The sequence below is a fragment of the Lygodium microphyllum genome, chromosome 15 (genome assembly GCF_053477565.2).
Source record: "Lygodium microphyllum isolate KBCC chromosome 15, Lygodium_microphyllum_v1.1.10, whole genome shotgun sequence".
NCBI classification, from domain to species: Eukaryota; Viridiplantae; Streptophyta; class Polypodiopsida; order Schizaeales; family Lygodiaceae; genus Lygodium; species Lygodium microphyllum.
Window position 1 is genome coordinate 83,477,456 of NC_141149.1, and position 288,358 is coordinate 83,765,813.

At 42.3% G+C, this 288,358-nt stretch overlaps 1 protein-coding gene across 12 annotated transcripts; it reads right to left on the reverse strand.

Annotated features, from left to right (window-relative positions):
• Positions 1-66,882: 66,882 nt before the first annotated feature.
• On the reverse strand, positions 66,883-232,406 carry LOC148024723 (uncharacterized). Of its 12 annotated transcripts, none has more exons than XM_087693750.1 (7): positions 232,168-232,401; positions 201,201-201,279; positions 166,218-166,307; positions 118,654-118,747; positions 90,020-90,067; positions 74,596-74,706; positions 66,892-67,251 (listed from the first exon to the last, which is right to left on the reverse strand). In XM_087693750.1, the coding sequence occupies exons 1-6, from the start codon at positions 232,275-232,277 to the stop codon at positions 74,624-74,626; spliced, it is 504 nt and encodes a 167-aa protein (XP_087549876.1). In that variant the 5' UTR covers positions 232,278-232,401; the 3' UTR covers positions 66,892-67,251; positions 74,596-74,623. The 12 variants fall into 12 exon arrangements, with proteins under 12 accessions (XP_087549879.1, XP_087549882.1, XP_087549876.1 ...); XM_087693751.1 differs by lacking the exon at positions 66,892-67,251 and adding an exon at positions 70,274-70,635; XM_087693748.1 differs by lacking the exon at positions 66,892-67,251 and adding an exon at positions 74,152-74,499.
• Positions 232,407-288,358: the final 55,952 nt, after the last annotated feature.

The window sequence follows — 288,358 nt, forward strand, 5'->3', positions numbered from 1 at the left end:
CCCCAGTACTAGCGAAGGGATGGAAATCTTGGAGGGTTTGTTTTCTTCTACACATATAGAAGGGATTTTCCGGTGAATGGAGGTTTTCCTTCTGCGTAGGTAGAAGGGGAAAAGCATTGTAAATAACTTTGCGAAATATGTGTTGCCAAATGATTGTTTTCTCTGTCTTTGTGTTGTGCCATAAAATTATGTGAAGGAACCTATGATAACTGGTTAATTAACAAAGTTGCTTTCATATGTCATAACTTAATGTGGTAGGTAATTAGAAAACTAAAGAAAACCATTCGTGGGAAGCAGGTGGGTGAGATTCCTGGCAGATCCGTCCCACGAATGGGTGGTCCCGATAAGATGGGAGCTTCTCTTAAGAAATGGAACGAAACATTAATTAGAAAAAATTAGATTGACTTACCTAGGGTCATGCCTTAAAAACCTTGATTAGTAATTATCTAAGGGGAAAGGTGCAAGGACTGTGCTAGAACTTTGTTAAGGTTTCCTGGATCCTAACTAGTTTTGCTGGAAAAAAGTGTTGCACTTCATGAACCAAGGGTAACTACGATCACTCCAATCGGACAAGAAGCCCTTGTGGGACACCTCCAATGGAGCTAGTTGATGCATCGAGACCTCAATTGTCAAATTTGGACCCTGATCTTACAGGTTGATCCTAGTGGGGATGGTCGGTACCTTTTGTTACAAGGTGGACTCTGGGAAACCTAGACGATAGACCCCATGCATTCTCGCAAGTGCCAGTCAAAGCTATCTAGGATAATTCCTCGATGGACCGCTAAAACACGCTATTAGGAAATTGTTAGCTAGGCATATGACAGGATTACAAGGATAGCTTTGTAAGTAATGAATCCATGTTGAAATGAAACTCCAAGTTGAAGAAGATCTCATATGTCAATGTTGTACAAGTATGAAATCTGAGTATACGGCTGGAAGTTATCCAAAATAGGCTCTTGCACAAGAATGGCCATAACTTGAAGAAGAAATGTACAATCACAATGTATGAGCTATAGAAATGTAGAGGACAATCCCTAGTAACCAGCCATGCCATAAAAATCCAATTTTGATTACTGTAAAGTAATTATTTTTATGATAGAAATTTAATACAACAAGTTGTCTTGTTCAGATATTACTCGATTTCCTACAAAAGCCATGGAAAAAAATTGAGGTATGATGATGGTTTCCAAGTAGACACCTCCATGGGCAAACTTTGCCATTTAATAAGGTATTCCGGTAGTGAATGGTTCCTTAAAACCTTTTCTCTTTTTCCAATAATATTTTCAGGCTCATAAATGATGAGAGCATCTTCATCAATGGGAGGTAACTCCTCTAAAACCTTTATGACTAGACCCACATATTTCTTAAGTTGGGAAAAATGGAAGGTAGAATGAATCCTTGTTGAAGAAGGAAAATCAAGCTTGTATGCAAGCTCACCAACTCGTGGGATTTGATAAGGCTCATAGTAACGATGAGCCCACTTATTATGACTGCCTCTGAGAGAAGCATACCTAGATTTAGGCACTTTGAGAAATACCCAATCTCCTTCTTCAAACTCCAAATGCCTCCTCTTTTCATCGGCATAAGCCTTCATAACATCTTGTGTCTTTCTAATGTTTTCTTTGCATTGATGTAAAAGCGCTTCCATTTTCGCAACTTCAGCCTTGGCATGTGGATTCACATCTTCATGGAAGAGATCTGAAGGTATTTTCACTTTATATCCATAAAGCGCTTCAAATGGCGATATGCCAATGCTCATATGATGAGTGTTATTATAACAAAATTTAGCAAGATGTAGCGTTATTGACACGCTTCGTTTGGCCATCATTTTGGGGATGATATGCTGTGCTAGGAGTCAAAATTTTTCCCATAGAAGTGAACAAACTCCTCCAAAAACTTTCCATGAACTTAGTATCACGATTAGATATGATCTTCAATGGCATACCATGAAGCTTAAAAATACATTCCATAAATTGTTCAATCACTTGCTTTGCTGTAAATTGAGCCTTGGTAGGGATGAAATGAGCTGATTTAGTCAACTGGTCTACCACCACATAAATGCTATTCCATCCATGCTTTGTTTTAGGTAATCCCACAATAAAATCCATCGTAATATCAGTACACTTGCCTTGAGAAATAGGGAGTGGTTGAAGTTAATTGAGGGGTAGAAGAGAGGATTTTTTATTTTGTTGACACTGAAGACATTGCATAATATAATCCTTGATATCCCTCCAAATGCCCTTCTAATAGAAACTCTTATGGATATTGTCAAATGTTTTGAACACCCATGGTGTCCTGCTAAAGGCAAAGAGTGCATCTCATGCAAGATACAGTCTTTGAAAGAAGATTGTGGTATCAAGTAGACTCTACCATGATACCATAAAGGTCTGTTATGCCATTTGAAATTGGGATACTCTTCTCCTTTGCCTTGTTGAGATTCCTTCATTATCTTTGATGCTTGCTCATCATACAAATACTCTTTTTGAATGTCATGGATCCAATCCTTGTGTACGGTTGAAATGGTAGAGATAGAACATGCCCACATTTTTTATAAGGCATTTGCCACCACATTGTCTTTTCCCGCCATATAAGATATCTCAAAGTCATATCCTTTAAGAGTAGCTAACCATCTTTGTTGCTTGCGAGACAAATTTGGTTGTGAAAGGAAGTATTTTAATACACAATTATCACTTTTGACCTTACAATGGTTGCCATAGATGTAATGATGCCACTTTTTGATAGTATGCAATATTGCTAACATATCTTGCTCATAAACATGTAATTGACACTCCTTTTCATCAATCTTTTAGCTCTCATAAGCTATGACTCCATGGTCTTGACATAAAACAGCCCCAATTCCTCTTCCACTAGCATCTGCACATATTATAAACTCCTTAGAGAAATCCAGGCATACAAGGATAGGTGCATAAATTAAGAGAGATTTTAGCTCATTGAAACTTTGATCGATGATGCAGTCTGTTATAGAATCCGAGATACACGCTCGACTTTCTTATATACTTAAAATATATATGGTGAATATTATGTTAGCATAGAGGGAGAATAGATGAAATAAAAGAAAGACGTAGAGAGAGAGGTAGAGAAATTGGCAACACACTAGGAACTGGAAGATGGGCCAGTCCCCCCCTTGTGGAGTTTTATTATTGACAAAGAGCAAGCTCCTCCGCTACACATAAGCCAGTTCTTACTTGTAGATCTTGGAAACAAGATCACAGTTCCTTGCACGGTATACAATCGGCTAACACTTGCACAACTTGGAAGTTGGCACCTTTTGATCCTTCTTGAGTCTCCTTCTCTCCTACACAATATGTGTAGGGCTCTCCTCTTGGCACTTGATTTCAGCAGAGCTTCCGCAACACTTGCACATTCTCTTTTCCTCTTGGAACTTAATTTCAGTAGAGCTTCCGTAGCACTTGAACATTCTCTTCTCCTCTTGGAACTCGATTTCATCAGAGCTTTCGCAGCACTTGATTTCAGCAGGGCTTCCACAACACTTGCACCTTCTCTTCTCCTCTTGGATACATGCAAAGTGATGTTTCCTTCACCTCTCCCTTACACCCAAGGAGAGCCTCCTCGTTTATAGGGTTTCAAGAGCTTCTCTTCTTGGAGAGAGAGTTGAGTTGATCTTCAAGCAATATGTGGTTGTTCCACTATACTCCACTATTTTTGAGATATCTCTTTGTGCATTTTTTGGATGAAAAAACATCCAACACAAAAGTTGTAGATCTCACTGTTTTCGATAACCCTTGCAGACCGTTTTTAGAGATCATTTTTCTATTGCGATATATTTTAAAAATGGATTTTCCAAAAAATAGCTTTTTAAAATGTACTCTTAACTTGTGGTCCATGCAACCACCTTGAGTCATAGATAAGGAGAGTTCATTAGATTGTTTTGGGCCTCAACCTTAAGATTGAATTCCACACAAAATCTTGTGTCCTTTTAGACCTTAGAAAGAGAAAATCACTTCTCTCCTCACTTCTAGAGGATCACATCTCTCGTCTTTCTTAGTGAGAGAATTCCCTCTCTTGTCTTTCTTAATGAAAGAAAAGACCTTAAACCTTGACTTGTAGGGGAGAGGATGACCCCAAATGAATGCAATGCTCATTACACACAAGTAAAACATTCCGAGGCATCCTTGGATGCACACATAAATATATATACACAATGCTAATGCACTTCCTCTTCTTGAAACTCAATCCATCTTCATTTATGTGTAACTCATTGGTTCTTGTGTACACTCTTACACTTGGCAGACACTTCTTTTTCCCTTCATAATTTGTACTGCCTATGCTAGATATCCTCGTCACAGTGCTCTGATCACCCCATTAAGTGATGCACTAGGAATACTGGTCTCTAAATGGTCTCATGGCCATGCTAGATCATCAACACTTAAAAAAAAGCGAGTCATTAATTTATTGACATGAATTTATTAGATAGAGAATGTGTAATAAGCAATCAATTTAGTGATAAATTTCCAAAAGAAAGCCTTCTTTTTTAGTCTATTCGTCAATGGAGCCACCATATGAGCATAATTATTGATGAACCTCCTATAGAAGGATGATAACCCAAGGAATCCTCTTAAAGAGGTTGCATTCGTAGAAGTAGGCTATTCTTTAACACATTTTACCTTATTGGTGTCCACTCTAGTGCCTTGCTCTCCCACAACATGTCCTAAGTATTCAACTTCATCTTCCATGAAAGAACACTTCGTCATCTTGGCAAAGAGTGTGTGTCTTCGTAATGTGTCAAAGACATCTCTCATATGCTTCAAATGCTCATCCTTGGATTTGCAATAGATTAGGATATCATCAAAGAAAACAAGGACTACTTTGAACAAGAAGGGTTGTAATATTTTATTCATGAGTGCTTCAAAAGTAGTGGGTGTATTGGAAAGTCCAAATGGCATAACCAAGAAGTGGTATAATCCTCTTTTAGTCCTAAAAGCTGTTTTAAACTCATCTCCTTCCTTCATTCGAATTTGATGATAATGTGATTGAAGATCTATTTTGGTGAATACCTTTGCATCTTTAAGCTCATTCAAAAGATCATCAATTCGGAGAATAGGATACCTATTCTTTGTCGTTGACTTATTTAAATCCCAATAATCAATACACATGCAAAATGATCCATCCTTCTTCTTGACTAAGAGCACGAGAGAGGCAAACGGTGATTGACTTTGCTGAATTAAACCCATTTGCAGCAATTCTTTGACTTGTCGCTGCACTTCTTTCCTTTCAAACTTGGAAAAGAAATAGGGAGATTTGTTGATGGGCTTTGTGTTAGGGAAACCAATCAATAGGATGGTCAACCTCTCCCTTTGGAGGTAAAGTTGATGGTGGCTAAAATAAATCCTTGTATTCTTCTAATAGCTCTTCCAATCTTGGATCCCTTTTCTTTGAAGAAGAAGATAGTTGATTTGATGATTGCCTTTTATCTACTTTTGCAAGTAAAAGAGTGAAGATGCATGACTTGGCATTGATTTCTTTTCGTAATTTCTTCATGGAGATGAGTTCTATTTGTTTGTGGTCTATGCCTTTCAATTCTATGTGCTCTCCTTGCCAATTAAATCTCATTTGCATTTGTTCCAAGTCTAAAGTAAATTTTCCAAGTGTCTTTAGCCAATTACATCTAATAATAATGTCAATAGGCCCCATATCCAAAGAGATCAAGTCTACTTTTATTGTGCAAGAGGATGATAGCTCAATTGAAGTACATGGACACACTTCTTTACTAGACTAATATGCACCATTGTCAACTTGTATATGCAAGGAAGAATCCATATCAATGGGTAGCAACTTCAGACCATTCAAAGATTTGGTGTTGACGAAGCTATGAGTGCTGCTCGTATCCACTAAAATATGTGCAACCTTGCCATTAATGAAACCTTTGAGTCTAAGTGTGCTTTTCCCTTTACAACCGGTCCATGCATCATGTGAGATGGTACATAAGGAAGCATGAGAATCATGAGTGCCACCTGGATCAAATGGAAATCCATCCATGGGATCATAGATTTCTTTGTTGGTGGCATGCTCTTCTTCATGAATCTCTTCAACCATTGGGTATGCATCAACATGCAGTAAATTCCCCCTTGATCTTCTTCTTCTTCAACTTCCACATCTTGAGTGATCACCATGTTGATTTTTGAGTTCTTAGCTTTACACTTCAGCTTATGATCTTGTGACCACTTCTCCCCACATTTGAAGCATAATCCTTTTGCATGCATTTCTCTAAGCTTATCGTGGGGAAGGAAGTTACTATTAAAATTGTTTTGGGACAGTTTAGGAGCATTTTTAGTTCTTGAAAAGTGCCTCTTGTCTCACCCACATTTCTGAAAGTTTACCCATGTTTCTATGCATAATTTCCACCCTATTTAGAGGCATAAATAATGGAAAATGTTGGTACTTTGTTGTTATAACTTTTTTGACTGTTATAACCCCTATTTTCTTGCTTAAAAGAGTCTCTTGATTGGCTGAAAACTTGCCCATATTTTGTAGGTTGATTGGAAATATTATTGCCCATACTCCTTTGCTGGAAATTTCTTACATCTCTCTTGTACTTCAAGGAGTATCTTTCAGCCAATTGTATGGGCTCATGTAATGTTTTTGGTTGTTGAGCTCCTACCTCCGATGATAGGGCAAGGTGAAGACCAAAAATATATTTATTTAGCTTAGCAAAATCTGAAATACCTTCAACATACATGGAAAGATTCAAGTAGGTGTTCGAATAGTCTCTAACGGACATTCCTCTTTGAGCACATATATACCATCTTCTTTGGAGCCTTTCTTTTTTCAAAGGAGAAACAAAGACATCAATCATTGCTTGCTTAGACTCCTCCCAAATGTCAAAGTTTTACCCAATCTTGTGTATGTAATGCCACAAAGTATGGGCATAACCTTCAAGATGAAGAGTCGTAAAATAAATTTTGGCTTCTTCACTTCTAGGATAAAGGGTGAAGTACAATTCAAGCTTATTAATCCACTCCTCCCATTCTAAAGGTGAAGCATAATCTCCTTTGAAATTAGTGATATTGATATATTCTTTTTCATTGTAAGATGGCTGCCCATAAGAATGTTGCCTCCATGAATCTTTGTTCCATGAGTTTTGCCTAAAAGTAAGTGGTCCAAAACCATGAGATGAAGGTTGACCATTTGAAACATGCTCTTGGTTTGGGATGTCATGGGCTGATCTTTGCTCATCATACCTTCCATCTTCATGAACTTGATTGTTGATTGCATTTTCTTTTTGTTCATTTGAGGGAAAATGATAAAAAGTCTTGTAGAAGAGGTCACATCCATGATAATCATTATCCCATTGAGTGTTTTCTTGTTTCCCTTCATGTCTATGATTATCTTTTGGGCTGTTAAACTGAGGCCTTGGTGTATGAATGCCATGGATTTGTGAAGGATGATGGTTGCCCCTCACTCTTGATGGTTCTCTCCTTTCAAAAGTGTGCATAACTGGCTGAGACTTCTCTTTGCTTGGATGGGAAGGATTACCAACAAAGGGAATTGCATGGGAGTCTTCAATAGTTTGAGGTTCCCTTTGTGGCTTGCTTCCAATTTCCTTTATGGCTGAGATAAGTTCTTGGAATAAAGATTTGTTACTTTGTTGCAAATCAGAGATTCCTTTGTTTACTTGTTCCATCCCTTGCAACAAATCTTGATTCATATGTGTTAGGCCTTCATTCAAAGTCTTCAAATCCTTAGAAAGGCCTTCATTGACATGTCCCAACTCTTTTGACAATAAAAGATAATCATTCCCTGCATGCACTTCATGTATGTCATGCTATCCTTGATGTGCGTTGTAAGCAATCCCAATGCTTAAATCTTCATCTATTTGTTCAGCATTATGAGCTTCATTTTATAATGTTGATCTCCTTGAAAGTCCCTGACACATCATTTAATGCTTAAGTAATGAATTGAAGCCTCAATGAAGCAAATTTTGATGAAGATTGATGGCTGCCCTATTTTTCCCAATCTGAGAGGAGATAAATGCTTCAATCTTGCTTGAAAGCTCCAATGTTTCCCCAATGTCGATTGTAGATGCTTGCTTTCCACTTCTTGAAGCTAAAAGAGACCAAAATTGACTCAAAACTTCAAGAAAATGCTAAGATCTTCATGCTGTCCACTTTCAACCATAGCTAGGGTTTTGAAGGAAGCTTCAGGATTGAAGGAAGGTGAAATATCAGGTAAGAGATGCCTAATACTTCAGGTTAGGGCTGCATTTGATCATGAAAGAGAGGGCATAGCTTTAGGATGAGGGAGTGAGCTGATTGAGATGATCAACAACATGCTAAAAATTGGCACAAATTGTCCAAGAGCTTCTCTTGCATCACGTGATGATCATCTTGATGAAGATCCATCAAATAGGTAGTCCATATGTTGCCCAAGGTATCAAGAATCATCTCCAGAGTAGGTGGCTTGAAGAGAAATGATCATGGCAAAGAGAAATGAGCAGAGATCTCCATGGCAGTTTTCAACAAGAATCTTAGAAAGAGGAAAGAGAAGCTTGCTCCAAAAAGTAACCACAGTTTAACCTCTTTAAACCCTGTTTAGGCTTCATTAAGTCCACGATCCTTCAAAATGGCACAAAATTCACCACGAACCACCAAAATAACCATGAAACCACCATTATTTCTTCATACATTCTTCAAGACCATCAAATTTAGTCAGGCTTATTGTAGAGACCTTAACTAGTCACGGTTTTAACTGAATCAAAACCTATGACTAATTCTTGTCCTCCAGTTACTCTCTGCCTAAACTGTAACTAGATTCACAATGAAAATGACCTTCCCATTGGATAAAAAATAAGCTCTAATACCAATATAAAAAAGCTAATTTCCACAGGAAGCCATTAAACTGAAAATACAAGAAATAGACATTTTAAGAGTATTCACCCTCTTAGATAGTGGGAGGTTGAGACCTCAAATATGTAATGTTGTAAAATGGAAAAAGATACTTCACATGTTACATCTCCACCTTTTATAATTAACCCTAGGCTACCCTAGACTAAGGTATTTATAATTTATTACATATTGGAGGATTCCACAATATATAGAAAGATGGTGGAAAGTTTAAACTTCATCATTATCACCGAGCCAAATTCTAATTACATAGTTAGCTTGGAGAGTCGGTTTATACATCTGTCTCATAAGCCTCATTTGGAGAGTGTGAGACATACCTTGCAGTATCTTAAGGACACACTGGATTATGGTATCTTTTATGAGGCTAGCTTAGTGGTACAACTAATTTGTTATACTAATGCAAATTGGGCAAGTAGTGTGTCTACTAATAGGAAGTCCACCAGTGGCTATTTATTTTCCTTTGGAAGTGGGGCTATGACTTGGATAAATAAGAAATATCTTATTCTTGCATTATCAAGTATAGAGGCAAAGTATAGAGGTGCTACAATGGCAGCATGTGAGGTAGCTTGGATACAGAAGCTACTTGATGATTTGGGGATACAGATACATAGGAGAGTTGTCATTTATTGTGACAACATGAGGAACATACAATTGGTGAGAAATTGAGTCTTCCATGCATGTATAAAATACATTAAGGTTCATTACCTTTTCATTAGAGAGTGGGCCTTACTAGGTGACATTGATCTTATATATGTGAGCACAAAGGAGCAAGTTGCAGATATTTTCACCAGGGCCATAGAAATAGAAAAGCTTCGATGATTTCAAAGCTTACTTAGAGTACAAGTCATGGAGCTAAGCTAACACTCACGTACCTAGATGATCATTTCTGCATTCATATCACTGAAGTGGTTAGTACCTGCATCAACATATCATTCCAATGTACTTTATAGCTAGACATTAGTTAATCCACCTACCTGAGTTATAGGATATCTATCTAGCTAACTTTCTAGTTAGCATGTTCACACTATGGACTATTTATATAGCATGTATATTGTACTCTCTCTTTATTCTTAGTAGACTATTATAGTGAAGAAGAAGAAGAAAGACTACGGTTTTCACCTTCCCACCTTGTATGCATTCTCTATGTATTATGTGCCTTGCAAGAGCTCAAGCTACCTCTCTCTTCCCCCATCCTTTCATGATTTTGTGGATCAAGGTCTCTTGTAGCTGTAGCTCTACTAAGATAATGGCTTTCTTTTCAAGTGCCTTTCCACCTTGACTTCATTGTTGGTTATGATGGTGTATTAGGTCTATCAACTTCCACAAGCTTTGAGGATAGTGACCTTGGGAGTTCCAAGATTTAATTGCATTGTAGGCTTGAAACCTAATGGAGTGAAGCGTTTGAAAGACAATGTCCTTGTAGATATGTCCTCTTCGAAGAGAAAAATAAAGTGAAAGGACTTGTTGAGATGGAGGACAAGACCAAGGAGATGAGATCAACCATGTATTAAAGAAAAAAATCATTGGTTTTTATTTTGAACTAATCTCTTAATGATATAAAATAATTTGCAATAGGTATATCACTACATCTATAGAACATAGCAAGCTTCACTAATGGCCACACACTGGGTAAAGGAGAAGTTGAATAAGACAAATGTTACAATGCCTTTACCTCAATCCATTATCTCTTGCTTGAATTACTTATGCAAGAAAGGTATTGATGCGGCTTTAAAAGAGAAAGAGCCTCATTAGAATATTTTTTATATGATCAATTGTAAAATTCAAGAGTGTTGCTCAAAGATTTAGCAAATTCACTTTAATTTGGCCATATTGGATGCTAACATGGAACAGAAAAACAACTTATTCTTCAACGAGGACTCATTTCTAAGCATGATTTACGGGCTCAATCTTCTCAACATAGAGTTGGCATACAATTTTTTTAAGGGATGTGGAAAATTTTTACAAGTCATGTAGAATGTTATCAACACAGAGTTGGCATACACACTATTTTTCTATAGGGAGTCCTCCTACATTGGAAACTTGTTACAAGTAGAATGTGGTAGGAAATTTTCACCATGAGATAGAAAATATTCAATTAAAAAATATTTGTGGTTGGATGGTTGGATTCTCTCTATAATTGTAGTTGTGGTTGAATTGAAAACATATTCATAGTTGGATGGTTGGATCCTCTCCATCCTAGGAAAGTAAGAAGCTCTTGCATTGGAGACCTCACATCAAGCTATAGAGAGGAGGATCTTGATTCTATTGGCTAGAATTAACTTCAACTTTTGTTCTACATGCTCCAAAATAGAAGTTGATTGGTGTTAAATAGATCTACAACAACAAGTAACACATTGATGATACCTTGGACAAGCATAACGCTTAGATCTGTGCCAATATTTTTGCTCTTGGACTATGCAAAGACATTTTCTCTAGCCACCTAAATATTTAATATCGAGATGTTCCTCTCCCTTGTAGCACACCATCACTAGACAATATAAGGTGAGTTCCTAATAGTATCTTAGATGAACTATATTGATTGTCCTCCACACTTCATTGTATCAACAAAGAGGATCATGTCTACTAAAGCCTTTCGTGGCCTAAAGTTGGCACCCAAAGAGGCTTGCTATCAAGAGATTGATCATTTATTTCTTTGAAATGGTTTTAAGATATAAGATATTGACTCCAACCTTTACTTTCATTTGATGGAGATGACTTGATCTTATAGGTAGCCACATAGAGTAGGTTTCTTGTACATGGGAGAATTTAAGTGAAGAGCTTGATATGATGTGTCTCACGTTGCTCCAATTCTTTCTTAGTCTTCAGGTTTATTAGTTATCTCAAGGATTTTTTGTTTCATAGTGGTGCTACATCACTAAGAGTCTTATTTTATTTAGTATGGCTAATTGGAAGCCCATTTTTTGCCCTATTCATCCCCAATCCACATTATCTTATGAGGAAAATTTTGTGTATGTGGTAGGACCTCCTATTGTACTTGTTGGGTCCTTGATTTGCATTATTCATAGTCTACTAGAAATTTCTACATGTGTGCCTATTCTTCATTATCTTATGTAAAAGACTCTCTATTTGCATTTTCAAGACATGATATTATGGTACCTTCAGATAAGCTAGTCTTGGGAGGGTCTCCCAAGTCTTTCTTCCATGAATTGGCATATAATACCTCAATAATAATAATAATTATATTCATAATGAGAGTAATTTAATAAATCAATTTTCTTTGGAATATATACACACATTAAAATAAACTATGTAATGGGGATATTACATTATTTCCTCCTTAGAGAAATCAAGATGTCCTCATGCTTGAGAGAAACTGGGGGTATTCTTTGGTAAGATTGTACACAATACTTGTGTTGTATACTCTGTCTCTATTTTCCTCTTGCACAATTTGTGTTCTTTTTCAATCTCTAATTAATATGCTATTATATGGTGAAGGACTACAACAATTCCATATCCTTTTGTAAGAAAGGAAGAGAGTGAGGAACTGAGAGGGAGAAGCTTATTCTCCTCCATTGCTCTTCTTCTTCTTCTTCTCGATAATGTAGAGAGGAGCCTAACAATGGTGGATTAAGAGCTTGGCATACAAGAGATGCAATGAAGAAGGTTGAGTATTGGTAAGGCAACTTCAACCTTTGAGTTTCTTTGTGTTCTTAATTTTTTGGGATAAAGAGAGGAAATCATAGTGGCTTAGAGATAAAGTATGAGTCTCTTGTGTGAGAGGTAGCCATATTCCACACTCTAAGGAAGCTCTTGAAATAATAAGAGACTGTCCAAAGTCCCAGCATTGGCAGAAGATTAACATGTAATGTAACACCTAGTCATTGTGAGGAGGATTCAAGAATCATTGTTAACTTAAAAAATGAGAGCTTAAGTTACAAGAGTTAGCAATTGTCTTTTGTGGATGTAGTTGTTGAAAATTGTGGACACATTAACCCATAGAGAAAGACAGAGCACACCAATGGGATTGAATACTAAACTTTGAAAGTAGAGAGACAAGTGCTCAAGAAAAATTAACTATCCTTTGAGACAAAGAGAGAAAGACATTTTCATAATTTGAAGGGCTTATCTTGAGGTTGTTCTTATGTTTAGAATGGTTCTATTTGTGGAAGTGTCTAGACTCCTAGCAAACAACCAAAATTCTTAGGTTGAAACAATTAGAAACTGGGTGGGGACCCTTGTACCTCCCCTTCCTAGGAGGTCACCCATCCCAGTATTTTTCATGCGAGTGCACACTTAACTGGAAGTCTCCCATAATTGGGCTAGCCATCTAACCCCCAAAACCTTAAGGTGATGGATGCCCTCTCATCTATCCAATCATGGAAATCTTCCTCCATTTGGCCTAGGATTGAAACCTAGTCTCAACTCATCACCACTACATCGATGGTGAGCTAGTTTTCTCTAGCAAGTGTGAATTGCATTTCCAATAGACCCCTTCAAGAGACACCTTAGTTGAGGTCCTAGTGCCACGTAAGCTCAGTAACGTGAGCTTTGATGCCAAGTTAGAAACTAGGTGGGGTCCCTTGTACCTCCCCTTCTTGTGAGGTCACCCATTTGAGTATTGTTCACGTCAACGCTTGCCTAACTAGAATTTTGCCAAAATTGGGCTAGCCATATAGCCCCCAAAACCTTAAGGTGATGGATGATCTTCGATCTATCCAATTATGGAAATCTTCCTCTTTTTGGCCTAGGATTCAAACCTAGTCTCAACTCATCATCGTTGCATCGATAGTGAGCTAGTTTTCTCTAGTAACTGTGGATTGCATTTCCAAAAGAAATACCATGATTGATGCTCCTTTGCATATGCATCTATTTGTATTTTACTCCTTTCATGTATTTTTAAAAAAAGGCATCTCTTATTTTATGAGTATTACTATAATGAAGGGAGAAGGTGGCTTTCCTATGTTTATAGATAGCTTCTATAGTGCAATAATAGTCTGTCTCATTGTAATTGCTTCTATAGTGCAATTATGACTCTATAAAGTAGGTACCATAGGATAATAATTCTACTAGCTACCAGATTAACACTTTTCCAAAGCTACTTGAGAGTAACTACACCCCTTCTGGCTATAAAAATATATCGAGTTGCAAACAGATACCTTCTTGGATTTGTTGAAACTTGGACATTGCTTAATAACTACCCTCTCATCTAGAAGTGCATTATTCATGTATGCTTCAAAAATAGGTTAATGAATTCATAAGAAGCCTACATGGTTGAAAAAGTGTCTCATTTGGTATTAAATGTAGCTGCATTGAAAAGAGGCAACAAAGTATCATAGATATCTTGTAAGCATACATCTGTCTCTTTACTAGATGAAAGTGTTAAGGGCTGAATTGACTTGTTTTTTGAGTAGGTTAAGATTGTGAATGAATGATTGAGAGTGTCTTGAAAAGTTTTTTATGGTTTGAGTTGGATTTTCTTTGAGCCATATGGTTTTTTCATGTTCTGTTGACCTTCTATATTGTTATGTAGAGCTTATGTATGTGGTTTGTAAGCCTTTGTTTGCTTCTATGAGTGTTCAGTTGGATGGATGTTTATCTTGAAAGAGGAAGAATAAAAGCTTGAAATAGCTTGAATAAGTAGCTAATGAAGACTTGAATTGAAGACTGAAGTGACAATGATACTGATGAGCTTTTAAGAGTCAGTGTAGTGGCTTTGATGACTCTTCATATCAAATGTACCTCTTGGGAGGGGTATCCATAACCAAGAGAGGATTATTAAGATCTATTCTTTGTTATTCCAATGTACTATTGAGAGAGAGAATATATGAGAGAGTGTGTGTATGAGAGAGAGCCAATTTCCTATGAAAAACATTGTATCTACATGAGAGAAAGACTATGAAGACTACAAAGATCATGAAATATGAATACTATGTGATGAATTCCATTCGAATTTGATCATTTCTTTGTATTCTTTTGGTTCTTGGATAGTTTTTATGAAGAATATATTGAAGTCTTGTTGATGTAATTCCATGGGAGATTCGATATATAATATTGTGTGAAGATTGGTTGTTCTTGGTGTTCTTTCTCTTCTTGTGGTTGATTAAAGTATAAAGAACATGTTTATTGCTGTGACAAGATATATTTTCTTGTAGTAGTTTTCTCATTTTCTTGGTGTTCCTCTTGGGGCTCCATGTTTTTGGTGCACAACCAGGGATAATTTTCATCAACAAGCACTTGCAGAGGGTGAAAATGGAAGAAAAGGCATTGTTGAAGAGAGAAAAACAATGGAAGACTAAAATTCTTGCTACTATTGAAGAATTGGAGATCTTCATTACCAAAGCCACTTTCTACAAGATGTGCATTCCTAAATGGTAAACGCATGTCACTATCTTGATGCGAGCTCTATGTGACAGACTAATCTCAGTGTCTCTTGAAGCTATAGAATGTTATATCACTGTAGTCAATTGTTTCCCACAAAACTAACAAGAAAAATAGATAGAATGAGTACCAATGGAACATTTCACCTTCATTGAAGAATATCTAGATATCATCAAGTGGGAGATTGTAAAGAAGCTTTAGGAGTCGTGGTTGGTTAGTGGAGGTTCACAAGAATAAGAAGGAAAAGAGTTGGGACTTGTTCATGGATACCCAATAGCAAGATATGTGGGATGCTTGGTGCACTAATAATCTTCTACTTGTCCAATTGGCAACCCATTGAAAGCTAGTAGATAGAGTGTTCTTCATAACCTATGACATTCATATTATTAGGACAATGACATTATGACAATCCTCAAAAGAATGAATTTTGATATCTTCAAAATTGAATATCTTCCTCTCTACAATGGAATGAAAGTCAAATTCAAAGATGTTGAAAAGAAGGAAGTAGAAGAAATGTTGGCAAGAGAGTCCTTTAGAGATTGAAGCTCTTTTGATTCCCTTCTATTGAATACAAACAAACTGGGTGGAGCCAACTCCTCCATGATGAATGACGGGATCAAGAGGCAAGAACTAGAATAAATCTAGAGATATGTGATAAGAGAGAAGGTAAAAATCAAAGCCAAGAATAAGCTAAAAGAAAAAGCCTCCTTTAACGTCCTTGTTGCGATACTCTTTACTGAAATCCCAATGCAACCCAAGGTCCCCTTCCAAGTCAAATTTGTCCTAGAAATGTTGATAATAGGCCAACAAATGCAGTCCCATTGCCAATCTTTAAGGGAGAGTACAATGAAAACCTTGATCTTCATGTAGCCGAGTTCATGGTAGCATGTGTAGCTAACAGTACTAGAATCCCAAAGCATTGATTGGTGATATTCTCCACCACTTTCAAAGGCACGACATTTCAATGGTATGAAAGACAGCAAGTTGGAACTTTTGGCACATGGGACGTGACCTGAAGGTGGCCTTTCTCACCAAATTCAAGTGTGAAGGTTTTGAAGAGTGGATGGGAGAGAAGTTCATGAACTTAAGTTAAACAGGTGGAAAGATATGTCTCTAGAAAGGAATCCATATTGAAGAGATAGTCCAACCATAACTTGAATGAAGGCATCTAGAAGGGAGTTTTTCTTAGAGGCCTACAACCAGAAGTTCGTAAGTTTATGAAGCTAAGAAGATGAGTCAATCTACCTACTTCAGTGGATGGTTAAGATTATAAATGAAGTTGAAGAAAGGCTATTGATTACCTCAAGAAGAGGAGTCTTACCTCCTCCCATGCTAGGAATGTTATACCCACCAAATGCAATCCTAAGGGTTGTTTCCTACCCCTACCTTTAGATGCAAACGGTACCACAATACAATGGATTGAATCCATAGTGGCCATAAATAGCAGTGCCTCAAATGATGGTTCAACCATAACAACAGTAGCCTCAAGCCGTTCCCCTAATGGCAGCTCAACAACAATAGTGGAACCCTACCAACTGGAACCAACAACTAATAGTCTCAACATGGGCTCTAAGTTAGAATCAAATTAGAGAACCCTCCTGGACCAACCCAACTAGTCTATATAGTGATTATAGTGGCTTCCCAAAACCCTACTGCGAGTACTCCAATAGGAGAAAAATTGAAGGACTATTTGTCCAATTGAGTTGGTAGCATAAAAAAGAGCCAATGGATGTGATTAGAGAATAACTACACAGGCACTAGAAATGAATACTACCAATATATCTAGTACTGCAAGAGGTGAAAGAGATGTGATGTGCATCTAATATATGGTGCAAAAAGTGTCATATCAAGTGAGACATTTAGCCATTGAATGTACTTAAAAGCCAACCATACCAAGAGCAAGAAAGAGATGCATGAAAGAAGGAAGAAAGACGAAGAAGCAATATTCAATCTACTAGAATCCAATATGATAACCCAAGATATTTGATCAAAGCCTAGAGATTAGAAGTGGAGTATTATAGATGCCAAGAAAAGGGACATATCTCACCAAATTTTCAAAACCCTAGATGGTCCATGGACTACAAGTCCTTATTCAGCAAATGCAAGGGAGAAGGCCACAATGCAAAAGACTGTCAGCGTCCTAACTCCTATGAAGGCCAGTGCTACTGAAAGTTAAACTAGAACCTACCTCCAACTTGGCAGATTTGGAAGTTGCCGCAATCACACACGCTAAGAAAAAGGAACCACTAGTCCAAAAAGAAAATCATTCTCTGAGTGAAACTATAAAGTTTAATCTTCCAACTAAGAAACAAAATAGTACAAAATAGAACAATGTTGTACGAAGCACTACAATGTATAGAAGGATACAGAGGCAGTTATAGAACAATGTAGTACGAAGCACTACAATGTCATAGTATAGAATAGAACAATGTAGTATGAAGCACTACAATGTCGTAGAAGGATACAGAGGCAATTATAGAAGCAGGAATTGAGCTCTAAGAGATAGACGATTCATAAGTACCTCTAATGTCCCATTTTTTAGTCGATTGGAGAAGCCCATGGATCCTATCAAAGTGTATGACTTGGTCAAAGACCTAGATACCTTCAAACCAAACCTAACATTCCAATAGCTCGAAGGAGTTAAATATATACCCAAAAGCAGTCCATGGGACCTCCATCTACGAAGTGAAATGTGAAAAAAATTTAACTTTTGTGGATGGAGATGGCACTCAATGTCACCTGAAGGTGGGTGCAGTCCTTCCAGTTTCCCAGTCCCTCCCCACCTCTCCTTCCTATCCCCCAGTCTCCCCACCTCTCCTTCCTTCCCCCCTGCCTTCACCTTTGCCACCCACATGCTACCCCACTATCCCACTACCCCACCCTTTCCACCTCCCCCACCTCCTCTACCCTCCTTCTCACCCATCCCTATCTGCCCCCACCCAATGCCTTCCCTATCCCTACCCAGTGCCTACTCTGTCCCCTATCCCACCCTACCCCTAGCCCATCCCTCTCCCCACGGCCTGCCCAATCCCCCACCTAGAACATACTCCTTGCCCTCTCCTCCTCCTCCCTCCTTACCCTACTCTTTGCACCTCCCCTACTAACTCTTCCTCCCTCCCTTGTCCTCCTCCTCCTCACCATCTCCTCCTCCCCCACCCCTTCCCAAATCCCCATTCCCATCCACACCCCCGGTCGCCCCTCAACTTCTATAAAGCACACACCCCAACATGAACCCCCATCCCCCCTTGACCTGACAACCTGGGAAAAAAAGTCAACCAACAACAATCAACCACCCCCACCACCTCCATATCCCGCATCCCCTATGTGGCTTCGTGTTCTGCACAGCAGCACACACATGCCACCACCCTATGTTTTTCTTTTCATCTTATTATGTACTCTTTGCATGTGGATATTTGTGTTCATGCATACTTGGTTGATTTGTTGTTGTTCCCGTGCATGAACACCTATATGGTCTTGACCGTTCCATTGGAGCTCATAGAGCTCCTATTTCATGCGCAACATAGCAGGTCCGAGTACACACCTTTTGCAATTAATACACACATCTTTCGAATTTTACTAAGGTGTTTGTTGAAAATCCTTTAAAAGCAATCCTTAAAAATTTACCAAAAAAAAAACAAAAAATCATTCTACACAAATCCAAAAATTTTGAAATATCTAATTTTCATTAAAAATTACCATTTTTTAAAAATAAAGTCAAAGAGAAAGCTAAAAATTTTGTAAATTCATAAAAAATCAAAAATATAGTATAAAATGTGCTAAAATTCAAAAAAATATCATGATATATCATTTTTAGATATGGAGTAAAATAATAATAATATTTAAAAAACATAAAATAAAATAAAACAAATTGAAGTAATCTAAATGCATATCTATACATGTCCCAATATTATTTATTTAACAAAAAAAACACACATTACCAACCAAGTTGATTGATCACATCTCAAAATCCCTCTTCCTTGTTGGTTTTATTTGTTTTCCTTAAAAAAATAAAATCCAATAAATTGAGAAAAATCTACAAAACTCCAAAACAAATCGTGAAAATACGTGTTGTATTTTTAGTTCTTTTTTCTTACATTGTGAGTTTTTAGCTTGGCTGGATTGCATTTTGGGATTTCTTCATATGGTCACAATTTCCTCTCAATAAAATGGTTTTTTGTGTGCCCATTCAAATTACTGTGCATTCACACACCCTGTAGGTATTAAATTTTTTCCTTTCTTTTTGGTATACCACAAACTACATTTAAATTACTAAAATGAGTTTGCTGATCACATTTTTCATATGTATCCACACTCAACACACACCATTCAAATAAAATAAATAAATCCACAATTCACATTTCACATGTTTCATGTGCTAAACATGCACATGGTAATTTGTAATAAAATGAACCAACAATCACTCTTGTACACGTTGCCAAAAAAGTGCTCCACACGCAATAATTTGTGAAAATAAATATGCATTTAAAGACCCTTAGAGTTAGGTTCAAAGTCCAAGATCTATTTAATACACCATGAACATGTAATAATTTTCTTTAATGAATAAAAGGAAATGTTTTCTTTTTTAAGGTTGATCACCTAATAAAACAATTTATCATGTAAAATTCACTTGCTATTAAATTTGAATCTATCTACACTCGACATCCATTATCTCATTAATGAATGTGCAAGGTGGATATGAGGGTGACACAGTCTCTTCATCAATCCTTATTGTGTTAGGTATAGTCTGATCTTGGTTATGTAGTGTCAATGTGGTGAAGTCTGTTGTGTTTCTAGTATTTTGATGGTCATGTTGATGTAATCCGGGATATAGTGTATGTGTATATATATATTATTTTCTTGCTTGATACGAGAAATTAGAGTGCATGTATATTTGCATCTCATGAAGTTATCGATCACATGTGTGGTTAGGCCATGCCGAATTTTGTTTAGGAGGTTTTCTTGGGGTGGTCTTTTGTGTTACATATGAGTTAATACTCTGTCAAAATCTTATCTATTTTTTTGTTTTCTTATTTTGCAGGTCTTCTTTGTGTTTATTTGTGTGGTGTGTATTCCGTTCTCATTTCAAACTCCTCTCCCAATTCAATATGTTCCCTTGGTTAGTTGCCATGTCTATTCTCAATTATTGAAATCAGACCATATTACTAAGACCAACCTGTCCCATTTTGTGGCTCTCTCATTGCTACTCATTCCCAATGATCCTATCTTATGTAATCAATTCTTAACCTCTTATATCAAGTAGTTTGGTTTTGTCCATGTTGCCATTGTCCTAATGACACCTTGAGGCTTGGGGAAGGCTTTGTCTCTTCCCTATCATGAAGATACTTTTCCAGCAACCTGCGAGCTCTTTTCCAAATGCAGACATCATGAAGCTCCTGCAAAGACAGACTCAAGACTTATTAGATGCTAAACAGGTCATTCAGTGTTTGCGTTTCCATGATCTCAGATCTCTTTTGGAAGTAATTGCATCAATTCCTTCAGGTTAGGGTTATACTTGACAAGACTCCATCTAATTACATATCCAATGAATTATTCACTGCTTCTAGAATGGTGCTCAAGGGCATTACCATTAATTAGAGTTCTTATCTCCTTACCAAAATGGATCAACACTTTATTAGGGTCACTAGGGGTAATGTGACTAATATCACCTACGGTTCTTACTTGTATGATTTCCTGACATACTCTACCCCTACAAAGAAAACGCCATCACCTCCTGAAAGTCCTCCAGTGGATTCCTCTCCTCCTTTTGAAGATTTTGAACCTATCCCTGAAGATAATGACTCCCCTTCTCCTTTTGTAACTCAAAGGAAGCACTTAAAGCATATGGCTGAAATGATTCCTGCCCTAGTTCCTCTATTGTTAGTCCCTACTACATTAGGCAATACTCTTCATGCATGCTTTACATCTACAAATTTATTTAGGGCATACAAAGAGATGGTAGTTTACATATATCAATTCCTTCTTTGCATCACCTAGTGACAAGAGACACCATTTCTTTATTGTGTAAAGACATTTGGAGTTCCATAAAATATCAATTGCCACATGTGTTCATTAGTTGTACTCTTCTTTCTACGAGGACTTGCAACAATCTAAGGAGGAATTATATAAGAGTAACAATGAGCTTGCCTCTGCTAAGGAAACCCCTATTGATCTTTTCAAACAAATGGAGTCATAGACTAAATTGCTAGAAGCCTAGAAAGTGAAATATTCTCTTTGTAGGCCCAATTGACTGAAGCAAAGGCTCAAGCAGTGATGTTAGGAGGTAAATTTCACGGTGGATTCAGTGAGGGTTTTGTAGTGGATTCCGCAAAACTATATTTATTTGCCAGGGCTCGTACACAAGGTGGATTCCTTGTGCGAAAAGTTGATGAGGACGCCTGTCCTTTTCGGGCGTCACATTAATTTAATGTGCAAGTGGGTGATTCCATAGCGGGTGATTCCGTAAAATACATACTTAAATTATGGACGTTTATGAGTTTAGAGTATGCACTCGTATTAAATTAAGGTTAGGATAGAGTTCTAACCTATTTATTTATTTTGTAGCTGAAGATTGCTAGGTATTCACTTTTGTCAGTTTAATTTTATTATTTTCTAACAATTGTGAATACTTCAGTTGATGTGTAAAGCAGGCGGTGGTGGTGTTGGGAAGTATTGGGCTATAGCATATATTCAAGTTATTTAAAAAAAATTATCATTTTTTATGGGCGTGCGTCTTAGGTGTGGTGCTAATATTTATTTTTACGCGCTTATTTATTAAAGGGCTTGGCATATATTTATTATTTTGTATGCACATGGGTGCACGATTTAAATATTCATTATTGAAAATTGTATTTGGGCACTATCCGACTCTTGGGCCACCCAACCACTTTATTATTTATTTAGACAAATGAAAACACAAAAGCTAAAGCACGCTAATTGAAAAAATTGGGCTATTTTTGAGCTTGGAGATGAATAAATGATTAAATACATATGTTGTGGAGTGCTCACACAAGGCATGGGAGTAGATTGTACCTAATTGGTCTTTTTATGATGCCAGGAGGCATATTCCATGGTAGATTTTGTGAGACCATGGTGGATTCCATGAGGTTTTTATTCCACATTGGATTCCATGAGTTTTTTCGGTGGATTTTGTAAAACTATATTTATTTGCTAGGGCTCGTACACAAGATGGATTCCTTGTGCGAGAAGTTGACGAGGACGCGTGTCCTTTTCGGGCATCAAATTAATTTAATGTACACATGGGTGATTCTACAAAATACATATTTAAATTAATGGACGTTTATGAGTTTAGAGTGCACTCATATTAAATTAAGGTTAGGACAGAGTTCCAATCTATTTAATTATTTGTAGCTAAAAGCTGCTAGGTATTCACTATTGTTTATTTATTTTATTTATGAACAATTGTGAATGCTTCAGTTGATGTATAGAGTAGGTAGCGATAGCTTTGGGTAGCACTGGGCATTAACGTAAGTCCAAGAGTAAATTTCATACTTATAATTAGTTATCTTAAGTATAATATATAATATTATGTATTTATATGCTATTATTAAAATTATTACTCTATTTGTAAGTTATAAGTTTAAACTTCTTTAGTAATAATTAGATCATTGTCTTTAGTACTATTAATTTATTTTTTTAAATATAGATTATTTTAGAATATGAGATTTAAGATATAATTTTATTGAAATAAGCTTTCTTTATAGAATACCTTTCTATTTTCTTCATGTGGTTAAGTTTTAGAAGACTTTTCTAGCTTTCTTTATAAAAGCAACATGATCGTGCGTAAAACAAGATAATAGGGTGAAAATATAGTTTTTTCATTTCTCCCTCATCCGAAATTGGAATTTAGAGCTTCAAGAGTCGTCTTGGGAGTTTTGATATGCTGAGACGCGATGGTGATGTCAAGACGTTAAGATTGAGAGCACAGGATTTTCTGCAACAATTGTAGCATGTTACATGATACCTCTTGACTATTAAAACTCTCTATTTTAATTGAAATTTGTAATTTCTTTGTAATTATATGTAAGATATGAATATAAATATCTATGTAAAACTATAATATATAATTAAGGATGGAAAACCATGGCTTTTGCCATGGGGGAGGTTGGGCCCAATCGTGCGTTTTTCTCTTGTTTTTCTCAATCTATTGAGTTATTCAAATCCTCTTTTGTATTATAATGTTGTTTGTATTTAATAGTTGAGATGTTTGATTTGTTAGATTTTTTAAATAAATTCTTTGTTTATGATTGGGTTTTGATTTGCTAGATTTGCCACATGTTTTGCTTTGCAGCATTGGTATCAGAGCTTGGCTATGCTCCGAGTTTTTAATTGTATGATATCAGTGTATAAAGGCAAACACTGCGGAACAATCACAATCTACAAGACAAATCACTATAGATGAGTATTGCATTGCATTTCTCGTGTTTTGAATAGCCTTATATCCATAGTTGATTGACTCAAATTGATCCAATTTGTTTTTCTCTGAATTTGGATTATAGCATGGACTTGTCTATGCAAATAGGATGTTATAGCCAAAAAGCTTTTGAAGTTTATTTCATAGTAAATCATAGCTTTGCTTTATTTTATAAAAGTTTCAAGTTTAAGTATATTAAGTTTTTATTTATGTTACAGGCTATATAGAAGGCTATATAGAAGAGACACTAGAAAGTAGTCATTATTACATATGCTTCACCATTTAAAAAAATCCTCTCGAATAACTATTTTTCAAGTAATGTAAATTTTTACTGGTTCATATTTTTAAGATAGTGTAAAAACAAAAGTTTTAGCCCTAAGAAGATCTACAATTGTTATTAGACACATATTTTACAAATTCTGAATATTTAGTGAGTTATTTGAGTTTTAAAGTGACCATGAATGCAAATTTCACAGCAGTATGCAGAAAACTGTATAGTAGCTGACTTTGAGCCCTATTTTTTATGACTTTACCTTTAGATTTGGTAATATATCATAGGGACATGAATTGTAGACATTTTTGTTGTCTACAACTCTCTAGTTATCATCATAACCTGATTCTATCTACAAAGAAAGTTATTTATCTTGAAAGTAGGTCTCGCAGGTAACCCAGACTTAGTGAAATTTGTAAATTTCAACCTATACATATATCTAATTTCCTGGTAGGATAGTTTTTAATCCATTTGGAATTTGAGTATACTCCCAAAAGAAAAAGTTTAGCTTGTACAAAGATTTAAACTTTATATTAGGTTTTGTCTAAATATGCATATATTAAAAGATAATCATATCTAAATATGCCATAGAACTTGAATATTACTATATTTTACCAAGAGACTAGTATTTTATCAAACTTTGGCATTATCTTTAATATGTTTCTTTTTAAACTTTAGTCTTCATCATAAGTAAATGTTTTGTAAAATTCCTTATAAGCTCCAATTCTCTAGTTATAGACTAACTTGATTCACAAGAAGATATAAGTTGTTTTTATTCAAAGTAGGCCTTCAATATGATTCTCGCTCTAATTTTTAACAATTATAGTATACCTTTAATATTGGTATCTTTTGATTTGACAAACATTGAGACTAACAAGTTTTTCTTAAAAGTACTTTGGAAAATCCTTCAACTTTCTAATTCTGTTGCGAATTCACACTCTCTAGTAAAGATAGAGATCTCCAATCAAGGTAAGATAAGTAAGTCATTTACTATTTTTTTTCTAGAGTTCTTAGTTAAATTTTTATTTACTACTAAACTAGAATACCAATTTTATTTATTATTATTGATGCTTTGAGTATGAGACCTAGCATTCATAATATTTATGTCATATCTTTTGACTCTTTTGCTTCCATGAAAGATATCTATGGCACTAACACTAGTTTTTAATCGTATTAGAATCAATTGTTTGCTAATAATCAGAATCCGATTGATTCATTGTTCTATACTAGATATTTGGTAAAATTCAAACAAAAAAAAAACTCATTCAGTTGAAGACTTGCAACGGGTGATCGCTCGCGCTCTTAGTGCTTACCCTACATTGCTAGCTCCACATTGAGCAGCTAATAGCAGTTGTGGACAATTGCTATCCCACCTCGGGGGTATGATGCCATGAGGCATATTTCACGATGGATTCCATGAGACCATGGTGGATTCCGTGAGGTTTTTCGGTGGATTCCATAAAACTATATTTATTTGCCAGGGCTCGTACACAAGATGTATTCCTTGTACGATAAGTTGATAGGGATGCCTGTCCTTTTTGGGCATTAGATTAATTTAATGTGCACGTGGGTGATTCCAAAAAATACATATTTAAATTAATGGACGTTAATGAGTTTAGAGTCACTCATATTAAATTAAGGTTAGGACATAGTTCCAACCTATTTAATTATTTGTAGCTGAAGACTGCTAAGTATTCACTATTGTTTGTTTATTTTATTTATAAACAATTGTGAATGCTTCAGTTGATGTGTAGAGCAGGTAGCAGTAGCTTTGGGTAGCAGTGGGTGTTAGCGTAAGTCCAAGCATAAATTTCATAATTATAAATAGTTATCTTAAGTATAATATATAATATTATGTATTTATATGATATTGTATTATTAAAATTATTACTCTATTTGTAAGTTATAAGTTTAAACTTCTTTCGTAATAATTAGATCATTGTCCTTAGTACTATTAATTTATTTATTTTTAATATAATTTATTTTAGAATATGAGATTTAAGATATACTTTTATTGAAATAAGCATTCTTTATAGAATATCTTGCTATTTTCTTCATGTGGTTAAGTTTTAGAAGGCTTTTCTAGCTTTCTTTATAAACGTAACAAGATTGTGCGCAAAACAGAAGAACAGGGTGAAAACTTAGTTTTTTCATTTCTCCCTCATCCGAAATCAGAATTCAGAGCTTCAAGAGTCGTTTTGGGGGTTTTTGATGCTCCAGACTCGATGGGAATGTCAAAACGTTAAGATTCGGAGCACATAATTTTCTGCAACAATTGTAGCATGTTACATGATACCTCTTGACTCTTAAAACTCTTTATTTCAATTGATATTTATACTTTCTTTGTAATTATGTAAGATATGGATGCAAGTATCCATGTAAAACTATAATATATAATTAAAAAGGATGGCAAACCATGGCTTTTGCCATGGGGGAGGTTGGACCCAATCCTGTGTTTTTCTCTTGTCTTTTTCAATCTATTGAGTTATTCAAATCCTCTTGTGTATTATAATTTTGTTTATATTTAATAGTTGAGATGCTTGATTTGTTAGATTTTTCTATTAATTTTTTTTGTTTATGATTGGGATTTGATTTGCTAGATTTGCCACATGTTCCGCTTTGCAGCATTGGTCTTTTTGCCTCATGCCGTGCAAGTCTATTATCTTGAATTTTGAGCTTAAAGTAGGGTTCTTTGTTCTTGGGGTCCTTTCAGTGCTCGCTATGTACGCATACAGCCGATTTGCACACCAGTGGTATCAGAGCAAAGCTGAGATCAAGGGCTTCCAATCGCTTACCATCTCACATGAAGACGAAGCTCATGGAACGATCGAGCTCTACAGTCATTTCTGTGACAATCCATCAATACCAGCATGTTCTTGGTAGTGAAGGACCTCCTTGCTATGTTGTTGGATCGTGAAGGACCAATCTCTAACGGCCGAGGATCACTTTCCAAGCTCCTTCATCAAGTCGTTTTTTCTTAGAGAAAAAGATAAGTCAATTTTCATTAGTTTGGAAGTTACAAAGGTTAATAAGCTTATTAAAAAGCTTAATCCTATCAATTCAAGTAATTGCGACAGCAGCATGTCCTACACAGCATCAAAATCGACGAGTACATCCTCTTAACCTGCACATTATCAAATGATTAGTTGCAGATTTTAGTTAAAAAGCTTAAGTTAAAGGCTAAGCTTTATTAAAGCTTAAAAACCTTACCTCTTTAAATCTCTTCCTCAGCGGCTGTTCTTATTACCATACTCCCGAATTGATTTTACACTTCTCTGCAAGTCTCTGTTCACACCCATGTGGTGTGACAGAGATAATGTCCAGTAAATAGATTGCAATACACAGTCTTCACGAGCAAAGAATTCGTTGAAGAAGGATTTCGGCAACGTATCCGTAAAGAAGAAAGATCACCAAAAGCCAGATTAAAAAAAGGAGAGCAAGCCTTGTAAACTTGACTTTGAGCTATGCTCATCCCGCTAACAAGATTTCAAGTGTGTGAGGTCGTTTGAAATTTTACAGGATGACTGATCAAAAAATGGAAGATTTTATGGCCGAAGGTGATTTACCAGAATCAATGATGGAGCAAAAATTGGACCTAATTATGATGCAGCTTCAAGAGGAACGAAGAGCACATTAAACTTTGCAAGCTCAATCGGTCACTCTTCAACGATCTACTACCGATCAAGATGGACCGCAACCTGAAGATGTTATACGACGCACAAAATGCCAAAAAAGACAAATGCAAGTGTGTCACTAATCATTTAGTGAATAGAGCATCGCGATGGTGGAGTGTTGTCCACAAAAGCATTGATTATCCTACTACTTGGGAGATTTTTCAAAGGAAATTTTTGCAAAATTTTCTTCCACCTCAATTCCACAAAAAACAATCAAACAATGGGATCTTCTGCAACAAAGAGATCGCGAGCCTATTTCACAATATACCGAGCATTTCTAAAATGCCTTATTGCAACTTTGAATGCTCGAAGATGTACCTGAGGCGACCCATAAGCACAAGTTTATGTTTGGTTTGCTTGGTCACTTCTATGTGGAAGTGAACATGTTCAAGCCAACGACTCTTGAGGATGCGATTTCCTTGGCCCATGATACTGAAGACAAAATTCAAGGATGAGATAAGTGACCACAACAATTCTCAAATAATGGTAACTTCGATACAAAGCAATTCAATTCCAACTTTCGAAGATTCAATCAAAATCGCTTTGTTCCATCTTCATTCCGTAAATCTTGGACACGACCCCCTGCTTTACCAACAAATACAAATCCAAATCCTAAGCCATCTTTCCAGCCAAATCCCAACATTCCTAAACTTTCCGCTATTATCAATAATGTTTCTAAAGCCAAATCCATAGCCTATTGTAAGTGCCATCAACCTGGATATCTAGCGGTGAATTGTCAATCTAAAAAGCCAACTGTTTACATCAACTACTTGGAAGCGACTGAAGATGAAGACCATGAAAAAATGCTAGATTTCACAGAAGATGATGACAATATCGGTACTACTTCAGATACTTTACTAGGTATGCCAGCTCCCCATTCTTTATTAACGATGAAATGTCTTGTGCATGGTAGAGAAAAGACTATTTTACATGATGATAGGAGCACACACGATTTTATTTAAGCAAAATTGGTCAAAGAATGGAATTTACATACTGTTTCGACTCATTATCGCATCAAGGTTGCATTCTTAGGCACTAGATACAATGAAACACAAGAAGTGCATGACTTAGAAATTAAAATTAGTAACTATGTCGAGCGCAAAAATTTCTTAGTTGTGTCATTGCAATCTAGTGACATTATCTTAGGAATGCCTTGGCGTCATCAATATAATCCCGATATAGATTATTCCACGCATTCAATGAAGATTCATTTTAATGAAAAACAAATCACATTGCATGGTATGCACACTTTTGATAATTTTTCATTGCTTAGGCATTAAGAAAAGATAGCAAATCCTACTTAATATGGGTGAATGAAATTGAAGTTAAGAAAAATTAGATGTATCATAGGCTCACACAATTTCTTTCACAATTTAAAGATTGTTTTGCTACTGACTTATCACCTGGCTTACCATCTACACGTCCTAAAGATCATAAAATAAACTTAATTCCAGGTTCTCAAACACCATGTAAAGCACCTTATCAACATAATCAAATTGAACAGAAAGAAATTTAAAACCAAGTTGAAGAATTATTAGCCCGAGGACTCATTAGATCTAGTAGTTCTTCTTTTGGTGCATCTGCCCTATTAGTTAAAAAGAAAAATAACACCTATAGGATGTGCATTGATTATCTTGCCCTAAATAAGATCACTGTCAAGTATAGATATTCAATCCCTAGGGTAGACGACCTCATGGATAAACTACAAGGGACTGCAATATTTAGCAAAATAGATCTTAAATTTGGATACCATCAAGTATGACTAGATACATCTAATATTTTCAAAACTGCATTTAGGGCTCAATTTGAACATTATAAATTCCTTGTTATGCCTTTTGGTTTAACTAATGCACCAACCACATTCAATCGTATAATGAATCGCATATTTTTGAAGCATCAACATTGTGTCATTGTTTTCTTTGATGACATATTGGTTTTCACTAAAAATGAAAACGAGCATTATGAACATTTATTCTTGGTTTTCAAATTATTAAAAGAAAATCAATTATATGCTAACTTTGAAAATAGCGAATTTTTTCAAACCCACATTGAATACTTAGGATATATTGTTTTATCTGAAGGTATCTTAGGTCATTCTTCCCAGTAATCACTGACGCTAGTGGATCTGGAATAGGAGTTGTCCTTATGCAAGATTCACATCTCATAGCCTACTCTAGCTGCAAACTTAAACCATCTGAACTCAAGTATTCTACCTATGATAAGGAATTGCTAGCTGTAATACAAGCTTTACGACAATGGAAACACTATTTTATGGAATCTAAATTCATGATCAAAACTGACCAACAAAGTATCAAACATCTCCTTAGTCAGCCACAAATCTCTGACCATCATATGAAATGGACTGCTTTTATTCAAATTTTTTATCCACTTATCCAATATCAATCCAAAAAAGAAAATGTTGTTATCGATGCCTTGAGTAGAAGACCAACTATTAATAATATCTCTGTGATATCTTTTAATTCCCTTATCCCTATGAAAGATACCTATGATCAAGACTCCAATTTTCAAGCTGATTGTAATAAATTAGTTGCAAATAATTGGATTCCACTTGATTCATTGTCTTATGCTAATGGATTTATGTTTTACGAGAAAAGGTTATATGTAACTATTCCATTTAGAAAATTTGTATTACACGAAATTCATGGTCCCCTATATCAAGGCCATAGAGGTATTATTTCCACTTTATATACATTATTTGAATATTTTTACTGGCCACATAGATGGAATCTGATGTTTCTAACTTTGTATCTGATTGTTTAATTTGTCAAAGAGTTAAGCGACACCATGGTAAGCAATATGGTTTGTTAATGCCTTTACCAATTCCAAAACAACCATGGCAACATATTTAAATGGATTTTATTACATGTTTAACTAACACTCAAGCTAATCACGATATGATTTTGACTATTGTAGATCGTTTTAGCAAACAAGCATATTTCATTCCATGCAAGAAAACGTTAACTGCATCTCAAGGTGCTTAATTGTTTTTGAAAACTATTTTCACTAACCATGGTTTGCCAAAAGTTATTATTTTAGATCATGATTCTAGATTCTGCAATAGTTTTTGGATTACTTTGTTTGCTAACTTAGGTACAAAAATTGATTTTTCATCTACATTTCATCCTGAAACAAATGGACAAACAGAAGCTACAGACAGTACAATTTTGAATCTTTTGCGTGCATACATAATTTTAAAACCACAAACATGGGACACATATTTTCATTTACTTCAGTTTGCATACAATAACACCCCACATACAGCTACATGAAAAGCACTTTTGAAATCATTTATGGATATAGATTGCCTACACCTGTTACCTCATTGTCAAACAAAGTTAAAGTTGCTGATGATATTGCCAATATGTATGCTATATTTTTGCTGAAGTCAAAGACATGATTGCGAAAGCCCAGCAATCATATACAAAACAAGCTAACAAGAAAAGAAAAGCTATGAATTTCACAGTTGATGATTATGTTTGGTTATGCATTAAAAAGAGAATATTACAAAGTATTGAGAAACACCCTGTTGTAAAGTTAGCTCCTAGATTTTATGGACCTTTCAAAATCATTCACAAAATCAATGACAATACCTTTAAATTAGAACTACCCCAACATTGGCAAATCCACAATACTTTTCATATCAGTTTATTACGATCTTTCAAAGGCCAATTACTTGTAAACCATGTCTATGAAAATCCTCCTTTGTTAGAAGAAGAAACTAAAATCCTTGAACCCGAAACCATTTTAGACACTAATTATATGACCACTAGAACTGGCCATAGATATTCAAGATATTTGGTAAAGTCTAAAAATCATTATGTTGAAGAGGCCCAATGGATCCACGCTCGTAACATAAGTGCTTACCCCTCATTGCTCGCTCCACATTGAGCTAATAGCAATTGAGGATAATTGCTATCCCACCCCGAGGGTATGATACCAGGAGGCATATTCCATGGTGGATTCCATGAGGTTTTTGTGGTGGATTCCATAAAACTGTATTATTTTCCATGGCTCATACACAAGGTGGATTCCTTGTGCGAAAAGTTAATGGGGATACCTGTTCTTTTCGGGCGTCACATTAATTTAATGTGCAAGTGGGTGATTCTATAGCGAGTGATTCCATAGAATACATATTTAAATTGATGGGCGTTTATGAGTTGAGTGCGTACTCGTATTAAATTAAGGTTAGGATAGAGTTCCAACCTATTTATTTATTTTGTAGTTGAAGACTACTAGGTATTCACTTTTTTCAGTTTAATTTTATTATTTTCTAACAATTGTGAATGCTTCAATTGATGTGTAGAGCAGGCGGCGGTGGCGTTGGGAAGCATTGGGCGATAGTGTGTATTCAAGTTATTTTTATCATTTTTGATGGGCACGTGTCTTAGGTGTGGCGGTAATATTTATTTTGGCACACTTATTTATTGAAGCACTTGACATATATTTATTATTTTGTATGTGCATGGACGCATGGTTTAAATATTCATTATTGAACATTGTATTTGGGCACTGTCCACTCTTAGGCCACCCAACCGCTTTATTCTTTATTTGGACAAAAGCAAATACAAAAGCTAAAGCATGCTAATTGTAAAAATTGGGCTATTTTTGAGCTTGGAGATGAATAAATTATTAAATACATGCTTTGTGGAGTGCTCGCACAAGGCATGGAGAGTACCCAATTGGTCTTTTTGCCTCATGTTGTGCAAGTCTATTCTCTTGAATTTTGAGCTTAAAGTAGGGTTCTTTGCTCTTGGGGACCTTCTGGCGCTTGCTACATACGCATATAGCATCTGATTTGCACACCAAGTAGCTACTGTTACTAAGGATAAAATCATATTTTAAAGGAAATTCAAAAGTCTAATACTTTAATTACTGTCTAGACAGTAGAGTTACAATTAGAAAATTGTATATTTGAGTATCAAAATACCAAGATTGAGGAGTTAAAAGAACAGTTGGCTCAATCATGCTTGATTTCTCCAAGCCGCCCTAATGTACCTTCTTTATCAGCTACAAACTTGGCTACTCTCTAGTGTAATGCAACCTTGTGTCCCTTATTTGAAGCTAAGGTGGAAAGGCTTAAATCTAGAATGGATCTTTTGTGGTCCTATTTTGAGCAATTTATGGAATACATCCCACTAGATGATTCTTTCTTTGTGCACTATCAACAACAAAATCTTGCCTTTTATATGAAGCTATTCACTGTGGATTTGCATCCTCCGAAGAATGGATGGAGTGGTGCTTGGCCCTCAAATCTACTAGCAAAGGTTTTTCGAATGGTCTTTAAGGATTCAGTTATACCTAACACCATGCTGATGTCTTATATGTATCTTAGAGGTGATCTTCTAATTTTAGACAATGAGGATCTGTCTTGGTATATGGGGGATGTTATTTTGCAAGCTACTCTTTATGTCTGACATTTGAAGTTGCAAATGGATGAGATTTTTCAAGCCTATTCCTCCAAAGTGGCTACTTGCTTTGAAGATTCTTGGCATTCCATGATAGATTCTGTTGTATTGAATTAGCGACAATTAAAAGCCCTTGCACATTTTATGAAATGCTAACCAACTGAGGGAGGATCTTTTAGCCCATGTTTCTAAATAATCTCCTTTTGTTACCTCCTTCTTTGAAGTCTAAAATCACTGATATGTTCTAGGTCATCAATGCCTTCCCTCATTTATTATCAACAGATGGTCCACATATTTAATTCTTATTTATCCATACTTCAATCGATTCCCCATGTTATTTCTCCTCTTCTTTTCCAACCACAAGGTGCTCTTCAAATTCTTGCTTTTACTTATTGCCCATTCATTGTGGATCATGTTTTCTCCTCTGCTTCTTCTTGTCCCCCACCGTCTACCACACTCCTTTCTACTTTTCTAGTGTATTTCTTAACTCCTTTCTTATCCGATTTAGTTAAATTACTGGAGTCTTCATATTTAACCCTTTCTTCTTTTTATGATTTTTCCTGCTCATAGCTTCATCCCTTGATGCTTGTTCCTCTTTCTCCATCCACATCTTTTATTTCTAGTTCCCCTCAATTGGTTAGTAGCAACTTAGGTTTTGATTTCGAGATACCTAGACACAGAGGATGGAGTCAAATTGATTCATTGACAGGTCCACATATTAATTGGCCTGTAATTCTAGGGGATTGGCAGACTCCTATACAAGCTTATCAAAATTATTTACAGTTTTCCTAGATCTATCATCAATCTACTAATCCTTCAGTTAGATTAACTACTCATTTTTCTTGGTACTTAGCATACATGCATTGCCATTCTCATAATGATCAAAAGCTAGTATCAAAGTTATGCATTAATGTCAATATAGATATTGAGTCCCATTAGTTGTTGGATATCTTGTATTTTCATGCTCTGAATTCCAAGCAGATATATTGTTCTTATGGAGAGGATGTATTGTTTGCAATTCTTTTAGCATCATCCCAAGACATTTATGGATGAATGCCTTTTCATGGATAGGTTCCGAAATCATCAAGCCTTTAAAGGAGAACATCTTCATTGATGGTTTCTTTTTGGATGCAATTGGTGGTTAAGTCTTAATGGAATCTCTTCTCCCTTGTAATGAGCGGGGATTACGGGAACATGGGATGGAAACATACCAGCCACACTGACGGTATCTAAGGTGTAAGAGGGTATTTTTAGGATCACAGAAATTATTAAGAATCTCTCTTTTCACGTTCTCAAGCTTCCATGGCTTCTTCTTCCTCTTTTTGTTCTTCTTCCCTTTCCTCTCTTTCTCTCTCCTCTTCCTCTTCTCCTGCAGTCCTTCTCTCTCTTCTCTCCCTTAGTTAGGACAGTTAGGTCTCTTTCATTACAAGTGGTATCAAAGCTTTGTCATTGATCCTTTTCTTTTTCCATAGATTTAGGGCTCTCACAGTTTTCCCACAGTTAGAAAACCCCAGTTACATCTCTCTCATAGGTCCACATGAGTACTCAGGCAGGCTGTCAGCCCTCTTGAAGACTATGGCAGCCTTTCTTGGATCTTTCCCAATAACCATGGACACATCTGGAGGGGGGCAAATAAATTTAACAGGTCGTCACTAATTTTCATGTAAGTTTCTTGAGGGTTTTGCGCAAAAAGGAGTGTAGCACAGTTAGAGAAGACCAAAAGCTCAAGTACTTTTCAAGAGGACCTTTTCTCTCCTCCTTCCTTCAAGCTGCCATGGAACCTTCAGCCCAAGAACCTTAGAGATCTTGCTTCCTCCTCTTCCTAAGCACGAATGGTTTGTCCCAGTGCTTCCCCTTCATCTTGCTCAACATCTAGAGCAGCATTGAGTCCTGCTTGCCTTGTCTGGAGCCTCTAGGGAGCAGCCCAAAAAACGCGGCGTATTGAGCCCTGCTTGCCTTGTCCCAGTGCTTCCCCTTCATCTTGCTCAACATCTAGAGCAGCATTGAGCCTTGCTTGCCTTGTCTGGAGCCTCCAGGGAGCAGCCCAAAAAATGCGGCGCATTTTGCGCTGAGCTTCCTCGCTCACTCCCCCTGCTCTAGCTCAGTCCCAGCCCTCCTTGCTTCATCTCTCAGCTTTGGCACATCCCTGGGCAAGCTCATGGCAGCCATGGAACCTTCAGCCGAGCTCATGGCACACTAAATACCCTTCAATTTACTCTTCTCAGGAGCCTTGGGAGCAGCCACAAGCTTCAACAAGTGAAGATATACGACATTGAAGGCCCCCATACAACCACGGGTAGCAAGAAGATGGGCAACCACAAAGCTCTTGAAGGAGGTAGCCAATAACTCTTCCCTAGGCTTGAATAAGGTATGTCAATCAATTCTTCCTCTCTCTTTTACATCCAATTGTTGAGCTCAACCACTTGATGAGAGAGATGGAAGAAATGCTTGGGTTGAGATTGCCAATAGGATTCCCACCCTCAGCCCACACCTTGGGAATGCATGCATAGTTGGATAATCTTTCAATTTCTTTCCCATATATCAAGATTTTACTCTAATCCTTAACCGTGCTCTTGTTTGATTCCTATTGATAAAGAAATTTGTAAGAAGAGTAAGTCATGCAATCAATGAATCACTGAATTGCAGAGGTAACCCCTTCCCCATCCCATTTCCTTATTGATCATGCATATCACGAAAGACCCAATCCTCAATTTGTAAATGCATATCATGTTGGTTGCTTAATAATAAATGTGTGCCATGTATATTTCGGGTGAGGAAAAGCCTGATGCTAGGCGAGGTGGCAAGACAAAAGAGGGGTGACCCCCCTTAACATCAAAGACCCTGAAGGGGTGCACAACCCAGCCCGGGGGGGAACTTTGCCCACCTCCCGGTGACCCAGAGCCCAAAGGTTATTACAGGTGCAGGTACATTTGATGGAATAGCCTGAGCCCTGATCATTTGAGTCTACAACCCTCTACATGCATTGGTAATGTCATGTATCACTTGGAAATGTATGGTGGATGCATGCAAGAAGGGCAGGGTATGCAGTCAGGGAAATGGTCTCAGCAATAGAACTACGGATGCAAAGGATGTATGGCTCTATGGGGCATTGAGAACCACCGTTGAGGCCCTGGATGTCTTGGAATAAGCACCTCACCATTGGGATAAGGTATGCTGCTTGAGGGAGTCTTTGCAGGGTATTGCAGATAGTCAGTTCCATACAGTTAGCCCGCAAAAGTCGATTATAGCAAAGCCTTCTTGTGTGACTGAGTGTGGGTCCTATAGCTTGATTTGAAGAGGGCATCCCTCCTTTGATCTGAACTAAAAATTTTCCCATTATGCCCTATGGTTTGGAAGATATGCTCAGTTTTGTGCTCAGAGGTACTGTGGGATAGGCAGCAATCCTACACAGTCAGCCCACAAAAGTCAATTACAGCAAAGCCTTCTTGTGTGAGTGAGCACAGATCCTATAGCTTGATTCGAAGAGGGCATCCCCCCCTTTGATCTGAACCAAAAATCTTCCAATTCCGCCCTACAGTTTGAGAGATAAGCTCAATTTTGTGCTCAGAGGTACTGTGGGACAGGCAGCAATCGTACACAACCAGTCCACAAAAGGTGATTACAGCAAAGCCCTGATCATTTACTGTCAGAGATATTTTTACATAGCCTCATAGAGGGGATTGAGAGCTTTAATTTGAATAAAAAATTTTGGCGATCAGAGCTTCTTGCCATTTCTGTAACAAGGGGTCTGGTAGACTGCACTTGGGATGGCAGGCCACAAGGATAAAGCAAAGGCCCAGGAGGACTTCCAGCGTGAAATAAGGGACTCTCGTGCCTCAATGAACCATCCTAGCTTATCCCAAGAGGATCATGAAGACATGTTTGAATGTTTGAAGAGGGTGCCCCCGAGATGGACCACTTATCTATGCTCCACCAAACCCTATGCCAACATGAGACCCATCATGCTGAACGACATCGAGAGATGGAACAAAGCCATAGGGAGATGAAAACCCACCAAGATCACCGTCATTCCGAGATGATGGCCAAGATGGACTTACTCATAGAGCGCATGGGCGCCCTCATCCCCGCCATTGCATCCCCCTCGGATCGACCCAAGGAGTATGTCCCTCCCCCTGAGGCTAACCGCCCTCCCCCCTTGTAGACCGGGCGTAGCCCACAAGGTCTTGGTGTTACCCATGGTGTTCCCCATAGCACTTATGAGACGAGTGAGCCTTCCATATGACATGATGATCCCCTCCTTCCCTCCCCCATTACGAATCCTTCAAGCCCATCCTTGGCACCAAACTCCCCCATAAATGGAAGCTATATGCACACTCATAGGAATGACCAGCAAGGGTCTAATGCGAATCTTGGGCAGCAGAGCAGGGAATGCAAGGAGTACATGGGAAGCATGCACATGGCAGTGGACAGCATGCACATAGCAATGGGCAGCATGCATATGGCAATGGGCAGCATGCACATGGCAACGAGCAACATGCACATGGCAATGGATAGCATGCACATGGCAGTTTTGGGCAGCATGGCCATTTTGGACAACAAGGTCCTAATGTGCAATTTGGTCCTCATGTAATGCATGGACAGCATGGCCCCCATGGAAATTTTGGATAGCCGGGGATTGGATAGCAAGGCATGTATGGGCAGCATGTAGTACAAGGCATCATGGATAGCAAGGCCCAAATGAGCTGCGTGACAAGATTGTGTTTACTAAATTTAATGGGCAGTCCTCATCCCCAGCTGAATTAGAGGAATGGACCTCTAAATTGGAAGCCTATTTTCTCATTTACCCCCGTACTGATGAGGCGAAGATTATTTTTGCCTCCCTTCATTTGGAAGGTTTTGCCCACATATGGCGAAGATTTGTTCAAAGAGAAAATCAGTAGTTTTGTGATTGGGAAGAGTTCAAGATGCATATGATCCAAGTTTTTGTCTCCCCGGTAGAAAAAGAACGCTTGGCTAGGCAATGGTATTAGTTTGATCAACGAAATCTCACCGCGAGGGAGTACACCAACCAGTTTATGAACCTATCCATGTATGTTGAGGCAGTCAGTGATGATGCCAAATTGCATAAATACATTTACGGGCTAGATGCGCATCTCTCAACTGATGTAATAGCTCAAAAGCCAGCCACCCTGTTTGCAGCCATAGAATTGGCTGAACGATATGGTCGAAAATACCGTCACAATGAGGGCATGCAGCCCATTGCAGGACAGCAAAGATACCCTATTAGGAAACCCCCATATACCGGTAATTATTGCAGTAACAATGCAAGGAATGGCAGCCCCAAAATCCCCACTTATCCCACTTTTAATGCTGAAAGGAAATATGGCAGTTTTGGGGGAGCACCCCCCTCCAAAAGTGACCCAAACTATGCTGAAAATAAGACGTGGAATGGTTTCAGTCCTAACGGTCAAAAATTCATTCCTCCTGAAGTTTTCAAGGATCGCAAGGCTAAAGGCTTGTGCTTTAAATGCGGGGATAAGTACACGACTGATCATGCATCCAAATGCCCCTTTAAGAACGCCGTTGTCAAGTTTAATAGCATGTATGTGCTAGAAGATAGTGACAAGTTGGAAGAGGACTTGCATGACAACTCTCCCATGATGACACTTGCTAAAAATGCTGAATATGAAGAAAAATCTTGACAGCGATCAGTTTTATGACTCACTGGACGGGTTCCCTTTTGACCCTGATGGCTGCCCCATCAATGACATGCTTGGGAATGACCCTTTGCACCCCACATTCACCACTATATCAGCTTGCTCGATCTCCATGGATGCATGGACTGGCTCTAGGAGCCCGAACACCCTACGAGTACATGGTAACATTGATGGCAAGAGTGTATACATTCTCATAGATAGTGGCAACACACACAGTTTTGTGAATAAATCGACTCTTGGCCATTTAACATGTGTTCCTATTGAATTACAACAACCTCTTAGGGTTCAAGTGGCCAATGGAAATGAGGAAGTGAGCTCCCATGTATGCACACAAGTGTCTCTTATGCTGGCCGAAAATTATATAGCAAAGGTGGACTTAATTACCCTTGATATGGGCCCCATGGATGTTGTTTTGGGATGTGATTGGCTTCAACAGTTGGGAAAAATCTCTATGGACTTCTCTCAGCTGCATATGGAGTTTGTAATGCATGCGCAGCTTGTACATTTGGAGGAAATCAAAGAAATTGCAGATTTTCAGCTTATAACAGCAAGACAACTCAAAAAGGAATTCAAGAAATGCTCCCAGATCTTTGTCTTGCATTTGCATAAGGATAATGATGACCAGCACACCTTGGGGAAGCAAAATGCAGCACTAAAAGCACTTTTGGCTGAATATGAGGACCTATTTCAGCCCCCCACCACTCTCCCTCCTCAAAGATCGGTGGATCACTCGATTGACTTGGAGCCCCATGCCAAGCCCATCAATAAGCCCCCATATCAGCTCTCTAAATGTGAGAGAGAGGAAGTAGCTAAGCAAGTCAAGGAGCTCACTGAAATGGGATTCATAGAGCTTAGCTCTTCCCCTTATGCCTCCTCGGTTCTATTGGTTATGAAAAAGGACGGATCCTTTCGATTGTGCATTGATTACCGTGATCTCAATAAGATCACTGTCAAAAATAGATACCCCATCCCTCGAATTGATGACTTGATGAACTCAAGGGAGTACGCTACTTCACCAAGATTGATTTGCGATCCGGTTACCACCAAATCAGAATGAGGGTGGGTGATGAAGTCAAAATAGCTTTTCGAACTGACCGTGGCTTGTACCATTTCCTTGTCATGCCGTTTGGGCTCACTAATGCACCCACCACATTTTAGAGGTTAATGAACAAAATATTGTATCCATGGCTTTTCCAGTTTTTGTTGGTATTCTTTGATGATATACTCATTTATAGCAAGTCACTGCATGAGCATTTGAAGCATGTCAGACAAATTTTTGATGTACTAAGAGAGCACCGGTTATTTGCCAAGGAAAGCAAGTGTATCTTCATGCAAACAGAGGTTGAGTACTTGGGACATATTGTTAGTGAAAAAGACATCCAAGCTGATCCTAAGAAAGTGCAATGTGTCCGGGATTGGCCCAGTACCCCCACTACCACTACCTCCTTGCGTGGTTGTCTTGGCCTCTCCTCTTTTTATCGGAGATTTATTCGCCATTATGCCACATTGCAGCACCATTAACCGACATGCTGAAAAAAGAGGCTTTCCTATGGGATGATTTGGCTGATCGCAGTTTTCAACACCTAAAAGACTTGCTCACTTCAACCCCCATCCTTGTATGCCCTGACTTTTCAAAGGATTTTACCATCCAGTGTGATGCTAGTGGACGGGGTATTGGTGCAGTCTTGCTGCAAGAACACGGGATAATAGCATTTGAGAGCCAAAAATTGGACGATAAAGAGAGAGAGAGTTGCATGTCTATGATCAGGAGATGTTGGCAGCCATTCATGCTATTAAAATGTGGCACCACTACTTGTATGGCAGTAGATTTAAGGTGAAAAGTGACCACCGTGTGCTCAAATACTTCTTAACTCAGCCCAGCCTCACTCCCAAACAACGTAGATGGGTGGCTACCCTACAAAACTATGACTTTGAGATTACCCACACCCGTGGCAAGGACAGTGTAGTGGCTGATGCACTCTCTCGCATGTGGGCATGCAAGGTTTCATCTGTTCACTGAACTCCACCATGATTGGATTGAAGAGCTCCAAGAGGCATACTTGCTTGATGCTGAATTCAGCCCTCTTTTTCAAAAATTGCAGCAAGGTGTCACGGATGACAACTCTCAATATCAGCTCCACAACGGCCTCATTTGGATCCATGGCCATATTGTGATCCCTCATGCCTCTCCTTTCACCCAAAGGATCATTGAAGAGATGCATTCTTCACCAATTGCTGGCCACTTAGGGGTCTTCAAAACATATGACCGCATTTCAAAAAGCTTCCATTGGAAAGGCCTATGGCGGGATGTTGAAGACTTTGTGTCTAGATGTGTGCCTTGTCATCAAAATAAAGATAGCACTCTTAAACTGGGTGGATTGTTGCAGCCCTTACCTATCCCCGAAGGAAAATGGACCCACATTACCATGGATTTCATCACTGGTTTACCTACAACCAAGAAGGGTTGGGATAGCATCTATGTGGTAGTTGACCGACTCACTAAAGTAGCCCATTTTATCCCTACAAAATCTCAATTTACAGCATCTCAAGTTGCCACTCAGTTTATGGAGTATGTTTTTAAGTTGCATGGCTTACCCCACGTCATAGTACATAACCGGGACACCAAATTTATGAGACAGTTTTGGCAGACAATTTTTAGCTCCATGGGGACCAAATTGACTCTGTCTACAGCCTATCATCCCCAAAGGGATGGGCAGACCGACAGAGTCAATAAGTGGCTTGAACTTATTAGTGACATTTTTGTCATGATGTGCAGAATACTTGAGATATATGGCTGCACTTGGTTGAATTTTCTTACAACAACTCCACTCATTCGAGCATTGGAGTCTCTCCCTTCGAAGCATTGTATGGTTACTGGGTGCCCCTTTCTACCGTGATCTTCAATGAAAAGCTCAACCCCCTTGGAAAAGAAGAGTTGGACCGCATGCAAGCTTTACTTCAACAATGCAAGGTAAACCTCAAAAGGGCTCAAGAGCACATGAAGCTCCACGCTGATGAAAAAAGAAGATCCCTTGACTTTCAAGAGGGTGAATTGGTACTCCTCAAGGTCCCCAAGTCCCGTTATGCTACACTAAAGGACGGTTCTTGCAACAAGTTGGCACATCGTTACTATGGGCCCTACACAATTATTAAGAAGGTCGGGGACTTGGCTTACCGTCTCCAACTCCCTCCCACTACTAAGATCCATAATGTTTTCTATGTGAGCCAATTGAAACCTTTCATTGGCACTCCCAAAGATCATGCAGAGGAGCTACCCCCCATAGATGAGGAGGGCCTTATCCAATATATTCCTGAAGTAGTCATTGGGCAACGTGAAAAGCAACTTTGCACCCATTCCATCCATGAATACCTGATCAAATGGCAAGGCCTACCAACAGAGGAAGCTTCTTGGTGCCCAGCATCTATCTTGGATGAATTTCCACACCTCAAGGAGGCCGTATTGGCTGGAAGTTAACCATGACACCTGTTTTGGGCTACAGTCCTGCATTTGGACAACCAACTGTTTTGCACCAGTTTTGGTCCCATTTTCAGTCCCATCCCCCATACATGAGCTGAAAGTACACCTTGAGGTCTCCATGGCAACACCTCACTTGCCCCAATCGTAGTTTCCTAGAGGAAGTTATGGCTGTTTTTCTCCAGCCATACCATCTGGGACAGCACACTAGTAACTCCTGGACAGCCTCTATTTTGCAATAGTTTTGGTCCTAAACCTAATTGCAGCCCCATCTCACCCACATGGGCTGAAAGTACATCTCGTGGGCTTCGTAAAGACACCTCAATTGTCCCATTCGGAGTTTCTCACACAAAGTTATGGCTGATTTCCTACAGCACACCCTTACAGGACAAAACAACATCCCTTTTTTTGTAGGACAAAAACTTATGAGACAGGATGGTTTGTAATGAGCGGGGATCACCGGAACATGGTGTGGAAACATACTAGTCACACTGATGGTATATAAGGTGTAAGAAGGTATTTTGAGGATCACAGAAATGATCAAGAATTTCTCTTTTCACCTTCTCAAGCTTCTATGGCTTCTTCTTCCTCTTCTTCTTCTTCTTCCCTTTTCTCTCTTTCTCTCCCTTCTTCCTGTCTTTCTCTCTCCTCTTCCTCTTCTCTTGCAGCCCTTGTCTCTCTTCTCTCCCTTAGTTAGGACAGTTAGGTCTCTTTCATTACATCCCTTATTGGGGTGTCATTTAGATTTCTATGTGTTATGTATTTGTGTATGGATGTATTTGGTTTGTGTCCTCTTAACAATATGGTTTAAGAAAGCTACAAAGATTTGAATATGCTAATTTATTGTTATGGCTCAAGTTTTGACAACTTGTGATGAAATGGAAGAATCTCTTATATCCTTTACTAGTTTCTTTGGTTATATTTTGTAAGCTCAAAATTGGCTCGTACTTCAAGGTGTTTACCTTTCGTTAATCTTTTTGATAGATCCAGGTTATTTGGAGCTTGATGGGATCGAGGTACGTTTGTGGATATTGATTAATTGATGTTTGAGATAGCAGTGTTGAGCTTGTTTTTTAGCATAGTATTCTTTCTTTTTCGAAGGTCATGAGGACGCTCTAAGATTAAGTGTGGGAATATAATGATGATTGAATTGATTTGTTTTTTGAGCTGATTTTTGTATTTTTATGAGCTGATTGGTTGATTTTGTGATATAATAATTGATTTTTGTTGAGTTTGGAAGTGTTTTGGATTAGGTTGATTAGGTTTATGAAGGTCATGATGGTTTTCGATTGAGATATGATGTTTTGATAGGTTCTGTAAATTATATGTTTGGTTTTGATAGGGTTTGTTTTACAGATATTTTGATCTAGTTTATTTCTATTTGAGAGATTGAGATTGTGAATGAATGGTTTGTCGAATGATTGAGAGTGTGTTGAAAGGTTTTTAATAGTTTGAATTGGTTTTTCTTTAAGCTATATGGTTTTTATATATTGTTTTTATAGTGTTCTATAGAGCTTCTATATTATGTGGTCTATAAGTCTCTGTTTACTTTTGTCAAAGTTCTGTTAGATGGATATTTAACTTGAGGATGTTTTTTAATCTTAAAAGAGGAAGAATACAAGCTCAAAATAGCTCGAAGAAGTAAAAGAAGCAGTTGATGAAGACTTGAACTGAAGATTGGAGTGACAGTGACATTGATGAGAGGATTATTGAGAGTTATTCTTTGTTATTCCAATGTACTATTGAGAGAGAGCATATGTGAGAGAGATCCTATTTTCTAGGAAAAACATTGTATCTATATGAGAGAAAGACTATGAACACTATGAAGATGATGAAGTATGAATACTATGTGATGAATTCCATTCAAAGTTGATCATTCCTTTGTGTTCTTTTGGTTCTGCAATGGTTTCTATGAAGAATATATTGAAGATTTGTTGTCATAAATTCGTGGGAGATTCATTATATGATGCTATATGAAGAATGCATAAAGAATGATCAACTTTGAATAAAATTCATCACATAGTATTCATATTTCATCATCTTCTTAGTCTTCATAGTCTTTCTCTCATGTAGATACAATATTTTTCATAGAATATTAACTCTCTCTCTCATACACTATCTCTCACACATATTCTCTCTCTCAATATTATATTATAATAATAAATAATAACTCTCAATAATCTTCTCTTGGTTATGAATACCACTCCCAAGAGGTATGTCTAATATGAAGAGTCACCATAGTCACCATTGTGACCCTTGAAAGCTCATTAATATCACTGTCACTTTAGTCTTTAGTTCAAGTCTTCATCAGCTACTTCTTCTACTTCTTTGAGCTATTTTAAGTTTGTATTCTTCCTCTTTTAAGATTGTAAAACATCCCCAAGCCAAACATCCATCCAATAGAACACTTACAAAAGCAAATAGAGCAAAAGCTCTATAGAACATTGCATAAGGTCAACAAAATATATAAAAACCATATAGCTCAAACTAAAACCAACTCAAACCATCAAAAACCTTTTAACACACTCTCAATAATTCCTCAAACCATTCAGTCATAATCTCAACCTCTCAAACAGAAAGGAAACAGACCAAAATAGAGACAAAACAGACCCTATTAGAACTAAACAAACAATTCATATAACTTATCAAAATATCATATCTCAATCAAAAGCCATCACACGAGCTTCTCAAACCTACTAAACCTAATAAAAAATACTTCCAAACTCAACAAAAACCAATAATTTCTTCACAAAATTAACCATTCATCTCACAAAAACAACAAAAATCAACTAAAAAACAAGTCAATTCAATCCTCAATAGAAAGCAAAGGATAAATAATATCTTTCACAAAGACAACATTATGACCAACCAAAATATGCTTAATTTATGGATGTTATAACTTATTTACTTTTCTTTTAGTACTTATTTAATAAAAATGGATTTCACAATCTTATCATCCAATTTTTTGCACTATTATGCTAGCCCTAAAGCATAAATCAAGCAACCAATGAGACGTGGAGTAAGAGTGAAAGCACAACAAAAAGCAAGAGCTATGGAGGTTCAAGCAAGAGAGAGAAAGATGGTATATGGGAACTCCAATAATCGCAATGTGTAACTTGCCTTCCCTTATTCTATTGTCATGTAAGGAATAAAGAATAAAGTGACAGTGAACGGGCGACCACTACCTATAGTGTACAGGTTTGCAGGTAGTAAGTACAAGTAAATGTAGGTGGCTATGCATATGTAGCTAGCCTTTAATCCTTGAAAACCTCCCTCTCAAAGGAAAATGTGCATAAGTGTGGAGAAAACAAGAAAAAGGTGACAAAGTACAATGTGTACATATAAGTACAACATGATGAGGAATAGAGCTAATCTCATTCTACACCCATCATCTTCCTAAGGAATGTATAACATTCTATTGTGAGATTTATATAATTCTCATCCTAAACCCATTATCTTCCTAAGGAAGGTATAACATTCTACTGGGAGACTTTTAGTGAGTAGATATAAAGGATTCTTAATAGTCCACCTCTTAACAAGCTCTATCTGCTTGTCCTTAACTATCTCTATGATGAAGTGATAATAGACCTCAATGTGCTCAATCTTCGCATGAAAGACTAAATTACATGGCAATTGAATGGCATTCATAGAGTCTAAATGTAATGTAGGAGTCATAGTCACATCTTAACAATAGAGCCTCCATATAAGCCTCAATGGTAGTTGCAATGTACTTAGTCTCGGTGGTAAATAAGGCCATGCATTTGTACACCCTGGACATCCTAAAAACAACACCTCCAGTAAGGATGAATATATGGTTAGAGGTGGAATTGTTACTATTTGCATGCCTTGCATAGTTAGAGTTTATGTAGGCTACAACTCTAGTATCTTGGCCACCATAACATATGCATATATTTGCAGAGCCCCTAAGGTATGTCATGATACCCTCCATGGTGTCCCAATTTTGTTTGTCATGCATTGTCATATAATTAGCCGCAATTTCCATTGAAAATGCTATGCTAGGTCAAGTGGCTATCTTGGATACATAAAGTTGCTCACCGTAGATGGATACGAGATCTCGGCCTTCATATAATCTTGTCGAGAACAATCTGTTTGACTAATCTTCATATGAGAAGGTAATGACCAACCAATAGGATTACCATCCTACATATGGAATTGTTCAAGGACTTTATGACCATTCTCCTTTTGAGATAGGTAGAGGAGTCCCAATTTCACGTAATGCACATACCAAATATATGAGAGATATAACCCATATCCTTCATCTCAAAGTTCTTCTTAAGTTGATTCTTCAAAGTATATAGCTCATCATGAGCACTCCTAGTAATCAACATGTCATCAACATATAGCACCACAATGATAAGGCTACCATCACAAACTTTCTTTGTGTAAAGATATAGATCCATACCACTAAAAGAGTAACCTTGTGAATGCATAAAGGTATCCAACGTATGATACCATTCCCTAGATGCCTACTTAAGTCCATAAAGACTATTTCCTTAACTTGCACACTAGGTGTTCCTCCCTTCCCTTCTTCTCAAAGCCCTTAGGCTATTACATTATATAGATATTCTCATGAAAAGTCCTCAGAATAAAAGTAATTTTCACATCCATTTGGTACAAGTCCATATCCATCTATGCAATTAAGGCTAATTCTAAGAATGATGTAGTCATCTTAACCATAGGAGACAATACCTTATCAAAATCAACTCCCATCTCTTACTTAAAATCCTTAGCAACCAATTCAGCCTTATATGCTAGCTTAGGATATCCAAGGGTACTCTTCAACTTGTACATCCACTTGTATGGCAATGCATGTTTCCCATTGGGGAAAGAAACCAAATTTCATGTACAACTTTCTTGTAGTGAATCATACTTAGACTACATGGCCCTCTCCTAAGAGTGACTATCATCTCTGCACATAACCTCCTCATAAGTGAGAGTCTTACGAGTTTGTCATCATGACATAATGCATAGACAGCTCAAAATGATCAACAAGACACGAGGCTCTAGTGGATGCTGGATATAGGGCTTGTATGGCATGTCCTCTCTATCCAACATCATGATCATGCACAACAGGAAAATTTTGGGCCACCACATCATCAATAGTTGCAGTAGGCTATTTAACTAGGGTTGGCTATATTGTAATAAGAGGCTCCTTCAAAAAGATCACCCTATGTATCTCAACTATTTTCTCAGGTTGCTTATGCATCTTATCTTGGTATAACAAAATATCATGGTTGCAAATAACCTTTTGAGCCTACAGATCCCAAAGGTGATAGCCCATCTCACCTACATCACCATATCCAAGAAAGATACATTTAATGGAATTCATATCTAGCTTATTGCATTTGTCTTTCGAAATATGGTAGAAAGTCTTATATCCAAAGACATGAAGTATACATATGGGGGAGATATACCAGACCATATCTCCTCTGCAACTCTACCACCAAGAGTAATGCCTTATATCCAAAGACATGAAGTATACATATGGGGGAGATATACCAGACCATACCTCCTCTGCAACTCTACCACCAAGAGTAATGCACGAGGATCTATTAATGAAGTGAATTGCAGTAGTAACTGTAAAGTCCTATGGTGAGCTTGCCTCACTATGCATACTACATACTCTTTCTTAAATAATCATATTTATACACTTTGTAATATCATTCTAGGGTGGATTATACGGGGTGGTCAATTGGTGCTTAATATCTCTCTCATCACAAAACTGTTCAAATGCGATAGAGACATATTCACCCCCATTGTTAGATCATGGGCATTTCAGCCTATGCTCAAACTGTTTCTCAACCATAGTAAGAAAGCACTCAAAATTAGCTAACACCTCTAACTTTTGCTTAATAGAATATGCCCAAAATTTATGTGAGTAATCATCAATAAACATCACAAAGTACTAAGCACCACCTAATGGTTGACAAGGTATAGGACCACAAACATTTAAATGCATAAGATTTATGCAAGTTACAACTCTGCATGCCATATAAACAATCATTACAAGAGTCAAAATATAATTAGTCAAGAGATGGAAAATACTACTGTTAACCTCAATTCGAGATGGTGGAAAAATAAAGGAAAAAGCGGAAAAAGAGCAAAGGCATAGAGGTGGCCTCTAAAGCTAAACTGAGGCAAAAATAGCAATTTTAAAAGAAAGACGCCTCAAAAACCCTAAAAACTATTGTAAAAGAGCGTCAAGCTCCCTCCTGTGCCATTTGTAAAAGAATAGACGCGTATAGGCTTGGGGCATGAAGCAAGAAGAGGGAATTAGAAAAAGGGACCTTGCCACAGTGGCCGGTCATGTAAAAAGAGATGGGTGCCCATGGGGTTTTAGGATTTGTATATATAAAGTTCAAAAAGTGAATGAAAGCTCATTCTTTGGTGTGTGGCTAACAAGAGTCCTCTCTTCTTCTCTTCTTCTCTTCTTCTCTTTATCTTGCTTGTGCGTGTGCTCTTGAGGGAGGGAGTGTGAGAGTGTGAGGGAGTTAGTGAGTGTGTGGGAGTGAGGGATCAAGAGGGTGAAGCTCTTCACCATATCCTTTTCTCTTTTCTTCTCTCTTCTCTTCTCTTCTCTTGTCTCGCACGCGGTTATGGTGGATGGAGCTTGAAGATGGAGGAGGCTTGAGGATGCTTGAGCTAGCATCTAGGATCGTGGAGCTACCAGCTTATGTGAGAGAGGAGGCAACTCATTTTGGCATCAAGGTAAGCTTACTACAACCCGAGAGGATTGACAGCATGTCGGCTAGGTGAGAGGTAACCATGAGAGCTCGCTTGGAACGCTTAAAGAAATAAGCAGTCCGTGGGTCTTGGCGATTGAGCGAGAGCTCCCACATTTTGGTTCCATTGCTGGGACCAACGGATTCAAGCTTGAGCATTCGCGCGCCTCATATCGAGCATCAAAGTAAGGGATTCATCCCTGAACCGGAGCTTGAGATAGGTAGGAAGTTTGGGGTTTTTGATCTTCAAAACAAGTAAGTATTTTGTGTTGAGATGACAAGCTCAATACATGCGGACATTGATGATGGACCGCCTGGTTAGATGGGTCCACATGTCTACACTTAGCACGTCGATGATCATTATGACTCTCACATGGCCACTGACTCATTACTTATTATATTCAGCTTGTTATATCTATTTACAATTGGCATAGTTATAGCGCAAGTTGACTCGTATAGTCGGTTATACATTGTTTGACTTAGTAGGCCACTTTCCTTTATGTTTTATCTTATCTATACTTTGGGTACATTGTAAAGTGTGTGGAAGAAGAAGAAGAAACCAGCAAGAAAGCGTTTTGGTCTCCATCTCTCTTCTTGTCTCTTGAGTGAGCTTCTCCTTGTGCCTTCTGTGTGTGATCGGCGCAGCTCTTGAGCAAGTCCCCCCACCATGCGATTCTTGACATGGTATCAGAGCCATGCCACTGAGAGAGGCTGATTTCGAAGGCTGAAGTGAAGGAGAAGAAGCAAGGTTCGAGCAAGAAAGCCACGGGTAAAAAGCTCTCCTATCCTTCCGCTCTTTCTCTTGGATAGTGCCTGTGAAGGCACCGGAAGCAGGGCAGAGCAAAAATCTTATATTGCAATGAGATTTGGTGTGCACGAAGAGCGCTGTGTTTTTTGCAGGTAGGCCCTTCAGGACTTTCCCGCAGTTATTTTGGGCATCTGAGGCCGTTTCAGGCCCCGTTTTAGAGCCACAGGGTTGCGGACAATAGTTTTAGGGTACACTGTGATTTCGGCTGTTTTGATCGAAAGTGGGTGCACAGGTTACAGATTGTGAATCTGTAATTCTTGACATGTTTGCAGGAAAAAAACATAAGGTTTATCTGCAAACAGGTTGCAGATTGCATGTATTGTTGAGTAGACAGTGAAAAAGGCTATTTGGTGTATTGCTATGCACTACAGGTCGAGGGTTGCAGAAGATTTGCTTACTGTTTGGTATTAGTTTTGTGATAATGGCAGAGAATAGTGGAAGCCCCATCATTGAGAAGCTCGACAAGAACAACTACCCTTCATGGAAGTTCCGTGTCACGAACTTCCTTATTGGAAAAGGCCTCTACGAGTTTGTTTTAGGTGAAGAAAAGGAGCTGGAGGTGAGTGATCCTCCAACTGCAGAAGAGACAAAGGCATGGAAGGAATGGAATGCAAAAGACAATAATGTCATGTATTGGCTGTCTGCAGTAATCGACAATAATATGCTGGGACATATTAGAAATGTAGAGAATTCATATGCAGCTTGGACCATACTTGAAAGTATGTTTTTCGTAAATACAAAGGCACGAAAGATTCAACTCAAGCAAGAGTTGAATACATTGAAGAAAGGGAAGATGTCTATCAATGAGTATGCACTGAAGGTAAGGAGCATTGCAGATGCATTGGCAGCGATTGATGCAATGCCTGATGATGATGATTGGTGTTGTCTACCTTGGGTGGACTTAACAATGAAAAGGCTTGGAAGTCTTTTGTAACTTCCATATATGTCAGAAAGCCATTTTCAGATTTCGATGAGTTGGTCTCCCTTATGATCACTGAAGAGATCAACATGCAGAGTGAGACATCTGAAAGAAGTGGTAAACATGTCCAAGCTTTCTACTCCAGTTCAGGAAGGGGACGTGGCAGGTTCTCTTTAAGAGGCCGTGGTACAGGATGTGGTAGTGACAACCAGCAAAACAGATTGAATCAGCGATATGCAAGTTTCAAGAGGTCGTGGTAACTTTAGAGGCAGGGGGAGCTTTAGAGGAAGAGGTGGATGGCAGAACAGAGGTTCTAACAACTCTGGTATTGTATGTCACTACTATGGAAAAACAGGTCATATTACAGCCCAATGTTATGCTAAGAAAGATGATATTCGCAGTGGTAAGTTGCAGCAAGAAAACTATGCATCATCTTCATGACAGAATGAAGATAAAAATGAACATCTGTTTGTTATGTAGCATATGTTGAATGCTGTTACAAGAAAGGGAACACATGATGATGTTTGGTATGTTGATTCAAATCATATGACCAACCATGCAGAATGGTTTGGAGAGATGCAGGATTTGCAAAATGCTAGTTATGTGCAGACGAGTGATGATTCATGCCACCCAATTTCACACATTGAAAAAGTTCCATTGTCCTTGCATGATGGTAAGACAAAGAGTCTTTCAGATGTATTACATGTGTCATCTATTACAAAGAACTTGGTGTCAGTCGGTCAAATGGTAGACCAAGGGCTGCAAGTCAGATTTAATGCAAAGAGCTGCTTTGTAGAAGACTTCAATGACAAGTGCAGGTTGGTAGCAAAGGGAAGTAGAGTTGGATGTATGTTTACTCTGGATGCTGGAATTCCTACTTTGAATGTTGCTATGTATGCTAAAGGGAAAGATGTTGCAGATATTGAAATTTGGCACAAAAGCAATGGACATGCAAATGTACAAAGGCTGAAATTAATGCAATCCAAAGGGTTGGTTACATGTTTGCCTACATTTAGAGTTGCAGAATTTCATAAGGTATGTGAAGCATGTCAGTTTGGTAAGCAGGCAAGATAACTCTTTTCACATGATAGAGATGTAAGCAGAAATATCCTTGATGTTGTGCATACAGACATTTGGGGGCCTACACAAAATGTATCTCTTGGAGGCAGTTTATACTTTGTCACATTCATTGATGATTGTTCTAGAAAGCTGTGTGTATATTTTATGAAGGAAAATAGTGAAGCATTTGAGCACTTTAGAACCTTCAAGGCTACAGTTGAAAGAGAAACAGACTTGAAAGTAAAGTGCTTGAGGTCAGATAGAGGAGGAGAGTACCTCTCGAATGAGTTCAGTGATTTTTTGAGATCTCATGGGATAAAGAGATAGTTCACATGCAGATATACCCCACAGCAAAATGGGGTTGCAGAAAGGAAAAATAGGTATATTGCAGAAGTTGCACGCGCCTTGATGACTGAAAAGAATATGCCTAAGATTTTTTTGTTTGAGGCTGTTCATACTATTGTTTATATTATGAATAGAACTCGCACAGCTGGAGTTCATGGGATGACTCCTGAAGAATGCTTTACTGGAAAGAAGCCTGATGTATCGCACTTGAATGTATTTGGCTGTGTTGCATACGTTCATGTGCTAGATGAGCTATGGAAGAAGCTTGATCCAAAGGCATAAAAATGTGTTTTTATTGGATACTTTTTAGAGCAGAAAGGGTATCGCTGTTATAACCCTGTCACATGTAAGTTCAGAGTGAGTAGGAATGTCATCTTTGATGAAATGAGCAGTTGGTATGCATCTAGTGGTGATGCATTGGATGATGATGATGATCATGACACTCATGTGCAGGATGAAAAGCAAGAATCACGGACTCTTATTGGACCAGAGACATCATCTGGTAGTCCTTGGTCTGGAAGACTAAGGAGTATCTCTACATCTTCAGGTGCATCTAGTAGCACTACAAGTAAAGACAAAGGAAAGAATAAAGTGTCAGATGGCATTGATGCAGTTCTTGATGGAGACTCCAGTGGCTTAGAGAGCTTGGATGATGATCTTGGTATTCTTTCTGTCAGGACACCAGGTATATAGAGAGCTCATAGTAATGTAAAGGCTCCATTGAGTGATCCGGTGGTACGCAGATCTAGCAGGGTCAGATACCCTTTTAAAAGATTTGTTTTTGAAGGTTATGCAGCTCACCATTATGCTTATATGGTGAAACTAGTTGAGGATGTTGAGCCCACATGTTTTGAGGAGGCTGTTGGTCATGCTCATTAGGATGCAGTAATGGATGAGGAGATGACTGCATTAGAGGCCAATAAGACTTGGGATCTAGTATCATTGCCAAAGGGCAAGAAAGCTATTGGATGTAAGTGGGTTTATAAGATTAAGCACAATGCAAATGGTTCTATTAGTAGGTACAAAGCTAGGCTAGCTGCAAAAGGCTATGCCCAGACATATGGCATAGATTATGAAGAAACCTTCAGTCCTGTTGCTAGGATGGTAACTGTCAAATGTGTGATTGCTTTGGCAGCAACCAAAGGTTGGAGGTTGCAGCAAATGGATGTGAAGAATTCCTTCTTGCATGGTGATTTGCAGGAAGAAGTGTATATGGATCAACCAGAAGGTTATGAAGATTTAGAGCATCCCACGTATGCGTGCAGGTTGAAGAAGGCGCTCTATGGGCTCAAGCAACCACCTAGAGCATGGTCTGACAAGATCAGAGAGTATCTTGTCAATATTGGCTTTTATGTTTCTGATGCTAATCACTCACTTTATGTGAGAAAGGGAGATGCAAGTTTGGTCATCATAGTCATCTATGTGGATGACTTGATTATTACAAGTGATAGTGATAGTGGGATTGCTGAAGTCAAGGATTTTTTGGAGAAGAAGTTTGAGATGAAGGATTTAGGTGAGCTAAGGTACTTCCTTGGCATTGAGGTGATTAGATGTGATGATGGTATATGGCTGTCCCAAAGACAGTATGGCTTGGATATGTTGTCCAAGTATGGTATAACAGCATGCAAACCACTTTCAGTCCCGTTGGAGCAGAATATAAAGTTGAGTGCTGGTGTTGGGGATGAGATAGAAGACCCTACTATGTTTAGGAGGATAGTGGGAAATTTAATCTACATGACCATTACAAGGCCAGAGTTGAGCTACGCTGTTGGTCTTGTGAGTCAGTTTATGCAAGTACCTAAAAAGCCACATTTGGATGCAGTCAGACGCATATTGAGATATGTGAAGTCCACATTACATTATGGACTTTTTTATGAGGCAGGTATAGATTTACAAGTATTTGGATACACAGATGCAGATTGGGCTGGTAGTATGTCTGATAGAAGATCTACTAGCGGATACATGTTCTTTCTTGGTAGTGCAGCAGTTGCTTGGAGCAGCAAAAAGCAATCTACAGTTGCTTTGTCGAGTACAAAGGCTGAGTATAGAGGTACTGCTATTGCAGCATGTGAGGTAGTATGGCTACAAAAGTTAATGGCTGATTTGGATGTGTAGGTGGAAGGTCCAGTTGTCATTTATTGTGATAACATGAGCAGTATATAGTTGGCTAGGAACCCTATGTTCCATGCCAAGACAAAACATATTGAGGTACACTACCACTTTGTGAGAGAGAAGGTACTAGCAGGTGAGATTGACTTGGTGTATGTCAGCACACAGGATCAGATAGCTGACATCTTTACGAAGGCATTGGGTACAGAGTAGCTTCAAAAGTTTCAAAGCTTACTTGGAGTTGCAGAGATGCAGTTGAGCTTGAGGGAGAGTATTGAGATGACAAGCTCAACACATGCGGACATTGATGATGGACCGCCTGGTTAGATGGGTCCACACGTCTACAGTTAGCACGTCGGTGGTCATTATGACTCTCACATGGCCATTGACTCATTACTTATTATATTCAGGTTGTTACACCTATTTACAGCTGGCATAGTTATAGCGTCAGTCGACTAGTGTAGTCGGTTATGCATTGTTTGACTTAGTAGGCCACTTTCCTTTATGATGTATCTTATCTATAATTTGGGTACATTGTAAAGTGTGTGGAAGAAGAAGAAGAAACCAACAAGAAAACGTTTTGGCCTCCATCTCTCTTCTTGTCTCTTGAGTGAGCTTCTCCTTGTGCATTCTGTGTGTGTGATCGACACAGCATCTTGAGCAAGTCCCCCCACCACGCGATTCTTGACATTTTGGGTTATTTTGCTAGTTTGATGATTGGAAAAGATCAAGAAATCATTTAAGTTTTTTACCTTCGACCTTTGTTGCATTTAGAGTAGGTTAGGATTAGGAAACCAGATAGGAAAAGCATAGGGTTTGCTGTTGTAAAACATGGCAAAACAAGGCATAAGTTATGCAAAAATGAAAAAAAGGAATACTTGGGATGTTTAATGTCGGAAAGTGAGTGATTGGGGACATCAAAACCTTACCCGGGAAGGGATTTAAGAGCCAAGAGGTCAAGGAAGAGCTCATTTCATACCCTGACATTGAGAGAGAGTGAGAGAGAGTGAGAGTGCGTTTCCAGCATTGATTCGATTTGACCTTGCCATTGGGGAGTTCTTCGCACGATTCAGGTACATTAGGACCTCCCTGCTATGTATTTGTTGTGATCGGCCCTTGGCCCACAACTTGCAATTCGGCCCACTCGGCCAATTGCACTCAGATGCCTTTCATTCGATCTGTTTGAGTGAAGCACTCGAACCACTTGATTCGGCCACTCGACCCTCGGTTCACTCTGCCCAATCCCACTCGAACTAGTTACTATTCGGCCCTCGGCCCACTTGGTCCAATCCCACTTGGACTAGTTACTATTCGGCCCTTGGCCCACCGTCCGAGTGACACACTCGGCCCCTGCAATTTGAAGAAGTTGGGCCAAGTCAGGATTTTCTTAAATTTTTCGGCCGCATAAACCTTCGTGAGTCCTCCCAACGCATGGAACTCGATTCTGACGCTGGGAATAGGAAATTTCGGAGGATATTGTCACTTAGCAGCTCGAGTAGGCTATTGCTAGACCTAGAGTCCTAGCGACAGCCAACTGAGCCAAAGACCCTGAATAACCCTAAAACGGGCAAGACAACGCAGTGAGAAACCCTAAAAATTGGCAAGACAGCCAAATGCAGGTTAACAAGCCTATTAGGCTTAAAACGAAGCGAGAGAGTGCGTAAGCCACTTAAATACTTGTTTTTCGCACTCACCCTGAATTTTCAAGAGCATAAGTGCATGGGAAAGAACACACACATACTGAGTAGAGATAAATTGAGGATTGGATGCAATAAGTCAAGAAACTCACTCAGATAAATACCTCAAGGAACCCACCAATAGGAGAAGATCCCAAGACATAGATAGACAACCAAGGCACAGAGTAGGACCAAGCAAGCGACACTAGAAAAGTGGATCTAACCAACTTGCTCAGCTTGATCGACAGCTTGGTGGAGCACGAGAACGTGATTGTGTCAGAGGAAAGCTCCGACCGCAGACCGAACGAGGAACTCAACTTAGGAGTTTTTCTAGAGGAAATTCAGTAGGCTGGTGAGCAGCTATGATACACACGCTCGATATGAATACCACGGCAGAGTAGTAGAGGCCATCATAACAGACTTGGAAGAGGAACGGAAGCTAGCCCACAAGGCGCTGTAAGGCATAGTGAAATACAACCAAGACCGGCGTACTAGGAGCTTAAGGCAGAACACAGAATTGCGTAAGGTATAGCAGGTGCTGAACCTGGCAGGTGGGAATCTGACCAATCATGAGAGAGCCCTGAAAGGAGACTTGACATTGAGTGAGCTTCTCATGAAGCGACTACTTGACAACACAGCAGCGGAGCAGAGTGCTGCAGCACTAGTGACATCAATACTAGCAGGATTAGGAGCAAACCGAGGCTCTAAGGGCCAGTCTAAAATCCCAATTGTTGCAGAGCAACTCAACAAGTACCAATCCCACGACGATCCATATGGCTTTGTAGAGCAATTTGAGCAAGTATGTGAGCCAACGGCCTCACCGACTTGACTCAACACTCTCAAGCATTCGGGCTTTACTTAGGCGACAAGGATAGGACTTGGTACACGAGTCTAGATGCCGGAAAACGAGTAGACTTTAACAACCTCAAAAACCTCTTCATCAAGAGATTCTCCGAACCCGAATACTCTAACAATCTGCTAGTAAGATTGATGAATGTCAAGCAGAAAGTGTTGTTCTTGAAGACATGAGTGACATCCGGTTCACTCGTTGCAGCCATCCATTCCTCTCCACCACTTCCCTCCAGGTTTGCTTAAACCTTAAGAATTTCATGCAAAGCTGGAGATTTTTTAGCCATTCCATTAAATCTACTTCACTACCCCCTCTTGAGGACGAGGACTAACAATTCCCTACTACTAAACCCAATCCAAAAAAAGAAGAAGAAGAAGAAGAAGAAGAAGAAAGAAGAACAAAAGAAAGAAAGAAAAATGTATCCACACGTAGGTCACGTCACATGGCTCACAATCCATACATCTAGGGGCCTTAAGTTAGATGCGTTCGGTGACCTCGGTCGGCCGGCCCTGTTCCTCTAACCCCCTAGCCCTTTTTTGCCCTCACTTCACGCTTAGGGCACCCCAAGGGTAGGACACACCTAGGGAGGTAACACTCGCCTATGGTTAGACCTGTCACTCTATGCTATACTCACCGCACCTCCCTACCACACGAACGGGGCCCTCAAGTGTGGGACATCACCCAGGCCTACCTGTGGTTAGACCCAGCTCCCCGTTCCACCAGCACGAGTACAATGCACCACACAGTAAGGCAAACACTCCCCTTAAATAGAGCACCGCACTTTTCAGATACTGCAAAATGTGACAAACCACCAACTCCGGAGGCCCCATCATCCACTTGACATCTTATTGGCTCTCCATCAACCATCATTGCCCATGCTTCCCAACCATCCCAGCCCACATGTGGCCCTACCATCACCTAACCAATAACTTGCCAATCACCTACACTTTCCCAACAAATAGCTCGACGTGCCATGGGATTGACACCTGCCTCGGAGAGGGGTAATGTTAACCTCAATTCGAGATGGCAAAAAAATGAAGGAAAAAGCGAAAAAAAAGGAAAAAAGAGCAAACGTGTAGGAGCGGATTCTAAAGCTAAACTGAGGCAAAAATAGCAATTTTAAAGGAAAGGCGCCTCAAAAACTCTAAAAACTCTTGTAAAAGAGTGCCAGGCTTCCTCCTGTGCCATTTGTAAAAGAATAGATGGGTATAGGCTTAGGGCATGAAGCAAGAAGAGGGAATTAGAAAAAGGGACATTGCCACAATGGCCGGTCATGTAAAAAGGGACGGGTGCCCATGGGATTTTAGGGTTTGTATATATAGAGTTTAAAAAGTGAATGGAAGCTCATTCTTTGGTGTGTGGCTAACAAGAGTCCTCTGTTCTTCTCTTCTTCTCTTCATCTTGCTTGTGCGTGTACTCTTGAGGGAGGGAGTGAGTGAATGTGTGGGAGTGAGGGATCAAGAGGGTGAAGCTCTTCACCATCTCCTCTTCTCTCTTCTTCTCTCTTCTCTTCTCTTCTCTTGTCTCGCAGGCGGCTATGGTGGATGGAGCTTGAAGATGGAGAAGGCTTGAGGATGCTTGAGCTAGCATCTAGGATCGTGGAGCTATTAGCTTGTGTGAGAGAGGCAACTCATTTCGGCATCAAGATAAGCTCATTACACCCCGAGAGGATCGATGGCATGTCAGCTAGGTGAGAGATAGCCATGAGAGGTTGCTTGGAATGCTTGAAGCAATAAGCGGTCCGTGGATCTTGGTGGTTGAGCAAGAGCTCTCACAACTACAAATGGGGTTGTGCTTTCATTCCTTTAAGGGACATATGCCCAAGATGGTGATGCCAAAAAGATACATGTGGAAGATTAGTCATGGCTTAAATATAATCAATAGAGCCAAATACAAGTAATGGATACATGCTGTCAACCTTGGCACCTTCAATAAAAATAAGACTACAATGAGCAATATTTCATATAGAATCACCAAAAGAGACATGGTACCTATTATCATCCAACTCTTTAGCAAAGATAAAGCTTTTAGTCAAAGTCAGGTACATGACATACATCATGAAGCACAAATGGAGCACCAATACTAAATCATAATCTCACATCACCTATGCCAACAACGTCACATACGCGATCATCACTTAGTCGAACTGAACTTATACAGTGTAGTAGGTATAAAACCACTGACGGTGTGAGGTAACATGGAAAGAAGCCTCGGAATTAAAATGGCAACACTGAGCATAAGCAAACTAACATCAAATTACTAAGTAGCATCAATTGATAAAGCAACAAGTATGTAATTATTTGAGCTACACTCCAAGGTATTTATTTTTCTATCTTAACACTAAACTTATGAACAATGCTACAATCATAAGAAGATTTGGTATTATTCTATGCTTTTTCTTTGCCTTATTCATATCTATCATTAGACATCTTATGGTATTGCAGCCTTATGTGACCTTGTGGCCTACAATAATAAGAAGTGATAGAGAACTTGGGACCATGGGACTTACTATGTGATTTCCAATGAGACTTAGACTTGCCCTTATTGGATTGTAAGTCTCAACCATGATTATTATTCCCATTAGCGCCTTGTATGCCTCTTACTATAAGTGTATGAAAAGTACATGTTGCATCAACATTCTTCATGCTCACTTCTTCTGTGAGAAAAGCACCCTCTATATCGTTGAGCTAAAAGCCACCTTGAGGAGCATTTGTACTCACAACAATATAGAAGGTATCCCAAGACTTGGGCAATGTGACAAGAAAGAAAAGAGGCTTAACATTCTCCTCAAACTTAAGACCTTGCGAAATAAGCTAACTAAAAATGGAATAAAATGGATTTAAGTGAGAAGACATAAACATTCCTTTCTTCCTACAAAAGTCCACGAGTTTGTTAAGCCAATATAGTTATGTTGCATGACTGTGTTTATCATAGAGATCACAAATCTTTTTCCATGATGCATAAGTACCACCCTCAATCCTAATGACATTTAAGTTTACCTACTTTGACAATGAAAGAATGATGGTAGGCTTATATAGCTCATCAAGCTCTTCCCAACCATACGCATCGTAAAGTTCTGGCTTTATTTCCTCTAATTTCAATGGCTTGACTTGCTTCTTTTTCACCAATACCTATCAAATTTGAGTCTTCCAATACTGGAAGTTATTGCCATTCAACTTCTCTATGTTATAGCATTGTCAATGAAAGCATTTTAAACACTTTTCATTATATATGCCAAACAAAGAGAGTGTATGCTGCTATAATAATAGCAAATCAGACTTGAAAACAAGCTAAAAAGAGTGTAGTAGGAGGAAGAGTGAGCCGATACACTGCTATTCACAAGTAGAAAGTACTAGAGTGTTGAGTTGAATACAAATGTTTGCTCTCAAAAGAACTTCCCAAAATTGATTTTTAGTATGGATGTCCATAAAACTATAGTAAATCAACATATAACTGTAAGCAGTAAATCAAAATATTGAAGGTATCAAGTACGTAGATGCATATCACAATGTATATCAAGCATGTATCTACCACTAATAACCCACTAACAATAAGTAGTACAAGGGGTCCAAATCAAAGAAAAATAGGTCAACAGTCATAAATCTTTGTAGTGAAAGTATTCTCCTCATCCAGACTAAATGATAGCTTCAACTATAGGATTTGGTACATTTGTTAGGGAAGTGAAAAGAGTTGAAAAGACTTTTCTTACGGCTTTTAAAAGTATTGCAATGGCATCTTCTTCAGCAACAACTAGAGTTTGGATTGAAGCTGATTGAGCCATCAGACCCTTCATGTGGAAAATGAACTTTTCCAAGTCTTCTTCTTGCTTGTATTTGAAGCTAAAGAACTCTATTTTTGGAAATATTTTGGAATTCTTCCCTCTTGCACCATATAGTTTATGGAGTTCATCCCACTTGTCTTTTGCAATTGCAAGGTGGTTAATATGGTGAATGAAGGATTCATCCAGGTGCAACATTATTATAGCTTGGGTTCTTTCATCATCTTTAACATCCATAGGATTGGATGGATCAATGGATTTTGTCCCTTTGATGAATGGATAGTAGTCTCTCTCCATCATTTTATATTTTACTAGCACCTATCATGGGTGGAAGTTTCTCCCCTGAAACTTGTGGATTTGAGGCTTCACATCAATATAAGTCATGATAGTAGGAAGGTCTTACCGATTGCCCAATGGCAATGGCAGTGTCTATTCCTTTACAAGTTTGGCACTACAAGTAGAAGAAATCAAGTTGAAAACAATTGATGTGAACTCGGATAAATAGATTAGATGGAGAGAAGAAAATGGTTTGTGTGTTTATACTTGACACATAGTCCTACAATGATCAATAGTGGGAGTTAAGCTTTTAGGAAATATGCTTCAGATGACCCACTTAATCCCTAAAGACATAAAACATCTTTCACAACTGAGTTAAACCAAGATTATGACTAAGAAGTTGAGCATTAGTACTTACAAGCACTAATCTCAAGTTCATTCCTTACACGAGATGTGATTTGTCTTGATGGACTTACTAATGCCCATTAAGTGTATCCAACTTGAGGTGGAGCTTCCAGATTTTCAATGAACACTATATTAAGGAATTTGGAAATTTCCATGCACTTTGGGAACCCCCAATACCTTTATTGTTTGACCACATGGTCAAATCTTATTGTCTTACTTAAAGGTAGAGTCTACCCTAAATACTATATAAGCTACATTCCCAAATCCCACTTTCAAATATGGATCAAGATTTAGCCATGTGGTCAAATATTTATCACTTATTTGAAAATGAGACTTGACAAATTCTTAAATTCTCTAATATGGTGTTAATGAGCTCCAAAGAAGGTTAATGAGTTATTAGAATCACTGTTAGAGTTGAAATAATGGTTGGATTTAAGAAAACCCTGAGGCTTAAAATGAAGCTTTCATGGCTTCCAAGACTTGCAATTAGAGTTTGGCTCAATGTGAGTAGCATGGATGGAATTTCTAGAAACCCTATGAGGTGGAGATAGCCCACTTGGGGGGCTACAAATGCCCTATGGTGGCTTGGATGATTGTGCCCCCCTTGCTATTGAGAAATAGACAAATGATGTATGCTCTAGGAAGAGCTGTCCTGAATCCCATATGCACAGTGAGGATAGTGGAGAAGTTGGAAAGCTATAAAATCATGTACTTGGTTCACTGTTTTAAATGAATGCTATTGTACTTTGTACTTAGAGTCTATAACTCTATCCACTCAAGATTGGGTTTATGAGTCCAGGCTAATCTATCTTGGAACCTAATTCACTTGAGTAAAAGTTTGTATCCAGTCATCAGTCTTCTTCATGTCTATTGCTTACGAGTTCAAGCCTCCATAGCTAAACAATGTTCAAGATCTATGTTTGCTAACATGGTATCAGACCCATGGTGAGCTCAGTTTAGCCCTTTCTCCTACTTCTCCAACTTGTCATAGCTCAACTCCAGCTCAGGACAATTGGTTGAGTTCATCTCCCACTTTATTTTCACACACTTCTTCTTGGCCACCATAGCCAGACTGCACCTATCTTCAGTGGAGCTCTCAAATCTCATCATACAGACAATTTCAGCTTAAGGTGTCTTCTGAGAAGCTCTTCCTCTGCTCCCAGCGCAGCTCGCTATCACATCAGAGTGTGACATTATCCATCATAGAACCCAGCATTACGAACATCGAGCATTGCTGTCTTTGCTGCGCCCTGTGACAGTCGTACAGCCTGCGTGACGTGTGGAGGCTGCGATTTGTTCTGCTCATATGGGGCATTTAAAACATATATTATAGGCTATCCCCCGTCCAATCCTCGGTCCGAATGGATGTGTCTAGCTCCTGCTACAACAAAAAAATCAGGGCTGTCTGAAACCCTAAACAGTGGAAGCCATAGCCAGGAACTTAAAAAGCTTGGCAGCCTTGTCTTTTCTTATTGGCATCATCAATAGTGACCTTGATCACTCTGAAATTATCTTTGAAGCCTACTGCAGATCTGGAAGGATTCAAGGAAGTTCAAAGATTACCTAGAAACATCGAGCCAAATATCAAGATCTTCACGATATAGTATCTATTGATACTCAAATAGTGCTTCTTGGCACTTGAATATTTGAGCTTACTCAAAAGTAACTCATCTTCTGATTCCAGTTTCGAAGAACATTCTCAAGTTATGTAATGTTTTTAAAGTCACAATTATCAAATCCCTTGTGAATCTCAATCTTCTTGTAAAAGAATAGACACTGCTCAAGAGTTCTGATGGTAAGACCTCCTACTAAGATGACAGAAGTGGAACATATAGCAAAGTTTAATGGTGAAGGCTTCCATGCCTAGAAGGAGAAGACCATGTACCATCTTATGCGGAAAGACTTGTGGGACTTATTTGAAGATGATGCAGATAACAAGAATGAAGATGATGAAGACAGGTTTGTTGAAGAAGACTAGTTCAAAACCAAAGAATGGAAGAAGATGAATAATAAGGCACTAGGCATCATTGCGTGGGGACTAAGTGATGATGTGCTACATTATATATCTGGCATTAGAAATGCTAGAACCGCTTGGGAGGAACTTGACAGAATGTTTGGTACCCAAGCAAAGAACTCAAAGGTAAAATTACTTATGCAGTTTTATAAACTAGATATCAAAGACAATGCTTCTATGACCACGCACATTAACAAGTTCAAGAGCCTAAAAACCTAGCTTGCAACTCTTAATAAGAATATTGATGAAGATGAAGCAATAGCCGTACTACTTGCAAGTGTAAACAAGGATCCATATGAGAACCTTGTGTCCACTCGAAGTAATGTTTCAAGTCTCTTACTCAAAGATATTGAACACTCACTGCTTGATGGAGAAAGAAAATTTAAAAGCAAAGATGTAAAAGAGACCAACTCAAGGAAAAACCTCATATACACTAGAGGAGCTATTGGACCCAATGGAAGAGGTCGAGGATTCAACACCGACAACAGGAGTTGGATGACGTCATTATTGTGGTAAAACTGGCCATATTGTCAGTGAGTGCTTCCACAAGAAAAGAGCACATCAGATGTAGAATGACCATCACCAAAGTCACTTCATGAATGAAGAAGAAGAAAAAGATACTTCCACTACCATCAGAAACTCTGACAGATTGTTTTAAGGAATTTGTTCCCATAGTGGATCTCTATGTTTCCCTTAGTGGATTTGATTTGTAAAACCCTTGCCAAAGATGTAAAGTCTCAAGCTTTAACTTGACTAGGTTGCCTATGAGCTAGTCTTCCGGTTATCATGTAGGGGGGACAAAAGCCAGCAAGTGTAGGGACTCATCATTTGAGGGGGGGTGTTGAGAAATAGACAAATTATGTATGCTCTAGGAAGTTGGAAAGCTATAAAAGCATGTACTTGGTTCACTTTTTTGAATGAATGCTATTATACTTTGTACTTAGAGTCTGTAACTCTATCCGCTCAAGATTGTGTTTATGAGTCCAAGCTAATCTATCTTGGAACCTAATTCACTTGAGTAAAAGTTTGTATCCAATCATCAGTCTTCTTCATGTCTCTTGCTTACGAGTTCAAGCCTCCATAGCTAAACTGTGTTCAAGATCCATGTTTGCTAACACTTGCAACCTGGGAAACCATGCAGATCTTTGCACTATTAAAATTACAACTATTTTTGCATTTGCTGCAATGTTAGCTTCTGTTGTGGACAATGTTAGGCTCTATCATGCCATGTTGCTGCACCCTGATTAGAAGAAAAGATTTCTAGAAGAAACCCCGCATAAATATTACCTTCTTTCCTCTCTCCAGATTCTTCATTGATGATTGGTGGTGAAGATTGGCTATGGTGGAGAACAAGATTGTGCACTTAGGTTAGGATGGAGTTGGAGAGAGCTTGTTGGATCAGGGATGGCTTTGACACCATGTTGAAAAAAATAGTGAGAGCCAAAAGATTTGTGCATAAGAGGAAGAGAGAGATCAAGTACAACAAGGAAACCTTGCTTAATGAATTGCTCACAAGTACAACTGGTACACTCTCTCTACCATTAAGAGTAACCTTCAAGTTGTTTATATAGCCTCACTGTGAGCTAGGATTAGGGTTTTCCATGCCCTCTAGTTCATTCACACCTCATTTTCCCTCTTGCACCCTTGCTTACTCAAGGTTCCCATGCTAACTTTTAACAAGATCCTAGCCATGAGAATAATACATTTATCAATTTGTGAACAACAAGCATTAATGCCAAAGAAGAAGCTTGAATCCTTGACTTTTGTTCGACAAAGCTTCACTCCTTATGCTCCTTACTTCAAGTGTAAGTTTCTGTGAACAAAAAGTGTTGCTTTAATACCAGCGAAACGGTGAGCCAGAGTGAAAGCACAAGTAGTAGCAAGCAAAAAGCAAGAGCTATGGAGATTCAAGTAAGCGAGAGCAAGGCTATATGCAAGAACTCCAACAGTCACAAACTATGACCTATCTTCCCTTATACTATCGTCATATAAAGCATCAAGAATAAAGTGACAATGATAGATAGCCACTACCTGTAGTGTATAGGTATGCAAGCAATAAGTACAAGTAAATGTAGGAGGCTAGGCACAAGTAGCCTTTAACCCCCAACAACCAAAAATCCACAAGTGAGCAAAAGATGGCTTTTCACCATCCTTAGTCTCCTTTGGAATGGCAGACTACAATGCCTTAGTGAGTCATCTATTAAGTATATAAGCTATACACAAAACAATCTTAAGCCAAAAACTATGTATTAAAGTTTGACTTTTAATCGTACATCATATCATTTCTATGAGAGATTTGATCTTTTGCTACAACTTATCATTTTGTTGTATATATAACACTATACATTGGTGTTTTATCCCACGTTGAATTAGATATGCAATAAATTCTCTAGTCATATACTTCCCCCGCTTAATTTGAATGGAGAGTACCTACTTTATATTGTTATAAATTTTCATATGTGCTTACAAACTCATTGAAGTACAAAAATACTTTTAACATAGCTTTTGGACTATATATCCATGCATGTTTACAGTAATATAAAACTCACAAAGTACATGTACTTACCAAAAGAGGATGTTTGTTTTGGACCACAAACATCACTATGAATACATCGTATCAAATCTATATAAACATAGCAAACTAGCAAGATTTAGAAGATTAAAACTTGTATGCTGAAGTCTTATATCTAAAATAGCTTATAAATTTGCAACTGTGTATACCATATTCTCGTCATATTTAACTATTAAATTTATACAACCCATGGTACAATAAACCAAGTGTAATAATTGTATCACCACAAGAGAGACTATGAATTGTACACTTATCTCATCAATAAACTTCATAATCAAGCAAATATTGGCACATGTAGAAATTGACAATAAATCCTTATTGAACTTTGGTACATAGAAAGCATATGTAAGTATGAAAGCATTACCATTGGCACCAGTGAATGCAATCTTATAAACACCTTTGAAATAATAAGAAGAGTTATTGGCATATACTGACCTTAGGGATATAGTTAAGAGAAGTGAACAACTATGCTGAGAAATAATATGCTTAATGGCACCATTATCAAAGTATTATACATCTAGATCCACAATAGACATGTAATAATCAAGTAATGAAGGATCATCCTTGGATTCTTTACTAACTATCCACTTTATATTTACACAACATTCACAGATTTTGATTTCAGAGAGGTGTTTGCAATAGTCATACTAGCTTCTTTTTTCTTACTCTCTTTTGCAACAAATTTAAGGCAATCTTTAATGGCATGATCTTTTCCATTACACTATTTGCAATATTCTACTCTATTTTTAAAAAATCTTTATCAACTTTTATTGTGAACAATATTTTCATATTTTTTCTTACTAGCAAAAAACAAAATTTTTAAATATTTTTTTAACTATCCACAAAATCTTGATATAAAGAAAATATAGAATTTTCTTTATTTTTTTGAATAGCTAAAAATATGCATAGTCTTATTTTATTGAGATTTTTTAAATATCTTAAAATAGAAAGTAAATAATCAAATGATAAAGCATTCGAATTGCCTTTTATCATCAAACAAAGAGTAGACACAAAACTTTGATAAAAATAAAAAAGACTTTTAAGAATAGTCTATACAAGTAAACCATCTAACAAAATGACATTTGTAATAAATCAATTTATCCTTAAGATCCTTTATATTTGTTAAAAAACTATCGATGGCATCACCTTCATCCATATGTTTACTCTCTAACTACATATACAAGTAAGAAATCTATACCTCATTTCTTCCTTGACATAAATGTGCAAGTATATCTCAAGCACCTTAGCTTTTTTCTTGACATAAATGTGTACGTATATCCCAAGTACCTTAGTTGTCTTACATAAGCAAATCAATGGGATCATGATACATTTAACAAACAATGAAATCAAAACATGAGCCTTTGTATAGGTGGTGGTGGTTCTCTAGTATTAACTAGAGGAAAACTAAAACCTCCAACGTCCTCAATAAAACATGTTTCTTTTGTTTCTGATACACTTGTAGCTTTCAAAATACCACTTGGATATATTTCAATTGCCAATGTTCCAAAGCCCCTTTGTAACCTAGTACATAAAATATTATATAAGCCCATGCTGGATAGTTTGTTTCATTTAACATGTTCTCAACAACCAATATGCAAAGTAAATCATACCTACCAACCATAACCATTGATATTACTTTATCTAAATGTTGAATGTATAGAAAGAAATATGCACAAACCCAACATGTTATCGAGAATCACATGGTGGGGGGACTTACTTGAGTTGCTGCCCCAAACATATAGCATACACACAAGAGGAAGCTTACTCAAGAACATAAGAAGATAGATATATGCCAAAATGTTTTCTTGCTAGTTTTTTTTTCCTTCTTCCTCACACAATATAATGTACACAAAGTAGAGACAAAATACAACATAAGAAAAAGTGGCCTACTAAGTCAAATAGTGTATAACTAACTATACCAATCGATTGGCACTATAACTATGCTAGATGTAGTTAAGTACAACAAAGTAAATACAAGTGATAAGTCAGTGGCCATGTGAGAATCATAATAACCATAAACGTGATAAATGTAGACATATGAACCCATCTAACTAGATAGTTCATCATTAATGTCCGCATTATAATGCCATACAACAAAATATTTTCAAGTGACACATCGAGCTTTTTACATGTAAAGTATTCTTTGGGGATCATTTCATAAACTCTGGGCTATGAAAGTTCTATTCATAATATAAACAACAATATGAATAATATGTCAATTTTTCCTTTTTGCAACCCCATTTTGCTGTGGAATATACTAGTAAGTAAATTATCTCTTTATCCTATGGAACCTCAAAAAGTCACTAAACTCATTAGAGAGATATTCTTCCCCTCTATCTTATCTCAAGCATTTAACTTTCAAGCCTATTTCTGTTTCAATAGTAGGCTTGAAAGTTTTCAAGTGCTCAAATATATTAATCTTTTTCTTCATGAAATATATCCATAGCTCTCTTGAATAATCATCAATAAATGTGACAAAGTATTTGCTGCCACTAAGAGATACGTTCTGTTTAGGCTCCCAAACATCTATATACACAATATCAAGTATATTTCTACCCACATCTCTGTCATACGAAAAAGGTTAGCTTGTCTACTTATCAAATTAATATGCTTCACACACTTTATGAAATTCTATAACTTAAAAGTAAATAACCTTATTATCAACTCTTTAGACTTTATTAATTTCAGTCTCTTTACATATTTACATGTCAAATACGTTTATGTTATATTTCAATGTTTATATCACTCTTTTTTCTTTAACATATATAAAAACATTCATAACAATAATTTCAACATCTAAAGTGAATATGCGACCAACTCTACTTTCTTTTGTGAGATCAATATACACTTATCATAAAAGTTTTTTACAAAATAACATTTTACATTAAATTGAACATATAACCCTTGCTCTACCATTTGGCTAATAAACACTAAATTTTTTAATGATTGATTTATATGTAATACATTTGACAAACTCTTTGTTGGTTATCATGCAAGGACAAGGAAACCTTTTAAATGTGTAAAATTGGGTGGCATAAATCATTATCCATCTATATATAACATGAATTTTGTAAATCTTTTCTCTCAAAACCATTCAACATGACTAGTCTTATGATTAGATGCACTTGAATTGACATACCATACATTATTATGTATCCTCTTTTTTGTAACAATATTTATCATATGCTACATAACAAAGACACTTATTTTTATCTTCATTTTATCGTAAGACGATGGATAGTTACAATTTACTACTGCGAATATCATCATTTTTAGCATAACAATGGATTGTAATATAACCCGCTTTGCCACAATAATGACAAACAATACCGAAATTTTTAAAACCTCTATTCTGCTATCCATCTCTTCCTCTAGAGCTCCTCGTGCCTCTAAAGTTTCCATAGTCTCTTAAAACTTGTATTTCACTAAACTGTTGATTTAACCTGTTTTGCTGATTATCACCACCAACATGTCTCATACCATGGTCTATTAAAGAGGATCTGCCACACCTTTAACTTGAGCAGAAACACTTAAACCTATTTATCACTTTTTTCAGATGATTCACTTTACATATTGATATCTTCAGCGATCATAAGAGAGACCAACTCATTAAAATCTAGAGATGGCTTTCGTATATATACAACAATGACAAATGATTTCTAGGCCTTATTATTAAGGCTACCTAAAGTAGATAAAACCAAATTAGCATTACATCACGTATTGCATCAATTATTGTAAAAGCATCTGCAATAGTCATCATCTTTAAAACATACTCATTGATAAACTTTTTTTTTTTTTTCACAAGTATTCAACTATTGCTTGAGTTGAATCTTTCATATCTTTGTATTTATTGAAAATGTATTTTAAAAAAATACCCAAGCTACATGTAAAGTTTTTACATTTTTAATATATCCCAATATACTATTATCAATGACTACAGATAGTCAATACATCACATTTTTATGCTTCGCATTCCATTCTTTCCACATCTTTAATTCATATGCAGTCGCAAGGTTACTCAACTCTGGCCCATTTTCTTCATCTAAAATGAACTCGTAAATGTCTTTTTCAATAAGTTCGTCACAGAAAACTTTCATGATTGATCATTATTATTCTCTAGCTTGTCAATGATGGGGTTTCCACTATTCTCTACCATTATCATAAAATTGATACAAAATAATAAACAAGTATTTTATAATCTTTCACAACAAGTACACAACAATACACCAAGTAATATTTTTCACTAAGACGCTCAATAGTATATGTAATTTGTAACTTATTTCTATATAAAACTTGTGTTTGCTTCTTTTCTTGTAAACACCTCAAAACTTATAGATTTGAAATCTATAACATGTGCACCCACTTTTATTCGACACAACCACAATTGCATTATACTGTAAAACTATTGTGCGCAACCTTGTAGATCTAAAATGGGGTCTAAGACGATCTCAGATGGTAAAAAAAGTAGCAATAAGTATAATATACAGTGCTTTATCCAAATACCAAATCTCATAATAATATGAGATTTTCAGTCTACCTTGTTTTTTTATACCTCCACAAGCACTATCCAAGAGAAATAGTAGAAGAATGAAAGAGCTTCTTACCCGTTGCTTGCTTGCTCGAATCCTTGGCCTTTTTCAAATTCAATTGAATAAAAACCACCTCTTGGGTTGGAGTGCTTTGTATAGTCAATACCCATTTTCACATTGAACATAATATGCAAAATATTTTCTACACTTGATGTATCCATACAAATGGGGATGAACAATACCAATGAGATGCTTGTGGAGACGATTAGTCACCTTCCAAAAAGTTCATATATGGACCCCAACAAAGAGATTGGTCTTCAATGCTTCAACATTGACAGAGAAGGGACTTTTGGAATCAATTCTCCTTCACTTAAGCCTTCAAAACCATCCTCTCTTAGTGGTGCTACTCTGATACTATATTAAGAATTGCATGGTAGGAAAACTTGCTAGAGTTGTGCCAAATACACTATACACATAAGAGGAAGCTCACTTAAGTACACAAGAAGAGAGATGAAGGTCAAAACATTTTCTTGCTAGTTTTTTTCTTCTTTCTCCTCACATAATACAATGTACACAAAGTATAGATAATATACAATATTAAAAAAAGTGACCTATTAAGTGAAACAATGCATAACTAGCTATACTAATAGATTGGCACTATAACTCTGCCAGATGTATGTAAGTGCAATAAAGTAAATACAAGTGATAAGTCAATGGCCATGTAAGGATCATAATGACCACCGACATGCTAAGTGTAGATGTGCGGACCCATCTACCCAGGTGGTCCATCATTAATATCCACATGTATTGAGCTTGTCATCTCAACACGTGCTATATAGCATAATACAAAGTAGAGTGTAAAGGCTCTTATTTGTAAAATTGACTGCTATTGAAAATTTTACATAAAATGACAAAATAGCCTATGTAGTACTAGCAATAGTACAAAAATATGCTAAAACGAATCAGAATAAAAAATTTTGACCAATGAATGCTGGTCAAATCTTGTCCCAATTTGAGAAAAGTAAACAAAGAGTACCGATGACTCTACCCAAGAGATTGATACTTGCTTTGATGCCACTTCTTAGATTTAGGATTGTAGGAATGCACACATGACTTGGAGAAGAAGTTTGAGAGAGCCACAAGAGTCTATTAGATAATATGTACACTTCGGAGTCACTTGTGAAAGACTACACTCTCCCTAGAGAAACACATGCTCAACTAGCACGTGTATATAGCATTAAGTGTGTTGGAGAGACAATGTGCACACATATAGTTTCATCAACCATGCACCAAACTATGGCTATTTGATACACATGTCACATCCACACTCCTATATGGGATAGCCATTTGGGACCCAAGTGTCTATCATTTGAGGAGACAACCATTGATAGATTAGGATGGACCAGAGAGAGAGAGAGTTTAATGATAGATGGGAGCATATAAAGTGATTGTTGGGCATGATGATATCACATATGATATGAGAAAATAGTTGACCCCACACAAGATCATCAAAGTGGAAACCATGTTCTTAGTGTGAGTTTTACATATAGATTATGAATCCTATTCCCTTCTTATAGATATTGACAACTTAGTATTGGCTTTCCCTAAATAGTTATTAGTAGAGGGTGATAAACATTGCTAATTATTCTCCTTGATCATAGTTTGGATTGCCTTGTACTCAAGCTCAATTGGTCAAGCCGAACGATGTGATCACAACAAATGTACTAAGACTAGATATATAGAGGACTCAGATTAGAACCCCTTTGCCCTAGGGTGTGACGATGGCACAGCACATGGGCTACATCTAGCTATTGGCAAGATCTATACTTACCAATTTTGTGGTGACAAAGAGCTAGAGATAGAGGAGCATTACGTTTGTCAATGCATGGATGTTATGATATTTGAGGTGGATACCATTGCCCCTTTTTGAGAGGGTTTTGGCACTTTGTGACAAGTGATGCAATTTGAAAATCCCACGAGTTTGAGATTCTTCCTTCTGGAGCTTCAAAGATATAAAGCATCCAAACACCACATCATAGATAAATTAGAGATATCATTGCGTGCCACAAGAGACAAATATTGAAGCTACTTTGTCACACACAACTGCATTTTCACCTAAGGGAAAGACCATGTCTATCTTTGTTTTCTTTTTCATAATATCATGCATATTTGTATCATAGTCATACTCTTATATAGAGTATTTCCTAAACATCTAGTTTCATAGTCTTGTCTTGTACCTTTTCAAATGAGAGATACGTTTCATTGAGTGAATTGGCTAGTCTCATAGGCCACAACGGCCTTTCAAATGTCTATACTCTGTGTGTGTGTGTGTGTGTGTGTGATTAATCTAGATTCTCTCCATATACCATGTCATCAAGGATGTATGCTATATTATGCCCAATAATTGTAACTAGACAAAGATAAGATTGCCCCAAATGGTTTTATCCTAACACATATATGAGCCCATCATTTAGTCGTATAGCTAGTCATTTAATGCTCCATCCACCCCCATTTTGCACTTCACAATGCACTATATATTACATCTTACACTTTGCACGACACACTTTGATACCCAATAAATACTACCCCTTGTATATGGTTTTGTCTCACAAGCCATTTGCGATCTCAATAGACTAATATATCTTCGTTTCTAGTCTTTGCATGTATGTGTGTCCCCTCAACACTAGTGCATTTTTGTCTCTAAGTCTTCTTTATTCACACCTTGCCAATCCATCTCATCCTACTTAGTCCATCTATAGCTCATCTTGAACAGATCAATCCATTGATAGACCATCCTGAGCTTGTCATAAAGTTATCCATCCTAGCCCTCACAATCATCCTCTCAATCCAAGTCACAGTCACAACGCATCTAGATAGACAAGTAGAGCAGCGATCAGTTGTGTTTCTGAGTGGATTGTCCCTCTAATAGCCCGTCCAACAATCTATTTGTGTTTCCAACTAGTACGATTGCAATCTTGTGTGTGTGTGTGTAATGGACACCAATTGACACTGATATGTTTCTAGCTCCTATAGTTGACACTTGTATGTACTCCCACCTCTTAGTAGTCATTGCTTCTATGTTTCCAACTCGTCTCTGACAAGTCGAACCTCCTTTAGTGGCTATTTTAATATTTCCCCTCTCCTTTTGACATAAAGCTTTAGTTACACGCACAAGTCTAAACATTCTCTTATTCTCAACCACCTCCCCCTACATTGCAAGGACAACACATAAGTCTAAATATTCTCTTATTCTCAACCACCTCCCACTACATTGCAAGGGCAACACGTAAGGGTGGGGGTTAGGCTTAGCTCTTGCCCTAATAGGGGGGTAGGCCCAAAGACTTTCAAAACAATTTTGGCATTACCACCAAACCAAATCTAGAGCCAAGCCCATGGAAGGAATACCTCACTCAAGAAGTCTCTAGCTTGGAAGCAAAGTGTGGTTTTAAAACTCACTTGCCAAAGTGGTTACATGCTTAGTAAAGCTAGCATAAAAGCTGACAACAAATATGTCTAAGACTAACAATAAGATTGAAGATGAAATTGAGAAATCCATAAGCAAAGTGCAATAGAAGGTGTAGAACAAAATTGAAACAAGAAAAAAGGTAGAGAAGAAAGATATAACAAACACTATTTTTGTGGTAGCTAATGGAGCCACATTGCAAAGAAGATTGCATTTCATGCACATTTAGGAGGCATCACTAACAAATGGCATGGATAAACATAAGAGGGACTTGATGATGCAGACTGCTAAGGATGTTCGAAGTTATCCAAACTAGAAACAAAATCAAAGCTAATAGTGGAAGAAAAAGGGTTCCAATGGATGATATAGTTCAAATGGATGATACCATGGAAAATCACCAAGCAAGAAATTAATTGAGAAACTTTGGCATTTGAATGTATGGAAGATAAAGTTAAGAGTATTAAAGTAATTAAAATGTTTCAAGGAAACGAATGTGGATCACAGCATATGTGAAAAGGGGGAATGATGACCTTTCAGATGACATGTTTGTCACAGCATATGTGAAAAGGGGGAATGATGACCTTTCAGAGATGACAATTACCAGAGTCATAAGAGAATAAGTCAACTTTCCGATATCATACCCTACAACTAGAGACAAGGTACCTTCACTGACCCTTCGATATGCATCAGTACATCATGAAGGCTCCTTTCATATTTGATAAAGCAATGTCATGAGTATTCCATGGAAGAACATCATGAAAAGTCTTTTGACATGTGCTGTAGATCATAAGAGTTGCTTGTCACCAGGCCTAACTCATACCCACTGTATAAACCATATCATGGCAAAAGACAACAGAAGTCCGCATGATGTACCTTCAAATATCTGCAACTGTGCAGAGTTTCATAGAACCTGCACTGTGTCAAACTTATGGGAGACCAACCGATGAGTATCACAAAAGTGAAATTCTCCTTTGAATGAGTGGCCTGATTAAGTACAGTACAGAAACGCCTTAGAACTGGATAGAGTGATTGAAAACTACATACCACACGTTATCAACAAAACCACCAAATATGACACCTTGCAATGCATCCAAGAGTTCATGATATCTACAAAATGCTCAGAAATTCATGGCCTAATCACAAAATTCTTCACACAACATAATCTCCATGAAACATTTATCAAGTATCGAACATGCATATAGTATGTCAGGGTGAAAACCATTACATCTTGCAAGGGGAACCAATAGAAGAGGGCTTGCCTGGAAGAGGAGCCCCAAAGGGAGATGCATGTCTAAGGCAGCAGTGCATAAGGAGAGATTATGTAGAGAAACGCAAAACCAAATGCCTATACCATGTAGGCACTGGTCTTCTTTTTGAGAGAACCTTCTGAACCACCAAAATCCAAGATTTAAGGTTTCCTACCAAATAGGAGAGTTACAGCCCATAGCCTAGCCCATAGCCTAGGGTCAAGAGCCATGTCAAGAGAACCTTTAGGCAAGAATGCAAACAATATCTGGGTCAGGTTCAAATGCTCCAAGTAAATGGGGCAAAGTTGTAGCATATACTCACGAGCTCAGTTTAAGACTGGAGATGGTCTAGGTGCACAAGCTCGCAAAAGATGCTAGAATGAGGTTCAAATGCTCCAAGTAAATCGGGCAAAGTTGTAGCATATACTCATGAGCTCAGTTTAGACCGTGAAGATGGTCTGGGTGCACAAGCACACAAAAGATGCTTGTGCACCTAGAGAATGAGGTAAGAGTTTCCAAAGGGCCAGAGGGGGAGAAAGAATGAAATATTAATGTCTATTAGAGACTGGATCAGCCTATGAGACATATCCATGTACAAGAGAATATCCTCATGGTATCTATCAAGGAAGTCAAAGTGAAAAATTCTATCTAATTCGCTCAGTTTAAGACTGTGCAGATGGTCTAGGTGCACAAGCATGCAAAAGATGCTAGAATGAGGTTAGAGTTGCCAAAGGGCCGGAGGGGAGAAAGAAAGAAAGAAATATTAACATCTACTAAAGACTAGATCAGCCTATGAGACATATCCATGTACAAGAGAATATCCTCATGGTATCAAGAAAGTCAAAGTGTGGCAACGGGCCAGAGGGGGAGAAAGAAAGAAAGAAATATTGACGTCTACTAAAGACTAGATCAGCATATGAGACATATCCATGTACAAGAGAATATCCTCATGTTATCAAGAAAGTCAGTGAAAAATTCTATCTAATTTGCAATGAGCATGTGCCTCATCATCTAGGTGAGCCATCACTGTATACAAGCATATCCCTCTAGGGACGTGATACTATGTGTGTGAGGCACAACAATGCCATACAGATGTAACTCCATCCAATGATGATGGGAGTTGGGGGGGGTGCAGGCATGATGGGTGTATGACTTGGAACCGGCATGCTGCTATTGAGCCCGGATGACCTCTCTCTAGTGTGATTAGAGCCGCCTCCAGCTAAAGGTGCTAGGTCGTCATGCGACTCTGATCTCCTATGCCCTCTGTAGAGATACCCCTCTTTGCCTCACAGTCCCTATGTTTGTATGTCCTTGAACCAATGCTAACCCCTTATAAAACTCTGTTAGAGTTGGTCTGTCATATTTTGTTCCCTAAACCTGCCACTAGCAGGGATGTTCCGACTTTAAGGATGTCCTCTCTTATTCACTTCTGAAAGGGCCTGTCTTTTGCTCACCTCCTTTCCCACCCTCCATGCCTTGTTAAACAGAAGTGGATCCTCCTCCTTGTATCCCAACATCATACAAAGCTTTTTGCCATCAATCCTCGGGGGAGCTCTCATTGGTTTCTTCCATGTCCATGATATGTACATTGAGGCATCAAGCTTGCCTCAACCTCTACTCCTCAATGATGCTATTTATTATCAAACAATCTTCCTTCTGTTTCTCTTCTTTCACCTCTTCTTTCACGTGTTTCTTGACCAACTCCACCTAGCCTTGTTGCTTTGGCTTCAACACCTTCAAAATTCTTGGTCATTTCTTCCTTAGTTGCTGAATATCTGCTGTAATTGCAGCCCCATACCATCTGTAATCTCCCCTCCTCCCTTTTAAGGAGATCAAGCTAATTTTTATAGTTGGTGACCTCATACTGAAGCTCTTCAGTCATCCTATTCCTCTCTTGGAGGCTAGACTCCATGTCCTCTTTTAGGGATATGAAGTGTGCTTTTATCTCCTCATATATTTTACTTTTTCACCCTTGTACCTTGGTAAGTATCTCCCTTTTGATTTGCCAAATAGCTTTGTCACACATGGCTGCCATCATTTCTCTAACATTCTCAATGTCATAATCCTGGATTTTACATACACCCCACAATGCTTCCATGTCCTTTTGCATGTGGGAGTCTTTAATTTTATCAATGCTGCTACAAATGATAAAATATTTATCACTCCTCCCTCACATGCAGCTTCTGAATTGTGGGGATATCTTGTTTTGTTAGGGTGATCCCATGATGTCCTGCATGATTATGCCAATTCCACGATATTCAGATCACACAAAGAGCACAGAAAACAAGGTGGAAGTCTAGGGCAGGTCCATGATTCCAATTGTCATGCAAGGTGGGGCTGTTGCGAGTAGGGCCGAGTTGGTGTAGCATGCGGACAGGGCCCAAGGACAGGCCAGGGCAGCGGCTGCAGGTGGGGAAGGTCAGCAAGAAGGATTTGGGTATCAGCGGGATAGGTTTGGGGTAGAAAAAAATTCATGGAATTTTTCCAAGTCCCAAATTAGCTATCATCTAATGCTATGACTAAATCAATGGAAAATAAACAACAAAAAATACTTAGTTGATGAGAACAAAATGATGCCTAAACCAGATACAATGTGGAATCGCTTAGGAGACACTCTCATCCCAAGATATCTCTCACGGCTTTATCTAACATAGAGAAGCTGAAGCGGCGGGGTATGGCCCCCCAATGATGGTGTAGTATCCTCTGCATCTGCAGATGATGCCTCCAAGGGCATGGACTGGCTCATTGTGGACAACGAGCTCTGCATCTCTCTATGGTTGTGTCTAGGGTGATCCCTATGGAGGGGCCGCTAATCAGTCTGATGAGGGCTTTGTACTTGAGGGAGAGTCAATGCTTTGTAGAACTCTGAGTGTACCCTAGTGTGCGGCTCCCTATCTCTGCTTCTAGGTCTATAAGAAGCGTTGTTTGTGACAACGTAGCTCCAATAAGAAGAGATCAACACATCCCTCATCTAGGAAATCCATCACCTTCAATAATGGCCCAAATCCCTCTCTAAACAAGCAATGGAAGCGCCCTCTGATCTCATAATACATTGGACATCTGCATAAGTGGTGCTCCTCCAATCTGACACAGCTAGCAAATCCTGTCCTCCAGGGGGAGGGATCTCCCAGAGCAAAGATGTCTCGGCCTATCATCAGAGTTGTTTCCTATTCCTGTCATCAAAGCTGTTCTGTGCACGTGACCTGCCTGTGATGGCAAGAGCTAACATGGCTCTGTTCTTGTGACGGCCAGAGCTGAGTGCCTCTTCCTGTCGTTGGAGCCATGGTATAAATTGTGTGTGGAAAGGTGTAGATTACCCCCTCCCACTTCAAATTTTTGCTGACATAACTTGACAATAAGCAGGCATGACAAGGATCCATTGCACGGTTGTAGGCTGTTGTGCGAACCGAGATAGTCCACAATAGGGTAGGGCAGCAACGTGCCTCCAAGCTAGAGGCATACAGTGTTTGCACGTGCAAGCAGACTGCACACTATCATGATCGAACTTGCAGATCAGCCCACTGTAGAAATCCTGACTGTAGCTAGATGTGACCACACTAAATCCCTGTAGCTCCGATCAAGCCTTTATAGGTTGGAATAGTGCACACACACACACACACACACACACACACACACAGAGCACACTGACCTTCTGTCCAGGGAAGACTTGGTTCCTTTGCATATGGCAATTTCTGCCACTTCTTTGCTATGACTTTTGGGGGGAGAGAGAGAGAGAGAGAGAGAGAGAGAGAGAAAACTGGGTCTACGCATGGCAGCACGTGACTACTCCTAAAAGGATGGGGGGAGCAGCTCTATTGGATGTTAATTTTCATATGGTTGCTTTGAGGTCAGCTCTTCTGCAAGCTCTTTGTGTACAGACTCATCCCTTGACGGATATAGAAAAATGTTTTATAGAAAAGGTTGGCATTTCTCATGGTAACACAGTTATTCATGCTTCTTGGTGGCATGTGCTTAACTCCACAAGATCTTTTAAGGTCTCTCAATCTTTTATCCTTTCCCATATGATCGCATCTTGGTAGGTGATGTTACGTTTTTCGGTTTGGTGTCCCCCCAAATTCTCACGAGGAGAATTCTCTCCTAGGCAAAGTATTGGTCTCTTCCACGTTGTTGGACTGGCCAAACAAAGATTTGCGAAGAGACAAGTTTACTGCATGGCTCCGTTGGGGTTGCGGTCAATCCAGGATGGTGTCATTCCTGGACACACACATCCTTATTCATTTCGGCATATTTGCCAGCACTTTCAGGTGCCTAGAGGGTATCATGTTATTTGGACGGCCATACAAGACAAAATTACAAGCTACTATCCTTTGCCTACATTACAGCTCTCGTCTCCCTGGCGCGATTGGATGCTTGTGATTTTGGATGGTTTCGAGAAAAGGTCAGCCAAACAGATATATCATCAGATGGTAGAGGCCAAGAGATGGCTCACGGATAAGGCAAACAAACTATGACACATTTGGGAAAGCAAAAAGAAGTGGCAGAACAGATTCATCTAGCTCTGGAAATCTAAGGTTCCGTATCAAGGAAAAGTGTTTATGAGGAGGCTACTTATTGGGGCTCTTCCTACTGGGAATGTGCTGCGTGCTTGTAAGATCTCTGCTGGAGCGATGCATATTCTGTACTACATGTGATGTTTTCCGTGTCTGGTCCTCATTGACTCAACACTGGATTTCAGCTCGTTCGTGGATTTTGGGGAAGATGACCTCCATGACCTCTTTGAGTTCTAATTATTCCTGCCTTTTCCATTTCCTCAGATGGACAGCCTTATGGCATATTTGGCGTACTAGGAATGCTTTCATTTTTGATTCAGTATCTAGGATTCATGGTCATGTGGCCCAAATCCAGGGTTTAGTGTTGTGGCAAATCACCTCTATGATGTCTGCTAACCCGGTTCTTCTTCATAGCTACTCCTTGGCTGGACATTGTCTGCTCCACACCAGCTGTGCTTTCAATGTGATACTTCTGTGTGAGAGTCTGTGTAGACTTTCCTTCACAACTGTTATTTTCTGTTATTTCTAAGTCAACCTAATGGTTTGATGTAAAATATTTACTACTTAATTCAATTATCTTCACGAAAAAAAAAAGAACTGGGACTATGCACAATGACCTAGTGCCATCCTACATCTTGTAATCTTTACTTATTCAGGACTAATATAGTTACCTATTACACACACACACACACACACACACACAGAGTTGGGCCTATGCATGATGGCCTAGTGCCATCCTACATCTTGTAATCCTGTAATCTTGTACTTTCTTAGGATTAATACAATTACCTATTACACACACACACACACACAGAGGTGTATGAATGCGTACTAGACACATCTTTTGAGATCAGCCATTTTCACTATGGCTGAACTGAATATAGCCTTCATTGACCAACCAATGGAGGCCTTGGGTCCTAATACAGATGAGGATGAGATGGTACTCTGATTTTGAATATACTAAGCCAATCGTCAAGCGAACCAAGCATATTGAGAATGCCCTTGGGTGTGAGACAAACACACTACTTCTTAGAAAGTCTCACACACGTCTTATGCTCAAGCAATCGGTTAGTTCGATAAATCTCAAAAATTTGATTCGGAGCATGTTTTGGATTTTGCAAATGCCTTACTTGGGGGGTATGTTGAGCATAATGAAAATAACGAAGAAGGTTTTGTGTTCCTTTTCCTCTTTTCATAAAAAAGGGGTCATCATGTTTTCTACTGTCACAATTCCACTAATGTTTTCTATAAGGTCATGGTTGCTAGTTGTTTTGCAAGACGATTGTGTTGAGGAGATTTTGCGGGACTTGGGGGATTTTACGAGGTTATGCTCAAATCCTCGTCACAAGGATATACTTTTGGGCAAGCTACCACTGTTTTATAATTGCAAGTTGGTACTTGTTGTTCCACAAAGACCAATTGCCAACTTTACAAAATTGCTCAAGCAAGAATGCCTAGTTTGCATGGAGGTCGAGGACTGTCCATTGTGTACTGATCTCTTTCAACTGATGCCATGGCTGAGATTGCAAGGTATGGCACTGCGGCCTAATACGTCCTACTTTCCCACAATAATGACAAGTAAGATTAGACTTCCATCCACGGGACTTACTGCGGCCACATGACTTTGACTTGGACTTCTGAGAGTCCTTGCCCTTATGATCATTATCATGTCTACCATGTCTGCCACCTCTAATGGTCAATGCATGTGAAGAGCGGGAAGCATAATTGTTTCTCCTGTTGATTTCCTCATGGCACAGCACGGGAAAATTGCTATCAACAAGCACCAATGGCAGGAGGTGCATTCCAATAAGGGCAAAAGGACTCATGATGTCTTGCAGGTGAATCCTTGTCTAATGATGTTTATGGTTGGCAGGAGGCGCATTTCATTAAGGGCAAAGGGACTCACAATCTAAGATGGCTTATAATTTGGGATCCTGACAAGAGTCAACCTGTAATCCTCCTAAACATCTTGCTTTTGATAAATGTAGTATAGTGATTACTTCTTGGGATCACAAATATCCACATTCTAGTCTTGTTGATGTGGATCAACCCTCAACTTCCAATGTGCATAGAAATGGAAAGAATGCTTTTACTGTTCTGGCTAACTTTTTGCATGAGGATGTTCTTGGTACCCTTGTAAATAGGGCCAAAGGGAGAGAGTTTTGTTAGAATTTTAAAAACGGGTGAGGCGGACTCTAACGCCTCTGTGGGGGGTAGATGTGAAGATCTGTGGACCTGTCAAACACGGCGGGGGGGGGGGGGGGGGGGGGGGGGGGGGGGGGGGGCTCGCTCTCTAGCTCCCTGCCGTGGCTGTGTCTGAGGAGTTCCTTGCGGTCCCCCCTGCCGTCTCCCTCTCTGTCGTCTTTGTACTCGTGTGAAACCGTCCGTATCCACCTGTGCGCTTGTCGGCGGAGCCGCCCTAGCACCGAAGTGCGTGCACTATACTATCTGGTGCCCAAAGTCATGGCAGTGTAGGTACTGCTCTGGCTGCCCAGTCACAATGACCTGCTGCTTAAAGGAGTGTCTGCCTACCTCAATCTCTAGGAATTGCAGGATATTCTTGACTTGTTTCACTGCCACCCGTACCTTTGGGACTCCTGCGGCTGTCACTGCATCCGCGAAAGACACGGGAAGGACACTGCCGAAGAGCCATCCAAAGTCTTCCACCAGTTGGCGATACTCTATCTCCAGGCCGGGAAAGAGAAGGGTGACCGGGTGTCGAAGAAACTTGTTAAGGAGTGCAAATGGCTCCACTATGAAGCCACTGTAACAAGGAACCATGTATATGACCCCCTTCGTGGACGCATGCGGTGAACTGGCTAGTAACTCACGAGCTACGTCTGCCGAGTTGAGCCGAACCATGGAGATCCCTTGGCCCATTAGAGCTGCCTCCACGATTTGCACTGTGCCGATGCGCAACATGGCTGGGGAATGTCCTACTACCTGACCATAGATTGTTGTTTCCTTTAGCTCCAGCTCTGTAGTCTGGATGGCTAAGAGTTGCTCCTCAGAGAGGATGACACGCAAGGTGTTTGACTAGGAGGGTACTTGCTAAATGCACTGGCATCTAACCAAAGGTTTCCATTGCGCGTCTCTTCTAAAAAACTACCAATCATGTTGCGGTGCTACCTAAGGGGGGAAAGTTGCTATAGATGAAGGGAGCAACTGGAGGGTTGGGGGACTGTTGTTTTTGGCGGTGGGGGAGGTGTTGGATGCCACGGATGGTCGGGTTATGACAAGCACCGCATAGGGGAGTAGTAGGTTTGCCGGACGGAGCCAGGATTGCGGGGCGGAGGCAGTGCACGGGGGGGGGGGGGGGGGGGAGGGAGGGATTTGGTGCAGGGGGTGGCTTGGCGGGAGGGGAGGGGGAAGGGGACAGTAGGGCGAAGGGGGGGGGGGAGGTAGCGCGGGAAAAATGGTAGCGTTGCGGGGGAGGGAGATGGCGGGGGGCAATGTATCCCACAACGATGGGCGGAGGAAGGGTGCACGATGGCAGCGGGCAGTCGAGGCAAGCGCGAGTAGTCGGGGCGGGGGGCAGCAATGCGACGTGACGGGCGTTGGATACCCAAATAATAGTATTTGGAGGTCATTAGTACTTTGTTACATTTATTGATGACTACTCTTGGTATACATGGGTGTATGGGCTGAAGGAAAAATTTGATGTGTTCATGCATTTTAAACATCTTGCTGCAAAGTTTGAAGCTGAAACTAACTTAAAAGTGCAGACAACTTTGCACAAATAGAGGGGGGGAATACATGTCTCGTGCTTTTGAGACATATTTGCTTGATCATGGCATTATGCATCAAGCCATTGTTATTAGAATGACTCCTTACCAAAATGGTGTTGCTGAAAGGAAGAATCGGACTCTTATGGAGATGACTCGTTGTATGCTAAAAAGCAAGGAGCTACCTCATAAATTTTGGCCAGAAGGACTTTAGTGTGTAAATCGTGTGTTGAATCGTGCCACCACCAAGACACTGAGGACGATCACACCGTTCGAAGCTTGGCATGGCAAGAAACCCAAAGTAGACTACTTTCGGGTGTTTGGTTGCATAGCCTATGCACATGTTCCGAAAGAGCTTCGTGGGAAGCTTGATGGGAAGCCTGATGACAAGGTTGTAAAATGCATATTTATTGGCTACAGCTCGGAGAGCAAGGGCTATTGCTTGTATGACCCACGCACAAAGAAATTCTTTGTCAGTAGGGATGTCCTATTTGCTAAAAATGCTGCATTTTCACATGATCAATTTCAAATGCCAACCACCCATGACATTGGTGATGTCTTTGAGGGCCTTTTGCCACTTACTTTGGAGTCAGTGCCTGCTGTAAATGGTAGGACAGACTTAATACAGTAAGCTGTTGCTGCACCATATGCTCCGGAACAGCAGGGTATCGATGATGATTTGCCACATGCACTAGAACAAGCAATATAGCATGAAAGGGCTGCTGTAAATGCAGCCAAAATAGTCCCAAGATGGCTGTTACAAACTCTCCAGGAGAGTAAAATGGATGCTTCTATACCTCAACGCACTAGAAGGGCTGCCAGAAATGCAGCAAATGATGCACGGGGGGACACATTTGATTGATTTTACGGAAGTAGATGATTGTGATGAGCATGTGTTTATGAGCTCACTATTGGATGATGATGAGCCTACTTCTTTGGACAAAGCTCAGCAAGATGTAAATTGGATGCAGGCCATGCACGATGAGTTAGACTCTATTGCCACTGACTCTACATGGGATCTTGTGGATTTACCACCTAGCAAGAAGGCCATTGGCACAAAATGGGTTTTTAAACTCAAGCGCAAGGTTAATGGTACAATTGACAAGTACAAAGCACGATTGGTAGCAAAAGGCTATGCACAGAAGAAGGGCATAGATTATGAAAAAACTTTTGCTCCAACATCCTGTATGAGTATGGTGAGATGTGTGATTGCTATGGCTGCAAATTATGGCTGGAAAGTACATCAGTTGGACATTAAGACAGTATTCTTGAATGGGGATTTGCATGAGGATGTTTATGTGTTACAACCTCCAAGGTTTGTGGTTAAAGGGAAAGAGCACATGGTATGCAAGCTGCATAAAGCTCTTTATGGTCTCAAACAGGCTCCCTGTGCATGGTACTCCAAAATTGATGCTTATTTGGCTAGCAAAGGGTTAAAAAATAGTCCAACTGCTCCCACTCTATACATTAAGCATGAAGGGGGGGGGGGGGGGGGACTTACTGATTATCATTCTTTATGTAGATGATATGCTACTCACTGGACCTACGGAAGAAAAAATTGCAGATTTTAAGGCTGAATTAAAACATCCATTTGCTATGTCAAATATGGGCTGCCTACACTAGTATTTGGGGATTCAATTCACCCAAAATCAACATGGTATCATCATGTCACAGTCACAATATGTGGATAAGCTGTTACATAGGATTAGTATGTAAGATTGCAAACCAATGTGCACTCCATGGAGCCAACCTACAAGTTGTCTATGCATGATGGTGAAGAGATGTCTGATGTTGCAATTTACAGCCACGTTGTTGGCTGTCTTATTTATCTTTGCAACACATACCGTGACATTCAGTATGCAGTATCTCAGGTGAGCAGGTATATGCATAGCCAATGGACCATACATTGGCAAGCTGTTAAGCGGATCTTCAAATATTTGTAAGGTACTCAGTCACATGCATTATTATTTCCTAGGGGGGAGATTTGCACTTATAGGCTTACGGTGATTTAGATTGGGCTGGTGGTGCAAACACTAGGCAGTCTACTAGTGGACATTGTTTCTTTCTAGGCCGTTCATGCATTTCATGGCTAAGCAAGAAATAGCCTATAGTGGCTACCTCGTCTTGTGAGGTTGAGTACAAGGCAGCCTTCACGGCAACAGTGGAATGCGTATGGTTGTGTAGATTGTTGACTGATCTACATTTACCATTGGAGGATCCTACACCCATTCTTTCTGATAGTCAGAGTACTATTGCAGTCGCACAAAATCCTATGTTTCATGCTCGCACGAAACACAGAGGTGCATTACCATTATGTCAGAGAGAGATGCTATACAGGAGAGATCAGCTTGATGTATATACCCACACAGAAAAATGTTGCAGACATTTTCACCAAGGCACTACCAACGAGAAGCTTGAGGCTTTTCGAAAGTCCTTAAACTTGTTACCCTTTGGTGATTGATCATCCTTGTACTTCATCACATTGGCACTGCAAGGGGATGTTAGAATTCGTCGACTCTATGGGCAATGCCCAATGTAATTTGTGTGGTGTGGACACTTATTAAAGTGTCAATGTAAGGTGAATATACCTAGTGTCTTAGAGACTTAAAAAAGTGACACTAGGCTCTAGAGTAAAATAAGCCTAACTCTAGTTAGTTGGTGGAAGGTTGGTTAGGTCAACCCTTGACCTAAACATAAGTTGTACTTTTACTCTATCTTTCATTCTAGCAAGTACACTCTACTCTTTTTGCTTTAGCTCACTCACTTGTTGTCATTGTCTCTCCTCTCTCTCTCCATAGCTGGCTGCCATTTTCCAACAAGTTTCAACCTCAAAATCGATTTGCTTGCAATTCTTCATGAAGTTGGCTACATGGAATGTCTATAGTAATTACTTACATAGCTGACATCATGCTATGTGGCAAATTCTGCATTCTAATGGTTGGAATGTTTTGTGTCAAAGTATGAGAGTCACAAAGAGACAGAAAGAATCATGCACTATCGTCGTTTCAAGTTCTTTTAGACTGGTGCTCTTGTAAGAACTCTCTCATGTATGGCTAATTGTCCGTGAAAGTTTGAGCCTGTGTTGATTGAGAGAGGTGTCAGGTTGATTCCTTGTCTTTGAGATCACTTGCGATGGAGTACTATGGCTAGTTGGTGTGTATGATGGAAAAATTTCATTAGTGGTGAATTATGACAGTACTTGTGATCATGCCTCTCTCTTCGAAGGCCTAGTCTTATCATGGGGACTTTAATATGTGTGTGGATCCATCTCATTCTACCTCCAAACATTGCTTGATGGATGGGCCTAAATACCAAGACTGGAATGCTTTTGCATCACTAGTGTTGAAATAGGATCTATGATCTTGGTTATCTCCATTTTACCATGGTTATACCTTTCATTCAGCACAACACTTGGAAGCTTGGAAACGTTTGGATCACATGTTTTATGCTTTTTGAATAAGCAACCATTACATTTTGATTCTTTTTTCTTTCGGCATGTAATATATGATGGCTATACGAGAGAATTATTGCATCAGTTCACATCGGATCTCCTATCTCACAGGGTTGCCTCTCTTGATCTATTGATATTTAACATAGTGACATAGGATGGGTTTTGGGATTGGGGACGGGGACTAGAATTGCCATTCCTTGTCATCATCAGAGGGGACTCTAACAAGGGGATGGGGTTGGGACGGTTTGAGGATAGGGTCGAATTGGAATAGGAAGCTAGAAAATGGCCATCCCATGTCACTATGGTATTTAATGTGCAAAAGGTGGATAGGCAATATGAAATACATCATGCCACACTTTGAAAATAAAGATTGTAGACTGTAGAGCAACTCCTAGCCTTGGCACATTCTCTTCTCATGGACTTGCCACAAGACCACCTCTTGCTTTCTGTCTCTATGAGACTATCACAACTTTATACTTTTCAAATGCCATTCTACCAACACATAAATTGTTGCATTATCAAAGGGATTGTAATCATTGCTAGTCCCATAAATTCTATCGTGGTTTACATGCTTCCTTTGCAAAGGAAAATGTGCTCAAAGTAAGCAATTCTGCAAGTGCAATGGTTATAGATCCTCAAGCTATTGTGCATGTGCGCAAAGCTTACTTTATGAATATGCTTGAGTTGCAATCATCTCTTTCAGACAATTTAGGTAGCCCATTCTTTGTTTCGTGAACTAGTTCAAGATCAAGTTCCGCCAAATATAGTTGAGCCATTAGATGCGTGCATATCACAAGCTAAGGTGATGGAAGCTTTGTTGCACTTGCCTAAAGACAAGAGTCTCAAGTAGAATGACCTCACTAACTAGTTCTTTGAGACATATGCAACTCACTTGGCCATGCCTTTGACTGTTGTATGTCAACAAGTTTGGATGATAAAAAAGACATTGGCCTTTTGGAAGGCAGGAGTCATTAACCTAATATCCAACCATGCCCGTTTTGGCTTATAGATTGCATGAGCACCTCCTTAACATTGTGCATTGAACACAATATGGATTTATCAAAGGAATATCCTCTATAATACCTTGAATGTCCAAATGGGGATAGGCTATGCACATTGCACAAATCAGAAATTGATGTTGGTTCAATTGCATCTAGAGAAAGATTTTGACCATCTGGAATGGTTGTTCGCATGGCTCAACTAATGCACTAGATGGGATTTGGTCCTCAGATGTTTGGAGCCTGGACTGATTTATACTATTAGTTTGGACTCTTCTTCTAGAGTTTTCTTAATGGTGAAGTGACTAAATATCTTCCTCTTTGCCGATCTGTTAGCCAAGGCTGTCCTTTGTTATTTGCTCTAGCCACTCCTCCCATTTTGATGATGTTGCCGCACCCGGTGGCTAATGGTGAGCTGGTTGGCCAAGCTTTAGGTGATGACACATTTATGTTTCTCAAGGCTGACTGAGATAATATTCAGAAAGCAATGGAAACAAGGCATCCTTTTAGGTGAAACAATGTGAATAGATGCATTAATATAAAGGAGACGTATGTTCACTACAAACTTATCATATATAGAAAACGCTGAGAAAAGAGCAGATACTATTGTTAGTCATCTCATGAAGAGAAACAGTCAAAGAAAGACTGTTTTAAGTGATCCATTGGAAAAAGTTGTAATTATCAATGGAACGGTTTCAGAGTATCCAGGAGTTTTTCCCAAAGTGTGAGAGGTAAATGAAGCTCACAAGTAAGCTGAGAGCCATACTAGTGAGCTCCAGGCAGCAGGTCAGCTGTAGAGAACATATGGAATTGTTTGCTGAGGAGCGCAGCAACATGCATAAGTCAAACTTGCCATGCCTCGTCTAGCCAGAAAGCTACCCACCAGCAATGCACCAACCAGACACCTCCCGAAGAACACTCTTGATTTGAGAGGGAAGCTTGTTTACCCATGACAGACAAAGATCAACCCTCTTCAAGGGAAAGCACACACATCCACATGCATGTAAACAGGCACAGTCATGACAAAAATAATAACACAACTATCCCACTAGATCTGTTTCCTTACACTGACATAAATGGAGCTACAGAAAAGAGGTGCAAGCTAGGTCGGTGTGATAATAAAAACTCTGACCATCTCCAACAGGGCATGAGCGAAAGCATCAAACAAACAAGTTCTGCCAAGCCCCACATCCTGACACATGCCACCCTATCATCCTGGTCTTCACCCATATGCTTGCTGTAGCACTCATGCTGCTCAATTTATCAATACTAGCCAGCCAAGTATCATTCCCTCAAGGCTCAATCCAAAACTATCTTAATACCTCGTTGATCACCTGATATACTTTTCCCTCTAGAAACACACTGGAAGACTCAAACTAGCTCACATCTGACTTAGGGTGTGGAACCCAAGCAGATTACCATACCTTCAAGGCTCAATCTAAAACTATCTTAATACCATCTTGATCACCTCATATACTTTTTCCTCAAGAAACACACTGGAAGACTCAGATAATAGCTCGCATCTGGTTTATTGTGTGGAACCTGACCATACCCATAAAGATAACTACATTTCATGTACTAGACCCTAGCCTTGGGAGCAGCTAGCATTCAACAATATGATTGTTGAGATCCCTTGATTCTTCAAGATGACATGGATCAAAATTTGGACAAGGCCTTGAAACATCTTTTAAAGTGCAGTAGTCAACTTTGCATAGGTTTAGGATGGGTTTCTGAGTTGGGCCCTTTACAAGGATGCAAAAAAATAGTCACGTGGGGGAGAGTATGACATTCTCAAGTCAGGTGGTATATGGAATACCTTGGAGTAACAAATGGACAATAAAAGTTTCTGGATGGTGACGTCACAGGAACAGTAACAACAATAAGACTAATAAGCAAGTGATATCCTTTTACACAGAAATACTATTAAGTATAACACCCAATAACACTGCTAACCCTCAAATCATTACATGAGACCAATGAGTTTCCCTGTGGAGCTCTGAGCTCTCACATCCCCAGCAAGCCACACCCAGCAGCTTGTCAATCAGTCCTTTCATGATGACATCCTGTAATGGACCAAAACTAGGTGTACCCCCACACCACCCAAATCTTCTTGCTATTACCACACTGCTGCTATCTACACTACACCATGACTAGAACAAGAAAATTGGATCAAATTTTATCCAGTATAAGACCATGATTCAATGTCATTCTACTGTGATCACAATTTCTTTTTAAAGTTGTAGCCCAATTCCCAAACCCCTCTTTGGCAAGACATTCCTACAAAATACCATGTAACTGAATAGTCTTACACGGTCATGACATTGTTTAAATATTGTCCTTTTCTACTATGACATAGGAGGATTACCTGCAAGAAAATGTGGATACCAGATTTCATCATCCTTCCACATCTTATCTGTAATAAAACACCCCCAAGGAAAGGTCAAACACAGAATACATATCAAGAACACACACATCATATCAAGCTATCTGAAACTTATCATTATTTTTGCTGATATGGATGCCATGTATAGGATGAACATGACAGCTTGCACTCACTCTCCTAGGATACTTACTACAGCTGCGACCCCCCCTAAGTCCTCATCACTGTTCTTGCGACTACTTTATCCTTGCCTTCCCTTCTTCATAAGTTCAGTTTGTGCCATTGGCTACTTCTTCACTTTTTGTTTGTCGTTAAGCTCCACTTGTGCCTTAGACAGGCTTGACACGGCTCTGAGACTGCTTCCTTACTTTCCTCTCTTTCTACAGATTTGCCAATGTGACCTTGCCTCTTACTTTGTGCAGCTAAGCAATCTCATTGGAATAGGTGTATGTGTGTTTTGACGTACATTTATGAAACTTATGCTTATAGGTTACATTTCAGTCAAGCACTAAAACTACAAGGATACACAGATTCTGAATATGCTGCAGACCATGGCCACATGGAATGGATCTTGGGGACAGGGACAGGAGCAGGAATGGGGACCTGAATTGTCATCCCCTATCACCATAAGAGGGGGCTCTGACACAGGGACGAGACTGGGATGGTATGAAGACAAGCTCAGACTGGGATGGAAGCTAGGAAATGGTTGTCCAATAATTGTCCAATGTAACTATGCAGCACACAGATCCCGACTGTTCTCATGCTATCTACATGTTCTTTTTGGTCCCAGCTCCCACTTCTTGGTCAAGCCAAAAGCAAGGGACACTTGCTACAGAGGCTAAATCCTACAGAGATCCATGTAACAGCCAAAGCACCGTTGCACTAGCTGGCAATCCAACCTTCTCCGATGAGATGAAGCATGTATGAGTACATTACCACTTCACTCAGTAGCAGGTGGACCAAGGCACCAATGCCTTGTTTTTGTGCCTCCATCCAACAATCATGTTGATCTGATTATGAAGCCAAGTCAACCGACCAATCTTGAAACATCTATGCTGACAAAGTTTGTTTCAGTCCACCATTCCCTTTGGCATCCTCATGTTGAGGAGAGGGGCCCCAATACCTTTCCCTTCTACCTTTTAGCACTTAGAGGGGGTTTCTTGCTTCTGTTGGTACATACAAGGATTTGATCATTGTACGTATTTCCTCAATGTACTTGTACCATCTTCTCTTGTATCAATTTAATCGTTCTTGTAAAAGGGTGCTTGATTATGTGAACAATTCCCTTACAAGGGCACTACTCAAATGACACCTATGCATTCATGTATCCCATTTTTCATTACACCTTGCATTACCCTTCCTTACCACCAAGGTCAAGTGAACTGGTGGGGCAAAGGGTATCAAGTTACTCAGTAGCAAGACGGATCCTTTACATGGGAAATTAAGGTCTACTGCGACCATTGTCAATGAATTCTGACTAGCATTCCTATCGAGTTCAACGAGGAAGGAGGGATTGCACATGTTATGCATCCCCTATCTCACCTTGATTTTGATTATCATAAGTACGAGTAAGGTGATTATTATAGCGTGGCCTATCAATGAAGCTTGGGTTTATACTCTGTATTTTGACGGAGCTTCCAAAGGGCCCGCTAAATATGCGAGCATTGGTATGGTTATTAAAGATCCCCGACGTAGGGTTGTCATGAAGATGGGAGTCTATTAAGGACCCTCTTTCACTAATAATATGGCAGAATACAAGGCCTTGATCATGGGGATGAATGTAGCCCGGTGTGGTGGTATCTGCCAATTATTGGTTAAAGGTGAGTGTGTGAGATCCCATCTTACAAATGTACTGTCTTGCACACAACTTGACCCCTACTCTACAAAACAAGATGCCTCTTAGCATGCCCCCTTATTAAATTTATTCATTTAAAATAAAAAAGAGGAAGAAGAAGAAGAAAGAGAAAGAAAGAGAGAAACAAAAAGAGTTTTGTGTGTGTGTGTGTGTGTTTGAGAGAGAGAGAGAGAGAGAGAGAGAGAACACGATGGCGGATCTAGCGCCCCCGTGACCTGGCGACGAACCTCCTGTGCGTTGTGGGCGATCTCCCCCCGGACCCGCGTGGAGTTCGTCTGCCCTGACGTCCGCGTCACGCCTTCACCTGGACCTCTCGCCTGTTGCGCCTACTGACGGAACCTGCCGTGGCTTGCTTGACAAGCGCCTGGATCTGCGCCTTCAGACGATCGCCTACTGAGCCGCGCTGCAAACACCCACTGCTTTCACACGCCTTGTTGACACACACGCCCCGTCGCCTGTACCTGCAGCGCCTGACGTCTGACGTCTGCCACGCTTCACGCCTGACGTCTGCCTCGCCTCCCGCCTGACATCTGTCCCGCCTGTCAATCGCTGCCCGTCGCAAGTACCTGCAGCGCCCTGCCACTCTGCACCGCCTGTGCCTGATCCCTTGGCGCCTGCCTCGTTGACTGATCTGTGTCAGCGTGCAGGCTAGCTGCAGCTGCGTAGAGAAGCATGGCTGGCCTGGATATGGCTTTTATTGAACAAATGGTAGCCGCTCTTGGTCCGGATTCTGATGCAGAGGAACCGGAGGATATGGTGCCATGTACAGAGGAGATGCCGCTTGCTCCTGACTTTCAGCCTGCGGGTAAACGCTCCAAGCATACGCCCGAAGAGATAATCGGTCATCAGGATCGTTCGTATGCTCAGGTGGCCTCTGATTCTGTGGATTCCCAGGAAATTGACTAGGAGCATTTGATGGAGTTTGCCAATACGTTGCTTGGCGACTATGTCCAGCATAATCATGAAGCTTTTTCTGACGCGGGAACTAAAGAGGTTCTGGAGGCAATGGTGGATCCGAAAACGGTCCTGCGCTCTTTTTCAGTGTTTTATGACCGTGCAGTTATACTCTTCTTCACTGGCAGGAGCCCAGTGCTTTCCCATATTCGCCAGTGGTTGCACCATTTACTGCAAGGGGAGTGTGTTGAGGAGATTTTTGTTGGACCTCGAGGCTTCTATGAGGTACTGCTGAACTTGGACAAGCATCGGACTGAGCTCCTATCCAAATTACCATTATTCTTTGATCGCCGCTTGGTCCATGTCGTGCCATAGCGTCCTATGGCAGACTTTCAGCGCCTGCTACAACGTGAATGCCCGGTGTGGGTCGAGGTGGAAAATTGCCCGGCTATTTATTGGCCATTGTTAAAGGATGCCATGGCCGTAGTGGGAACGGTCCTGGCCCCCCCAAGCCTAAGGGCAATGAATAGAAACCGTTTGTGTATGTTATGGGACACTACCAGGAAGAGGCCTGCGAGGCTGCGCCTTAATTGCTCTGGCATGCATCCTTTACATTTTCGCTTGAAATGGGGTAACTTTGCGAAACACTGCTTTTCGTGTGGTAAATTGGGACACTTTATGGCAGAATGTCCAGAGAGGCAACCGTCTTCAGATAATGTGCATGTTGTGCCGCCCAGGGATGACATGGTGCTTGATGCTCCCTCACAGGAGGAAACCCACCCACCCAGTGTTTTAGATGAAGGTAAACAACAGGTTTTGGGTTTGGATTCTCGTAACGGTTACTGGATAGAGACACGTCCCAAAAAAGGTAAGAAGTTGGATGCTGCTTTGCCGGATTCTGGGCCTGCTGTCTCACAGGATTCAATGCGCATGTATATGCGCAGGAAAGAAATGTTCTCTTCACAGCATGTTGCGCGTACTATGGCTCCTTCTGCTCCCCGTAATCAGTCTATGAGGAAAGTATATACAGACGGGCCCAAGGGCCCGCTTGCTAAGTTGGCATTTGATTCTAAAGGCAATGTGATTACACCCTGGGACCGTCGCTATCCCCGCGCCACCCCTAAGACAGTGGATATCCCATCTACTTCTAAAGCTAGCCGTCCGAATTCTTTTGCAGTCTTAGCTGATTTTCTGGATGATGGCGTCCTTGACATTCTAGCTGACAAGGTGAAATCGAGGCAAGCGGTGTCTCCTTCTTGATTTTTCTTTTTTCAAGATATATGAAGATAGCCACGTGGAATGTGCGAGGCATTTGTTCTCGCCATAAGCAACATGCCATGTGGACTGTCTTGCATGAGAATCAGTGGGATGCCTTGTGCATGGTGGAGCACAAGAGTCACGGTGATGCACGAAAAGTGGTGGATTGCCATGGTTTTCGCTTATTTTATGCAGGGACACATGCTGTGCATTATTCTGGAGTGCTTATGATTGTCCATGAGAATATCAGCCTATTCTTATTAAAAATGATGTGCAGGGCCGCTTTGTGGTAATTGAAATTTTATTTGAAGGAGAGATCTTATGGTTGCTCGGCCTCTATGCTCCGAATGACCCTTTATCTCGTCGGGAGCTTTGGAAGACTTTGCAGAGCTCCATGTCACTTGGCAGAAGGGGTTTCTTGATGGGAGATTTCAATATGTGTGTAGACTCTTCCCAGTCCACTTCAGGGCATTCGGTGATGGATGCTTCGGAAAGTCGGGTGTGGAATGCCTTTGCTCTTGCGGCTCTTAAGCAAGATCTATGGTCTTGGTTACATCCGTCCTCTCCAGGGTTTACTTTTCATTCAGCGTAGTATGCATCTACATGGTCGCGGTTGGACCGAACGTACATCATGCAGGATGATGACTTTCTTCCTGAGATGCTGGAAATGAAAGTATTGCAGCAATATGCATTGTCCGACCATTTCCCTCTCCAACTTGAGATACTGGCACAACCTATTGCACCCTTTATGCAGTTGTTGGATAGACTCCCTTTACGTTTCAACTCTTCGTATTTAAAGCATTCAATCTTTCAGGGCTATATGCAGCAATTGATTGAGAGATTTTTATTGGACTTTGCCTCTGACGGCACAATTTCTTTTGAACGACTGGTCTCTAATGTGCAACGGGTCGCTCGCCAGTATGGGATACATCATGCCTCTCTTTGTCGGCGGCGTCGCCATGCAGCGGAAGGCTTACTGGCTTTGGTTCGTTCGCTTCTGGTGGATACCCCAGATGATGATTTTCTATTATCACTGGTGCAGCGTTTGGCCGATCTTATCAAAGAATTTCAGTTGAAATCCTATCAGCAGGCCAAATTACACAATTTGACTGACAATTTGCAAGATAATGCTTGCCAGACTCATAAGTTCTTTCACGCCTTGCATGCTTCTCCTGCTCGAGAAAATATGACCAGACTTCAGGATTCAGAAGGTCGCATGGTTACTGATCCACACACCATTGTCGATATGTGCAGGAATTATTTTTGGGATCTTCTTGGTTCTTCTTCGTCGCCTTCTGACCAGGTTACGTACGCACATTCAGTTTTCTATGATCTGGTCCGCCATCAGCTTCCACTTGATATGCGAGCTACCTTGGAGGCAGATATTTGTGAGGAGGAGGTTATGGATGTTTTGTTACTTCTGCCCAAGGATAAGAGCCCTGGCTGGGATGGCCTCACCAATGAATTCTTTGAGTGCTCGGCTACCCAACTGGTGAAGCCCTTGGTGGCTATGTTTCAGCAGGTTTGGGAAACAGGGGTCATGCCTTCCTCATGGAAAGAAGGCCTTATCAAATTGCTTCCAAAGGTTCCTTTGCCGTCAATGTTGCAACAGTGGAGACCAATTTCATTGATGGGTTCGATGTATAAAATCTTTTCCAAAGTCCTGGCGAATAGGCTCCACAAGCACCTTCCAGCTATTGTGCATCCTCTTCAATATGGTTTCATTAAGGGACGCAACATTCTAGATAATATCTTAAATGTGCAAATGGCCATTGATTATGCAAGGCACTCTAGCCAGGAAGTGGTATTGATTCAGTTGGATTTGGAAAAGGCCTTTGACTATTTAGATTGGTCTTTCATTGTTGAACTTATGTCCGCTATGGGTTTTGGTGTGCGGATGTCCCGATTGATCTACGCCATCAGTGCTGAGGCTTCTTCGCGTGTTATGCTCAATGGTGGGGTTACAGAGCCATTTGTCCTTGCACGCTCGGTGAGACTGGGTTTCCCTTTGAGTCCTCTCTTCTTTGCCCTGGCGACTCACCCAGTTCTTTCAATGTTATCTTCAATGGCAGCTTCTGATCAGCTAGCCGGATTGTCTCTTCCTTTGGGGCAGCACTTCATTAGCCAATCTTTGGCTGATGATAGCTTTATGATTTTGCGTGCAGACAAGGACAACATTCGCAAGGCATTGGATGTTTGGACACTCTTTGGTTATGCTTCGGGTCTTCGCATCAATGCCTTCAAATCAGCCATTGTCACCTGCACAGAGTTGGATTTACAGTCATTGGGTTGGCAGGGTCAGGTTGTTCCCCGTGGCTCCATTGTCAAGCATCTTGGGTACGCGTTGGGTGTTGATGTTCGGCCAAAGCAGCTACTGGAGTGGATTTCACAGAAACTGGCAGCTAAGTTTATGTATTGGAAGTCGCAAGCATGGCCCTTTCATGTCCGCCTCAAAGTGGCGCAAATAATTATGCTGCCAATGCTCACATATTTCTTGCCATTGCTGCCCTGGACTCCTACTACTTTGAAGGCTCTCACTCGCCCTATTCGTTTCATGTTATGGAAAAAGGATTCATTGCACGCAGGTATTTCGTGGATTTCGTGGTCACATACATGTACCCCCAAATGCTTGGGTGGTGGGGCTATTTTGGACGCTAAAACTCATATGCTAGCCCTTCGTTGGTCACTTTTTTGCGTTGTGCGTGGATCATCACCCATGGACCATTATAGCCCGTTATTTTCTGGAGGACAACGGGCTTCGACATGGCAATACACAAATTCGGGGCTCCTGGTGGGATGTCCTTAATGCAAACTCTCGGTTTTCCAGCCCCGCCTCCTCTCTATTATTGCATTTGGTCGGCTCCTGGAAAGCGGTGCTCCAAAAGGCGAATTGGCATCCAGCGGAGGACCGCTTGCATACTAACTCCTTTCAACTGGAATTGTTGGCAGTCTCAAGATTACTTTCGTGGGAAGACAAACATGAGCTTCGACCAAAATTTAACCGCATGGCCCGTCTGGGGGTGTCTTCAGTTGCGGACGCCACCCTTGCCAGTCGTAATGTCTTCGCATCGTTTCGTACGGCCAGGAGACTTTTCAGAATCCCACATGGCTACCGTGACTTATGGGAGCAGCTTCTGCTGGTACTTTAGGACAGGCAGTCTTTTCCTGCCCTTACGGTGGATCGCCCTTGGCAGGACTGGGAACTTGCAGGCCGGTTGAGTCTGGAAAAGGCCTCTACTAATCAGGTGTATTATCTTCTCATGAAAGATCATCAATGGCTGGCTGTTAAAGCTAATTCTGTATGGGATTTGCGGAAATCTCAGTCATGGTGGAAGACAACGGTGATGGAGGGCTGGTTGCATAAGACACCGTTCAAATCCAAGGTCTTTCTTTGGCGGGTGATGATTGGTGGCCTTCCTCTTGCCTCGGCCCTTTCCAAGCGTCAAATCTCGAATGGTAATTGTTTCTTCTGTACCACTACTGTGGAATCGGCTCGGCATCGATTTATTTCTTGCCCGCTGGCCAAGAGGATCTGGTCGCTCGTCACAAGTTTGGCGTACAGTGGTGGGGTCCTCGCTCACCCCTTTCGATTGGGTTTTTGTGCGACCAAAATACCCCACTCCGCCACAGTTGCATATGAAGATCTTGTTTCACTTCTTTAGATTCTGGGGATGTTGGCACAATTGGACCACTCGGAATGCCTTTCTTTTTGATTCCGCCTCTAATGTGCAGAAACACATTGCCCGGCTTAAAGGTCTCTTGCATTGGCAGATAGATCTCATTCGGCACTCGGACTTGCTCCCTCGGGAGAACTTGCTTACCTGGCATATGGCAATTTCCGCTGGGTCTTTGCCATCAATTGTGTAACTTTTGTGTGGCTTAGTACTGGGATCTTACACGTCGGCTTAGAGCCCTCGTGTATCTTGTAATCATGAAAACTTGTACTCTTTTTTCGTAATTAATACAATTACCTTTTACGAAAAAAAAAGAAAAACAAAAAGAAAAAGAAAAAAGAGCAAAAAGAGAAAAGAAAGGATAAGAAAAAAAAGGATGAGGACAAGAAGGAAGGAAGTAGAAAGCAAAGAAGCAAAGCAAGAAAATCAACCATTTATACTCTACGAGTGTCACATGCATTGCACCTAGGGACCATCCTAGCCCATTCCCCACTTCACATGCTTAGGGCACCTTAAGGGCATGCCCCATGTAGGGAACTCCCACTCGCCTACGGTTAGACCTCTCTCCCTAAGTCACACCCACAACACCTCCCTTTGTACAAGAAATGGGTCCTCAAGTGTGGGACAACACCTCGGGCTCGTGCCTTCGATTCAATCCAACTCCCAGTTCCTCTAATGACAGAGACCATGCACTGCACTGTGAGATAGACACACCCCCAGGTAGTCACTTCCTTTTCTTTTTAGGTACATTCAGAAACCCATGATCCACCACCCACATCAAAGGTTCCCCATCATCCACTCAATCCTTCCTCAGCATCCACAACTCTCCATCCATTTTGATGTGTCTCTTCTCTATAGCCAACCTCCCAAAATCCCGTCAACAACCCACATGGCAAACCTTCAACCACCCGAGCCCTTATCAACAAGTGCCATGGGACTTGCACTCGGCTAGGAAATAGATTATTTGGAAGTGATGAAAGTCTATGAGAGTAGGCTCCCTCAACATGAAAGCCCTTGCAATACATGAGCATTCTCTCTTTTACCTTGTCAAAGAGTGATTGACTTAGATTCTCATGTGCAATAATCACATTCGCAGCATTGGCAGCTTTTTCTATACCTCAGTTAGCATTCATCTCCAACACCCTTTCCACATGATTTTCTTTATGGGGGATCCTGCTGTCTACTTTTGCCTTTCTCTTTTTTAACTCATAAGACCGATTCACTTAGGATGCCCAAAAGGAGATATCCACCACCTATGAGATCCTGCTGTCTATTTTTTCTTTTCTCTTTTTTAACTCATAAGACCAATTCACTTAGGCTGCCCAGAAGAAGATATCTACCACCTGTGTGATCCTGGTAGGCCCCTGGGCAGTAGTCTATCAAGACATCCTTGGTAGGATGCCTTGGTCTCTTTGGGGAAAGACGTTTACAGCAAAAGAGGGTGCAGTCCCTTCCCTTGGGCACATTTTTGGACCTGAGAGAGCAAGTTAAAGCCCTCGATTAACACAAAATTATCATGCATTTAGACTAGGGAGCTATTTACAGCTTGATCAGCCTATTGACCTGCTGTGCCAACCACAACACTATTGCCCGAGACTGCTGTTGCTTGTATTTTCAGGTTCGCAGCCTGTGTTTTGCTGCTGCTAGGGACAAACTGCTAGCATATCATCTTCACCATATGCTGTTGCTCAGTGGGCTGCACCCGACAAACAGTATTCTATAATCCTTTAATTGCCATCCTTCCCTTTTATCAATAAAATTGGTAAAATTCATGGTGAACTACTAGATTTAATGACCCCCTTTTTCAAATATTCCTTGAGTTTCCTTTCCCCTTCTTGATGTGGGTCTTACTAATCCTATAAGCTGATTTTGAAATTGATCAGACATACCTAGTTAACTCTAGTATTGCCACTTTGAATTGGCTAACCAGCAGGCAAGTGACTAGGAGATAAATCCTATGTCATTTACCAATTCTGCTACTTCATTACTATTACCACTTTCTTGACAAACAAAAAGGATTTCTAGTCTAATTGCAAATTAGAAAACTTTGTTGAACAGACAAAGACCATATACCTCACATTAGTTCTTTTCCATTAACAGTTGCAATTCAATATTCAAGCAAACGAAAACGAGAGTTTGGCAAATCATGGTCACCTTAATTATGACAGCTTTACCAACTTTTTCAAATTCTAGTTACTATAATGATAGCTCTTTCTCAAGGACGGTTCTAGTCTCCAACTCCATTCTTTGCCTAGAGCTATAGCTGCCCCATCCATATTCATAATTTCAAAATCAAGCTTTTATTTTATATCCTTGGGTCTCGATTTCCAAATGGGCTACCATTGTGTCCCAAAATTTACTGTCATGTCATTTCATCATCTTTACCACTCATTAGTGCTGACTGGATAGTTGGGGAAGCTTAAGCTTCTTGACAAGGGAGTAATAGTAAAAAAATGTGTGGTTGAGTGATAAATCATGACTCTGATCCTATGCCCTCCTGTGATCCATGCATTCTCTCTAGATCATGTGGCTAAAGTAAGGGCTATCACATTGAGGTAGACATGCTATACCTATGTGCAATGTCCTTATGCAAAACCTCTAAAGCATAGTTGCATCCATACGGATCGGTCCATATAATACAATCCATATGGTACCATACCATATGTATTTGTAAGATTTAGTATGAAATCGTTAATGTATAATGTATGATGTATCCATTCCCATCTATCTACTTGTAAGTTGTAATGCATGTTTCACATGGGGCATATGCCGCCATACACGTTTTGGCTTCTTACCCTCGTGTATTCATTTTTGTATACTCTAATGGTATTGCTATTTTGGCTTTAAATATGTTTTCTATCGTATTTAGTCCAAAATAATCAAGTTGAAAATAACTTTTCCATTCTAATAAGGTACCATACCTTATAAAATCTTAAGGTACCATTTAGTACCATATTTTATCGTACTGTACCATTCATACTTAACAACTACACTAAAGATTTATTATTTTTGTGTCCCTAAATTTCCAAGGTCTACACTAAATGGATCTGTTTATCTTAACCTTCTTTCCCTAATGGAAATTTCCTTTGAACTTGGACTCAAGGGGGCTAGTGAAAGCACCTAAGCATGTATTATCTTCATAAATCAATGCGACTTTAATTCCCTCTTCTAACGTCTTAGAACTCTCCTCTTAACTTCCCTTTGGCAAAACATATCCAACTCCCGAGCAAAGTCCCTCATCTTTTGGGATTCATCAAATTCCTCCAATGTGAGGATTATTTCACATTAGTCCTTGATGTATATCAGCAAGGATCTAGTCCTTTGCATGATCTTGTCCCAATCCTCCCAAACCAATCTTCAAGAATCCTTTGCGCCTCTTTAAGTGTTTGCCACCACTTGTTTGATTTTAGCCACAATGACAAGCTAGCCTCAAGCACCTAACTTTTAGGCGGGGCATTTAACCTGTGTAAATCCTACCATTTTTGTAGCAATGTGACAATTGTATCTTCATTCCTACTTTTTTCTTCTTCATTAAAATGTGGAAGTTTCATCTCTCTTAGGACAGTATTATCCTTCACCCTTGGTGGCTGCTCTCTCAACAACAATAGAAAGGACAATAGAGTCCCTACTTGGACAGCAAACATCCTCTCATATTGAAGGTGTATTAGAATCTATGGGCATGGACTAATCATGCATTTCCTTTACCTTTCCCTTACCCTTCTCGACTGCCTCCACTAATGCTGTCAATTGTGATTTCATAGTGTCCATCATTTGCATGAACATATGTAATTGTATCTCAATGCTATTTACTTGAGACGTTCAATATTCATGTTGTTGAGTAGCTACGTAATCCTACCAATTTTCCTCGACCGCCTCAATTTCTATTTCTGGATCAACCATAAACCTATCCTTTTTTGTAATCTGTGTGGGTTCATCCCTACCCTTTATGATGTGTATGAAATAATGATGGAACACTTTACTGTTGCCACAGCTGTGTGAGAATTCAGCATGCTATCCTATCCATTGTACACCAAATCTCTGGCTCAAGGCAATTCCCGAAAATCCACATCGGTGTTGCTCTTAAATAAAACCAATTTTGTGCTGCTGTTTTACTTTATTTCAGCTTGCCTTGGGTTGCATGCACCACCAAATCTGCACAAGCTTCTTGCTTTCTGAGCTCAACAAGCGCTAATTTTTGAAGATCCAGGACCTTTTACAGCACTAATTGCTGCTGACATAAACAGAACAGGTGGTCAGGATGAGAGGTTTAGCCTCTTCACTGTCATGTTGCTGTCTGGGTCAAGCACAAGTGCAAATCTGCCATGATTAATGTATTAATTGTAGGAAACTCCTTGCTACAACAATGACATTTTTTCCTTGCTTTCATAAGCAGTTTGGATAATTGTGACAGTTTGCAGCAGACAAGAAGCTGCCTAAATGCATGGCCCTACATGGGACTATCTTGTAATCAGAATTCTTGTAACAAATATTGCGTCTAGTCTAGTCTCTCGAGCACAGTCTAGTGCTCCCATAAGTGTTTGGCAAGACTACTTTCTAGGCCTATTGAGCACCATGGAAGCAAAGAATCGTGGCCTCCCTTCAAAACCTCCAACAACAAATTCAACACTTGAATGAACGACAAGCGCAACTTCAAATAGAACACCCTATGCAACTAGACCTTGTAATTCAAGAGATGCAAGACCAAATCTGAGACTTACAGAACAACAAATGAAGTGATCAGATGATTCCGCATGTTTATCAACCCGCAATAAGAGAACCCAAGATCAATATGCCAGAGAAGGTCAATGGTGACCGTTCGAAGTTCATGGGATTCCTACAACAAGTAAAGCTCTATATCCGCATGCAACCAGATAGGTATCCAGATGATGCTTCCAAGGTGGGATTCATTGGGAGTTAGGTTTGTGGTCTTTTATCATGGTTTACCCCAATCTTGGAAAAGAATATGCCAGTACTTCATAACTATAAGGCATTTCTTTGCGAGCTCACTTCCACATTTGGAGATACAGACACTAGTCAAGTAGCAAAAACAAAACTTCGGAAGCTACGACAAGGTAACCACCTTGCCTTCGCTTATGCATCTGAATTTAGGAAATTAATTTATAACCTCACTTGGCATGAGAAGTATTTTATCATGCCAATTCAAATGGGGTCTTCGAGATGACATCAAGGACCTCATGCTCACTATACCTAAGGCAAAAACACTCAACGATTAGATCATACAAGCCATCTAGTGTGATAATAGATTATTCAAGAGGAAGCAAGAAAAGAGAGAAGAATTAAGGCCTCGCCAATGGAACCCAACCCCAATCAAAGACCCAATAAAAAATAAACAGAGCCCAAACCGATACAAATAGATAATACCAAATTCCAGCCCTTGATCCCACAAGAAAAGCAAAGACCAAGAGAGAACCACCTATGCCTATAATGTGGAAACCCTAGACACATCACCCTAAATCGCCCAAATAAGAGGGCAAGAACCCCAAGAGTTGCTACAACCATCGTTGAGCAGGAAAATAAGGATGTCCGGTTGTAAAGGAGACCATACAACCGGACTTTGATATAAGAAAGGGTCTCTTGATTCTAGCCACACCCATGGAAACTTTTCTTGTCACAGTCCAAATGATCCTACCGAGAAAGACCCTTTCCCTCAAAGCCCTAGTTGACTCCAAGGCCTCCACATGTTTCATTGATGATGGCTTTGGGAATAGATACCAAATTCCGGTACTCCAAAAGACCAATCCTGCACCAACCGAAGTCATAGATGGAAGACCCCTAGTGTTTGGAGATATTACCAAGGAAACCCAACCACTCATGGTGACTCTTGGTAATCACAAATCTCGTGTATGCTTTAATGTCATATCCAATCCCAAAAATCCAATCATCCTTGGGATCACAACCCAGAAATTGATTGGGTAAGGCAAAAGATTACAAGTCGTGAACATCAAGGAAAGTTGGTATATCTAGGAGCCAAAGCCTTTATACACAACAAGGTAGGAACCAACCTACATGATATATCATATACCATATGATTGTACTATAGAACTACATGAGGGGGCTCGACCATCTTTAGGACCCATCTACAGGCTATTCCCGTCTCTTGAAATAAGCTCTAAGGTCTTATTAACTTCAAAGTGTCCCGCTATTGGGGTGTCATGGCATTGTTGGAGTACCTAGAGTCTCGGCTTTCCTAGAGGAATGTAAAGTAGATCCTTATAGTATTACAATCCATTAGTTTCTTGAAACTCACAAGCCTCATTCCCTTTTCCCTCTTGAATTTTTCTCTTGACATTGATAGCCAAACAATCATGCGGCAGGGCTTCATGGATTAACTACATCAAGGTAGGGTCGTCTTGGTGACAATTGGATATGGTTGCTAGCTGGAGGTGCTCTGGCTTGAGTAGTATTGCTCGTTGTTGATCAAAAGCTTCTTCTCCCTTCATAGGTGCCACATAGGACCTTCTTGATAAAGCATCTGATTGGCATTGTTGGCGTCTTGGGTGATAGGTGATAACAAAGTCAAACTTAGATAAGAAGTTACTCCAGCAGGATTGTCTTCGATTGAGGATGCGGATTGTCATAAAATATTCTAGATTTTTATAATCTGTATAGACAATAGCTTTATGAGCTTCACCCTCTAGATGAAAGTATCAAAGGCATCTATGATGGCAAGGAGTTCTTTGTCATGGATCTCATAGTTTATCTCTCAAGAGGAGAACTTCCTTGAGTGGAATGCCATTGGATGCATATGACCATCATCTCCATGGTGGGACAAGATGGCTCCTAAGGCATAGTCAGATGCATTTGTCTCTAGGAAAAATGGCTTGGTAGGATCTAGAGAGACTAGGATTGGGACAGTGGTGAAAGTGGTCTTCAGGGTTTGGAAGGCCTTCTCAGCTTCCGAGGTCTATGAGAACTTTGAGTTTCTTGTGAGTCTGGTGAGTGGTGTGACTATCTTTGAGTAATCCTTAATAAATATCCTGTAGAAATTGGTAAAGCCAAGGAAACATTGGACAACATCGCGGACACATTGTACCCCAAGAAATCCACTTCTATCTGATGAAAAAAACACTTCTCAAGTTTTGCATATAGTCCTTTTTCTCTGAGCTTTTCCAAAACTAATTTTACATGCTACTCATGCTTCTTTGGATCTTTTGAGAATATCAAGATATCATCGAAGTATATAACTACAAAATCATCTAGATACTCTCGGAAGATATCATTCATCATATTGTCGAAACACTGCAAGAGCATTGGTAAGACAGAATGGCATAACAACATACTCAAAGTGACCATACCTTGTATGGAAGGATGTCTTCCATTCATCTCCTTCTCTGATCCGTACAAGATTGTAAGCCCCTCATAGATCAATCTCTATGAAGATCTTGGTTTTCCCAAGGTGTTCCAAGAGCTCTGGTATCAACGGCAAAGGGTATTGATTCTTAACTGTTATCTTATTGAGTTCTCGATAATCCACACTCATTCAAAGTGACTCGTCTTTCTTCTTCACGAACAGAATTGGGACTCTAGCACGGGACTTTGAGTGCCTAATGAACCCCTTGGCTAAGTTCTCATCAATGTTCTTGCGTAGTTGAGCTAGTAGGTACGTCATCACAAACCACATGGCCTTCTGCAACCCTTGCCCATTCCAACGTGACCCTAGTCTTCTCTATCCATGGATTTCATAACAGATCTTCCCAAATCAGAAAAATATGACTCTATTCTTGTTGTGGTAGATAGGTTCACAAAAATGACACATTTCATACCTACTAACAAGACCGTCACAGGTGCAGCTACCGCTAAACTCTTCCTCAAATACATTTTCAGATTACATGGACTCCCACACGACATCATCAACGATCGGGATCCCCAATTCATATCTAGTTTTTGGAAAAGCCTTTGCAATCTCCTTGGAGTCCAAGTTTAGTTATCCACAGCCAATCATCCATAGACTGATGGTCAAATAGAACGGGTAAATCAAGTCTTGGAACAATATCTCCGCTACACCATCAACTACCATTAGAATGATTGGTTTAAGCTCTTGTCCTTTGCAAAGTTTTCTTATAATAGTAGTATCCATGTATCTACCAAGCAAACTCCTTTCTTTACAAACTATGGCCAACATCCAAGGATGGATGTACATCTCTCCAATAAAGTAAAGAATAATGTCACCCGAGATAGAGCTCAACACCTAGCAAATATACACTAAGAACTCAAGCAACAAATCCAAAAGGCTCAAAATCAGTATAAGCACTATGCGGACCACCATCGTCTCCACTATGCGGACCACCATCGTCTCCAACATCCAACATACAAAGTTAGTGATAAAGCATGGTTACTTAGGCATAACCTCTAGACAACAAGGACCTCCACCAAGCTAGACCACTAGAGATTTGGGCCCTTCACTATCGTAGCCCAAATCAACCCAGTTGCTTACCGACTCCAACTCCCCAACACCATGAAGATCCACCCAGTCTTCCATGTTTCCTTGCTCGAGCCATACCATAGCTCACCACTGAGGAGGGAGAGATCTAATCCCCCACCACCTGTCTAGATTGAACATGCAGAATTTGATGTTGAGCATATCTTAGACTCCAGGATCTTCCAAGATTGATTGGAATACCTTGTTTAGTGGAAAGGATATGACATCAATGATTGCACTTCAAAACTTGCAGAATATCTCTAAAGAGCACCTCTCAACATTAAAGAATTTCACAAGACGAATCCAACAAAACTTGGATCAAACTACCAAGCCACTCCTCATGGAACTCGTCACTAGAGGAGGGGGTAATGTCATGGACATGTCATGATCAAGTGTACGAATTAATTCTTGCTCCTGCCATATGAATCCACACCCCATGCGAACACACCCTTAATAGAGTATCCTCGAGTCAACCATGGGAACCCACCCTTGCCATGTCATCATAGAACCTTCTAGAAGATACGCCATGCCATCGCCTGCATCGATGATGTAATCATGGAATATTCTAGAACATGTAGCTACCCTCCAACACCTATAAAAGGAGGGGCTTGCCATAGAGCTCCTCAATCTTGCCAATACCAGTCTTGGAAGCTCGAGGAGTCAAAACCTCCAAGTAAGTAACTTTGAGTTCCAGTTCTAGTTCTTGTCTAGTCAAGGTATCTAGTCTTGTCTTGTCTTCCATTACCCTCCTCTTGTCTTGTCACCTTGTAATCTTGTAGTACGAGATCTTGTCTAGTACTATCTTGTATCTTGTTCATCCCTTTCGAGGGAGATCTTGCAATTCTGATATCATGTATCCATACCTACAGTCCCAGGTTGTAGGATCCTTCATATCCTATCAAGTTCTGTTGCCTATACCTACGGTCTAGGGTTGTGGGATTTTCCCTATCTTCTTAAGTTATCATTGTACCTTGTACCCCTACATGGAATTATCTTGTAATCAGAAATCTTATAACAAATCTTGCATCTAGTCTAGTCTGTCGAGCATAATCTAGTGCTCCCATAATAGTGCTCACATACAGTTTCATGAACCATGCACCAAACTGTGGCTTTTTGACACCCTCATTACACCCACACTCCTGTATGGGGTTGGGATCTGAGTCTCTTCCACACGAGGAGACAACCTTTGGGAGACCACAATGGACCAGGGAAGAGATACTATGACGGGTGGGAGCATATGGAGAGACCACTGATCATGATGATTTCACATATGATACGAGCGAAAAGATTGACCCCACATGAGATTATCAGAGCTGAGTTGGGAGCATCACCCATGGTGGTTGAGGCCTTGGTCCAAGCAGTGACTTTCATACATACACTATGAGAGCTCCCGCAAGATAGATACCCATAGCTAGCCTTGGCCTCTTCTACACAACAAGTAGCAGATGGTCGCAAACATTGTTGGTATGCTCAAATGAGTACATGGATGAGTTCACATGGGCTGCAAATTGATAGACTACCCCCCTTTCTTTAACTATAGCTTGGATTTGTCCTACACTTGACGTAAGCCGATCAGAGCTAGAACCATGTGATTAGAGTATACATATTGAGGTTAGATACATAGAAGACTTGGATCCTACCCCCCTCCCCCCATGGCACAAGGATGGCACACTTCCAAACCCACTTCCTTCAAGTATTTGAGGATGGTTTCATCGCTTGACCTAGTTACATGGATACACACCTCCCTCATGGATTACGCACAATTATTGGTCAGATCTGCACCTCATCCCACAACTTGAGGATTGAGACAAGTATATGGGAGGACATATAGACAAAGGAACGCATATGTAAACTATGTGACAAAGAGCCAGAGACAAAGGAACAATATATATGCCTACCATGGTATATTATGATATACAAGCAAAAAATCACTGTCTGTTTCGAGAGGGTTTTGGACCCTTGAGACAAAGAGGATCAAAGAACCTTGGATTTCTTCCTCTTGGAGCTCCAAAGGCGCAGAGCAACTATTCTAAGAAGTAGGAGGCCCCTACAACTCGGCTCATATAGACAAAGAGCGGTCACTGACTTTTTCACTGCTACACGACTAAGTATGGCACATACCACTACCACTGCCACAACCTACAAGAGTACATCATCATTGGACCTCATCTTCTGTAGATGTCCCTTTCCATAGAGCAGTGGCACTCAGCTGGTCTAGGCACCCACGTCAACCCGAACAATGGCCTAGACATCCACACCATAGACAAATAGAGCCATCATTGAGTGCCACAGGAAACCGATGTTGAGACACCTCGGCCATGCAGACATACATCTCCTTAAAGGAGAGACATCTCATTGATGGAGAGTTTCCTTTTTCTACTTCTACTTTTAGATCATCAACATGTTTTCTTTTTATAGGACACTATTTCACTTTTCAGTCTTATAGGCATGTTTTTCATCTTTTCTCATTCCAAATGAGAAACGCACTATCATTGTATGTATTGCTCTAGTCTCGTAGGCCACATTGGTCTTTTAGAGACGTTAATATACTCTCTCTCTCTCTCGTGAATGAGTGTATATTAATGTGTGGAGATATTTACATCAGGCCTTCAAGCCAACCAAACAAAAGGTGACACATCACAAAAAAGTCAGACACAAATCATCAAGACTCTTAGCACGCAAATATCACACAGAAAGGACAGCTGTGTGGAGTGAACAATATCCAGCCAAGGAGAGCAATGTTTGGAAGAACCAGATCAGCCGAAACCATAGAGGAGATCTACCATAGCACTAAACCACGAACACCGGCAACATAACCACGGATGCCCAAGGCCGGGGGCCGAATTTAAAAAAAAGGCATTTTGAGTATGCCAAATATGCCACAAAGCGGTCCATCTAAGGAAATGGAAGAGAGGACAACAATCTGTTTGCAAAGCAGACATAGAAGTCATCCTTCCCATAATCCACGAACGGGTTGAAATCCGCTGCTAAGTCACCGAGAACCACACTTGGGAGACGAAGCTCCAAATCTGTCAAGCAACAGGGCAAGAGATAAAAAGATGAAGCAATGTCTCGTCACATGTAGTACAAAATATACAACAACCACAAGAGATCTTGGGAGCTCACAACACATCCCCAATTGGAAGACCCCCAACAAGCAACCTCCACATGAATACTTTACCTGATAAGAAACCTTAGATTTCCAAAGGTGGAGAAGTTTTTCCTGCCACTTCTTTTTACTATCCCAGATATGCCATAATTTATTAGCCTCTCCAGTAATCCACCCTTGACCTCAACCTTCTGATGATAGATTTGATTAGTTGATATTTTCTCAAAATCATCAAGAAGCATAAACGTCCAATCTCGCCAAGGAGATGATGGTTGTAATGCAGGCAAAGGAGAAAGCCTCCGAAGCCTGTCATATATGGACGACCAAATGTCATGATAACCATGAGGCACCCGAAAGTGCTGACGAATACGCCAGAAAAAATAAAGTTGGAGCTTCCCAGGAATAACACCATCATGGACTATCTCTAACCTCAAACAAGCCATGCGAATAAACTTATCTCGCAGCAAATCTTTATCAAGCCAATCCAACAACCTGGAGGTAGCCAGCACTTGTCCTTGCAACGAATTCTCCTCCTTACCAAGATTAGGAGGGCGCCAAACTACAAAACGTAACATCTCCTGCCAAGATGCAATCAAGTGAGAGAGGAGAAAAGACTGGGAGACCTTAATAGGCCTTGTGGAGTTAAGCACATGCCACCAAGAGGCTTGAATAACTGTGCTACCATGAGAGATGCTAGACTTTTCTATGAAAATTTTTGCAATATTTTACCAGGGATCACTCTGTACACACAATGCTTGCAAAAGTGCAAATCTTAAAGCAGCCATATGCAAATTAACATCCAATAAAGCTGCTCCCCCCATCCTTTTAGGAGTAGTCACATGCTGCCATGAAATCCACGCCTGACCCAAATAATTCCCTTTCTTTTTCCACAACATAAACTGAATAGGATGAACCAATTCCAAAAGAGACTTCTTAGTCCAAGGAAGTAGTGGCAGGAAAAACGAGGCCATACTGATCATGATACATTGAGCAACTTTTAAGTCGCACATGAAAAGGCCAACCTTAAGATTTCCAGTACATGAACCGATCGTGTATCCGGGATGACATCCAATCAAGCAAGGCATGGGAGGTACATCCACACCAATAGGATAACCCAAGTGTTGGGTAATATCTCCTTTAGAAATCACAACTCCTTGCCAACCCAACACTTGCAAATCTCTCTCCATACAAGAAAGTTGTGTAGACTTTTGGGTATTGATATGAAGACCCGACGCTAAAGCAAAGAGATTCCACATAGCCATTGCCCCATGAACATTAGTACGATCAACCTCTAGAAACATAAAGGAATCATCCACCAAAGATTGACCCACAAGTTTGGCACCATTGGGAAGAGGCAAACCAACAATCTCGCCTTGATCAGCCAACTTATCCAACAATGAGAGGGGTGACCAAAGCAAATAGCAAAGGACTGAGAGAACAACCTTGCCAAAGAGACCGAGACACAAGATGATTTCATATGTGATCCCTTCATTAAGTGCAATATGAGTCACAACACCCTAACTAATGGTATCAACAAGGGAAGTCATGCGAGGACCAAATCCCATAGTGGACATCAATTGCCACAGGAAAGACCAGCTGACATGATCAAATGCCTTTTCAAGATCCAACTAAAGCATAACGACTTGCTGGCATGAGGCTTTGGCATAATCAATTCCCAATTGAACATTCAAAATGTTATGCATTATATTCCATCCCTTGATGAAACCATATTGACGTGGATGAACCAAGTGGGGGAATACTTTTTACAATCTATTTGCAATAATTTTAGAGAATATTTTATACAAGGAACCCATGACAAAAATTGGTCAGCATTAGTTCAAAGAGGTCCAATAATGAACCTTACTGCAACCAAGCACAGATCCTAGTAATCAAAGGAATCCTTCCCCTAAAATAAAAGATGGCTGCTCTCTCATGGAAAGCAGCAATCTGCTGTAAAACCAAGCCAATTCCCATGACAATAGCCACTTGATCCCCTTCCAATAAAGAGCTCACTTTACCCTCATTGGCATAAACATAATCTGACATAAGATTGTTGGCAATGGCAAGCATAAACTGAAGAGACCCATCGGTCAGTGAGCAAGGAGCTTGAACCTCTTGCCGAAGAAAATTCGGAGCAGATGAAAGCAGTTCATCAACCAACATCTTACAGCACTTTCTCATCTCCTCCCCATCCATCAACTGCCCTGAGTCCTCAGCCAAAGAGTCACCATCCGACTCCGCCGAATCTTTATCATCCCCATGTCCTATATGCTGATTGCAAAAAGCCACATCAATGCCATTTGATTCCTGCATATTTGCCATATCAAAACTCACCTGTCTCTCTTGCTGCTGAGGTCGCATATCAGCTCCAGGTCACAGGATTGCAGGGTGGCACCTTGTGCCAATGGCTCCAAATCCCACAGTAGCTTGAAAGTCAAATACCCAGCTCAGTCTGACAGGGGAACACTGTCACAGACGACTCCAGCACAGCGCACATGCAGGGCAAACAGGGATATAATGCAGCAAACTAGTGAACAGGTGAACGCAGCCACCAAGCTTGTTCGCTGAAGCCACAGGCGACAGTAGGGTAAAAGCAGGAACAGGCACGTGGGGGCACAGGCCCATGCGAGGACAGGGTAGAACAGCGAACCAGGGAATGGCAAGGACCAGTGTGGCCGTCCAAATTATATGATATCCTCTATGCACCCGAAAGTGCTTACGAATACGCTGAAATGAATAAAGATGGCCCTACCCAAGAATGACACTATCTTGGACTGTTTGTAACCCCAAACGAGCCATCCAGTTAAACTTATCTCTCTGCAAATCTTTATCAAGCCAATCCAACAACCTAGAGGAGGCCAGTATCTCATCTAGCGAGGAATTCTCCTCCTTGCGAAAATTAGGGGGGGGCGGTGGGGGCGCCAAACCGCAAAACGTAACACCGCCTACCAAGATGTGATCATATGGGAAAGGAGAAAAGACTGGGAGACCTTAATAGATCTTGTGGAGTTAAGCACATGCCACCAAGAAGCATGAATAACTTTGCTACCATGAGAAATGCCAATCATTTCTATAAAAAATTTTGCTATACCTGTCCAGGGATGACTCTATACACAAAGTGCCTGTAGAAGAGCTAACCTCAAAGCAGCCATATGAAAATTAACATCCAAAAGAGTTGCTCCCCCCATCCTTTTAGGAGTACTCACGTGCTGCCATGAAATCCACACCTAACCTAGGCGATTTCTTGTCTTCTTCCATAACATGAATCGGATAGGTTGAACCAATTCCAATAGCGACTTCTTAGTCCAAGGAAGCAAGGGCAAGAGAAACAAAATCATGTTGATCTTAATGCATTGAGCAACTTTAAGTCTCACATGGAGAGGCCAACCTTGAGACTTCTAGTACATAAACCGATCATGAATACGGGATGCCATCCAATCCAAGAAGGCACAAGGAGCTACCTCCACACCGATAGGATAACCCAAGTGTCTGGTTATATTCCCCTTAGGAATCACAATACCATTCCAACCCAAAACTTGCAAATCATTTTCCGTACAAGAGAGCAGAGTGGATTTCTGAGCATTAATGTGAAATCCTGATGCCATAGCAAAAAGTTTCCACGCGACCATTGCCCGATTAACATTCGAGCAATCAGCCTTAAGAAACATAAAGGAATCATCTGCCAAAGATTGACCCACAAGTTGGGCCCCACTGGGAAGAGACAAATCAACGATCTAACCTTGATTGGCCAACTTATCCAACAAAGAAAGCATCGGGTGAGTAACTAAAGCAAACAACAAAGGACTGAGAGGGCAGCCTTGCCGGAGAGAGTGAGATAAGGTAATTTCATCACTGATCCCTCCATTAAGTGCAATATGGGCCATTGCCCCCTGACCAATATTATCTACAAGAGAAACCATACGTAGCCCAAAACCCATGGTGAACACTAGCTGCCTCAAAAAAGACCAACTTACATGATCAAATGCCTTTTCAATATCAAGTTGAAGCATGACCACCTGTTGGCCCGAAGCTTTTGCAAAGTTAATCCCCAATTGAACATTTAAAATGTTATGCATTATATTTCGACCCTTAATGAAACCATATTGGCGTGGGTGAACCAAATGCGGAAATACTTTCTGCAATCTGTTGGCAATGATTTTTTAGAAATCCCATAACAGAAATGGATCTCCGTTGTTTCAAAGTAGGAGAGAGAACCTTGGGCAATAACCGAATGACTGCAATCTTCCAGTCTGAAGACATGACACCGGAATTCCAAACTTGCTGACACAGACGAGTCAACGGATCCTTAAGTTGCTCAACATTAGTTGAAAACAACTCCTTAGGAAGCCCATCCCAACCATGGCTTTTCCTTTTAGGAAAATGGGACAGTACCTCTTCGACTTCATCCTTTGAAATATCAGCCTCCATTAAGGCTACCCATTCTGGCTGAACCTGATTACTAGCCAGATCACAAATGTAGCTACGAGCAAAGTGTACAGCATCAGAAAGAATCTCTTGAGGGTCCAACAATGATTTATAAAAATCTACACACATTTGAATGATGGATGCACGATCTGTCACCATAGCACCTTGCTCATTCTTCAAACGCACAATATTTTCTCGGGCATATTTCTGATGTAATGGAGCAAAGAATTGGTGGGATTGACAGTTGTTATTGTGCAAAGCTTCTACTCTTGACAGCATTTTGTATTTAGCATATTCCTCTTATTGTAAAGATTGAACTCGGCCTTTCAACCATTCAATGCATGTAAGCAAGTCATCAGATATATCCCCCAACTGACATAGAGACAACGAATGGGCCAACAAAGATTATGCATGCAGCAATTCAGTGTGTAAAATGGAAGCATACTGAATATCATACTATCGGGATAACATACACACATTATCCCTAAAAACACGCCATGCTTCCGTCCCTTCTAATAGGACCCTAGAACGAAAGGAATCAATTATTTGCTGAATACATTCCAAAATTTGATTTTGCAGGAGAAAGGATTGATTGAAACGAAGAGGCAAATGAGCCAAGAGAGCCTTATAGGCATGGACAGGTCGGTGTGTCATTTCCAAGATCAAAGGATAATGATCAAACAAGACATGTTGTCCCTCTATCCACATATCAATGAGGATGCATCCAAGACCACATGTCCTGTTTCAAAGACTCAGCTGCAAGAGCATCCCAAGCATGTCGCTCAGGACCATCCATAACCGAGTGTTGTGAAGTCGTCTGATCCAAAGATATACAGGCATTAAAATCTCCCATTACAAAGCCTTGACGATCCATGGCAAGGCAATGCAAGTCATCCCAAAGCTCACGATGTTCACGAGCAGTAGAAGGAGCATACATACCCACCACACATAAAACCTCTCCCTCATATTGGATTTCCAAAATCATGAATCTACCTTGATGGTCCTGAGAAATCAAAGATGGTTGCAATGAAGATTTGATGGCCAACATTACTCTAGATTTATGTGGAACACAACCACTAAAGAAGACAGAATAATCCTTATATACATAAGATGATCCTAACAAAGCATATTGTTTATGTTCCACAACACAAAGAACATCCCAATTGCCCGCCAACACAACTTTCCACAACCCATACTGCTTACTACCCAAAGAGATACAACATGAAAGTTATGCCCCTTGACCTAAGCCAAAACACACAATTTCTTACCCTTGCTACCTTGGTCAAAGTCTTATATTTGAAAAATCACTTAGTCCATTCAATTAACGCTTTGAAAGAAGAATTCTATATGAACACACAACATGGTTGCACTCCAAAAAGAATGGGAGGTGGGTTGTTTTGGATTTAGAGACATATGATCACTCTTCATTGGGTACTATCCCAAGCTTTGTGTGAGGGTTAGTAGCCATAGTCTTTGATTGTTAGGCTTTTCCTTGAAGATTAGGATATTAAGTATTGAAACACCAGCATTTGTGCATCATGGTGGCACGTGATGAAAATGCTAAACACATTGTTCATCTTAAATATTCCATGCTTTTGAACCATTTGGTCATAACACAATTCTCATGATGGATTACAGAAAAGAAAACTACTGAATCCCCATTTTCCCTTTTCCTTTAACATCAACTGCTTTGGCTGCCTGAAATCTTTTCATCTCGCTTTGAATCACATCAACCAGATCTGCCCTTTGCAAACTAGCAATCAAATTACAAGAAGGAAACTACTATTGCTAGGCATGGAAAATATCTCGAGGAGGCACCATCCTCCCTCGCGAATCAAAGTGCAAAGCATTATCAGAAACCCTTTTTTCATTTGCACCAATTGCAGATTGAGGTTTCGTATAGAACCCCCTACCTGGGCGTTGAAACGTTGGAGTGATAGTCTGGGGAGCTAGGTGAACAGGAGTAGACCGACGCTCCTATCTAGCATTACAGCGAACCACCGTAACCCACGAATTATCCTGAGGAGACAAGTTCTAACCCACCGAAGATGATGCATGCTGAATACCCAACTTGAGAAGCAACCTTCTTTCCATCTACTGGACAATCTGCTCAGGTACAGCTTGAGGCTGCTGAACCATCTTCTAGGGAAGATGGTCATGCATATCCAAATCACGACCCATAGACGGCTGCATTACCTCATAGCTTCTATCACATTCTGAAATGAAATGTCCCAATTGTCCACACCTGAAACAATGTCCAGCAAATATGCCCCATTTCAGCTAATAAACCAAAGTTTGCAATCCCGGAACCTCAAAATGAACTTTGGTCAACCGAGGTTTCCCTGTATCCCAAAGCACACATGCCCTATTCTTGTTACGGGAGGCCAACCGAGGCTCCACCAACACCTCGCCAAGAGATCTCAAAATGAAGGGAAGAAGTTGCCAAAGATGGGCAGGAAAATCAACCACCTCGACCCAAATTGGGTATGCCTATCTAAGTACCTCCTGAAATTCTGCCATAGACCTCCAAGGAACCATATGGACTAACTGACCATCCATGAACAACGGGATACATTGCATAATATGAGCACGCACTTCCAAGGAGCGGAAGAGGACCTCAAAAAAACCCCTCGGGCCGTCATAAATCTCTTCCACAAGGGAAGCTTGTCCTTGCCCTAAAGCATCGCCCTAACACATATCCACATTGGCCAGCATGGATAGCAACCATGCACAGATTCTGGTGATCAATGGGGTTCTTCCCGTAACGTAAAAGATGGCTGCTCTCTCATGGAAGGCAACAATCTGCTGTAGAACCAGATCAGCACCCATAACAGCGACCACATGTTCCCCTTGTGGTAAAGAACTTGCTCTACCCTCATTAGCTTGAGCATATTCCGACATCAGATGATTGGCAGAGGCCAGCATAAACTGAAAAGACTCATTAGTCTGAGAACATGAAGCATGAACCTTTTTTTGAGGCAAATTCAAGGCACACAAGTCTAGTTCTTCGACTGACATCTTGCAACATTTACCCATCTCGTCCCCTTCCATTAACTGCCCAGAATCTTCAGCTGACGAATCACCATCTGATTCCACAAAGTCTTTATCGTCCCCATTTCCAATATGCTGGTGTGGAAAGGCCATATCAATACCAATAGATTCCTGCAAATTCACAATTTCCAAGGTTTATGCTGATTACACAGATTATTGCAACTTTGGCTCTCTGTCACAGAACAGAACTGAATCTCCTTCTATAGGCCATTGTACCTCAGGACCTCAGGACCACAGTGCCAATCTATACTCTGCTGTTCAGTTTAAACAGACCTTTTACAATCTCAGTCACTCACAGTCTGTCAAATGCCCTCACTGTCAAACGCAGAGCAGGGTGCCTCAGGAATGTCAGATTAGGGCGACGAGGATTGACAGTGGTGCTGGGACCGAATGCGTGCTGGGGCAGACCTAGCTCAAGCAGGCGGAAGACAGGTGTCTGGACGTCAGGGGCAGGAGACGAAGTGACGGGACAGGCAGGACGAAACAAGATCCCACTCTGGTCAGAGCCAGGGAAACAGGGAGCGTGCGGGGCAGGAACAGAACGACAGAGGCGTCACGTCCGTCTGCCAGTAGGAAGGCACAAAACCCTCTCTCTCATGCTTGCCATCGCCCTCTCTCTCTCTCTCTCTCTCTAGTTCCCAAATGCAAAACACACCATCATTCTCTCTCTCTCTCTCTCTCTCTCTCTCTCTCTCTCTCTCTCTCTCTCTCTCTCTCTCTCTCTCTCTCTCTCTCTCTGCGTCTGTTCCCTGGAGCCTGAGTGGTCGGTGCAGCACAGGCCTTGTGGATAGCATGCCTGTCTTCAACTTCACTGCCCTGAATCTGTCTTCAACCCTGCTCTGATGCTACCCTGAGTCTGCCGTCAACCTCTGCCTCTGCCCTGATGCTGCACCTCTGCACTGGACTGCCGAGGTGCCCTGGACTGTGCTGGTGCTTAAAGTCGTAATTCTAGCATCTGCAGTTCAAAGCAGACTGCCCTGTCTTCTGCAATTCATGTCTGCAAGTCTGCGCTTGTGCCTGAAGCCCTGGCTGCGGGCAGGGCTGGACTATGTGGCAGTGCTGGCAGGGCTGAACTGCTAAGGAGCGCGCGCGCACACACACACACACACTCTCTCTCTCTCTCTCTCTCCCCCCCCCCCCCAAGATATCTCTAGAATGTCTCTCAAATAACATAATTCGCCAAGGATGTCACTTTCTAGCAGCACTCCATGGGTGGCAGGGCTGAACTGCTAAGGAGCACGTACACACACACACACTCTCTCTCTCTCTCTCTCTCTCTCTCTCTCTCTCTCTCTCTCTCTATATATATATATATATATATATCTCTAGAATGTCTCTCAAATAACATAATTCGCCGAGGATGTCACTTTCTAGCAGCACTCCATGGGTCATCTACTACTTTCCTAAACTCTTTGTTTGTTAATTTGAATACCTTTCCTCACAACTATATAGTAGCTTGGCTATCCAAGTTTTTGCTAATCTCTAACCAGGAGTTATCCCTTCTCGTGTGCATTTGCTTGTGTTCACTAGCATACACTACACAACCAATAGAATATACACAAGAGTGTAATATCCCAAGAGATCACTGTATCCATGCAAGCACTGATCATGTATGGGTAGAAAAAGAACAAGAGAGGAAGTTTACTAGTAAGTTTGCACCCGCTATTAATAGGTTCTTTAGAAATTGGTAAACTGGGTAATGGACAGCAATTCCAAATAGAGTTGCATTTCCTCTTTTTGCCATCCAAAGCATAAAGCAGGGCAAGTCCACAACCCAAATTTGTGCTGCCATATGAAGCACCTTGCAGACCAAACCTTTTATAATTGCAAATTATCAATAAAATAAGAAGCCTTTGGACAATTAGCAGGAAATACTTTATGTTATCATTTCATCAGTACAATGAGAAGCCCTACCAAATGGTATATCTGAATGTGAAAACCATTTGGGTAGCATCTCATCAGTTTCACATGGATTGCCTTTGAATTCAGGAACATGAAATACATGTACCTACAACAAGACACAATTCTAGATTTAAAAAATAGTCACCATAAAATTTTTTTCAAGAGTCAAAATTGTATGATAAAATAACTGTCTAATTAAAATGCATACTTAGATGTAGCATAAGAATAATATCACTTGGCTTGCTGAAGAAAGGTTAAGCAAATAACTATCATTTAGAGTGTCTTCACATACTTAGATGTTGCATAAGAATAACATCATTTGGCTTGATGAAGAAATGTCAAAATGAACTTAAAAGCAAGTGGAAGAAGCGGCACAATGGATCCAAGTGGCCAAGAAAGGGAAACAACCAGCTTTTACATGCACAACAACCATCATCAAACAATGACACATTGGAAGAACAAAAACGGAAAGTGAGAGCACTTAAAGTTCGGCTGGTTGGGCTGAAAATGCATGAGACAATGGAAGAAGACACCAAGGAACTATCTACCTTGATAAACATCAAGAAAGATTTACACACATCTGCTTGGAGAGTGGATAAGAAGACTACCCATCATAATATACGAGAGAGCTCGAAAGAGCACACTCTCATCCTCTGTTTCCCCAAGATAGAGTTAGCCCAATACCAAACATTGAAAGGTATAACGAGTGTTTTTGGGCGATGACCTCGCACCGACCTAGTTGGCCTACATGAGATAGTGTATACCAAGAATTATGGCGGCCAAGGAGGAGGGCACATTGACCTTTAATAGAGGAGGGAGAGTTGCAATCATGGCGAGACACATGAAATGATAGTGTGAGACGACCTATGGGACCAACCTCACAATAGCAATTTGGAACTGTAATGGAGCCGTGTGATTGGACATGGGAGCATTTGAGAAGACATTCACAGGGAGAGACATAGTATTGTACTCAAAAACACGTCAAGGGAGACATAATACACTACTATACTTCCCCAAGTGACAAGCTATAGATGGGATTCAACATATAGGAGGGAGATTTGCATAGATCAAAGAGCCACAATTCACACGGAGAAGCAATGTTGTTCAAAGAGGAGCTACAACATATGATCTAGGTAGTTCCTAAGTATGGGCAAGCCAATATATGTGGGCGGGGCGAAGAGTATAATCTCTACATTGCCATATGCTAATTCCCTCCCTATGAAATCCCAATACGCCCCACCACAAAGGGCAATCACCATATATAGCCCTAGATGAGGATATATGGGAGTGATGAGGAGAGAGAAAGACTAGAATAGGAGAGAGAAAGACAGGAAAGAGAAAGAAGCCATTGAAGTTGAGAGCAAGGTGATGAAGAGAAGGACAATAATGTATTAATGTGTCAAAAGATAAGAAAAATTGCATGTCCCCTCCTTTTATATCTATGTCAGTGTGACATGGCATCACTATTACTTACACACTAAATCCTTATTCTTCCCACACTAAATCCTTATTCTTCCTAGCTTCTTACAATCCATCCCATCCCAAAGGTTTTTGCCCTCAAAAACAAACTTAAAAGATTGGAAAAGGATGGATAGAACAAAATACCACTCTGTTTTCATCTTTACAAATGGAAAAATGAACAAAAGATAAGAGATATATTGACTGAAATGAAGGAATGAAGGTAGGCCGTAGCTATATACATGATCAAGAATACTTCAAAAGTACTTGGAGCCTTAAAATCTTTAATTGATAAGCTCAAGATGAAGTAGACAGCTTGTTGTACAAATAGACCTTGTTGAACCAAATCTGCCATAACTTCTAGTAGAAGTATCCAAATGAAGTGTGTCACATGTCAAAACATAGCTCTTGAAGAGTACTTTGACCCTATGTAGATGGCATAATTCTGAAAATTAAGCAGAATAAAAACTATTCTAAAACAGTTTGCTGTCACAGGTCCTTGTCTACACCATAACTGGCTCCATAGTCAGTGAGCTTCAGCCACCAATGTGTCCCTTAGGAAAGGAAACTCATCTAATATGGAATCAAGCCTCCAAGAAGCTTCCTTAGGTGGTAAACCTCTCCATTTGATCAAATATTTAATGATGGAATGAGATGGGGGATTGATTTCTGTTGAAACATGGATCTAGAACATGGCAATGTGGAAGCTCTGGAGGTGAGTGAATACATGAAGACATAGAAAGTCTCCCAAACTCATGAAGACATAGACAAAGACAAGACCAACTGTCACACAAGTGAATTAGGTTCCAAGATTGAGACTTGGACTCATAAACACAATCTTGTGTGTGAACAATGACACAGATACTTTATTGCAAAGAAGATACTACTATCATTACTTGAAAAAAGGAAGCAAGTACAATGCTTTATAGGAAAGTCTAGGCAGCACATCCTCCTACTGTGCTTATGGGATTCTTGTCCTAAGCTCTCACTGCTCCATCCAAAGAGACTGAAGGAGGTGTGATTGCAAACATCTTAACACTCCTCCTCAATCACAACCAGAAGTACAAAGTGTGTAGAGGCTTTAGTGAGCACTACCTACAAAGTGTAGGCATACCACAGACATGGTAAACACTAGAGGCTATCGCAAAAAAGACTAAGTGTGGGTACCACAAACAGGGTGGACATCCAGAGGCTATAATAAGGGTCTCACAAACTATACAAAGGCTGTAGTAAAAGGCTACATGAGGAGTTTACAAGCTTATGTCAGAAGCATTTAGGGCTAGGCAATACAAGGCTAAAAAAGTCTATCAAAATAGGAGTAGAAGGACTGATAAGACTTGTCATTCTCCTGGTGGTCTTCTTCTTTTTCCTTTGCTCCATGGTCTTCTTCTTCTTTAACAGCAGCAAGATAGGCCTTTTGAGACCTCTTTATGGCATGACAGAATTTCTCCGTGTGCCCAATCCTTTTGCAGAAGTCACATACCAGCTGCTCTTTATTGCACTTATACATGTTGCCAACATATAGCATTTGTTCATCTTTAGAGGTGCTTGGTTCTTCCTTTGACTTTATCTTCTTTTCCTCCTCTAGCAAAGAAGCTTTAATGTCAACCAATTTAGGGTTGGCATGTTAATTAAAGTAGTTGAAACATTGTCATAATCAGGATGTAAACTTTTTAGCAAGACACCAATACAAATATCTTCATCCATTTTCAGATTTATTCCTGCAAGCTGGTTTAGGAGACTTTCCATGTAATTTAGATAGGATGCCATAGGGATGTATAAGACTTCATATCAAGTCGAAAAAATTCAATCAGTAAACCATACTTAGAAGACTTTGACTATGCACCAAACAAAGTATCCAATCTGTCCCAAGTGTCATGGGATATGTCACAAGCATCCACATGATGGATGTAGCTGTCATCCAACTCCAATTTGATGATGGCTTGTGCTTTGTCATCAGCTTTCTGCCAGGTAGCTACTAGGGAAATATTGTGGGGATTCTTCTCTTGTCCATTGGTGATGGCCCAAAGGCCCTTCTTCATCAGGATGAGCTTGGATGAATATCAAACTCATGAAGACATAGACAAAGACAAGACCAATTGTCACACAAATGAATTAGGTTCCAACACTGAGACTTGGACTCATAAACACAATCTTGTGTGTGGACAATGACACAGATACTTTACTGGAAAGAACAGAGTACTATCATTACTTGAAAAAAGAAAGCAAGTACAATGCTTAATAGGAAAGTCTAGGCAGCACATCCTCCTACTGTGCTTATGGAATTCTTGTCCTAAGCCCTCATTACTCCTTCCAAAGAGACTGAAGTAGGTATGAGTGCAAACATCTTAACAATTTCATTGGTCTAATCATCCTTGTAGTACAATACTCACAAGCAAGATACATAATCGTAGCCACAGACTATCTCACCAAGTGGGCTAAAGCTTGGGCAACTCGAAAAAACGACGTTAGGATAACTATCGAATTTCTTTGGAAGCAAGTGATCTCACGGTTTGGATATCTCATAGAATTAGTCAATGATCAAGGCATGCACTACCATCAAGTGTCTTCCTTTGATGCATTTTAGGAGATTTTATAGGAGCAAGATGTGTTACAACTACAGATGGAGAGAACCTCCCATGACATGGGGGAATTCACAAAGTGTGGGAGATACCTTGTGAAGATGGGCACAACACATGGACTAGAACGGCTTTGCTAGATACCCATATATCAAAAGCCTTCACATGTTATCCACATTGACATGGTGCCAGCATGGTAGATTATGTACTTGCCCTTTCAATGCTTAAATCTCATATTCAAGATCTTATAATCTCACCATGCCTCATTGAAGTTGTAGTGGATCATGCTTATTGGTCATATTATGCAGACCCTGACATTCCATTAAAAGAGCTCACCCCATAGTTCAATAAGGCTTTGCACACAACAGCAGGTGCAACCATTTTACATTCACAGCACACACAAGGAGCCTCCTTCAGGGTGTACCTCGAAATAGCTGGTACAATGATAAGTGCCATGAGACTAAAGATCGAAATGCTAGAAAAGCCTCATACCACGAAAGAAGAGAGCATTCTTAACCCAACTAGAGAGAGACTTATACTAGTTGTTCTTGAAGCAAGATTCTAATGAGACCTAGAGACTTTTCAAAGAGCATTACCTACCCACACCCATTACGTCTTCTGATATGTGGAAGCAATATGCCACTTGTTTGTCTCTGCACAATAGAAAGTCAACCTCATCTCCTTGATCCACCAAAGCCTTGCTTAGAGACCTTCACTTTCTTTCCAAAGAGTACGAAGCCAGTCTCTACCCAATAGCAAGTCAACCTCCTCTCCTTGATCCACTGAAGCCTTCCCTAGAGACCTTCACTTTTTGTAGAGAGAGTAGGATCCAGGATGCTATTGACACACTCAGTAAAGGCAAGGCATAGGATCACGATGGATTAGTATTTGTGTACTTGATCCATGCTAAGGACTTAATGGCACAACTACCACTATATGTTTAACAACCAGAGCCACGTGTGAAGGCTTCCTAGAAAGCTGGAGCACTAACACTTTGTGCCTATCCTCAAGTCAGGTGATTATGATTCTTACCCTACACAATAATTATCAAATATTAGGGTTGACCACACCTTGGCCAAGCTATATGCCTTCATTCTTGAGCATGAGTTGAGCAATTGGGCCAAGAGATGGGGCCTCAAAGCACAAGGACAAGCAAGATTTAGGAGAAGCTTCTCTACATTGGATCACATCCTAACACTAAGAGCGATTTTCAGAGGCAAAGTATTTGATACAGTGCGCACGGGCAGGTAGCCACACAAACTACATGATATGGGAGTGCCTAAGGAGTTCATTTGGGAACTTCTCACACTAAATGAGAGGATTATTGGCAGAGTGGGGATACCTAAAAGCCTCTCAACACCCGTTCACTCCACCATTAGGGTGAAGCAGCGGTATCCTCTTTCTCCAACACTACTTGGCCTATACATTGTGTAATATTTCTACAACAAAGTATTAAAGACCCTAGATCCCGCGCAAAAGCAATCCGAAGTAGTCTCCCGCAACAAAGAAACTCTGGTCTAAGTGCTCCATCCTCATGCATTAACAATACCATCCCCCACGTTGTGCAAATGAAACCGGGGCTCAAAACTCCTACCCCCAAGAAAAAGGATAATGGATAATTTGCAAATTTTTTATAAACTCCCTCTCCTTCACCCGTTGCATGGCGGGGAGAGAGAGTATGCGTAGGAGCTTGTGGAGGGGCATGGGGAGGAGAGCATGCAAACTGCCACCTGTGTGGCCATCCCCACCCCCCCCCCCCCACACCTTCACCCTATAAACCCCCCCCCTCCCAACCTTGAGGGGGCATCGTCAGGAGCTGCCCGCCGTCGATCTGCTGCCGCCGCTAATCTACGCCACGCCGTCAGGCTACCGCCGCCGCCAACGCCATCATCATCATCATCATCCTCATCGTCATCCTCACCATCGTCATCCTCACCATCATCACTTCAATCATCTTCACCATCACGTCTTCACACGTCATCTCTGTTCATCCAGAAGCTTGAGAAGCTTCTATTGAAGCTTCTCTAGACCAAGTTCACCCGCGGCTCCCAGGGTTTTTAGACCGTGTCTTGCAAGGCCCGTTTCCTGTGCAAGGAAGGAGATCTCGGGCAGTAGTAACTTCGAAACTCGTAAGGGAGCCAAGGGAGAGTTCGCTGAGACGAAATTTACTTCGTCAATGGCTCCTAAGCAAAAATCGAGAGGAGCACACGCGAGGGCTTCCACCCAAAGTACGAGAGTGGACAACGCTCCGACATTGAATGCCCAAGTTCCGAAAAATATCTCCACATGGAAAGGATGCACAAAGCATGTTTTAATTCACGTAGGGAAACTTAAATGCATTGGAAAATTTATATACTTGTTAGATTTACAAAGTTCAATTACATGACGAGTACTTGCATTTGAATGCACTTCCATGGTCAAGGGTAGTCGCATTTTTGAACGTATGATGCATAAGTTAAAAGTTGAAATTGTGCGAAGGCGTCCTTGTTGCATCACGCAAAGGATAGGGCATATAACACATAATGCACTTATGTAATAAATTCCTGGTTGTGACTCGTGTATAAGATAATCGTAGACGGTCATTAAATGATGTCTAAATAGTTGCAATGAAAGGAAAAGATTTATGAACTTTGACAATAAAACATATATTATGCAATTCACATGCAATGATAGTTACATTTTAGGTTGAGTTAAGCGATAAAGGAAGGATTAAATCAATGATATATTCATTGGCATCTGGTCATGTAAGAATGATGCATCCATGCATAGAGTTCTTTTATCAAAATTCGCAATTGGGAAAGGATTCATCTTCATTAAAATACAAAAGCTTTGAATTTGATGCATAAAAAGTAGGATTTAGGTTCTGAATGTCAACCAATACAGTAAAGGGCAAGGAAAAGAAAGATCATTGTAGATCCTATAGCTGCAAAAATGTCTATGGTCTTGAAATTGCATATTCGCATGAAATGATACATCTCATGCATCTTGCAGTTACTTCCATCTTTTAAGGGGAGTTCTTGCAAACTTTAGAGGGAAATATTTGCATCCCTGAGGGAGGGATCATCTTTATTCGTAAGACAATTAGATCAATTAAGTAAATCGCGTGTAATTGTCACTCACATGAGATTCATAAAGGCGTACGACGAACACCTCAAAGTGCTAGATTAGGTTAAGCTATATTAAAATTCTGCTTAGTATCCCACTTAGGATGCCGATTTAATATTTCCGATCTTAAACGTCCTATCCACATTCACGAAATGTTAGGATTATCTAAACGCCCGTGTAAGAATGATCTAGGATTCTCACCCTAAGAAACAAATGACCAAATGATAGACTTTCGCAAGGAATTTAGGGACCCTAGGGCCAAAACGTTTATCAAACTAGTAGGGTAGGGTTTGGATTGGGTCAATAGGACTCCCAAACCCTATAACTTGATCAAAGGTATTCTTGATCAAGAAATACCGTATGATGAGAGATATGATCCCACAAGTTAGGTACTGACACCTATCTCATGCAACATGCCTGCAAGGTCCTATGCTCTTGCAACTAAATCACAAGTTAGTACTGCTACATCTTAGACCAAGGTTAGCGAGTTCCAATTACAAATTAGTTTCTCTGAGAATTGAATAGTTGCCCTACTACAACACTCCCTCTTGGGAACTGTTTTATCAAGTTTAGGACAGTGGTGAATTACCAAGAAGCAATTTGACCAACCAAGTTAGGACGACGGGGTTGTCCAGGAGCTATTCAACTATAATATAAGAAAACCTAAGATAGTGACAATTTGGGGTCAACGGGGTATAAACCCTAACCCAAGGAAAAAGGGTAAACAAGCAACCCAGCTTGCTAAACCTTTGGGATCTTGCCAAGTCGCGAATGATCCAGGATCGAATCTTGGAAGTATTCGGGGGAAAGGAATCACACCTTAGCAGTTGGCCGTACGAACGACCACTAGAATGCTCGTGATTGTACACTTAGGTGTACTGTTTGTACTTCTTTGCTCAAGGAACTAATTCAGGAAAAACAACTAATGCTTCAGGTTAAAAGCCTGGAGAGAGAGGTAGTATCAGTTTCCTTTGACTATCTGCCTGACCCTATCCAAGGGTATTGTTAGCCGCGACGCATACGTGGACCGAACCCGCCGCGAGAGGTCTCTCCGTGGGTGCTGCTTGGAGCAAGAGGACGCTTGGGTGCCAGGGGAGACTCTAGCTGTAAATTCCTTGCCTCCGGATCCTGCACAAGAGGCCGACATGACTCGAGATGGGATCTTTAGGCCCGTATACTAGTCAACGGGCGGAACTTGGAGTAGTGATCCCTGAGGATTGCTGGGATAGCCTTCGGGCAGAATATTTGATGTATTCCAAAGATTATGGTAAATAAAGATCAAATGTTGAAAAAGGAACTTGCTTGACATTGTTTTTCTATATCAGTGCCTAAATTACGTGAAGGAACCCGTGTTTAATTGGTTAATTAAGGAAGCTGTTTTTGCATGTCAAACTTAATGTGGTAGGTAATTAGATAACTAAGCAACCTGAGAAAAGTACGGTGGACGTGACTCTGGGTCCGTCCTACGTAAGGGTAGTCTCGGTTAGCCGGGAACTTTTCTCGAAGGAATTGATAGTGAAGCAACAATGACGTAGAATCAAGAGAGTTAGAGTCCCGATTTATGCTGTTTTAGGGGAACGGAATGGGGCTATGCCTTACGGGTAGAGAGTCGAGCTTCGCATCCCTCTCGTTTCCCATTCTCCTTGAACCAAGTGCAGTATAAATCCGCTCCCGATATTTTTTCGCAAAGTGGTTCGTCTGGGGCTCAACGCTAGCTACTTCCTAAGAACTTGGCTATTAGGAAAACCCTGATTCAGGTCGGTCCTAAGTGGAAACAGCTAGATGCTTCCGCTTCGTGGCAGACTCGGGAAGACCTTGACCGCAAACCCCATGACATTCCTTGTGAGTGCCGGGCGGCGCTTTCTAGACTCCCTTCCCGATGGGCTGCTAAGACGTGTCCTACAAGTGGACAAGGGAACATGTTACACATTGAAAGCTCTCAATATATCTTGGCCAAGCTATATGCCTCCATTCTTGAGCATGAGCTGAGCAATTAGGCAAAGAGATGGGGCCTCTAAGCACAGGGGCAAGCAATGTTTAGGAGAGGCTTCTCTGCATTGGATCACATTCTCACACTAGGAGCAATTATTGACGAGGGCAGAGCTCATGGTCAACAAATCTACTACTGCTTTGTGAATTTTGGCAAAGTCTTTAATATAGTGCCAAAGCTGCTATGCAAACTACATTGATATGGGAGTGTTTAAGGAGCTCATTTAGGGAATTCTTGCACTCTATGAGAGGATTAAGGGCAAAGTATGGATACCTAAATGCCTCTTAGCACCCATTCACTCCACCATTACGGTGAAGCAACGGTATACTCTTTCTCCAATACTATTTAGCCTATACATTGATGGAATCTCTCATCATATCTCTTAGGGAGGAGATAGAGGAGCTCTACTAGCTAATACTTGGATACCTCTCTTACTATATGCAAACAACATTGTATTGATAGTTGATTCTCCACAAGGACTACAGAGACATCTGGATGCACACTCCTATGCTTTGGACAATGGGCTTCCATTGAACCTTGGTAAAACCAAGGTTATGGTGTTTGATACCACACCACAATGGGTCAAGATACGAGAGGCAACAAACACTAGATTGATATGAGGATATACAGAACTGGGCAGTTTGGTGAGGATGTGCTCACAAGCACAGTTCTTATACATGCCTAGGAGTTTTATTTAAAAGTCCTACTTTCTATAACAAAGGACCCACACTAAGAGCAATGATAATCTTTTTTCATAGATTAGATGCTACAAACACTAATAGCCTAGCGAAGACAAAGCCATCACACTAGAAACCCTCCATTCCGTGCCATGGAGTCACATTGGACACAGCCATTTCACTTCAATGAGCATGATGATCATGTCTACCTTCACCACAACCAAGAAAGCTGCACCACAAATGGATTAGAGCCATCATTACAAAACACCGGAGACTCACCACCAAGCACATCAATTGAGCGATTAAGGACCACATGATAGATGGCATCATGGACAGCCCATGGTATCCACCATAGTTTTATGCATAGTACTATCAAATTAGGACATCTTTTTCCTTCTATTGATGAGACAAAACTAGGCATGCTTGTACTCTAGCATTGTCTCATTGTACACTTATTTTCAGCATTGGTTCATTGGCCACTTATTTTAATGTTATTTAGACTTTACAGATGAGATGACATTAGACATGGATATCCTCTAGATTGCCTCATAGGCCACATTGGCCTTATATAGACATCAATACGTGCACGCGCCCAAACACACACACACACATACAAATTTGTAGAGGATAATTGTATTAATTATTGAAGAAGTACCAATGTCACAACTAGCAAAAGAGGAATGGAAGGAGCTATCATATGCCATGAGACTAAATTTGCTTGGGGCAAAATGCTTGCATGTTGCATGATATCAAGTTGCCACTGAAGGAGACCTCTTAAGGCTTCCCAAACGAGTGGACCATGCATACCATCATGCCTATCACAAGTGTAGAGATTCCCTAGATCTTGGTAACTATAGGGCCATTCAGAAGTCTTGACATCCCCTAGATCCTGGTAACTATAGGCCCTCACTGTGGGCCACACATTGGCCAAGTTATATGGAGCACTCCAGGCAAAGCTCACTGCCTATGTAGAGAGAGGGAGATTGACAATAGCAAGACAAATCGGATTCAAACGATGGTTCTCTACACTAGACCACATCTTCACTCTAAGAGGCATGATTGAGAAAGCAAAAGTGAGGAAGAAGAAACTCTATTGTTGCTTTGTGGATTTCCACAAAGCCTTTGATACAATCCCACAAGATAGACTACTACATAGACTACAAACACTAGGGATCCCACCATAAATGATTTGGGGCATCTATGCACTATGCGAGAGGGTGATAGGTTGGGTGAGATGCCTAAGAGGACTGTCAAACATTGTCTATAGCACTATCAAAGTGAAGCAAGGACACCCTCTCTATATTCTTTGGACTTTACATCAATGAGATAGAAGACCACATCACACAAGGAGGAGACAAGGTGGACATAGCAGGTACACTAGTCTCTATTATGCTTCATGCTGACGATATTGTTCTAGTCTCTGAGTCACGAGAGTCTACAGCAACATCTCCATGCTCTTCATGACTTCTATACACAAATTGACAATTAATCTTGGAAAACTCCTGATCTTTCACACATCAAGCCCAGGGAGGAGAAGATCAGCCTTCACTCTAGGAGCCGGACAAGTAAGGATGTGGACTCATATGTCTACTTACGGGTCACATTCACTACATCTACTCAGAGATTCACCATGGAACAAGTTGTTGAGCTAAAACATGCATTACTTACTAATTAGCCTCTTAAACAGCCCCAAAACACACTAAAAAATACTCTTTTAGAGTAAAAACCCTAAAACGGGGAGCAATTCAAGAGAGTTCAGTGGAAACCCTAAAACGGGGAGCAGTTCGAGAGAGTTTAGTGGAAACCATAATTTTTGGGCGCCCTTCCACATCTATAAATAGACACACTGTCCCCATTCAGCCTCATTCCGTCTGTTGCAGGTTTCTCACTCCACATGCAGATTTCAGCCATTAGCCTCCTCCCATGTGGCTGTCCAGCCCTCGAGACTACTACCACTCCATTCGTGTTTGCTGCTGCTGCTGGCGCCTTCATCCATGCTGACGTCAACTCCTGGCGACATCATGATCTGCTGTGATCTGATCATCCCAGTCATCGCCACCCACATCAGACACTATTTCAGCCTGCTGTGTTTACAGGAGGCTGTGCACAGTTTCCAACCTCCGATCAGTGGTACATTGCTGCGTTTACCAGTTTCCAACCTCCAAACTGCTGCATTTTGGTGACCAGCCTGCTGCCATTCACTATTCAGCACTCCTACACTTCGACTAGTACTCCGACTGGTGGTCATAGACTTAGGATTCGTCTCCGGTGGATGTCACACTCCGACATTGCTCTACCCTTGAGCGCATTGTACACTCTTACATTCATTTACAGGATTCATTCACTTTAGAGTTGTGTTCTCTCTCTCCCTTCTTCTGTTTGTGTTTGAGTTTTGAGTTTTGCGTTTAGGGTTTGAGTTTTTGAGTTTTGCGTTTAGGGCTTGAGTTTGTACAATTCTTTTGTATTGCATGAATTAAAACCCTCGCCTGTTTCTTCTTTTGAGGTATAGGATCCGGATGGCTTTGCCTAGGTGAACTTCAATAGAGGGGGCTCACAAAGCAAACGAAATTCAGGTACATCTACAGCTTCTGTTTCATTTGAGCATATCACGTACACTTTTCACTTCCCTCCCATCCCACCCTCTTCAATATCACACCTTGATCACCTCTCATCATCTTTCCAAAACCTTGGATTACACTCCACATCTACATCACACACCCTAGGGGTTGGATCTTCCATCTCTGCTCCTAGCACCTTTATCTTCTCCACCCCATTCTCTACCTCTTTGCACCATGGTACTTCGTTAGGGGGAATGCCACCCTTTGCCTCTCACCTTTCAGCAAATGAGCACACCCATAACTCCTGGGTCGACTGTGATGGGCATCCCCCTCACTATCCCTAGCTTCACATCTCCCATGACCACTCATACGCAAGGGTTTCCATCCTCAGCTTATGGTGCGTCTTCACACTCTCCTTGGGTTACATCCACGCAGGGATTCCCCTCTTCTGCTTCCCTATCCACATGCCTGGTGGGCACTCTGGGGCCCATTCCCAAGTATACTCCACTCCCCCATCCTACCTCTACTACACTTTTTCACACTATCCATCTCCGAGCACTACCACTCCTGTTGCAACGGCCAAGAATGCCTTCATGGATAAGACACGTTTTAACAGGTCAAATTTCACCACTTAGTCTAATTTCATGCGACAAGTGCTTTAGTCTCAGGGTCTTTGGGACCTCGCCATTGGTCTAGAGTCTATGCCGGACCCTCGACTATCTCACCCTGATTATATCCATCAATGGAGAGCCCACAATGCCACTGCCAATGTTGACCTGATACACGAATTGCTTCTTGAGCTTCACTCTCAGTTGCAGCACATCCCACTCGCATAAAAGCATTGGCGTCACCTTCTCGACCGCTCTGTGGCTCGTGATCGTACTCAGCACATCCATCTCGACTTTGAGCTTCAAGAGTTCTCTACTAAGGAAGGGGATGATCTGAAAGTCAAGCTGGCAGAATACAGGCGATTACTTGCCGAGTTCGGCACTACTGGCTCTCCAAAGTCAGATGACGATCAGGTTACATTCTTTTTAAATAAGTTGCCCGAAAAGTACTTCAATTTAATTCAACACATCATCTCCCAACCTCGATTGCCAACCTTCTATGAGTTTGAGTGCCAGTTATTGCGTTACGCAAGGCTGCATGATCAAGTCCACAAGAAATCCTCATCACAATCTTATTCAAAGCAAAAGGGGTTCGTTGCCTCTTCTTCGGAAGGGAAAACCACTAGTGGCAAGAACTTGCCAGATGTGAAGGCAAGCCAATCAAAGGGTGACTCCTCTTCCACAAATGGAACCAAAGAATCTAGACCTATCTCGCTACAACTTCCTAAGAAAAAACGATTTTGCACACACTGCCAGAGAGCATGCCATGTGGACGAGAAGTGTCACTCCAAGGCCCAAGGTCTTCCACTTAAAAAGCCTCAGCAAACCGCTGCGATTGCATAGTTCAGTGGGGCTACGCTTTCCGCCCCTGTTTCATCTGCTCCTTCAGCACCTGCCGTTGCTGCTAGACATGTGGCTCGAGTACAGCCTCAGCAACCCATCTCTTTCACTACCCCTGAGAGACTGGCTGATTGGTTTGTAGGTTCTGATCCCGTCGCACTTCATGCATCAATCTCACATTCCTCCCCGCCTCGTCAAGCGTTCCCTTGGCAAAGCCCTACTATTGGATGTACGAGATGGCCACCTTTTTAGACTAGCAAGTCTCTAGGTCCTTTCGGATACTCTAGGTCAGTCTAGCATTCATTTTTCGCACTCTTAGAGTCGGGCCCATAGGATTCATTGTCCTTAGCTTTTCCATTCTTTTGACTTCCGCTGCATTTACTCACACACATACACATTCATTGCATTTATTTTGAGTTAGATTTTCTTTCTGTTATGTTTTTCTTTGGAGCATCTCACCCCTAACCTCTGTGTTTGCAGATTCTCATCTCTTTTGCAGGGTTTTGTCTTTGCTTTGGTCCTACCTAGGCTAGAGACATGGGGATGCACACCGTTCCTTTCATGGTTTCATCATCCTAGGAGTGCTTGCTCTTCTTCCAGCATAGCCGTTTCCCCTTCCGAGGCGGATCGTGCAGCCTCTCTCTCGATGCTATCATGGCGGTGACTTCTACCTTGCTCTTCTAGCGAGGTGCTTCATCCACTTCATCCACTTCATCTTCTTTCATTCCTTATGGTCCTCGGTACTATGTAAAGACCGATATCAAGCTCCTCTTCCTTCTTCGGCATCTATATCCAAGTTGAGAGGGGGTTCCTACCCTTCTTGGTATTCTACAGGCTTCAGCACTTTGTCTTCGATATCGGCTTTTCCCCTCTATTGTACCTTACCCTTTGCATTGCATGATTTCATCATCTTTGTACTAGGGCGCTTGGGCAAGTGAACAATTTCCCCATGAGGGACATTGCCCAAGTGGCACCTACTGCATGAGCATTCTTCAGCATGTAACATACTTTGCATCTCATTGTGCAGAGCACTACTTGAGCGAATCTTGAGCTGTTTCCACCGGCAGCTGTTGTTACCACACCACCATCCTCCATCACATGGATATCTCATCACATATTTTTCCTCGTCATCGACATCTTGAGTGGATGGATTAGCTTGTTTTGTTTTGTGATGTGTTGAGTATACCCTCCCTACTCCCGTCTTCTGGGTCACTATTACTCAATCAGCTGCATTCCATAAAATTTACCTCGCTTCTTCAAAACAAAAAAAAAAGTTCCATGTAGTTCCATCCGGCTTTGTAGGGCTTCGTAGGCCACTGGGCAACTAAAGTGCACCCTTTGTCTGATGCCCTGTACTCTCTGGGTTGACTACTTGGATTCCCTTGGTATGATAACCATCGCCTCTGTAGTCTTGGTATGCCACTGCGCAGTCAATGTGCACCCTTTGTCCAATGCCCTGGCTGCTTTCGGGTGGGACGCCTTAGGGTAGATAAACATCATAGTGATTGGCCTAACCTTTTAGCTTAGTTTCGGGCCTGACAAGGGGTGTTGAGCTAAAACATGCGTTATTTGCTGATTAGACTCTTAAACAGCCCCAAAACACACTTAAAAATGCTCTTTTAGAGTAAAAACCCTAAGACGGGGAGCGGTTCAAGAGAGTTCAGTGGAAACCCTAAAATGGGGAGCGGTTCGAGAGAGTTTAGTGGAAACCCTATATTTTGGGACGCCATTCCACATCTATAAATAGACACATTGCCCCCATTCAGCCTCATTCCGTCTGTGCAGGTTTCTCACTCCACATGCAGATTTCAGCCATCAATCTCCTCCCACGTGACTATCCAACCCTTGAGACTGCTGCCACTCCATCCATGTTTGCTCATGCTGCTGGCGCCTTCATCCATGCTAACGTCAGCTGCTAGCGACATCATCATCTACTGCGATCTGATCATCCACTCATCGCTAGCCACATCAGAAACCGTTTCAGTCTGCTATTTACAGCAGACTATACAAAGTTTCCAGCCTCCGATCGGTGGTACATTACTGTGTTTACCAGTTTCCAGCCTCCAGACTGCTGCATTTTGGTGACCAACCTACTATCATTCACTATTCAGCACTACTACACTTCGACTGGAGGTCTCAGACTTGGAATCCGTCTCCAGTGGACGTCACGCTCCGACATTGCTCTGCCCTTGAGCACAGTGTACACTCTTACATTCACTTCAGAGTTGTGCTCTCTCTCTCTCTCCCTTCTTCTGTTTGTGTTTGAGTTTCTGTGTTTGAGTTTTGAGTTTTGCGTTTAGGGTTTGAGTTTTGCCCTCTATGTCTGTGTCTGTGTCTGTCTCTTTGTGTTTCTATCGTGGTCGTACACTCTGTGTGTCCTCAGTGCAAACCCTAGCAGTTTTCTTCACACAAGTAGTCAAAGATTGACTTACACGAGAATGTGCAGCATTGGCCATGTACGAGATACAATTAGCTAAAGGCTCAAGTGTGAATGAATGATGAAGAATGAAGAATGCCCAAAAACTGACTCTATTTATAGAGGTCCAAGGATTTCGGTGCACTTGTCCTACTATTAAAAAATAAAGCCATTTATTTTTTGTAATAAGAAATAAATGCTTTTTAGTGTTTTAATAAGATTTAACCAAGAATTAGAGCACTCTAATATATAGTGTAGACCCTAATTTTAGTGCATCGACGCAAGATATTGTCATAGATGGATTCACTAGTCTCACTAACAAATGATCATCACCAATGTCATTTGATAGAATTTTTTGGAAAGAACTAGAAATGGAAAAGGCAACACTTTCAAGTTTTTTATTCAGTGCATGAAGGCCACCATCTAGCATCCCTTGTATCTTGCGATTGCAGAGGCTATTTTGGTTCCTCTCTCCTATTTGCAGTTATTAAAGGAATTTCTTATAGTCTAGTCTTAATGGTTCCACAGATATATTATTGCAAGGAACTGAAAATGAAGGGGTGATTGGATTTGTTCTAGCATAAGCTACATTATCGCATCATCAAACGCTATACAAATTGCTAAAACAACCATATTGGCATTTATGGCTTGCGAGCTAGAGAGAAGAAAAATCTAAAGCAATCTACTCAAAACACTAAGAAGAAGAGAAAGCACTTGCTCTTGACATGAATTCATTAAAATCTCTCTATACTCACAACTGTGTACATTAAATCTTTCAATAACTCACTTTAGGACTTGCATTGGGTTGGATGTAGTCTACGGAATATATTAACCATACCCACCACATGGGGGTGCATGTGAGATGGAAAGAGAGTGCTTTCCACCACAAAAACCTTTCCCTTGGTGTTATGCTCTAAATTAGTTCAACTAAACATGAAATTTTACCGTAACATATTTTGTGCTACAATAAAAGCATTGCTTGTTCAAAATGTAGCAGAAATAATTTGCAGCATGTAGCATCAAAATCATCCGTTAAGTCGATTGGGAATATTGAAGATATCCAAAAGAAAATTTTGTGCGAGTCTCATGATACACCGAGCATTGGACACCCTAGCATACACCAGACTTTGGCCTTGGTTGCTCGCTACTTTTATTTGCTACACATTAAGACTATGGTTGAGTTTTATATGCTTGAGTGTTCACAGTGTCAGCTTAATAAGCTAAACGGCACAAACAAGCAAGGATGTTACATCCTTTACAAATTCTTGATAAAAAGTGGAGTATCATTTCTATGGATTTCATGGTAGGATTAACTTGTTCGAATCAAGATCATGACACAATCTGGGTTGTGATCTACCAAATATGGCTTTATTCATTCCTGTAAAGATGACTGTGACAAGCCATGAGTTGGTTAGTCTCTTTATTGAACATCTTTACAGACTTTATGGTTTTCTTGACAAGATAGTCAGTGATAGGAATCATAAATTTACTAGCGATTTCTAGCAAACGGTTCCCAAGACTAGAAACTCAATTATCCATGTCATCCTTGAAGCATCCTGAAACTAATGGACAAACCGAGAGGACAAATCAAACTGTGGACGTTATCTTCCTCAAATTGAGTTTGCTTATAGCAATACTAAGCACTTGGCTTAAGTCCCACGGGACTCTAATTCAATAACTACCGACCAATGCTATAAATTCTCTCTCTGAGGTATTGTGATCCTTACAGATTACCAAAAAGATAAGTAGCCTATCCTATAAGCTAGATTTACCTTCAACAATAGAAGTTCACCTTGTGTTCCACATTAGTCGTTTGAAAGAACAATTGGGACGAGATGAATTGTTGTTCCAGTTAAGCAAGTCCCAATGCTCAAGGACACCGCTCAATACATTCCACTCAAACCCGAATTGGTTATTGATGTTAGGACTAAAAAAATTTGTCGGCCCATTTATCCCAAGTATTTGGTCAAGTGGAAAAACCACCCCAACGCTCGGAGGTAGGGGCTACTTAGGAGTCTGTATGTTCATTGAAGAGTCATTTTTCCCACTTCATTCCTGAGGATATTGCTGAGAACAGCAATCATTTATGAGGGGGGAAGTGTTACATTCTTGGACATCCAAATGGACTTCATTCCTCATGATACTGCCAAGGACAACAATCATTTATGAGAGTGGATTTGTTACATTCTTGGACATCCACATGGGCGCTAGTAGCATTGATCATAGTGGTTATGAAGTGACTTAGTGCGAATGCACTAAGTACAATTTTGGATTAGGGAAACCAGGTTCTATTTATAGGTCTCAAGGCCCTATTGTGCATGTTGTTGTGTGATCACCACTGTTGGACTCTTGGTCCAATGGTTGACAGATCCATACACCGGGATGATGTGGGCTCATAGTATGGGATGCTAGCCCATGGGATGTGGTTGTGACCTGAAGTGCTACTAGCTCCCAAGCTCGCAAGTAAGCCTGTCCAATCCCTTTTATTTGTGGATATGGCTTGTCTCATGTTTCATATGTAGGTTGGATCCTAAGGGGACATCATTGAAAATCTTTTATTGGCACATTCTTTGATGACATCATAGTCTACTCAAAGAATGGGGCAAAACATCAAATGCATTTTACTTTATTTGAGGAACTCAGAAAACACAAGCTCGTTATTCACACAAAAGAGAGTGAATTCTTCATGTCATTGATTCACTTCTTAGGGCATATTGTCTCAAAAGATGGTATTAGAATGGATCCTACAAAAGTGGAAGCCATATGCACCTAGTCTCATTTGAGAACCTTACATGATGTAGACACTTTTTTGGGACTATGTTCATGCTATAGAAGGTTCATACGCCACTTTGCTGAAATTGCTTCATCCCTTCATGCATTGCAAAAGAAGGGAGTTCCATTCACATGGACTGATAAGGAAATTGCAGCATTCAATAAGCTGAAAGAAAAGCCTGCTCTGGATCTAGTATTAATCTTACCAAATCTCCAAAAGGCTTTCTTGTTCAATGTAATACATGTATGAACAACGTTGGTGCAATTCTAATACAGGAAGGCCATGTTGTGGCATATGAGAGTAGAATTTTACAAGGTGCTAAGAAAAATTTACAGGTTTATGGGAAAGAATTGCTTGCTATAATTCATGCTCTTTCTACATCAAACACTACCTGGCAGGAGCTGATTTTGTTGTACACATAGATTATCAAACTCTATGATATTTTCTTCCTCAGACTAAGTTGTCTAAGAAGCATATGCAATGGGCCAAATTTTTATCCATGTTTCACTTTCAAATAGTGCACATGGAGGGTTTAAAAAACGTTGTGACTAATGCCTTATCTAGGAAACCACAGGTTTCAACAATGTCTATAGCATATCCTCATGAGCTAGAGATGAAGACACAATATGCAAAGGATGAGGACTTCACTAGATTTTATGATCTTTTATTAGATGGCCAACACTACGAGCATTATGCTCTTAAAGAGGTCTTTCTTATGATACATGGTCGATTATGTGTTACACAGTAGTTAAGGGCCATGGTTATGGTTGAAAGTCAAGCACGTTCGTATGTAAGGCATTGTGGCATTGATGCTATAGTGAGAGTTCAAAATTTCTTTTATTGGACAGCTTTGACATGTGATGTGGATCACTTTATACATGCATGCATTGTATGTCAAAAGGTCAAGTTTGACAGACAAAAGGCACTGGGTTTGTTGCAGCCCTTGCCTCTTCCCAATAGACTTTGGGACAGCAGAACCATGGATTTTATCTTTGATCTTCCTAGGACACCTGCAGGAAATAGTGGTATATGGACCATTATTTGCAAGTTTAGCAAACGTGCTCATTTCATTTTGGTGAGAAAAAAGATAACTATGGATCACACGGTAAGATTGTTCATGCAAAACATCTTTAATTATCATGGCATGCCATAGTCTATTGAGTGACATGGATCCTTGCATGAAAAGTCTCCTGGAGAGGCATTTTGCAAAATATGGGTATGGCTTAAAGTTCTCTCTTCTTTTCATCCACAGACAAACAGACAGTCTGAAGAGGCAAATGCTACTGCCTTAGATCTTTTAAGTGCTGTGTGTCTAAGCATTAAAAAAAATGAGAACACTTTTTGCCTCTTGTGGAATATGCTTATAACAACACAGTGCACAGTTTTACTGGTAAGGCACTGTTTGAGATTGTGAAAGGGGAGAAAGAAAGTCCCACCCATTTTGCATACAAAGGATAAGATCTTCAAGGCCAACAAGTATGTCGAGAGTATGGATGAAGCATATGCTAAAGTAAAGATAGCTCTTCAAAGAACACAAGAAAAGCAAAAGAAAGCACCTAACCATCACCACAAAGCTTTAACATTTGCAGAGGATGATTGGGTCTTGCCACACTTTGAAAAGGCTAGGTGAAAGAAAATGAAGGATAAAGAGCACTTTTACCTAAACTCAACATGAGCTATTATGGGCCTTCGAAGGTGGCTTACAAGCTAAAGCTACTTGATCATTGGAAGATTCACAATCCTTTTCATGCGAGTCTTCATAGGCCTTTCAATAGTGATGTGCCTAAGAATATCAGTGATGAGATGCAGCCAAAGGTTGAGGAACTTGATGAAGTTTTGGTTCCTATGCAGATATTGGCAGATAAGGAAAGGAAGGTCAAGGGAAAAGTCTCTCGTCGCTATTTAATGAAGTTTTAGAACTATGCATTGCTTAATGCAAAATGGATGGAGGATGATGATTTGGTAGAATCACCTCATTTGTTACAACTTTACCTTGATGCTTTTCAATGGGAACCAAGCAGGCTCAACAAAGAGCAAATTTGGAGCATTGTATGATGCTCAAGACATAGGTGGTGCTTTTACCTCGATACAAATATGCTCACATGTCTAGAGGCTGTTTGGAGATCTTTCAAATTCCACTCAAGTGCTCCTATGATTAATCTACTACACACTTGTTTGTCTTTCGACAATTATACTTGGTTGTTTACTAGTGCAATGAGTACCATTTTTATAGTTATAGAATTGTAAAATTCCAATTGGTTGTATACTAGTGCAATAACTACCATCTAGGAAAAAATGTACATTGCTAAAACATGGAGTAACGTTAGTTTGCATGGTTACTTTAAAACATATATGGATAATTGTACATTGACAGTGTTACATGAAGTAACAATAATGTCCTTGGTTACTTGGGAATATATATAAACAACTATACATTGGCAATACATGCAGTAACAGCAATATGTTTTTTGTTATTGAAAAACATGCAATAATGGCAATATGCATGGTTGCTGGGAAACATACAATAACAACAATATGCTTGGTTGCTAGAAAGCATGTATTGATCATTTCATATGCCGCATTGGATCTTAACTATGTGCAACCGAGGTTGCTTGCAATGTTTTAAGAGGGGTGTACATCACTAGAATGAGAAATGAGCTTAATGATTTAATTGAACTTCACAAAGATTTTTAATTAAAACAAACTTTAATTATGGCATCCCTAGCTCTTGGAATGGTGACCATTGTAGAAGCAGTGAAGAATTTGACACTGGGCATGTAGTGGACAATGTACACACTATGTGGTACAAGATGTTGAGCTACGAATTCATTACCCTCTAATTAGCTCTTTAAAACCCACCCAAAACACTAAATTACCAAAAGTTTCATCAAACGGGGAGCCGTTCTAGAGAGTTCTTGTGTCCCACATGCAAAACCCTAATTTGGGAGGATACTTCCATGTCTATAAGTAGATAGGCCACTGACCATTCAGCCCTATCCTTGTCTTGCAGGTTTTAGCCATTAAGACTCTTCCACTAGCTGTCCAACCCCTAGCGACTACTGCTACATGGTCTACAGTGGTCGCCTAGCCTCCCACTGCTGCCAATTATCAGCTTCCATCCTCTACATCAAGTCGTTTTTTTGTTTTGAGCATTTTTCTTCATCTTTTGCTTTGACTAGTGGTTACTGCACTTGGAAACCGTCTCCGATGAATGACATACATCGACACATCCCTCGGCCTACTCCCACGCAAGCCACGACTGTTGGACAACTTTGCTCTTAAACATTTTGTACATTCTCTCCTTCATTTGCAACATTGATTCATTCACTTCAGAGTTCTCTTTCTTCTTTGTTTGTGTTTATGTTTTTGCGTTTTGCATTTGTTTTTTGCACATCACTATCTAAGTTTAGCATTTGAGTTTTGTGTTTAGGGTTTGAGTTTTGCATGTTACTATTTGAATCTTTGTGTTTTAGTCATGTTCATACACTCTATCTTCCCTCAATGCAAACCCTAGCATATCTTCACGACACGTAACTAATTCATAATGTCTCAAACACCTTCTTGAGATCCCACGGTCTTATTAGGCAAACTCAACAAGAAAGACGACACCCCACCTTCACCTTCATCTTCCCCTTTCTTGTTTTTCTCTTCCAAATTTTAGTCTCATGACAAAGGAGTTTGAAGAGTACTTACGCATTACGTATAGTCAAGCTTGCAACCCTCCTACCAGCTTTGCTACTCCATCTGGACCAATTGGTGAGGTTGGCCACCTCTCTAATCATGGAGAATATACAACATTTGGGATGATTGGTGACCCATCTTCTTCATCTCAACCAGACCCAATGTTAGGTTTACACAACCCCTTTGTGTCGTATGGATCAAAACCCTTTCCTGTTTCTCCTTTTGGTGTACAATATCTGAATGGTTTTTTGTATGTACTTCAATAGAGGGGCCTCTCAAAACCGATGTCCTTTATCAGGTATATCTACATCTTCTATTTCATTTGAACATGTAAATCACTCTTCTCGAATCTCTCTGATCCCACTCTCTAATCCACACACCCTTGATTTCCTCTCTTCTTCATTCAAAAACCTCTAATTACACTCCACTCCGCATCTAACACAATAGGAGTTAGATCCTTCATCTCCACTCATAGCACTTTCTCTTTCTCCACACCATATTCTACCTACCCTCACTTCACTATCCCTTTGCACCCTGGTACATCATTAGGGGAAATGCCATCCTTTAACACAGTGTCTTTCACATACCCACAAGTGAGTGCTTTTTTTTACCTTGGGATGGCTATGATGGCATCCCTCTCACTACCCCTAGACACTCACATCCCCATTCATTGACCTTTCAGACATAAGAATTTCCATCCTCTGTTTATGGTCTATCATCACAGACTCCCTGGGTCACTCCTATGCAAGGATTTCCATCCTCTGGCTCACATTTCCCTATCACCTCCTCCATGGGCTTCTCATGCAATTACCATGCCCATGCCCAATCAGTCCATACCCACATTCACATCCGCTATGCACACTTCCCGCATGCAAGTTGGGCACTCTAGGATTAATCCCCAAGTGTACTTCACTCCCCCATCCTATCCACCCTACCCCCATTACCCACCTTTTTTCCCCTCCAACAATGCGACTCTTATTTACTATGGCCAAGAATGCCTTCATAGATAAGACTCGTTTTAATGGGTCAAATTTCACCACTTGGTCAAACTTCATGTAACAAGTGCTTGGATCTCAAGGACTTTGGGACCTCATCATTGGTCTAGAGCCTATGTCAAACCCTTGATTAGCTCACCCTAAGCACATTCGTCAATGGAGAGCCTGCAATGCCACAACCAATGTTGAGTTAATGCAAGGGTTACTTTCTGAGTTCCAGTCTCAATTACAGCATTTTCTTTTCACATTTGAGCATTGGAGTCATCTCATTGACCGCTATGCGGCACAAGATCGCACTCCATGTATCAATCTTGACTTTAAGCTTCAAGAGTTTTCCATTTAGAAAGGGGATGATCTAAAAGCTAAGTTGGAAGAATATCAGCGGTTCCTCGCTAAGTTTGCCACTACTCACTCTGCCAAGTCAAACGATGATCAAGTTACATTGTTTTTGAATAAGCTACCTGAAAAATATTTCCATTTCATTTAGCATATTATCTCATTGCCCGGATTGCCAATCTCTACTATGAGCTTGAGAGTCAATTTTTGTATTACACAAGGCTACATAATCAAGTCCACAATAAGTCCTTTACATACTCTTACTCAAAGAGAGATGTGGTTGCCTCTTCTTCACAAGAGAAAATCAGAGGTGGTAAGAACTCACAAGACACAAAGGCAAGCCAAAACATGGGTGATACCCTTTTCTCTGATGGAACCAAAGAAACAAAACCCATCTAGTAGTAACTCCCTAAGAAAAAAAGGGTTTGCACACATTGCCTCACTATTGACCTCTATTTTGCATATTCTGATCTCTTTTGCAAGGTTTTGTATTTCAATATAGGGCTAACATGCAAGTTTGCATTGGTACTTTCAGGGCTGGAGACATGGGATACGCACTGTTTCTTTTATGGTTTCATCATTCTAAGCATTTTGCTCTTCTACTAACATGGAAGCTTCCCCTCTCAACCTACATCTTGTAGCATCTCTCCTAATGCTATCATGGTGGTGACTTTTATCTTGCTCTTCCAGTCGAGGTGTTTCATCCTTCTCTTCACTTCATGGTTCTCGACACCACATAAAGACCGAAATCAGGCTCCTCTTGCTCCTTCAGCATCAACATCCAAGGTTGAGAGGGATTCCTAATCTTTCATGGTATTCTACACGTTTCAATACTTGTTTTAACATCGGACTTCACTTTTCCACCCCCCTCCCTTACATTGTATCTTCTTCTTTGCACTGCATGATTTCATCATCTTTGTAAAGGGCACTTGGGCAAGTGAACAATTTTCCCACAAGGGACATTGTCCAAGTGGCACCTACTACACGTGTATTCTTATCATATAGCATACTCCTCTATGCATCTCATTATGTAGAGCAGACCTAGACGAATCTTGAGTTGTCTCCATCCACGGTTCTTTACCACCTTACTTCTTCATCATCCTCCTCCTTCAACATCGACATCCAAGGTTGAGAGGGGATTTCTATCTTTTCATGGTATTCTATAAGTTTCGACACTTGTCTTTGACATCAACCTTTCCCTCCTATTGTACCTTCTTCTTCGCATTACATGATTTAATCATCTTTGTAAAGAGCACTTGAGCAAGTTAACAATTTTCCCACAAGGGGCACTCTCCAAGTGACACCTACTACATGCACATTCTCATCATGTAGCACACTACTCTATGCATTTCATTGTGCACAACGCACTTGGGTGGATCCTGAGCTCTCTCCATTGACGGGTCTTCACCACCTTACCACTACCTTACCCCCTCATCACCCTTTTCCTCATCATCAATTTCCTCAGGTGGTTGTGGACTCGCTTGTTTGTTTTATGATGTGTTGGATCTGACCATCCCTTTTCATTCTCCCTATGGGGCATACTTACTTTAAAGGCTACAAACAATATTTATTCTCCCAAAAAAAAAGGTCACTCTAGTTGCATCCACTTTTGCTGGACTTAGTAGACCACTGTGCAGCTGACGTGTACCCTTTGTCCAATGCCCTATCTTCTCTAGAGTGACTACTTTGGACTCCCATGGTAAGATAATCATTGCCTCTATAGTCTTGGTAGTTCACTCGATAGCCGATGTGCACATTTGGTCCAATTCCTTGGTTGCTTTAGGGTGGGACACCTTGGGGTTAAAGTGGCTTGAGCTTTTCTTGCAGTCTCATTCTAGTGTCAGTTTTTGGGGTGAGAGAGGATGTTAAGCTACAAATTCATTGCCCTCTGATTAGCTCTTTAAAAATCCCCCAACAATAAATTACCAAAAAGTTTCATTGAATAGGGAGTGGTTCTAGAGTGTTTCTGTGTCCCACATGCAAAAACCTTATTTGAGAGAATCCTTTTCACGTCTATAAATAGACAGGATTCCCACCATTCAGTCCCATCCTTGTCTTACAGGTTTCAGCCACCATTCCTCTTCCACTAGCTGTCCAACCCTAGCCACTACTACTACATGGTCTACAGTTGTCACCCAACCTCCCGCTATTGCCAGTGACAACTTCCATCCCCTACATCAAGTCATTTTTGTGTTTTCAACACTTTTCACTTAGGTGGACGACACACATCAACACCTCCCTCAGCATGCTCGGACGAGAGCCACCCGTTGTTTGATAGCTCTACTCTTAAGCATTTTGTACATTCTCTTCATCATCTACAGCATTGATTCACTCACTTCAGAGTCATGTTTCTTCTGTATTTATGCTTTCATGTTTTGCGTTTTGTATTTTATGTTTTGCATTTTGTGTGTAGAATTTGAGTTTTGCATATTACCATCTGAGTCATTGAGTTTCAATCGTATTCATATATTTTGTGTTCCATTAGTGCAAACCCTAGCACATCTTCACATAAGAGCAAGGCAAAAGTAACAACGTGCAATGTGAAACTTTCATGAGATTGAAAGTTTGCACCTTAGAATTGAGTTACACAAAAAGTTTCACGTAGTAAGTAGCTCACTTAAGACACTTAAGTTATTCAACAAGCCCAAAGCTAAAGTTTCAACCAGTGAGCAACTCACTTATTATTAATGACTAAGTCATTAACTATCCCTTAATCAAAAACTAGACCTAATATGGATTAATTGGTTACTCATATGAAAAGCTTATCTTAGCTATTTGGGGCTCCTTCTCTCTCCCATTGAGTAGCCTTAGTTTGGGGACAATCATATTTTTCTTCTTTACTATAGAACTTGCAGATTTTAGCCATGGAATATAAGCTAATAGTATGCATGGAGTGTGAAGAAATACCAAAAAAGGCACCAAGCTTGGGGCCAACACATGTCCTATGTGGTAGAAGAGCACTCTAGCTCCAATTGTGTGTGGATTCTTCTTGCTGAATTTACTGTTGAGCTGAATTAAGTGTTTGCTAAATGTGATCTACTGCCCTTTGGGATTCCAAAGGCCACTTTCAGAGACCATCAAGAAAAGAGGATATATGAATGGAATATAATCATATTGGGCTGCTTACTTCACACATGAATTGCAAAGATTTTCTCGTAAGGATGCATAATTTGAAGTATCTTAGAAGAGATCTAAATAGAATTGAAGCAGATGGAAAGCTATGTATTGTCCGTGCACTCTAGTTCTTTGAAACCAAGAATCCCAATGCTTTGGTGAATGTAAATGGTCAACTAGTTCCCAAAAATCAATTCGTAAACTCCAAAGTGATTGAATTAACACCTAGCAAGCATATCATTACTTGACAACTAGAGAGAGGAGAAAATTGAAACAACAAGGAACAAGTTTAGGGTGGGAGATCCACATGACCACCTCTCTACCTCGCTTCTACCTCCATGCACAATAGTAATATATGAAAATCTTGGTTTTCTTTCACAAAATTGTTCAAAAGGACACGTTCATCAACTATGGAATCAGCATACAAATCGAGACGCACTAAGAAAGGAGGGGAAATTGAACCGAGTGTATGGACATGACTAACCATAGTGAACTCAAGGACAAGAGTGCAAAAGGAAAAGAAGAAGAAAATGATGGATGAATGCAAGCTCAATAATTGAATCCATGATGGGAATACATATAAATGAAGGGAGCTCAAGGAATGGAGACTATGATACATAAATCACCATCTCCTATAGGAGTGTACTAAGGGAGAGTGTCAGAGAGCGTCGTCTTCTCTAAAAGAACCTGAAGTACAACAAACCACCAACAACAGAGTGGAATTCTGATGTAAAGAGTTAAGGATAGTAGGGTAGCATGCCGAATGTTGAAGAGCAACAATCTCTAGAGCTAGTACAACCAAATGCAGCAATGTATAGCTTGCCAACACTCTTTGATCGAGTGTGAAGGAGATGGCAGCCAAAACATAGCCAGTTGAGAGGGTCTGAGAGTAGGCAACTGCTGCAAATGATGAAGACACTGCTACACAGCAGCCTGGAACCAAAAATTACAGTCTCTTAGTGATTAGAAAAACTAGCCTGTGAGAGGTGAGAGAATTGTTGGAGTATTTCACTTACGCCTCACTTACGTCTACGCTCACATAGGACTGTCGATGATCAATAGGACACTAGGGCACTTTTTACTCTCGGTAGGAGAGGTTTTTTCCCCCAGACTTAGTCTTATTTTCGTATGTGCTTATGTTACACACTTACGAGCACGCACCGTGTTCGGGTGTGAACACCCCCTACAACCCTAAGGTTTAAGGGTTGTACTTTGTACTTTCAGATTACACTCTTTCAATCTATTGCATTGGACGTAGTGCTTCACTCTGTTCTTCACTCTTATACTGTCTACTGCACTTTCAGCTGCACATCGATCCTCTCCCCCTCTCACATTTGGTATCAGAGCTCAGCTCCTGTCTGCAATGTGCAGTCCCGACCGCACCTACGCCCCTGTACCTGCCTGTTCGTGCTCCTGTTGTACCTGCCCTGCTCCTGCAGTTGCCGCCTCCTCAGGCACCACCAGTCCCTGTGCGCGCCACCTGTACCTGCACATGCTGATGCTGCTCCTGCAGACGCCGCCAATCTTGTGCGCGCCACCAGCGCCTGTCCCAGGTGCGCCATTGGTTGTTCCTGCACGCACCGCCACCGCCTCAAGCTCTGTGCCCGCCATCAGCCATCTGGAGTCAACCTGCAAAGGAGGTAATTTTTTTCCTTTTTTCCAGATCACAGCTGGATACAGGAGTCTACACAGCATTGAGACACGTGTTTGTGTCTGGGACACATTGGATGCAAATTTCGGGGTACATTTGTCAGAAATTTTTGGGGATTTTGCTGATACAGGGTTGCTGAACACTGTTTGCACCTTGGACTGCGTGCATTACAGACAACTTTGAAAGAGTGCATCTCTGCACACTAATTGCAGAAATTTATTTGCTGCAATTTCTGGAAATTTTCAGATTTCCAACTTGTCCTGCTTCGACATTGCTCTTTTGTCTTGTTGGTGATTGATAACCATGGCAAATCAAGGAGGAGATGTCTTTACCTATGTATCCAAGGAGGAAAGATTGGATGGTAATAACTATTCACTGTGGTCTTTCATGATGAAGAATGTACTAGTGGCAAAGAATCTTTGGGAGTATGTCAATGGAGAAGAAACTAGACCTGGAGTTGTGGCTCCAGTTCTCCTCCAGGAGGACGTGCACAACAGGCACAACAGGCCGCTCCACCTTAGCCACTTCCTCCAAGAATTGCAGCTCAAAAAGCATGGGATACACGAGATGCTTCTTCCTCATTCCTCATATTCATTCAACAGCTTCTTCACGAGAAGCTTGGCAAACTTTGAAGCAGATGTTTGCAGGTTAAAATGAGACTCGCATCTCTTTCTTAAAGAAAGAGCTAGAGACATTGAAAATGAATGAAGGTGATCCTATTCAGGATCACTTGAATAAAATTCAGGACTTGCGAGAGCAGCTCATGAATGTTGATGAGTTCTATTTGGATGCACACATGATATCCACCACTTTGAACTCATTACCTCCTTCGTACTTGGCTTTTCATACGGCCTTGAACCTCACCATGAGAATTTCCGTGCAGCCAATCACTTTTATTCAGTTAGTGAGTTTGCTTCTAGAGGAGGAGCAAACAAGACGGAATAGTGGTGTGGATGCTACAGTCTCTGAGCAGGCCTTTATGGCTAGGCAAAAGGGCAAAAACAGCCAAGTGAAAAATACTCAGCAGAGTTCTGGTACTTCTGGCACTCCACAGACAAGTCAGAAACAATGAAGCACGTAAGCCAAAAAGGGTAAATGCCATTATTGCAAGAAGCCAGGTCATTACATCACTGAGTGCAGAAAACGCATTGCCAAAGAGAAGAAGGAGTTAGGAATGTCTGTTTCTAATGCTCCTTCCACTACTAGTGAGTCCGCGTCTTTTGTTGTAGACAGGGACTATTGCTTTTACACATGCAGTTATAACACCTCTTGGGCAGATAGAGCATTTAGCTCTACTGAAGTAGCAGATACTTGGTTTTTTGATAGTGGTGCTTCTCGGCATATTACATCTCGCCGAGACTTATTTGCTTCTGTTGATGCACCTCCAGTTGGCAAGTATGTAGAGTGTGCCAACAATGCATCATACCCTGTTCGAGGTATTGGGGAGATTATGCTCACAGCAATTGATGGCTCTCTATTTCTTCTTTGGCACGTTGTGGATTGCAAGTCACATTTGATGATGACAGATGCATGGTTAGAAACAAAGAACACATGACTTTGGTCTTGATAGGCACTTTATGTCATGGGCTATACAAGTTGGATGCTCTTTCAGTTGATCAGTCTGTGTATTTGACGTCCACTCTTACTCCTACTATGACACAGGCAGAGTTATGGCATGCTCGTATGGGGCATGTGAACTTTGGTAGCTTGATGCTTTTACAGCGTACACAGATATTGGATGGATTACCTCCACTGGAGAGACCTCCTAAGCACAAGTGCGAAGGATGTATTTTCGGAAAAATGCATCGTTTTTCGTTTCCCCGAGATGTTGCTTTTAGAGCAACAACCAGATTATAGTTAGTGCATTCAGATGTATGTGGGCCTATGCAGACAAAGTCATTAGGAGGATGTTACTATTTTGTGACTTTTATTGATGACTTTACTCGTTTTTGCTGAGTCTACAGTTTGGTAAAAAAGTCAGAAGTGTATGATGCACTCTTGGCTTTTGTTGCACTTGTTGAAAACCAATTTGGTTGTAAACTTAAGACTCTCCGTTCGGACCGAGGGGGAGAATACATGTCCTCTATACTGAATTCTTTTTTGAAGCAGAAGGGCATTGTCCATCAGTACACTACTGCTTATACTCCACAACAGAATGGGGTAGCAAAGAGGAAGAATAGGTCACTCATGGGAATGGCCAGAAGTACGCTGAAGGCAAAGAGGTTGCCTCACAGTTTTTGGATGAAAGCCGTCATGTGTGCTTGCCATGTTTTGAACACATGCCCTACCAAAGCCTTAAAAAACATTACACCTTTTGAGGCTTGGCACAGCCGGAAACCTTCTGTTGGACGCTTTCGTACCTTTGGGTGCCTTGCATATGCACATATTCCATAGGTACTCAGAAAAAAGTTGGATAACAAGGCTGTTAAGTGCATTTTTACGGGATATAGCAGTGAGAGCAAAGGCTACAAACTCTATGATCCTGTTTCTAAAAAGGTTTTTGTCAGTGGGGATGTACTTTTTGATGAAAAATCAGAATTATCCCTAGCTGGATTAGACACATATCAGGCTGCCCGTGATGTATTTGAAGGGCTACTGCCCATTACATTTGGTGATTCAGTTGGAGTTTCAGCAAGTGAACTCAATGTTCAGCCAGCTGCTCCTTTGGAAAATGCAGTAAATCAGCCATTGGCTGATCTGAATATTCAGCAAAGTGCTGAAACTGAAATTCAGCAAGAGCTTATACACAGTCAGGAAACAAGACAAATGCCTAGATGGTATTTACAGACTATGAATGATAGTCATTTGAATGGACCCTTGGCTGGTCGTACTAGAAGGCAAGCTCGTATGCATGATACTGCACATACCATGGAGTTTATTATGGCCGCAAGCACCCTTGATGATGACGAGGAGCCTAAATGTTTTGAGGATGCACAACACAGTGGGCATTGGTTTGCAGCAATGCAAGCTGAATTGGATTCTATCACTGAGAATCAAACTTGGGATTTGGTGTCTTTGCCATTTGGGAAGAAAGCCATTGGAACAAAATGGGTCTACAAGCTAAAAAGCAATGCAAATGGCTCCATTGACAAATACAAGGCAAGACTTGTAGCTAAAGGCTATGCACAAAAGAAAGGCATTGACTATGAGGAGACGTTTGCTCCTACTTCCCGCATGAGGACCATCAGGTCTATGGTTGCTTTGGCTGCTCATTATGGATGGACAGTGCATCAGTTGGATATTAAAACTGCATTTTTACATGGGGAACTTCATGAGGAAGTATATGTACAGCAGCCCATTGGTTTTGCAGTTGAAGGCTCAGAACACTTGGTTTGCAAGCTGAAAAAAGCATTATATGGGTTGAAACAAGCTCCTAGAGCTTGGTATGCAAAAATAGATGCTTTCTTGCTTAGTCAAGGATTCATAAATAGCTCATCTGAGTCTACCCTTTACGTATGTAAAGAGGGGGGATCCATGCTCATCATTTGTCTTTATGTTGATGATCTCTTGCTTACTGGAACACATGCTGATCAGATTTCAGCATTCAAACAAAATTTGCAGCAAACTTTTGACATGTCTGACTTGGGTTCTTTGCATTATTACTTGGGCATTCAGTTCATACATGATGCTAGAGGTATTGGGTTATCACAGTCAAGATACATTGGTAAACTTCTTGAGAAGTTTGGCTTACAGGATTGCAAGCCAGTCTATACACCAATGGAACCTGGACTAAAACTGTCATTACATGATGATAGTGATTTGTTTGATATACACACATATGCTCCAGCAGTTGGATATCTTATCTACTTATGCAACACTAGGCCGGACATACAGTTTGCAGTTTCAGTCTTGAGCAGATATATGCATCAGCCACGCATGTCACATTGGCAAGCTGTCAAGCGTGTTTTCCGTTACCTGCAGGGTACTAGATCTCTTGGATTGCTTTATGCCAAGGGGGGACCACTACAGTTACATGCTTACAGTGACTCTGATTGGGCTGGTGATTATGATTCACGTCACTCCACTAGTGGCAATTGTTTCTTTCTTGGCTCGTCTTGCATTTCTTGGCTTAGCAAGAAACAATCCATTGTTGCCACATCGTCATGTGAAGCTGAATACAAGGCATCTTTCACTACCACAGTTGAATGCGTACGGATTAGACGCTTGCTAGCTGATCTGGATGTAAGTGTTACGGAGCCTACTCCCTTGTTCACTGACAGTCAGAGTGCCATTGCAGTGGCATGGAACCCAGTGTTTCATGCATGCACGAAACACATTGAGATACATTATCACTTTGTCAGAGAGAGGCTACATGCAGGTGATATCAGCCTTGTCTATTGTCCTACCACCAGTAATGTGGCAGACATCTTCACCAAAGCTCAGGGTTTGCTGGGGTATTTCACTTACGCCTCAATTACGTCTACGCTCACATAGGAGTATTCGGTGATCAATAGGACACTAGGGCACTTTTTACTCTCGGTAGGAGAGGTTTTTTCCCCAGACTTTTAGTCTTATTTTCGTATGTGCTTATGTTACACACTTACGGGCACTTACCGTGTTCGGGTGTGAACAACCCCTACAACCCTAAGGCTTAAGGGTTGTACTTTGTACTTTCAGATTACACTGTTTTAGTCTATTGCATTGGACGTAGTGCTTCACTCTGTTCTTCACTCTCATACTGTCTACTGCACTTTCAGCTGCACATCGATCCTCTCCCCCTCTCACAAGAATGCACAGAGATCAAAGCTCAACTGAGAGTACAGTTGACAATGAAGAGAGCATATGAGAGTGAAGGCACGAGTCCCAATGCAATGATCAAAGAGTGTGAGGTGCAAGTACAAAGTACAACCCTTAAACCTTAGGGTTGCTAGAGTGTGTTCACACATAAAAGGTGTAAAACACAACAAGTCCCCAAACTGTGTAACCTACGCACATAAAATAAAAGAGAATAAATTTGGGGGAAGAAACCTTTAGTAAGGAGAGTAAAAAGTGCCCCAATGTCCTACCAAGGATCACCGACACTCCTCTGTGAGCGTAAGCATGAGTCAAACCCAACAAACCCCCCTAGAGTGAAGAGTGATCAATATACAAGGATCATCCACCAGAGGAGATCAATTTTAGAGCATTGTGGAATGCTTCAAACTTGTCACAAGAAAGAGCTTCGGTGAAGATGTCTACCACATTACTCGTGGTAGGACAATAGACAATGATGATATCACCTGCATGTAGCCTCTCTCTAACAAAGTGATAGTGGATCTCTTATTTGTTTCATGCGTGTATGAAACACTCAGTTCCGTGCCACTACAATGGCACTCTAACTATCTGTAAACAAAGGAGTAGGCTCCGTGACAGATACATCTAACTCAGCCAACAAACATCTCAGCCATACACATTCAACTATGGTAGTGAAAGCTGCCTTGTATTCAACTTCACATGACGATGTGCGGATCACCAACACTCCTTTGTGAGCGTAGGTGTGAGTCAAACCCACCAAGTGAATGGGACTTATTATTTCTTCCTTTTTAAGAATAGACATTTGGCAGCAGGAAGTGTTGAGATACTAAAGTCATTAAGAGCCTTCTAATACATTAATTCCTACTTCGATCTCCATTCACAACCCCAGAAAGGCTCTATTTGTATTAATTATTGTGTCCAATCACCACCTAAGACAACCTGGGAGCCACCCGCGACAATTCAGTTACTTGTGCCTATAAATAGGTCATGGCCATAGTGACTTAAGATCCACACTCACTCTTCCATTCATTCTTAATCATTCCCCCATTCACTCACTCCATGGGCATGAGTGACTTAAGATCCACACTCACTCTTCCATTCATTCTTCATCATTCCCCCATTCATTCACTCCACACTTTCAGCCTCAACACTCTACCAGTGTTGTCTACTGTCCATACCCCCTATCCTGGCAGAGATCTCACTTGTCAATTCTAGAAGGTTCTATGATGACATCATCGATGATGCAAGTGATGACATGGCATATCCTCTAAAAGGTTCTATGATGACATGGCAAGGGTGCGTTCGCATGGTTGGCTCAAGGATGTCCTGTTAAAAGGGTAAGTTCACATGGGATGTGGATTCATATGGCATGATCAAGAATTAATCTGTACATTGGATCATGGCATGTCTGTGACATTGGTGATCACAAATCTCGTGTATGCTTTAATGTCAAGGGGTTCATTAGGCACTCAAAATCTGCTGCTGGAGCCCGAATTCTATTCGTGAAGAAGAAACACGGGTCACTTCGAATGTGTGTGGATTATCAAGGACTCAACAAGATAACAATCAAGAATCGATACCCTTTGCTATTGATACCAGAGCCCCTGAAACGCTTTGGAAAAGCCAAGATCTTCACAAAGATTGAACTATGAGGGGCCTACAATCGTGTACGGATCAGAGAAGGAGACGAATGGAAGATAGCCTTCCACACAAGGTACGGGTATGTTGTTATGCTATTCGGTCTCACCAATGCTCCTGCAATGTTTCAACATATGATGAATTATATTTTCCAAGAGTTCTAGATGATTTTGTAGTTATATACTTTGATAATATCTTGATATTCTCAAAAGATCCAAAGGAGCATGAGTACCATATAAAGTTAGTTTTGGAAAAGCTCAGAGAAAAATAAATATATGCAAAACTTGAGAAGTGTTTTTTCCATCGGACAGAAGTGGAATTAAGATAGTCACACCACTCATTAGACTCACAAGAAACTCAAAGTTCTCATGGATCCCAAAAGCCGAGAAGGCCTTCTAGACCCTGAAGACCACTTTCACCATTGCCCCAATCCTAGTCCACCCAGATCCTACCAAGCCATTTTTCTTGGAGACCAATGCATCAGACTATGCCTTAGGACCCGTCTTGTCGCAGCATGAAGATGATGGTCATATGCATCCATAGTGGCATTCCACTCAAGGAAGTTCTCCCCTCCAGAGATAAACTATGAGATCCATGAAAAAGAACTCCTTGCCATTGTAGATGCCTTTCATACTTGGCATCATCATCTAGAGGGTGCAGCCCATAAAGTTATCGTCTATACAAATCACAAAAATCTAGAATACTTTATGATAACCCACATTCTCAATCGAAGACAATCCCGCTAGAGTAACTTCTTATCTAGGTTTGACTTCGTCATCACCTATCACCCAACACGCCAACAATGCCAATAAGATGTTTTATCAAGAAAATCCTATGCCGCACCTAAGAAGGGAGAAGAAGCTTTTAATCAACAATGAACAATACTACTCAAGACAAAGCACCTCTGGTTAGCAGCCATCTCCAGTTGTCACCCTTAATCCAATTAATCCATGAAGCCCTACCGCATGATCATTTGGCCACCAATGTCAAGAGAAAAAATCAAGAGGAAAAAGAAAATGAAGTTTGTGAGTTTCAGGAAACTAATGGATTGTTATACTATAAGGATCTACTTTACATCCCTCCAGGAAAGCCGAGACTCCAGGTACACCAACAATGGCATGACACCCCACCAAACTGGACACTTTGGAGTTAATAAGACCTTAGAGCTTATTTCAAGAGAATTTTCATGGCCCCAGATGTGGAAAGAAGTTAGAGAATATACAAAATCATGTGATACCTGCAACAAGGCCAAGATACCTCATCACAAACCACATGGCCTCCTACAACCCTTGCCCATTCCGAGGCGACCCTGGTCTTCTCTGTCTATGGATTTCATAACAAATCTTCCCAAATTAGACAAATATGACTCTATTCTCGTTGTGGTAGATAGCTTCACAAAAATGGCACATTTCACCCCTACCACCAAGACCATCACAGACGCAACTACCGCTAGACTCTTCCTCAAGTACATTTCCAGATTATATGGACTCCCAGATGACATCATCGGTAATCGGGGTCGCCAATTCATATCTAGCTTTTGGATGAGCCTTTGCAACCTCCTTGGAGTTCGAGTTAAGTTATCCACAGATTGATGGTAAAACAGGATGGGTAAATGAAGTCTTGGAACAATATCTCTGCAACACCATCAACTACCATCAGAATGATTGGTTTGAGCTCTTGCCCTTTGCAGAGTTTGCTTATAATATTAGTATTCATGCATCTACCAAGCAAACTCCTTTCTTTGCAAACTCTTGCCCTTTGCAAAGTTTCCTTATAATAATAGTATTCATGCATCTACCAAGCAAACTCCTTTCTTTGCAAACTATGGCCAGCACCCAAGGATGGATACACATCTCTCCAATCAAGTAAAGAACCCTGCTGCCCAAGATAAAGCTCAATACCTAGCAGATATACACCAAGAACTCAAGCAACAAATCCAAAAGGCTCAAAATTAGTACAACCACTATGCAGATCAGCATCGTCTCCAACATCCAGTACACGAAGTTGGTGATAAAGTATGGTTACTTGGGCATAATCTCCAACACTATGCAAACCACCATCATCTCCAACATCCAGCATACAAAGTCAGTGATAAACTATGGTTACTTAGGCATAACCTCCAAATAACAAGGCCCTCCACCAACCTAGCCACCAGAGATTTGGGCCCTTCACTATCGTAGCCCAAATCAACCCAGTTGCTTACCGACTCCAACACCCAAGCACCATGAAGATCCACCCAGTCTTCCATGTTTCCTTGCTCGAGCCATACCATAGCTCACTACTAAGGGGGGAGAGATCTAATCCCCCACCACCTATCCAGATTGAAGAACATGAAGCATTTGAAGTCGAACATGTCTTAGACTCGAGGATCTCTCGAGATTGATTGGAATACCTTGTTCATTGGAAAGGATATGACATCAACGGTCACACTTTAGAACTTGCAGAATATCTCCAAAGAGCACCTCTCAAAGTCCAGGAATTTCACAAGAGAAATCCAACGAAACTTGGATCAAACCACCAAGCCGCTCCTCGTGGAACTCGTCACTAGAGGAGGGGGTGATGTCACGGACATACCATGATAAAGTGTATGAATTAATTATTGCTCATGCCATATGAATCCACACCCGATACAAACGCACCCCTAATAGAGTGTCCTCGAGTCAACCATGGAAACCCACCCTTGCCATGTCATCATAGAACCTTCTAGAAGATGTGCCATGTCATCGCTTGCATCATCGATGATGTCATCATGGAACATTCTAGAAGATGTTTAGCCACCCTCCAACACCTATAAAAGGAGGGGCTCGCCATAGAGCTCCTCAATCTTGCCAATGCCAGTCATGGGAGCTCAAGGAGTCGAGACCTCCAAGTACGTAACGTTGAGTTCCAGTTCTAGTTCTTATCTAGTCAAGGTATCTAGTCTTGTCTTGTCTTCCATTATCCTCATGTTGTTTTGTCACCTTGTAATCTCGTAGTACAAGATCTTGTCTAGTACTGTCTTGTTCATCCTCGTCGAGGAAGATCTTGCAATTCTGATATCATGTATCCATACCTACGGTCTTGGTTTGTGGAATCCTTCATATCCTATCAAGTCCTATTGCCTATACCTATAGTCCGGAGTTGTGGGATTTTCCTTATCTTGTTAAATTATTATGGTACCTTATGCCCCTACGTAGGACTATCTTGTAATCAGAATTCTTGTAACAAATATTGCGTCTAGTCTAGTCTCTCGAGCATAGTCTAGTGCTCCCATAATAGAGAGAGAGAGAGAGAGAGAGAGAGAGAGAGAGAGAGAGAGAGTATATTAACGCCTCTAAAAGGCCAATGTGGCATGTGTAGGATCAAAGCAATACATATAATGATGGTGTGTTTCTCATCTCGAACAAGAAAAGATAAAAAACATGCCTATAAGACTAAAAAGTGAAATAGTATCCTATTAAAAGAAAACATGTCAATGATCTAAAAGTAAAAGTAGAAAAAGGAAACTCTCCATCAATGAGATGTCTGTCCTCTAGGGAGATGTATCTCTGCATGGCTATGGCATCTTAGCATCTGTCTCTTGTGGCGCTTAATGATGACTCTAAGTTGTCTATGGTGTGGATGTCTAGGCCTTCATTCAGGTGGATGTGGGTGCCTAGACCGGCTGAGTGCCACTACTCTATCCAAAGGGACACCTACAGAACCTGAGATCCAATGATGATGCACTCTTGTAGATTGTGTGACACTAGGAGTGCTATGTGCCATACTCGATCGTGTGGCAATGAAAAAGCCAATGATCGCTCTTTGTCTATGTGAGCCGAGCTGTGGGGGCCTCCTACTCCGTAGAATAGCTGCTCAACGCCTCTATAGTTCCAAGAGGAAGGAACCCAAGCATCTTTGATCCTCAAACTACATGATTGGTCTCGAGGATCCAAAACCCTCCCCTCTCGAAACAGACAACGGTATCTACATCGTATATCATAATATACCGTGCATCGGCAAATGTAGTGTTTCTTTGTCTCTGGCTCTCTATCACATAGTGGGCATATGCCTTGTTCTATCTATATGCCCTTCCATCTTCTTGTCTCAATCCTCAGGTGGTGGAATGAGGTGCAAATCTGACCAATAATTATATGCAATCCATGAGGCAACTGTGTATCCATTTAACTATGTTAAGTGATGAAACCATCCTCAGATACCTCAAGGAAGTGGGTCTGGTAGTGTGCCATCCTCATGCCATGGGGGGAGAGGGGTTGGATCCAAGTCTTCTCCATATCTAACTTCAATATGTTTGCTCTAATCACATGATTCAGCTTTGATCGGCTTAGATCAAGTGTAGGGTAGTCCAAGCTATAGTCAAAGGGGGGTAGTCTGTCAATGTGCAGCCCATGCAGACTCATCCATCTACTCATCTCAACATACCAACAATGTCTGTCACCATCTGTTGCTAGCTGTCTAGAAGAGGCTAGGGCTAGCCATGGCTGTCTATCTTGGGGGAGCTCCCTTAGTATATGTATGAAAGTCACCACTTGGACCAAGACCTCAACCACCGTGGGTAATGCTCCCAACTCAGTCAAGCTCTTCGATCGTATCATACATGAGATCATCATGACCAATGGTCTTTCCATATGCTCCCACCCATTGTAGTATTCCTTCTCTAGTCCATCTTGGTCTCCCGAAGGTTGTCTCCTCGTGTGGAAGAGGGAGAGAGAGAAGAAAAGAGGCGGTGAAGAAGAGAGGAGGAGAAGAGGAGAAGAAAAGAAGAGGAGGAGAAGAGAAGAGGTGGTGAAGAAGAGAAGAGCACAAGAGGAAGATAAGAAAACAAGAGAATAGGGGAGGAGTAGAAGAAGGGAAGAGGTAGATGAAGAGAAGAGGAGAATAGAGAGGAAGAGAGTGAAGTAGGAGAGAGAGAATGAAACAAAGAGCAGCAAGAGGAGATCACCATTAACCACAAAGGAGAGCACACCACTTTGGCTTGCGAAGGACTCATCCACCTTTTCTCTCTTTCATACCCATAAGACAAGCCCTTCTTCTCCCTACAAAGTCTCAGTCTCACAAGGAGCCACTAAACCGTTTAGAGTTCCTATCAAGCTAGCTCACGCAAACTGGAAAGCGCACTAGACCTCCCCCAAGGCTAGCTACAAGTCTCTTTTCCAAGGGGGATTAGCTACCGCGTCAGAGAGTTTTGAACCGATTCCAATGGCAAGAGGTTGTTTCGTAAGGGGATCCTCGGGCAAGAGGTGTTGAGGATGCCAGGGGGGGCTCTAGCCAGTAAACTCTTAAACTCCTAGGAATCATCCAAACCCCTACACAACTCAGGATGGACTTCCTTGAGGCCCCAATACTAGTTAGGGACAGAAATCTTGGAAAAATAAAGGTCTTCATGTCGTTCTTCCATATGGGCAAAAGGTGAATACTTGTATAAGAATTTCTACTAAATAAAGAAGCTAATTTTAAAAAAGGTTGATTTCATTATTTGTGTATTACGATTTAAATTACGTGAATGAACACCATGATTTTTTTTTTGCAAATAAAATGTGGCTAATTATATTACTTCAAAAAAAACCGAGTACAAAGAAGTGCTCATGCTCAACAAACTAGCTGGAGTTGATCAAAGTCATAGATATATCAAGTATACAAGCCTCTCGGGCGGTCTAGGGGGCATGGGGGCAAGAAGCCATGGAGGGGGGGGTGTATCACCATCTGGGACTGCCTTCCTGCTTCACGAAAAACAGGTCCTGGCCGCCCCAAGTGTGCATGGAATGAGATCAAAGCTCCTACAGAGCTCGACACTCGCCCTCCACCTAGTCCCATCGACTGGAGGGAGTGGATGATGGAGGTCCACAACTCTGCAGTGACTGAAAGATTCTCCCCGCCAAAGTTGACTGTACTGAAAGATTCTCCCCACCAAAAACCTCGTAACACCGCACCTTCCAGATATGCCATCCAATAAGACTCCCAATGATCTCCCATACCTCAAAGCAGTCTGCTGTGGGCTCCAGTACTTGGCGGATGGGGTAGAGCCTCCAAGCCGACTACTGTGCACGACCCACCCTCAATAAGGAAGATCATGTCCTACATCCCAGCCTCATACAGAAGGTGATGACCCTGGCTGACTGCCTGCCAGCACAAAGCTCCCCATGAGATACATCCAAAGTTGGGTGCTATGCGGCGGAGGATGTGGCATGCTCCTCTCCACTCTAGCTGCACCGAAGGCAATGCTTTGGAGTTTCCAGAAATTGTTGTGTGCAGCGTTTACATCCTCCATCCTTCTGCATCTGGGATAACCAACTCCCTACCGCCAGGCCTCCATGTGCCACCAGCCATACGAAATAGGATACCCTCCTCGGCCTCCAGCTGTCCCATAAGCGGTGCCAGAAAGTCCATCGGAAAGCATCCATGATGTTGTGCTCCGCCCGATACCTGCTATGCGACGAGGCCCAGTCCATGTCCTCCTGCATCAGTACGTGTCTGCCAATCCTGGCTGTGTACTCCAAGAACCTCGGTGGCTTCTTGGAGACCACAATGGCCGGCCATAGCCACTCTCCTGGATCCCACTCCAGCTCATCAAGTAGTCTGCCCTCCCAAATCCAGAGGCACCACTCTTGGAGCCCCTCCAAGAAAACATAGGGGTCTAGATGCTATGTCTTCCCCTGAAGGCCCACCACCCGAATCCTCCTCCACGAAAGGACAACTATCCCCTCATTCTGCTTCCCTCTGCCAAGGGCTAGATGCCCCCCCTCTCCAAAACGGTGAGGAAAGTCCCATGCGGAGCGCTGCCACCTCTACCTACCACCTGTAGGGGGATACCTGTAGGTGAAAACTTAGTGGCCCATACATCCCCAAGCTCTACCGTATCTCGTACCGGGGGGCCAAACCACTCCTGAGGTGTTACTAAATCAATCTCCCTTCTCTTCAATTCGACTCCTCTCTAGTAACCTAATGCCCGCTGTAACACCTCCTCATTCACCAACCTGTCTCCTATACACCTCCTGCGAGGTCCTGATGATACGAGCCGAGCCGGCCTCCCAACCAGCCCACTAGATGTGGGGACGCTCGCCGATCTGTACCCCCTCCCGATCTCTAACCTAGGGGTTTCAGATCACCGGCTGGTGGTCTATCTCCTCCTTGCAACCTGGGTGGCTCTGAATTAGGGCCTTACGGTGGCCCTGCCGCCACACACGAAGTAAGCTACGTAGGAAGGGGGATCTAGGGGGCATGATCTAGGTTGTCGTGAAGATCCATCTCAAGGTCTCCAATCCCCACTAAGCCTTGGTCTACACTCCTAGAGACCCTCATGCAGTAGAACCTTCCAGGTTTGCCCTCCTGGTGTGAGACCACGGACTACAAGCTTGCCCAAAAGGGCCATACTCTGATACTCAGGGTCAATTATCCCAAGCCCTCCCTCTGACTGATGCTGAATGATGGTTGCCCATGCCACCTTGGCCCGAGAGTCCCTGGAACCGTCCGACCCGGCCTAGAGGAAATTTTGCACACTAGGCGGTGAATCTGAGCAACACAGGACAAGGAGAAGCACCAACATGAGGCGATGTACCGAGTCGTCGATAGGGGGACCTAGTTGACCACCAGGGCTTAGCCCGCTAGGGAGAGGCGAGCAGTACTCCAATAGGTTAGCTTCCTCCAAATAGAGTCGAGGACTGGAAGAAACTGCTAGGCAGGGGTGATACGGAGTCCCACCTGGAACCCTAAGTAACAGACAGTCTGCCCTCTGCACACCCACCACCTGGAACCCTAAGTAACAGACAGTCTGCCCTCTGCACACCCATCTAAATCCCAAGTGGACGCCCCACTCCGTAACTAGAGTTCGGGTCTGTAAGGAAGCCAATCGACTTCTGCCAGTTGATTTTTGCTCCCACTGTAGTACATAACACCTCAAGAGCTAGTCTCACTCTCTCCAGCATCAACTCATTGTCCTCTATGTAAATTGCCGTATCATCTGCATACTGTGAGTCTAATAGCTCCATCTCCTCTCTCACCGGAAGTCAGAGGCGACGTAACCCGCTCACATGAGATTTGAGGAAGTGAGACATTGCCTCTGCAAAGAGTAGAAATAGATATGGGGTGAGTGGGCAGCCTTGCCGTACCGATCTCTCCAACCGAAACTCCTCCCCTCTCTTGCTACCTATGAGAACCCTCCTAGTAGTTGATCTGTAAAGTGCGAAGACCCCATGGATCCATGCCTAGGGAAAGCCCAACCTCTCCATGGTGCCCTCCAAGAAGTCCCAGTCCACCCTGTCATAGACTTTCTCAAAATCCAGGAGTAGTATAGCCAATTCCTCACCACTGTGTTGGGCCCACTCTGTCGCCTCAAAGATGGTAAAGACATTGTCTACGATGCTCCTATCCTGGACAAAGCATGTCTGTGTGTCATGAATGATGTTGGGAAGCACAGGGCGGAGTCACCTACTAGTCTTCAACAGATCCTCCAAGAAGTCCTCTGTGACAAGGGACCGGATGTGATCCTAGACTTGTTGTCTTCAACGTTGTCCTCTAGCTAAGGCTGTCTCCTACTAGAAAAGGCGTCTATAGTAGTTGGTGGCAATCTCCATCACCTCATCTGGGCTAAAGTGAATCTTGCCATACTATTCCCGAAGGCTGCGTATTTGCTCTCCTGAGGTGCGGGCTAGTGTGCCTGAAAAAACTCCCTACACATCGTGTCCCCCTTCCACACCCACAAAAAGCAACTAAGGTGCGGAATGAGAACTCTGAGCACCTATCCTCTAGGCCGGCAATGACTGCTCGTGTGCACACTTGTGCATGGAGGATGGGATTCCCCTGGTGTCTATTGTAATAATCTTTGGATGGCTGCTAGGTCCCGCCGGAGTGGTCTCTCCTCCTCCCAGCTCTATTGCCTAGCCTGTAGAGCTACCTCCTGGCAGATATTGCTTGACTCAGCTAGGATCTTTGCGACCTCCTCTGCAATCCGGTCCTTCCTACCCCACTCCCTAGTCCAAATCTGCTCAATCTGTCTCTTCACCTCCTCCCTCCTGTAGGTTGAGTCAAGGATCCGCCGACAGGATCGTGTACCTAGGGAAGATGCTGGGGGATCAAGTGTCAGGAGGACTGGGCAGTGATCAGACACAGTGGTGCCACCCAACTACCCTATCTGGCCTCCGCGAGAGCATCCCCACTCTCCCACATAGAACCTGTCCAACCGCTCCAGTAAGACTCTGCCTAGCCGCCTGTATCCCAAGAGAAGTCCAACGACCTCTCCCTCCTGTAGAAGGCAAGATCTTTCCAGGCATCGCGTGCTCCTACTACCAATAGAAAGACCTCCCATGCCTCCTGCTCCTCCCTAGCCATACCGTGGTAGTTTTTGTCTCTGCCCTGCTGGTCCTCCAAAGCTTCCAGGTTGTTGAAGTCTCCTCCAACGATCCAAAAGTCCACCTCTGGGAGTCCATCCGCGATCTCCACCCAGAACCTGCTACGTGCCTTAACCTCCGTAGGTGCATAGACATTAAGGACTCCAAGGCACGAGTCCCCAATATCCAATCTGATCCATAGAACCCTCCCTGCCACTATCGTCCTATGGTCTCGTACATAGGCAGTGAGACTCAGGCCAAAAGAGGTGCATACGCCTCCACTCCTGCCGTGGGCACCCATAGCGTGCTCCCAGTAGGTGTGCGAGCTGCCCGGGAGTACCTTCTCTACCCGCTGGGCCTAGGTGGGAGTGAGCTTGTGCTCCTATAAAAGTAAGATATCGATCCGTTCGGCAAGGGTAGGCTGTAGCTCTTGCCGAACAATCAACTTCCTAGAACCATGTGCCCCACTGTAGTGGAGACTATTCACACTCCAAGATGCAAGGTGTAAGCCCATGGGAAAACTGTGATTGACCAAACAGGCATCTGTTCAGTGTGAAAGCTACTGATGAGGAGGAAGAACTATGGGGCATGCAAGTACACTTTCCCACAGGCCTGGACGGCAAACTCCAGTTCCCCATGGTGGCCCTCGAGCGGACCATTGGGGTGATAGAGGCTCCAGGTGGTACCACCAATGCATCTATCAGCCAGGCTAGAGTCGTGACTCTGTACACTGGTAAAAACGGGTCGCCTGTGTTAGGGGCCACTCGATCACATCCATCAGAGCTCTCCACTGTGGAGGGGCTCAAAAGATAATGCTCAAGTGTGGGACCTCAGCACCAGCCCACCAGTTAATGTCCATCATGCAACCTAGCCACTGTTTTGCAAGCAGTGCTAGTCCTTCTCCCATCCATTGGGAGATGTGGTCCGCCACCTGACTCTTCATCTCCTCCTTTATCTGTGTCGTCATCCAATTCCCTAAGTGAGAGGGCTGAAGGAAAAAGGCGTACTTTGGTCCATCCGATGGTGCTAGTAGATGGACCTTGCCTCTCCTTGACTTATGTACCACGACGATCCCCACCTCCAAAGATAGTGGGAACTCTTCGCGCTCCGCAACTCTTAGGTAGGACGATGGGCCACTACAGAAGAACTCCTGTGGTAACAGTTGCGCCTATCTCGAGAAAGTGTGAATGGAGGCAAGGACAGATGAGCTGGTGGTTGTGTGGGGAGGGCAAGACTGCTAGTGCAAGGAGGATGTAGGCATGTGTGGCTCATCACCTCCTATGGGGGGGGGGGAAGGGGGGAAGAAGATCGAGGGATGGTGGGGTGGTCGGAGGTACGTGGCGGGTGTGGGGAGGGCACGTGGCCTTGGAGGGGGGCGGCTGTGGGCCAGGGTCAGTGGGGGATTTGGGGGGGGGGATGATGGGTATGGGGGCTGTGCGATCTCACGTGAGGCAACCTGTGGCACGGGGGATGGATGTGAGGGACTACGGTCCCACTGGGTGGGGCGGGCAGCGGGGGCTACAAAGTGCTCTACCGGGGGGCCGCCGCTCACCCTCCTGCTCCCTGCTCTCATGGCTGTCTGAAGAGCTAACTGTGGCCCCCCCTGCCATCTCCCTCTCTGTTGTCTCTAGACCCGTGTAAAGCCATCAGCGTCCACTTGCTAGCCTGTCGGCGGAGCCGCCTTGGCTCCGAAACGCATGCAATCTGCTCGCTGATGCCCAAAATCATGGCAGCGCAAGCACTGCCTTAGTTACCCAGTCACAATGACCTATTGCCTAGAGGAGTGACCTCCTGCCTCAATCTCCGGCAACTTTGGGATACTCTTTGTGTCATTCATGGCCACTCATACCTTTGGGACTCCTGCAGCTGTCACTGCATCTGCGAAGGAGGCAGGAAGAACTGTGCCGAAGAGCCGTCCAAAGTCCTCCACTTATTGGTGGTACTCTACCGTCAGTCTGGGAAAAAGTAAAGTGACTGGATGTCTGAGAAATCTGTTATGGAGCGCAAATGTCTCCACTATGAAGCCGCTATACCAGGGATCCATGTAAATGACCCCCTTTGTGGAGGCATAGGGTGAGCTCTCCACTAACTCACGAGTTGCATTCGAGAGGTGAGTGGAACCATGAAGACCCCTTGGTCCATGAGGACTGCCTCCGTGATCTGCACTGTGCCAATGCGCAGTGTGGAGTGGAGCCAATCTCGCAGCTGGGCCCTCCATGGGGAGTGTCCAACGACCTAACCAATCGTTGCTTCTTTTAACTCCAGCTCTGTGGCACGGACGGCTAAGAGCTGTTTCACAGAGAGGATGATGCACAATGTGTTTGATTGGGGGGCACTCGCAGAATGCGCCGGCGTCTGACCACAGGTTTCCATTGTGTGTCCCTGCTAAGGACCTACCTATCGCGTTGGGGTGGAGAATACGGATGGTGGGTCTGCTAGATTGCGATTGCAAAGGCTATTTTGGTTCCTCCCTCCTGTTTGCAGTTACTAAAGAAACTTCTTATAGTCTGGTCTGGATGGTTCCACAGATATATCACTGCAAGGAACTGAAAATAATCTGGATTTGTTCTAGCATAAGCTACACTATCGCATCATCAAATGATATATCATTTGCAAGAACAACCAGATTGGCATTTTTTGCTTGCCAGCTAGAGAAGAGAAAAATCTAAAGCAATCTGCTCAAAACACTAAGAAAAAAGAGAAAGCAACTGCTGCTGACATGAATACTTTAAATTCCTCCATACATTACATCTTTCAATAATTCACTTGAGGACTTGCACTAGGTTGGATGCAGTCTATGGAAGACATTAACAATACCTACCACATGGGGGTGCATGTGAGCTGGAAAGAGAGTGCCTTCCACCACAAAAACAGTGCCCCCAGTGTTATGCTGCAAGTTTAGCTAAACATGAAATTTCACCATAACATATTTCGTGCTACAATAAAAGCATCTCTTGCTCAAAATGTAGTAGAAATAATTAGCAGCATGCAGCATCATAATCATCTGCTAAGTGAATTGGGTATATTGTTCTGTGATGAACTTTTACCAAAAAATCCTAAACCTGTGGGACATAGACTGTTTAGCCTTGTTAAACCCAAACCTTGGGGAATGCATACTCACCTCCCATGGTTGTGGCTTATCATCAAAGTGGAATGTCAATATCCCACGTTTTATAAGCTTCTTGGCAGTAATCCCACATTCCTCTTGAAGCTGTAATAAAATTAGGGAAACTTTTCAGGCCTATTAAATTCAACTTGCAGATAACCAGGCAAGTAGTTCTCAATGCATATGAAGTATAAAAGTGAACCACAAGGGATAGCTCACAATCTACCATTTTAGAATACATCAGAATGACTTTAATATGTGAACAAAGCAACTGCAAAGTAATAAGCGAGTGAAGCAACTAGAAATAAAATTTTTATAACTACTGCCACGAAATTAGTGGCAGGTGACTCCAAACACTTCAAATTATTGTACTTTAAAGGAGACTTACAGCATGTGTGTTCCTTCTCAGTAATAGAGATTTCAAAACCCCCTGAGCATGTGGGGTGCCTGTTTTTTCCCCCACTCCCTGCCCCCTTTTTTGATCAGAAGTAGCAACAGACCCCACCCCCAACCCCTAGAGAACTCAAGGTGACTATGGTGCTTAAGGTGTTAGTTTTGCCCACAGCCTATAATGGCTGTCCCAGCTTGCATGCAACCTTGAATGGGAAAGAATAATTGAAAATTGCAATTCTTACTTTCCAATTGGGCATGCAAAAATCCCATGCTGATTTGTTAGAATTAACCCTTCTTCAGTGTCTAGTGTGTGGGAGCATGCTTGAAATAAAACTTGACTCTTATGTGTGTGAACACACATTAGAAGAAAACCTTATATATCGAATCATGATAAAACATGTGTGTAGGCATGGTAAGATCCCATAACTTATCAATGTAACCCTATATTTATCAAATATCAAGTCATGTGTTACACTAAGCTTGTGGCCCATTTTATTATATGGTATCAGAGAAACGAATCTCCAGGTCTCATCTTATGATAGGTTGTCATGCAGAGTAGGCCTCATCTCACAGTTTTCTATCACAATGCAGTCCCATCTCCAGACACATCATCACATGAGATCTGCAGAATGCTGTAAATCTGAAAAGCAACCTGCTGTAGATGCAAAAAACAGACCAGCCTGAAATATGATGATGAATGTGCAGCTGTCCTTAACCAAAACCCAGGGCTGGAAGGGGTCAGCTGGCTGTAGACATTTAGCAGCTAATGAGAATAATCAAAAACGCAGATATGGTCACCTGGCTGGAAACAGATCGTAACTGCAAGAAAACAGGTCGCCTGGCTGTCGGAGGGGTAAAATCAGCAGCTGGACAGGTTGCCTTATGTGGATGATTGTTGAGGATGCTCCGTGCTGGTAACCACATTGTGGAAGCTGAATCAGGGTGAAGATGCCTCCAAACAGCAACATTTTGGTAATAGTAGCTGGTAATGATGATCATGTCTGGTGTAATAGTGGATGCTACGTGTGGAGGAAGGGATGAAGAGGGATGAAGAGTGGTATGCCACTAAGTCCCTCTTATAGAACTAGTTGGAGCCAAAAGACGGCTTTACTATGACCGTTACCATCTCTAGGTTCATCATTCATGTATGATTTCAAAGTATATGGCCCAAGCACTTAATTTCTACAAGGAAAAACTACTTTTTATTGATTATATATAGTTGGTGTTTTAGAAGATCTTCAAACACAATGCCTAGATGCTTTTTGGGTTCTTCAACTGACCTACAATACATAACTACCATCAACATACAATATATAAGTATCATCAATGCTTGAGAAAACTTTCTATACCTCGAAAGATTCAATCCATCATGTTCTTAAAGGTCTTGAGAGCATTAGTCAAGTTGAATGATATCCTTACCTATCTCATAAAAAATTGTATAATGCAAAGTAGACTTTACATACCTCAATATGCATCTAACTGCATCCAAGTGAGGCTTTCTAGGCATTTACATAAACTAGCTAACAATGCCAACAATATAGCTCAAGTTTGGCCTTGTGATAGTCATGTAAATCAAACTTCCTACTATCCTCCTGAACATAGTAGGGTCTTCTATCTCATCCCCAACATCAACACTCAACTTCACATTTTGTTCCAATAGCACTGAAAGAGACTTATATGCTTTCATACCATACTTGGACAACATATCCAAGCCAAATTGCCTTTGGGACAGCCATATACCATAGTCACGTATGATCACCTTAATACCAATAAAGTACCTCAAACACAAACACTCGTAGAAGCTAAAAGTGGGTTGAAATTTTATCTTTGGGATGTCTGAAGGCACTATGTGAACCTAATGATAGCCACTTTTCATGTTGTGACTGAAGATGGTGGCTCTCCTATAGGTCATCTCATGGGCTATGTGTTCATGCCCTTTGATCCATAATCCGGGCTCTCTAGGCATTGAAACTACTATTACATGTAGTTGTTGCCCCTAATGTCCTAAGCACCAAGTGACACTAGGGTTAGGGTTTTACTTAGGGTTTTCTATGACAATTAAGCCATTAGGGTTTCATTTTATTGTAAAAATACACTTTGCCTCATTAGCACAAAAGTGTGGTATTTTTCATTGTAATTGCCTTGAGTGTTGTATTCTTTCTCACTCATTAATACCAGGGTTGTCAAGTATGAAAGGTACGATAGCGTACGGTACGTTAAAATATGGTACTAATTGGTACCTTATGATTTTATAAGGAATAGTACAATATTAGTATGAAGAAAAGAACAAAAACTCAGTTATTTTGGATTATAGATAATAGAACACATGTTTAAAGCTAAAATACCAATGTCACTTGAGTTAATAGAATGAATACATCAGGGTAACAAGGTAAACCCTCATGCACAACACGCTGCTAGAAGACATATGGGAGTGTATACGTAATATCATACAATAAAGCAAAGTGTAGGATGGATGGACAAAGAGGCTCTTCATTCTTTTGGAGAGAGAGAGAGAGAGACTTGAAATTATGATAATAAACATAAGGCTTAGGAGTTGGAAGATATTGTGTGGTCTAGTTTTCATAGGTCAAAATTAACCTATTTTTTTGTACAAATTAGTACAGATATGTACCGTACAGTACAATACAAACCGTACGGAACGAACTAGTTCGTACGTAATATGAATACAACTATGATTAATACATTGCCTTTCACTTGTGATCAAGTATTCTTGTGCATCAATTAATTCTTTCATTCTCTAATAAATTAATCACAAAATTACTTCACACCTGAGCCAACAGTGGTATCAGAGCCACTTACCTCTATCACCATTGCTCACAACCATTCACCATTATAGGGGATGGTTATTGCGTGACGGTGCACATATGAGTTGCGGGAGGGTTTCTCAAAGCAATATATGCTCACTCTACAATCAATGCAAACACCTCCAAACTCCTTGACGTTGCTCATTTATGCAAGAGGACCAGGAAAGAAGTTCTAGCGAAGAGGGGAGAGAAGTCTAGGAGGATAGGGGAGTCTAGAGGGAAGAGGGACAATGCTACCGAGAAGTTAGGCAAAGAAGTCCAGGTGCGAGAAGTCAAAAGACAAATATATCTAAGAAGGGGTGATGAAGTCTGGAGACAGAAAAGTCTAGGGGTAGAGAAGTCTGGGGAAGAGGAGAAGTCTCGAGACACAGACAAAGACGTCTAGGGAAGAGAAGAAGCTTGAGACATCTAGAGACAAAGACACAGAAATCTAGGAAAGAGGAGAAGTCTGGAGACAGAGACAGAGAAGTCTAGGGAAGAGAAGAAGCTTGGAGCCAAAGAAGTCTGGAGGCGGAAAAGTTTGGAGACTAGGAAGGACAAGAGAGAAGTGAAGTCTGGGGTGAAGGGGAGAGAGAAGAGAAGTCTGGAGACAAGAATGACCAAAGAAAGATAGTGACACCTGGGTGGTGAGAGACACAAGTACACAAATTTGCAAGAGCACTTTTCTATTAGCATAAAATGATTGCTTGATACATTGGTTGCCTCCCCTCTCTTTTTATAGCTAAAGAGAGGGGAGGGCAAAAGATCTTCACACAATATCAATATTTAGAGATGGAGTGGTAGAGGAGGTTTTCTCTAGACTATCACAAAAAAATATCTCGGTCAGGGGCTTGCAGTCGGGTCGCCAAAAAATCTCTAGGTCGAGGGCTTGCAGTCGGGTCCAACGTGTCTTCTGAAATCTCCACACGAAAACTTTAGAGGAAAAAATCTTTGAGAGGGCAGTTCATGAGGCAGGTCCAGGACTGGCCAAGGTGCAAGAAGTCTCCAGAGAAAGTCTAGTTTGGACAGAAGTCCAAAACTCTCTCTAGAAAAATCAATAACTCACTCAAGTAAAAATAACCTACTAAACTACCTTATACATGATAAAGATTGTTCCTATGCCATTAAGTATGTACAACTCGAACACTTGTTGCTATATACAAGTGTGAAATACAAGTCAAAGTTGTTTACAAAAGAGATCAAGTTTCGTATTCCCATGCGATGTACAAGTTGCCCACTGCTAGGCAGCTCACCATCCTCAAGAAGCATCTATAAGTCTATCCTCCGGCTTGGAAAGAAAACATGGACCTATTGCAAAAGAGCTCTATCTCAATCGTGATCATCTCGGACCTATATCTGCTGATGATGGTTGGTGAGGTCAATCTTCAAGGAATCCATCTCTTGAGAGAGCAATGTCATTTTGGTGGCAATGGTAGGGAGCTCCTAGAGCAAAATGTGACTAATAGACTACATTGGCTCGACATGTTAAATGAAACTGGATAGATGATGGGCCGTCACCTAAAGTAAGCATGTTGACATGAGGGGAGATTCACTAAGAGCTAGTGCTAGGGAGGTGGATGTCGATGCTACTGGAGAGGAGACAAGGTGATCTGCATGAAGGAGTCTTGTTGTGAAGGTGGTGAAGGTGGTGATGTCACAAGAGGGAGACTGAGGGCCAAGGAGAGTAAAATGGGTGCTAAGCCTTGAGGATGCCTCTAAGTGCGTGAACCCAATGACGAGGAGATTGGTACGGAAGACAAGGAAGGAATATTAGAAGTGATAGGCAAATGAAAAGAAAAAGTGGATGGTGAGAGGGTTGGTGGGGGTGAGAAAGGAACTGGGAGGATGATCACACGTGGAGTAGTGGAAGCTGTTGTATTGGTTCGGGCCTTCTTTGCGTGTTTGGACTTCTGCTCTTCATAGGTGAGGACTTTGGGGTGATATTTGGAATTTTTGGATTTAGAAGGAGGGCCTAGAGATGGATGGTGGTATGGAAGAGAGGCATTGAACAAGATAAGTTAAAAGCAAGCTAAAGAAATAGTAATTTTTGTGTTACTTTTTCATTTTATCGAGCTCATTTGAGTCTATCTTGGAGTAACCATGCGAGAAAAGCTGCCCAAGGGTAGGATTTGGCTGCTGAAGGATGATAAAAGGCTTCTTGAGCTTGGGTAGCTCTAAAGGGTGTGGGAGGAGAAGTGTAGGACAAGGATAAAAGTAGTAGTGAAAATAGTAGAGTTTCAAAATGAAAGAGGTGGGATTTTCAAGGAAATTTTGTATATGGCTATAAGTGGCTAGATTGGCGATGTTAATGCAGCGAAAGCAATTAGCAGCTAATGGTTCCTTGGGGAGGGTGAGGATACTAGCAATGATGTGAGAATCAAGCTTTTGACGTTTGGGGAGTTGAAGATGCTTATGTATGTAAGATTTGCAAATAATTTCATCAAGAGGGGAAAGTTTACAGGTAAGAGTATCAAGCTGTGCAAGTGAAAAAGGAGAAGCGAAGGTGGCAAAGACCATGTGATTTGTGGGAGCGCTGGGAAGTGCCGCCAATAGTGTGGGTCGAGGAGTTGTTAGTGGCCTTGAAGAGACGACTCGTTGTGCCATAGATAACATGGAAGTTGCATTGAGGTCAAGCGCCTCACATGGCTCCACAGATGGCGCGATAAGGCTTGTTGACAACTCCATGTCAACTATTACTGTCATCTTGTTTTGTCTCTCTCTTCTCTACTTCCAATCTTACTTCTTGTTTTTACTTCTTTCCCCTTCTTCTTCTTCTTCTTTTTTCTTCTTCTTCTTCTTTTTGTCTTTCTTTCTTTTCCTTGGGGCGAGGTAGAGATGATGGGACGGGTTGGAGATGTTAGGCTAGGTCCAAGTGGAGACAGGAATGGAGGTTGGCGGGTCAGTGGTGTAGGGGTGGGGTGCGGTGGGGTGGAGCGGGTCGGATCAGGGAGGTCAGGGCAGACGGGCTAGTGGGTAGTAGGGCAGTCACTGAGGCTAGGTCGAGGGAAGGTGGAGCGAGGTCGGGGGGCCAATATGGGTGGGGTCGGACATGTGAGGTGTGCCCCTTTCCTTTTTCTTTTTTTCTTTTCCTTCTTTTTTCCCTTTTCTTCTCTCTTTTTATTTGTTTTTTAAAAGGTTGTTTTCTCCTTTTTCTTCTTCATCTTTTTTTTCTCCTTTTTTTCCTCATTTTCTTTGTTTTAAAACTAAATAAACATACATACCCATGTATATTATATGCAAGGTGAAGTGATGGGCATACTCACGAAAGCAAAGAGAGAGAGAGGTATGGTGAGAGTTGTTTTATGCACGTTCAAGATAGAGAGAGAGAGAGAGAGAGAGAGAGAGAGAGAGAGAGTGTGTGTGTGTGTGTGTGCGCGCGCATACACATGCACATGTTCGGGTTTTTATGTGTGTAGTACATAGGGTACGGAAATATTGTTCTTCATGCAACATTGCACGTGTATGACAGAGAGAGAGGGAGAGAGAGGATATAAACTCAAGAGAGATGAGAGCAAGAATTTTATGGCTCGGGGAGATACTTCTTTAGCTAAGACCCATTTACGAGGGGTAGGGACATATCATCGAGTGTTTGCAGTGCCACTGCTTCATTGGAAAATATATCAATGACTTTGTATAGACCTTAGACCTTCCCATGCTAAAACTAACTTAGGTTTCTTGGCAAGGTATTTAGCATCATAGACGAGGACCACGTCTCCAATGTGAAAGCCCACCTTTCTAAGATGGCGATCATGCTAGGCCTTCCATTGTTGGATGGCCTTTAAAGGGCTTGGTCAGCATGGATGTGTGGGTTTCTTCCAAAACGTGCAAGCACAACAAGGGCTTGGAAAGGAGTGTTACAACTTCGAGATGCCAGAGGATGCGAGGTGTGAGGGTGAAAAACTCGAACATCATGACTACTTCCATGCCAAATGCAAGCTGACAGGGTGTGTGGCCCGTCCTTGTTTTGTGTGTCGTGCAATACGCCCATAGGCAACCAAACAAAGCCTCAACACCATGAGTGACATGTGCGAAGGAGGAGGTGACAATGTTTTGTTGGTGCTCTCTACTTGGCCGTTGGCGCGTGGATAGTAGGCATAAGATTGCTAATGAAAAATCTTGTAGCGACCAAGATCACTAATAAAAGCATTATTAAAGTGTGTGCCACCGTCCATCAATATACTAACGTGGCAACCATGGAGGTGATAGCGTCTTTAGAGGTGACCGCTTCAATCTAGTTGGTAGCAAAACCCATGATGGCCAAGATGTATGTGTTACCCTTGGTGGTTGGTGAGATTGGCCCCCGATGAAATCCAAGCCCCAGTAAGCAAATGACCACCACCCAGTGGAGATGTGAAGTGGCAAGTATTTATTCCTCATAGGCTTGGGTCCACATCTTTGACAAGTGTCACAACTTTCAACATATCACTTGCAATCCTAGAACAAATTGGGCCACCAAAGACCAGACTGTAAGAATTTAAAAGCAGTATCATGATCTAAGTAGAGGTTACCTCCAAGATCAAAATGGACACATGGCACAAGATCTTCAACTTCATGGGGTTGCACGCATCTTCAAAGAACCATGTCCGGGCCTCGATGATAAAGTTGTCCTCCACACCATCAATATGGGCGGCTCTTGAATAGAAGATGACGCTTGTCCCTTGCAAATGCTTGGTGTGGAAATGAGCCATTTGCCAATAAATTTGTGATATCCTCATATCAGGCCAATATTACATCCACTTGGAAAAGCAAGCAAGTAATTATGAAGAGCTTGGTGTCTCAAACATTTGGGTTGAGACCCTCGGACGATGGTGCCTCTCTACTCAAGACATCACTAAGATGGTCAGCCATATTATGATGTTTTCCCGAATGGATCCGTAACTCAATATCGATTTCTACAAAAGTAGCAACCGTCTCCAAACACGACCAAAATGGGTTTCTAAAAGATAATGTCGAAATTTCATACAAGCATAAACAATAGCCAATGCTTCTCACTCAATTGTGGAATTATTGTGTTCAACATTCTTGAGCAAACAACTAGTATAATATAGAGGACGATCAATGTTGACCGAGGAATCGGATTGTGTGAGGGCAGCTCCTAGTACTATAAGGCTTGCATCCATGTGGACATGGAAGGTCTTGGTCCAATCAGGGGTAATTAAGATGGGTGCTTGAGTAAAGCATCGTCTAAGATATTTGAAGGCTTCATTAGCCCTAGAAGACCACTTGAAGGGGTATGAAGGACTAAGGAGTCGCGAAAGAGAATGGGCAATGTGTGCATATAGGTTAATGAATCGACAGCGATACCCACTGTGACCTAGAAATAAGTTGAAATGCCTTGGTTGATGTTGGGATAGGCATCTCTAATATAGTGATTATTTTATCCAAATCAGGGGTGAGGCTGTCAGCTAAAACAATGGGGCCAAGCAAGGTTCCCATGTTGACAAGGAAATGACACTAACCTAGATTGAGTCTTAGTCCCATTTCTCACCATCACTCAAATACTTTTTCAAGTTGCTAAAGATGTAACTCCAAGGTTTTAAGCGGCTCATTCCCTTGTCACCTAAGAAAACGGAAAAATCATCTAGATACTCGAAGGAAATCATTAAGGGATGGCTGGAAGATTACCGTCATATCCCTTTGGAATGTGTTGGGTGTTGTTTTCATCCCAAAAGCAAGCTTGTTATATTGAAATACTCCCCATTGTGTGACAAAGGTGGTCTTTGCCCGATCATCTGGATGGATGTTTACCTAGTTGTAGCTGCTAAAGCGATCCATGAAACTATAGAGAGTATGACTAACCACATCTTCTAACACTCTTATCAATGTAAGGTAAGGAAAAACCATTACTTATCATGGCCTTGCTTAGTTCTCGGAAATTAATACAAATTCAGATTTTTCCATTCTTCTTAGGAACAATTACGATAGGTGCAAGTCATTCCAAGTTCTCTATGGGTGTGATAATCTTTGCGTCAAGCATTTTATCCAATTCTTGCTGTGACTTCTAATGCATATTTAGGATTAAGCTTGTATGCACGCCCTTATACTAGGCGTACATCATTGTGGGGTGAAATACAGTGTTGGCCATATTGAGGATAAATGCCTGGAAGATCCTTGCAGCTCCATGCAAGAATGTTGGAGAAGGAATGGAAAAAAGAGGTTACCTTTTCAATATGAGAAGGAAATTCCCATAGCCATGCTACTAGCAAGATGGGTTTTGGAACTTCTAGGTTGCCAATGTTGTATTCCCATAGTGTGTCTTGGAATCGTTCCAAATATGACGGTTGACCTTCTTCTACTGCCTATATAAGAACTGTTAGATCATGGATAAGGGTACCATCAATCTTCGTGTTGCAATAGTGGCACTTAGTCAAGATGCCGGTAACTAACCATATTCAATATGCATGTCTACACTTCTAGGTTTTTTGTAAGAAGGTGAGTCATTTTACTAGTGCTCCTAATGATCTGATGTTGAGAAGGTGCTTTCTACTGCTCTTGACATGTTTCGAGCAAGGGATGGCATCCTTTGTTTTGATGGCAATCAAATTGAAGAGTATCTAGTTCCCAAGATCAATCTTCTTGAAATTGAAGGAATTTTGGAGTTGGGATCCCATAGATTTCTCTAGATAGAGGTTTTCTAAATCAAGGCACTCTATATTTTCTATGTTGGTGCTATCCTCTAAGTGATTGTTTGCCTTATGTGAGGAGTTTTCTACATTTGTGGTACTAAGCTCTAGATTTTTAGAGACATCTTTAGAAGTCGGATGGGGCTCTGTCAAAGTTTTACAATGATTGTTCTTTTTCATTTGGTGGAGTGGCAAGGGGAAGCTCGCTTATTTGCACCATATTGCATGAAAATGCCCCTAGCCTATCTAAGAGTGCAGAGTCATCTAAGTATTGGGAACTAGTTGGTCAAGTGGGTATGGTAGCCTCCACAATAGGTACCATGATAGAAGAAGAGTCTCGTCCTTTCTCTAATTGCAATGGTGTTAGCCCCTTGGCATGATTAATCCATAGCTCATCCGTGTCCCAATCTTGGCACAGCCTAGCTATGCACAACCATGGGCGGCCAATAAGCAATGGGTATGATGCTTCCATGGCTTTAATCCATAGCTCATCTATGTCCCAATCTTAGCACACCCTAGCTATGTGCAACCATGGGCGGCCACTAAGCAATGGGTAAGATTCTTCCATGGCCGGAATGTCTACTACAAGGAAGGACATACGGAATTTGAGGACTGTTATATGCAGCAGCACCCCCATGGGTTGCACTTCCGAATATCTACTATAAAAATGGCAAAAGGGACGGCTTGAGAAATTGTAAGACCTAATGTTAAAAGTGTTATTTTACTTAGGCATTATGTTAACTCCCAAGCCACCATCCACTATGGCTCCTTTAATAGCATGCCCTTTAATTTCAACCAAAAATCGTGGGCTATGAGAGTCAGCAATGACAGGAATCTCCAATACAAGGTGACAATTGACACTAGTAGATATTGGTGCATTAATAGGATTAGATTGTGAACTCTTGACTTGATCAAGGATATGTTGCACATATTCCAAAACTAGAGAACTTAGAATGCAAGCTTGGGAAAGAGAGAGATGAAGCCACTCACCATTGCAAATTTCCTAGAGCAAACTTAGCGGCCAATCATCGAGGGCCTTGGCCACCCTTGTTGTCAAGAATGGATGACATAACTACTCACTTTTACCAAAAAGCCTCTTCTATAACATTGTAGCCTTCTTGTTGTTTGGGTGCCTCAGTAATAGCCTTCCCTACGAAAGATAGTGAGCATTTTTCTCTTGCTACAAATTCAGTTACCAATATTGGTAGTTCAAAGTTTCCTAGAGGGACCTCCTAAAATTTTCTCGATGGAAATTGTGAATTTTCCAAGGAGGAACTAGAGGGAGTATATGGGGAAATTTCTACGACATTGAAACAATTCTTAAGGGCCTCTACTTGTGCTTGTCCTCATGTGAGAACGACCACCAAGGGAGCAAATGTGCTAGTGGTAGAGGGAGTGATATCAATCAAGTTCGTGGTTTGAGGTGCTTGTGTATTTTTGGTTTTAGGGCAATCTTGAGTATGATGGTCACAAGAACTTAGGCAAAACCAGCATGGAGGTGTTCCTTTTGGGAGGGTGTATCTACTTTGATGTCTGTATTCTCCACACCTATAGGACAATATGGGGTGATCAGAGGGATTGCAAGGGGCCCTTGGTCTTGTAGAGGAGTAGTCAGCAAAGGAGAATTTGTGTAGGGTGGAAAGGTGGGGTAGGATGCTAACTAATAAGAACTATTGCGTTGTTGTAAATGTGAAATTTGAGGGATAACTTGGTGAGATAGCAGAGTGCAAGTGGACTTACCTGGAGGAGTGGTTTCAGTCCCTTAAGGTAATAACATGCAAGATCTACATGGCCCATCTTGCAACAAAAGTTGCAGAATTTACAACAAGGGCACTCAATTGGCACATGCCCTTGTTGTTGACAGGGTACACCAAGGAGCGGCAGCCGTTACGCTAAAAGTAACTGCACTCTTGAGTTCCTTGATCTCTTTCCTCAAGAGCTCTATCGCACGTTGCTCCTCCATTTTTGTTTTCTCCATTTTCAAGGCCTGTAACTCATGCTAATTATGCAGCAACATCATTAGATTATGCGATGATGATGGTAAGAACATACTTCATTGCATTCTTAATCTTTATTGCCAACTATTGAAATGCATCCAGGCTAGTAGTGGCATCCAAAGTTTTGCAAATCTTTTATTGAGTGCTTGGCAAAATCGCTCTAGTAACCCATTATTGTACCATGAGGTCTCCAAGGTAAGTCCGAAGGCGTACTACTAGTACCTTTGCTCGTGTGAGGAGGTCAGGGATCATGTCTTCTACAGTGTACTTTAGGGAGTTGAGCTCTTGCATGATGCGATCCTCACGATTTCCCAAACGATAAGCCTTAAGGAGCTCATCCTTGAGGGATGCCTAGGTCACAAAGTGGTTCTCCTGAAACCAGCTATACCGCTTATCCACAGTGGCCTACAAGGTGGACGGGAATAGTATGAGAAATGCATCTTCTCTATCTGCACCTCTACTTTGTTATAAGCTATAGAATCAACAGGCATGATCTTCAGGATCTTCAGTGGCTAGCCCCTTGAAGGTGGGCGACTTTATATTTATTGTTCCTAGTGCCTTGTGGAGAGGCTCAAGGGCATTAGCCCCTGTCTTCAAGTTGCTCGCAGCTCCCATGCCCATGCGTCATTTCAGACTTACTTATGTTTTGGTACAAGGGAGAACCTCCTGAAACTTATGTTTTGGTGTAGGGGAGAACCTCCTAGAACCTAGCATCTACTAAAAACTCGAAGAGGAGTTTTAGGAGTAGAAATGGGAGTTACCTTGAAGGATTTGCTGAAGCAAATTGTAGGCATACACTTTGGACTTCCAATGCTTATCAAATTGCAGAGCCAGGTCTCACCATGATCGCCAAATTATAGGGGATCATTGTCTCCTCACGATGCATCTATGAGGTTGGGGGGTGGGGGTGGAGAGGAGGAGGAGGGGATTGATTCCTCAAATCAGTATGCTCCCTTTGCAATCAATGCATATAGCTCCGAACTCCTTGATATTGCTTATTTATGAAAGCGGATCGGGAAAGAAGGTTTAGCGACGAGGAGGGGAGAGAAGTCCAGGAGGAAAGGGGAGTCTTGACAAAAGAGGGACAATGTTGCAAAGAAGGCAAGCAAAGAACTTGCCAGAAGCCCAAAGATAGAGATGTCTCAGAAAGGGTCAAGTCTAGAGGCAAAGAAGTCTAGGGACAGAGAAGTCTAGGGAATAGGATAAGTCTAGAGACAGAGAAGTCTTGAGATAGAGACAAAGAAGTTTGGGGAAGCGGAGAAGTCCGAGAAGTCTAGAGACAAAGATAGAGAAGTCTAGGGAAGAGGAGAAGTCTAAGGACAGAGAGAGAAGTTTGGGGAAGAGAATTAGTCCAAAGGTGGAGAAGTCTAGAGGTGCGAAAGGAGGAGAGAGAAGTGAAGTCTGGAAGTGGGGAAGGACAAGAGAGAAGTGATGTCTAGAGTGAAGGAGAAAGAGAAGAGAAGTCTAGAGACAAGAATGAGAAAAAGATAGTGACATTTGGGTGTAAGAAATAGAAGTACACACATTTGCGCTTTATGCACCGGTTGTCCCCCCTCTCTTTTTATAGCTGAAGAGAGGGGAGGACAAAAGTGTTAAGAAACCACTTCTTCGATTTACACGACTCATTTAGAGTTTCATGCTAGTGCCCACATCAGTGTCTATATAATGATTTATTAAATTTATTTCCTTTGCACTAATTAGATATAAAGAAAAGTGCATTGGAGCTGGCCACTGATGAGTGGTCACAGGTTATGGTGGACCCATGCGGTGGGTTAGAGAAAAGATAGTTCACACTTCCACCTATATGACCCGATTGGGCGCCTGTGACTAGAACTCACGCATATCAGGGTTAGACTCGCACACAGAAAGGATTGATGCCTTGAAGTGTGGGCTAGATCCACCAGAACAGACAGTTACAATCAACAAGATGGCATGATCATGAAATGCTTGTATAATGTGCATGTGTGGGCTGAAAGCTTGAAATGCACATTTCTTTGCATAGGAAAGTCACATGAAGATTCGGATACCATTTTTGCGATGTACACAGAAAAAGCTTTCATATGATACCCATATTGGGGGGGTCCCTAAATTTTAGGAGGTCCCTAAATTTTAGGAGCCTCGAATTAGCCTAAAAATGCTAGTCCTAAAAAATAGGGATGTCATTCTATCACAACTCTATAGAAACAGAATTTGTATCCTTTTTCATTAATTTGTCTATATAATGATTTATTAAATTTATTTCCTTTGCACTAATTAGATATAAAGAAAAGTGCATTGGAGCTGGCCACTGATGAGTGGTCACAGGTTATGGTGGACCCACGCGGTGGGTTAGAGAAAAGATAGTTCACACTTCCACCTATATGACCCGATTGGGCGCCTGTGACTAGAACTCACGCATATCAGGGTTAGACTCGCACACAGAAAGGATTGATGCCTTGAAGTATGGGCTAGATCCACCAGAACAGACAGTTACAATCAACAAGATGGCATGATCATGAAATGCTTGTATAATGTGCATGTGTGGGCTGAAAGCTTGAAATGCACATTTCTTTGCATAGGAAAGTCACATGAAGATTCGGATACCATTTTTGCGATGTACACGGAAAAAGCTTTCATATGATACCCATATTGGGGGGGTCCCTAAATTTTAGGAGATCCCTAAATTTTAGGAGGTCCCTAAATTTTAGGAGCCTCGAATTAGCCTAAAAATGCTAGTCCTAAAAAATAGGGATGTCATTCTAAAAATAGTAAATTCTGTACTCTGACTGTGCTTACTAAATTTGGTTGTTTCTATTCTTGACAGTATTCAACCCAAAAAGGAAGGCCATAGAGAAGAGACAAGTGTCAAGACACTTGTCACACAAGTTTCCAAGTGTCCCACCACTTGTCACATCTCATGACATGTGGCTGGACACTTGTCTTGTGCTACTCCACTTTCCCCTTTTGTACTAGCTCTCCCCTCTCCTATAAATAAAAGCTCGTTTTTCTTCATTCATCATCATTTTTCTTTGCTGTAAACTCATGAACAGCACCCACAGATAGCCAGAAACTGGCCCCATCCATCCCCATCATCATCCCCCACTTCTCCATTATCAAATTCCTCCATATTCCCTCTTCTATCACTGTTTTTTTTACAAGACAGCAAGCCTGTAAATTCATTACAGCACCTCCTTCTCGAGCTCTTTCTTCCATTTTAGCTACAAGAAGTAAGCCCTATCCATGTACTGCTGATCAACGATGGAGAAAGGCTGAATTTCCCTTTTTCTTCTCTCATATTGTAAAGAAATCAGTTCTTATCATTGCATAATAGATAATGCATGTGTGTTTGTACATCTTTGCATGATCTTGTGAGAGTGAGAATTACTTCTTCTCACTCTCAGGTTGATTGTAACTGAGCTCTTCCCTAAGGGACTTGGGTTGAGCAGAAATACATTCCTTCGGGGGAAGTTGCCCATCTTCAATCCTCAATTTTGTCTCCATTACTTTTACATTTTCATGGCTGTAATTTTGTGAGCAATTTTCATTTTCAGCTTTAAGTGTTCATTCTCTTTTATATTAAATCTCGAAAACAAGCGAATATCATAATTGTTAAGCATACTACGTTGTTCGGGGCATTTACATACAACCAGGTGCAAGTGCATCCTGCAGACAGGCATAAGACCGCCTTTGCCACGGAGTGGGGCGTCTTTGCATACATAGTCATGCCCTTCGGGTTGACCAATGCTCCCGCCACCTTTCAACGTCTCATGTGCACCATCTTTAAGGACATGCTTCGCAAAGAGTTAGAGGTCTTTGTCGACGATCTGTGTGTCCATTCGACCTGGATCGAACACTTAGACAAACTCCGCGCAGTCTTTGAACGGTGCCACTTATATCATCTCTCCTTAAACCCCTTAAAGTGTCAGTTTTGGGTGAAGCACAGATGCATCTTAGGACACGTAGTGTCGAAGAACGGCATTGCCACTGACTTCTCGAAGGTCAGGGTTATTGTTGACCTTCCACCCCCAATTAATTACAAGGGAGTTCAATGCTTTTTAGGCCATACAGGATACTATCGGCGATTTGTAGTGAATTACGCGCTGATCGCCAGACCATTGTACAAGCTGCTGATTATCTTCGAGTGGACCGAGGCATGCCAACGGGCATACAAAGAATTGAAAAAGGCTCTAACAACAGCACCAATTCTATGAGCCCCAGATTGGACCATTACCTTCCACGTGCACATCGATGCTTCTAAGTTTGCCGTGGGGGCAGTGTTGTGCCAACCTGGTGAATATAACTTAGATTACCCGGTGAGCTTTGCTAGCAAACAACTCACTGAGACGGAGATGAATTATTCGACAACAGAAAGGGAGGGATTAGCCATGGTGTTCACCGTGAAGAAATTTCAGCATTATCTATTGGCCACACCTTTCATCTTCTTCGTGGACTATCAAGCCCTGCTCTACTTAATGAACAAACCTTGTGCTACAGGGTGCATAGCTCGATGGCTCCTCCTGCTCCTAGAGTTCGATTTCTCTGTGGTGATACGAAAGGGAAAACAGCATTACATGGCTGATCACATGTCCCGCATACCCACAGGAGAAGCCGCTGGACAGGGCATCATTGACGAGTTACCTGACGCCCACTTATTCCACCTGTCCAGCGAGAGAGATCTATTTAAGGCTGATCTAACGCCATACTGGGCAGACGACATAGTCCAAGTGCTCGAGCACGGACTACCTGAACGACCAATAGAAAAGGCATGACTTAAGCGCTTGATCCTAAAGATCCAGCCCTACCAACTGATTGCAAGCCAACTCTATAGGCTGCTGGGGCAAGACGGATTGCTGCGTAGGTGCGTGTGTGAGCATGAGATACACGATGTGCTCTTGGAGGCGCACAGCGGCATCGCGGAAGGACACTTCAGCAGAGACACGACAGCACAGAAGGTGTTGCAGTCTCAACTATGGTGGCCCACGCTTTTTCGCGACGCCACGTGATTCGTCAAGCACTCTGACAAGTGCCAACGGACAAAAGTCACGATTCGTAAAGATCAAATGGAGTTGACCCCAATCATTGCTCGCCAACCCTTCGAAAAATGGGGAATTGACTTCATAGGACCCATCAGTCCTGTGGCACAGTACTGACAAGCCAAGTACATCGTAGTGGCCACAGATTACCTCACGAAATGGACAGAGGCAAGAGCCACACGAAAAAACGACGCTAGGACGACCGCGAAATTCTTATAGCAGCAAGTGATCTCGCGCTTCGGTCGCCCCATCGAACTGGTTAGCGACCAACGCACACACTTCATCAACGAAGTGATAGCATATCTTCTATCCACCTTTCTTATCATCCATCGCAAATCCTCACCATACTACCCTCAGGCTAATGGCCAGGCAGAATCAACTAACAAAATTCTTATCAACGTCCTGACTAAAGTAGTCTCAGCCTCACAAAGCGACTGAGACAACAAGTTGATGGCAGCCTTGTGGGCCTACCGCACAGCTTATAAAACAGCCATCGGCCAAACCCCCTTTAGGCTGACCTATGGAATGGAGGCAATTCTACCGTTGGTCCCTAGCCTGAGAATAGCACTCCAAGAACGATGGAAAGGCAAGGAAGTATGGACGCAACGCCTGGTCGAGTTGGAACGCCTATCCGAGACTCGTCTTCTAGCCACCCACGCGCTTATCTGCGAGAAAACCAGACGAAAAAGCTGGTTTGACAAGCATGTCAAGCAACGTGAGTTTGAACAGGGTGACTTCGTGCTCCTCTACTCAGTTAAAGGACATAAGCAAAAGATGAAATTCAGAGGTCTCGGACCCTTCAAGGTTCGGGCAATCAGCCGAACCGGTAATGTCGAGCTTGAGACCCTGGACGGTGAAGGAATAGGCTTCTTCAATGGCAGTCGAGTCAAGAAGTACTTCCCTCCCACTCATCCTTTGCATGAGCCACCAATGTTAGAACCGCCGGTCAAAATACGAGCAGCCACAATCACTGAAATCAACGATAATGATGAGGAAGCTCTAGAACCCGCCTACCTCCATGTCACGGTCACTGCCAAGCAAACATACGCTTTCAACGCCTTGATCGATGAGAGAGCAGACTTCAATGTCCTAACCCACAAGCATTGGATCCAACTTGGCAAACCGCTACTTCAACCCACAACTGCCAAATTAAGCCCATATGGGGCTCAATCATACGCACTTCTCGGCAAGTGCAGAGTCGCCGTTTCTATCGAGTCTGAGACTATTCCAATGCTTTTTTATGTATTGCCCAGTACTACAGACGCAGGCATGGAGTCACTGCTCGGGCGAACCTTCAAAAAGTAGACTCACTACAATGTTGATTATGAGTCCGAGCGCATCCACCTAGCAATCCGCAACGTGCGCATTGTCACAGCTTTCAGCAAGGGCTGCGCGACACCATCGCCGTCCGCAGGGCCACCGATAGAAACATCCGTAGGCAAGACTAAGGAGGGGGATAGTGCGCGGCTGCCACTCCCCGACTTCCATAAACCGCAGCCCGCAGCGATCAAAGCAAAGACCCAACAGCCTCGCTTTCAATGGGTGCCTAAACAGCCGCGACAACCGCCTAGGAGTCGACGCGCCTATCCGCATAAGACCCAGAACTCTAAACCTAGGAGGCCAAGACGCAATCACAGGAAGAGCCGCGTGATTAAGCAAAGATGGGTCCCTAAAGCCCTCTTGCATGCGCAAGGCTACTATGAGGGAAATGCCTCACTGTGGATCCCTAAGGTCCCCACAGCCCAAAGACACTAGTCATACGCCACCCTCAAGCTTGATCAGCCCACGTCCCCCAAACACTCCAAGACCATAGGCTGCAGTGCTCTCCAGAGCCCCAACCATCCGGCTCATCTACGCTTCGGCCCAAGAGAGTCGCACAAACCTATCGGCCCAAGCAACAGCCACCGTCACAGGTGGCATCATCCAACCAAGTCAATCCGACTCTCTGCAACAAAGCTGACTACAGCAGCCCAACTACTGTGACTGACCCTAACCCGCCCATCTTCCAAACGACCCGACTGCAGGCTCAAGGAAACTCCCAACCACAACTATGCATTGTCAAGGCCTCTAGTTCTAGCAAACCTCAACCGCCCATCGGCCTTACTCCCTCCTATGAGCGAAAATCATTTCTAGCACTAGCCGCTGATCTTGCCGAGAACACCGGCGATGATGTGGTGGACTACATTCAACGACTCGATGCCACCTTCGTGTCGCTCGCCCTCAGTTATGACCGTTTGGACTTGGGTCTATTAGAAAAACCCTTTGCAACGGAAGTGCGCAATATGCCTTACTCATGGGAGACTTTTGAATTCGCATTTGCAAAAGCTTCTCGCTCGGCTGCTGAGTTGCTCGGTAGCGAGGTCTCCAAAGAGCAAGCCATCAAGCAACGTCTCATCACGTCATACGATCCACGAACCACTTCTGCTATCACTGACCAAGAGATTGCAAGGTTATCCCACCTTACTGATACTGGATCACCCTTCTTGAGGCAGTGGTACGCTCTTAGGTTGCACAGATATCGCATAATGACCAACGCCAAGCCATCAAAACGGCAGAGTATGATCCCACCTACGTCGCGCCTACCTCGTATAGAGTGTTAACCACTCTTCGAAGCCGACCCATGGACGAGCATATCAGGGGACATCCCTATCCTCTTAACAGAGGAAGAGCTCCACATCGCAAGTCGGGTCGCCTCTAGTGACTTCCTCACAGATGTCCTCACATACGTCACACACGTAGGAATTCGACCCTTTGATCTAGACCGCGCCGCTCAACTCGAATACAATCCAAATTTCTACACTTGGCTCCTTCATAAGTAACTCCTACCCCAACAGGCCCGAAGCCCCTAACCTTTTGACCCCAATCCTAGGAAGGATTCTTTTCTAAGACGGAAGGGGAGAGGGTATGTGGTGAAGGTTAAAGGAATTAGATGGGAAATGAATCAAAAGGGGATACAGTAAAGTAAAGATAGTGAAAAGCATAAGCATATAGTATGAAAAAATGGCCTCCTAAGAATTTCATTCAAGAGTTTTTATTCTAACGAAAGTTACGAATTATGGCAGGAACAGAAAATGTCGCAGCAAGATCGCGCCCATCGACTCCCATTCACAGACGAGGAAAGGGAGCAGTATCGCATCCACCTAGAGAACCGCGCCTCAGCCAGCTCAAGTTCCGAACCATCCACAACATAGAAGTATATTGAAAAATTCGGAGAGGGTGGTGGAACAATGCAACTTCACAAAGTATATTGAAAAATTCTCGCAGGAGCCGGATCACCTAAAGTGTGTAGAATTCCTCAGAACATACAACCCAGACCAAGAAGGTGGTATGGTAACAGTGGGCCGAGGAGAAGGTGCAAAGCAGGTACAAGTCCGGTTGGATCCAGCCTTGGTGGAGAAGGCTTTGGGATTGGTACCAAGGACAGAAAGGAAACAAAAGAGGGATGTTTATGCCATGCTGAAAATGAAGAAGGAAGAGGTGCTCACGAATGACGGCATAAGCATCCAGGACATCCCTGACACAGAAGCCAGGTTACAGGCCAAGTTGGTACATGTGCTTTTCTCCAGCCAGCATTACAATTCCTTAATGCATCGAATTAGCGTGCCAGTGCTGGAGAATGTAGCAGCCCACACCCTAGACAAAGTAGATTGGAATGGGTACGTGTGGAAAACGATTGATCAAGCGGCCAAAGTGCTAGCCCTAGGAAGTGCACCAACAGGAGGAGAATCTCCGGTTTCTAAAGTTACGGAAATAAAGAAAGCCTCTTCCAAAGCCTCCTTCATTGGGTATGAAGGAGTCTTGACTGCACTCATCCAGGAGGCAGTAAAGGAAGCACAGGAGGCGAAAGAGGGAGAAGGAGAAACGCTAGAGAGGTCGCCTCCTCACCAGGACAAAGACAAGTCCACCGACAGAATTGAAACAGAAGAAGGGGAGGGACAAACTAGTAAAAAGACAATTAAGAAAACCAAGAAGAAGGCGACGCAGAGGAAGAAGAAGAATGACGAAGGCAGGAAGAAGGAGAGGGAAGACTTGGAAAGGGCGAAAAAAGAATCCCTGAAAGAAGCAAAGGAGAGAGAGAGGACAAAGAGACGGGAGGAGGAGAGGAAAAAAGAGGAGTTACAGAAGCAAAGGAGGCGTCAAAACAAGAAGCAGAAGAGAAGAAAAGGAGGAAAAAAGAACAAAAAGGGAAAAAGAAGGAAGAGCTGAGAAAAGCATAGGAAAGGAAGAGAAAAGCGGATGAGGATGAGGAAGAACTACGAAGAAAGGAGGAAGAGGACCTAGCGGTAGCCACCCTCCGGTTCATCGAACAACAGAGCCGAGCCGAGAAGAGGGGCCAGGGTCTAGCACACAGGTGCCAAAGTTTGTGCCATCTCCAGTCCCTGAAGGCAAGGGCAAGGCCCCGCTCCATCCGATCCCTACCCTCCTGGTGCCTTCCGCTGAACTCACCACCATCACCCCCAGCATCCCGACCAGTGCAGATGTGTCCAACTTCGTGGCGTAGATGCAGTATTTCATCAACAAGGAGATGGGCCAAGGACAGAGCACAAAGACTATGGCCACAGGACAGAAGAGGCCAGCCACGGATGCGGGATCCAAGCAAGAGCTCAAAAAGCAAAAAGTTGAAGCCTCAACCTCGCCCATCCACACAACGATGACGCCATCGCCTAATTACGACGAATACGTCGCCGAGCTGCTCTCCCAATTGGAGAGAGCTAAGGAGGAACGCAAGATAGCCGTGGCTGAGTTGGCAGCCGAGAAGGAATCAGTGGCCGCCTTCCAACTGGATAAAACAAGAATGATAGCCTTGCAGCAATGGGAGATTGCAGATCTTAGACAAGAACTGAAGGCTAGGGATGAGAGAGAGGAACACTGGAGACAGCTGCTCGAAAACGAGACACAGGAATTAGTAAAAATGCAAAGAGAGCACAAGCTCCTAATAGCGCAATACCAAGAGCTTGTTGCGAAATCTGCTCAGATTGATGCACTCGTGGCGGAGCTGAATGCCAGGGACAAAGAAAGAAAACGAGGCATGGAGGAACAGCAGGAGGAACTCAAGCGCCTGACAAACCAACTAACCTCTGAAAGAGGAGAACAAGAGAGGCTAGTCAAGGAATTGGAAGATTATGAGCTGAAACTCATGATGCTAACCCTAAGACAGGGAGAGGGCTTGGAAGTAATGAACAAAAGAGCAGAGGAGTGGGCTGCGCACAATGAAAAGAGGGTGAAGACACTGGCGCGGCGCCTTGCTCTAACAGAAAAGGAGAAAATCATCGCAAAGAGCAAGGCAGAGGCAGCCCAAGTGGCCTTCAGCACTCAACAGAAGGCCTTCCTCGACACCATCCTGGACGCTACCCACGCAGCGCAAGGAGAGCCATTGGAGGCGATGCAAAGAAAGCTTAGCATGGCACGAAGAGCCCTACACGCTGGACTGCAGATGCCACCATTACCTGCGGAGGTTAGGCTGAGCTTGGATGAACAGCGAAAATACCTAATGCTGGCCGGCCTAACCCCCCAGGAGATCGACGCCCTCGGATTCGAGGAAGGAGCAGCACACGCAGAACGGCAGGGGAAAGAAGCAGAGCTGGAAATCGATATGCATCGATTCAGGGAGAATGTAGTCCCACAATCCCCCTCGCCGCAGTCTCAAGAGCCGCCACAAGAGAACCCATCTACGGAAAGAAAAGCCGTCTCTAAGGAAAGACGCAAAAAGCTGGTGGAGGAAGACAGAAAAAAACTGAGAGCCAAGCCAGCCGTGCTACCGTCCGCACCTCTCCCTCCGTACCCTGATGATCTTCCCGCAGGATTCCACGCAGAATTGGTGGTGTGGGAGGTACAGGAACTAGGAAAGGATCCATTCCCTTTCAGTTTTCTCCTACCCAACAGCCTGCGGAGGGTCTTGCCGCTCAAGGTGATGAACGAGGTAATCGCGGTCAGTGGCCGGTTGGGGCAAAAATGGCTGGAAGAGCGGGAAAAGACCTCGACCTCTTGGGGCACAGAAGTGGCCGACTACTAGCAAGATAAGGTTTTTGAAATCCCACACACTGTACAAAACTACAAAAGCCAACCCCTGAGGAGGAGGCGAGTATGCAACATCAGCATGCTCGCCTGGATGGCGTTTTGTAACACCCTGCCATTCGAGCGGAACAACCCTACCTAGATGGCGTACCCTCGAAGGGTAGGGGTAGATTTTGATGCCACCCTCCATGGGCGGTATGACTTTCCCATTATTTATAACTCCAATGTTGTATCCTTTGAGCATGCCCTTCTTTTTATCGCAGAAAGCCTAGACGAGTCTATGATGCGCTTTCTTGCGGATTTCTCCTCATGTCCTGACCCCGCTTTTGTAACAACTTGTAATTATCTTAGATTACTTAGGCTACTTCTTAAGCAAGACCCGACTCCACAAGGGCGCGGCCTACCTCCCCTATTCTTTGACCCTAACGCTATAGACAACTGCGCCATGGCTCGTCTCATGATGAGGGCTAGTCTCCTTCCCTCTTTTTGCCTAGCCCTCCTAGAAGACATGAACGACAACCAATTCACTAGATGCAACCACCCCTTCCTCTCCACCACTTCCCTTCATGTCCGCATGAATCTGAAAGATTGCATACAAAGTTGCCAGTTTTTAAGCAAGTCTATCCGACCCCCTTCTCCTCCTCATTCAGATCAAGACAATTAGGCCTATGTATCATTTTTTTTTTTTAAAAAAAAGAGAAAAACAAACAAAAGAAGCACCACAGTCACTGCATCTAGGGTTCTCCCTAGCCCCCTCCCCACTTCACACTTAGGGTACATCAAGGGCAGGACTTTCAGACCTGTCACCCTAAGACTTGCACCGCACCTCCAACGAAGCACGAACTGGGTCCTGAAGGGTGGGACGTTACCAAGGGCTTGCCCAAGGTTAGACCCATCTCCCAGTTCCACTGCCACCAGCACCACACACTACACGGCGAGACAGACACACCCCTTAGGGAGTGCACAACTTTTCTTGCAGGTTATGTTTGAGTTTCAAGAAATGGCTACTCCGCGAAAGAGGATCACCCACGGCATCCTTTAATGACCAAAACTTCTTTTCATGTGCCGGCATCCAACCATCTGCCTGTTGATGGCTACCATGATTGAACCAAGTCAAGGTAGAACTGCCATTGGCATAGATCTTGGAACCTCATCTTCCAATGATCCATGCCCAACGCCTCAAGATCTACGGATCGCTTATTGCTTCCACAAGCCTGAAGACCTTCAACTCAAAGATGAAGACCTTCAACTCGAAGACAAGGATCTTTAATCAAAGCCACAGATTTTCAAGGCAAACATCGTTGGAGGGGTTTCTCCAGAATAAATCCCTCCAATACCATCCTCCTAAGGGATTGCTTATTGCTTCAAGCCTTGCTGATATTCAAAGGACGACTGGCTACATAAGAAGCGCCACAACAGTGTGAAAGATGCCGCGTATCTTCATGGAACCTAAAGCACGCCGGAATCTCTCGTGGTCATCGTCCTTAAACTCCATCACCTTTCATTCACCCAACCACCTCGAAAGCAGTGTCATCCACCTACCTGTTCCGCCTAGCAACCGACCTAACTAGCCATTACGTTGCACCGCGGTGCCATGGGACTGGCACTTGGCTAGGAGGGGGGTAATGTTACCGTGTTTTCCGCAGCACCGTGTTTCCCGCAACACAAAGGAGCGGAAAATGGAAAAAAAAGGGGAAATAGCAAAAAAAGGCGCAGGATAAAAGCAGAAAAATGAGCCTTGACCGGTAACCAGTCCCTGAAAAATTTAAATGTTCGGGCACGACCCTCAAAAAGCCTCGATGTCGCCCCGAGACAACAAAAGAGAAAAGGGCGCACCATTAAAATGTGAGAACGCCCCCGAATCTTTGTAAAAGAGTGTCAGGCTCGCTCCTGTGCAAAGTGTACGCATTAGTTAGGGATAGGATAAATTAGAATGGTGGGAAATGGGAAAAAGGGCCTAGGCTACGGCCGGCCATGTAAAAGAGGGAAAAGGGGATGACCGCCCAAAAAGGATTTAGGACTTTGTATATAAAGTTGAAAAGTGAATGAAAAGCTCATTCTTTGGTGTGTGGCAAAAAGAGTCTTCTTCTTCCTCTCTTCTTCTCTCCTTCTTGTTTGTGTGTGCTCTTGAGAGAGGGAGTGTGAGAGTGTAAGGGAGTATGTGTGAGAGTGAGGGATCAAGAGGGTGAAGCTCTTTACCATCCTTGCGCGTGCAGCTATGGAGGATGGAGCTTGGAGAAGGAGGAGGCTTGAGGATGCTTGAGCTAGCATCAAGAATCGTGGAGCTACCGGAGTGCAAGGGAGAGGAGGGTACTCCATCAAGCATCAAGGTAAACTCACTACACTCGTAGAATCGACGGCGCGTCGGCTAGGTGAGAGATAGCCATTAGAGCTCGCTTGAAACAATAAGCGGTCCGTGGGTCTTGGCGGTTGAGCGAAACCTCCCACATGGATAAAAGTAGATAGGTAGAAATAAGCTATTGATATCCAATGAGTGCTGATTGCTGATGGGGTGCTGAAATAGACATAAGTCCATACAACACCAAGTGGTGTAGTTACACCTATTGAAATAAGTCTTGCCATTAAATGCATGCTTAGTGGATGAGGAGCTTAAATCATGATATATTTGTAGAGATGGATAGGTGGGCTAACATGGAGGATAAGTTGGCGGTAAGTGGTGGTGGATAAGGAGGGGGTAAAAGTGGATAGGTAGAAATAAGCTATTGATATCCAATGAGTGCTGATTGTTGATGGGGTACCGAAATAGACATAAGTCCATAGGACACTATAGGTGGAGGTGGAGGCACTAGGACATGATAGTCCTATCCAAATATTGACTAGGGTACAATATAATGATCGAATGGTCCACTAGGTAAATCCATAGAGGCAAACTAGTATACCAAACGATCCACACTCGAGTATGTCTAGGAGGCACTCCTAGAGGGATTACTCGAAAGTGTGTGCGTGGGAAGGTCAAGCCTCCGTCACAAGTACACCACCCAGAAACAAGTATGTAGAGATCCTCAAAGTTGTGCCTAAATGTGCAGAATCCCCCGGTCTAGTGTGTAGTGGATAATGGGGTGCACTTAATGGAAGCCAAAAGAAAGGTGTAGCGGAAGATGAGGGAGGGATGGATGGGAGCCCAAATGGATTTTGATGGATGTTGTTGTGAGAAACATGATTTGTCCATTAACTGTATTAGATAAAGATGCATCTACTCCAAATTGACCATGAGAAATAAAATCATTTGAAGGAAAATGAAGGGACGGAATACTTACAAGTTCTTCTTTAAGCTTCTTACCTAGTTTTGAGTTCATAAAGAAATACATGTCTTCCTCATTACTTAGAAACCAAAGGTTGTTTTGAAAACTCCCTTTTTGCAAGCATTCTCCGATCCAATAGAAAATATAGAATCAGTTGGCATAGAATCTAAAATAATAAGATTCGTACCCAGCATTGAAGAAAAGATGTACTGTGAAAGTGATGTCATCCAAGACAAGTCCCACTTGTGGATGGCCAGTCCGTAGTGGAGATTCCGAAGGTCCTGCAAGATCATTAGTTCTGTGCACCGAATCTAAAGGAAAAAACTCACACTTACCTTCAACCTCTTGCTGAGCCCTATGCATAAGGATGAGATCATACTCAGTGGTAGAAATCTGATATGGTCATGGTAGTCTAATAGTTCTCCGCTCGTGTAAGATCGGGGAGCAAAAGCAAGCTGGGAGGTCCACCCTGATTGTTTTTGTTCATGTTTGGCTATGGAGGCTGGAGAGGTGTTGTGAATGTGTTCAAAGTCATATGACCCTTCTATTGTTCTTGCTTTCGTGAATGAGCTTTTTGATTAAAGGCCAAGGTTTCTCAAAGAGTACCAATGAAACTAGTCTTCCTTCCATGGATGGATGGTAATTCCCTCGTTACAGCTTAGTTACTACAGCAACGTTTATTACAAACTGAGAAATGCAAATTAACTCACAACCTTGGACAATGGACACCCTATTGACCCCAAAACACATGCCTCTTTCAGTATTTCTTTAACTTAATTTAAGAAAAAGCTGATATACAATGGGATTTTCCCAATCCCTTTCGGTATTCCAACTCCCCTTGCTTTCCAAAATGACCAACAAGTCTTCAATCTGATTTGCCCCTTCATTCGGATAGTCAATTGGCCTTCATCCACTTTGATAGAGATGGAAAATGCCCCAAATTCATTGATTTGCTAGTCCCTTCACTTAAATTTGACTGAAGACAGCTTCAATCCTATTGAATCCAAGTCTTGGGGCTTCCAATTTTTTACGGGCTTCCCAAGGTTGCTGGTAAACCTTAATTTTGCTGCAAATTAGGATTTATAGCAGAGAAATCTGAAATTTCTCAGCCTCTCGTGATCTCAATGCTTTAATTTTCGAAGCAAGGCTACAGAAAGGCTGGGAGATAAGGAAGAATGCTGTAGAGAGAGAAAATTCAGACTTTCTTCACAAAGAACTGAAGAAAATCAGTCATTTACTACTGTTGCCTTGTCTCAACAGCCTGTAGATGTTGTCGCCTGCTTTTGGGAGCCCTCCCCCTACTGACACCTACAATAAATGCCATCTCCAGCAACCTAGATGCTGTCGCCTATAGTTTGGGGATCCCCAGTAGCTGTCACATGCAGCCAACTTGCTCTTTCTTGCTAGAAAATGGAGGAAAAACAATTCCAATTAGCTCCAACAACCCCCCACGATTCACAACAATAGAATAGTTACATTTTCCTCTTCTTCAATCTCCCACCAGCCTGAATTGCCACCTGCAGTTGACCTCTTCCACTCGTTGCAGTCCAGTCGCCCTCCTCAAACTTGCCACGTACCAGCTGGACACACAAAGCTGCCCTTGTGGACCTGTCGCTAGGCTTCTGACATGTGCTGAAGGCCCACCTGCCAATCATCATGCTGCGTCACCGACTTGGCCTCCGTCACTGTATGTTCCTACAGTTCGCCGCATCATGCTGTTGACTATCCACATTGACAAACTCCAGCCCCTGCCTTATTTCAGCCACATCAACATGAAGAATAACATGCGGACAAGTTTCTTTTCTTCCGAACAGTCCTCTGAAAACGCCTTGGCAGATACACTCTCCTGGGTTTCCTCTTCCGAACGGTTCTCCCCAAACACTTTGGCACATCATCCCGTCGTTTTTCCTCTTCTAACCATTCTTCAACATATTCTCAGGCATCCACAAACATGCCATGTCTTCTATCCAGGGTCATATACTGGAGGTCACTGAGTGAGAGCGTGGAAACTACAACCCTGATCTGCAGTCCCCCTATCCTACCACCCCTGCAGAGCACGCCTGTCTACTGTGTCTTGAAACCCCTATAGGGCATAGGAAGAGACAGCCGCCCCTTGACCATAGACCTACTGTAACGGTTCCGCCCTCTGCCTCACACACAAAAGACCTCCCCAGTCGACCTGCTCCGGTGCCTCCATCCTATGTTGCATGTTCATACCACTAGCATTCATTGCTCCTTTGTCTATAGCAACATTCCCCCTAGTATCAAGCAGCTAGATTGGTAGCCCCCAGCAATGACGCGCAATGGAAACCTCTAGTCAGACACCGGAGCATTCTGCGAGTCCCCCCCGGTCAAACACATTGCGCGTCGACCTCTCTGAGGAACAACTCCTTTCCATCCGTGCCACAAAACTCAAACTGAAAGAAACACCAATCTATGGACAGGACGCAAGACACTCCATCCAGGGCCGAACTTGATTAGCTTCACTCCACACTACGCATTGGCACAGCGCAAATTGCGGAGGCAGTTCTCATGGATCAAGGGATCTTCATGGTTCGACTCACCTCCATGGATGCAGCCCGCGAGCTAGTGGATAGCTCACCTTATGCCTCCACCAAGGGGATCATTTACATGGTTCCCTAGTATAGTGGCTTCACAATGGAGTTTGCGCTTCACAATAGGTTTCCTAGACACCAGGTCACCCTTCTATTCCCCGGACTGGTGGTAGAGTATCGTCAGTTAGTGGAGGACTTTGGACGGCTTTTCAACACAATTCTTCCTTCCTCCTTCACGAGTGTAGTGACAACCGTAGAAGTCCCGAAGGTATGGGTGGTTGGAAAAGATACAAAGAACATACACAAGTTTCTTGAGATTGAGGCAGGCAAGCTCTCTTTCAAACAGCAGGTTTTTGTGACAAGGCAGCCTGGCCAGTGTTTGCAATGCCATGACTTTGGGCGTCAGGCAGTAGACTACACGCGTTTTGGAGCCAAGGCGGCTCAGCCGTACCAGAACCACACATGGATACTAACGGTTTCACACGGGTTCAGCGACGACAGAGAGGGAGATGGCAGGAGGGGCCTCAGTTAGCCCCTCAGACACAACCATGGCAGCAAAGAGCAGGAGGGCGGGTGATGGGTCCCTCGTCAAAACACCCCCCAGCACCCCCCGCCCCCATTCGTCCCACCCAGCAAGATCACAAGCCTCCACCCCCACCACCCATTGAGGCGTCTCAAAACCCCCCCCCCAAACCCGAGATCCCCTAGCCCCCATGCCCCCCCCCCCCCCTCATGGATCCCCCCCGACCCTATGCCACTGCCTCCCCCTTCCAGGCCACTCGCCCCCCCTCACACCTGCCTCATACGTCCAATCACCCCACCACCCCTTACTCGTCCTCTTCCCCACCTCTCTCACCGATCAGCCCCCCCGATCTTCACCTAGTACATGTGTCCCCCCCCCATCCATTCCCCCCCTTCCCACGGGAGGTGACGAGCCTCACACGCCCATATCCTCTCCTCACCAGCAACCTAGTTCCCCCCCCCCAAACAACCACCAGCTCATTTGGTCCAACCACCCGTCACACCTTCCCTCAACAGGCGCAATTACTCCCCCATGAGTTTTTCCGCGGTGGTCCATGGTCTTATTTGAGAGTTGGGGAGCACGGAGAGTTTCCACTACCTCTGGAGGTGGAAATCTTTGTGGTCCACAAGTCAAGGAGCGGTAAGGTCCATTCACTAGCACCACTGGATGGACCAAACTATGCTTTCTTCTTTCAAACCTCTCATTCAGGAGGCTGGATGATGACATAGATAGAGGAGGAGGTGAGGGGTTAGGTTGCAGACCAGATCTCCCAGTGGATGGGAGGAGGACTAGCACTTTTTTCCCAACAATGGCCAGGGTGCATGATGGACATAAACTGGTGGGCTTGAGCCGAGGTCCCACATCTAAGCATTATTTTTCGAGCCCCTCCACAGTGGAGTTCACCGATGGATGTGATTGAGTGGCCCCTCACACAAGCTGCCCGCTTCTACCAATGTACAATCACGCCTCTCAGCCTGGCTGATAAATACCCTAGTGGTACCGCCTGGAGCATTTATCACCCCCATGGTCCGAGAGCCACCATGGGGGAATGGAGTTCACCCTCCAAGCCTACGGCTAAGCGCATTCACATGCCCCATAGCTCTTCCTCTTCATCAGCAGCTTCCACACTGAACAGATGCTTGTTCGGCCAGTCACATGTTTCTCCATGAGTCTATACCTAGCATCCTAGAACGTGAACAGCCTCCACTATAATGGGGCACATGGTTCTAGGAAATTGATTGTTTGGTAGGAGCTGCAGCTTGCTCTTGCCGAACGGATCGACATCTTACTTCTTCAGGAGCACAAGCTCACCCCCTCCCAAGCCCATCGGGTAGGGAAGGTACTTCCAGGCAGCTCACACACCTACTGGGAGTACTCCATCAGTGCCCACGGCAAGAGTGGAGGCGTATGCATCTCTATTGGCCCGAGCCTCACTGCCTATGTATGAGACCGCAGGACGATTGTGGCAAGGAGGGTCCTATGGATCAGATTGGATATAAGAGACTTGTGCCTTGGAGTCCTCAATGTTTATGCTCCTATTGAGGTTAGGGCACGCAGCAAGTTCTGGGTGATTGCAACAGGACTTCCAGAGGTGGACTCTTGGATTGTTGGAGAAGACTTCAACAACCTGGAGGCCTTAGAGGACTAGCAGGGCACAGGCAAAGATTACCAGGGTATGGCAGGGGAGGAGCAAGAGGCATGGGAGGTCTTCCTCCTCGCAGTAGGAGCACGTGATGCTTGGCGGGACCCAACTTTCCACAGGAGAAAGAGGTCGCTCGACTTCTCTTGGGGATACAGGCAGTTGGGCAGAGCTCTTCTAGAGCGGCTGGACAGGTTCTATGTGGGAGAGTGGGGGTGCTCTCACGGAGGCCAGATAGGGCAGTGGGCGCGAAAGGGGGACACAATGTGCAAGGAATTTTTTCAGGTGCATCATCCTCACACCTCAGGAGACCAAATTCACAACCTCCATGATCAGTACGGGAGGATTCGCTCTAGCCCAAATGAGGTAATGGAGATTTCCACTGACTTCTATAGATAGCGTTTTCAGCAGGAGGCAGCCTCAGCCAGAGTACAATGATGTAGACAGCAGGTCTGGAATTGCATTCCGCCCCTGATCACACAAGAGATGGGACGCTCCCTCCTAGACCCCTTCTAGCTGAGGCCTTCAATGCACAAGATGGGCAAAAATGCCCAGTAGAGAATGGTCTTTCTAAGGCCTTCTTCACTACCTACTGGGAGGTGGTGAAGGGCCCCCTACTACTGGCCTTTCAAGAGATTTTCAACTCAGGAAGAATGCCAGGAAGTTTATCGACAGGTCTTGTTAGTCTCCTCCCCAAAGGGGGAGATCGGTTGGAGCTATCCCAGTGGAGACCGATCACCTTGTTGTCAATGGCCAATAACGCCCTGGCCAAGATGATCCAGAGTCGACTCCACCCCGTGCTTCCAAACATCATTCACAACACCCAGACAAGTTTTGTCCAGGATAGGAGCATCCTAGACAATGTCTTCACTTTTTTCAAGGCGACCAAGTGGGCTTAGCATAGTGGTCAAGAATTGGTAGTACTCCTGGACTTCGAGAAGGCCTATGACAAGGTTGACTAGGACTTCTTAGAGGGCACCATGGCGAGGCTGGGTTTCCCCCAGGCATGGATCTACGGGGTTTCGGCACTTTAAAGATTGGCTACTAGCAAGGTTCTCATTGGTGGCAAGAGGGGGGAGGAGTTTTGACTAGAGATATCTATCCGGCAAGGCTGCCCTCTTGCCCCATATTGTCCTATTTCCTCCGCTCACAAGTGAGCGGGCTACGTGGCCTACAACTTCCGGTGAGGAAGGAGACTGAGTTGCTGGACTCAGAGTATGCAGATGATACCACTCTTTGTAGAGGATGATGAGCTGATGCTGGAGAGAGTGAGACTAGCTCTAGAGGTATTTTGCACTGCAACTGGAGCCAAAATCAACTGGCAAAATTCAGTTGGTTTTCTTCCAGCTCCAGACTCCAGCACGAAGAGGGGTGTCCACCTGGGGTTCAAATGGGTATGTAGGGGACAGACCGTCCGATATCTAGGGTTCCAGGTGGGACTAGACATCACTCCTACCCAACAGTTTCTTCAAATTCTCGACTCTATTAGGCGGAAGCTGACCTACTGAAGCATTGTCTACCTTTCTTTAAGGGCCAAGCCCTGGTGGTCAACCAAGTTCTCCTAGCGACGGCTTGGTACATCGCCTCTTGTTGGTGTTTCTCCTCATCTTGTGTGGTTTAGCTTCGCCGCATAGTGCGGAATTTCCTCTGGGCTGGCTCAGACAATTCCAGGGACTCTTGGGCCAAGGTGGCATGGGCACCATCATCCGGCATCAATCTAAGGGAGAGCTTGGGATCATTGACCCAAAGTTCCAAAGCTTGGCCCTTTTGGGCGAGCTAGTGGTCCGTGGTCTCACACCAAGCGTCAGGCAGACCTGGAAGGTCCTTTTCCAAGAGGGTCTCCAAGAGTGCAAGACCAAGGCTTGGCAGGGGCTGGAGGCCATCCTTGAGATGGATCTTCACGACTGCCCAAATCACACCACCCAGATCTTTCTTTCTCCGCAATTTACTTCGAGTATGGCAAGGCCTTTACAAGGCCCTAGTTCAGAGGCCCCCAGGATACCAGGAGGAGATAGACTACCAACCGATGGTCTTGAACCCCCAGGTCAGAGATCGGGACGGAATACAGATAGGTGAGCGATCCCACATCCAATGGGCTAGCTGGGAGACTGGCCCTGCTCGTACTATCAGGACATGGAGGGAGGTGTACAGGATGGCGGATCAGAAGGTGTTGCAACAAGCATCAGTATGTCAACAAGGAGTTGAGCTAAGGAGGAGGGACATTGACTCGGCGATCCCTCAAGAGTAGCTAGATCCCCCGATCCGAGAGCCGATGGAGCCTGGGAAAGTGTGGGATGCTAGATTCTCACCAGCAGGTATCCCCTTACAGGTGGTAGGTAGAGCGGGTGGTGCCCCCTATGGGACCTACTTTACCGTGTAGGATGGGGGGCATCTGGCTTTTGACAGAGAACAGCAGGATGAGGAGATTGCTATCCTTTCCTAGAGGAGGATTCGTGTGATCAAACTCCAAGGGAAGACCTGGCGACTAGATCCTTATGTGCCATGGGAGGAGTTTCAAGAGTGGCGCCTTTGGATATGGGAGAGCATGCCACTTGATGAGTTGGAGTGGGATCCTGGAGAGTGGATATGGCCAGCCACTGCGGTCGCCAAGAAGCCTCTGAGGTTCTTGGAGTACACAGCCAGGATTGGTAGACATGTATTGATGCAAGAAGACATGGATTGGGCGCCTTCACACAACAGATACTGGACGGAGCATAGCATCACGAATGCCTTCCGTCAAACATTGCGGTGTCGCCTGTGGGACAGCTAGAGGCCGAGGAGGGTGTCGTATTTCCTTTGGCTTTTGGCACATGGGGGTTTGGCTGTTAGGAGTTGGTTGGCCCAGATGCAACAAGATGGAGGTTATAAGCCCTGCCCACAGCAGCATTTGGAAACTCCAAAGCACTACCTTTGGTCTTGCGAGGCGGCACAGCTCGTGTGGACAAAAGCCTGCCGTATTCTCCGCCGTGTGGCACCCAACCTTGGATGTATCTCGTGGGGGGCTTTTTGCTAGCAAGTAGTCAGCTAGGGCCATCGCCTTTTGTATGAGATCGAGAAGCAAGACACGATTTTTCTCATCGAGGTTGGGTCTTGTGCAGTGATCGGCTTGGAGGCTTTACCAATCCGCCAAGTATTGGAGCCCACAGTAGAGTGCTCAGAGGTATGGGAGATCATAGGAAGTCTTACAGGATGGCACATTTGGAAGGCACGCTGTCAAGTGGTTTTTGGTGGGGAGTGCCTTTCAGTATATGCGACTTTGGCAGAGCTTTGGACCTCCATCATCCACTCCCTCCGTGACCGGTGTGGGACCAGGTGTAGGGTGAGTCTCGAGCCTGTCACAAACTCCGTCTTCACTGTCTGCGCACTTGGGGCGGCCATGACCTGTTCTTCATGATACAGGTGGACAGCCCCAGATGGTTATACACCCCCCCTCCATGGCTTCTTGCCCCCATCCCCCCCAGACCACCTTGAGAGGCTTGTATACATGATGGATTTGTGATTTGCATCAGCTCCAGCTAGTCTGTTGAGCATGTGCACTTCGTTGTATTCAGCCTTTTGAGAAATATAACTAGCCACATTTTACTTGCAAAAAAAAGAGAGCCAATACACCTCTTATCCATCGCTCTAGAAAACCCATCCTCAGCATGGTACCCTCTACAAACTCCCAATCAACTATCATAGGCCTTCCCAAAATCGGGATGCATAACAATGAGATTCTGTCCCTTGGATCATGCAAGAGTTGTGTACTCCCAAAAGGTGAAAATATTATCCAGGATCGAGCAAAACCAGTCTGGGTAGGGTGAATGAGGTCTGCCATATCAAAAGAGAGACTTTGAGACTGATCACTTTGGCTAGGATTTTATATGTTGTTCCAAGCAAAGTGAACTCTCTCCACTAGGTGATCTCCAATCTGTCTTTGTTGCCTTTTGGAATGAGGTGAATCAATCCCTTATCTCCGGCATATCTCCAAATGCCATAATCCCTTGAAATGCTACTGAAGTCTTGTGCTGATTACATCCCAATAGCTCAAGAAGAAAGATGTGTCCAATCCATCATCCCATGAGCAGTTCCTTGATGGTAGTGCCAATCTAGGAAAGATTTTAAGCACACAATGCTCACATTTTGTTTACAAATGAATTTTAAAGCTAAGTATGCTTCAAAAGCAAGTACCTACCTCTCTAAGAGCTGCTGCTTCTATGGTCTCTCCAATTTCAACTTTTCCACCAAAACCATTGTAATAACCCTCCCCAAATCTGCAAAATAGGCTATTAATGGATTATTAAGAAACAAACACCAGGCCATTATATTTGCAAACAGCAAGATAAAAACCAAAAGCATAATGTTAACTCTTACTTAAATAGAATTTACATTGCTTAGCTATTATATCACCATGACTTACAAACTTCTCTAAAAGTAGATTACAAAGAGGCTAAATCATTTTCAACCACTCATAATACGTTTGTTTATCACCCATAACCTGTATCCTATTCTCATTTTCTATGGAGTCCCTCTCTCTACTCTTTGCCCTTTGTCCACTAACCCACTCACCCCCTAGTTTGCAAAAGAATGGGCCTTCTATTGATTAAAAACATCCATGGGGCTACAAGGACTCTCCTCTAGTGTAAAAACATAAATGACATGCTCTAAATCTGGCTGTTCTAACTGGTAGCAACCTTATTCAAAACAAATGGAGGAAAAGGGCCGAATTGGTGGTCTTTGGACCAAGTTGAGCTCCCCTCTATGAAGGAGAAAAGATCCTGACTTAAATTCATGCAAAAACCGTTCTCACCTTCTGCACAAGCTGTGGGAACTTGGTTTCAGAATAAATATATTTCCAGTACAACCTACAGCACCACACACAAGAGGGAAAGGTAGAGTGTCCGCAACAAAGAAAAAGAGGAGGGTGTTGCCCATCTCCAATCCTCAATTTCTCTCCAACATATCACGTGCTTACAGCTGTTGATACTTCAATATTTGTACATAAAGCCAGAAAAGTTTTTTTGATGATTCTTTGTTCTATTTTATCACATCAAACAAAGTATAAGTGTCTCCAAACATTTTTCATGTGCCTATGGCTGTAGATATCTATCAATTTTTGTTACTCCATCTGGAAAATCTTATTTGTCAATTTATTTGTTTTCTTCATCACAAAACGCAACATTTCAGCTTTGGCTTGATCCTACATTGGTAGTGCTTACAAGTACTATTTCGGTATATCCATAGGGAGTGATTCTCATCTTCAGCAATGCTACTTGGGCATAATATTTTGAAGACTCCTATGGAAAACCCAATGTCATAATTCAAGCCATCCAAAATCTTCAACATCAGGACTAACATATTCGTGAGCAACTTCTCAAACTCAAGTTGAGAAGCACAATGAACTAAAGGGAAGAAATATATTTGCTTCCACAAAAGGCACTCCAATTCAAGACAAAGTGGCGCAAATGGAAGAGGCTGCCAGGAAAAGTGGATGTATGAATGGATATATAATCATGTTGGGGTGCTTCCCTAGCACATGACTGGCAAAGTTTTTTTTATAAGCATGAATAACCTCAAGTATCTTGGAAGAGATCTAAAAAGGATTGAAGCAATTGAAAAGCTATGTATTGGCTGTGCACTTTGATTCTTTGAAACCAAGAATCCTAATGCTTGGGTGAATGTAAATGGTCAACTAGTGCCCAAAATTCAATTCATATATCCCAAACTGACAAAATTAACACTACCAAACACAAAAATGAACAGCTCCCGACCGACATGCCACTGCTCTCACCCCCGCCATTGCAAACCATTGACCCCCCCCCCAGCTGACTGGCGTCGCGCCCCCCCCATCTCTCTCGCCTGCCGCCCGCCATAGTGTTGCCTCCCCCCTTCCTGGCACTACACTACCCCACCCCTGCCTCGTCACCACACTATGCCTTGCGCCCATCCGCCTCGCCATTATGCTGCCCCCCCGCCCCCTGCCTCCTCTGCACCGCCTCCTGGGCCCCCCCTTGCCCTGTGGCCCCCACCGCCTACCTCCTCTGCACCGCCTCCGGTCCCCCCCCCCCCAACCTGCATCCTATTCGCAAGGGGACTCCGCCCGCCTGCAACCATCCGCGGTGCCTCACCTTCCCTCCCCGCGATGCCCCCAGGTGGACGTGCCAGGCCCACCACACTCAACAACGCCACTATGACCCCCCAAACACTCTCTAGCCTTCACCCTGCGGATCCAAGCCCCCCACTCGTGCAGCTCCAACATGATACAATCACCTGTGGCGCCCAGTGCCCCACCGCCATCAGAAAATAGAACCCCCCATCCTCGTTATCACACCTCCCCCCCCCCCCCCAATTGCTCCATCCACTTGTAACAACAACACCTCCTCCGGCAATACAGCAGTGTGTTTGATAGGTTCTCAGAAGGGGCAAGAAATGGAAACCTCTGGTCAAACGCTGGTGCATTTTGCGAGTACCTCCCAGTCAAACACCTTGTGCGTAGTCCTCTCTGAGGAACAGCTCTTAGCAATCCGTGCCACGAAGCTAGAGCTAAAAGAAACAATGATCTTTGGTCAAATCGTAGGACACTCCCCATCCAAGGCTCAGCTTCGGGATTGGCTTCACTCCACGCTGCACATCGGCACGGCGCAGATAGTGGAGGCGATTCTCATGGGGCAAGGGATCTTCATGGTACGACTCACCTCAGCAGACGCAACCCAAGAGTTAGTGGCCAATTCACCCTATGACTCCACGAGAAGGGGGTCATTTACACGGTCCCTTGGTACAGTGGTTTCACAGTGGAGTCATTCGCGCTCCACAACAGTTTCCTTGGACATCCGATCACCCTACTCTTCCCTGGACTGGCAATAGAGTATCGTCAGCTTGTGGAAGTGTCACAAGACTGTGACAACTATTACATTTTTGTTGATTTCTTTATTACATATTTTATTTGGTTTTTCTTTTTGGAAGGATCCCTCTTGAAATCTAAATGCCTGAGTTGCATGGCCAGTATGTGAAATGGACAAGAATGTCTAGTGAGTCAAGACTGGACAGTTCAGGTCCAGTACAAGTCTGGAAGAGACTGATGACACTGTAGATTGACAAGCCTGGAAGAGACTTGTGAAAGTGTATATGGACAAGTGTGTTGAAGAACTAGCCTGGAAGAGACTAGTTCAAAGTGAAGATGGACAAATCTTCAAGAGATTAGTCCATGTGGGGTCATCAGAGGAAATTCACTTTCAGTTGAGCTACATTGTAAATTTGGATGTAGCCATAGTCTGCAAAGATGGTCAGAAGATTAGTGGGATGCAATGGAAGCAACTCCTAAAATTTAGGGAGTTACTATTTTTGGACCCCAGAATCTATTCGCTTCATTATCTTTGTTTTTGCACGAGGATCAATCCTCTCGTCTGTGCCGAGGTCAAATTCTGCACCGAGCATGGAGAATTTTAAACCGGAGGTTAGAACGGGAAGTATCTTATAGTGCTGCCACTTGGCACAAATGTGTGCACTTACCTCTTTAAAGAGGGCTGGCGTGCAGTTTTTGGGCTGAAAGGGGCTCATTTGTGATGAACAACTGTAGATGGAGAGCTCTTGAGAGCTGGTCTACCTTGTCTATGATGCACAGAGGGCTGAGCTTGCTTCCTACTCTCTCTCTCTCTCTCTCTCTCTTCCTGACAGTATGGTTATGCTTCAGCAACAAGGGCCTTTCTTCTGATTCAGGTATAGCTGTGTGGGAATATGCTGTTCTTGCATGAGGCAAGAGCCTCCTTTCTTCAGGAATAGGAGCAGTTGTTTGCAGTTCCCAGCAGGGACAGGTGAGGGTGGTAACCTCACCAAGCAAGTGTCTGAAACAGCTCTAAATCAATACTGATTCTGGACTGTTCAGAGGGTATTTCAGAGCCCAATTGATGTCAAAATCAAGGGGCACTTGGCACAGATGATGCAGAACAGTGCAGGGAACAATATGAGCTGAAAACAGGTTTCAGAACAGGTTTGAACCAGTAATTACAGTGGGCTGAACAGTACAGGGAACAGTATGAATTGAAAACAGGTTTCAGAACAGGTCTGAACCAGTAATTACAGCAGACTGAAATGGTCAATTCTGCACTCCAACCAGAAGTTTCAGACTTGGGCAGAGTTTCCCCTCCTGGTCTGCTTGTTTTGGGTCAGTAATTGTACTGTTATGCTGCCAAATTTCACCCAGAATAGGTGAAAGACAACCCATTGTACTTTCTCCTTTTTAAAAATAAAGAAATACCGCAAGGGGCGCCTAACTTAGGGGCCAACAGGGTGTCTGTGTGGCAACAAGAGCATTCTAGCTTCCTGTATTTCTTCTTGATTCTGTGTCTTTAAGTTCAGGTAAAGTGGGCGACTGTTAATTGGGTGAAAGCATTTATATATTTTGGTTGTACACTACCGCCCTTCCCAGTGAATAGGCCGGTTTCATGGTTCCATTGCCGGGATCGAATCACTTTTTCCCTAAAGAGTGAGCCAGGGTTTGTTTGGGTGTAAGACACAGAATTGTGCATTATGGCTGATAGAAAGGAAGACACCAGAGAGGAAGCATCTGCATCACAGGAGATCCCTGTTGTTCATGAGGTGGGAGAGTCTTCTAGACCTCCACAGTTTGTTACTCCTCCTGCTATCGTTGAGCCACAAGTACTTACAGCTTCTTCTATGGATGAAGACACTTTCAAGACTCGGTTAGTTGCTGCTGTGAGTATGTTTACTCAAGTGATGCAGAATCCAAGGTTTTTGGCATTTTTGCAGCCATCTGCAAAGATTTTGGATCCAGTAGAGATCCAGGAAAAGGGTAAGCATGCTACAGATTCAGTGGAAACACCAAGGCAGCTTGCGAAGTCAATGCAGACTCCAAGATTGGTTCCGACTGTCCAGGAACAGGTGGCGGAAACACTAGTTACACAGGCATTGCCAGTTCAGCCTGCCACTTTACAGCAGCCAAATGTTGGCCTAAATGGACAGGGAAACAGTTTTCAGGCTTTACCACAGGTTTTCCACCGACCTCTGTACATCCTGGGTACTTTGGAGGTGGATCTGTATTTCAAAGTATGGCTGGTTATGCACATGGAAACCAGATTTATGTACCAGGAACAGTGTTTGGGGGTACACAGGGTTTTATGCCAAACCCCATGTATGGCAATATAGGCATGCAGCCTGGATTTCAGGGAGTTGGCATGCCACAGGGCACTTTTGGTATGGCTGGTTATCAAAATCAGCAAGCAAGTATTGTGTCTACAAGCCCTGTAGTCAGTGGTCCGGCAACTTCTATGCCACCTGTTAGTGTTCCTATGTTACAGGCATATCCTTTGGACCCTTTGATGGCTCGTGAGAAGCCAAAGCCATACAAGGAAGGTGGTGCAGCCTTACAGTTTGATATCTTTCGAGGGTTTGAAGATAGGACTAAGGCACTCTCTTTCTTACAGCAGTTTGATGCCGCATCTGCAGGAGGGAACTTTACAGAGCCTTCTAAGGTCCGAAAAGCTTCCACTTTTCTTAAGGACAATGCTAGTCAGTGGTGGAGTACATTGTTCATGCAAGGACAGGTTCCTGCCACTTGGACTTACTTTAAGCAAGTATTTGCTTCTGCTTGGTTGACCAATGAATTTGAGATCGATGTTATGTCAGCTTGGCACAATTTGGATGCATCTAAATGCAAGGATCTGGAAGACTATAACAAGAAGTTTTGGGAGGCTTTACTTCCAGTCACTTCTTACAAGGTTGTGCCATTGACGAAGCAGATAGAGAAATATTGCTATGGGCTGCCTAAGGAACTCCGGAATTATTGTACAAAGACAAAGGTCACCACTTTAACTCAGTTAATTGAGAATGCTACCACAGGAGATGCATTATTGTTGGGACAGTCAAGTGGTTTTGGGGGCAGCATTAAACAGGACAAATCTGAAAAATTTTCAGCAAAGAAGCCATTTGGTAAACAGGTTTCTCAGATTTCTCAAAGCACAGGTAAACCTTGGCAGTTCAAAAAGAAACCAGCCAAGTTCTTTGGACAGCAGTCAAAGGACCAGAAGAAATCTTTTGTACGCAAGTCTCTTGAAGAGAGAAAGGATTTAATGGCTGAGAGGAAGTGCTTTATCTGTGAGCAGACTGGTCATATTGCATCTAACTGTCCGGACAAGAATAAGAGACCAGCTGATGATGATAAAGAGGACAGAAAAGGAAAGAAGCCCAAACCTTCAGCAGGTTTAGTGCCAGATATGCTGGGAGACAAGCCACACTCGGATGCCAATGAGCTTTGCAAAGCTTGGGGTAAAGTTAGGGATCAACATGTACTCATTTTTTTTTATCCTGGAGCTAAGGCAAACTTTATCTCACCAGAGTTGGCTTCTACTTTGGGCATCAGAGCAGATGAGATGGGCTACACAGCAGAGGCAGGGTTGGCGTGTCCTGGTCACTCAGAGTCTGCGACGCCCATTCTTGGAAAGTTGCGTCTTCATATACAGTCTTATGTTGATGCACAAGAATTTTATATCATGCCACTTAAAGGCTGTGATGTCTTGTTGGGAATGCCATGGATGTTCAGAAAGCATGGTGTGTTGGATGCCTTTAACAAGACACTGACTTTGGAACATAGGGGAAAGACTCATGTGCTTGATGTGAAGCTTAAAGGAGAGTCTGTACCTGTTGTATCGACTTCTGCCATTACATCTGTAATAAAGAATCATCTTTCTGCGTACTTGATTTTTGCACGTGATGTCAAGGATAATGATGAGTCAAATTCTTCTATGTTATATAGAGACAGGTCTGCTTTCTTGTCTCAGTTCAGTGATTGTTTTTCTGACTCATTACCATCACAGTTGCCACCAGAGAGGTCTGAGGATCATGCGATAGATTTGGTGCCAGGCAGTAGCCCACCAAATAGACCTCCGTATAGGGTTAGTACAGCCCAACAAAAAGAGATATTGAGCCAGGTGAATGAGCTGTTGGAAAAAGGGCTAATTCAGCCAAGTTCATCTCCCTTTTGCTCACCAGTGCTCTTAGTACAGAAGAAGGATGGCTCTTGGCGCATGTGCATAGATTATCGAGCGTTGAACAAGACTACCATCAAGAACAGGTTCCCCATTCCAAGGATTGACGACATCCTTGACCGTTTGGAAGGAGCGTCAATTTTCAGCAGGATAGATTTGAAGAGTGGATACCACCAGATCAGGATTAAGCGAGAGGATGTGCATAAGACTGCAGTTAGGACCACGTTTGGTCTCTATGAGTTCTTGGTAATGCCATTTGGACTTACTAATGCTCCTGCTACGTTTAATAGAATGATGGATAGGATTTTTTGTCCATACAAGCAGTTTGTTGGTACATTCTTTGATGACATGATTGTCTTTTCAAATAATGAACAGGAGCATAGAGAACACTTGAAAGCAGTCTTTGATGAGCTTTGCAGTAATAGGTTGCTTATCAATGGCAAGAAGAGAGTTCTTCTTGGAAGAAATCCAGTTCTTGGGGCACATAGTGTCAAAGGATGGTGTCCGAATGGATCCTGCTAAGGTTGAAGCAATTAGAACATGGCCAGATTTGAAGACTGTCCATGATGTTAGAACCTTCTTGGGTTTGTGTTCTTATTATAGGAGGTTCATTCGCAATTTTGCAGAGATTGCTTCACCTTTACATGCTTTACAGAAGAAAGGAGTCTCTTTCCAGTGGACACAGAAAGAGATTTCAGCTTTTAATCTTCTTAAAGAAAAGATGACTTCTAGTCCAGTGATCATTCTGCCAGATCTTAGGAAGTCATTTGTTGTCCAATGTGATGACTATGGCAATAGCATTGGTACAGTGTTAATGCAAGATGGCCGGGTAGTGGCTTATGAAAGCAGAATCTTGCGAGGGCAAGAGAAGACTATGCAAGTCTATGAGAAAGAATTGCTGGCTATGATTCATGCGCTTTCTACTTGGAAACACTACCTACTTAGGGCAGATTTTGTTGTCCAGACAGATCATCAGACATTGCGTTATTTCTTAACTCAGACTAAGCTGTCAGAAAAGCATATGCGTTGGGTAAACTTTTTGTCAATGTTCCATTTTCAGATTGTGCATGTGGAAGGCAAAAAGAATGCTGTGGCTGATGCTTTGTCAAGGAAGCCACAAATTTCAGCTATGTCAATTCCTTATCATCATGAGCTTGATGGTATGAAGGAACAGTATGTTGATGATGAAGATTTTGTAAGGATCTTTGATTAGCTTGTTAATGGACAACATCATGAGCATTATCTTCTCAAGGATGGTTTCATGTTGATGCATGGTAGACTATGTGTGACTATGCCATTGAGACGGAAAGTTATGACAGAGAGTCATTCTCCACCGTATGCAGGGCATCGTGGTATTGATGCAACAATCAAAGCAGTAGAGACATTCTTTTATTGGCCTACTCAGAGAAGAGAGGCGGATGCTTTTGTGCGGCAGTGTTTGATTTGCCAGAAGGTCAAGTTTGACAAGCAAAAAGCACCAGGGCTTTTACAGCCATTGCCTATTCCGGATAAACCATGGGAAAGCATAGCTATGGATTTTATCTTTGATCTTCCAAGGACACAAACAGGAAATGATGGGATATGGACTATCATTTGCAGGTTTAGCAAACAGGCTCATTTCATTCCTGTGAGGAAGAAGATAAAACCAGATCAGATGGCACGTTTGTTTATGTGCAATGTCTTCAAGTATCATGGTATGCCACAGTCTATTGTCAGTGACCGTGATCCACGGATGACAAGTCTATTCTAGAGAGGCATATTTGAGAACATGGGCACTACGCTTAAGTTCTCATCGTCATTTCATCCACAGACTGATGGACAGTCAGAAGAGGCAAATTCTACTGTCTTGGATTTGCTTAAGTGCTATGTGTCAGAACACAAGTCAAAGTGGGAGCAGTATTTGCCTACTGTGCAAGCGTCAACAGGCAACGCCCCTTTTGAAATTGTTGAAGGTGGTAAAAAGGTTCCTCCCATTTTGCATACAAAGGATAAGATCTTTCAGGCAAATCAGTATGTGCAGGGTATGGATGAAATGTATCAGAAAGTTAAGCATGCCCTTGAGAGGACTCAGGCAAAGCAAAAGAAAGCTGCTCATCATCACCCTCGTGAATTGATATTTTCACTTGGTGATTGGGTACTGTTGCGGTTTGAAAAGGCACGCTTAAAGAAGCGGAAAGGCAAGGAAAGTCTTTTCACTAAGCTTAGAATGCAATACTATGGGCCTTTTCAAGTAACAGAGAAGATTAGTAATGTCAGCTATAGGCTGAAATTGCCTGACAATTGGAAGATTCATAATGCTTTCCATGTAAGTCTTCTTAGGCCTTATGTGGGTGATGTGCCAGAAGATATGCCAGCTGAGGAACAGCCCGAAGTTGAGGAACTTGATGAAATTCTTGTTCCAGAACAGGTATTGGCACACAAAGAAAAGAAAGTGAAAGGCAAGGTTGCTAGAAGGTATTTGGTTAAGTTCAAGAATTATCCAGCTATAGATGCTAAGTGGATGGATGAAGGTGAACTTACAAAGTCACCTAATGTGTTGGAACTTTACCTTGAAGCATTTCGCTTGCAACCTACCTTGACACCTTGTATCTCTAAGCTGAAATAGATTGTCAAAGTTACAATTGCTTAAGAAAGAAATTATGTACAGAAACAGATTTTGTACAGGTTAACACTTATTGTGTCCATATGGTTTTCTCAGTGCTAAAGAAGTATTGCTTGCAAGAATACAGTTTTTACTTCTATTGAATTGAATACATGTTGTAACAATGGTTACTCGATCGGGCATGTATTTTGTGAATTGACTCAGTGGGGATATCATTTTGATGTACCGGCCACTAGATCTCTAGTCAAGGTGATGTGGAGTCATCAAATGAGAATCTGCCACTATGGGGATATCATTGTGGTGTACCGGCCACTATATCTGGAAACAGTGATGTGGAGTCACATGATGATAGTCTGCCATGTTTCACAGTTAGAACATACATGTGTTAACAGTGTGTTCAGTTCACAATGTTGACTGATATCATGTATGTGTTCTACATGTGCTACCAAGTGTAAGTTCATTGGGTTAGCTGGAAGCATGTATGATATTCATGCAAACGAGGATGTTTGCGATTTTGAGAGGGAGGTATGTCACAAGACTGTGACAACTATTACATTTTTGTTGATTTCTTTATTATATATTTTATTTGGTTTTCCTTTTTGGAAGGATCCCTCTTGAAATCAAAACGCCTGAGTTGCATGGCCAGTATGTGAAACGGACAGGAATGTCTAGTGAGTCAAGACTGGACAGTTAAGGTCCAGTATAAGTCTGGAAGAGACTTGTGAAAGTGTATATGGACAAGTGTATTGAAGAACTAGCCTGGAAGAGACTAGTTCAAAGGGAAGATAGACAAATCTGCAAGAGATTAGCCCATGTGGTGTCATTAGTGGAAATTCACTTTCAGTTGAGCTACATTACAGATTTGGATGTAGCCATAGTCTGCAAAGATGGTCAGAAGACTAGTGGGGATGCAATGGAAGCAACTCCTAAAATTTAGGGAGTTACTATTTTTGGACCCCAAAATATGTTCGCGTCATTATCTTCGTTTTTGTATGAGGATTAATCCTCTGGCCTGTGCCAAGGTCAAATTTTGAACCGAGGATGGAGAATTTTAGACCAAAAGGTTTAAACAGGAAAATTGTTACATGTATGCCATGTGTCACAATTTGGGCATAAATTCCCAAAAGAGAGAGAGAGGGCAGCACAAAAAACGAGTTTCAATGCATGGGGGGCTCATTTGTGAAAAGCAACTGCAGATGGAGGGCTCTTGAGAGCTGGTCTACCTTGTCTATGATGCACAAAGGCTTGAGTTTGCTTCCTACTCTCTCTCTTTCTCTCCCTGACAGTATGGTTATGCTGCGGAATCAAGGGCCTTTCTTCTGATTCAAGTACAGCTGTGTGGGAATATGTTGTATTTGCATGAGGCAAGAGCCTCCTTTCTCCAGGAACAGGAGCAGTTGTATGCTGTCCCAGCAGGGACAGGTGAGGGTGGTAACCTCACCAAGTAAGTGTCTGAAACAGCACTGAATCAGTACTGTTTTTGGACTGTTCAGAGGTTAATTCAAAGCCCAATTGATGTCAGAATCAAGGGGCACTTGGCCCAGATGATGCAAGATAGTGCAAGGAACAATATGAGCTGAGAACAGGTGTCAGAACAGGTCTGAACCAGTAATTACAGTGGGCTGAACAGTACAGGGAACAATATGAGTTGTAAACAGGTTTCAGAACAGGTCTGAACCAGTAATTACAGAAGGTTAAAATGGTCAATTCTGCACTCAAACCAGAAGATTCAGACTTGGGCAGAGTTTCCCCTCCTGGTCAACTTGATTTGGGTCAGTAATTGTACTGTTATGCTGGCAAATTTCACCCAGAATAGGTGAAAGACAGCCCATTGTACTTTCTCTTTTTAAAAATAAAGAAATACCGCAAGGGGAGCCTAACTTAGGGGCCAACAGGGTGTATGTGTTGCAACAGGAGCATTCTAGCTTCCTGTATGTCTTCTTGATTCTGTGTCTTTAAGTTCAGGTAAAGTGGGCGACTGTTAAATTGGGTGAAAGCATTTATTTATTTTAATTGTACACTACCGCCCTTCCCATTGAACAGGCCGGTTACACCTAGGGTTCCAGGTGGGACTTGACATCACTCCCGCCCATTCAGAGGAAGCTAACCTGCCGGAGTACCGCTCGCCTTTCCGTAGCTGGCCGAGCCCTGGTGATTAACTAGGTCCGTACATTGCCTTGTGTTGGTGCTTCGCCTCATCCTGTGTAGTACAGCTTCACTACCTAGTGCGGAATTTCCTCTGGGCTGGGTCAGACAGCTCCAGGGATTCCCATGCCAAGGTGGCGTGGCCGACCATCATCTGGCATCGGTCTAAGGGAGGGCTTGGTATCATAGATCCAAAGTACCAAAGTATGGCCCTCTTGGGCAAGCTAGTAGTTCGTGGCCTCACACCAGATGGGACTTGACATCACTCCCGCCCAGCAGTTTCTTCCAATCCTTGACTCTATTCGGAGGAAGTTGAACTACTGGAGTACCACTCACCTTTCTCTAGCAAGCTGAGCCCTGGTGGTTAACCAAGTTCGTACATTGCCTCGTGTTGGTGCTTTGCCTCGTCCTGTGTAGTACAGCTTCGCCGCCTAGTGTGGAATTTCCTCTGGGTTGGATCAGATAGCTCCAAGGATTCCCAGGCCAAGGTGGCGTGGGCGACCATCATGCGGCATCGGTCAAAGGAAGGGCTTGGGATCATAGATCCAGAGTACCAGAGTCTGGCCCTCTTGGGCAAGCTAGTAGTTCGTAGCCTCACACCAAGAGGGCAAACTTGGAAGATCCTATTACAGGAGGGTCTCCAAGAGTGAAGACCGAGGCTTGGTGGTGATTGGAGACCGTCCCTGAGATGGATCTTCACAATAGCCTAGATCACCCCCCCCCCCAAGATCCCCCTTCCTACGCAGTTTGCTTCGTGTGTGGCAGGGCCTCCGTAAGGCCCTAATCCAGAACCCCCTAGACTGCCAGGAGGAGATAGACAGCCAGCCGGCGATCTGGAACCCCCAGGTCAAAGATCAGGAGGGGGTATAGATTATCAAGCACCCCCACATCCAGTGGGCAGGGTGGGAGGCCGGCCCGGCTCGTACCATCAAGACATGGCGGGAGGTGTACAGGATGATCGGCGAGGAGGTGTTGCAGCGGGCATCAAGTTGCCATAGAGGAGTTGAGGAGAAGAAAGATAGGCGCAACAATATCTCAGGAGTGGCTTGCCCCCCCGAATCGAGAGCCGGTAGAGCCCGGGGAGGTATGGGTTGCCAGGTTTTCACTAGCCCCCACATGAGACTTTCTTCACCGTACAGGAGGGGGGGCATCTAGCCCTTGACAAAGGGCAATAGGATGAGGGGATAGTTATCCTTCCATGGAGGAGGATTCGAGTGGTTGGCCTTCAAGGGAAGACATTGCGGCTAGACCCTTATGTCTTCTGGGAGCAGCTCAGGGAGTGGCGCCTCTAGATTTGGGAGGGCAGGCCACTGGATGAGCTGGAGTGGAATCCGAGAGAGTGGCTATGGCCGGCCACTGCCGTCGCCAAGAAGCCACCGAGGTTCTTGGAGTACACAGCCAGGATTGGCAGACACGTACTGATGCAGGAGAACATGGATTGGGCATTATCGCGCAGCAGGCACTGGGCGGAGCACAGCATCACAAAGGCTTTCCAATGGACCTTCTGGCTCTGCCTATGGGATAGCTAGAGGCCAAGGAGGGTATCGTATTTCCTATGGCTAGTGGCACATGGAGGCCTGGCGATGGGGAGTTGGTTAGCCCAAATGCACGAGGGAGGTTGTAAACACTGCACACAGCAGCCTCTGGAGTCCCCAAAGCACTGCCTTTGGTTGTGTGAGGCGGCGCAGCTCGTGTAGAGAGGAGCATGCCGCATCCTCCACCCTATAGCACCCATCCTTGGATATATCTCATGGGGAGCTTTCTGTTGGCAGGCAATCAGCCAGGGCCATCACCTTTTGTATGAGGCTGGGATGCAAGACACGATACTCATTATTGAGTCAAGATCGTATGCAATGGTCGGTTTGGAGGCTCTACCCATCCGCCAGGTACTAGAGCCCACAGCAAACCGCTCTAAAGTATGGGAGATCATAGGGAGTCTTACTAGATGGCATATCTGGAAGGCGCGGTGTCATGAGGTTTTTGGTGGGGAGAGCCTTTCAGTACAAGTGACTTTAGCAGAGCTGTAGATCTCCATCATCCACTCCCTCTGTGGCCGATGGGACCAGGTGTAGGGCGAGTCTCGAGCTCGGCAAGAGCTCCGATCTCATTTCGTGCGCACTTGGGGCGGCCAGGACCTGTTTTTCGTGATGCAAGCAAGCAGCCCTAGATGGCGATACACCCCCCTCCCCCCATGGCTTCTTGCCCCCATCCCCCTAGACCGCCCTAAGAGGCTTGTATACTTGATATATCTGTGACTCTAATCAGCTCCAGCTAGTTTGTTGAGCATGAGCACTTCCTTGTATTTAGGGTTTTCTCTCAAGTAATATAATTAGCCACATTTTATTTGCAAAAAAAAAACACTACCAAACATATCATAACTTCGACTATTGGAAAGAGGAGAAAATCGAAACGACAAGGAACAAGTTTAGGGTGGGAGATCCACATGACCACCTCTCTACCTCCCTTGTACCTCCATGCATAATAGTAATACATGAACATTTTGGTCTTCTTTCACAAAATTGTTCACAATGACATATGCATCAACTATGGAATCAGCATACAAATAGAGACATGCTATGAAAGGAGGGGGAATTGAACGGAGTGTAGGAACATGACTAGAACATAGTGAACTCAAAGACGACTACAAAAGGAAAAGGAGGAGAAAATGATGAATGAATGCATGCTAAATGAATGAATCCATGAAGGGAATACATATAACTGAAGGAAACTCGAGGAAAGAGACTCTGATAGACAAATCACCATCTCCTATAGAAGCGTACTGAGGGAGAGTGTCAACGAGCATTGTCCTCTTAGAAAGGACCCCAAGTACAACAAACCACCACAGACAGTGTGGAATATTAATGTAGAAAGTTGAGGACAATAGGGTAGTATGCTGAATGTTAGAACGCAACAATCTCTAGGGCTAGTACAACCAAGTGCAGCACTGTACAGCTTGCCAACACTCTCTAATGGAATGTGAAGGGGCTGGCAGCCAAAACATAGCCACTTGAGAGGGTCTGAGACTAAGCAACTGCTGCAAATGATGAAGACACTGCTGGACAACAGCCTGGAACCAAATATTACAGCCTCTGAGTGACGAGAATGATCAGCCACAGTAGTTGTACATGATGGAGAGGTCAAAGAACAATAATGCAATAACGGATGGTCCTCCAGAGGGCAGAGCAGCAGCATTTGATGACTGGTGGCAGCAAGGGCCACTAGCAGTAGGCAATAATTTTGGATGATTGGGTAGAACCACCAATAGGCTGGTGGAAGCACTGGCTGATGTGTGATAGCACTAAAAGAAAGGGCAAACATCCAAATGATGAGGAATGATAATGGAGAGCTTGGCGCAGTGTGGATGTGATAATGGATAACAAAAAGGTGCTAAAGGGGAGAGAGTCTCCTAACTCTACCTCACTTACCCAAAAGGTCCCACCCCAAAGAGACCAAGAATGTCACAATGGACTGCCCAAGGTGTACCAAGTTCGCAAATAGAGGATAGAAATTCTCCATTTTGCTGTGTTTCAAGTCCATACAACCTATGACCTGTTCTTCATTATTTTCCAATGCTGCATTTGTGGGTTTCACTCCTCCCTGAACTGGTACAGCACATCAGTTTCACCCTCATTGTGTGTTTCCAGCTCTTGCTGCCACCTCAGCATCCAGGCAATATTTCCCAGCCATCAGCCACCTTCTAGAAGCTGCCTTTGATGTTGATTCCGAAACGTCTACAGCAGTCTAGACTCTGCAGCCTCTTCATCAGTTTGACATTAGACACCTACGTTTTTGCATTTTCTCCTTTCCGTACAATCTGCCCATATTAGCAGATTGTACATCTTATGGCAGAGTCTGTGTGTTTATGTGGGCATTTCTCTCTTGTGAGCCAGATAGGGCTGAGGCTAGCCGCCTTGCTTTTGGGCACCGTTTCTTCACTTGTCTAACAGATATTTCGGCACCCAATTTTGAGTTGCTCAACTGGTCATCCACTTTGCTATTTTGTGTGCCTATTCATAGGCAGGCTCCCCCCTCAATCATTCAGTTTGCTGGCTTCCTAGTGGAGAGAGGGAGGCCATGCCCACTACTGGTGACTCAAAGCCCGAGCTTTGTTTGTCTCTTGCCTTCGTATATGGATTCCATTTCCCAAGCATATTCTTCTTGAGTTCTTTTGGTTTTTACATTGTTTTTCTTTGTGTTTTGTGTTTGTGCAGTCTATTACAGCACTTTCTCATGCTTCCATCATTGCTCCTTATTTTGACATGGTATCCAACATCCATGTTAGAGATTCTGGTGCTGTTTTCTGCTGCAGATCTGTGTTACCCTGCTCCAGTGCTGCTTTGGCCTGTGTTTACCTGCTTCCAACTGCTATGCACTCTTTCAAAGACTGGGCAACATCATTCAATGCTGATACAACCTGTTTGCTGCATCATACAGCCTGTGTTTGACAGTCAGCCCCTTCAATTTCGCACTCAGCACCCTGCATTTACAGTATTTTCTTCTCAGCTGGACTGGGCGACCCCTGAAGTGCTGATCGACTGCTAGATTTGCTCCACAATCTCTGTGTTTGCTGTAGCAGCATCTGCATCTTCAGTTTTTGACCTATAGGGCTGGGCGACGGTCTTTTCTAGCTGTACAGCTGCTTTCTAGGCTGCAAACTATGTGTTTACCTCTATGCAGGCTGCGCCCTGGTTTGATCTCTCATGCTTGATCTATTACAGATTTCCTTTGTTGGTGCTTCCCTACACTGCTTCAACTCTTGAATTTGTACTTCTTGGGCTGAAGCCTTGGCAGTTACCTCTGTCTACGCCTCTTCTTTAGTTCATCATCTCTATCTATCCTCTTCATGGCACCTCCCGGTTGTTCTACTAATGATAAGCTTAAGGGTCCTGACTATCTCACTTGAAGTGCCATGATAAAAACTTGGTTTGTGCAAAAGTACTTGTGGAATGTTATTTCAAGAGCTATCTCACATCCTCAAATGCCCAATCCTATTCCACCCAACTAGGACCAAGAGAACTAAGAGGAGGCAGTTCTTACTTGGGATACAAATGATGCTCATGTCTGCTCTGCTCTTCTTAGATGCATCTCTAAAGAGGTCCCTTCGCCAGTCACCTCTGTCAACCATGCGAGTTGTGACCCTCTATAGTCACCTACAGACTACCTAGTTCAAGCCAACTAAATTGATTCGATCCTTTCTTCTTTGGGTGATGCAGATACAAGATCAGCTTTGACACATGCGATCTACCATTCCATAAGCATATCTTGTGTGAACTATCCTTTGTTGAGCTAAAAATGCATTACAAACTGATTAGCACTTTAAAAAAGCCCCAAAACATGTAAATTACTAAAAGCCATTAAATAGGGAGCAGCTCTAGAGAGCTTCTCGATCCCACATACAAAACCCTAATTTGGGAGGATCCTTCTACATCTATAAAAAGACAAGCTGCCCACCATTCAACCCCATCCTTTTGTGCAGGTTTCTGACTCTCATGTGCAGATTTCATCCATTAGCCCTCATCAACAAGCTGTCCACCCCCTAGCGACAGCAGCCCTCCACCTTCGAACACATGGCGTGTCTCTTCGCTGCCGCCTTATTGCTTGGAGCCTTCCTGCTGCTGAATTGACAGCTTTTGTGATGTCGCCAACTGCTTCTCCACTAACTACTCCTATTTTGTTTGCATTTGCTGTCCCTGCAGCCAGGCGATATGCCTGTCCAGCAGGCCGCCCAGCATCAACACTCTTCTTTCCAGCTGTCACCTGACTGTCCTCAGCCTCAAGTGATCAGTTCTCAACTCGTTCAGGTGGTGCACTGCTACATTTACCAGATTCCAGCCTCCAAACTGATGTGTTTTGGTAACCAGCCCGCTGCCCTTCGTTATTCAGCACTCCTACTGCTCCAATTGGTGGTTACAACACTCGCGATCCATCTCCAATGAATGTCATCACTCACCAGTTTGCGCTTGAGCATTCTATATACTCTTACATTCATTTACTGCATTGGTTCATTCACTTCAAAGTTCTCTTCTCTCTCTATTTGTGTTTGTGTTTTTGCATTTTTAGTTTGAATCTTGAGTTTGTATTTTGAGTTTGAGTTTTGAGTTTTGCATTTATTGTGTTATTGTCTAAGTTATTGTGTTTTAGTGGTGTTCATACATTTCTAAGAGGTCCTTCCGATGGTTATGTCCTATAGGAAAGCTTCAAAGATATGGGAGAAGTTATAGATGTTGTGCAAGGCTCCATTGACCATACGAGCTCTGACCCTCTATGGTCAGCTTTAGCAAGTGCACTTCTCTCTTCCAAAGGCTCATCTTGTGGGGATTGTATTCTATAAGCTCCCTTTGGAGTTTGATAGAGTCACCAATGTTCTATGAACCTAGAAATCATTGACACTAGTGAGCTTTACACATATGTCCTCTACGTTGCTTGAGATGAGGCATTATTGAGGTTAGAGGGGAGGCTTCCATCTCAATATGGTGGCCATGAGGAGGTATCTATAGCTTAAAAGAGAAGTGACAGGAAGAAGGCAAATGCCCACTGCTATCACTATGGGAAGAAGCGATACCTACACAAGGATTGTAAGGAGCTAGCATCGCCATAGAAGAAGAAGGAGAAGAAGAGGCAAGACATGTACTCTTTTGACAAGTCGACCTCCTCCAACTTTGACTCCGATTCAAATCCTCCAGCAAAGACCAAGGTCAAGGCCCGAAAGGGGTCATCTTTTGTTGAGAAGGGGGCGTGAGGGTTCGCAATGGAGAGAGGAAAGTGAACACGGAGAGGAGGAGACACAGAGACACAAGATAGAGAAGGAAAAATGTTACCGCAAGGTTTGAAGGTACAAGGCTGCAACAGTCAGCCCCAACACACAGCTATACGCGTCAGTGTGAGCGCCAAATGGTAGCAAGGGGGTGAGAGGATGAGGAGGGTTGGCTGATCACAAGGGATCAACAATGGATAATGGATAATGAGAGTCGAAGGGCATGCTACCTATATATAGGCGAAAAAGAGAAAAAACCCTAAATATGGACAAACCCCAAAAAACAACCAAAAGTGCATAAAAAGAAATGCACTTATGTGCCCTCCATACATAAAATGACAAACAAAGACAATGTCAGAGCTCCCAATGTCCTCGTCTGACTCAGACTGAGGCTCCCAAGCAAAGATGACCACACAAGACACACATGCCTACTAACACCCCCTCTCAATCTTGGATGTGGCAGAAGGCCAAGGGAGATGCGGATCCGAGGGTGGCAGGAAGGGTGCCAATGCCGACGTAGTCCATTGATAAAGAAAGCCAGCCAAGGAGCAAGACCCCCCCCCCTTGCATATAAACATCCGATTGATCAGAAGGTCATCAAAGGGCAATGGAAACGGAGAGGCCTCACATGGATCACTCTTGAAGACTCCACTCGAGGATGGGGGACCCACGCCTCTAACCCAATTATGAAACGATAGTGAGGAACTATCGAAGGCGCCATAAGCTACATAGAAACACTAGGGACCAAGGGCCAAGCGATAAGAAATAGTGGCTCAAAGACGGCGAAAAGGGATAGCCAAACTAAGAAAAGGCCCAAAGTAGACTGGAAACCCTTAAGAGACTCCTCACGATCCTAGAAAGCCCGCTCTAAAACACAAAGAACCAAAAAATCCATAGCCGCATCACCAATATCGCCCCCTCTAAAAGGGATGGGAGGGAAGATGGGATGGAACCTATGGATTAATTGGTGCACAATAGGGAATGGATATGGCAATAGAAAGTTGCCATGAAGGGCCATGCACAAAGGAAGGGGAAGGGAGCATATATAGCCCCCTCTCCGGCCAACCTATCACAAAAGTGGCTCCTGTAGAAGAATCCTAAACAAAGACAGCCAGCTAGGTGAAAACAACGTGGGTTTCGAGTCTAGAAAGGCCATAAACTGAGAGGAAAGGGAAGCCCAAGTCCAAACCAAGTAGGGCCTCAGAAATGGAGCACGATGAACAGGTAGGCAATATAGGCAAGGAGCCAACACTACTAACAGGCAATGCAAAAATGCCACCAGAAGTGACAATAACCTCTATCGGACGGAGAACTGTAACAAATCACCTCGGAGAGTCATAGGACTCCATGCATCACTAACAATGAGCCAAGACTACTCAGAAGAAGAGACAGTCAAAGAAGGCTCCTCCACCTGATAAATGTGTAGAAACACTGACTCCTGGAAAAAGCGGGTGATGAAGGCTCCGATGTAGATCCACTCTTCGCTCTCACACAAAGGTGAGGTACATCCACCAGCACTTCTTGCGGTGCGAGGTCTTCCCACAATGAGGACACGTGGGATATCCTATGCACTTTCCCACAAAAGCTGTATCAAAGTCAAAAGATGACTCCCATTGACATGGCATGTCAAGCCACATGCATGCATGCACTCTAATCACATGCTTATGGTAATGCTTGCATGTTAGATGCACTAGCTAGGACATGAAACATTAAGAAACATCACCTACACTAATCAATCCATGCATGCACACATTCTCTTGCCCCCTACCCTTGGGACTGGAGCTAGAATCCATGAACCTCGTGTTAAGTCAATAAGAAGCTATGTCTAATGATCATCAAGGTCTCCAACTGCTTCCTCTTCCCTTTCTTCTGCTTGGCTTATCATGTGCCTGTACATAAAGTCGCATAAGCACGGCCATGTGCACAAGCTTGCAAGAATCTGGTTCACTGTGATGCGCATTCTACTCAAGCAACAATGGAACTAACTCCTCCCAAAGTAAGAGTCTTTCAGCTACGGGAAATGAGAAGACTTGCGTAGAATACATCATATGTTGGTGATAGAAGATGTGAGAGAAGTGTCACAACTAGGTCCTCCGAAGAAATGTATGTATCGAGGAATGAAAGCTCATCCCGAATTTCCTCCATCTTGTGTAGATGTGATCCCTCATCGTAGGGGAATCTATGATAGAGAGTTGTCATAGCTTCAATTCAAGAGATAAGTGATGCCCAAATGTCTAGATCCAGAAGAGCGATGCCAATCTCCTCCAAGTCTCTGCAACAATGTGGAGATGTCTAACATGCACAAGCACAAACTTTGTACAACTCAAAAGGAGAGAAAAGAGAGCTCTGGCATTCCACACTGAACCCATAAAGCTACTGAATCCACAATCACACCATCATGAGGATCCATGGTAGGTCAGGGTATAGGGTTTGTAACAAAATCCCAAAGGTCACAATCATCTAGGAGACACACCATGCGGCACGACCATAGAGGGTAGTTCATCCCATCTAGCTCGTCGAATGCAAAGAGAGAGGGTAGGATTGGCACCTACTTAGAAGATGCCATCAATGCCAATAGGAGACTAGAAGCCTTTGAAGAATATAATGGGCAAAAGTAATTAAAATCGTGGTCATTCTGAAAGATCCCAAACCACACAATCCCCCATAACATACACGTCAGCCATAAATGTCCTTCAATAAAGTACTTGCAAGAAAACAAAGAAGATGCTACCACTGGAATAAATGTAACCATAAGAGGTGCCCTCGGGATAATCAAGGTCTGTAAGGCCACGTTACAAAAGAAGACTGCCTACGGTAGGTAGACAAGAAGTATCCGATTGCAAAGGGAACACACAATCACCGAGCAGAGAAAGGGAGCAATAAATGCAAAGGAAAACACGTCTTTAGTCTGTAATCGCAGCCAATCTAGGGGCTAGTAATGTACCAAGAGTGCCTGAAAATGGTGTACCTACAATAAACGCAAATCTACCTTGCTGCTGGCCTAAAAAAGAGGCCGCCCAGCATTGAAAAGAAGTCACCCTAGTCAAAAGAGACCAGCAAGTTCGAAATGCAGCAGAGAAAGAAATTTGGCTGGCTGTAAATAGGCTGCCCAATAGAGAACAAGTGCCGCCCAGCATGTAAATGTGCCAACTGGGAGAACCAATGACCTACTTGCACAAAGCGCAAAGATACAGGGGCTGCCTGCACAAAAAACGCAGGTAATGCAAGGCCTGGTTCTATAACACAAGTGCCAAGGGCTGCCTGCAGAAAACACAGGCCTGTTTTGGTGTTGCCCAGCCTATTTGACGCCACCCAGGTGCAGTAATGGTGCCGCTCAGCCTGGTAGAAGCTGCCCAAGAGCAAAACGCAAATCTGCCCCAGTAAACGCAACCTAAAGAAAAGGGCTAGAGACAAGCCGCCTTGCCATGTTTGACTGCAAGTGCAAGGTCAACAGCAAGTGAGGAAGGCGCTTGACAAGTTTTGTTGTGGACGGCATGCTCCTCTTCGAGATCTCTGGCTCCCACGCATAGCTCTAATACCATGTGAGAGTGTGCAACGGAAAGAGGAAAGTGAACACAAAGAGGAGACAGAGAGAACGCAGGAGAGAGAATGTGACTGCAATGGCTAAAGGTACAAGGCTGCAACAAGCAGCCCCAACACACAACTCTACGCGTCAGTGTGGGCACTAGACGGTAGTAGGGGGATGAGAGAATGAGGAGGGCTGGTTGATAACAAAAGATCAATGATGAATAATGGATAATGACAGTGGGATGGCAAGTTGCCTATATATAGGCAAAAAAGATGGAAAACCCTATATGTGGTCAAACCCCCAAAAAATAGCCAAAAGTGCACAAAAATAAATGCACTAACGTGCCCTCCATCTAAAGTGTCTAAAACAAATAAAATGATAGACAAAGACAACGTCAAAGCTCCTAATGTCCTCATCTAACTTGGACTGAGACTCACAAGTAGAAGATGACCACACAAGACACAAGTGACTACTAGCAAGGAGAGGGTAGAGCTGCCCCAACTTTTGTTGCTTTCTAGTGTTGGTGATGCAAGTCATCCCTCACAAAACATTCCAATGTATGTGCAAAGACTAACGAGCTTCCCTTCCGCATCGACCAAAGTATGGCAAGTTTTGAAATCCTAGAGAGAGGATTGACACCCAACCTCATGATGGGCTATTGAGGAGGGGGGAGATTGGCTCCTAATCCAAGCTCACAAGCGAACACTTTGATGGTGGTCAAAGGCAGAGAATCCATGGTCACATATGCTCAAGAAGGCATTGTAAGCAAGCTGCTCACATTTGTTTTTGGAGAGGTATTGTTGACAGACATAGAAAGCTATTGTGATTCTTCTCTATTTTCAAGGATTGGTATGATTAACATCGACATCATGTTTTCTCCGAGGCACCTTCATAGTGGCTTGCACACCCATTTCTTGGGTATCCATGGTTCTATTTGAGTGTCGTCGTTGTATGTGCTATGATGTGTCGATATCATTGTATGTTGTATTGCACCTAATCACCCATTATTTGAGAGAGGGTGTTAGCAGTTAGTCAATTCATCTCTGAGTTTGTGTGTATATGAGTGGGCTGGGCACATTATTTACCAATTGTGTTTTGGCCTAGGTATTATGCACCTAATTTATTGGCATTTATTACTGGCCAACCAGCCTAATTATTTTATTATATTTGGGCTGGCCAACTTTTTCGTGGATATAGCCTATTTATAGGCTGGGCCCTCCTCCTCAATCATCATCTTCAACATACTCTAACATATACAAGTCTTGTTGGAAAGAGGGAGCCAGTGTCAGTGCTCACTCACCCAATGATTCACTATTGTATCTAGCCATTTGATGACTTGGTATATGGATTCCATTTCCCGAGCATTCTTCAGAGTTCTCTTTGTTGTTCTTCTCTTCCTTTGCAATCTCTCCTCTCTTGTGTGGTGTAGTTTATTACAACAAATCTACATACTTCCATCACTACACCCACTTCTAACACACCTTTAGGAGTTGTGTGTCATCTATTCCATTACAACCTCAAATTCCTTCTTCGGCAACACCAACAGTTCTCCCTTCTTCATTAGATACATCCGAGGCCATGATTCATGAGTTTCTATCTTCTTCAAAAGGGGATCTATCTAGTCCTTCAAACACCGTGGCAAAAAGCCTTTCCATATTTCATTTACCCTTGGATGTGATGGTCGGCCTTGAGCTACCCTCTCACTTATTGATAGCCAAGATCTACATGTTCTACCTTAGTCAAGGCCTTGGATGTTTCAACCATGACTTGGTGGCTACACCTTCGCATCTTGTAAAGCATAGAGACGTGGATAGTATCCTCATTTTCAAGGCCCGAGATCAAGCATACCTTTGCATTCTTACCAGCATGGAGACACAGAGCTAATAATTTCTCTCCTGAGGTTGAGTTTCAAGCACCATTAGCTCACCTTGTCCATTATTTTTTCTTCAATTGTTTTCTTTCACGTGGAATTCTTGGCTTAGAAGTGTTACCCTCATCATCAACTATCATTTTCCCTAATCTTCTTTGAGGCTTCTACTATATTTTTTGCTTTCTATACATCTAAAAGCCATACAGGGTGGAGAATGTCTCACTCCTATTAGGGCATCTTTTGGGATTAAGAGGAGGTGTTGATATACCTAAGTCATTAAGTGCATTGTATTACATTGATTCCTAGATTGACTTGTGTGCCTATATATAGGGCATGGGCATTAATGACTTAACATCACACTCACTCTTTCATTCATTCTTCACCATTTCCCAGTTCACTCCATAACACTTTCAACCTCAGCCATCTACCATTGTTGTTTACTCCCTAGACCCCATATCCTGGCAAATATCTCAATTCATGGTACTCTCCAACTGATTGTGACACCATATTAGTATGTGACTTCATTCTAGAAGTCTTCTTCACATTACCATCAGCTCCATTACAGACTTGTGTAAATTGATGTATTTTGGATAACACAAACAATGAATTGTACTTGGCTGTGCATTGACCATTATTCATAAACAATTATGCACCTGGCTTTCTAATTATTGTGAGAGACAACGGCAGGATCGAAGCTCAGCACAAAAAAAAGTAGACTGAAGCACAACACCCAATGCAATAGCTGAAAGAGTGTAAACTGAAAGTGCAAGGTACAACCCTTAAACCTTAGGGTTGTAGGGGGTGTTCATACCCAAACACGGTAAGTGCCCGTAAGTGTGTGTCATAAGCACATACAAAATAATATCATAAGTGTGGAGGAAAAAGCCTCTCCTACCGAGAGTAAAAAGTGCCCCAGTGTCCTACTGATCATCGACACTCCTATGTGAGTGTAGGCATAAGTGAGGCGTGAGTGAAATACCCAACAAACCCCCCTAGAGTAAAGAGTGATCAAGAGTACAAGGATCATCCACCACCAAAAGAGATCAAATTTAAAGCATTGCGAAATGCTTCAAATTTGTCACGAGGAAGAGCTTTGGTGAAGATGTCTGCCACATTGCTGGTGGTAGGACAATAGACAAAGTTGATATCACCTGCATGTAGCCTCTCTCTGACAAAGTGATAATGTATCTCAATGTGTTTCGTGCGTGCATGAAACACTGGGTTCTGTGCCACTGCAATGGCACTCTGACTGTCAGGAGTAGGCTCTGTAACAGATACATCCAAATCAACTAGCAAGCGTCTAATCCATACACATTCAACTGTGGTAGTGAAAGCTGCCTTGTATTCAACTTCACACGACGATGTGGCAACAGTGGACTGTTTCTTGCTAAGCCAAGATATGCAAGACGAGCCAAGAAAGAAACAATTGCCACTAGTGGAGTGACGTGAATCATAATCATCAACCCAATCAGAATCACTGTAAGCATATAATTGCAATGGTCCCCCCTTGGCGTAAAGCAATCCAAGAGATCTAGTACCCTGCAAGTAACAGAAGACACGCTTAACAGCTTGCCAATGTGACATGCGTGGCTGATGCATATATCTGCTCAGGGCTGAAACTACAGACTGTATGTCCGGCCTAGTGTTGCATAAGTAAAATAAGACATCCAACTGCTGGAGCATATTTGTGTATATATCAAATAAATCACTATCATCATGTAATGACAGTTTTAGTCCAGGTTTCATTGGTGTACAGACTGGTTTGCAATCCTGTAAGCCAAACTTTTCAAGAAGTTTACCAATGTATCTTGATTGTGATAACCCAATACCTCTAGCGTCATGTATGAACTAAATGCCCAAGTAATAATGCAAAGACCCCAAGTCTGACATGTCAAAAGTTTACTGCAAATTTTGTTTAAATGCTGAGATCTGATCAGCATCTGTCCCTGTAAGCAAAAGATCATCAACATAAAGACAAATGATTAGCATGGATCCCCCCTCTTTACATACGTAAAGGGTAGACTCAGATGAGCTGTTTATGAACCCTTGGCTAAGCAAGAAAGCATCTATCTTTGCATACCAAGCTCTAGGAGCTTGTTTCAACCCATATAAAGCTTTTTTCAGCTTGCAAACCAAGTGTTCCAAGCCCTCAATTGCAAAACCAATGGATTGTTGTACATATACTTCCTCATGAAGTTCCCCATGTAAAAATGCAATTTTAATATCCAACTGATGCACAATCCATCCATAATGAGCAGCCAAAGCAACCATAGACCTGATGGTCGTCATGCGGAAAGTAGGAGCAAATGTCTCCTCATAGTCAATGCCTTTCTTCTGTGCATAGCCTTTGGCTACAAGCCTTGCCTTGTATTTGTCAATGGATCCATCTACATTCCGTTTCAGTTTATAGACCCATTTTGTTCCAATGGCTTTCTTTCCAAATGGCAAAGACACTAAATCCCATGTTTGATTTTTAGTGATATAATCCAATTCAGATTTCATTGCTACCATCCAATGCACACTCTATTGTGCATCCTCAAAACATTCAGGCTCCTCATCATCAAGGGTGCTTGCTGCCATAACGAACTCCATGGTATGTGCAATATCATGCATATGAGATCCCCTTTCGATGAGCGGCGCGCATTGCGCCCTTGACATAGGACTGCCCCATCTCTTAGGATCGACTAACCCATGTCCAATTGCTGTTCACATGGAACCTTTCTCCACTTCGGTCTGCCTTCTAGTACGACCAGTCATGGGTGCATCCAGATGACTATCTTTCATAGTCTGTAAATACCATCTAGGCATTTGTCTTGCCTCCTGACTGTGCATAAGCTCTTGCTGAATTTCAGTTTCAGCACTTTGCTGAATATTCAGATCAGCCAATGGCTGATTTTCTGCATTTTCCAAAGGAGCAGCTGGCTGAATATTGAGTTCACTTGCTGAAACTCCAACTGAATCACCAAATGTAATGGGCAGTAGCCCTTCAAATACATCACGGGGAGTCTGATATATATCTGAACCAGCCAAGGACAATTCTGATTTTTCATCAAATAGTACATCCCTATTGACAAACACCTTTTTAGAAACACAATCATAGAGTCTATACTTCGCTTTCACTACTATAACCCACAAAAATGCATTTAACAGCCTTGTCATCCAACTTCTTTCTGAGTACCTTTGGAATATGTGCATATTCAAGGCACCCAAAAGTACGAAAGTGTCCAACAGAAGGTTTCCGGCTGTTCCAAGCCTCAAAAGGTGTAATTTTCTTCAAAGCTTTGGTGGGGCATCTATTCAAAACATGGCAAGCACACATGACGACTTCCATCCAAAAACTGTAAGGCAAGCTCTTTGCCTTCAGCATACATCTGGCAATCTCCATGAGTGAAAGATTCTTCCTCTCTGCAACCCCATTCTGCTGTGGAGTATAAGCAGTAGTGTACTCATGGACAATGCCCTTCTGCTTCAAAAAAGAATTCAGCATAGAGGACATGTATTCCCCCTCTCGGTCTGAATGGAGAGTCTTAATTTTACAACCAAACTGGTTTTCAACAAGTGCAATAAAAGCCAAGAATGCATCATACACTTGTGACTTTTGAACCAAAGAGTAGACCCAACAAAATCGAATAAAGCCATCAATAAAAGTCACAAAATAGTAACATCCTCCCAATGACTTTGTCTGCATATGCCCACATACATTTGAATGTACTAACTACAACCTGGCTGTTGCTCTAAAAGTAACATCATGGGAAAATGAAAAACGATGCATTTTTCCCAAAATGCATCTTTCGCACAAGTGCTCAAGAGGTCTCTCCAATAGAGGTAATCCATCTAGCATCTGTGTATGTTGTAAGAGCATCAAGCTGCCAAAGTTCACATGCCCCATCCTAGCATGCCATAACTCTGCCTGTATCATAGCAGGAGTAAGAGTGGATGTCAAATGCGTTAACTGACAACCGAAAAACCATCCAACTCGTATAACCCATGACATTAAGTGCCTGTCAAGACCAAAGTCATGTGTTCTTTGTCTCTCACCATGCATCTGTCATCATCAAATGTGACCTGCAATCCACAACGTGCCAAAGAAGAAATAGAGAGCAGATTCTTCTCGATGCCTAGCACGAACAAAGCATCTTGCAGGCGGAGAATAGAGCCATCAATGGCTGTGAGCACAATCTCCCCAATATCTCGAAGAGGGTATGATGCATTGTTGGCATAGTGTACAGACTTGCCAACTAGAGTAGCACTAACAGAAGCAAATAAATCTCTACAAACCAGGTCTAGCTTCTTCTCCATTGACATAATCCCAAAGATTTTTTGCCACAAGTACATTCTTCATCATGAAGGACCAAAGTGAATAGTTATTTCCATCCAGTCTGTCCTCCTTAGATACATAGGTGAAAGCATCTCCTCCCTAATTTGCCATGATTTTCAATTACCAAGAAACAAAGTAAAAGAGCAATGTCGAAGCGAGACCAAACTGGAAATCTGAAAATTCCCAGAAATTGCTGGAAATAATTTTCTGCAATTAGTATACAAAGGTGCACTCTGTCAAAACTATCTTTAATGCACACAATTCAATGTGCAATTAGTGTTCAGCAACACTGTACTAGTAAAATCCCCAAAATTTCTTGCCTCAAATGTGTTCAAAACAATCTTTTTGTGACTGTAGCTGCAGTACATATACCAATGTCCTCAAAAAATATAAAAGCCCCAAAATGTCTGATAAATTTGGCCAGAAATTTGCATCCAATGTGTCCCAAACACGTTTTTGAATGTTATGCCTGCTGCGTAGAAACCCCCTCTTCCAAAAATTTATTTCTCAAATAAAATGATAATTTTTTTTTTTAATCCCTGACATAATGACTAGTTGTCACTGACCACTGGCACGTGTTAGATCAAAGGGGTGGTCAGCGTGGTGCTGACAGGTGACGGCGACGCAGCAGTGGGCGTGACACAGGGGCGGACAGGAGGCGTCAAACGCTTGAGGTTGACATGGCAAGAGCCAGAGGAGCTGATGAGACCTGAACAGAGACGTAGCAGGACAGAACGCTAGCGACTACTGGCAACGCTGAAGGCAGGCACAGGCGAGGTGTGCACCAATCTGGCAGGTGGCACAGCACAGGGGGCGGGCACTGATCCAAGCGGGCACTGGTCTCAGGGCAAGAAGCTGCAAGGGCGAGGTTAGGCGGCTCCAAGAAGCAGGTCGAGCTGCTGCAAGTAGTGCTGAAACTAACGGGGGGCAATGGCAACAGGGAACAATGTTGAACTGAGCCAGAAGCTCCCAAAGACTGAGCGGAGTTGAGCTGAATTGAGCTGAGCCAATGCTCTAATACCAAATGTGAGAGAGGACGGCAGGATCGAAGCTCAGCTCAGAAAACAGTAGACAGTCTGAGAGAAGCAACAACACCCAATGCAATAGCTGAAAGAGTGTAAACTGAAAGTACAAGGTACAACCCTTAAACCTTAGGGTTATAGGAGGTGTTGACACCCGAACATGATAAGTGCCCGTAAGTGTGTGTCATAAGCACATATAAAATAATACCATAAGTCTGTGGAAAAAAACCTCTCCTATCGAGAGTTAAAAGTGTCCCAGTGTCCTAATCACCGACACTCCTATGTGAGCGTAGGTGTAAGTGAGACGTGAGTGAAATACCCAACAATTATGCACATTGAAACCTACAATGTTCAACAACAACATCCATCCTAGCATGTGCATTGACTTGTTGATGAATTGGCAAATGTGACAACACAGCTAGTTGTTTGAGTCTCATCTTATCATCAACTTAACAACATGTCCATGTTGGGCAGTGTTCTTCGGATTTCACATTTTTAATCCCTCTTCAATATTGGCAATGTCATGATTAAGTGACAAGTGCTTGTGATTGCCTTGGACTTTTAAATTGAAGCTTGCTTATTTGAAGTCCATTTGAAGGTGGTTCGCACACTATGTTTGCAAGATTTATTTCATCCTTGCGCCTATCAAATGTGCTTGGTGTGCTTAAGATTTTGGCAAGCTTCACACCCTCTTAGATATTCTCTCTTATAAAGGTAACAAGCAAGTTCATTTTTGTCATCTCACATAATGATCAAATTGCTCTTATGATTGAGACATTCACTATTCTAACAAACCTCATAAAGACGTAGTCGAGTAAAGTAGAGCACACTAGCACTTTTCGGAGAGGGTGTTGAATTACTCCAACCTTTGGAGGAGTCTTTACTTCCCTTATGAGGCAACAAAGTGATTTATGATCATGCATGTGAACGCAAAGAGATAGAACAATGCTGCATGGTGTCACATCTAAAGAGGAGGATACAAAAGATATGCTAGTGCTTCGTATGGTGGCAATCATGGTTGTGCTTGTTAGGTCACAAGATCACATGGAGGTTTACCTCATTTTGGTTCACTTGGGACCTATTGATGGTTTAAGTTGGCAGTCCTTCTTGGCTTTAGTGGCATTGCATGCCATCACATGCTCCTAGTCAAAAAGGGGCATGCAAGGGAGGAGAGAGGTCATATCAATGCTCCCTCTCTTGTTTGGTGGATTTGGTGTACCATAAAGCCCACATGTTGTGGCAACTACAAAAAGATTTCTTAATGTGAGTCAAACAATTGAGCCATATTAATTTTTTTATATTTTGGATTTCGTAAAAGCTTAAATCAATGCATCCTACAGCGTCACTCTATTGCCCTCCATTGTCATTCTTCTGAGAACCCTTCATTTATAACCAAGTCTACTTGATTAAAATATGAAGTTAACCCGAAGTCCTTTTCTTTAGCTCCACACGACATATAAAGTTGACTATTAAAAAACATTTATGTAACTCACTGGGGAAAAAAAAGTTTCCAAAAAGTTATTGTGGCTAACAGTCTATTCTTAATGCTATGCCATCTGAATAATTGAAGGTGCGATATTTTTCCTTGTATTATGCCATGCGGCCTAGAAGTATATTGTAAATACCATGCTATGCTATTCCCCCGTCTTCCGCCCTAGCCCTCCCCCCCGCTCCCCCACACCCTAAAACCCCCTTTCATGTTCTACAACAGGAAGAATAGAGTACTTTTGCAAACATCATGCTATCCTTTATCAAGAAAAGAGACAGCAGCAGCTAAAACCATTGACTTTGCATTGTCTAGTTTCTTTCCGAGCACCAGCACTCTGTCTGCTCTGCAATGCCCAAGGACTATCGACATAAGATGGACAATCGATAGGAAGATCCATCAGAAAGGCGCTAACTGTACTATATCAAAGAATTACCCGCGCTTCTTGAGACCTAGAAGCACTTTGCCGCCTTGGTCTACGATGGCCAGCGTGAGCAGCTTAGGAGGAAGAGATGGGGTCCCGTTTCCCATGCACTGCATCGCCATAGCCTGTTTTGGAAGGCGAAGCTGGCAGTTTCCCTTACGGAGACACTAAGGTGACGTCTCGCATGTGCCTTGGAGTAAAGGGGCCAATAGAGTGAGACTTAAAGCGGCCAATCGAGTGAGTGAGGCGTAACGGTCGCCTATTAGATCTTTCCACGCGGAGCTTAAGGTCAATTTAGATTTACATCAAGCCAAACAACACAAAATCATGACAAAATGGAAACTATTTTGTAAGACCAAGCTGGTAGTTTCTATCATGGAAAACGCTCAGATGATACCTCACATGTGCCTTAGATTAGAGGGACCAATAAAATGAGACTTAACAGTTGCTTGTCAAATCTTTACATGTGGAGCTTAGGATCGATTCTATAGCATGGCCAAAGCGTAGCTCCAAGAACACTTCGAAGTAGCTCTAGCAAGGCTATTGCAAAAGCAGAACATGGTTGTTGGGGATAAAAGCGCCTCCATCTAGCCGCTCGTGTATTACTACACTGACAGTATCCGCGCTTGCACATTGTAGGCGGTAGTGACATATGAATAAAAGGAAGGCCGGTCACACATTGTGACTGTTGGAGTTCCCACATTGTGAGTCTCTCTCTCTCTCTTGCTCTTGCTCTCCCGCCATAGCTCTCCCGTGCAAGCTTCGATCCTTCTCACCTTTCAACTAGTATCAAAGCATGGTTGCTTGAGCATTCGAGCTTGGTGCATGACTCCTTCAACATTCATTCAAATCTCTACACTATTAGTTCTCACTCTTAGCAACCATATCCGACTCCTTCGAGCTCCCATCACTCCCGAGCTTCCCGAGCACCTACCCTGCCCATTTGGGCACCCTCAAGGTATTCCTTCAGAGGTATTGAAGCGTTATTTTGAGTGTTTATTTCAGTTTGCAAGGTACAGCAAGAAGGGGTAGCCATAGCTCCAATCATTAGAGCTCCCCCATTTCATATCTTGGCTCCTCCCTGTGATTAGGCTTGACAAGGCTTTGTGTAGGCCTTCTTTAGGCCCTACTTGAGCCCCCTTGCCACCCTATTAATGCCACATGGACCAGCAGCATACCCAACAACATTAGCCCTGTTTGCGCCAACTTGAAGACTTGCAAACATTTGCTTTTTACTTTAGCCCTCCCTTGGTACTCATTAGCACCTTGAAAACACTTCATTCGATACTGGGAAACACCCCCTTGATACTCGGCATTGGTGGTTTATCATTGGTGTTGATTTGTGGACTGATTTACCTCAGTCCAGGATTATTTTTCACAGTCCACAGGTAGCCACAAACAATGTTATGTCAACACTTTATGTTTATGCATGGATAGCATTGACATTTGATGGCCAATTGGTCCCAAATGGTCCTCGAATGTTAGGGAAAAGTATGCCTATTGATTGGCCATCTTTGGAGTTGATCTAGTGGCATAAAATACTCAGTTTTACATAGTAAATCACTGTTGTACACTCCAGGGCTGAAGCTTATTTAGTCACTTTATGCTCTGCCTATTAGTCATGGGTACTTCTGAGGTATTTCATATGATTATTGGAATGCAAATGAAGGTTGGTAAATACTTTGGATGGTTCCGGAATGTATTTTGAGCCTTGTTTAAGCTCCGTATTGATTAGCATTTACTTGACATTAGTCTACACTGGCATGCTTTGTGACAAAGGTTATACCTATGGTCTATGTATGACTCGTTGGTAAATGCTTGACGCTTATGTTACATACACATGCTAGTTACATTGTTTGGACTTGAATGCTACTAGAGCTTTGTTTGGGCTTGACTTTGGATATTCTGGAGCTTATTTTGGTCTTGCTTTGGCTCATCAGAGATTGATTGGGATTGTCTTCATGACATTGGATGCTATCATTGGATACTTGACTGCTCATATGCTCTGGATGTCTTACTGATGTATGATCTTGAATACTCTGTCAAATGGTCTTACATGCTTTGTTTGAGCTTATTTGCTTGACACTTACAGCTTTTATGCTAGTGGGAGCATATTTGTATGCTTATCAGATATTAAGCAATGCGGGTTATGTATATTGAGCTTTCGGATACTTGAGATTGGAATCTCCTTGTGGATGATGTATGGTTGATATGCCTTGTCCATGTAGATGTACTTGGGTTGATTCGGCTTTGTATTCACTGAGCAGACATTGACTTATGTCAGGTCTTGAAAATGGTATGCACATTTTGCCCTGTGGATTGGGGGGTATACTAACTTTACTAACGGACTTTGTCTGACATGCTTGGGTATTGGTTCATGTCAGTTTGATTGTTACATGCTTATTCATGCCCAATGCTGGTTTTGCATTGGCATTCAGTGGTTGACTTGGAATATTGTTTTTTGCCTACTATCAGCTCTCATTGTACACTTCTGCAAATTATTACGACAAGCATATATCACCGGACTGCGAAGTATTTTTCATATTGAATCATCCTGATTTGATGTACTTTTAATGGCACTTGGTGGGGATAGCATCATTAAATACTTGTTTCTCGCCATTTACCTTAGTTTTGGTGGTTTTTTTGTCATTTTCTACAGTTTACAGCAAGCAGTTTTCAATTCTCTACATTGTTTCATCTTGCAGTATGGCATCTTCTTCCAGTGACATTGCTATCTTCAACATCACTAAGCTTGATGGTATGAATTATGCCTATTGGAATAGCCAAGTTTGACAGATATTGGTGTAGAAATTGCAAATAAAGCCACTAAGGTTGAGTGGAGAGCAACTTGAAACTATGACTAATGATGAATGGATGGAGCTTGATGAGTTATGCAAGTCCACCCTCATCTTGTCTCACATTGAACAAGTGCATTACAATGTGGTTAAGGAAGCACAAAGTGCTTGACAGCTTTGAGATAAGATCAAGAACCTCTATGACAACAAAGTCTTGCAAATCAAATGTATTGGGGCTGAAATAGCTTATGGATCTCCGCATGAAAGAGAATGTGACCATGGCAGCTCATCCGAGCCAATTTCATGCTATTCTTAAGAACTTGGTTTTGTAGGGCATTGATTTCAAAGAGGGTGTCACTCTTGGGAGGGGGCTATGCAATTTGAGATAGACTCCTTGTATAAGATTGAGACTTGGGATTTGGTTTCCTTGCTTAGTGGCAAGAAGGCTCTGCCATGCAAATGGGTGTACAAGTTGAAGAGTACCCCTGTTGCTAAGGGTTTTAAACAGGAGCATGAAGTTGACTTTGATGAAGTATTTTCTCATGTGCTTAAGATGACCACCCTCCGCTTAGTTTTGGCCTTGGTCACGCAGCTTGACTTGGACTTGTATCAAATGGATGTCAAGACGGCATTTTTACATGGGGATTTGCATTATGAGATTTACATGGAGCAGCCTAAGGGCTTTGCAAAGCCTTGTAGGGAGCACCTAGTGTGCAGGTTGAAGAAAAGTCTTTATTGCTTAAAGTAGGCACCTAGGGGATGGTACCATAAGTTTGATGCTTTTATGCAGTCACAAGGCTACAGTCATAGTGCTATGGATCTGTGCTTGTCACGAAGAAAGCCTGTGATGGATCTTTGCTTATTTTGGTACTCTATGTGGATGACATGCTATTAGCAGGGAAAGCTCATGATGAGTTAGATGCTCTTAAGGCTCAACTCAAGAAGAGCTTTAAAATGAAGGATCTGGGACAAGCCTCTCACATACTTGGTTTGCCCATTAGACGCGATAGGCATCAAGGACTCATCTACTTGTCACATAGGGAGTACGTTCATAAAGTCCTTGAGCACTTCGGCATGCAAGACGTGAAGCCTATTGGCTGTCCATTGCCTTTTTATGTGAAGGTATCACATGCCGATTGTCCACAAATAGATGAGCAGAGGGCCGGGATGATCAAGATTCCCTGTGCATCAGCAGTGGGTAGTCTTATGTATGCCATAATAGCCACTCGTCCAGATATTACCTTTGTAGTTGGTGTTGTGGCACGCTATATGGCTACACCTAGCAAGAAGCATTGGGATGCCGTGAAGGATATCATGAGGTACCTGAAGGGCACTACAGATATGTGCACATGCTACAGCAGCCAAGATACACGAGTCATGGGGTACACTAACTCTGATTATGCAGGACATGCAGATAGTAGGAAGTCCACTTCTGGCTATGTGTTCACCTATGCTGGAGGTGCTATATCTTCGATGTCCAAGGTGCAAAATTATAAAGCTCTTTCCACCACTGAGGCTGAGTATATTGCAGCCTGTGAGGCTTGCAAGGAGGCCATATGGTTAGGCAATTTGGTTCATGTCATTGGTATTGATGCTATCCCTAGATTGCATTTGGATTCTATGAGTGCTATTCAATTAGCCAAGAATCCAGTTTTCCATGTGAAGGCGAAACACATGGAGGTGAGGTATCACTTCATACATGGGGTAATTAAGGACAAGTCTATTGACCTTGTCAAGATCTCGATTGACCAGAATCTTATAGATCTACTCACCAAAAGCCTCTTTACGGAGCACTTTTCCTTCCTCAGGAGATTGATGGGCATGGAATGAGATGACATCTTTTCTCATCCTATTGTACATGTATACATATTGTATTGTCCTTTCTTTTCTTTTTCACTCCTCACTAGGGAAGATTTACCTTTAAGTGGGTGGTTATTGGGGGTAAAGACGCCTCCATCTAGCTACATGTATATTACTACACTGATAGTATCCGCACCTGCATACTGCAGGCAGTGGGCGCCCGTCACTATCACTTTATTCTTTATTCTTTTAGTGACAAATGAATAAAGGGAAGGCTGGTCACACAATGTGACTATTGGAGTTCCCACATTGTGAGTCTCTCTCTCTCTCTCTCTCTCTCTCTCTCTCTCTCTCTCTCTCTCTCTCTCTCTCTCTCTCTCTCTCTCTCTCTCTCTCTCTCTCTCTCTCTCTCTCGTGCAAGCTTCGATCCTTCTCACCTTTCAATGGCAACATACATGTTTCTTTTACTTTATAGGAGACCTTTTGCTTTTACTTTTGGAAATGTCGAAGCTTCAACAAATCCAATAATGCATCTTTTTGCAACCAGCTACATTTTTACAGTCAAAGGGTGGGCAACTACTCTCAAGTAGCTTTGGCAAAGTGGTTAACATGTTAGCTACTAGATTTCTTATGGTGCTTACTTCATAGAGTCATGATTGCACTGTAAAAGCAATTACTACCAAACAAGTTGTTATTGAATTATTTAGCAATAGCACACATTAAAACATTATGAAATATACCATAGCTTAAAATGTATATATATATTCTATAAGTAAACATCCTGGATTGTGAAACTCGTTAACTGAGTATAAAGAGAGTATGCCTTTATTTTTAGCAAACGCTTTCAATAAATATAGGAAAGCCACCTTCACCCCTCATCATAGTGATACTCATATAATAAGAGAGGTCTTCTTTTTTGGTATTCTACTCCTCAAGCTAATATAAGGATGTACACTCTCTCACACCATAGATATGTGTGAAGGAGTAAAACACACATATATTTGTGTATGAAGGACCATCAATCATGGTGTTTTCACTTGATAACCTTGGTTGTTTGCTAGGATTTTAGACACTCCCACAAATTGAATCATTATAACCATAAGAGCAAGCTTAAGATAACCCCTTCAAATATGACAATGTCTTGCTCTCTTTGTCTCAAAGGATACATGGTTACTCTCTTGAGCACTTGTCTCTATACCCCAAAGTTCAATATTCAATGCCATTGGTGTACTCTCTCTTTCTCTCTAGGTTATTGCATGCATTGTTTTCAACAACTATATCCACAAAAGACAATTTCCAACCCTTATATCCTAAGCTCTCATTTTTCACATTAGCAAGAGTGCATGAATCCTCCTTGCAATGCATAGACTTTTGCCAATGGTGGAACTTTGGATAGACTTTAATTATTTCAAAAGCTTCCTTCAAGTATGGAATATAGCTGCCTCTCACATAGCAAACTCATACTTTAGCTTCGAGCTTCTTTGTGTTTCTCTTTTTATCCCAATAATTTAAGAAGACAAGAGAACTCAAAGGTTGTAGTTGGCTTACTAATACTCAACATTTTTCATTGCTTCTCTTGCATGGCAAGCTCTTGATCCATTGTTCATGGGTGAGCACCTCCCCCATGCATGTATTTATGGATTTTGCATTATCTTTTGTGCTCAATATACATTGAAAAAGTGTCTTTTTTTTGACTTCTTGATTTCTTTGCTTGAACGCCCTACCTTTGGCCTCATAGCGTCTATCTCATATTTAATAAGCCTATTCTAAAGTCTACAAAAATAATCGTCCAATCCTTTAGGCCTTACTCAATGGTTACAACCAAATAAATAAATTGCACAAGTAATGTGAACCATGTGTACCTACTATAGTCATCTATGAAGGACACATAGTATCGTGATCCCCCAAGAGATGCATTCTGTGAAGGTCCCCATACATCAGAATGTACAAGCTATAATGGTTGAGCATGCTTGAACTTAGGGAGTCCAATTACAACTTGCTTATGTTGCATATTCTTCAACTTTTGAACATTTACATGATCGATCCTTTTATGTCATATCTCAATGTCCCTTATTGCAGCATTGTCATGTGAGTACATAGCAACATTCAATGCTGGATTTTTTGTATCCAATGTAAACATATTTCCGTTTCTTTTGCCTTTAGCAATGAGTTTGCATCCTTGACCATACTCTTCAATGTAGCATCCATCTCTATTGAATCTAACTTGTAGATTCTGTTCAGCCATTTGTCCCACAGAAAGCAAGTTTGTGGTTATGGAGGGTACATGTAACACATCATAGAGACTCTTTTTCCTATCATTATGCATCATCAAGGGAACAATAACCTATATGCATAATGTCATGTTGCATATCATCCCATGTGCAAACATATCCATGAGCACCTTCTACCAATGTGTCAAACCACTCTCCATGAGGATTCATGTGGTTAGATGCCTGTGAATCTATATGCCATACATCATCTGCTTTGCCTTGTGTAGGCAACCCTTTCTTTACATGTTGCATAGCAAACAACATGTCATCCTCCTACATACCACTAAGAAGCATAATTACCATGTTGCCTCCCTCTTGCTCTCTGATCATTCTGCTTCTTGTAGCAATCCTTAACTACATGCCTGTATTTGTCACAGTAATGACAATCCTTATTTGCATTTGATTGTTGTCCATAACTCATTTGAGGCTGCTACCAAATACCTCTTCCTCTAGCTGAATAACCCCCTCTTCCACGAGCATTTGAGGCACCTCTATTTGCTTGAGACTACCTATTTTTCCATCTAGTAGCTTGTTGTCCATGGGCTGCATATGCATTTCTAGCACCTCTTCCTCTAAAATTTGATCTTCCTCTTCCACCTTTACCCCTTTGATTTGTGTAGAAGACATTGACCCTACTATTTTTAGACCCACTGAAACTTGTATTGAGTCCAAGTTTCACTTCTTCATGCAACAGAAGTGCCACAAGTTCATCAAAGTCAAGCTATTGCTCCTAACACATTGAAATGGAAGTTTCAAACTGCTTATATTCTACTCCAAGACCATGGAGGGTAGTGGCCACCAAATCATCATCCTCAACTTCAGCTCCGATTGAGCCTAGTTGTTCTGCAATGGTTCTTCTAATCTCACTGAAATACTCTTCAATAGACCTTCCACTCATGGATATGCGGCTGAATTTTTGCTTCAGTAGTGTCTTTCTCACATGAGTGGCATGCCCATGTAACGTCCTCGCGCCCCCCCATAGGAACTCACCCCCCTTTAATTTTTGACAAATTTTTTTATCTCACCCTCTCTCTCCCCTCTATCGTGTGCATGGTGGGGAGAGAGAGAGAAAAGAACAAGAAGGGAGGAAGAGAGAGAGGAGGGAGAGAAAGAGGGAGGAAGAGAAGAAGGAGAAGAGGGAAGAGAGAGAAGAGAGAGAAGAGGAAGAAATGAGAGAAAGAGGGAGGAAGAGAAGAAGGAGAAGAGGGAAGAGAGAGAGGAGGAAGGAGAGAGAGAAGAGAGAGAAGAGGAAGAAGGGAGAGAAGTGGGAGAAGAGAAGAGAGAGTAGTAGAAGAAGAAAAGAAGAAGAGAAGGAGAGAGAGTAGTGAAATAAGAGAGAAGAAAAAGAAGAGAAGGAGAGAGAGAGAGTAGAGGAAAGGAGAAGAAGAAAAGGAGAGGGAGAGAGAATAGGGAAGTAGGAGAAGAAGAAGAAGAAGAGAGAGAGAAAGAAAGAAGGAGAGGAGAAAAAGAAGAAGAAGAGAGAGAAAGAGAGTAACCGCCACAAGTCACCCTACAAACCTCGTCCAGTGGTCTTTCCCAACCAAACGTATCTACCCAAAACCTATCAAGGACCAGACTGCCCAATCTCCACGAGGCGAATGGCTCCCAAGAAGAAAGTCGCGAGAAGCGTAGGCGTCCAAGCCATTGCTAATGCTGGAGTGACGAGCGAAACGACCAACACAGCGCACACAAATCAAGCCCAAGTTTATATACATGAAATGATAGGATTTTTTTTAAATATTTCACATAAAATAATAGGCTTCCACCCAATCTAGTACATGAAATAGTATCTAGGATTCATGGTTCACACCTGTGATTACAATAAACACATGAAATGATAGCTCCCATTCCTAGCATGTAGATGCACAAATGCATGGAAATTTAGGCTTTCATGTACCTAAGCCACTCAAATACATGCATATTAGGATTAAAAAGTCATCACTAAACGTGAAGGGAGTTAAGGTTCCTAGATTGTGTTAGTTTACTAATCGATCCTTGTGCACGGGAGATGAGTTTGATGGCAAAATTCTGCATAGCATTGTGCTAAGAGAAGGTGGAAAGAATGTATGACAAGTCTTGCAATATATTTAATGTGCTTAAAATATTACCAAGAATATTAAAAGACGTGCAGGGAATCGAGGATTCACAACTTGGAACCCTAGGGTAAAACCCAAGGGGAAGAGGGATTCAAAAGAAGTTGAGTGACTAAACACACATGCTTGTGATTTGTTTTTAAGGATCTTGTCTTAGATTATTTGAAGTGGATATCCTCCAAGTTTAAGCTAGGCTAGTAAATTGACTCTAAATGGAATGCTGATCAAGGCTTATGCTTGGTTGTTTTGAAAAGGATATTTCTAAATGAATTGACTGGTTGCCTTGATAAGAGGAGATCTACTAAGGACAAGTGGTTTATAAGGAAAGTGATTGCTTGATGTAGAAAATGATATTTTCTTGATTGTAAATGAAAGGGATGTTTCCTAAGTAATTGTTTGTAAGCTGGGTGCTTTAGCTGATTGATTCCCTAAAGGAATAATTAAGGAAAGATGGTGCTAGCTACCCCCCGCGAACCGCCAAACCCTAACCAAGGGGGTTGTGATTCCATGTCGGGAATGTGGACCAAACCCGCCGCGAGAGGTCTCTCCGTGGAAAGTACTTGGCGTAGGAGGACGCTTGGGTGCCAGTGGGGGCTCTGGCCATAAATCCCAATACCTCTGGGCCCTACACAAGTGTTCTACGTGACTCGAGATGGGATCTCGAGGCCTTGATACTAGTTATAAGGCGAAATCTTGGGAGGATAAACCTTCAGGTTTTATTGTCGGGAAACAAAAGGATTTTTCTGCGAAGGCAGAAAGGAACACTTAATTCTCCTATATGGGCAGGAGGCAAACATTAATCTTAAGATAAGTTAAGGAAGTGTTTGATCTTGTTTTATCTTGTCTTCATGTTAGTGTCCTAAATTACATAAAGGAACCTCTGACTAACGGATTAATTAAGGAAGCTGCTTTTATGTGTCAAACATAACATGGTAGGTAATTAGATAACTAAAACAACCCCTGAGGGAAGCGTGGTGGATGTGATCAATGGGTCTATCCTACGGAAGGGTGGTCTCGGTTAGCCAAGAGCTTTCCTCAAAAGGAAATGTTAACAAGGAATGTTAGGGAAGGACGGACGATGACCTTAGACAATGTGATTAGAACCCTAATTCATACCATTTTAGGGGACCGGAATGGGACTATGCCCTACGAGCAGAGAGGTCGAGCGATGCATCCCTCTCATTTCCCATTCTCTTTGAACCAAGTGTGGTATGAGTCTTTTTGGGTCCAGTTGTATCTACGCAAAGTGGAGCGGCGACGTTAGAAGGCTGTTAGGAAGACTCGACTGCTAGGAACCCAAACTTCAGGTCATCCTAGTGGGAACGGCCGGATAAGTTCCGTTGCGGGGCAGACTCAAGAGACCCTAGTTAGCAAACCCTGTGTCATTCCTTGGGAGTGTCAGACGGCGTCTTCTAGATTGATCTCTCAATGGGCTGCTAAGACGTGTCCCGCGATTTGAGGAACGGGCACGTTATAGTTGGTATCAGAGCCAAACTTCTTAATGATGCATGATTGATTAATGTTCAGATCATAGGCATAACCTAAATAATCGAAGTGGTATGGCTTGATTGTCAAGCACCTTCTGCACCCACCTGAATTCGATGGTAAGGGAAGGACCATCCAAACTGATACCAAGATCTGGATTGAATCAGAAGGATTATTTTGAGGCAGCAGGTACTGCACCCGCTAACCAAGCCATGCTACCTGCCTATCGCACACAGAAGATGAACAGATTCTATGAATTAAAGCAGCTTGGACTATCCCTAGATGCATACTATTCAAAGTTCTCTCTCTCTTAAAGTACGCGCCACAAATGGACATGACACAACAGGTGTCAAAGTTCTATGCTAGGATGAATCCACCCATAAATACTCGATTGGAATCAATGCGCCCAACGGACTTACAAGACGCATTACTCCAAGTGAATCCAATCATCCAAGAGCTTAAATCAAGCAACTATGATGTAGATGACGTACGTGATCAAGGCAAGAGGTGCCACAAGTGTGGTGAGATAGGACACATCCGTAAAAGATGTCCCAACCGCCGATGTTTCCACTGCAATGAACTAGGACACATCCAAACAGATTGTCCTGAGTTGGGCCCTGAGAATCAGGAACGTGCAGTCAAACAAAGCCGTCTAAACTTTGCTTTTGGCTCACATTATGAACCATATGATGATGGAAGCTTGGAGCCTATTGTAACCTTTGAGGATGACTAGATATCCTAAGAAGATCCTCTTGAGGTAATAAGTCTTGTACTTGGAATAAAACCTATTGAACCCTATGATTTGTGACAAGTTGTTATTTTAAATTAAGAATTTGAGTAATCAGAGTAGCGCAGTGGAAGCATAATGGGCCTTAATCCACAGGCTCTAAGGCCCAGTAATGCTTATCTCCCCCAGGTCTTTTCGAGATGAGGACATCTCGATTCCTCTAAGGGGGAGAGGATGTAATGTCCCCGTGCCCCCCATAGGAACTCATCCCCCTTTAATTTTTGACAAAATTTTTTATCTCACCCTCTCTCTTCCCCCTGCCGTGTGCATGGCGGGGAGAGAGAGAGAGTGTGTGTATATATGATGTGTGGAAGATGGGGGGGCATGCAGCCCCCCAGGTGGCAAGTGGCACAGTCGTGCCACCTCCCCCCCTCCACCTATAAATCTCCCCCCTTCCGTTGCAAGTTCGGCCCCCTCCACCCTCGCATTCACGAGCGTCCCCCCCGTGCTGGTGTGCAATCGCACCCCCCCTCTATGCTACGGCAGCAGTAGGCTCTCATCGGCAATAGGCTTTTTCTTCCCCCCCGGTCGTCAGAATCCCCCCCAATCAGGTTATCAGTAGGCGCAACCCCCTGCCCCCCGTGATGTCAGCACGCCCCTTTTTTTCGTCGACTGAAACGAACACCCCCCCCCCCCCCCCCCCCACCATGACCAATGTAAAGGATAGAAAGGAGGAAGAGAGGAAGAGGGAGAGAGAAGAAGAAGAAGAAGGAGAACAAGAAGAGGAAGAAGGAGAAAAGAGAGGAGAGAGAGAGGGAGAGAAGAAGAAGAAGGGAGGAAGAGAGAGAGGAGGCAGAGAAAGAGGGAGGAAGAGAAGAAGGAGAAGAGGGAAGAGAGAGAAGAGGAAGGAGAGAGAGAAGAGGAAGAAGGGAGAGAAAGAGGGAGGAAGAGAAGGAGAAGAGGGAAGAGAGAGAGGAGGAAGGAGAGAGAGAGAAGAGAGAGAAGAGGAAGAAGGGAGAGAAGTGGGAGAAGAGAAGAGAGAGTAGTAGAAGAAGAGAAGAAGAAGAGGAGAGAGAGTAGTGAAATAAGAGAGAAGGAAAAGAAGAGAAGGAGAGAGAGAGAGTAGAGGAAAGGAGAAGAAGAGAAGGAATAGGGAAGTAGGAGAAGAAGAAGAAGAGAGTAGGAGGGAAGAAGAAGAAGAGAGAGAGAAAGAAAGGAGAGGAGAAAAAGAAGAAGAAGAGAGAGAAAGAGAGTAACCGCCACAAGTCACCGTACGAACCCCATCCACCAACGGTCTTTCCCAACCAAACATATCTACCCAAAACACGTCAAGGACCGAACTGCCCAATCTCTGCGAGGTGAATGGCTCCCAAGAAGAAAGTCGCGGGAAGCGTAGGCGTCCAAGCCACCACTAATGCTGGAGCGATCAGCGGAACGACCAACGCAATGCGTATGAATCAAGACCAGGTTTAAACACATGAAATGATAGGTTTTTTTTCAATATTTCACATAAAATAATAGGCTTCCACCCAATCTAGTACATGAACTAGTATCTAGGATTCATGGTTCACGCCCGTGATTACAATAAACACATGAAATGATAGCTCTCTTTCCTAGCATGTAGATACACAAATGCATGGAAATTTAGGCTTTCATGTACCTAAGCCACTCAAATACATGCATATTAGGATTAAAATGTCATCGACTAAATGTGAAGGGAGTTAAGGTTCGTAGATTGTGTCAGTTTACTAATCGATCCTTGTGCACTGGAGATGAGTTTGATGGCAAATTTCTGCATAGCATCATGCTAAGAGAAGGCGGAAAGAATGTATGACAAGTCTTGCAATATATTTAATGTGTTTAAAAGATTACCAAGTATGTTAAAAGACATGCAGGGAATCGAGGATTCACAACTTGGAACCCTAGGGTAAAACCCAAGGGGAAGAGGGATTCAAAAGAAGTTGAGTGACTAAACACACGTGCTTGTGAGTTGTTTTTAAGGATCTTGTCTTAGATTATTTGAAGTGGATATCCTCCAAGTTTAAGCTAGGCTAGTAAATTGACTCTAAATGGAATGTTGATCAAGGCTTATGCTTGGTTGTTTTGAAAAGGATATTTCTAAATGAATTGACTGGTTGCCTTGATAAGAGGAGATCCTACTAAGGACAAGTGGTTTATAAGGAAAGTGATTGCTTGATGTAGAAAATGATATTTTCTTGATTGTAAATGAAAGGGATGTTTCCTAAGTAATTGTTTGTAAGCTGGGTGCTTTAGCTGATTGATTCCCTAAAGGAATAATTAAGGAAAGATGGTGCTAGCTACCCCCCGCGAACCGCCAAACCCTAACCAAGGGGGTTGTGATTTCATGTCGGGAATGTGGACCAAACCCGCCGCGAGAGGTCTCTCCGTGGAAAGTACTTGGCGTAGGAGGACGCTTGGGTGCCAGTGGGGGCTCTGGCCATAAATCCCAATACCTCTGGGCCCTACACAAGTGTTCTACATGACTCGAGATGGGATCTCGAGGCCTTGATACTAGTTACAAGGCGGAATCTTGGGAGGATAAACCTTCGGGTTTTATTGCCGGGAGACAAAAGGATTTTTATGCAGAGGCAGAAATGAACACTTAATTCTCCTGTATGGGCAGGAGGCAAACATTAATCTTAAGATAAGTTAAGGAAGTGTTTGATCTTGTTTTATCTTGTCTTCATGTTAGTGTCCTAAATTACATAAAGGAACGTGTGACTAACAGATTAATTAAGGAAGCTGCATTTATGTGTCAAACATAACGTGGTAGGTAATTAGATAACTAAAACAACCCCCGAGGGAAGCGTGGTGGATGTGACCAATGGGTCTATTCTACGGAAGGGTGGTCTCGGTTAGCCGAGAGCTTTCCTCAAAAGGAAATGTTAACGAGGAATGTTAGGGAAGGACGGACGATGACCTTAGACAATGTGGTTAGAACCCTGATTCATACAATTTTAGGGGACCGGAATGGGACTATGCCCTACGGGCAGAGAGGTCGAGCGATGCATCCCTCTTGTTTTCCATTCTCTTTGAGCCAAGTGCAGTATGAGTCTGCTTCGGTCCACTTGTATCTATGCAAAGTGGAGCGGCTGTAGACTGATGCTAGAAGGCTGTTAGGAAGACTCGACTACTAGGAATGCGGACTTCAAGTCGATCCTAGTGGGAACGGCCGGATAAGTTCCGTTGCAGGGCAGACTCGAGAGACCCTAGTTGGCAAACCCCGTGTCATTCCTTGGGAGTGTCGAGTGGCGTCTTCTAGATTGATCTCTTGATGGGGTGCTAAGACGTGTCCCACAATTTGAGGGACGGGCACGTTACATCCCATAATTCTTCATCAATAAGTCCCAAGAAGCTTTTGGGGAAGAACAATTTGCAATTTGCATAGCTTTTGTGTTTGACACACATAACGACAGCCAATGCAAGACCTTGCTGGCCTTTACCAACCAAGTCCTGTGTGCCTTTAATTGATCATGTGTTGGAAGCCTATCCTTCGGTAGCTTGGACTCATCTTCAAGACCTATGACTAGGTCCCAATAGCCTCTTCCAATTAAGAAATCAGACATCCTGGATTTCCATAGAACAAAATTGTTGTAGTCCACCAACTATTTGAGTGACAATGTCCTTGTCTCCTGTGTTTGCCATTTCAAAGTCTTTAGCTTTTCAAAACCAGTAGATTTTAGTTCACAACAATATCATACATTTCCAAACATGTGGCAAAGCATCTAAATGTAATAGCATTCCAACCAAGTAGCATTGTCTGATTAGTAGACATGTAGGCATATGCAACATTCAATGATTGACAACAATCTGTAATCAGTAGTCTGTAAGTAATGAGTTGTATATTCTCTATCGAAATGAGGTTATTTTCAGCTCAAAAAAGCAGTAAACCACAACAACCACGTGTCACAGCCTCTGGGAGTCAATACATAACTCAATAGACACCAATGATTGTCTAGCTCGTCAAGCAGCAATGCCACATATGCTTGCCACAAACTATTAACAGTTAGCCCCACTGTAAAAATTGTAGTAAATTAGTTCAAAAAACTGAGCATTTAATGCTCACAACATTCCACAAGTCATTTAATACCCATGTGACCTCATCAAATTATTCCAAGACTATGACAACAGTCTTTGTTTGTTGTGAATTGCCCGTACATGAAGCTCAATAGCTTCCACAAGTGCTTAACCAACCAAAGTTATTGACATGATCACTTATCAGTCATTGTACCCTCTGTTGGTATGCTATTCATTAACAATGGGTTGCCATTAATCATTGCCAGTGCATAAGAGAGCATCAAGTACATTTCAAGCTAAACCAAGTGATCTTCAAGCATACTTGATACATTCACTACTGCTCTTATTTTTGCTCTCTCCAATGCAACATCACAGTCTCAATGTACACTAGAGGAAGCTTATACATGGAGCCAAGGTAAAGCCACTTTTGCCAGTGGAAGCCCTTTGATCCAGTGAACTACAAGGGATGAACTTTTGTTCCTGGCCAAGACAATAATTGTTACATATTTCTTGGAGTGGGACACGAAGTCATTATTTGTGGATCAATTCATATGTGCGATGATATGCTCTTAGCAGTAGCAGCTGAGGCTTTGGCTGCATAAGTGACTGAACCTTTCTTGGACATCACTTGAGTAGTTCTTGGTTGTGTGCCAGCTGAAACCTTCAAATCTTTCAAGCCATCTACATTATGCACTTTAACTATTGTGCCTAAGATAGCATCAATGTAAGACACTTTAGAAGTGGTTAAAATGTTATTCCCATCCTATGTCAAGTATGGATCAGCTTAAACAGAGATGAAGACATACAGATCACCAAGAGGACCACCTCATTTGCCTACATTTCCTTCTAAACGCACATGGAGCCGTTGCTTGAATCACTTCCTATAAGAACTTTCAGAGTAAGATGTTCTATTGGAGCAGGAGATGCCCCTATGATGATCTTCTCGCCTGTGGTCTCGGCTTCTCAGCAAGTTGCGCAATCACAGATCCCTCTGCTCATCGCTCTAAATTCTTCGTCCGTCATAATACAATTTGTTCAGGTCTTCCCTGCCACCCGCATTGCTCCATTGCGGCTCCATCGGTCCACCACTCCGCCGCTCAAGTGATCCTACCTAACATGGTTGCAGTTAGTTTGGCAACTGCAACAGCATCAATACCATCTCCAGTTTACAACCTATCACAGTCTTCTAGTCATATAGCTAATGAATGGCATCGAAGGATCCATTAGCAGTATCAAACTGGAGATTGGGCCCTTCAACATTGAGATCTGTGATGAAGAGGTGAGATGATATGGCCCAACTTGGCTGTGCATCCCTGCTACCTGGCACTTCAAGCTACGGCCATTGCAAATTCTATCAAGGCTTCTACCTACTCTAACACCATATTAGAAATGAGTGAGAGAGATGGACAAAGGTCAGCATTCTAGAAGGGTAGTAGACATGCTGCTTGTTCAATCCATCATCTTCCACACTTCAAGGTCAACTCAAGTACAACGCTCTCATACACAAACAAGTAAACTAGTTCTAATCATGGTTAAGTTAGTATGACTTAACCTTATTCAACTAAGGTAGAATACTAGCCAAAGACTATGAGCTTGAATCTCAACATTAAAACCTCTATTCAATTGCCTAAGAAGATAAGACTGTTGCCCCAGTCTTCTACGACTCTCATGTTACTCATCCAAGTTGACCTAGCAAGATGTCGTAGTCCACTCCCTTCATGACTATGAAGTCAATCAAGAATTGGATTCCTGTAATCTTCATTGGCCAATTTTTTAACACTCTGCACCGTTTTTCCTTCATTCCGTTAGCCAACACGATGTTGAACCTAGCAATCTTGACTGGTGGGTTACCCCAGGTTTGGAGTACTGGGTGGCTTAGCACACTCATTCCTACCCCTGTGTCTACAATCCCATTTCTTGTGACATCCCCTAGAGCTAGGATTGGTAAGAATGCATGCATTTTTGTGCCTTCCCAAAAAGCATTAACGTGCAAGGATTTAGACATGGAGTGCAGCATTAGACTCGGTATTTGAGTTTCTGCGTCGTGCTCAGAAAAGTCTCTGGTAATTGGCTTGTTTGGTTCGTCGACCCATTGTTTCATCTTGAGCCATAGTGTTGGATGTTGCCTAAGCAGGTCGCCCAAGCTTAGAGTTACAAGGGTGCTCACTAGTGTATTAAGGAGGTTGCTAGTCACTTGCCTCTCTCCTAAGTCTACAGTTCTTGGCCAATGGCCTTGACTGTTTTTCTGGCTCGAAGCATTTAGCCTTTGTCTAGGTGGCTCTGGTGGTGTCATTGCCTCCCTTAATTTTGGTCATGGTAGAGGGATTGACGCACTCATGCTTGAGAGATCATCAATCTTGTCTTCTAGTATGGGCTCAGCATCTTTTAGGTGCTCCTGGGTCTCCTTTACCCATTTTTTCACCTTCTCAATGGCTTCCAATTGGCACTTCAGGTTGGGGTACTCCCCAACCTTAGCACTTTCCTTTTCAGTTATCCATGGAGCCAACGTTTCTTCCTTTGTGTCAATGACTTTCCTGCCCACATGTAGTGTTGTGGCACTTTTGATTTTGAGGGTGACCTTAGTGTCTGATCTTTTCTTCCTTCATCTCTGACTCTTCTTTCCAACTGAGGTTGCGTCAAGGTTGCTAGGCCTTGGCAATGATATGCCAGCCTGCTTCGTCTGTGCATGGATCATGACATACAACGAGACAGGCGTGGCCTCCCCATTGAGTGTCTTGACGTCGAACAATCCCAATGGAACCAATGGCTCATTTGCCAAATTAGAGGATGGCCTTTTCCTACAGCAATCGATAAAGAGATGAGTGATTCGATTGGCTCTTGGGTTGGTGATCCTCATCATACAACATGTATGGGTTTACATAAGGCTCATCTCGCTGCTAGGCTCGTCCACATAGTGGACTGGAGTATCACTCGATGGGTGGGCCACATAGGGTCAATGTGGTCTAGGGATACCGGTAGGATTTATTTCCATCCTAGGGATAGATTTCCTGGCATCATTAGGTGCCGAGAGAGTCAATGGGACTTGCCTTGCAAGGAAGCTTGGTGGCTTGTTCTCAAGGTAGGGCTCTGACTTTAAGGCTGTGGGTATGGGAGTCTCCGGGTAGTCTACAATGCATGGTGTCATGGAGGAACCTATCACAATTATCGCAAGGTCATGACCTAGGGTCCTAACACTCGACAAGCAAGTGGTTCCCACCATAATGCATGCATTGGACATATGGGTGCGTTGGTCATCTCATCATCTCCTGTAGTTTGGTTATGTACATCCTAATCTCTGCTGGCTCCTGTCTCGAGTCAGTGCCCTTCCCTTTGTCCTGCACACTTGGGCTTGCTCTCTCACTCGGTGTTGAGGCTCTTCTTGATTCGAGCCTTTGGAGCTTCTTTTCTTGAGCTGGTCATCCACTCTAATAGCTTCCTCAAAGACCCTTGACAGTGCCTCTCGCTGCAAGCTCAAGTTGCCGGCCAAGGCTTTGTAGAGCTCTTTACTTTGTATTCCGTTGATGAATACTGTGGATACCACTCTTTCAATTGGTCTCTTGCCCATTGGGATTCTCTTAAAGAGGCTCCTCACTTGGGTCATGTAATCTTGAATATCCTCTTTCTCTCTCTACTTGACGCTCATGAGTCGTACTAGCAGGTTGTCAAAGCACCCAAGTTCTAAAAATCTCTTGATGAAGAGATTTTTCAAGGTATTGAAATCGGCACGCTGTGTGGCATCCAAACTCGTGTACCAAGTCCACTGACCTTTGTTACCTAAGCACAGTTCGAAAGCTTGGGAGTGTTGAGCACGATTAGTAAGGCCGTTGGCCTCGCAGAGCTGTTCAAATTGTTCCACAAAGTTGTACAGATTGGTACTTGTCTAGTTGCTTTGCCACCACATGGATTTTTTATTGGCTCTTAGAGCCTTGGTTAACCCCTAACCTTGCTAGCATTGATGTTGCTAACGCTACCATGCTTTGCTCTGCTGCCATGTTATCTAGCACTCGCTTCATCAGAAGCTCACTCAATGTGAGGTCTCCCTCTAGTGCTCTCTCACCATCCGACCAATTTTTTCCTGCTAAGGCTAGCACTCTCTGGATCTCTCGCATTTCCAAACTCTAGTACAAGCTCCTAGTTTGGTGGTCTTGGTTGTATGTAGCTAGGCCTTGCAGAGCCCTGCAAGCCAGCTTCCTCTCTTCCTTGAGCTTTGCTATGACATCCTCTATAGGTCTAGTGTGGTGTTCTAGCCAGGTTTGAATATCATATTTGTGCACTAATTGTTGGACAACCTCCGAGAAATTGCCTAGGTTCAGCTCTTCGTTGTTTCCACGGCCTGAGCTACCCTCATCCATGTCCAAAGCTTCCTGCTCTACCAAGTTATCAATCAAGTTGATAAGGCCAGGTAGATCCACTTCCTCGATAGTGCCTATCCTTGTTGCGCCTGGTTTTCAGCAGTGTTATTTGCTTGGACCCACATTTGGGAATTCGATCACCCCTCTATGTCCTTGGGTCTTCTCTTACTAGTGGGTTCCTTAAAAGTTTTATGTCTGAGTGAGTTTCTTGTTAATTCCAATCAGTTCTCAACTTACCCTCGTTCTATGAGCATGTGCATGTGTGTATTCCTTTCCATGCAATGTGCGAAATCAAGCTTTTAGCTCTTTTCAAGAGTGCTTCAAGTGATGGAAACCAGGGTGAGTGAGAAAACAAAGCGTATGCAGCTCTGGCTCTCTAGTCTACAGGTTGGCTTGAAAGGGTCATGTGTTTGGTTCCTAGCTGTTCTCGCCGGCTTCTCGAGTTTGTTTAATGCACTATCCTGTTCGACTTGTTCAAGGTCGACGAGTTGGGGTCTTGCAATAATCCCACAGCACTAGACAAGATTCCATCCTATTTGGCCACGATTTGTAGGTTTGTTTTTACCTGTGAGGTGTTCGGTGGGTTCTTCTGGCATGGGTCACGCTCCTCGTTAGCCAGAGTTTGTCAAATTCTTAGATTTTCTTTCTGAGGCTGTGTTCGATTTTAAAAATTGGACATCCAATTTACTAGTTTCTGATTCTAGGAATCGGAGAGGGTCAGGTCGAATTGTCACAATTGGATAGGTGTGTCTGATCGGATAGGTTGCTTGGTCCAATTCTGTGGTCCGATTGTGGCGATCGGACAAGTTGAGCATCCGATCAGACAGGGTAGTGTGTTCGATTCTGTGGTCTGATTGTGGCGATCGGACAAGTCGAACATCCGATCACACAGGTAGTGTGTTCGATTCCTTCTCGTCCGATTCTCGAATCGAACGAAAGTGATAAGTCCGATTGTGGCAATTGGACGGGTCGAGCATCCAATTGGATGGAGTAGCGTGTCCGATTTGGAGTTGATCCGATTTTCAAAATCAGACAGGTATGTCTGATCAGACAAAATGGCTTTGTCAGAGTCCAATTCTAGGAATCAAACTGATCAATGGGTCCAATTCTCGGAATCGAACACTGTGGTAAGTATCTGATTCCACCAGCCAAAGCACGTGTCAATCACATTTTTGCCAAAAATCTTCCCTTACACATTGCTAGCAACTACCAAGACTTCCAAGAATCAAGAAGGAGTGTAGGCCAAAAGCGTTCTATACCTAAATCTCACTGCAAGCTCCAACACGCTCAGATCGATTCGACGTAGCGCTGCAAGTTCTCTCTCTCTCTCTCTCTCAAAACCAAGAGTGCAAATGAGGTTTTCCCTAGTCACCCAATATCTTAAACCCTAGCTAGTCAGTATCTCAGTCCTCCCAATCTAATAGATAACTTTTGATGCCGAGAAGTGCTTGAAAATAGCCAAAAATTACGAATATCAGGGAAAAAATAGAATTCCTCGAAGGTGGTGGTGGCAATCAATACGATTTTAAGCGGCAAGTCCCTAAAGCGCTAGTGCTAATTTTCATGGAAAATCAAACGGTGGCAGATGGCCAAGCTGGAGTTTTCCTAGATGCAAAACAACGTCAGGAATCCAATGCAAGTCTCAGATCTTGGAGCCCCAAGACGAACACCAAGGAAAAGGGAATTCTCTTGCAAGAAAATCTATCTTGCAACATCAACAAGCTTGTTTATTATATTTTATATGATCACAATGAAGAAAAGAACACCAGGCACAACAAATCTTCATGCAACATCATGTAGATCTCCCACGGATTTGATAGAATCAACCATATTCTTCAATATCTTCATAGAATCCATCAATAGAATAAAGAAATCAAAGGAATACACCATATTTGAATGGAAATACATCACATAGTATTCATCTTCAATGTCTTCATAGTCTTCTCTTTCAATCTCTCACATACAATCACTCTGTTTCAGTAGAATTGGCTATCTCTGACTCTCTCTCTCTTCCTCCATCAATAATACATCATCTCCTCACTACAATCTCTCAAAATCACTCTCAATAATCCTTCTTAGGTTGTGGATACCCCTCCCAAGAGGTATTTCTGATATGAAGAGTCACCAGAGCCACTACAGTGTCCTTTCATAGCTCACTACTGTCACTTCACTCCAGTCTTTACTTGAGTCTTCAGCAGCTACTTCTTTCACTTCTTTTAGCTCTTTTGCACTTGTATTCACCTCTTTCCAAGGCTAGAAAACTTTTCCAAGCTACACTCTCATCCATCAGAACACATACAGAAGAATACAGAATAGTCACAGTACAGTATCAGAACAGCTACAGAACAGAACAGAACAGAGACAGAAGCTCTACAGAAGGTTACAGAAGGTCATCAAAACCACATAACTTATACTCAAACCATTCCAAACTCTCAAAAACTATTCAATAAGCTTTCACAAGATCTCAATCTTCATCAATCATCAACCCATCCCTCCTTATAGAAGACAATCAGAACAAAACAGAACAAAACAAAAGCTATACAGAAGGTATACAGAACCAATCAGAACCTATCAAAACATCACAAAACCACTAATAAACATCATGAACTTCCAAAACACAATCAATATCATCCAAAACACTCTCAAACCACTTCCAAACCAATCAATCATCTCATAAAATCAACCATTCAGCTCTCAAAAACAACAAAAATAAGCCAAAAAACAGATCATTTCAACACTCAACATATCCCCACACTTAATAAGGAAGCATCCTCGCCACCCAGGAAAAAGGGAATACAAGTTCATTCAAAAGCTCAACTTTGATTTTCAATATCTCTTTAAAAACAATCCATCCAACCACGACCCCAACTTATAACCTGTATCTGATATAAAAATACAACGAAAGAAAAACCCTTTATACATTAACACTTCTTATCAAACTAGAAATCACAACAAACTTGTAAAGGATATAAGAGTTTTCTGCTTCTTCTTCATTAGCATCTTCAACTCTCCAACCACGACCCCATCACCACAATTCTCCAAAATGTAGCTCGCACGAAAGCCAATCCAATAGGCAATCACCACGTTCGTATTACATAAATTAACCCAAAACACAAACACTATACACAACACAACCATTTGAATGACTCCTCAAAAAAGAGAGATTTTCATTAAAAATCATCCACCATACATTGGAAAAGGTATCAATGAAGATGATCCCTCTTGAAAGATTGGTGATTTCGGAAATGATCCATAGACAAGGATTCATCTACAAATGTTTTGGGAGGATTCTGAAAAAATTGAAGGCAGCACATGCTTTCCAACAGGACAAGGTATCTGCTAGGCAAACAAAGGGCATGAAAAGACAATATATCCAGCTGCTGGGAATCAATGCTCACATTGACATTCATGCACAACTTTGGAATAGGCTTGGAATAATTATGAGAATGCCTATGCATATATGCCAAGTACCAAGCAAAATGAGCAGTTAATCGCACTGAAGGATCTGCAGACTGTGAATACTGCTGAGCAAAATGAATATAGTTCTGATAAGCTTGACTGGCAGCTGTCCATTCTCCTGGAATTACTGGCCAGTTGATCTGAGGTCCTGTAAGGGAATCATTCGAGCTCCATCCCCTTCTTCAGGAAATCTGATGATCAAACCCATCATAGTCACTAACCAACTGAGGTGGTTGAGATATAGAAGTGTTAGGAGAGGGAAGTGGAATAAGGAAAAGTGGATGAAGTGAGGGGTAGGCAAAATCATAAAAGGAAGAATGATTTAAAGAAGGAGTGGCAAAAATTTGTATGGAATCAGTTAAAAAGGGTGTTAACTGATAAAGAGGAAAGGTGGAAGGTACATGAATGGATGGAGAAGGACATGGTGGAGAAGGGGAAAATACTCTATCCTCAATAAAAAAACAGTATGTAAAAATGGGAATTTGAGGGAAAGATGAAGGTTGGAAAAGAAGGGGTAAAATAGTTGTGGAATTGGATTGACAAAGGGAAATATATATATCATATCGGTGAGCCATTTGTTGGAATACAAAAGGGTAGGAACAGAAGGTCCTAAGAGAGATTTTCTATGATAGGCATAAAAAAAGGTAGAATCAAACGGACTATGTTTGGAAAGATAAGCTAAGAGATACACCCTCAGTTGATTAGTACTTTGGGCATAGGTAGGGGCTGTGTTCTGTCTTTGATTCAGGACCACAGAATCAATCATAGTATGCCAGGAATTATCAGGACAATTAGCCACTTTGGAGGAGTAACTCTGGAACATGTCAGCTATGCGCAACTCCAAATGGTTGACATACAAAACAACTTGTAAAACCACGTCTCCCACATACCATGCCATATCCACCTCATCTGGAATCAACAAGTCTCCTCGTAGATACATATAGGACATCAACATGATATCTGTCGTGACAGAATCTTCAAAGACCATCCTTACCACCTCTGTCAGCAAATCAGCAGACTAAGCCCCACTCCATCCATCCTCAAGAAGAGTTAAATTCATAGTGGAAAGCTTCATGTAGAAGGTCAACTTCTGTAATTGATAGTGGACAAAGAAAGAATGGTCTGGAGGAACATATTCCTGAAACTACTCAAATGTAGACCATAGCAAATCCATTCTGGATTGCAATCTTTCCACTTTATCTTGGAAGAGAGGACACAAGGTAGCCTATCTCTGAAGAGCAGCCAAGTCCCGTTGTGAGAGAGAAGGAATCAAGGGAACATTAGGGCTTGGAGGAATAGACCGTGACTTTGCCAGTTGATCTTGCAACTGCTTGATTTGGGAAGCTTGTGATTCCACGGTGTCATTAGCAGTCTGTAAGGCTGAAAGTTTGTCATCTAAAAGAGTTTGGAACTCCTGCGCTTCTTTGGACATCCTCTCCTTCTCCTCTGAAAGGCTAGTAACCTCTGATTGAGCCTCGGTTAACTGGATCTTCAAAGAAGATATCTCATCTCGTTGGGTTGCAACCAGTTGGCTTTGTTGCTCCATTTGCTTAAACAAATCTGCTAGGGTATCCTTAGCAGAGGCTAACTCGGATGTTGCCTTATGCAACTGGTCCTTAGACTACATGAGCTCTTCATAAAAGGAAGCGTACAGCTGTTGAACACAGGCTGTCACTGACAATTCAATGGAACTCTGAATGTCTTTACAAAGGAAAGGAATTGCATCTCCCGAGACTAGACTGTTCAGTGAGGGAACTGATATATCCAACGAACCTTCGCGATGTGCTCTGAATAGGTTATTACATGTGAGATAACCAGGGAGATCACTGCCAGAGGTAGCAGGAATGGGCACTGAAGGAAGAACCAAAGGAGCTTTATCTGCCACCCGCTTCAAGCGTTTGCGCTGGATGACCAGGGGAGGCGGAGAATCATCATCCTCTATATCAATGGGTTTTGACTCATCGGAAGGTGGAGGAGGAGGTACTGGATCTGATGGAGGAGGTGGAGGCACACTCTTCTGTAAACCTGAATAGGTTAAGAAGGCAGACAAATACGATCCATAGGTGACATTGGTAACATTACCCCTACTGACTTTGACGAAATGTTGATACATTTTAGTGAGGAGGTAAGTGCTCCAATCAATAGCGACCCCTTTCAACACCATCCTTGAAGCTGTGAAAAGCTCTTTGGACAAGTACTGGGATGGCGTTTTGGCAGGCATAAACCTGTCCTGGAGAAACTGACAGACCATCTTCCATACGGGATCAGTGATCATGGAAAAGGAAACTCCTGAAGAGTTGATCACCTTCTTAACATCCAGCAATTCCCTTGTCTGCTTTTGTAACAGCTTCAAAATCTCTTCATTAGAGAAAAGCTGACGAGTGGTAACAAAAGGTTCACCTTTGAAGGGAAGAGAAAGAGCCTTTCCTAGACCTCGAGGTGTCAAAGTCATAGAAATACCCTGGACCAGTCCCGACTTCTTGCTGTAGGAGGCCAGAAACTCGTCACACAACGATGGATCCTCGGGAAGCAATGGAAAGGAGGTAGCCACAAAAGCAGTGAGTCCCGCCTTCGTGAGAGGCTCAAAAGTTAGTAGGGAAGAGTAATCCCTACTGACTAGTGGGACATACTGGATAGGGGGAGGAGCGTGAGAAGGCGCCATTCAGATGGTTACACACACACCACAAACACAGACAATCAAGGAGAATGCCTGCAAAGCAACATACAAATACCAAGGATAAGAGAACAACCAAAACAATAAAACGTGACTCGACCAACTATCCCCAAGCAAACCATAGCCTAGAAAAAATTCGACATGACCTCTAAACATATGCAACCGAAAGCTTCATGCTATGCAACATACAAATACCCAAATCCCCGTATCAAGCAATAAAGAAAAAAAACTACACACCGTACCCTTAACCGTATCAAAGACGCTAAACCAAAACATCACAACAACCTACACATATCAAGACCACAACTTTGATAAACCGGTGTTTGACCATGGAAATAACTCCAATGACTGTGCATACCCATCCCACGAAACCGGGTTCGTTAAAAAGGGGAATTAAGTGCAGTGAGGGGGCATTAATTTAATGAAAGGTTCATTTTAATAAATTATTAAGAAATGGATGAATTTTTTATTAAGTGATAAACCTTAGCATGAAAACAACGGTTCCTTCTTATAAATTTAATTACCAATTATTAGGTGAAAGCGGTGCTTTAATTCGAATCCCGGACTTCAATACCCAGACTGGGTCTCTAAATGCAAGTTTATTGATTACAAATTAAGGTGATGTGGAGCGCTTTTTTGCCAGCACGTGCTCTTGTGACGGCTGGTTCATTGTAATTAAAAAACATTAAAGTGCTTCTTTAGCGCACTTAGCGCGTGCTAAGTGAATGACGGGTTTATTTTTATTTTTTAAAAAATGGTGTATTTAGCGCAAATGCGCGTGCCATGGTGGTGTTGAGGGTTCATTTTTTTTAAATTTGTGTGTTTGTTATATTGTTATTTGTGGTTTGTGTTTTTTTTAAATTGTGTTTGTGGGCTTGGGAGGGGGTGAGGTAGAGGTGTAATGGTAGGGAAGAACAAGGGCTTAGATGGGGTAGCGGTGTTTGGGTGCAGGGGGGGAAGGGGGGTTTAGAAGGGGAAGGGTGTGATTAGTGTGTGATGTGCTGTAGTGGGGGTTGTGGGGTAGTGTGTGACTGGGGGCTTGGGTGGGAGGGTGTGTTAGTGGGGGAGTAAGTGTGTGTTAGTGGGGGAAAGGTAGGTGATGGGGGGAAATGGGGGCTAGTGGAGGGTAAGTGTGTTTGGATGGGGGGAAGGTGGTGGGAACGTGGGAAAAAGGCGGGAAACACTGACGCAGGAGGCGGGTGGGGCAGCTGGGAGGGCGGGTTGGCGACGGCGTCGAGGGCGAGGCGGGCGGCTGGTGACAAGGCTGGCGGCTTGGCGGGAGGCAGGGGTCGCATTCGAAGGCGAGGGCGTCACTAACGGCAGGCGGCGGCGACGAGGAAGGCGGCTGGCGACGGCGTCGAGGGCGACCTGGCTGGCGGGCAGGGCGCTGACGAGGAAGGCAGCGGGGGCAACGGCCAGCGGGCTGGCGGGCGAGGGCGTCAAGGAGCAGGCTGGCAACCGTGGCAGGCGGCCTGGAGGGCGGCAGAGGTCGCTGCACCACAGGGCGGTGGCGGGAGGGCTCGGCGAGCGTCGAGAAGCGGGCTGGCAACTATGGCAGGCGGCTTGGGGGGCAGCAGAGATCGTTGCGACGTCAGAGGGCGGGGACGGGAGGTCCTGCACGAAGGAGAGGAGGGAGGAGGAGTAGGCAGGGAGGGAGAAGAAGATGAGGGAGAGGGAGGTTAGGAGGGAGGCGGTTGGAGGGGAAGGGGTCGTGAGAGGGGAGGGGGGATAGGGAAAGGTAGGGGTGGGAAGGGCAATGGGCAGGGTAGGGGTAGGGTAGGCCATAGGGGGGGTACCCAAGGGGTGGGGTAGGGTTGTGGGCGGGGTAGGGTAGGGTTAGTGGGCGGGGTAGGGACCCAAAAAGGAGGTATACCCCCGTCCCGCGTGAGTGCGCGGGGCGGGGGGTAAAAAAATTTACCGTGACGGGATTGAAAGGGCGCCCAGACGCTGGGACGAGGCACGCGGATGCGGCCGGGTCGCGTTAAGACGCGGAAAATCGAAAACGAGCGCGTTCACGCGCGGGACGGGGCGCGCGAAAACACATAAAAATAAAGAAAATTTAATATCTCCCAATCCGGACATCAAACTGAAATGTCGCAAAAATAAAAAATGGGCAGGACGACAGGGGGAAGACATGAAAAATGTGCAACGGAGGTTCTGGGGGAAGTAAAGGATGGTCACATGCAAAAAACACAAAAAACGAATAAAAAAACGCACTTAAAAATTAATATCAGAAGATCCGTGCATCAGAACGAGGTGCAGGAAAAATGAAAAATGTGCCGAAAGACGTGCCCGACAATCCTATCATGTAAAAACATAATTCCGACTGAGATAAGACGCGTTTACGTGGGAAAAACCTTAAAAAAACCCGAAAATGGGATCGAAAATTAATATTGGATGAACCGTTCACCGAAATGACATGCAGTAGGAAGGAAAAATGTCCGCAGGAAGGGGTGGCACAGGGTTGTCATGTTAAACCACGGTTCCGGTGGAAGTAGGAGGGGTTCTTATGCGAAAAACACCAAAAATACGCCCAAAAATTAATAATTAAAAATCCAAAAGTCGAAAGAGGGTGGAGGAAAAAGGAAAAAGGTGAAGAAAGACACGGAGGACACGGTTATCAAATCAAATTGGAATTCCGATGCAAACAGGGCAGGTTTACATGGAAAAATGTCAAAAAGATACACGAAAAAGTTTAAAAAAACTGGAAAATTAATATTGGACAAACCGTGCATCAAAATGACTCGGAGTAAAAAGGAAAAATGTCAGGAGAAAAGTGGTTGTCAAGGCTATGACGTCAGATCAGGGTTCCGAAGCAAGCAAAGCGCGTTCATATGGGAAACCGGCTAACTTGTGTAAAATGCTTCAAAATATATAGCTCAAAAACCGTGCACCGGAATAGGGGTAGGTAAAAAGAAAAAAATGGTCAGTTCAGAGGGAGGAATAGGGGTATAAGGTTAGATTGGGACTTCGGTGAACGTAGGATGCGTTCACATGGCAGGACATCAAAATCAGGGAATGAAGGAAAACTGCAAGGGAACAATCCCAAGGGTGGGTGGAAAATGAACAAGTGGGTGGGAAGGGACCCCATTAAGGTAAAAACAAGTCATGGCATAGAGGCATTAGCAGGTTGGGGCATATGCAGAAGGGTATGCAATGTAGATGCGCAGGGACGCGTCCCCACACTTAAGACCTTAACGGATAAGGTGAACCGAGCAACAGGGACCTAGAACCATATAACAGACCATCCACTAACGTTCCCACACTTAAGACATGAACGTCACTAAGAAACAGAATTTGTAGGGTTAGAAAAACTTGGCCCATGTTGTCGAGAATCAAGGTTGATTGTCGATGGCACATCCACTGTCGTTGTCGGCTGCAGAAGGTACCAAGGCATCTTCACAGCACACATCCGTCATGGTAGGGACCACGCAGCAGTACCCAGGGAGGTAGCTGATTGAAGGAATCGCAGGAAATTCGTCGATGATAAGGAATGTTGCACTCAACTCACAGCCACTCAAATGAAATGAAAGAACTGTCACTTGCCCCATGACTAATATCACTCGAGGAAGAATGATTGAAACCCATATCTTGTACCCGGTTTAGGAATCGACAGTTGATGGTGTAGAAAGAATATGCCAGGGTGCACAGTTGATGGTGCATTAGTGCGTCCAACCCGGCTGGCATAAGTGCAAGGAGGAAGGCAAGGGAGCCTTACAGGGCAGTGTAAAGAACAGGGTGGTGTGTCCTGTGATGACGGCAGAGACCCATCCCATGGGTGCATAGGGAAACGGAAACATACCTGACTCCAAGTGTCATAACGTCCCTCAATCTCACCTCTCGGTAATTGATTGAAGAAACTCCATTCACACTCAGCCCACCCTCTCTCTCACACTCTGTTAATAGATACAGGAGGGCAACCATGTCCTGAAACCCATTGATGTAATCCTCACGATCACTTGTGCAAAGGTTGTATGCCTTGTGCGCATTTGATGGTGCAACTGTGCATCCCGCCCTGTGCCGGCATACAGTGCGAGAAGGAAGGCCAGGGAGCCTTATGGTGTAGTGCACAAAAACAAATTGTGCTTTGTGCATTGAGAGGCCCATCCCGTGCGTGCAACACTTCATTCACACTTCTCACCTCTCATTTGATTTGAAGGGAAAAGACTGGTCTCTCGGCCCAACCTCTGTCTCACTCTCTGTTGATAGATACAGGAGGGCAACCATACTCACTTCCCCATCTGGTTAGGATGAAAGCTCACGTCACTTGATTGTTTGTCGATGAAGATCGCATCGTCAGTTGTTGCTGAAGAGGTGTACCCAGGGAGGTAGCCATCAAATCGAACGTTGTGTTGGATAGGAACACGTCGTCTGCTAGAGGACAGTTAAACGCTTTGTAGAGAGACCCAGGACATAGCGTACCAAGGGAGGCAGCTTTGGAACAGGATCCTGGGGATATCAATTCATGAATCCACTTTTTGGACTGCTGGGTGTTACCACCTTTTCCACAGCCAGCTTCCTGCCCAAGGGTGTGTGCCACCTTTTCTTGAAACGAGGCCTGCTATGACAGGGAATTGCTTCCTTTTCTCTCATAACAGATCTTTCTTTTCTTGTTTTTTTTTAAATCTTGTTTTTTTTTCTTCTTTTCTTTTTGTTTTTCTTGTTTTCCCCTATTCCCAAGGGTGTTTCCACCTTTTCTCGAAGAATAGGTCGGCATGACAGGGACCTAAGTCCTGTTCTCCCATGATCGATATGTATATATTTTTTCTTTTTTTTCTCTCTTCGAATTAAGCAAGGGAATGGTAGAAAGACCATGTATCAGAACCAACCTCGCCACTGTCGCTGGTGGAAAATAGAGGATAAAAGATCAAGGCTGGAAGGTGGGGTTGAGGGGACAGAGGGTTGCATCCACCTCATCAAGAGTAGCTAAAGAATGGCTATCAGAAGTAGCATCATAAGAAGTACAGTGCCACGCCAACGAGGTAAAGGATTAGGTGACCGTGATTGTCAAGATCCCCAAGGAGGGAAGTACGTCTTCAGGCGATATCCATTAATCAGGAAGGGATCATCAGAGGCATCAACGGTCTGCACTTGGACACAACCATTAGGGTTGACAGCAAGTACCTTATATGGGCCCATCCACCGTTGTTGGAGCTTGCCGGGAAACTTGTCAAATCGTGAATCATAGGCGAGGACCAAATCACCTTCTTTGAACTCCTTGTGCTTGATGAAGCTGTCATGGTAAGCCTTGCATCGAGCTTGCGTGGCTTCCATGCACTGTAGAGCCATCCTGCGAGTTTCGTCCAAACATTCCAAGTGCAGGAGATGGCATTATAGTGAATCATCGTCCCCCAAATGCTCTTTGATAGCCACTCTCAAAGAGGGTAATTCCAGTTCAACAGGGAAAACAGCTTCTGTACCATACACCAGCTGGAAGGGTGTCTGTCTTGTTGCTGCTTTATGGGAGGTTCTGTACGCCCAAAGGGCCTCTGTAAGTCGATCGTCCCAATCACGACGATGTGCAACAATTGTTCTTATCAGAATCGAGCAGAGGATGCGATTCGTGACTTCGACTTGGCCGTTGGCTCTGGGGTAATAAGGAGTGGACTTGCGATGGCGGATCTTATACAACTCTGTCAACTCTTCCATGACTTTATTAATGAAATGAGTGCCTCTGTCACTTACCAACTCTAAGGGACTGCCAAAACGGGTGATGATATTCTCGTATATGAACAGGGCCACGCTATTACCATCGTCCCGCTTTAGGGCTTTAGCTTCACACCACTTTGTGACATAATCCGTACATACGAGGATGTATCGGTTCTGTTTCCTTCTGGTGGGAGGATCGATCGGTCCTACAAAGTCGATGCCCCACTTCTCGAATGGCTTTAGGGGAAGGATAGGTTGCAGTGGCATGGCACTTGTCTTCGTGGGTTTCCCCATTCTCTGACAAGCATCACATCTTTTACAATAATCATAGGAATCCTTATGAAGGGTAGGCCACCAGTATCCTGCTAGCAGAGCCTTCTTGACTGTAGCTTCTCCTGCAAAGTGGCCTCCACATGGCTCGTCATGGCAAGCCTTCAGAACAATCCCAATCTCATCTCCTGCAACACATCTTCTGTGCACTTCATCTTTGCCTTTCTTGTACAGTGCGCCGCCTAGCAGGGTGTAGGGGGCTGATTCTAGCATAAGCTTCTTCCTCTCTCGACTAGAAATGCCAGGAGGATACTGTTGGGTTGCCAGTAGATTGGTAATGTCTGCATACCAGGGAGTTACGGCTTCTACCAGGAATAGGGAAGCATCAGGGAGGTCTGGATCATCCTGCTCCTCATCTGCAATTTGTGGGATACGCGACAGATGATCAGCCAGAACATGGGAACGACCAGGCTTAGTAATCACCTCAAAGTCGAACTCCTGAAATAGAAGGAGCCATCTCATCATTCGTCCTTTCACGTCTACTTTGTTCATCAGGAAGGACAGGGCCTCATGATCCACATAAAATTTAAAGTGGGTAGATAGCAGATAGTGGCGGAACTTCTCTAGGGCAAACACCATTGCCAAGCACTCCAGCTCTGTCACTGTATAGTTCCGTTCCCTATCAGTGACTTTTCGGCTTGCATAATAGATGGGTTGATCCAGCTTTGAGGAGCCCTTTTGGCATAGGACAACGCCTAAGCCTTCAATAGATGCATCAGTGTGTACATGGAACTCCTTTGTCTAATCAGGAGGTTGCAGAATGGGTGCCTCAATCAGACATTGCTTCAGAGTGTTGAAGGCTTTGTCACATTCTTCCATCCAAGTAAACTCTGCATCTTTCCTCAAAAGCTTGTGCAAGGAGGTTGCCTTTGTTGCAAAATGGGCTATGAACCTTCTGTAGTAACCCACATGGCCTAGGAATCCCCTCAACTGTTTGAGGTTGGTGGGTGCTGTCAGAGCTGCGATCTTTTCGATCTTTGCAGGGTCTGTTGATATCCCTTGTGCAGAGACAATGTGGCCCAACAGAACTCCAAAAGAGACCCCAAAAATGCATTTGTCGGGGTTGAGGAAAATCCCATACTCCCGGCATTGGTCAAAGCATTGTTCCAAATGTCCCTAGTGTTCACGGATCAAACTATAGACACAGAAGTCATCCAAATATACCTCAATAAAGTCGTGCAGATGATTTTGGAATGCGGCCATCATGACTTGCTGGAAAGTAGTAGGGGCATTGCAGAGCCCAAATGGCATCACTTGGTAAGCGTAGGTCCCCCATTCTGTGGTGAAGGTTGTTTTGGATTGGTCTTCTTTTGCGATTTGGACTTGGTTGTATCCGCTAAATCCATCCAGAAGGGAATAAAGCTCATGTCCTGCCACTGTGTCCAACAGTTGGTCTGTGAAAGGGATCAGAAAGCGATCCTTCTTCGTCTTGGAATTCAACTTACGAAAATCCACACAGATTCGCAATTTGCCATTTTTCTTGGGTACAACCACGATGGGTGAAACCCATTCACTATTTGCCACTGGATAGATGAACTCGGCTTCCAAAAGCTTCAGCAGCTCTGCTTTTACCAATGTGGAATAATTCGGGTTCATTCGCCTCTGTCGTTGCCGTACTGGCTTGGCATCAGGCTCCAAGTCAATATGAAGCTGACATATTGTGGGATCAATCCCCTTTAGGTCTTTGTAGGACCACGCAAACACGTCCAAATTTTCTTTCAACAAGTTATACAAGGTTGACAACTCCGCTTCTGGGAGGCTGCTACCCACCTTCAAACGGCGTTCAGTGCCATCTGCATCCACAAAGGTTAACTGCCTTTCACCTTCTACTTCACGGATGAAGGTCCCGCGGACTGCTTCTGGATATAGATCCGACTCCTTCAAGGGAGTGATGTCCTCTTCTGATGTCCCACTAGACCCAACTTCTTTTTTTCGTGGAGACTTAGGTTGCTCCTTGAGATGTTGGAATGGGATTAGAGCCGTTTCGGGTTTGGTTTCACGATTAGTTACCTCTTGGCTTGAAGACTCATCTTCTGATGACGCGTTCAGGAACGTCACATAACATGGACCCTCTGATGCCTGTTGGGTTTGTGAGATTGGTGCTTGTTGGCATGGTACATCATCATCATCTTTCTTTGGCAAGGATGGGTGAGGGTGGCAAGAGCCATTGCTGAAAGACGACTTGTTCTTCTTAACCCATTTCTTATAAAGATTTTGCATATGAGAAGATCCATTTACCAGACCAAATGGTACCATCACCATTTTGTTCCACAGCATGAGCTCGTCTACTTCTGAGGCTTCTGGAACTTCTTCTTCAAATGTATCCTCTGCAGGTGGGATAGATTCTTCTGGCTCACTTTCATAACCTTCTTCGTCCATATCATATCCATCCGCTTCTATCTCTGTTTCTATCTCTGCTTCTGTCTCTGTTTCTGTCTCTGTCTCTGGCTCTGGCTCTATCTCTGGCTCTGTAGGAGCTCTGTAAGAGAAGAACAGGTTCTCTGTTTCCTCTTCTAGCTCTGTCTCTGTCTCTGGCTCTGGCTCTGGCTCTGGCTCTGTCTTTGGCTCTGCAGGAGCTCTGTAAGAGAAGAACAGGTTCTCTGTTTCCTCTTCTGCCTCTGTCTCTGGCTCTGCTATGGCCATGTAACAGGGAGAGCAGTACATTCATGCTTCTATCTCACTGTCAGAAGTGATTTCGGTAATCGTTCCTGGTTCAGGCAGGAAGTATTCACCCATTGATAATGGCTTTGCATCTTTTGGGAGTTGGCTTACAGTATCCACTGTTAAGGAATGTGCCACTGTTGTCTTGGGAAGGATCTGTTTGACAGCATCTTCGTCTGCTGATGTTCCATCCGTAGCCTCATTAGGGGAGTCAGAAGATAATTCCAAGGAGGTGGATCCATGTCCTTTTTGAGAACCATATAGCTTCAGCACCACTTTGTTAGGTCCTCTTCCCAAGGTCAAGGTTCCTTTGAACCAATCCGTCCTTGCTCTGGCTTCAAAAAGCCATGGTTTGTCCAGTAATAACAGAGGGTAGGATGTACCATAAGAGTTTGGCTTCACCACCAGATAGGTTAGCCAATAATCTTTTCCAGCCACTGTAGTCTTCACATATGGGAGAATGCCCAAAGGCTTGATTCTGCTTTGATCCGCCAGTCTGATGAGCCATTGGGTTGGTTGCACACCTTGTAGGCCTAGATCCTTCATTGTTACATCCGTCATAATGTTCACTGATGAACCTCCATCAATCAGTGCATTTGCAATGAAGCAGCCTTCTATCCACATGCCAGTCTTTGGGGTATCCGGATCTAGGAAGGCGTTAGCCACATCCACTTCTTTGACAGGCTCTGGAGCTTTATTGGACTTTGTTGCTGTTGAGGGAGCAATCCTTAAGCCACATCTTCTTGTCAGTATACTTTTGAACCTTTTTCGGCAACTGGGAGACAACATCAATAATTGTCGGAATGTGAGGTTTGGTTTAAAGGTATCTAGATCTCTGACCAGATCGTATTCCTTAATAGGATCCACTGGCTTCTCTAATCGGTTAGGGAATGGGGCAACACCCATTTTCATCTTCCCTCTTTCTTCCAACAGGGGAATCATGGGAACTTCTTCTGCCACTTGTGGCACTTCCTCCTCTTCTATCTCCTGGACCTCTGGTCCTGTCTCTAGAACTGTCTCTGTAACTCTCTGTGGCATTGTAGTGCTCTGTACGGCACTGTCAGGCTCTGTTCTGTTCTATTCTTCTGGTGGAAGATTGAACTTCACTGTTCTGGCAGGAGGATTGTTTTCTTTCTGGATAGGTGGTTCCTTCTTCTTTGCACGTGTGATGGCAGCAACTTTCAATTCCAATAAATTGGAGGTAGGCTCTTGGGCCTTGGCCGGACTATCAGTAGCACTGTTTTTCACTGGGGCTGGGCTTGGACAGTCTTTTGCAGTGCGACCTTCTCCTTTGCATCGACTGCATAAGGGCTTGTAATCCATTGACCTTCTAGGATTTGGACAATTTGGTGAGATGTGTCCCTTATCTCCGCATCTGTAACACTCCACTTCTGATCTTTGACCACCGCCAGACTGTCTTCCTCTGTAACTTTGAGAGGGAAACCTTCTGGGTCCGAAATTAGGACCATACTCTCTAGGCTTGGGTCCAATATCTTGTGTTGTCATTTTGGATTCCAGCAAGTTGAATCTTGTATCTTCTTCCTTTCTTCTCCTATCATGCATCTCCTTCAGAGAGCAAATGTCCTCTGTATGGTTCTTCCGCAAACAGTAGGAATAGAAGGCTCTAGGAATGGTTGGTTTTTATGTACATTCAGTGGCTAAATGGCCTGCTTGATGACACTTACCACACCAAGTATTTGACCGCATCACATCTCTTCCTACTCCTGCAACGTTGGATATGCTAGCAGTATTCACTTTCAGCGTGTGTAGCTGCTCTGTAATCACATCCATCAACTCCTTTTTGATATCTGCAACTGAGTTGGATAAATAATCCTTCAAGCTTTCTCCTCCTGAGGTACTGGCAGTAGGGTTTTGAGGAGTCTCTGTAATCACTGCATAAACAGGTTGGGCTGGTGCAGAGGGATCTCTGTTCTGATTCTGATTCAGAGCTCCTATTTGAATTGTTGGCTGTTGGCTCCAGTTGGTAGGGTTCCACTGTTGCTGTTGATTTGGCATTGGGAAAATTGGTTGGGACCATTGTTGTTGTGGTTGAACCATCATTTGAGGTATGGGTTGTGGCCACTATGGATTTGGTGCACTGTACTGTGATACTAGGGGCATCTATTGGTAGGGGTACGGGACTGTCCCTAGGATTGCATTGCCGGTACATCATTCCTGGCATCAGAGGAGGTAGGACTCCTCTTCCTGGATTCATTGCCAATCTAGCTTCCACTTCATCGTACAGTCTTGCACCTTATGTTGTAGCTTGCAGTGTGGCTGGTCTTTGCAGCTCTACAAACTTACGGACTTCTGGTTGTAATCCTCTGAGAAACACCCCCTTCTGAATGCCATCATCTAGATTATGGTTAGTCCATCTCTTCAGGATGGATTCCATTCGTGAGACATAAGCTTCTACTCTTTCTCCAGAGGACTGAATTAGGTTCATAAATTCCTCTCGCATCCGCTCTTCAAAACCTTCACGCCTGAATTTAGTGAGGAAGGCCAATTTCAGGTCGTCCCATGTGCCAAAAGTTCCTGCTGCTTGTCTCTCATACCACTGAAACGCCGCGCCCTTGAAAGTGGCGGGGAATATTGCTAGCCAATGCTCAGGGGTTCTGGCATTGTTAGCCACACATGCTACCATAAACTCTGCTACATGAAGGTTAGGGTCTTCATTGTACTCTCCCTTAAAAATTGGCAATGGAACTACATTCGCTGACCTGTCATCAATATTTCCAGGATGGATCTGGCTTGGAAGTGGACCTCCATCAGGAGGAGGAAGGGCTTGATGTGCCATTGGGACTTTTGTAAAGAGTTCCGTAAGGGCGTCAAAGGCGGCTTCTACTGCGAGCTCGTTCTCGGCTCTGATTTTTGCTTTCTCTCTTCTCACGTACCTCTGTACTCGTTCTAACGCTTGCCTCTTTATTGCGTCATTCATCAGGGGGTTGGCTCCACTATATTGTTAGTGCTCCACAGAGGGTTAACAGAAGGCTTCAGTCTGTGAAGGACTCTCTTGCCAACATTTCTTCTACTTCTTCCTTTTCAACGTCTCTGAATTCTGTTTTCATGCCACTGCACAGAGGAAGGTATTCGGTTCTGAAGGTATCAAAATGCATACGTTTGAGCATTGTGGTGGTGCCATCATCATAGTAATGCCAGCTTCTGATGGTTTCAATAGTGTATGTTGTGAAAAACACTCTGTCTACCAACTTCCAGTGGGTTGCTAATTGAACAAACAGAAGATTATCAGTGCACCAAGCATCCCACGTATCTTGTTGTTGAGCATCCACGAACAAATTCCAACTCTTTCCCTTCTTGTCCTTGTGAACCTCTACAGACCAAGACTCCTGAAGCTTCTTCACAATCTCCCACTTGATGATGTCTGGAAACTTCTCAATGAATGCCAAATCTTCCATGTATGGTCATTTTCTCTGTTTCTGCTCTTCAGTTTATCCCAAACAGTTTGCCACCAAGATGCAAGTTTCTACTGCTTCAACAGGAAGAGGAAACAGTCCACCACATAGAGCATGCATCATGATGGTGATGTGTTTCCGCCATTGTGGGATGAACTTCTCATGGAAAGTGGCTTTGATTATGAGAAACTCCAACTCTTCAATGGAAGAAGGAACTTTACAAACATCCATTGAATTCTTCTCTTCTTGGCAATGCCATTTCCTTCATTTTCAGCCTCTTCTGGTGCTTGTTGATGGCAAGTTTCCCCGGCTGCGTACCAAAAACATGGAGCCCCAAGAGGAACACCAAGGAAAAGGAAATTCTCTTGCAAGAAAATCTATCTTGTAATATCAACAAGCTTGTTTATTATGTTTTATATGATCACAATGAAGAAAAGAACACCGGGCACAACAAATCTTCATGCAGCATCATGTAGATCTCCCACGGATTTGATAGAATCAACCATATTCTTCAATATCTTCATAGAATCCATCAATAGAACAAAGAAAGAAAAGGAATACACCATATTTGAATGGAAATACATCACATAGTATTCATCTTCAATGTCTTCATAGTCTTCTCTTTCAATCTCTCACATACAATCACTCTGTTTTAGTAGAATTGGCTATCTCTGACTCTCTCTCTCTTCCTCCATCAATAATACATCATCTCCTCACTACAATCTCTCAAAATCACTCTCAATAATCCTTCTTAGGTCGTGGATACCCCTCTCAAGAGGTATGTCTGATATGAAGAGTCACCAGAGCCACTACAGTGTCCTTTCATAGCTCACTACTGTCACTTCACTCCAGTCTTTACTTGAGTCTTCAGTAGCTACTTCTTTCACTTCTTTTAGCTCTTTTGCACTTGTATTTACCTCTTTCCAAGGCTAGAAAGCTTTCCCAAGCTACACTCTCATCTACCAGAACACATACAAAAGCATACAGAACAGTCACAGTACAGTACCAAAACAGCTACAGTGCAGAACAGAACAGAATAGAGACAGAAGCTCTATAGAAGGTTACAGAAGGTCATCAAAACTACATAACTCATACTCAAACCATTCCAAACTCTCAAAAAATATTCAATAAGCTTTCACAAGATCTCAATATTCATCAATCATCAACCCATCCCTCCTTACAGAAGACAATCAGAACAAAACAGAAGCTATACAGAACCAATCAGAACCTATCAAAACATCACAAAACCACTAATAAACATCATGAACTTCCAAAACACAATCAATATCATCCAAAACACTCTCAAACCACTTCTAAACCAATCAATCATCTCATAAAATCAACCATTCAGCTCTCAAAAACAACAAAAATCAGCCAAAAAACAGATCATTTCAACACTCAACAGATCTCAATTTCGAGGTCGTTTGATTCCCCATTTAATCCCCGCAAGGTTCGGGGTTGTGAAGTGGCTATTGGATTTGGAAGTCAAGAAGAGGGTGACAAGGCTTAGCTTTGTAGAATTTGATGCTACAAAACCACCCATCCAGACGGATCTCGAATCCGATGTCGTTTGCCCCTCCAAAAGTGAAAAAAACCACTTGTCGGAAGTGTGAAAGCAAGAGTCATGAACTAGATAATTTGATTAAAAGCTTGAAAGCTCTTAACAAAGAGCTTAAAATAACCAAGAATGAAATGCACGGGGGGAGGGAGGGGTTGGTGGAGGGAGGCTCAGTTTTTCAGCGCCTCCCAAATCCCCATTTTTTAGGGATTTCTAATCGGTCTGAGGCAGGAGGAATCCTCTTGGCCCTGAGATGCTTCTATCCTTCGCCCTCCATCACCATAAATGGATCAAGGAATGATGCATTGAGCAAGGAGATGTAGATCTTGTATTTCCCTCTCCTTCATCTCTCTCCTCTAAGCGGTGGTTTGCATGCAAGAAATCAAGAATAATAGGGGTTGAAGGATGCTTGTCCGATTGTGATCGGATTGCTTCAAGATGAAGAGGAGGCTGAGGAAAGAGGTTCAACATTGAAGAATGGTTGCTGGTCATCCATGGATTTCTTGGAATAATTATTAAAAAACCCACAACACGCAAGACACGCGGCATGCTCCAATTTTATGAAGAAATTTGCTTGTTTTTGTTGTTTCATGGTCCAAATGTTGTTCATATGCGATGAATGTTTGTTTGAATCTTGTTTGCCTCATGTTTGAGGGTTGCAACTACAAAAATGCAGAATTCGTAATGATTTAGAGCCGTTATTAATTTTTTAAAACCCGCAAAATGACATTTTTCAATGGAAATTAGTGGTTTTTTCGATTTTGAGTTGGGAAAAAGGAGTGAAAATGGGATAAAATCAAAGAAAATGTTAAGTTTCAGTCAAAATAATAAGCCAACACAAAAAAAATAGAAAATACCTATTTTTCATGAATAATAAATAAGGAAAACATAGCGAAAAATAGAGAAAATTAGGGTTTTCGCGTTCAAAAAATATGGAAAAATAAGATTTATGTGCGTGAATATTTGGCGAGGTTAAAGCATGAGGTCAAGCCTCATTTTGGACTCATAATTTGTGTTATAGTACGTGTTTATTATTTTTTTACATACAAAAATGACACAAGACAAGCATTTACACCTATGCAACGCAACAACACCTAAACGGTGAGGGGGGGGGATCAAGTTTGTGCGACGATCTAATTGCTGAAAAGATACAAATTCTGATTTCTCTCTTTGTGCATAGCATTTAGTGATTGTTCCATAATTAAATATAGGCGACTAGTAGCACGAAAGTTCTGATGCTAGTCCCTAAAGTAGCGCAGCACGTAACGCTTAGTTAAAATTCATGAAAGGGTTGTTTTTCGCATCTCACATGGCTGGTTTTTTTAAATCATAAAATGGTTGTGCACAATCGTCATACACCTCTTGCATCAAGCATGTCACGTGGTATCTCCTGGAATGCATTTCAATGGATTGATAAACTTTGACCAACGATGAGAGGACAAAAAACCTAAGTCGTGGGTTAGACGGGTGCTTCCGTTGGGGAAAGTTTTGTGAGGCAAATCAAAATCTCCTGGAACGCTGAGTTATGAAAGAGTGGATTTGGTGCAAATATTATATGTGTTAGCGACACATCTTGGGGCCAATCCCCGAGGTGTAGGAGAGTCGCAGTGGAGCCACGGCAATTAGCCGAGAGGTACTTTCCTATGTGTGTATTACGAGGCATTATGCCTATATGTTATGGGATCTCCCTCTGACGAGAAGGGAAGGTGAACATTGGACTGCATATTGGATATAAATGCAAAATCGTCATAAGCATTTAGTGAAAAGTGAGTTTTAGACACTCCAAGCCCGCAAGGCCGTGTGGTGGGGTTGTCTATCATATGCATGAGGTCTGGCTAGTGCCATAGCCAATGCCAGCCCATTTTAGGTCCCATCAATGGTGTGTCTGCCAAGAGCCACCAACAAGTAGTGGTTCTCAAATCTAGGATTTTTAGGGACCAAATAGTTGGTTTATGTCCTCTGACAAGGACCGTCAAGCCGAAATACAAAAAAGCAAAACTTGTTGAGAGGGCTAGACGGTGGTTGGAGATTGTAAGACACTATTCTTCTCAAAGGAGCAGCCCATTACGCATAAGTGGCAGTGGTTCTAGTAACCTAGGTGTTACGAGTAGCTCTTCGAGCGCAAGTGGAAGTCTTGGTATTTTCCCATTTCCAGTTAATTAACTCACAATAAGTGGGGGTGTAGTGTTGCCTACACAAACTCCTGTTGTCAATCACGTGGTAGCCATGGCACAACCCATTGCAATTCCAGCAGGTACACCAGATTTACTGGCATTAGGAACACCATTGCCAATTTTCCATGGGTTAGCAGAAGAAGATGGAGAACTCCAAATTAAGGAGTTTCAAACGCTCATGTTCAACTATCGAATCCAAGACAAAGGACACCTAATGATATTCTTCAACATGACATTAAAAGGAAGAGCGGCAGTGTGGTATCACAGTCTAGAAGCCGGAACCATAACTAGCAGTGCCCAATTCTTTACGGCTTTCCGTAGGGAGTTTGCCCCTAAGAAGGGTGGACAATATTGGTTGCATGTTTTGAATGTAACACGCCAAGAGTCAAATGAGAATGTCCAAGCATATGCCAAGAAACTAAAGCAAGTTCTTCGCAAACGTAACGCTTATATTCCCATTCCAGTGGTTGCATAGTTGCAATACTTCCTACATGGATTGGATTTTAATATCTAGGTGTAGTTGAGTAGTGTTGCTTTGGCTAATATTAACACTGCCATTACCCAAGCAGAAGGAATAGAGTCATGCTTGCAAGCGGCTTATGCAGCAAGGATAAATTGAAATGGTGATAATTTGGCCTTGACCAATGGGAGTCAAGGGGACCCCATGTTAAATACGAGTGGCAGAGGGAGTATTATGTCGAATTTTGCCTATGTTACTATCTCCTCCTAGCATGACTATGCCTATGGCTAGCCAGGCGGCCTTGCTATATAGCGGTGGAAACTAAACGATGAATCCTAAGGTTGTCCCAGTAGTTGGTCAGCGGCCGATTCCTAATCAAGTGGTTAGGCCCATGGGACGACAGACTAACGATTGTGGCTATGAGTTGAGTGCTTCTAATGTCCTTCGTGAAGTTAAGGACATGATGAAGCACTATACTGATATGATCTCTGAACAGTATCGACAAATAGTTATGGATGTCAACTTCCTTAAGAAGCAGCAGAATTTGGTAGGGAGCCAATGCCCTGAAGAGGGTGGCCCCTCAAGATTCAGTTGTAAGTGGTGTGGGGGCCAACATTTCCCTAGGAATTACCCAAATGTCAAATGTGATATTTGTGGGAAGTCTGGTCACTTAGCTGCTACATATTGGAGTAAGATGAGTTCTCTCCAACAAGGGAGTAAACAACCAGGTCCAGTTAACCATCGCACACAAGGGAATAATCTCCAGCAAGACAATGGACCAAGGCAAATACTGCAAAGAGGAAAGGCTATTGTAGAGGAGTTACCTCATGGTAGTGGAGTCAGCCTTATTGACACTGTACGTGTCAATGATGCTGAGACTTCTAATCTACGAGCCGTAACAAGAGGTCAAAAGATTAAAGAGGGTGACAAAGGAATTGGAAAACCTGTCGAGGAAAGCCTTAAGCAAGATGCTAGGGAAAAGCGAGTCCTGAATCCTGATAAGGAAGGTGGACCGTTAAGACCTATTGGTAGTAAAGTGATCCTGAGAGGGATAAAGGATTGCCAAGAAAGAAGGTAAATGCTAAAAAAGAGGCACCAAAGCTTATTGAAAGACCAAAGGAGAGAATGGTTTCGCGCGAGAAGATAACTTTGGCTAATTACCACGACTTTGATCTAGCAAGTTCCCTTTGCAAAGTCAAACTAGACGTGAATCTCCTGCAATTGATTAAACTTTCTCCAGGAGTACGTAAGGAATTCAAGAACATCCTGCATATAGGGTATATAGTAGAATCTTTGGGCATAGCTAGAGTGGGAGAAGATTGGTTCGATCATGCTGAAAAGCATTGCCCTAGGGTTCCAGCATATGTGGATGGAATATTAGTGGAGCACGCTATCGTGGACACTGGATCCTCTGTCAATATCATAAGTTCAGACTTGATGGAGAGGTTAGGTCTAGAGATCCAAAAAGACGGCTGCACACTTCTTAGGATGGCTGATAATAGTCTAAGACAACCAAAAGGTTGCATTACTAAGGTCTATGTTATAGTTGCGAGCGTGGAATGCTATCTGGACTTTAGGGTGATAAGGTTTGCAGGACGTCCTAGCTATCGAGTTTTGCTAGGCAGGCCATGGATTCTACGGACAGACTGTCAAGTCGATATACCCGCTGGTCAAGTGATTCTAGGTCGAGTGCCCATCATGTAATAATGGATGCTTACCCTGAGTCTCCTCAGAGTGAGAGAGCTCCACTATCCTCCACTGAAATAGAAACAATAGATGATCCATTTGGTAGTGAGACGTCATAGTGATGGATCTAAGGAAGGGTCCACTACAGAGGATATTTATTAGATAACCTTGAATGAGCCAATAGAGCCTCATGATTGAATAAGAGATGCAGGCGTTATTGAGATGGATCTTGGTACGCGAAATGATTCGCGGCCAATTAAATTAGGGTCCATGCTCAGTTCAGAAGAAAGAGAGGATTATGCGTCCTTAATTTGAGAGTTCCACGATATCTTTGCTTGGAGCTATGACAAGCTTTGGGGTATTCCTCCCAGTCTAGCTGTGCATACTATTCTTGTAAAGGAAGGTATCCGCCCTATATGTCAGAAAGTAAGGCGTATGCCATTTGAATTAAGGGATGGGTTGTACGAGGAACTACAAAAGTTGCGAAAAGCGGGTTTGATCTTCCTTGTTCTAGCATATTGAATAGTGCTCACCAGTTGTGATCAGGAAGAATAATAATAATCAAATCCGGCTTTGTGTAGACTTTAGAGAGCTAAATAAGTAGACTGTTAAAGATTACTAACCGTTGCCATTTATTGACCAAATTTTGGATCAACTAGCGGGTAGGGAAATCTATTCGTTTATGGATTGCTTTGCAGGGTATAACCAAATGGCGATCACTGAGCAAGACAAGCTAAAAACAACGTTTATTACAGTCTTCAGTACCTTTGCGTACCATGTGATGGCATTTGGGTTGTGTAATGCACCTGGTTCGTGGCAAAGAACAGCCGACAAGAACTTTGGAGACATTTCCCTAGAGGAGCTGAAAGTATTCATTGATGATCTGGGGGCAGCCACCGTAAGGGATAGACAGTTGATCATTTTGCGCAAGTGTTTTGAGCGTTGCATACAATTTTGCATAGCTCTTAACCCACGGAAGTGCGTCTTTGGAGTCCCTTATGCACTCTTGTTAGGCCATGTGGTCAGTTTCGTAGGGATTGCGACTGATCTTGAAAAGTTCAAGGTCATAGTCGCCATGAGTCCGCCACGTACTCCAAAGAAAGTGCATAGCTGTCTGTCATCAATAGGGTATTATCAGAGGTTTATCAATGCCTTGGCAGAAAGAACGTTGCTGCTGACAAACCTATTGTCCTTTAACTGTCAGTTTACATGGAGTGATGCTTGCAAAGTGTCTTTTGATGATGTGAAGCAGGAGCTTGCCAAAGCACCTATTTTAAAAGCACCAAAAAGGGGTGAAATGTTCTATATATTTTCAGAAACAACTATGCATAGTATCAATTATTGTTTAGCTCAAATCTGGGAGGAAAAGTGGTATCATTCGATAGCTTTTGCTAGTCGGAAGTTGGGCATATCGGAAATTGACTACAGCTATATGGAGAAGTTGTGCCTTATGATGGTATTTGCGACCAAAAAGTTCAGGCACTACATTCTTTATGAGAGGGTGGTTTTTTATACGAAGGCGGAAGGGCTTTAATTGTTGTTGAATAAGTTACAGCCGCCTGGCCGTTTAGCAAAGTGGTTAATCACTTTGTAGGAATTTGATTATGAGATTAAGAGCAAGCCGCCAAAGCTTTAGGGCATTATAGAGTGTCTTGTGGATTTCAGAGAGCCAAAAGAGGTCGTGGTTAAAGGAAGTGACATGGAAACTTTGTTCAAGATTGATACGGCGTCTATTCTCTCCTGGTATGCTGCTATAACGCACTATCTTTCTACGGGAGAGACTGGAGCTACTTTATCAAAATCGAAGAAGAGGAAAATTAAACAACAGGCATTGAAATTATCCTTAATTGCAAGAACACTATATCGGCAAGGTGTTGATGATAGCTATCGCCAATGTGTGATGCCTGACGAGGTTTCCTTTATTTCGGAAGAGTGCCATGACTCTGCTTGTGGAGGGCACTTTGCTGGGCGGTTAACGTCACAGAAAGCTTTAAGAGCTAGATATTGGTGGCCGTCCATTTTCCAAGATTCCTTTGAGTACATTAAGAGATGTGATACCTGTCAAAGGCATGATAGCAGAGAGAATAAGAAATGCCCACTTACGCCTATATGGCTATCCTTCCATTTGAGAAGTGGGGCATTGACTTTGTGGGTCCTATCACCCCATCATCTACTACTCAGAAGAGGTACATTATAGTAGCAACTGATTACTTTACAAAGTGGTCAGAAGCACGGGCGACGAGGCAGGACTATGCAAAAGAGACTGCCACTTTCCTACTTGAGCAAATTATCTGCCTTTTTGGTCTGCAAAAGGAAATAGTATCGGACTGTGGAACCCATTTTTTAAACAAGGTAATTAGAAGTCTCACTGAAGCATGGAAAATTACGCATAACAAGACGACCCCCTATAATCCGCAAGCAAATGGATAAGTCGAAAGTACCAATAAGCAGCTTGTGGGTATCCTATCCAAGATAGTCTCCGAAAAGAAGTGGGACTGGGATACAAAATTATATGTGGTGGTTTGGGCGTATAACACGACGTTCAAATGAGCTACTGGCCACACCCCATTCAAATTAGTTTATGGGGAGGAGTGTGTATTGCCCTTAGAAATTGAGTTGCCGACCATTAGATTCGCAATAAATCATTCTTTGGGTGATGAAGATGCCCTATTTGAGCGGTTTACGACTATAGCCCACTTGGACGAGCTCAAATTGCAGAGTTTGTTGCACCAAAAGGTAGCTAAACGTTGGATGAAACGGTTGCATGATCTGAAAGCAAAGAAATATACTTTTAAAAAGGGGTAGTTAGTTCTATATTACGATGCGTGTAGGGAGCTATTTTAAGGAAAGTTGGAACCTTGATGGGATGGCCCTTACAAGATAGTTCGAACATGAAAAAATAAGTCCATAGTTCTATTAGCTGATCTACAAGGGGTGGAATTTAAGAATAAGCTTAATCTTAATACGATTAAACCTTATTATTTCTAAGTATGCTAACACACTAAATGCATTGCAGATCCATGCTGGGGCTGATTGGAGACCTGCAGGAGAGCTTAAATTGGTTGAAGGGGCGGTTAATCCCTTATTTGCAGCACCCATATCTCGAGCAAAGATATCATCAGGGGAGGCTAATCTAGTGGAGCAAGGGATATAAAGTGATTGAGCAAGAAGACGCTACCTTTGTGTCGAAAATTAAAGTTTTCTACCATCACTGCTTACAAATCTTGACAAGCATCCTTGTTGAGTTTAATGAAGAATGTGCGATGGAGCCGTCAGTTCATCCTCTAAATATGTTGAACTTTGACTATCATAATTACGAATAGGGGAGTTCTTGATGGTGGCTGGCTATGTAAACCCATTATGGACGTATACATTATACTTTGATGGAGCGTCCAGAGGCCCTAATAGAAAAGGGAGTGTTCGAGTAGTTATCCGAGATCCCCGACGTAGAGTTACAATGAAATTAGTTGCTTATCTCGGGATAGGATTTACTAACAACATGATCGAGTATAAAGCTCTGATTATGGGATTGAATATTGCTAAGAAAGGTGGTATTAGGTGGTTGTTAATAAAAGGAGATTCCCAACTGATCTTAAATCAACTCAATGGGACATATACAGTCCGGAATCCTCTCCTTCGTATGTATCATCGAACTGCTATAACCCTACTTGATGAATTTAAGAGCATATCTCTTCAACTCATTCCACGTTATTGGAATCAGCTTGTGGATTCCTTAGCTAATTTTGCTTATGAAGAGGACCTCTTTTTCAACTGTGGTCCTAGTCTGGATGTTGCTATTGATAATGAGATGGGACCTGGTCACTTGTGGGAAATGTTATCAGACCACGCGTTATATTCCAGGCGATGGTTGATATGGGTAATGAGAAGAGTGGCCGAGACCCATCTACCACTATTATCTTGGACCCATAGGTTGATCCGATGATATGTTATGTGTACGCCTCTTGCTATATATGTAGGAGGTATGGGCCATAACTTGATGCATTTAGTTTAGGGCTGAGAGCCCTATTTTCCCCCTTGGAATGGAGTGTATTTGCGTATATTTGCCTTTTTCCAAGGAAGGATCTCTATGAGCTATTTTTTAAAATTTCGTTAGGCCAAGAGGGCCAGTTGCTTTAAGTAGTTAATGTCTGATTTTTTTAGGCCAAGAGGGCCTGTTAGTTTGCAGTGAAATGTGCTATTTCTTTAGGCCAAGAGGGCCCTATCTCTATTTGGTGCAGGTACGTTTAATGCTTTGTTGTTTTAGTGATTGCACCATACAGGTTGACGAAGTCGTTGGAGGGAGGCTTTGCTGCAAAGGAGCTTCTTGTGGCCATTCCAGGTGGTTTCGTCCCCTTTCCGAGTTTTTCCCTTAAGCAATTTATGATATATGTGCGGGTGAGGGTTTTCTTTCTTGTTGGGGACCGGCAATCAAGGCATGAAGTCCCACGTTTAGGTTAGGTATGTTTGAGGGAGGTCTGAGTAGTTATTGCCTCCTGCAAGGCATTGTCGGGCATTGAAAGACCTGTTTTAGATGGGAGTTCTAGTGATCCTGTTCTGCTGACCTGCTAGGTGGCCATTCTAGGAGTTCCTGCTTAGTTGTGAGGCAGTTAGAGAAGCCTGCCAGAAAAAAATGATGATGCTAAAAAGAAGAAAAAACCCCGAATATCTCAAAGGAAGTGTATATATACAAAGGTGTGTGAAAAGGGGTTCTAACCCCTATAAAAGTAGAAAAAGAAAAGAAAAATTTCTAGTGCAGTGTCTATCGCCTTGCGAAGGCTTGGTAGGTTCCTGGGGATGAGTTAGACCCGAGGCCGATGCCTTGCCCTTCCTTGGGGTGACATCTTGCCATAAAAAAAGAAAATAAAAGAAGATTGGAGAGAAAATAAAAGTGAGCATTAGAAAAGGATTAAGTGTCGCCTCGTGAGGGCTTGGTAGGTTTTTGGGTACCGGGACAGGACCTGAGGCCGAAGCCCTATTCTCCTTGGGTCACTACGCTCACCTCCCTCCTTTTTACACGTCCAAGTATGGAAAAATAAAAGCCTAAAAGAAGAAATGTGCTAAAAGAAAATATTTCTTGATTAGGCTATAGGAGTCCTCGCCTAGTAGGAGCTTAGCCAAGGCCTAGTTTCTCATCCACAAACGTGCAAAGAGGAGTCATTTTCTAGCTTCCCAACCTTCCCTCTCACATGTGGTATTGGTCAGCCTGGTATATCATCCCCAAAAGGGTGCAAAGAGGATTCCTATGGAGCCTTCCAACCTTGCCTTTTGCGCCATATTGGCTAGTGTAGGCCCGATGAGTAATCCATGATATGACACAAAGAGGAGTCCTATGAATCTTGCCAACTTTTCCTTTCACATTGTATCGATTGGTGTGGGCCCAATGAGTAATACATGATATGGCATGATTGTGGCTCGTTCGTTGCCTCTCACACCATATTGACGACATCTCCTTTGTGCAAAGATGGACTACTACTATTTGGTGCATATCAGCTCTTACTTGGTATATTCTCCATGCTATGCCCCCCAATCAAATAGTTTGTGTTTGCTCTTCATGTCATTTTCTATGGCAAGGACAAAGCAAACAGCAAGGAAAGTTTATATAGAGAGTAGGGATAGTGGACAAGAGGCAAGGCCATTAGAGGTTCCACATGCTATCCCCCTGAGATCCCTCCTACCCCTATTTTTCTCCTGTCTTTTGTTATGCAATCAAAGCAATCAAGTGCAAAGATTGTGTTTTCTCCTCCTGATTGCCCAAGGCAAGGTCCATGTGGTTAATGACCAACCCTATGATATTGTTGGAAAGTCCTCTCCTCCAACTACCAAGGTTCCAACCATCTGATAAGCCAACCAATCAAGCTGGACATCTTTTGCTCAAGGAAGTGAGCCTTCCAAGCCAAGGAGAAAAATAAGGTCTAGGTTTTACTATATGTAGAAGTGTTTTAGTGAGATAAGGAAGGCCCAGAGAACTCCATAGCGTGTCATTCCACATACAGCTTTTATTTGAGTTGTCAAGGATATTTTTGATACATTATCAAGAGTGCTGATAGAAATTAGACTTCAAAAGAAATGGCAACTTGCAATGATTCTTTGTCTTCAGGAGACAGCTGAAGATTTTGTTAAATTTGACTTTATGAATGATATTTACATCACTACTACTCATGCTCATAGGATCACCTTAATGAATAAAGATTTTAGTATGGTCAACAAAATCACGTATGGGCTCAACAAGGTATTGAGACTCTTGTCCGCCTAATAAAAAAGCCTTTGAGATACTTAACATTCCCCCAAAGCTATCCACGAAAGAGAAAGGGCCAAAGATCAAGGATGTGGCACACCTATACCGAACAAGGAATGCATCCCTGTTTAAGAAGAACAAAATACTATCATAGAAACTGAGGATGATGTTTGCAAGAGAAAAATTATTGTACTTGGCCCTGTTAATAATAAGAGGATGGGTGAGATGTATCAAAAATGGTTGTCAATGTTTTTTACACTTATGAGAAAGAGGACTATCTTAGCATATCTCTTGAGGTCAAGTCCAGTGAAAAAGGATATTCAATTGTCAAGTTTTGTAGTTTATTGTAGCATAAGATAAGGCATTTTGAATCTCAAAATTTTTACTATATAGAATGATTGCATTGTTGATTGTGCAAATAACATTCCTTTATTATTGCTATTGGCTTTAGGGTATTGATTGCTTCTCTTAGCCAAGATATCTCTAAAAGTATATTTATTGTCGATCCACTATTATCAATGGAATTGTTTTTGGCATCTAGTTCAAAAGCAACAATGTTTGCCAAATCTTTTGATTCCATCACAAACTACCATATCTTTTTTCTTTATGTCAAAAGGTATGCAATTTTCCAAAAGGGTTAATATATACTTCTTTGTTGTATTTATTTCTTACTAACATTTTGCTTTGTTGAGGACATTGGAGTCTTATATATATCAACACACTCAATAGAGAAATTATCCTCGTAAACTCTCTAAGTGGTATCCATGGCCAAGCAAGCTTTTTGGTTAATTTTTTATTTTATTTGATTTTCTATTTTAGTTACATGTTTTCATTCGCAGTGTTGGTAGGCTCATGACTACCTTCTTGGACATTACATATGATGATATTGTTGATCTTGAAAAACCATATAACTTTCTCAAACAAGAAGTACCATTGCAAAGTGATACACATACTTGTGAATGGAGAGTGATTTCAAATGTCTACAGGACAATAGATTCAAAAATACTCAAGATAGATGAGGTGAATATAAGTCTCTTTCATATCGTTTGTTTTTTTAGGGATTTTTTCTCAATTTACCAAATTGTTACATTGTTTCTCGCAGTGTCGACCCTAATTCATATATATGGTGGATAAGGGAGCAGTGTATTGAGTTGATTTTGGATATAGGGCAATCACACTAGTCGATTCCAAGTCCCCTCCACAGAAATCTCCAACTAAGCGTAGTGGCAACGACAATGGCAAGTCATCTACAAAGACTAGTAGGGTGAACTCCAAAAAGAAAGGAATGCTAATACTTTCTCCTATAAAGTTTTATCCATCTCTTCTTAAGATTTAAGAGAAGAGAGTACCTACTATCAAAGTCAAATTCTTCCAGCAACCAAATAAAAAAGCCCCTGTGAGGAGTCTAGAGATCTTTGCAGAAAGTAATGAAGAAGTTACAATGCCAAAGAATGAGAATGTGCTAGAGACAGAAGAAGATAAATAGATGCAAACAAAAACTTGGAGGAGCCTCCTCTATTGTTTTGCATCCTTGTATATTTTTACTTCAATTTTGTAACTCGTAATTGAATGAGAAGCTTTTTATCCTATGTAAATGTAACAAATTTTTTCATATTTATGGCTCAAAACTTACAATTATGGGAGACAAACAACCCATACAAGAGAAAGAGTGTTTAGCTCTTTTCCCAAAATTTTTACCATTGACTTTGAACTTATATCTAGGGGATGTATTGTCTAGCACCTCCAAGGTACTCCTTACATCCTTTAGACTCCAATTGGAAGTAATGTTAAACTCCCTTCATCATGTGCTATAACTTGTATCTTAAGTTTAAAAGGCATGCAATCTATATCAGGATCCAAGGGAATCCAAATGCCTATTTTAAGCTTGTATCTCCCATAATCAAAGCCCAAAGCAAGAGTGTATCATGTGATGTTGTAAGACAAAGACAAGGATTGGGGGAACACAATAGACCTCATGGTATTGCCCTTATGGTCATAATCTCTAGATTTTCAAAGCCTTCCTATAATGTTATCCAATTCCTCTTCTTTAAAATTTCTACTTAGCCAAGATGCCTTTGTCATTTGTAAATGTGATATTTTGAAGCATGCCACAAAGATATACAAGGGTATAAACCAAGATATGCATATTCTTCTTGAGATCCTTCTAGCAGCATGGATTTTTGAATTTCCTAACATATTTTAAATTTAAGACTGTGCATCATTGCCTTATCAAGAATCTCCCAATTTAGAGATGAAAGACTTGGCAATGGCTAATCCTTGATATGTCCATATGTACTTACTCTAAAGGGAACCACATACTGTGCATAATCAATGAAAACTCTACCCTCACTAAAAGAATCCATGCTTTGATCAGCATAGATAATGTCTACGACCACATTATGAATCAGATGGAAGGTTCCACTTAAGCTTTCCACAAGTTGCCATTCAATAGTTGTTGACAAAAATATGTCTATGACCAAGAATTCATTATTAGTACTTACTTAAATTTAAAAAATATTACATATTTTATCAACTAAATACTTACAATGTGTTTGCTGGGAAACACATTTGTTTGGAGGCAAGTGCATATCCTTGGCCATGTAAACATGTTGCACTTTGGCTAATCACCCTTCAAGCATAATTTTGAAAGGAGTAATACGTCCTGTGATGTTTTATATCCTCTTATTTTCTTCTTTTCACCATGTGAGAGCCCTTGCAAGAGGGTAACATGGTAACACAATCATTTATGCTAAAGGTTTTTGGCTTCCAATTTCCATCAACTCCTTGGCTACAAATGGTGTAAGAAACGAGAAAGGCACCTTCTGGATGCCATGTCTAGATTGGATTTGCAGAGAAATAAGCTTAATGAGAAAGTTGAATGAACTAAAAAGGAATATTAAGAAGACTAACGAAAATATCTTGGGTGCCAAAAAGAATATTGAAAGCTCTTGACTTTCACAAAAGTCATATTTAACTTCATAGTATCTTTATCATGTCCTTTGTTAGATTTTATAAGTAAATAAGGACTTTGGGACTACCAAAACATGTTAGACTTTGGAGATTTTGGCTAAAAAGGAGGAGAGAATTAGGAAGTGGACTCTACTATCTCCAAAAGAGAGGAGACAAGAATACCATATTCTTGCACACGATGTGGCAAACTCTCTTTGGCTCTTTTCTTAATCCCATGATCAACAAAAGTGTACTTTTTGAAGTGTTTTTGATCCTAATGGTATCAATGTCCTGATACCCTAGTTGCTTTTCTTTTTTCTTTATATCTTGTCTTTTCTCTCATGACACATCTTCCATAACATGCTCTAGAGTAGGCCTAGCAAAAGCTATCCTAACATGCATTTTTGCTCTTTGTCTTTGTCTCCTAACCGACATAAAGACTCCAATCTTTAATATACCACCACTCTGTTTTTAATCCCAACTCTATATTCTCATCTTCAAGGATTTGTTTCAAACTTAGCTATAACACAAGATCCCCATCCTACAAAAATAACTCTATCTTTTTAGTCTCTAAAGCTACTACTTAATAGTATCAAGCACCTATCAAACCCATGCTCAAACTCACAGAATAACTCTATAGCTACAAGACCTTTATTTGGCCTGGTAATTCATTCGATGAAAGTCTAGCAAGTAACCAAATCTATGTATTTGATAAAAATTACTTTTCTTAATGCTTTCCTAAACTCATCCCAGCTTGCATATTTCATATATAACCCAATGATGCATAATTTCAATTCATGTAATGTGAGCAATACAAAATACTAACTCTAAATAATTGGATCTATTCCCAAAAACCATCATTTTTACATACATTCTTAGAAAGGCTGAAATGTTCCAACCATCAAACACTTTCAAGTGGCTTTCAACAACATGCAAAGCTTTAGTGATAACAAATGCATGCTTTGTAGATGTTTGTAGCCACTATTTCTACTACTACTACTATTGTAAATACATATTAAAGGTCTACAATAATCATGCCACTTCATTAGAAGAATTTGCAAAAGATCTTGTAGCATGTTGCATCACCCATCTTGTAACTCTTTGAACAACCTTTCATGTCCCAAGGGGTCCACCTATAAGAAATCATCAATATAATGTGTGTGAGAGCAACTTTTAAAGACCTATTAAGTGCCCAAGCGAAGCGGATTAATGTGAATTTTAGGTGGGAATTTAAAGTCGATGGAAGCAAAACATGAAGATCCAACAATTTTAGAGATCAAGGAAGACAGAAATGCAAAATTTTGGCCGTCGTGGTGGTTGCAGATTTTTAGTAATTTTTTCGACGATCGGATTGCTTCCTGGCCGTTTGGGATGTCAAGTCGATTAGGCAAGATTTTTCGAATTTGGAATCGGGCATCAGACGAACGAGATACAAGAAGCCGGGTAATTCAAAGTGGAAATGGAACAACCGAAGGAAGTAAATTGGGCATCGCCCTTTAGGGGGCCAAAGGTGGTGGTGGGGGGGGGGGGGGGGAGGCATTTTCAAACAACACAAGAAAAAATGACTCCCCCCCTTAATTTGTGGAGAGGGGGGCTATGGAGGCAACAAGCAAGCAATCAATCAGATCAAGGCAATGATCTCCTCTAATTTTTGGCTTCTCATTGCTGGTCTCAGATCAAGAAATGGCTGCCCAATGGAGAAGTTGGAAAACTAGTCATTCTCTCTCCTTTGTTCTCTCTCCTCTTGATGGCTGTTCCCATGCATGATTCTATGGAAGAAGGGGAAGGAGTTGGATGCAAGATGTTGATGGAACAATATAACTAGAGTGAAAGAGATCGTAAATCAGAGTTGGAGAGTCAGGGGGGCAAAAAATGAGCATCAACGACCTCCCAACCATTAGCAATCATTTCATTCGTTTTATGAAAGATGTTCGATGAATTTTTTTGTAAATGAATGCCTTTTATTGATAATGCTGAAATTTATTAGAAATCTTGAAGAAAACTAGAAAATTAAGTCGTTTAATGATTTATATCAAAACACGCAAGACCCGCAATTATGTGATTTTCATAAAAATGATAAATTTTGCAGGTTTTGTTGTGATTTTGGGATTCATATAGAGTAAAAATGAATATGAAATCAATTCTCAGTGATTGTGATCAGTCCTAATCCATAAATCAGAAATATCAAAATCTGTATCTAAATAAATGAAGAAAAATAGTGGAAAAATAGGAACATTTAGTTATTTGCACTAGAAAATTAAGAAAAAAATATACTTTATGTCCGTGAATGTATGGCATGGCTGTAGCATGAGGGATAAGCCTCAATTTAGCCATGTCTTATCCATTTTTACCAATTTTTTACAAGAAAAACGCATGAAAAAAGATCATTCTTTACACCTATCACCGTTGCATAACCTAAACGGTAGGAGGAAAGTGGGGTTTTGATGTTGATAAGTTGCTGATAACGTTTGAAATTGTGATCTATTTTTTTGTGCATACCATATAGGACGTTTATAATTTAGCGAGTTCTCTTTGCAAAGTTAAGCCAGATGTAAATCTTCTACAGTTGATTAAGTTGTCTCTAGGAGTGCGCAAGGAATTTAAGAAGATTCTACGCAATGGGTATATCATTGAGCCCTTGGGAATAGCGCGAGTAGGAGATGATTGGTTTGAGCGTGCTGAAAAGCATTGTCCGAGGATAGCAGCATATGTTGATGGAATATTAGTGGACCATGCTATTGTGGACACACAATCCTTGGTCAACATTATGAGTTTAGAATTGATGGAGAGACTCGGATTAGAAATAAAAAAAGATGCCTCCACTATCCTCCAAATAGCTAATGACAATTTAAGACAACCCTAAGGTTGCATTACTAAAGTCCATGTGACAATTTCCAACGTAGAATGCATTCTAGACTTTAGGGTCATTAGGTTTGCAGGGCGACCTAGTTATCAAGTATTGCTAGGCATGCCATGGATCTTACAAGCAAATTGTCATGTTGATATACCCGCTGGGTTGCAGATGTGTGGTAGTAGATGTCTATCCTGAATCTCCTCAAAGTAAGAGAGTTTCTTTATCTTTGTCAAAGTTTGATATGCTAGATGCTCCATCTGCTAGTGAGACATCATCAAGTGATGAATCCAATGAGGGGTCTACTACAGACGATATCTACCAAGTGACTTTGAATGAGCCAATAGAGGGTCAAGAGAGATAAGGGGTGCAGATGTAATTGAGCTTGACCTTGGTACGATGAATGATTCACAACCAATTAAATTAGGGTCCATGCTTAGTTTGAAAGAAAGGAAGGTATGTGTTGTTGAGAATAGCAAATGATGTATGCCCATAGAGGCTAAATGTGTGCCCAAAAGAGGCTTCCCCATAAGTGGCTTTGTAT

Bases quoted from the DNA above. Each gene is read 5' to 3' on its own strand.
- LOC148024723 (XM_087693750.1), bottom strand. From the start codon at position 232,277: ATGGCGATGCAGTGCATGGGAAACGGGACCCCATCTCTTCCTCCTAAG. The intron at 201,280-232,167 runs GTAATTCTTTGA...CCTATTTTGCAG, and splicing joins CTAGGTCTCAAGAAGCGCGG to ATTTGGGGAGGGTTATTACA. The intron at 90,068-118,653 runs GTAGGGCTTCTC...GTTTTATTACAG, and splicing joins ACATTCAGATATACCATTTG to ATAAGATGTGGAAGGATGAT.